At 32.3% G+C, this 288,358-nt stretch overlaps 5 long non-coding RNA genes across 6 annotated transcripts; 2 read left to right on the top strand and 3 right to left on the bottom strand.

The window, feature by feature from the left end:
• Nucleotides 1-98,496: 98,496 nt before the first annotated feature.
• Nucleotides 98,497-176,066, bottom strand: LOC126301650 (uncharacterized). Its single transcript, XR_007553083.1, has 2 exons — nucleotides 175,984-176,066; nucleotides 98,497-98,850 (listed from the first exon to the last, which is right to left on the bottom strand). It is a non-coding gene; the product is annotated as an uncharacterized LOC126301650 (long non-coding RNA).
• On the bottom strand, nucleotides 138,020-155,166 carry LOC126301652 (uncharacterized). The gene is made up of 2 exons (XR_007553085.1): nucleotides 153,995-155,166; nucleotides 138,020-138,537 (listed from the first exon to the last, which is right to left on the bottom strand). It is a non-coding gene; the product is annotated as an uncharacterized LOC126301652 (long non-coding RNA).
• LOC126301649 (uncharacterized) lies at nucleotides 145,196-176,771 on the top strand. The gene is made up of 2 exons (XR_007553082.1): nucleotides 145,196-145,689; nucleotides 176,087-176,771. It is a non-coding gene; the product is annotated as an uncharacterized LOC126301649 (long non-coding RNA).
• A 16,041-nt stretch (nucleotides 176,772-192,812) lies between these two features.
• Nucleotides 192,813-250,769, bottom strand: LOC126301648 (uncharacterized). 2 transcript variants are annotated; one of them, XR_007553081.1, is made up of 2 exons: nucleotides 250,022-250,769; nucleotides 192,813-193,003 (listed from the first exon to the last, which is right to left on the bottom strand). It is a non-coding gene; the product is annotated as an uncharacterized LOC126301648 (long non-coding RNA). The 2 variants fall into 2 exon arrangements; XR_007553080.1 differs by lacking the exon at nucleotides 250,022-250,769 and adding an exon at nucleotides 219,512-220,259.
• Nucleotides 207,871-224,549, top strand: LOC126301651 (uncharacterized). Its single transcript, XR_007553084.1, has 2 exons — nucleotides 207,871-208,307; nucleotides 223,470-224,549. It is a non-coding gene; the product is annotated as an uncharacterized LOC126301651 (long non-coding RNA).
• Nucleotides 250,770-288,358: the final 37,589 nt, after the last annotated feature.

Raw genomic sequence — 288,358 nt, 5'->3', positions numbered from 1 at the left:
AACAGTCTACGCTTTGATCGTTCCCTGGAAGACCAGTAGTAGTTTCCGATGCACATCTGGAGGCATTCTGTAATCTGTGGAGCTTCAAAGTGTTGATGAAACACAGAAATTGCATCGGGAGTGAATACAACTGTCACAGTCCGAACTTTCCTCAATGGGAGTAATGTCTGGTACAGTCTACGCTTTGATCGTTCAGAGGAAGAACAGTAGTACTTTCCGATGCACATCTGGAGACAATCTGTATTCTGTGGACTATCAGAGTGTTGATGAAACACAGAAATTGCATTGGGATTGAATACAACAGTCACAATGCGTACTTTCCTCCATGGGAGTAATGTCTCAAACAGTCTACGCTTTGATCGTTCCCTGGAAGACCAGTAGTAGTTTCCGATGCACATCTGGTGGCAATCTGTAATCTGTGGACTATCGGAGTGTTGATGAAACACAGAAATTGCATTGGGATTGAATACAACAGTCACCATTGGCACTTTCCTCCACGGGAGTAACGTCTCAAACAGTCTACGCTTTGATCGTTCCCTGGAAGACCGGTAGTAGTTTCCCATGCACTTCTGGAGGTATTCTGTAATCTGTGGACATTCAAAGTGTTGATGAAACACAGAAATTGAATCGAGATTGAATACAACAAGCACCATGCGCACTTTCCTCCACGGGAGTAATGTCTCAAACAGTCTACGCTTTGATCATTCCCTGGGAGACCAGTAGTGGTTTCCGATGCACATCTGGTGGCATTCTGTAATCTGTGGACGATCAGGGTGTTGATGAAACACAGAAATATCTTCGGGATTGAATACAACAGTCACCATGCGCACTTTCCTCCACGGGAGTAATGTCTCAAACAGTCTACGCTTTGACCGGTCCCTGGAAGACCAGTAGCAGTTTCCGTTGCACATCTGGTTGGATTCTGTATTCTGTGGACTCTCAGAGTGTTGATGAAACACAGAAATTCCATCGGGAGTGAAAGTAACAGGCACCATGCGCACTTTCCTCCACAGGAGTAATGTCTGAAACAGTCTACTTCTTGATCGTTCCCTGGAAGACCAGCAGTAGTTTCCGATGCACGTCTGGAGGCAATCTGACATCTGTGGACTACCAGAGTGTTGATGAAACACACAAATTGCATCGGGATTGAATACAACAGTCACCATCCGCACTTTCCCCTATGGGAGTAATGTCTGAAACGGTCCTCTCTTTAATCGTTCCCTGGAAGACCAGTAGAAGTTTCCAATGCACATCTGGTGGCATTCTGTAATCTTTGGGCTATCAGAGTGTTGATGAAACACAGAAATTGCATCGGGATTGAATACAACAGTCACTATCCGCACTTTCCTCCATGGGAGTAATGTCTCAAACAGTCTACGCTTTGATCGTTCCCTGGAAGACCAGTAGTAGTTTACGATGCACATCTGGAGGCAATCTGTAATCTGCGGTCTTTCAAAGTGTTGATGAAACACAGATATTGCATCGGGAGTGAATACAACAGTCACAATCCCCACTTTCCTCCATGGGAGTAATGTCTGAAACAGTCTACGCCTTGATCGGTCCCAGGAAGACCAGTAGTAGTTTCCGATGCACATCTGGAGACAATCTTTAATCTGTGGTCTATCAGAGTGTTGATGAAACACAGAAGTTGCATCGGGATTGAATAGAACTTTCACCATGCGCACTTTCCTCCATGTGAGTAATGTCTCAAACAGTTTACGCTTTGATCGTTCCCTAAAGACCAGTAGTGATTTCCGATGCACATCTGGAGACAATCTGTATTCTGTGGACTATCAGAGTGTTGATGGAACACAGAAATTACATTGGGATTGAATACAACAGTCACCATGCGCACTATCCTCCATGGGAGTAATGTCTCAAACACTTTAAGCTTTGATCGTTAACAGGAAGACCAGTAGTAGTTTCTGATGCACATCTGGAGGCATTCTGTAATCTGTGGACTATCAGAGTGTTGATGAAACACAGAAATTGCATCGGGAATGAATACAGCAGTCACCATGCGCACTTTGCTCCAAGGGAGTAATGTCTCAAACAGTGTATGCTTTGATCGTTCCCTGGAAGACCAGTAGTAGTTTCCGATGCACATCTGGAGGCATTCTGTAATCTGTGGACCTTCAAAGTGTTGATGAAACACAGAAAATGCATCGGGATTGAATACAACAGTCACCATGCGCACTTTCCTCCATGGGAGTAATGTCTCAAACAGTGTATGCTTTGATCGTTCGCAGGAAGACCAGTAGTAGTTTCGGATGCATATCTGGTGGCAATCTGTAATCTGTGGACTATCAGAGTGTTGATGAAACACAGAAATTGCATTGGGATTGAATACAACAGTCACAATCCCCACTTTGCTCCATGGGAGTAATGTCTGAAACAGTCTACACCTTGATCGGTCCCAGGAAGACCAGTAGTAGTTTCCGATGCACATCTGGAGACAATCTTTAATCTGTGGACTATCAGAGTGTTGATGAAACACAGAAATGGCATCGGGATTGAATACAACAGTCACCATGCCCACTTATCTCCATGGGAGTAATGTCTCAAAGAGTCTACGCTTTGATCGTTCCCAGGAAGGCCAGTAGTATTTTCAGATGCACATCTGGAGGCAATCTGAAATCTGTGGACAATCAGAGTGTTGATGAAACACAGAAAGTGCATCGGGATTGAATACAACACTCACCATGTGCACTTTCCTCCATGGTAGTAATGTCTCAAAGATTCTACGCTTTGATCGTTCCCTGGAAGACCATTAGTAGTTTCCGGTGCACATCTGAAGGAATTCTGTAATCTATGGACCTTCAAAATGTTGATGAAACACAGAAATTGCATCGGGATTGAATACAACAGTCACCATCCGCACTTTCCTCCATGGGAATAACGTCTGAAACTGTCTACGCTTTGATCGTTCCCTGGAAGACCAGTAGTAGTGTCCGATGCACATCTGGAGGCATTCTGTAATCTGTGGACCTTCAAAGTGTTGATGAAACACAGAAATTGCATCGGGAATGAATACAACAGTCACCATGCTCACTTTCCTCCACAGGAGTAATGTCTCAAACAGTCTACGCTTTGATCGTTCCCTGGAAGACCAGCAGTAGTTACCGATGCACATCTGGAGGCATTCTGTAATCTGTGGACCTTCAAAGTGTTGATGAATCACAGAAATTGCATCGAGTTTGAATACAACAGTCACCATCCGCACTTTCCTCCATGTGAGTAACGTCTGACACATTCTACGCTTTGATCGTTTCCTGGAAGACCATTAGTAGTTTCCGATGCACATCTGGAGGCAGTCTGTAATCTGTGGACTATCAGAGTGTTGATGAAACATAGAAATTGCAACATGATGGAATACAACAGTCACCATGCACACTTTCCTCCATGGGAGTAATGTCTCAAACAGTCTACGCTTTGATCGTTGCCTGGAAGACCAGTAGTAGTTTCCCATGCACATCTGGGGGCATTCTGTAATCTGTGGACTATCAGAGTGTTGATGAAACACAGAAATTGCATCGGGATTGAATACAACAGTCACCATCCGCACTCTCCTCCATGGGAGTAACGTCTGAAACATTCTAGGCTTTGATCGTTTCCTGGAAGACCAGTAGTAGTTTCCGATGCACATCTGGTGGCATTCTGTAATCTGTAACCTGTCAGAGTGTTGATGAAACACAGAAATGGCATCGGGTTTGAATACAACATTCACCATGCGCACTTTCCTCCATGGGAGTAATGGAGCAAACAGTCCACGCTTTGATCGTTCGATGGAAGACCAAAAGTAGTTTCCGATGCACATCTGGAGGCATTCTGTAATCTGTGGACTATCTGAGTGTTGATGAAACACAGAAATTGCATCGGGATTGAATAGAACAGTCAGCATGCGCACTTTTCTCCATGGGAGTAATGTCTCAAAGAGTCTACGCTTTGATCGTTCCCTGGAAGACCAGTAGTATTTACCGATGCACATCTGGAGGCAATCTGTAATCTGTGGACTATCAGAGTGTTGATGAAACACAGATATTGCATCGGGATTGAATACAACACTCACCATGCGCACTTTCCTCCATGGGAGTAATGTCTCAAACATTCTACGCTTTGATCGTTCCCTGTTACACCAGTTGTACTTCCCGATGCACATCTGTAGGAATTCTGTAATCTGTGGACTATCAGAGTGTTGATGAAACACAGAAATTGAATCGGGATTGAATACAACAGTCACCATCCGCACTTTCCTCCATGGGAGTAATGTCTGAAACAGTCTACGCTTTGATCGTACATTGGAAGACCGTTAGTAGTTTCCGGTGAACATCTGGAGGATTTCTGTAATCTGTGGACCTTCAAAATGTTGATGAAACACAGAAAGTGCATCGGAAGTGAATGCAACAGTCACCATCCGCACTTTCCTCCATGGGAGTAACGTCTGAAACTGTCTACGCTTTTATCGTTCCCAGGAAGACCAGTAGTAGTTTCCGATGCACATCTGGAGGCAATCTGTAATCTGTATACTATCAGAGTGTTGATGAAAAACAGAAATTGCATCGGTATTGAATACAACGATCACCATGCGCACTTTCTTCCATGGGAGTAATGTCTGTAACGGTCTACACTTCGATCCTTCCCTGGAAGGCCAGTAGTAGCTTCCGACGCACGTCTGGTGGCATTCTGTAATCTGTGGACTATCAGAGTGTTGATGAAACACAGATATTGCATCGGGATTGAATACAACAGTCACCATGCGCACTTTCCTCCATGGGAGTAATGTCTCAAACAGTGTATGCTTTGATCGTTCCCAGGAAGACCAGTAGTAGTTTCCGATGCATATCTGGTGGCAATCTGTAATCTGTGGACTATCGGAGTGTTGATGAAACACAGATATTGCATTGGGATTGAATATAACAGTCACCATTGGCACTTTCCTCCACGGGAGTAACGTCTCAAACAGTCTACGCTTTGATCGTTCCTTGGAAGACCGGTAGTAGTTTCCCATGCACATCTGGAGGTATTCTGTGATCTGTGGACATTCAAAGTGTTGATGAAACACAGAAATTGAATCGAGATTGAATACAACAAGCACCATGCGCACTTTCCTCCACGGGAGTAATGTCTCAAACAGTCTACGCTTTGATCATTCCCTGGGAGACCAGTAGTGGTTTCCGATGCACATCTGGTGGCATTCTATAATCTGTGGACGATCAGGGTGTTGATGAAACACAGAAATATCTTCGGGATTGAATACAACAGTCACCATGCGCACTTTCCTCCACGGGAGTAATGTCTCAAACAGTCTACGCTTTGACCGGTCCCTGGAAGACCAGTAGCAGTTTCCGTTGCACATCTGGTGGGATTCTGTATTCTGTGGACTCTCAGAGTGTTGATGAAACACAGAAATTCCATCGGGAGTGAATGTAACAGGCACCATGCGCACTTTCCTCCACAGGAGTAATGTCTGAAACAGTCTACTTCTTGATCGTTCCCTGGAAGACCAGCAGTAGTTTCCGATGCACGTCTGGAGGCAATCTGACATCTGTGGACTACCAGAGTGTTGATGAAACACACAAATTGCATCGGGATTGAATACAACAGTCACCATCCGCACTTTCCTCCATGGGAGTAATGTCTCAAACAGTGTATGCTTTGATCGTTCCCAGGAAGACCAGTAGTAGTTTCCGATGCATATCTGGTGGCAACCTGTAATCTGTGGACTATCGGAGTGTTGATGAAACACAGAAATTGCATTGGGATTGAATACAACAGTCACCATTGGCACTTTCCTCAACGGGAGTAACGTCTCAAACAGTCTACGCTTTGATCGTTCCCTGGAAGACCGGTAGTAGTTTCCCATGCACATCTGGAGGTATTCTGTAATCTGTGGACATTCAAAGTGTTGATGAAACACAGAAATTGAATCGAGATTGAATACAACAAGCACCATGCGCACTTTCCTCCACGGGAGTAATGTCTCAAACAGTCTACGCTTTGATCATTCCCTGGGAGACCAGTAGTGGTTTCCGATGCACATCTGGTGGCATTCTATAATCTGTGGACGATCAGGGTGTTGATGAAACACAGAAATATCTTCGGGATTGAATACAACAGTCACCATGCGCACTTTCCTCCACGGGAGTAATGTCTCAAACAGTCTACGCTTTGACCGGTCCCTGGAAGACCAGTAGCAGTTTCCGTTGCACATCTGGTGGGATTCTGTATTCTGTGGACTCTCAGAGTGTTGATGAAACACAGAAATTCCATCGGGAGTGAATGTAACAGGCACCATGCGCACTTTCCTCCACAGGAGTAATGTCTGAAACAGTCTACTTCTTGATCGTTCCCTGGAAGACCAGCAGTAGTTTCCGATGCACGTCTGGAGGCAATCTGACATCTGTGGACTACCAGAGTGTTGATGAAACACACAAATTGCATCGGGATTGAATACAACAGTCACCATCCGCACTTTCCACTATATGAGTAATGTCTGAAACGGTCCTCTCTTTAATCGTTCCCTGGAAGACCAGTAGAAGTTTCCAATGCACATCTGGTGGCATTCTGTAATCTTTGGGCTATCAGAGTGTTGATGAAACACAGATATTGCATCGGGATTGAATACAACAGTCACCATGCGCACTCTCCTCCACGGGAGTAATGTCTCAAACAGTTTACGCTTTGATCGTTCCCTGGAAGACCAGTAGTAGTTTCCGATGCACATCTGGTGGCATTCTGTAATCTGTGGACTATCAGAGTGTTGATGAAACACAGAAATTGCATCGGGATTGAATACAACAGTCACTATCCGCACTTTCCTCCATGGGAGTAATGTCTCAAACAGTCTACGCTTTGGTCGTTCCCTGGAAGACCAGTAGTAGTTTACGATGCACATCTGGAGGCAATCTGTAATCTGCGGTCTTTCAAAGTGTTGATGAAACACAGATATTGCATCGGGAGTGAATACAACAGTCACAATCCCCTCTTTCCTCCATGGGAGTAATGTCTGAAACAGTCTACGCCTTCATCAGTCCCAGGAAGACCAGTAGTAGTTTCCGATGCACATCTGGAGACAATCTTTAATCTGTGGTATATCAGAGTGTTGATGAAACACAGAAGTTGCATCGGGATTGAATAGAACTTTCACCATGCGCACTTTCCTCCATGTGAGTAATGTCTCAAACAGTTTACGCTTTGATCGTTCCCTAAAGACCAGTAGTGATTTCCGATGCACACCTGGAGACAATCTGTATTCTGTGGACTATCAGAGTGTTGATGGAACACAGAAATTGCATTGGGATTGAATACAACAGTCACCATCCGCACTTTCCTCCATGGGAGTAATGTCTGAAACAGTCTACGCTTTGATCGTACATTGGAAGACCATTAGTAGTTTCCGGTGAACATCTGGAGGAATTCTGTAATCTGTGGACCTTCAAAATGTTGATGAAACACAGAAAGTGCATCGGAAGTGAATGCAACAGTCACCATCCGCACTTTCCTCCATGGGAGTAACGTCTGAAACTGTCTACGCTTTTATCGTTCCCAGGAAGACCAGTAGTAGTTTCCGATGCACATCTGGAGGCAATCTGTAATCTGTATACTATCAGAGTGTTGATGAAAAACAGAAATTGCATCGGTATTGAATACAACGATCACCATGCGCACTTTCTTCCATGGGAGTAATGTCTGTAACGGTCTACACTTTGATCCTTCCCTGGAAGACCAGTAGTAGCTTCCGACGCACGTCTGGTGGCATTCTGTAATCTGTGGACTATCAGAGTGTTGATGAAACACAGAAATTGCATCGGGATTGAATACAACAGTCACCATGCGCACTTTCCTCCATGGGAGTAATGTCTCAAACAGTGTATGCTTTGATCGTTCCCAGGAAGACCAGTAGTAGTTTCCGATGCATATCTGGTGGCAATCTGTAATCTGTGGACTATCGGAGTGTTGATGAAACACAGAAATTGCATTGGGATTGAATACAACAGTCACCATTGGCACTTTCCTCCACGGGAGTAACGTCTCAAACAGTCTACGCTTTGATCGTTCCCTGGAAGACCGGTAGTAGTTTCCCATGCACATCTGGAGGTATTCTGTAATCTGTGGACATTCAAAGTGTTGATGAAACACAGAAATTGAATCGAGATTGAATACAACAAGCACCATGCGCACTTTCCTCCACGGGAGTAATGTCTCAAACAGTCTACGCTTTGATCATTCCCTGGGAGACCAGTAGTGGTTTCCGATGCACATCTGGTGGCATTCTATAATCTGTGGACGATCAGGGTGTTGATGAAACACAGAAATATCTTCGGGATTAAATACAACAGTCACCATGCGCACTTTCCTCCACGGGAGTAATGTCTCAAACAGTCTACGCTTTGACCGGTCCCTGGAAGACCAGTAGCAGTTTCCGTTGCACATCTGGTGGGATTCTGTATTCTGTGGACTCTCAGAGTGTTGATGAAACACAGAAATTCCATCGGGAGTGAATGTAACAGGCACCATGCGCACTTTCCTACACAGGAGTAATGTTTGAAACATTCTACTTCTTGATCGTTCCCTGGAAGACCAGCAGTAGTTTCCGATGCACGTCTGGATTCAATGTGACATCTGTGGACTACCAGAGTGTTGATGAAACACACAAATTGCATCGGGATTGAATACCACAGTCACCATCCGCACTTTCCTCCATGGGAGTAATGTCTCAAACAGTGTATGCTTTGATCGTTCCCAGGAAGACCAGTAGTAGTTTCCGATGCATATCTGGTGGCAATCTGTAATCTGTGGACTATCGGAGTGTTGATGAAACACAGAAATTGCATTGGGATTGAATACAACAGTCACCATTGGCACTTTCCTCCACGGGAGTAACGTCTCAAACAGTCTACGCTTTGATCGTTCCCTGGAAGACCGGTAGTAGTTTCCCATGCACATCTGGAGGTATTCTGTAATCTGTGGACATTCAAAGTGTTGATGAAACACAGAAATTGAATCGAGATTGAATACAACAAGCACCATGCGCACTTTCCTCCACGGGAGTAATGTCTCAAACAGTCTACGCTTTGATCATTCCCTGGGAGACCAGTAGTGGTTTCCGATGCACATCTGGTGGCATTCTATAATCTGTGGACGATCAGGGTGTTGACGAAACACAGAAATATCTTCGGGATTGAATACAACAGTCACCATGCGCACTTTCCTCCACGGGAGTAATGTCTCAAACAGTCTACACTTTGACCGGTCCCTGGAAGACCAGTAGCAGTTTCCGTTGCACATCTGGTGGGATTCTGTATTCTGTGGACCCTCAGAGTGTTGATGAAACACAGAAATTCCATCGGGAGTGAATGTAACAGGCACCATGCGCACTTTCCTCCACAGGAGTAATGTCTGAAACAGTCTACTTCTTGATCGTTCCCTGGAAGACCAGCAGTAGTTTCCGATGCACGTCTGGAGGCAATCTGACATCTGTGGACTACCAGAGTGTTGATGAAACACACAAATTGCATCGGGATTGAATACAACAGTCACCATCCGCACTTTCCACTATATGAGTAATGTCTGAAACGGTCCTCTCTTTAATCGTTCCCTGGAAGACCAGTAGAAGTTTCCAATGCACATCTGGTGGCATTCTGTAATCTTTGGGCTATCAGAGTGTTGATGAAACACAGATATTGCATCGGGATTGAATACAACAGTCACCATGCGCACTCTCCTCCACGGGAGTAATGTCTCAAACAGTTTACGCTTTGATCGTTCCCTGGAAGACCAGTAGTAGTTTCCGATGCACATCTGGTGGCATTCTGTAATCTGTGGACTATCAGAGTGTTGATGAAACACAGATATTGCATCGGGAGTGAATACAACAGTCACAATCCCCTCTTTCCTCCATGGGAGTAATGTCTGAAACAGTCTACGCCTTGATCAGTCCCAGGAAGACCAGTAGTAGTTTCCGATGCACATCTGGAGACAATCTTTAATCTGTGGTATATCAGAGTGTTGATGAAACACAGAAGTTGCATCGGGATTGAATAGAACTTTCACCATGCGCACTTTCCTCCATGTGAGTAATGTCTCAAACAGTTTACGCTTTGATCGTTCCCTAAAGACCAGTAGTGATTTCCGATGCACACCTGGAGACAATCTGTATTCTGTGGACTATCAGAGTGTTGATGGAACACAGAAATTGCATTGGGATTGAATACAACAGTCACCATCCGCACTTTCCTCCATGGGAGTAATGTCTGAAACAGTCTACGCTTTGATCGTACATTGGAAGACCATTAGTAGTTTCCGGTGAACATCTGGAGGAATTCTGTAATCTGTGGACCTTCAAAATGTTGATGAAACACAGAAAGTGCATCGGAAGTGAATGCAACAGTCACCATCCGCACTTTCCTCCATGGGAGTAACGTCTGAAACTGTCTACGCTTTTATCGTTCCCAGGAAGACCAGTAGTAGTTTCCGATGCACATCTGGAGGCAATCTGTAATCTGTATACTATCAGAGTGTTGATGAAAAACAGAAATTGCATCGGTATTGAATACAACGATCACCATGCGCACTTTCTTCCATGGGAGTAATGTCTGTAACGGTCTACACTTTGATCCTTCCCTGGAAGACCAGTAGTAGCTTCCGACGCACGTCTGGTGGCATTCTGTAATCTGTGGACTATCAGAGTGTTGATGAAACACAGAAATTGCATCGGGATTGAATACAACAGTCACCATGCGCACTTTCCTCCATGGGAGTAATGTCTCAAACAGTGTATGCTTTGATCGTTCCCAGGAAGACCAGTAGTAGTTTCCGATGCACATCTGGAGACAATCTTTAATCTGTGGACTATCAGAGTGTTGATGAAACACAGAAATTGCATCGGGATTGAATACAACAGTCACCAACCGCACATTCCTAAATGGGAGTAACGACTGGAACAGTCTACCCTTTGATCGTTCCCTGGAAGACCAGTAGTAGTTTCCGATGCACATCTGAAGGCATTCTGTAATCTGTGGACTTTCAAAGTGTTGATGAAACACAGAAATTGCATCGGGATTGAATTCAACAGTCACCATGCACACTTTCCTCCATGGGAATAATGTCTGAAACAGTCTACGCCTTGATCGGTCCCAGGAAGACCAGTAGTAGTTTTCGATGCACATCTGGAGACAATCTGTATTCTGTGGACTATCAGAGTGTTGATGAAACACAGAAATTGCATTGGGATTGAATACAACAGTCACCATGCGCACTTTCCTCCATGGGAGTAATGTCTCAAACAGTCTATGCTTTGATCGTTCCCTGGAAGACCAGTAGTAGTTTCCCATGCACATCTGGAGGCATTCTGTAATCTGTGGACCTTCAAAGTGTTGATGAAACACAGATATTGCATCGGGATTGAAAACAACAGTCACCATGCGCACTTTCCTCCATGGGAGTAATGTCTCAAACAGTCTATGCTTTAATCGTTCCCAGGAAGACCAGTAGTAGTTTCCGATGCATATCTGGTGGCAATCTGTAATCTGTGGACTATCAGAGTGTTGATGAAACACAGAAATTGCATCGGGATTGAATACAACAGTCACCATCCGCACTCTCCTCCATGGGAGTAACGTCTGAAACATTCTAGGCTTTGATCGTTTCCTGGAAGACCAGTAGTAGTTTCCGATGCACATCTGGTGGCATTCTGTAATCTGTAACCTGTCAGAGTGTTGATGAAACACAGAAATGGCATCGGGTTTGAATACAACAATCACCATGGGCACTTTCCTCCATGGGAGTAATGTCTCAAAGAGTGTACGCTTTGATCGTTCCTTGGAAGACCAGTAGTAATTTCCGATGCACATCTGGAGGCATTCTGTAATCTGTGGAGCTTCAAAGTGTTGATGAAACACAGAAATTGCATCGGGAGTGAATACAACAGTCACAATGCGCACTTTCCTCCACGGAAGTATTGTCTCAAACAGTCTACGCTTTGATCGTTCCCTGGAAGACCAGGAGTAGTTTCCGATGCACATCTGGTGGCATTCTGTAATCTGTGGACTATCAAAGTGTTGATGAAACACAGAAATTGCATCGGGATTGAATACAACATTCACAATACGCACTTTTCTCCACGGGAATAATGTCTAAAACAGTCTACGCTTTGATCGTTCCCTGGAAGACCAGTAGTAGTTTCCGATGCACATCTGGAGGCATTCTGTAATCTGTGGAGCTTCAAAGTGTTGATGAAACACAGAAATTGCATCGGGAGTGAATACAACTGTCACAGTCCGAACTTTCCTCAATGGGAGTAATGTCTGGTACAGTCTACGCTTTGATCGTTCAGAGGAAGAACAGTAGTACTTTCCGATGCACATCTGGAGACAATCTGTATTCTGTGGACTATCAGAGTGTAGATGAAACACAGAAATTGCATTGGGATTGAATACAACAGTCACCATGAGCACTTTCCTCCATGGGAGTAATGTCTCAAACAGTTTACGCTTTGATCGTTCACAGGATGACCAGTAGTAGTTTCCGATGCACATCTGGAGGCATTCTGTAATCTGTGGACCTTCAAAGTGTTGATGAAACACAGAAATTGCATCGGGATTGAATACAACAGTCACCATGCGCACTTTCCTCCATGGGAGTAATGTCTCAAACAGTGTATGCTTTGATCGTTTCCAGGAAGACCAGTAGTAGTTTCCGATGCATATCTGGTGGCAATCTGTAATCTGTGGACTATCGGAGTGTTGATGAAACACAGAAATTGCATTGGGATTGATAACAACAGTCACCATGCGCACTTTCCTCCACGGGAGTAACGTCTCAAACAGTCTACGCTTTGATCGTTCCCTGGAAGACCGGTAGTAGTTTCCCATGCACATCTGGAGGCATTCTGTAATCTGTGGACCTTCAAAGTGTTGATGAAACACAGAAATTGAATCGAGATTGAATACAACAAGCACCATGCGCACTTTCCTCCACGGGAGTAATGTCTCAAACAGTCTACGCTTTGATCGTTCCCTGGGAGACCAGTAGTGGTTTCCGATGCACATCTGGTGGCATTCTATAATCTGTGGACTATCAGGGTGTTGATGAAACACAGAAATATCTTCGGGATTAAATACAACAGTCACCATGCGCACTTTCCTCCACGGGAGTAATGTCTCAAACAGTCTACGCTTTGACCGGTCCCTGGAAGACCAGTAGCAGTTTCCGTTGCACATCTGGTGGGATTCTGTATTCTGTGGACTATCAGAGTGTTGATGAAACACAGAAATTCCATCGGGAGTGAATGTAACAGGCACCATGCGCACTTTCCTCCACAGGAGTAATGTCTGAAACAGTCTACTTCTTGATCGTTCCCTGGAAGACCAGCAGTAGTTTCCGATGCACGTCTGGAGGCAATCTGACATCTGTGGACTACCAGAGTGTTGATGAAACACAGAAATTGCATCGGGATTGAATACAACAGTCACCATCCGCACTTTCCACTATGGGAGTAATGTCTGAAACGGTCCTCTCTTTAATCGTTCCCTGGAAGAGCAGTAGAAGTTTCCAATGCACATCTGGTGGCATTCTGTAATCTTTGGGCTATCAGAGTGTTGATGAAACACAGATATTGCATCGGGATTGAATACAACAGTCACCATGCGCACTCTCCTCCACGGGAGTAATGTCTCAAACAGTTTACGCTTTGATCGTTCCCTGGAAGACCAGTAGTAGTTTCCGATGCACATCTGGTGGCATTCTGTAATCTGTGGACTATCAGAGTGTTGATGAAACACAGAAATTGCATCGGGATTGAATACAACAGTCACTATCCGCACTTTCCTCCATGGGAGTAATGTCTCAAACAGTCTACGCTTTGATCGTTCCCTGGAAGACCAGTAGTAGTTTACGATGCACATCTGGAGGCAATCTGTAATCTGTGGTCTTTCAAAGTGTTGACGAAATACAGAAATTGCATCGGGAGTGAATACAACAGTCACAATCTCGACTTTCCTCCATGGGAGTAATGTCTGAAACAGTCTACGCCTTGATCGGTCCCAGGAAGACCAGTAGTAGTTTCCGATGCACATCTGGAGACAATCTTTAATCTGTGGACTATCAGAGTGTTGATGAAACACAGAAGTTGCATCGGGATTGAATAGAACAGTCACCATGCGCACTTTCCTAGATGGGAGTAATGTCTCAAACAGTTTACGCTTTGATCGTTCCCTAAAGACCAGTAGTAATTTCCGATGCACATCTGGAGACAATCTGTATTCTGTGGACTATCAGAGTGTTGATGAAACACAGAAATTGCATTGGGATTGAATACAACAGTCACCATGCGCACTTTCCTCCATGGGAGTAATGTCTCAAACACTTTAAGCTTTGATCGTTCACAGGAAGACCAGTAGTAGTTTCCGATGCACATCTGGAGGCATTCTGTAATCTGTGGACCTTCAAAGTGTTGATGAAACACAGAAAATGCATCGGGATTGAATACAACAGTCACCATGCGCACTTTCCTCCATGGGAGTAATGTCTCAAACAGTGTATGCTTTGATCGTTCCCAGGAAGACCAGTAGTAGTTTCGGATGCATATCTGGTGGCAATCTGTAATCTGTGGACTATCAGAGTGTTGATGAAACACAGAAATTGCATTGGGATTGAATACAACAGTCACAATCCCCACTTTGCTCCATGGGAGTAATGTCTGAAACAGTCTACACCTTGATCGGTCCCAGGAAGACCAGTAGTAGTTTCCGATGCACATCTGGAGACAATCTTTAATCTGTGGACTATCAGAGTGTTGATGAAACACAGAAATTGCATTGGGATTGAATACAACAGTCACCATGCGCACTTTCCTCCATGGGAGTAATGTCTCAAACAGTCTATGCTTTGATCGTTCCCTGGAAGACCAGTAGTAGTTTCCCATGCACATCTGGAGGCATTCTGTAATCTGTGGACCTTCAAAGTGTTGATGAAACACAGATATTGCATCGGGATTGAATACAACAGTCACCATGCGCACTTTCCTCCATGGGAGTAATGTCTCAAACAGTCTATGCTTTAATCGTTCCCAGGAAAACCAGTAGTAGTTTCCAATGCATATCTGGTGGCAATCTGTAATCTGTGGACTATCAGAGTGTTGATGAAACACAGAAATTGCATCGGGATTGAATACAACAGTCACCATCCGCACTCTCCTCCATGGGAGTAACGTCTGAAACATTCTAGGCTTTGATCGTTTCCTGGAAGACCAGTAGTAGTTTCCGATGCACATCTGGTGGCATTCTGTAATCTGTAACCTGTCAGAGTGTTGATGAAACACAGAAATGGTATCGGGTTTGAATATAACAGTCACCATGCGCACTTTCCTCCATGGGAGTAATGGCTCAAAGAGTCTACCCTTCGATCGTTCCCTGGAAGACCAGTAGTATTTTCCGATGCACATCTGGAGGCAATCTGTGATCTGTGGACTATCAGAGTGTTGATGAAACACAGAAATTGCATCGGTATTGAATACAACGATCACCATGCGCACTTTCTTCCATGGGAGTAATGTCTCTAACGGTCTACGCTTTGATCCTTCACTGGAAGACCAGTAGTAGCTTCCGACGCACGTCTGGTGGCACTCTGTAATCTGTGGACTATCAGAGTGTTAATGAAACACAGAAATTGCATCGGCATTGAATACAACAGTCACAATGCGCACTTTCCTTCACGGAAGTATTGTCTCAAACAGTCTACGCTTTGATCGTTCCCTGGAAGACCAGTAGTAGTTTCCGATGCACATCTGGTGGCATTCTGTAATCTGTGGACTATCAAAGTGTTGATGAAACACAGAAATTGCATCGGGATTGAATACAACATTCACAATACGCACTTTTCTCCATGGGAATAATGTCTAAAACAGTCTACGTTTTGATCGTTCCCTGGAAGACCAGTAGTAGTTTCCGATGCACATCTGGAGGCATTCTGTAATCTGTGGAGCTTCAAAGTGTTGATGAAACACAGAAATTGCATCGGGAGTGAATACAACTGTCACAGTCCGAACTTTCCTCAATGGGAGTAATGTCTGGTACAGTCTACGCTTTGATCGTTCAGAGGAAGAACAGTAGCACTTTCCGATGCACATCTGGAGACAATCTGTATTCTGTGGACTATCAGAGTGTAGATGAAACACAGAAATTGCATTGGGATTGAATACAACAGTCACCATGCGCACTTTCCTCCATGGGAGTAATGTCTCAAACAGTTTACGCTTTGATCGTTCACAGGATGACCAGTAGTAGTTTCCGATGCACATCTGGAGGCATTCTGTAATCTGTGGACCTTCAAAGTGTTGATGAAACACAGAAATTGCATCGGGATTGAATACAACAGTCACCATGCGCACTTTCCTCCATGGGAGTAATGTCTCAAACAGTGTATGCTTTGATCGTTTCCAGGAAGACCAGTAGTAGTTTCCGATGCATATCTGGTGGCAATCTGTAATCTGTGGACTATCGGAGTGTTGATGAAACACAGAAATTGCATTGGGATTGAATACAACAGTCACCATTCGCACTTTCCTCCACGGGAGTAACGTCTCAAACAGTCTACGCTTTGATCGTTCCCTGGAAGACCGGTAGTAGTTTCCCATGCACATCTGGATGTATTCTGTAATCTGTGGACCTTCAAAGTGTTGATGAAACACAGAAATTGAATCGAGATTGAATACAACAAGCACCATGCGCACTTTCCTCCACGGGAGTAATGTCTCAAACAGTCTACGCTTTGATCGTTCCCTGGGAGACCAGTAGTGGTTTCCGATGCATATCTGGTGGCATTCTATAATCTGTGGACTATCAGGGTGTTGATGAAACACAGAAATATCTTCGGGATTGAATACAACAGTCACCATGCGCACTTTCCTCCACGGGAGTAATGTCTGAAACAGTCTACGCTTTGACCGGTCCCTGGAAGACCAGTAGCAGTTTCCGTTGCACATCTGGTGGGATTCTGTATTCTGTGGACTATCAGAGTGTTGATGAAACACAGAAATTCCATCGGGAGTGAATGTAACAGGCACCATGCGCACTTTCCTCCACAGGAGTAATGTCTGAAACAGTCTACTTCTTGATCGTTCCCTGGAAGACCAGCAGTAGTTTCCGATGCACGTCTGGAGGCAATCTGACATCTGTGGACTACCAGAGTGTTGATGAAACACAGATATTGCATCGGGATTGAATACAACAGTCACCATCCGCACTTTCCACTATGGGAGTAATGTCTGAAACGGTCCTCTCTTTAATCGTTCCCTGGAAGACCAGTAGAAGTTTCCAATGCACATCTGGTGGCATTCTGTAATCTTTGGGCTATCAGAGTGTTGATGAAACACAGATATTGCATCGGGATTGAATACAACAGTCACCATGCGCACTCTCCTCCACGGGAGTAATGTCTCAAACAGTCTACGCTTTGATCGTTCCCTGGAAGACCAGTAGTAGTTTCCGATGCACATCTGGTGGCATTCTGTAATCTGTGGACTATCAGAGTGTTGATGAAACACAGAAATTGCATCGGGATTGAATACAACAGTCACTATCCGCACTTTCCTCCATGGGAGTAATGTCTCAAACAGTCTACGCTTTGATCGTTCCCTGGAAGTCCAGTAGTAGTTTACGATGCACATCTCTAGGCAATCTGTAATCTGTGGTCTTTCAAAGTGTTGATGAAACACAGAAATTGCATCGGGAGTGAATACAACAGTCACAATCCCCACTTTCCTCCATGGGAGTAATGTCTGAAACAGTCTACGCCTTGATCGTTCCCTGGAAGACCAGTAGTAGTTTCCGATGCACATCTGGAGACAATCTTTAATCTGTGGACTATCAGAGTGTTGATGAAGCACAGAAGTTGCATCGGGATTGAATAGAACAGTCACCATGCGCACTTTCCTCCATGGGAGTAATGTCTCAATTAGTTTACGCTTTGATCGTTCCCTAAAGACCAGTAGTAATTTCCGATGCACATCTGGAGACAATCTGTATTCTGTGGACTATCAGAGTGTTGATGAAACACAGAAATTGCATTTGGATTGAATACAACAGTCACCATGCGCACTTTCCTCCATGGGAGTAATGTCTCAAACACTTTAAGCTTTGATCGTTCACAGGAAGACCAGTAGTAGTTTCCGATGCACATCTGGAGGCATTCTGTAATCTGTGGACCTTCAAAGTGTTGATGAAACACAGAAAATGCATCGGGATTGAATACAACAGTCACCATGCGCACTTTCCTCCATGGGAGTAATGTCTCAAACAGTGTATGCTTTGATCGTTCCCAGGAAGACCAGTAGTAGTTTCGGATGCATATCTGGTGGCAATCTGTAATCTGTGGACTATCAGAGTGTTGATGAAACACAGAAATTGCATTGGGATTGAATACAACAGTCACAATCCCCACTTTGCTCCATGGGAGTATTGTCTGAAACAGTCTACACCTTGATCGGTCCCAGGAAGACCAGTAGTAGTTTCCGATGCACATCTGGAGACAATCTTTAATCTGTGGACTATCAGAGTGTTGATGAAACACAGAAATTGCATCGGGATTGAATACAACAGTCACCAACCGCACATTCCTAAATGGGAGTAACGACTGGAACAGTCTACCCTTTGATCGTTCCCTGGAAGACCAGTAGTAGTTTCCGATGCACATCTGAAGGCATTCTGTAATCTGTGGACTTTTAAAGTGTTTATGAAACACAGAAATTGCATCGGGATTGAATTCAACAGTCACCATGCACACTTTCCTCCATGGGAATAATGTCTGAAACAGTCTACGCCTTGATCGGTCCCAGGAAGACCAGTAGTAGTTTCCGATGCACATCTGGAGACAATCTTAAATCTGTGGACGATCAGAGTGTTGATGAAACACAGAAATTACATTGGGATTGAATACAACAGTCACCATGCGCACTTTCCTCCATGGGAGTAATGTCTCAAACAGTCTATGCTTTGATCGTTCCCTGGAAGACCAGTAGTAGTTTCCCATGCACATCTGGAGGCATTCTGTAATCTGTGGAGCTTCAAAGTGTTGATGAAACACAGATATTGCATCGGGATTGAATACAACAGTCACCATGCGCACTTTCCTCCATGGGAGTAATGTCTCAAACAGTCTATGCTTTAATCGTTCCCAGGAAGACCTGTAGTAGTTTCCGTTGCATATCTGGTGGCAATCTGTAATCTGTGGACTATCAGAGTGTTGATGAAAAACAGAAATTGCATCGGGATTGAATACAACAGTCACCACCGCACTCTCCTCCATGGGAGTAACGTCTTAAACATTCTAGGCTTTGATCGTTTCCTGGAAGACCAGTAGTAGTTTCCGATGCACATATGGTGGCATTCTGTAATCTGTAACCTGTCAGAGTGTTGATGAAACACAGAAATGGCATCGGGTTTGAATACAACAGTCACCATGCGCACTTTCCTCCATGGGAGTAATGGCTCAAAGAGTCTACGCTTTGATCGTTCCCTGGAAGACCAGTAGTATTTTCCGATGCACATCTGGAGGCAATCTGTAATCTGTGGACTGTCAGAGTGTTGATGAAACACAGAAATTGCATCGGGATTGAATTCAACAGTCACCATGCACACTTTCCTCCATGGGAATAATGTCTGAAACAGTCTACGCCTTGATCGGTCCCAGGAAGACCAGTAGAAGTTTCCGATGCACATCTGGAGACAATCTTAAATCTGTGGACTATCAGAGTGTTGATGAAACACAGAAATTGAATTGGGATTGAATACAACACTCACCATGCGCACTTTCCTCCATGGGAGTAATGTCTCAAACATTCTACGCTTTGATCGTTCCCTGTTAGACCAGTTGTAGTTCCCGATGCACATCTGGAGGCATTCTGTAATCTGTGGACTATCAGAGTGTTGATGAAACACAGAAATTGAATCGGGATTGAATACAACAGTCACCATCCGCACTTTCCTCCATGGGAGTAATGTCTGAAACAGTCTACGCTTTGATCGTTCATTGGAAGACCATTAGTTGTTTCCGGTGAACATCTGGAGGATTTCTGTAATCTGTGGACCTTCAAAATGTTGATGAAACACAGAAAGTGCATCGGAAGTGAATGCAACAGTCACCATCCGCACTTTCCTCCATGCGAGTAACGTCTGAAATTGTCTACGCTTTTATCGTTCCCATGAAGACCAGTAGTAGATTCCGATGTACATCTGGAGGCAATCTGTAATCTGTGGACCATCAGAGTGTTGATGAAAAACAGAAATTGTATCGGTATTGAATACAACGATCACCATGCGCACTTTCTTCCATGGGAGTAATGTCTGTAACGGTCTACGCTTTGATCCTTCCCTGGAAGACCAGTAGTAGCTTCCGACGCACGTCTGGTGGCACTCTGTAATCTGTGGACTATCAGAGTGTTGATGAAACACAGAAATTGCATCGGCATTGAATACAACAGTCACAATGCGCACTTTCCTCCACGGAAGTAATGTCTCAAACAGTCTACGCTTTGATCGTTCCCTGGAAGACCAGTAGTAGTTTCCGATGCACATCTGGTGGCATTCTGTAATCTGTGGACTATCAAAGTGTTGATGAAACACAGAAATTGCATCGGGATTGAATACAACATTCACAATACGCACTTTTCTCCATGGGAATAATGTCTAAAACAGTCTACGCTTTGATCGTTCCCTGGAAGACCAGTAGTAGTTTCCGATGCACATCTGGAGGCATTCTGTAATCTGTGGAGCTTCAAAGTGTTGATGAAACACAGAAATTGCATCGGGAGTGAATACAACTGTCACAGTCCGAACTTTCCTCAATGGGAGTAATGTCTGGTACAGTCTACGCTTTGATCGTTCAGAGGAAGAACAGTAGTACTTTCCGATGCACATCTGGAGACAATCTGTATTCTGTGGACTATCAGAGTGTAGATGAAACACAGAAATTGCATTGGGATTGAATACAACAGTCACCATGCGCACTTTCCTCCATGGGAGTAATGTCTCAAACAGTTTACGCTTTGATCGTTCACAGGATGACCAGTAGTAGTTTCCGATGCACATCTGGAGGCATTCTGTAATCTGTGGACCTTCAAAGTGTTGATGAAACACAGAAATTGCATCGGGATTGAATACAACAGTCACCATGCGCACTTTCCTCCATGGGAGTAATGTCTCAAACAGTGTATGCTTTGATCGTTTCCAGGAAGACCAGTAGTAGTTTCCGATGCATATCTGGTGGCAATCTGTAATCTGTGGACTATCGGAGTGTTGATAAAACACAGAAATTGCATTGGGATTGAATACAACAGTCACCATTCGCACTTTCCTCCACGGGAGTAACGTCTCAAACAGTCTACGCTTTGATCGTTCCCTGGAAGACCGGTAGTAGTTTCCCATGCACATCTGGAGGCATTCTGTAATCTGTGGACCTTCAAAGTGTTGATGAAACACAGAAATTGAATCGAGATTGAATACAACAGTCACCATGCGCACTTTCCTCCATGGGAGTAATGTCTCAAACAGACTACGCTTTGATCGTTCCCTGGGAGACCAGTAGTGGTTTCCGATGCACATCTGGTCCCATTCTATAATCTGTGGACTATCAGGGTGTTGATGAAAAACAGAAATATCTTCGGGAATGAATACAACTGTCACCATGCGCACTTTCCTCCACAGGAGTAATGTCTCAAACAGTCTACGCTTTGACCGGTCCCTGGAAGACCAGTAGTAGTTTCCGATGCACGTCTGGAGGCAATCTGACATCTGTGGACTACCAGAGTGTTGATGAAACACAGAAATTGCATCGGGATTGAATACAACAGTCACCATCCGCACTTTCCACTATGGGAGTAATGTCTGAAACGGTCCTCTCTTTAATCGTTCCCTGGAAGACCAGTAGAAGTTTACAATGCACATCTGGTGGCATTTTGTTCTCTTTGGGCTATCAGAGTGTTGATGAAACACAGATATTGCATCGGGATTGAATACAACAGTCACCATGCGCACTCTCCTCCACGGGAGTAATGTCTCAAAGAGTTTACGCTTTGATCGTTCCCTGGAAGACCAGTAGTAGTTTCCGAAGCACATCTGGTGGCATTCTGTAATCTGTGGACTATCAGAGTGTTGATGAAACACAGAAATTGCATCGGGATTGAATACAACAGTCACTATCCGCACTTTCCTCCATGGGAGTAATGTCTCAAACAGTCTACGCTTTGATCGTTCCCTGGAAGACCAGTAGTAGTTTCCGATGCACATCTGGAGGCAATCTGTAATCTGTGGTCTTTCAAAGTGTTAATGAAACACAGAAATTGCATCGGGAGTGAATACAACAGTCACAATCCCCACTTTCCTCCATGGGAGTAATGTCTGAAACAGTCTACGCCTTGATCGGTCCCAGGAAGACCAGTAGTAGTTTCCGATGCACATCTGGAGACAATCTTTAATCTGTGGACTATCAAAGTGTTGATGAAACACAGAAATTGCATCGGGATTGAATTCAACAGTCACCATGCACACTTTCCTCCATGGGAATAATGTCTGAAACAGTCTACGCCTTGATCGGTCCCAGGAAGACCAGTAGTAGTTTTCGATGCACATCTGGAGACAATCTGTATTCTGTGGACTATCAGAGTGTTGATGAAACACAGAAATTGCATTGGGATTGAATACAACAGTCACCATGCGCACTTTCCTCCATGGGAGTAATGTCTCAAACAGTCTATGCTTTGATCGTTCCCTGGAAGACCAGTAGTAGTTTCCGATTCACATCTGGAGGCATTCTGTAATCTGTGGACCTTCAAAGTGTTGATGAAACACAGAAATTGGATCGGGATTGAATACAACAGTCACCAACCGCACATTCCTAAATGGGAGTAACGTCTGGAACAGTCTACCTTTTGATCGTTCCCTGGAAGACCAGTAGTAGTTTCCGATGCACATCTGAAGGCATTCTGTAATCTGTGGACTTACAAAGTGTTGATGAAACACAGAAATTGCATCGGGATTGAATTCAACAGTCAACATGCACACTTGCCTCCATGGGAATAATGACTCAAACAGTCTAAGCTTTGATCGCTCCCAGGTAGACCAGTAGTAGTTTTCGATGCACTTCTGGAGGCAATCTGTTATCTGTGGACTATCAGAGTGTTGATGAAACACAGAAATTGCATCGGGATTAAATACAACAGTCACCATGCACACTCTCCTCCATGGGAGTAATGTCTCTAACAGTCTACGCTTTGATCGTTCCCTGGAAGACCAGTAGTAGTTTCCGATGCACATCTGGAGGCATTCTGTAATCTGTGGACTATCAGAGTGTTGATGAAACAAAGAAATTGCATCGGGATTCAATACAACAGTCACCATGTGCATCTTCCTCCATGGGAGTAATGTCTCAAAAAGTCTACGCTTTGATCGGTCCCTGGAAGACCAGTAGTGGTTTCCGATCCACATCTGGAGCATTCTGTAATCTGTGGACTATCAGAATGTTGTTGAAACACTGAAATTGCATCGGGATTCAATACAACAGTCACCATCAGCACATTCCTCCATGGGAGTAACGTCTGAAACAGTCTACCCTTTGATCGTTCCCTGGAAGACCAGTAGTAGTTTCCGATGCACATCTGGAGGCATTCTGTAATCTGTGGACCTTCAAACTGTTGATGAAACACAGAAATTGCATCGGGATTGAATACAACAGTCACCATGCACACTTTCCTCCATGGGAATAATGTCTCAAACAGTCTAAGCTTTGATCGTTCCCAAGAAGACCAGTAGTAGTTTTCGATGCACTTCTGGAGAAAATCTGTTATCTGTGGACTATCAGAGTGTTGATGAAACACAGAAATTGCATCGGGATTGAATACAACAGTCACCATGCACACTTTCCTCCATGGGAGTAATGTCTCTAACAGTCTACGCTTTGATCGTTCCCAGGAAGACTAGTATTACTTTCCGATGCACATCTGGAGGCATTCTGTAACCTGTTGACTATCAGAGTGTTGATGAAACACAGAAATTGCATCGGGATTCAATACAACAGTCACCATGTGCACCTTCCTCCTTGGGAGTAATGTCTTAAACAGTCTACACTTTGATCGTTCCCTGGAAGACCAGTAGTAGTTTCCGATGCACATCTGGAGGCATTCTGTAAGCTGTGGACTATCAGAATGTTGTTGAAACACTGAAATTGCATCGGGATTGGCTACAACAGTCACCATGCGCACTTTCCTCCATGGGAGTAATGTCTCAAACAGTCTACGCTTTGATCGTTCCCTGGAAGACCAGTAGGAGTTTCCGATGCACATCTGGAAACATTCTGTAAACTGTGGACCTTCAAAGTGTTGATGAAACACAGAAATTGCAAAGGGAGTGAATACAACTGTCACAATCCGCACTTTCCTCCACAGGAATAATGTCTCAAACAGTCTAAGATTTGATTTTTCCTAGGAAGACCAGTACTAGTTTTCGATGCACTTCTGGAGGCAATCTGTTATCTGTGGACTATCAGAGTGTTGATGAAACACAGACATTGCATCGGGATGTAATACAACAGTCACCATCCGCAATTCCCTATATGGGAGTAACGTCTGAAACAGTCTAGGCTTTGATGTTCCCTGGAAGACCAGTAGTAGTTTCCGATGCACATCTGAGGGCATTGTGTAATCTGCTTAGTATCAGAGTGTTGATGAAACACAGAAATTGCATCGGGATTAAATACAACAGTCACCATGCACACTTTCCTCCATGGGAGTAATGTCTCTAACAGTCTACGCTTTGATCGTTCCCTGGAAGACCAGTAGTAGTTTCCGATGCACATCTGGAGGCATTCTGTAATCTGTGGACTATCAGAGTGTTGATGAAACAAAGAAATTGCATCGGGATTCAATACAACAGTCACCATGTGCATCTTCCTCCATCGGAGTAATGTCTCAAACAGTCTACGCTTTGATCGGTCCCTGGAAGACCAGTAGTGGTTTCCGATCCACATCTGGAGCATTCTGTAATCTGTGGACTATCAGAATGTTGTTGAAACACTGAAATTGCATCGGGATTCAATACAACAGTCACCATCAGCACATTCCTCCATGGGAGTAACGTCTGAAACAGTCTACCCTTTGATCGTTCCCTGGAAGACCAGTAGTAGTTTCCGATGCACATCTGGAGGCATTCTGTAATCTGTGGACCTTCAAACTGTTGATGAAACACAGAAATTGCATCGGGATTGAATACAACAGTCACCATGCACACTTTCCTCCATGGGAATAATGTCTCAAACAGTCTAAGCTTTGATCGTTCCCAAGAAGACCAGTAGTAGTTTTCGATGCACTTCTGGAGGCAATCTGTTATCTGTGGACTATCAGAGTGTTGATGAAACACAGAAATTGCATCGGGATTGAATACAACAGTCTCCAAGCACTCTTACCTCCATGGGCATAATGTCTCTAACAGTCTACGCTTTGATCGTTCCCTGGAAAACCAGCAATAGTTTCCGATGCACATCTGGTGGTATTCTGTAATCTGTGGCCTATCAGAGTGTAGATGAAACACATAAATTGCATCGGGGTTGAATACAACAGTCACAATCCGCACTTTTCTCCATGGGAATAATGTCTAAAACAGTCTACGCTTTGTTCGTTCCCTGGAAGACCAGTAGTAGTTTACGATTCACATCTGGAGACAATCTGTATTCTGTGGACTATCAGAGTGTTGATGAAACACAGAAATTGCATCGGGATGGAATACAACATTCACCATCCGCAATTTCCTCCATGGGAGTAACGTCTGAAACAGTCTACGCTTTGACGTTCCCAGGAAGACCAGTAGTAGTTTCCGATGCACATCTGGTGGCATTCTGTAATCTGTGGCCTATCAGAGTGTAGATGAAACACATAAATTGCATCGGGGTTGAATACAACAGTCACAATCCGCACTTTTCTCCATGGGAATAATGTCTAAAACAGTCTACGCTTTGTTCGTTCCCTGGAAGACCAGTAGTAGTTTACGATTCACATCTAGAGACAATCTGTATTCTGTGGACTATCAGAGTGTTGATGAAACACAGAAATTGCATCGGGATTGAATACAACAGTCACCTTCCACACTTTCTTCCATGGGAGAGATGTCCGAAACAGTCCTCGCTTTAATCGTTCCCTGGAAGACCAGTAGTAGTTTCCGATGCACATCTGGAGGCAATCTGTAATCTGTGGACTATCAGACTGTTGATGAAACACAGAAATTGCTTTGGGATTGATTACAACAGTCACTATGCGCACTTTCCTCCATGGGAGTAATATCTCAAACAGTCTACGCCTTGATCGTTCCCTGGAAGACCAGTAGTAGTTTCCGATGCACATCTGGAGGCAGTCTGTAATCTGTGGACTATCAGAGTGTTGTTGAAACACAGAAATTGCATCGGGATTGAATGCAACAGTCACCATGCGCACTTTCCTACATAGTAGTAATGTCTCAAACAGTCTACGCTTTGATCGTTCCCTGGAAGACCAGTAGTAGTTTCCGATGCACATCTGGAGGCATTCTGTAATCTGTGGTCCATCCGGGTGTTGATAAAAGACAGGAATTGCATCGGGATTGAATACAACAGGCACCATGCGTACATTTCTCCATGGGAGAGATGTCTGAAACAGTCCTCGCTTTAATCGTTCCCTGGAAGACCAGTAGTACTTTCCGATGCACATCTGGAGGCAGTCTGTAATCTGTGGACTATCAGAGTGTTGTTGAAACACAGAAATTGCATCGGGATTGAATACAACAGTCACCATGCGCACTTTCCTACATAGTAGTAATGTCTCAAACAGTCTACGCTTTGATCGATCCTGGAAGACCAGTAGTAGTTTCCGATGCACATCTGGAGGTATTCTGTAACCTGTGGTCCATCCGAGTGTTGATAAAAGACAGAAATTGCATCGGGACTGAATACAACAATCACCATGCTCTCTTTCCTCCACAGGAAAAATGTCTCAAACTGTCTACGCTTTGATCGTTCCCTGGAAGACCAGTAGTAGTTTCCGATGCACATCTGGTGGCATTCTGTAATCTGTGGACTATCAGAGTGTTGATGAAACACAGAAATTGCATCGGGATTGAATACAACAGTCACCATCCACACTTTCCTCCATGGGAGAGATGTCTGAAACAGTCCTCGCTTTAATCGTTCCCTGGAAGACCAGTAGTAGTTTCCGATGCACATCTGGTGGCATTCTGTAATCTGTGGGCTATCAGAGTGTTAATGAAACAAAGAAATTGCATCGGGATTGAATACAACAGTCACCATGCGCACTTTCCTCCAAGGGAGTAATGTCTCAAACAGTTTACGCTTTGATGTTCTCTGGAAGACCAGTAGAAGTTTCCGATGCACATCTGGTGGCATTGTGTAATCTGTTTAGTATCAGAGTGTTGATGAAACACAGAAATTGCATCGGAATTGAATACAACAGTCACCATCCGCACTTTCCTCCATGGGAGTAATGTCTCAAAGAGTCTACGTCTTGATCGGTCCCACGAAGACCAGTAGTAGTTTCCGATGCACATCTGGAGACAATCTATAATCTGTGGACTTTCAGAGTGTTGATGAAACACAGATATTGCATCGGGATTCAATACAACAGTCACCATCAGCACATTCCTCTATGGGAGTAACGTCTGAAACAGTCTACCCTTTGATCGTTCCCTGGAAGACCAGTAGTAGTTTCCGAAGCTCATCTGGAGGCATTCTGTAATCTGTGGACCTTCAAAGTGTTGATGAAACACAGAAATTGCATCGGGATTGAATACAACAGTCACCATGCACACTTTCCTCCATGGGAATAATGTCTCAAACAGCCTAAGCTTTGATCGTTCCCCAGAAGACCAGTAGTAGTTTTCGATGCACTTCTGGAGGCAATCTGTTATCTGTGGATTATCAGAGTGTTGATGAAACACAGAATTAGCATCGGGATTGAATACAACAGTCACCATGCACACTTTGCTCCATGGGAGTAATGTCTCTAACAGTCTACGCTTTGATCGTTCCCTGGAAGACTAGTAGTAGCTTCCGATGCACATCTGGAGGCATTCTGTAATCTGTGGACTATCAGAGTGTTGTTGAAACACAGAAATTGCATCGGGATTGAATACAACAGTCACCATGCGCACTTTCCTACATAGTAGTAATGTCTCAAACAGTCTACGCTTTGATCGTTCCTCGAAGACCAGTGGTAGTTTCCGATGCACATCTGGAGGTATTCTGTAATCTGTGGTCCATCCGAGTGTTGATAAAAGACAGAAATTGCATCAGGACTGAATACAACAGGCACCATGCTCTCTTTCCTCTACAGGAATAATGTCTCAAACTGTCTACGCTTTGATCGTTCCCTGGAAGACCAGTAGTAGTTTCCGATGCACATCTGGTGGCATTCTGTAATCTGTGGACTATCAGAGTGTTGATGAAACATAGAAATTGCATCGGGATTGAATACAACAGTCACCATCCACACTTTCCTCCATGGGAGAGATGTCTGAAACAGTCCTCGCTTTAATCGTTCCCTGGAAGACCAGTAGTAGTTTCCGATGCACATCTGGTGGCATTCTGTAATCTGTGGGCTATCAGAGTGTTAATGAAACAAAGAAATTGCATCGGGATTGAATACAACAGTCACCATGCGCACTTCCCTCCATGGGAGTAATGTCTCAAAGAGTCTACGTCTTGATCGGTCCCACGAAGACCAGTAGTAGTTTCCGATGCACATCTGGAGACAATCTATAATCTGTGGACTTTCAGAGTGTTGATCAAACACAGAAATTGCATCGGGATTCAATACAACAGTCACCATCAGCACATTCCTCTATGGGAGTAACGTCTGAAACAGTCTACCCTTTGATCGTTCCCTGGAAGACCAGTAGTAGTTTCCGAAGCTCATCTGGAGGCATTCTGTAATCTGTGGACCTTCAAAGTGTTGATGAAACACAGAAACTGCATCGGGATTGAATACAACAGTCACCATGCACACTTTCCTCCATGGGAAAAATGTCTCAAACAGCCTAAGCTTTGATCGTTCCCAAGAAGACCAGTAGTAGTTTTCGATGCACTTCTGGAGGCAATCTGTTATCTGTGGATTATCAGAGTGTTGATGAAACACAGAATTAGCATCTGGATTGAATACAACAGTCACCATGCACACTTTGCTCCATGGGAGTAATGTCTCTAACAGTCTACGCTTTGATCGTTCCCTGGAAGACTAGTAGTAGTTTCCGATGCACATCTGGAGGCATTCTGTAATCTGTGGACTATCAGAGTGTTGATGAAACACAGAAATTGCATTGGGATTCAATACAAGAGTCACCACGTGCACATTCCTCCATGGGAGTAATGTCTGAAACAGTCTACACTTTGATCGTTCCCTGGAAGACCAGTAGTAGTTTCCGATGCACATCTGGAGGCATTCTGTAATCTGTGGACTATCAGAATGTTGTGAAACACAGAAATTGAATCGCGATTGACTACAACAGTCACCATGCGCACTTTCCTCCATGGGAGTAATGTCTCAAACAGTCTACGCTTTGATCGTTCCCTGTAAGACCAGTAGTAGCTTCCGATGCACATCTGGAGGCATTCTGTAATCTGTGGACCTTCAAAGTGTTGATGAAACACAGAAACTGCAAAGGGAGTGAATACAACTGTCACAATCCGCACTTTACTCCATGGGAATAATGCCTCACACAGTCTAAGTTTTGATTTTTCCCAGGAAGACAAGTATTAGTATTCGATGCACTTCTGGAGGCAATCTGTTATCTGTGGACTATCAGAGTGTTGATGAAACACAGAAATTGCATCGGGATTGAATACAACAGTCACCAAGCACTCTTTCCTCCATGGGAATAATGTTTCTAACAGTCTACGCTTTGATCGTTCCCTGGAAGACCAGTAGTAGTTTCCGATGCACATCTGGTGGCATTCTGTAATCTGTGGACTATCAGAGTGTTGATGAAACACAGAAATTGCATCGGGATTGAATACAACAGTCACAATCCGCACTTTTCTCCATGGGAATAATGTCTAAAACAGTCTACGCTTTGTTCGTTCCCTGGAAGACCAGTAGTAGTTTCCGATGCATATCTGGAGGCAGTCTGTAATCTGTGGACTATCAGAGTGTTGATGAAACATAGAAATTGCATCGGGATTGAATACAACAGTCACCATCCACACTTTCCTCCATGGGAGAGATGTCTGAAACAGTCCTCGCTTTAATCGTTCCCTGGAAGACCAGTAGTAGTTTCCGATGCACATCTGGTGGCATTCTGTAATCTGTGGGCTATCAGAGTGTTAATGAAACAAAGAAATTGCATCGGGATCGAATACAACAGTCACCATGCGCACTTTCCTACATAGTAGTAATGTCTCAAACAGTCTACGCTTTGATCGTTCCCTGGAAGACCAGTAGTAGTTCCCGATGTACATCTGGTGGCATTCCGTAATCTGTGGACTATCAGAGTGTTGATGAAACACAGAAAATGCATCGGGATTGAATACAACAGTCACCATTCACACTTTTCTCCATGGGAGTAATGTCTCAAACAGACTACGCTTTGATCGCTCCCTGGAAGACATGTAGTAGTTTCCGATGCACATCTGGTGGCATTGTGTAATCTGTTTAGTATCTGAGTGTTGATGAAACACAGAAATTGCATCGGGATTGAATACAACTGTCACCATGCGCACTTCCCTCCATGGGAGTAATGTCTCAAACAGTCTACGCCTTGATCGGTCCCGCGAAGACCGGTAGTAGTTTCCGATGCACATCTGGAGACAATCTGTATTCTGTGGACTATCAGAGTGTTGATGAAACACAGAAATTGCATCGGGACTGAATACAACAGTCACCATGCACACTTTCCTCCATGGGAATAATGTCTCAAACAGTCTAAGCTTTGATCGTTCCCAGGAAGACCAGTAGTAGTTTTCGATACACTTCTGGAGGCAATCTGTAATCTGTGGACTATCAGAGTGTTGATGAAACACAGAAATTGCATCGGGATTCAATACAACAATCACCACGTGCACCTTCCTCCATGGGAGTAATGTCTCAAACAGTCTACACTTTGATCGTTCCCTGGAAGACCAGTAGTAGTTTCCGATGCACATCTGGAGGCATTCTGTAATCTGTGGACTATCAGAATGTTGTTGAAACACTGAAATTGCATCGGGATTGACTACAACAGTCACCATGCGCACTTTCCTCCATGGGAGTAATGTCTCAAACAGTCTACGCTTTGATCGTTCCCTGGATGACCAGTAGTAGTTTCCGATGCACATCTGGAGGCATTCTGTAATCTGTGGACCTTCAAAGTGTTGATGAAACACAGAAACTGCAAAGGGAGTGAACACAACTGTCACAATCCGCACTTTACTCCATGGGAATAATGCCTCATACAGTCTAAGTTTTGATTTTTCCCAGGAAGACAAGTACTAGTATTCGATGCACTTCTTTAGGCAATCTGTTATCTGTGGACTATCAGAGTGTTGATGAAACACAGAAATTGCATCGGGATTGAATACAACAGTCACCAAGCACTCTTTCCTCCATGGGAATAATGTTTCTAACAGTCTACGCTTTGATCGTTCCCTGGAAGACCAGTAATAGTTTCCGATGCACATCTGGTGGCATTCTGTAATCTATGGACTATCAGAGTGTTGATGAAACACAGACATTGCATCGGGATGGTATACAACAGTCACCATCCGCAATTTCCTCCATGGGAGTAACGTCTGAAACAGTCTACGCTTTGATCGTTCCCAGGAAGAACAGTAGGAACAGTAGTAGTTTCCGATGCACATCTGGTGGCATTCTGTAATCTGTGGACTATCAGAGTGTTGATGAAACACAGAAATTGCATCGGGATTGAATACAACAGGCACCATGCGCACTTTCCTCCACAGGAGTAATGTCTCTAAGTGTCTACGCTTTGATCGTTGCCTGGAAGACCAGTAGTAGTTTCCGATGCACATCTAGTGGCATTCTGTAATCTGTGGACTATCAGAGTGTTGATCAAACACAGAAATTGCATCGGGATTGAATACAACAGTCACCATACGCACTTTCCTTCATAAGAGTATTGTCTCAAACAGTCTACGCTTTGATCGTTCCCTGGAAGACCAGTAGTAGTTTCCGTTGCACATTTGGAGGCATTCTGTAATCTGTGGACCTTCAAAGTGTTGATGAAACACAGAAATTGCATCGGGTTTGATTGCAACAGTCACCATGCGCACTTTGCTCCATTTGAGTAATGTCTCATACAGTTTACGCTTTAATCGTTCCCTGGAATACCACTAGTAGTTTCCGATGCATATCTGGAGGCATTCTGTAACCTGTGAGCTATCAGAGTGTTGATGAAACACAGAAATTGCATCGGGATTGAATACAACAGTCACCATGCACACTTTCCTCCAATCGAGTAATGTCTCTAACAGTCTACGCTTTGATCGTTCCCTGGAAGACCAGTAGTAGTTACCGATGCACATCTGGAGGCATTGTGTAATCTGTGGACTATCAGAGTGTTGATGAAACACAGAAATTGCATCGGGATTCAATACAATAGTCACCATGTGCACCTTCCTCCATGGGAGTAATGTCTCAAACAGTCTACGCTTTGATCGTTCCCTGGAACACCAGTAGTAGTTTCCGATGCACATCTGGAGGCATTCTGTAATCTGTAGAGTATCAGAGTGTTGATGAAACACAGAAATTGCATCGGGATTGAATACAACAGTCACCATCCGCAATTTCCTCCATGGGAGTAACGTCTGAAACAGTCGACGCTTTGATCGTTTCCAGGAAGACCAGTAGTAGTTTCCGATGCACATCTGGAGGTATTCTGTAATCTGTGGACCTTCAAAGTGTTGATGAAACACAGAAATTGCATCGGGAGTGAATACAACTGTCACAATCCGCACTTTCCTCAATGGGAGTAATGTCTGGTACAGTCTACGTTTTGATCGTTCCCAGGAAGACCAGTAGTAGTTTCCGATGCACATCTGGAGACAATCTGTATTCTGTGGACTATCACAGTGTTGATGAAACACAGAATTTGCATCAGGATTGAATACAACAGTCACCATCCGCAATTTCCTCCATGGGAGTAACGTCTGAAACAGTCTACGCTTTGATCGTTCCCAGGAAGACCAGTAGTAGTTTCCGATGCACATCTGGTGGCATACTGTAATCTGTGGACTATCGGATTGTTGATGAAACACAGAACTGGCATCGGGTTTGAATACAACGGACACGATGCGCACTTTCCTCCATGGGAGTAACGTCTGAAACAGTCTACGCTTTGATCGTTCCCTGGATGACCAGTAGTAGTTTCCGATGCACATCTGCAGGCATTCTGTAATCTGTGGACTAACAGAGTGTTGATGAAACACAGAAATTGCACTGGGATTGAATACAACAGTCACCATCCGCACTTTCCACAACGGGAGTAATGCCTCAAACAGTCTACGCTTTGATCGTTCCCTGGAAGACCAGTAGTAGTTTCCGATGCACATCTAGTGGTATTCTGTAATCTGTGGACTATCAGAGTGTTGATGAAACACTGAAATTGCATCGGGATTGAATACAACAGTCACCATCCGCAATTTCCTCCATGGGAGTAGCGTCTGAAACAGTCGACGCTTTGATCGTTCCCAGGAAGACCAGTAGTAGTTTCCGATGCACATCTGGAGGTATTCTGTAATCTGTGGACCTTCAAAGTGTTGATGAAACACAGAAATTGCATCGGGAGTGAATACAACTGTCACAATCCGCACTTTCCTCAATGGGAGTAATGTCTGGTACAGTCTACGCTTTGAACGTTCCCAGGAAGACCAGTAGTAGTTTCCGATGCACATCTGGTGGCATTCTGTAATATGCGGACTATCAGAGTGTTGATGGAACACAGAAATTGCATCGGGATTGAATACAACAGTCACCACGCGCACTTTGCTAAATTTGAGTAATGTCTCATACAGTTTACGCTTTAATCGTTCCCTGGAATACCAGTAGTAGTTTCCGATGCACATCTGGAGGCAATCTGTAATCTGTGGACTATGAGAGTGTTGATGAAACATAGAAATTGCATCGGGATTGAATACAACAGTCACCATGCACACTTTCCTCCATGGGAATAATGTCTCAAACAGTCTAAGATTTGATCGTTTCCAGGAAGACCAGTAGTAGTTTTCGATGCACTTCTGGAGGCAATCTGTAATCTGTGGACTATCAGAGTGTTGATGAAACACAGAAATTGCATCGGGATTGAATACAACAGTCACCATGCACACTTTCCTCCAATCGAGTAATGTCTCATACAGTCTACGCTTTGATTGTTCCCTGGAAGACCAGTAGTAGTTACCGATGCACATCTGGAGGCATTCTGTAATCTGTGGACTATCAGGGTGTTGATGAAACGCAGAAATTGCATCAAGATTCAATACAATAGTCACCATGTGCACCTTCCTCCATGGGAGTAATGTCTCAAACAGTCTACGCTTTAATCGTTCCCTGGAATACCAGTAGTAGTTTCCGATGCACATCTGGAGGCAATCTGTAATCTGTGGACTATGAGAGTGTTGATGAAACATAGAAATTGCATCGGGATTGAATACAACAGTCACCATGCACACTTTCCTCCATGGGAATAATGTCTCAAACAGTCTAAGATTTGATTGTTCCCTGGAAGACCAGTAGTAATTTCCGATGCACATCTGGAGGCATTCTGTAATCTGTAGAGTATCAGAGTGTTGATGAAACACAGAAATTCCATCGGGATTGAATACAACAGTCACCATCCGCAATTTCCTCCATGGGAGTAACGTCTGAAACAGTCGACGCTTTGATCGTTCCCAGGAAGACCAGTAGTAGTTTCCGATGCACATCTGGAGGCATTCTGTAATCTGTGGAATTTCAAAGTGTTGATGAAACACAGAAATTGCATCGGGAGTGAATACAACTGTCACAATCCGCACTTTCCTCAATGGGAGTATTGTCTGGTACAGTCTACGCTTTGATCGTTCCCAGGAAGACCAGTGGTAGTTTCCGATGCACATCTGGAGACAATCTATATTCTGTGGACTATCAGAGTATTGATGAAACACAGAAATTGCATCGGGATTGAATACAACAGTCACCATCCGCAATTTCCTCCATGGGAGTAACGTCTGAAACAGTCTAAGCTTTGATCGTTCCCAGGAAGACCAGTAGTAGTTTCCGATGCACATCTGGTGGCATACTGTAATCTGTGGACTATCAGATTGTTGATGAAACACAGAACTGGCATCGGGTTTGAATACTACTGACACGATGCGCACTTTCCTCCATGGGAGTAATGTCTCAAAGAGTCTACGCTTTGATCGTTCCCTGGATGACCAGTAGTAGTTTCCGATGCACATCTGCAGGCATTCTGTAATCTGTGGACTAACACAGTGTTGATGAAACACAGAAATTGCACTGGGATTGAATACAACAGTAACCATTCGCATGTTCCACCACGGGAGTAATGCCTCAAATAGTCTACGCTTTGATCGTTCCCTGGAAGACCAGTAGTAGTTTCCGATGCACATCTGGAGGCATTCTGTAATCTGTTGACCTTCAAAGTGTTGATGAAACACAGAAATTGCATCGGGATTGAATACAACAGTCACCATGCGCATTTTGCTCCACGGGAGTAAAGTCCCAAACAGTCTACGCTTTGATCGTTCCCTGGAAGACCAGTAGTAGTTTCCGATGCACATCTAGTGGTATTCTGTAATCTGTGGACTATCAGAGTGTTGATGAAACACAGAAATTGCATCGGGATTGAATACAACAGTCACCATGCGCACTTCCCTCCATGGGAGTAATGTCTCAAACAGTCTACGCTTTGATCGTTCCCTGGAAGACCAGTAGTAGTTTCCGATGCACATCTGGTATGATTCTGTAATCTGTGGACTATCAGAGTGTTGATGAAACACAGAAATTGCATCGGGATTGAATACAACAGTCACCATCCGCACTTTCCGCCATGGGAGTAATGTTAGAAGCAGTCCTCGCTTTAATCGTTATCTGGAATACCAGTAGTAGTTTCCGTTGCACATCTGGTGGCATTCTGTAACCTGTGAGCTATCAGAGTGTTGATGAAACACAGAAATTGCATCGGGATTGAATACAACAGTCACCATGCGCACTTTCCTCCATGGGAGTAATGTCACAAACAGTCTACGCTTTTGATCGTTCCCTAGAAGACCAGTAGTAGTTTCTCATGCACATCTGGAAGCATTCTGTAATCTGTGGACTTTCAGAGTGTTGATTAAACACAGAAATTGCATCGGGATTGAATACAACAGTCACCATGCACACTTTCCTCCAAGGTAGTAATGTCTCTAACAGTCTACGTTTTGTTCGTTCCCCCGAAGGCCAGTAGTAGTTACCGATGCACATCTGGAGACATTCTGTAACCTGTGGACTATCAGAGTGTTGATGAAACACAGAAATTGCATCGGGATTCAATACAATATTCACCATGTGCACCTTCCTCCATGGGAGTAATGTCTCAAACAGTCTACGCTTTAATCGTTCCCTGGAATACCAGTAGTAGTTTCCGATGCACATCTGGAGGCAATCTGTAATCTGTGGACTATGAGAGTGTTGATGAAACATAGAAATTGCATCGGGATTGAATACAACAGTCACCATGCACACTTTCCTCCATGGGAATAATGTCTCAAACAGTCTAAGATTTGATTGTTCCCTGGAAGACCAGTAGTAATTTCCGATGCACATCTGGAGGCATTCTGTAATCTGTAGAGTATCAGAGTGTTGATGAAACACAGAAATTCCATCGGGATTGAATACAACAGTCACCATCCGCAATTTCCTCCATGGGAGTAACGTCTGAAACAGTCGACGCTTTGATCGTTCCCAGGAAGACCAGTAGTAGTTTCCGATGCACATCTGGAGGCATTCTGTAATCTGTGGAATTTCAAAGTGTTGATGAAACACAGAAATTGCATCGGGAGTGAATACAACTGTCACAATCCGCACTTTCCTCAATGGGAGTATTGTCTGGTACAGTCTACGCTTTGATCGTTCCCAGGAAGACCAGTGGTAGTTTCCGATGCACATCTGGAGACAATCTATATTCTGTGGACTATCAGAGTATTGATGAAACACAGAAATTGCATCGGGATTGAATACAACAGTCACCATCCGCAATTTCCTCCATGGGAGTAACGTCTGAAACAGTCTAAGCTTTGATCGTTCCCAGGAAGACCAGTAGTAGTTTCCGATGCACATCTGGTGGCATACTGTAATCTGTGGACTATCAGATTGTTGATGAAACACAGAACTGGCATCGGGTTTGAATACTACTGACACGATGCGCACTTTCCTCCATGGGAGTAATGTCTCAAAGAGTCTACGCTTTGATCGTTCCCTGGATGACCAGTAGTAGTTTCCGATGCACATCTGCAGGCATTCTGTAATCTGTGGACTAACACAGTGTTGATGAAACACAGAAATTGCACTGGGATTGAATACAACAGTAACCATTCGCATGTTCCACCACGGGAGTAATGCCTCAAATAGTCTACGCTTTGATCGTTCCCTGGAAGACCAGTAGTAGTTTCCGATGCACATCTGGAGGCATTCTGTAATCTGTTGACCTTCAAAGTGTTGATGAAACACAGAAATTGCATCGGGATTGAATACAACAGTCACCATGCGCATTTTGCTCCACGGGAGTAAAGTCCCAAACAGTCTACGCTTTGATCGTTCCCTGGAAGACCAGTAGTAGTTTCCGATGCACATCTAGTGGTATTCTGTAATCTGTGGACTATCAGAGTGTTGATGAAACACAGAAATTGCATCGGGATTGAATTCAACAGTCACCATGCGCACTTCCCTCCATGGGAGTAATGTCTCAAACAGTCTACGCTTTGATCGTTCCCTGGAAGACCAGTAGTAGTTTCCGATGCACATCTGGTATGATTCTGTAATCTGTGGACTATCAGAGTGTTGATGAAACACAGAAATTGCATCGGGATTGAATACAACAGTCACCATCCGCACTTTCCGCCATGGGAGTAATGTTAGAAGCAGTCCTCGCTTTAATCGTTATCTGGAATACCAGTAGTAGTTTCCGTTGCACATCTGGTGGCATTCTGTAACCTGTGAGCTATCAGAGTGTTGATGAAACACAGAAATTGCATCGGGATTGAATACAACAGTCACCATGCGCACTTTCCTCCATGGGAGTAATGTCACAAACAGTCTACGCTTTTGATCGTTCCCTAGAAGACCAGTAGTAGTTTCTCATGCACATCTGGAAGCATTCTGTAATCTGTGGACTTTCAGAGTGTTGATTAAACACAGAAATTGCATCGGGATTGAATACAACAGTCACCATGCACACTTTCCTCCAAGGTAGTAATGTCTCTAACAGTCTACGTTTTGTTCGTTCCCCCGAAGGCCAGTAGTAGTTACCGATGCACATCTGGAGACATTCTGTAACCTGTGGACTATCAGAGTGTTGATGAAACACAGAAATTGCATCGGGATTCAATACAATATTCACCATGTGCACCTTCCTCCATGGGAGTAATGTCTCAAACAGTCTACGCTTTGATCGTTCCCTGGAACACCAGTGGTAGTTTCCGATGCACATCTGGAGGCATTCTGTAATCTGTGGACTAACAGAGTGTTGATGAAACACAGAAATTGCACTGGGATTGAATACAACAGTCACCATCCGCACTTTCCACCACGGGAGTAATGCCTCAAACAGTCTACGCTTTGATCGTTCCCTGGAAGACCAGTAGTAGTTTCCGATGCACATCTAGTGGTATTCTGTAATCTGTGGACTATAAGAGTGTTGATGAAACACAGAAATTGCATCGGGATTGAATACAACAGTCACCATGCGCACTTCCCTCCATGGGAGTAATGTCTCAAACAGTCTACGCTTTGATCGTTCCCTGGATGACCAGTAGTAGTTTCCGATGCACATCTGCAGGCATTCTGTAATCTGTGGACTAACAGAGTGTTGATGAAACACAGAAGTTGCACTGGGATTGAATACAACAGTCACCATCCGCATTTTCCACCACAGGAGTAATGCCTCAAACAGTCTACGCTTTGATCGTTCCCTGGAAGACCAGTAGTAGTTTCCGATGCACATCTGGAGGCATTCTGTAATCTGTTGACCTTCAAAGTGCTGATGAAACACAGAAATTAGTTCGGGATTGAATACAACAGTCAGCATGCACACTTTCCTCCACGGAAGTAATGTCTCAAACAGTCTACGCTTTGGTCGTTCCCTGGAAGACCAGTAGTTGTTTCCGATGCACATCTGGTGGCATTCTGTAATATGCGGACTATCAGAGTGTTGGTGAAACACAGGAATTGCATCGGGATTGAATACAACAGTAACCATGCGCACTTGGCTCCATTTGAGTAATGTCTCATACAGTTTACGCTTTAATCGTTCCCTGGAATACCAGTAGTAGTTTCCGATGCACATCTGGAGGCAATCTGTAATCTGTGGACTATCAGAGTGTTGATGAAACATAGAAAATGCATCGGGATTGAATACAACAGTCACCATGCCCACTTTCCTCCATGGGAATAATGTCTCAAACAGTCTGAGATTTGATCGTTCCCAGGAAGACCAGTAGTAGTTTTCGATGCACTTCTGGAGGCAATCTGTAATCTGTGGACAATCAGAGTGTTGATGAAACAAAGAAATTGCATCGGGATTGAATACAACAGTCACCATGCACACTTTCCTCCAATCGAGTAATGTCTCATACAGTCTACGCTTTGATCGTTCCCTGGAAGACCAGTAGTAGTTACCGATGCACACCTGGAGGCATTCTGTAATCTGTGGACTATCAGAGTGTTGATGAAACACAGAAATTGCATCGGGATTCAATACAATAGTCACCATGTGCACCTTCCTCCATGGGAGTAATGTCTCAAACAGTCTACGCTTTGATCGTTCCCTGGAACACCAGTAGTAGTTTCCGATGCACATCTGGAGGCATTCTGCAATCTGTAGAGTATCAGAGTGTTGATGAAACACAGAAATTGCATCGGGATTGAATACAACAGTCACCATCCGCAATTTCCTCCATGGGAGTAACGTCTGAAACAGTCGACGCTTTGATCGTTCCCAGGAAGACCAGTAGTAGTTTCCGATGCACATCTGGAGGCATTCTGTAATCTGTGGAATTTCAAAGTGTTGATGAAACACAGAAATTGCATCGGGAGTGAATACAACTGTCACAATCCGTAATTTCCTCAATGGGAGTATTGTCTGGTACAGTCTACGCTTTGATCGTTCCCAGGAAGACCAGTAGTAGTTTCCGATGCACATCTGGAGACAATCTGTATTCTGTGGACTATCAGAGTGTCGATGAAACACAGAAATTGCATCGGGATTGAATACAACAGTCACCATCCGCAATTTCCTCCATGGGAGTAATGACTCAAACAGTCTACGCTTTGATCGTTCCCTGGATGACCAGTAGTAGTTTCCGATGCACATCTGCAGGCATTCTGTAATCTGTGCACTAACAGAGTGTTGATGAAACACGGAAATTGCACTGGGATTGAATACAACAGTCACCATCCGCATTTTCCACCATGGGAGTAATGCCTCAAACAGTCTACGCTTTGATCGTTCCCTGGAAGACCAGTAGTAGTTTCCGATGCACATCTGAAGGCATTCTGTAATCTGTTGACCTTCAAAGTGTTGATGAAACACAGAAATTGCATCGGGATTGAATACAACAGTCACCATGCGCATTTTGCTCCACGGGAGTAATGTCCCAAACAGTCTACGCTTTGATCGTTCCCTGGAAGACCAGTAGTAGTTTCCGATGCACATCTAGTGGTATTCTGTAATCTGTGGACTATCAGAGTGTTGATGAAACACAGAAATTGCATCGGGATTGAATACAACAGTCACCATGAGCACTTCCCTCCATGGGAGTAATGTCTCAAACAGTCTACGCTTTGATCGTTCCCTGGAAGACCAGTAGTAGTTTTCGATGCACATCTGGTATGATTCTGTAATCTGTGGACTATCAGAGTGTTGATGAAACACAGAAATTGCATCGGGATTGAATACAACAGTCACCATCCGCACTTTCCGCCATGGGAGTAATGTCAGAAGCAGTCCTCGCTTTAATCGTTATCTGGAATACCAGTAGTAGTTTCCGTTGCACATCTGGTGGCATTCTGTAACCTGTGAGCTATCAGAGTGTTGATGAAACACAGAAATTGCATCGGGATTGAATACAACAGTCACCATGCGCACTTTCCTCCATGGGAGTAATGTCTCAAACAGTCTACGCTTTTGATCGTTCCCTGGAAGACCAGTAGTAGTTTCTCATGCACATCTGGAAGCATTCTGTAATCTGTGGACTTTCAGAGTGTTGATGAAACACAGAAATTGCATCGGGATTGAATACAACAGTCACCATGCACACTTTCCTCCAAGGGAGTAATGTCTCTAACAGTCTACGCTTTGTTCGTTCCCCCGAAGGCCAGTAGTAGTTACCGATGCACATCTGGAGGCATTCTGTAATCTGTGGACTATCAGAGTGTTGATGAAACACAGAAATTGCATCGGGATTCAATACAATAGTCACCATGTGCACCTTCCTCCATGGGAGTAATGTCTCAATCAGTCTACGCTTTGATCGTTCCCTGGAACACCAGTGGTAGTTTCCGATGCACATCTGGAGGCATTCTGTAATCTGTGAACTATCACAGTGTTGATGAAACTTAGAAATTGCATCGGGGATGAATACAACAGTCACCATCCGCATATTCCTTCATGGGAGTAATGTCTGAAACAGTCTACTCTTTGATTGTACCCTGGCAGACCAGTAGTAGTTTCCGATGCCCATCTGGAGGCATTCTGTAATCTGTGACCTTCAAAGTGTTGAAGAAACACAGAAATTGCATCGGGAGTGAATACAACAGTCACAAGCCGCACTTCCCTCCATGGGAGTAATGTCTGAAACAGTCTACGCTTTGATCGGTCCCAGGAAGACCAGTAGAAGTTTCCGATGCACATCTGGGGACAATCTGTAATCTGTGGACTATCAGAGTGTTGATGAATCACAGAAATTGCATCGGGATTGAATACAACAGTCACCATCCACACTTTCCTCCATGGGAGTAACGTCTTAACCAGTCTACCCTTTGATCGTTCCCTGGGAGACCAGTAGTAGTTTCTGATGTATATCTGGAGGCATTCTGTAATCTGTGGACCTTCAAAGTGTTGATAAAACACAGAAATTGCATCGGGATTCAATACAACAGTCACCATGCACACTTTCCTCCATGGGAATAATGTCTCAAACAGTCTAAGCTTTGATCGTTCCCAGGAAGACCAGTAGTAGTTTCCGATGCACTTCTGGAGGCAATCAGTAATCTGTGGACTATCAGAGCGTTGATGAAACACAGAAATTGTATCGGCATTGAATACAACAGTCACCATGCACACTTTCCTCCAAGGGAGTAATGTCTCTAACAGTCTACGCTTTGATCGTTCCCTGGAAGACCAGTAGTAGTTACCGATGCACATCTGGAGGCATTCTGTAATCTGTGGACTATCAGAGTGTTGATGAAACACAGACATTGCATCGGGATTCAATACAATAGTCACCATGTGCACCTTCCTCCATGGGAGTAATATCTAATTCAGTCTACGCTTTGATCGTTCCCTGGAACACCAGTAGTAGTTTCCGATGCATATCTGTAGGCATTCTGTAATCTGTGGACTATCAGAGTGTTGTTGAAACACTGAAATTGCATCGGGATTGAATACAACATTCACAATGTGCACTTTCCTCCATGGGAGTAATGTCTCAAACAGTCTACGCGTTTGATCGTTCCCTGGAAGACCAGTAGTAGTTTCCGATGCACAACTGGAGGCATTCTGTAATCTGTGGACTATCAGAGTGTTGTTGAAACACTGAAATTGCATCGGGATTGAATACAATAGTCACCATGCGCACTTTCCTAAACGGGAGTAGTGTGTCAAACAGTCTACGCTTTGATCGTTCCCTGGAAGACCAGTAGTAGTTTCCGATTCACATCTGGAGGCATTCTGTAATCTGTGGACTATCAGAGTGTTGATGAAACACAGAAATTGCATCGGGATTGAATACAACAGTCACCTTGCGCACTTTCCTCCATGGGAGTAATGTCTCAAACAGTCTACGCTTTTGATCGTTCCCTGGAATACCAGTAGTAGTTTCCGATGCACAACTGGAAGCATTCTGTAATATGTGGACTATCAGAGTGTTGATGAAACACAGAAATTACATCAGGATTGAATACTACAGTCACCATGATCATTTTCCTACATGGGAGTAATGTCTCAAACAGTCTACGCTTTGATCGTTCTCTGGAAGTCCAGTAGTAGTTTCCGATGCACATCTTGAGGTATTCTGTAATCTGAGGTCTATCCGGGTGTTGATAAAAGACAGTAATTGCACCGGGATTGAATACAACAGGCACCAAGCGTACATTTCTCCATGGGAGTAATGTCTCAAACTGTCATCGCTTTGATCGTTCCCTGAAGACCATTAGTAGTTTCCGATGCACATGTGGAGGCATTCAGTAATCTGTGGACTATCAGAGTGTTGTTGAAACACAGAAATTGCATCAGGATTGAATACAACAGTAACCATGCGCACTTTCCTCCATGGGAGTTATATCTCAGTCTACGCTTTGATCGTTCCCTGGAACACCAATAGTAGTTTCCAATGAACATCTTGAGGAATTCTGTAATCTGTGGACCTTCAAAGTGTTGATGAAACACAGAAATTACCACGGGATTGAATACAACAGTCACCATGCGCACTTTCCTTAATGGGAGTAATTTCTCAAACAGTCTACGCTTTGATCGTTCCCTGGAAGAACAGTAGTAGTTTCCGATGCACATCTCTAGGCCTTCTGTAAGCTGTGGACTATCAGAGTGTTGATGAAACACAAAATATTGCTTCGGGATTGAATACAACAGTCACCATCCGCACATTCCTCCATTGGAGTAACGTCTGAAACAGTCTGCCCTTTGATCGTTCCCTGGAAGACCAGTAGTAGTTTCCGATGCACATCTGGAGGCATTCTGTAACCTGTGGACTATCAGAGAGTTGATGAACACAGAAATTGCATCGGGATTGAATACAACAGTCACCATGCGCACTTCCCTCCATGGGAGTAATGTCTCAAACAGTCTACGCTTTGATCGTTCCCTGGAAGACCAGTAGTAGTTTCCGATGCACATCTTTAGGTACTCTGTAATCTGTGGTCTATCCGGGTGTTGATAAAAGACAGAAATTGCATCGGGATTGAATACAACAGGAGCCATGCGTACATTTCTTTATGGGAGTAATGTCTCAAACTGTCATCGCTAAGATCGTTCCCTGTTAGACCAGTAGTAGTTTCCGATGCACATCTGGAGGCATTCTGTAATCTGTGGACTATCAGAGTGTTGATGAAACACAGATTTTACATCGGGATTGAATACAACAGTCACCATGACCACTTTGCCCTATGGGAGTAATGTCTCAAACAGTCTACGCTTTGATCGTTCCCTGGAGTCCAGTAGTAGTTTCCGATGCACATCTGGAGGTATTCTGTAATCTGTGGTCTATCCGGGTGTTGATAAGAGACAGAAATTGCATCGGGATTCAATACAACAGGCACCATGCGTACATTTCTCCATGTTAGTAATGTCTCAAACTGTCATCGACTTGATCGTTCCCTGAAGACCAGTAGTAGTTTCCGATGCACATCTCGAAGCATTCTGCAATCTGTGGACTATCAGAGAGTTGAAGAACATAGAAATTGCATCGTGATTGAATACGACAGTCACCATGCGCACTCTCCTCCATGGGAGTAATGTCTCAAACAGTCTACGCTTTGATCGTTCCGTGGAAGACCAGTAGTAGTTTCCGATGCACATCTGGAGGTATTCTGTAATCTGTGGTCTATCCGGTTGTTGACAAAAGACAGAAATTGCATTGGGATTGAATACAACAGTCATCATGCGCACTTTCCTCCATGGGAGTCATGTCTCAAACAATCTAATCTCTGATCGTTCCCTGGATGACCAGTAGTACTTTCGATTCACATCTGGAGGCATTCTGTAATCTGTGGTTCTTCAAAGTATTGATGAAACACAGAAACTGCATCGGGATTGAATACAACAATCACCATGGCCACTTTCCTCCATGGGAGTAATGTCTCTAACAGTCTACGCTTTGATTGTTCCCTGGAAGACCAGTAGTAGTTTCCGATGCACATCTGGAGGTATTCTGTAATCTGTGGTCTATCCGGGTGTTGATAAGAGACAGAAATTGCATCGGGGTTGAATAGAACAGGCACCATGCGTACATTTCTCCATGTTAGTAATTTCTCAAACTGTCATCGCCTTGATCGTTCCCTGAAGACCAGTAGTAGTTTCCGATGCACATCTGGAGGCATTCTGCAATCTGTGGACTATCAGAGAGTTGATGAACATAGAAATTGCATCGGAATTGAATACAACAGGCGCCATGCGTACATTCCTCCATGTTAGTAATGTCTCAAACTGTCATCGCCTTGATCGTTCCCTGAAGACCAGTAGTAGTTTCCGATGCACATCTGGAGGTATTCTGTAATCTGTGGTCTATCCTTTTGTTGATAAAAGACAGAAAATGCATCGGGATTGAATACAACAGTCACCATGCGCACTTTCCTCCATGGGAGTAATGTCTCAAACAGTCTAATCTCTGATAGTTCCCTGGAAGACCAGTAGCAGTTTCGATTCACATTTGGAGGCATTCTGTAATCTGTGGTTCTTCAATGTATTGATGAAACACATAATCTGCATCGGGATTGAATACAACAATCACCATGGGCACTTTCCTCCATGGGAGTAATGTCTCTCAACAGTCTACTCTTTTATCATTCCCTGGAAGACCAGTAGTAGTTTCTGATGCACATCTGGAGGCATTCTGTAATCTGTGGAATATCAGAGTGTTGTTGAAACACAGAACTTGCATCAGGATTGAATACAACAGTAACCATGCACACTTCCCTAAATGGGAGTTGTATCTCAGTCTACGCTATGGTCGTTCGCTGGAACACCAATAGTAGATTCCAGTGAACATCTTGAGGCATTCTGTAATCTGTGGACCTTCAAAGTGTTGATGAAACACAGAAATTGCATCGGGAGTGAATACAACTGTCACAATCCGCACTTTCCTCAATGGGAGTAATGTCTGGTACAGTCTACGCTTTGATCGTACCCAGGAAGACCAGTAGTAGTTTCCGATGCACATCTGGAGACAATCTGTATTCTGTGGACTATCAGAGTGTTGGTGAAACACAGAAATTGCATCGGGATTGAATACAACAGTCACCATCCGCAATTTCCTCCAAGGGAGTAACGTCTGAAACAGTCTACGCTTTGATCGTTCCCTGGAAGACCAGTAGTAGTTTCCTATGCACATCTGGTGGCATTCTGTATTCTGTGGACTGTCAGAGTGTTCATGAAACACAGAAATTGCATCGGGATTGAATACAACAGGCACCATGCTCACTTTCCTCCACAGGATTAATGTCTCAAACAGTCTTCGCTTTGATCGTTCCCTGGAAGACCAGTAGTAGTTTCCGATGCACATCTGGTGGCATTCTGTTATCTGTGGACTATCAGAGTGTTGATGAAACACAGAAATTGCATCGGAATTGAATACAACAGTCACCATCCACACTTTCCGCCATGGGAGTAATGTCTGAAACAGTCCTTGCTTTAATCGTTTCCTGGAAGACCAGTAGTAGTTTCCGATGCACATCTGGTGGCATTCTGTAATCTGTGGTCTATCAGAGTTTTGATGAAATACAGAAATTGCATCGGGATTGAGTACAACAGTCACCATGCGCACTTTCCTCCAAGGGAGTAATGTCTCAAACAGTTTACGCTTTGATGGTTCCCTGGAAGACCAGTAGTAGTTTCCGATGCACATCTGGTTTCATTCTGTAATATGTGGACTGTCAGAGTGTTGATGAAACACAGAAATTGTATCGGGATTGAATACAATAGTCACCATGCGCACTTTCCTAAACGGTAGTAGTGTGTCAAACAGTCTACGCTTTGATCATTCCCTGGAAGACCAGTAGTAGTTTCCGATGCACATCTGGTATGATTCTGTAATCTGCGCACTATCAGAGTGTTGATGAAACACAAAAATTGCATCGGGATTGAATACAACAGTCATCATCCGCAATTTCCGCCATGGGAGTAATGTCTGAAACAGTCCTCGCTTTAATCGTTCCCTGGAAGACCAGTAGTAGTTTCCGATGCACATCTGGTGGCATTCTGTAACCTGTGAGCTATCAGAGTGTTGATGAAACACAGATATTGCATCGGGATTGAATACAACAGTCACCATGCGCACTTTCCTCCACGGGAGTAATGTCTCAAACAGTCTACGCTTTGATCGTTCCCTGGAAGACCAGTAGTAGTTTCCGATGCACATCTGGTTTCATTCTGTAATATGTGGACTGTCAGAGTGTTGATGAAACACAGAAATTGCATCGGGATTGAATACAATAGTTACCATGCGCACTTTCCTAAACGGTAGTAGTGTGTCAAACAGTCTACGTTTTGATCATTCCCTGGAAGACCAGTAGTAGTTCCCGATGTACATCTGGTGGGATTCTGTAAACTGTGGACTATCAGATTGTTGATGAAACACACAAATTGCATCGGGATTGAATACAACAGTCACCATCCGCACTTTCCTCCATGGGAGGAATGTCTCAAACGGTCTACGCGTTGATCGGTCCCAGGAAGACCAGTAGTAGTTTTCGATGCACATCTGGAGGTATTCGGTAATCTGTGGTCTATCCGGGCGTTGATAAAAGACAGAAATTGCATCGGGATTGAATACAACAGGCACCATGCGTACATTCCTCCATGGGAGTAATGTCTCAAACTGTCATCGCTGTGATCGTTCCCTGGAAGACCAGTAGTAGTTTCCGATGCACATATGGTGGCATTCTGTAATCTGTGGACTATCAAGTGTTGATGAAACACAGAAATTGCATCGGGATTGAATACAACAGTAACAATCCGCACTTTTCTCCATGGGAATAATGTCTAAAACAGTCTACGCTTTGATCGTTCCCTGGAAGACCAGTAGTAGTTTCCGATGCACATCTGGAGACAATCTGTATTCTGTGGACTATCAGAGTGTTGATGAAACTCAGAAATTGCATCGGGATTGAATACAACAGTCACCATCCGCAATTTCATCCATGGAGTAACGTCTGAATCAGTCTACGCTTTGATCCTTCCCAGGAAGACCAGTAGTAGTTTCCGATGCACATCTGGTGGCATTCTGTAACCTGTGGGCTATCAGATTGTTGATGAAGCACAGAAATGGCATCGGGTTTGAATACAACAGACACGATGCGCACTTTCCTCCATGGGAGTAATGTCTCAAACAGTCTACGATTTGATCGTTCCCTGGAAGACCAGTAGTAGTTTCCGATGCACATCTTAGGGCATTCTGTTATCTGGGGACTATCAGAGTGTTGATGAAACACAGAAATTGCATCATGATTGAATACAACAGTCACCATCCACACTTCCCGCCATAAGAGTAATATCTGAAACAGTCCTCGCTTTAATCGTTTCCTGGAAGACCAGTAGTAGTTTCCGATGCACATCTGGTGGCATTCTGTAGTCTGTGGGCTATCAGAGTGTTGATGAACCACAGAAATTGCGTCGGGATTGAATACAACAGTTACCATGCGCACTTTCCTCCAAGGGGGTAATGTCTCAAACAGTTTACGATTTGATCGTTCCCTAGAAGACCAGTAGTAGTTTCCGATGCACATCTGGTTTCATTCTGTAATATGTGGACTGTCAGAGTGTTGATGAAACACAGAAATTGCATGGGGATTGAATACAATAGTCACCATGCGAACTTTCCTAAACGGGAGTAGTGTGTCAAACAGTCTACGCTTTGATCATTCCCTGGAAGACTAGTAGTAGTTCCCGATGTACATCTGGTGGCATTCTGTAATCTGTGGAATATCAGAGTGTTGATGAAACACAGAAATTCCATCTGGGCTGAATACAACAGTCACCATCCGCACATTCCTCCATGGGAGTAACGTCTGAAACAGTCTACCCTTTGATCGTTCACTGGAAGACCAGTAGTAGTTTCCGATGCACATCTGGAGGCATTCTGTAATCTGTGGACCTTCAAAGTGTTGATGAAACACAGAAATTGCATCGGGATTGAATACAACAGTCACCATGCACACTTTCCTTCATGGGAATAATGTCTCAAACAGTCTAAGCTTTGATCGTTCCCAGGAAGACCAGTAGTAGTTTCCGATGCACATCTGGAGGCATTCTGTAATCTGTGGACCATCAGAGTGTTGTTGAAACACAGAAATTGCATCGGGATTCAATACAACAGTCACCATGTGCCCCTTCCTCCATGGGAGTAATGTCTCAAACAGTCTACGCTTTGATAGTTCACTGGAAGACCAGTAGTAGTTTCCGATGCACATCCGGTGGCATTCTGTAATCTGTGGACTATCAGAATGTTGTTGAAACACTGAAATTGCATCGGGATTGAATACAACAGTCACCATGCGCACTTTCCTACATAGTAGTAATGTGTCAAACAGTCTACGCTTTGATCGTTCCTGGAAGACCAGTAGTAGTTTCCGATGCACATCTGGAGGTATTCGGTAATCTGTGGTCTATCCGGGTGTTGATAAAAGACAGAAATTGCATCGGGATTGAATACAACAGGCACCATGCGTACATTTCTCCATGGGAGAAATGTCACAAACTGTCATCGCTTTGATCGTTCCCTGGAAGACCAGTAGTAGTTTCCGATGCACAGATGGTGGCATTCTGTAATCTGTGGACTATCAAGTGTTGATGAAACACAGAAATTGCATCGAGATTGAATACAACAGTCACCATCCACACTTTCCGCCATGGGAGTAATGTCTGAAACAGTCCTCGCTTTAATCGTTTCAAGGAAGACCGGTAGTAGTTTCCGACGCACATCTGGTGGCATTCTGTAACCTGTGGGCTATCAGAGTGTTGATGAAACATAGAAATTGCATCGGGATTGAATACAACAGTCACCATGCGCACTTTCCTCCAAGGGAGTAATGTCTCAAACAGTCTACGCTTTGATCGTTCCCTGGAAGACCAGTAGTAGTTTCCGATGCACATCTGGTGGCATTCTGTATTCTGTGGACTATCAGAGTGTTGATGAAACACAGAAATTGCATCGGGATTGAATACAACAGTCACTATCCGCAATTTCCGCCATGGGAGTAATGTCTGAAACAGTCCTCGCTTTAATCGTTCCCTGGAAGACCAGTAGTTGTTTCCGATGCACATCTGGTGGCATTCTGTAACCCGTGAGCTATCAGAGTGTTGATGAAACACAGAAATTACATCGGGATTGAATACAACTGTCACCATGCGCACTTTCCTCCACGGGAGTAATGTCTCAAATACTCTACGCTTTGATCGTTCCCTGGAAGACCAGTAGTAGTTCCCCATGTACATCTGGTGGCATTCTGTATTCTGTGGACTATCAGAGTGTTGATGAAACATAGAAATTGCATCGGGATTGAATACAACTTTCACCATGCGCGCTTTAGTACATGGGAGTAATGGCTCGAACAGTCTATGCTTCGATCGTTCCCAGGAAGACCAGTAGTAGTTTCCGATGCAAATCTGGAGAAAACCTGTAATCTGTGGACTATCACAGTGTTGATAAAACACAGAAATTGCATTGGGATTGAATACAACAGTCACCATCCGCACTTTCCAAAACGGGAGTAATGTCTCAAAAAGTCAACGCTTTGATCGTTCTGTGGAAGACCAGTAGTAGTTTCCGATGCACATCTGGAGCCATTCTGTAATCTGCTGACCTTCAAAGTGTTGATGAAATACAGAAATTGCTTCGGGATTGAATACAACAGTCACCATCCACACTTTCCTCCACGGGAGTAATGTCTCAAACGGTCTACGATTTGATCGTTCCCTGAAGACCAGTAGTAGTTTCCGATGCACATCTGGTGGCATTCTGTATTCTGTGGACTATCAGAGTGTTGATGAAACACAGAAATTGCATCGGGATTGAATACAACAGACACCATGCTCACTTTCTTCCACAGGATTAATGTCTCAAACAGTCTACGCTTTGATCGTTCCCTGGAAGACCAGTAGTAGATTCCGATGCACATCTGGTGGCATTCTGATATCTGTGGACTATCAGAGTGTTGATGAAACACAGAAATTGCATCGGGATTGAATACAACAGTCACCATCCACACTTTCCGCCATGGGAGTAATGTCTGAAACAGTCCTCGCTTTAATCGTTTCCTGGAAGACCAGTAGTAGTTTCCGACGCACATCTGGTGGCATTCTGTAATCTGTGGGCTATCAGAGTGTTGATGAAGCATAGAAATTGCATCGGGATTGAATACAACAGTCACCATGCGCACTTTCCTCCAAGGGAGTAATGTCTCAAACAGTTTACGCTTTGATCGTTCCATGGGAGACCAGTAGTAGTTTCCGATGCACATCTGGTTTCATTCTGTAATATGTGGTCTGTCAGAGTGTTGATGAAACACAGAAATTGCATCGGGATTGAATACAATAGTCACCATCCGCACATTCCTCCATGGTAGTAACGTCTGAAACAGTCTACCCTTTGATCGTTCCCTGGAAGACCAGTAGTAGTTTCCGATGAACATCTGGAGGCATTCTGTAATCTGTGGACCTTCAAAGTGTTGATGAAACACAGAAATTGCATCGGGATTGAATACAACGTTCACCATGCACACTTTCCTCCATGGGAATAATGTCTCAAACAGTCTACGCTTTGATAGTTCACTGGAAGACCAGTAGTAGTTTCCGATGCACATCCGGTGGCATTCTGTAATCTGTGGACTATCAGAATGTTGTTGAAACACTGAAATTGCATCGGGATTGAATACAACCGTCACCATGCACACTTTCCTCCATGGGAGTAATGTGTCTAACAGTCTACGATTTGATCGTTCCCTTTAAAGCCAGTAGTAGTTTCCGATGCACATCTGGAGGCATTCTGTAATCTGTGGACCATCAGAGTGTTGATGAAACACAGAAATTGCATCGGGATTCAATACAACAGTCACCATGTGCACCTTCCTCCATGGGAGTAATGTCTCAAACAGTCTACGCTTTGATAGTTCACTGGAAGACCAGTAGTAGTTTCCGATGCACATCCGGTGGCATTCTGTAATCTGTGGACTATCAGAATGTTGTTGAAACACTGAAATTGCATCGGGATTGAATACAACAGTCACCATGCGCACTTTCCTACATAGTAGTAATGTCTCAAACAGTCTACGCTTTGATCGTTCCCTGGAAGACCAGTAGTAGTTTCCGATGCACATCTGGAGGTATTCGGTAATCTGTGGTCTATCCGGGTGTTGATAAAAGACAGAAATTGCATCGGGATTGAATACAACAGGCACCATGCGTACATTTTTCCATGGGAGAAATGTCTCAAACTGTCATCGCTTTGATCGTTCCCTGAAAGACCAGTAGTAGTTTCTGATGCACATACGGTGGCATTCTGTAATCTGTGGACTATCAAGTGTTGATGAAACACAGAAATTGCATCGAGATTGAATACAACAGTCACAATCCGCACTTTTCTCCATGGGCATAATGTCTAAAACAGTCTACGCTTTGATCGTTCCCTGGAAGACCAGTAGTAGTTTCCGATGCACATCTGGTGGCATTCTGTATTCTGTGGACTATCAGAGTGTTGATGAAACACAGAAATTGCATCGGGATTGAATACAACATTCACCATGCGCTCTTTGCTCCACAGGAGTAATGTCTCAAAGAGTCTACGCTTTGATCGTTCCCTGGAAGACCAGTAGTAGTTTCCGATGCACATCTGGTATGATTCTGTAATCTGCGGACGATCAGAGTGTTGATGAAACACAGATATTGCATCGGGATTGAATACAACAGTCACCATCCGCAATTTCCGCCATGGGAGTAATGTCTGAAACAGTCCTCGCTTTAATCGTTCCCTGGAAGACCAGTAGTTGTTTCCGATGCACATCTGGTGGCATTCTGTAACCTGTGAGCTATCAGAGTGTTGATTAAACACAGAAATTACATCGGGATTGAATACAACTGTCACCATGCGCACTTTCCTCCACGGGAGTAATGTCTCAAATACTCTACGCTTTGATCGTTCCCTGGAAGTCCAGTAGTAGTTCCCGATGTACATCTGGTGGCATTCTGTAATCTGTGGACTATCAGAGTGATGATAAAACACAGAAATTGCATCGAGATTGAATAAAACAGTCACCATCCGCACTTTCCTCCATGGGAGTAAAGTCTCATGCAGTCTACACTTTGATCGCTCTTGGAAGACAAGTAGTAGTTTTCGATGCACATCTGGAGGCATTCTGTAATCTGTGGACCTTCAAAGTGTTGATGAAGCACAGAAATTGCATCGGGTTTGATTACAACAGTCACCATGCGCACTTTCCTCCATTTGAGTAATGTCTCATACAGTCTACGCTCTAATCCTTCCCAGGAACACCAGTAGTAGTTTCCGATGCACATCTGGAGGCAATCTGTAAATTGTGGACTATCAGAGTCTTGATGAAACATAGAAATTGCATCGGGATTGAATACAACAGTCACCATGCGCGCTTTAGTACATGGGAGTAATGTATCGAACAGTCTATGCTTCGATCGTTCCCAGGAAGACCAGTAGTAGTTTCCGATGCATATCTGGAGGCAATCTGTAATCTGTGGACTATCACAGTGTTGATGAAACACAGAAATTGCATTGGGATTGAATACAACAGTCACCATCCGCACTTTCCACCACGGGAGTAATGTCTCAAAAAGTCAACGCTTTGATCGTTCTGTGGAAGACCAGTAGTAGTTTCCGATGCACATCTGGAGGCATTCTGTAATCTGTTGACCTTCAAAGTGTTGATGAAATACAGAAATTGCTTCGGGATTGAATACAACAGTCACCATGCACACTTTCCACCACGGGAGTAATGTCTCAAACGGTCTACGATTTGATCGTTCCCTGGAAGACCAGTAGTAGTTTCCGATGCACATCTGGTGGCATTCCGTATTCTGTGGACTATCAGAGTGTTGATGAAACACAGAAATTGCATCGGGATTGAATACAACAGACACCATGCTCACTTTCCTCCACAGGATTAATGTCTCAAACAGTCTACGCTTTGATCGTTCCCTGGAAGACCAGTAGTAGTTTCCGATGCACATCTGGTGGCATTCTGATATCTGTGGACTATCAGAGTGTTGATGAAACACAGATATTTCATCGGGATTGAATACAACAGTCACCATGCACACTTTCCTCCATAGGAATAATGTTTCAAACAGTCTAAGTTTTGATCGTTCCCTGGAAGACCAGTAGTAGTTTCCGATGCACTTCTGGAGGCAATCATTAATCTGTGGACCTTCAAAGTGTTGATGAAACACAGAAATTGCCTCGGGATTGAATACAACCGTCACCATGCGCACTTTCCTCCATGGAAATAATGTCTCAAACAGTCTGGAAGAAAAGTAGTAGTTTCCGATGCACATCTGGAGGCATTCTGTAAGCTGTGGACTATCAGAGTGTTGATGAAACACAGAAATTCCATCTGGATTGAATACAACAGTCACCATCCGCACATTCCTCCATGGGAGTAACGTCTGAAACAGTCTACACTTTGATCGTTCCCTGGAAGACCAGTAGTAGTTTCCGATATTCATCTGGAGGAATTCTGTAATCTGTGGACCCTCAAAGTGTTGATCAAACACAGAAATTGCATCGGGATTGAATACAACAGTCACCATGCACACTTTCCTCCATGTGAATAATGTCTCTAACAGTCTAAGATTTGATCGTTCCCAGGAAGACCAGTAGTTGTTTTCGATGCACTTCTGGAGGCAATCTGTTATCTGTGGACTATCAGAGTGTGATGAAACACAGAAATTGCATCGAGGTTGAATACAACAGTCACCATGCACACTTTCCTCCATGGGAGTAATGTCTCTACCAGTCTACGCTTTGATCGTTCCCTGGAAGACCAGTAGTAGTTTCCGATGCACATTTGGAGGCATTCTGTAAACTGTGGACTATCAGAGTGTTGATGAAACACAGAAATTGCATAGGGATTCAATACAACAGACACCATGTGTGCCTTCCTCCATGGGAGTAATGTCTCAAACAGTCTACGCTTTGATCGTTCGCTGGAAGACCAGCAGTAGTTTCCAATGCACATCTTTAGGCATTCTGTTATCTGTGGACTATCAGAATGTTGTTGAAAAACTGAAATTGCATCGGGATTGAATACAACAGTCACCATGCGCACTTACCTCCATGGGAGTAATGTCTCAAACAGTCTACGCTTTGATCGTTCCCTGGAAGACCAGTAGTAGTTTCCGATGCACATCTGGAGGCATTCTGTAATCTGTGGACCTTCAAAGTGTTGACGAAACACAGAAATTGCATCGGGAGTGAGTACAACTGTCACAATCCGCACTTTCCTCATTGGAAGTAATGTTGGTACAGTCTACGCTTTGATCGTACCCAAGAATACCAGTAGTAGTTTCCGATGCACATCTGGTGGCATTCTGTAATCTGTGGGCTATCAGAGTGTTGATGAAACACAGAAATTGCATCGGGATTGAATACAACAGTCACCATGAGCACTTTCCTCCAAGGGAGTAACGTCTCAAACAATTTACGCTTTGATCGTTCCCTGGAAGACCAGTAGTAGTTTCCGATGCACATCTGGTTTCATTCTGTAATATGTGGACTGTCAGAGTGTTGATGAAACACAGAAATTGCATCGGGATTGAAAACAGTCACCATCCGCACTTTCCTCCATGGGAGGAATGTCTCAAACGGTCTACGCGTTGATCGGTCCCAGGAAGACCAGTAGTACATACCGATGCACATCTGGAGACAATCTGTAATCTGTGGACTATCTGAGTGTTGATGAAACACAGAAATTGCATCGGGATTGAATACAACAATTACTATGGTCACTTTCGTCAATGTGAGTAATGTCTCAAACAGTCTACGCTTTGATCGTTCCCTGGAAGACCAGTAGTAGTTTCCGAAGCACATCTGGAGGCATTCTGTAATCTGTGGACTATCAGAGTGTTGTTGAAACACAGAAATTGCATCAGGATTGAATACAACAGTCACCATCCGCACATTCCTCCATGGGAGTAACGTCTGAAACAGTCTACCCTTTGATCGTTCCCTGGAAGACCAGTAGTAGTTACTGATGCTCATCTGGAGGCATTCTGTAATCTGTGGACCCTCAAAGTGTTGATGAAACACAGAAATTGCATCGGGATTGAATACAACAGTCACCATGCACACTTTCCTCCAAGTGAATAATGTCTCAAACATTCTAAGATTTGATCGTTCCCAGGAAGACCTGTAGTAGTTTTCGAAGCACTTATGGAGGCAATCTGTTATCTGTTTACTATCAGAGTGTTGATGAAAAACAGAAATTGCATCGAGGTTGAATACAACAGTCACCATGCACACTCTCCTCCATGGGAGTAATGTCTCTAACAGTCTACGCTTTGATCGTTCCCTGGAAGACCAGTAGTAGTTTCCGATGCACATCTGGAGGCATTCTGTAATCTGTGGACTATCAGAGTGTTGATGAAACACAGAAATTGCATAGGGATTCAATACAACAGTCACCATGTGCGCCTTCCTCCATGGGAGTAATGTCTCAAACAGTCTACGCTTTGATCGTTCGCTGGAAGACCAGCAGTAGTTTCCAATGTACATCTTTAGGCATTCTGTTAACTGTGGTCCATCAGAATGTTGTTGAAACACTGAAATTGCATCGGGATTTAATACAACAGTCACCATGCGCACTTTCCTCCATGGGAGTAATGTCTCAAACAGTCTACGCTTTGATCGTTCCCTGGAAGACCAGTAGTAGTTTCGATTCACATCTGGAGGCATTCTGTAATCTGTGGTTCTTCAAAGTGTTGATGAAACACAGAAATTGCATCGGGATTGAATACAATAGTCACCATGGGCACTTTCCTCCATAGGAGTAATGTCTCAAACAGTCTACACTGTTATCGTTCCCTGGAAGACCAGTAGTAGTTTCCATTGCACATCTGGTGGCATTCTGTAATCTGTGAACTATCAGAGAGTTGATGAAACACAGAAATTGCATCGGGATTAAATACAACAGTCACAATCCGCACTTTTCTCCATGGGAATAATGTCTAAAACAGTCTACGCTTTGATCGTTCCCTGGAAGACCAGTAGTAGTTTCCGATGCACATCTGGAGGCATTCTGTAATCTGTGGATCATCAGAGTGTTGTTGAAACACAGAAATTGCATCTGGATTGAATACAACAGTCACCATGCGCACTTTCCTACATGGGAGTAATGTCTCAAACAGTCTATGCTTTGCCCGTTCATAGGAAGACCAGTAGTAGTTTCCTATGCATATCTGGAGGAAATCTGTAATCTGTGGACTATCAGAGTGTTGATGAAACACAGAAATTGCATTGGGATTGAATACAACAGTCACCATCCGCAGTTTCCACCACGGGAGTAATGTCTCAAACAGTCTACGCTTTGATCGTTCCCTGGAAGACCAGTAGTAGTTTCCGATGCACATCTGGAGGCATTCTGTAATCTGTTGACCTTCAAAGTGTTGATGAAACGCAGAAATTGCATAGGGATTGAATACAACAGTCACCATGCGCACTTTCCTCAACGTGAGTAATGTCTCAAACAGTCTACGCTTTGATCGTTCCCTGGAAGACCAGTAGTAGTTTCCGATGCACATCTGGTGGCATTCTATAATCTTTGGACTATCAGAGTGTTGATGAAACATAGAAATTGCATCGGGATTGAATACAACAGTCACCATGCGCACTTTTCTCAACGGGAGTAATGTCTCACACAGTCTACGCTTTGATCGTTCCCTAGAAGACCAGTAGTAGTTTCCGATGCACATCTGGTGGCATTCTGCATTCTGTGGACTATCAGAGTGTTGATGAAACACAGAAATTACATCGGGATTGAATACAATAGGCACCATGCGCAATTTCCTCCACAGGAGTAATGTCTCAAAGAGTCTACGCTTTGATCGTTCCCTGGAAGACCAGTAGTAGTTTCCGATGCACATCTGGTGGCATTCTGTAATATGTGGACTATCAGAGAGTTGATTAAACACAGAAATTGCATCGGGATTGAATACAACAGTCACCACGCTCACTTCCCTCCATGGGAGTAATGTCTCAAACAGTCACGCTTTGATCGTTCCCTGGAAGACCAGTAGTAGTTTCCGATGCACATCTGGTATGATTCTGTAATCTGCGGAATATCAGAGTGTTAATGAAACACAGAAATTGCATCGGGATTGAATACAACAGTCACCATCCGCAATTTCCGCCATGGGAGTAATGTCTAAAACAATTAATATAGTAATGAGCTTTATTTCAAAAGAATTAGAAATAAAATCATAATAATAAATATAATTTCAACCACCAAAATTTAACATTCATGCAATAGAAATTAAAATAGCAACATCACCAATACGATTAGAAAGTGCAGTTAATATACCAGCACTATAAGATTTTACATTTTGATAATAAATAACTAAACAATAAGAAACTAAACCTAAACCATCTCAACCTAATAAAATTCTAATTAAATTAGGACTAATAATTAAAGGGGATATTTGAGGGATTTGGATATAATTTCCCCATCAGAAGTAGTCGTTAATTTACTTTTATTTGGTTTAAGAGACCATTACTTACTTTCAGTCATCTGATGAATTTCAAGGTGTACTAATTTTTTTTAGTTACTTTAGATTGACACTCTAATGTTATTTATTTTAACTAACTCCTTAAATTATCTTAGATAATCACTTAATAAATAAATTTACTGAAGTTCTTTCAATTACAATTGGTATAAATCTGTGGTTTGCTCCACAGATTTCTGAGCATTGTCCAAAGAATAATCCAGGTCGATTTATTGTGAATGTTCCTTGATTTAACCGACCTGGTGTTGCATCAATTTTAACCCCTAATGCAGGAACTGCTCATGAGTGTAGAACATCTGATGCTCTTCTTAATACTCGTACTTCTGTATTTATTGGTAGGATTGTTCGGTTATCTACATCTAGTAGTCGGAATCCATCATTTTCTAGGTCTTGTTCTGGTGTTATATAAGTGTCAAATTCTACGTCTATGAAGTCTGAATATTCATATCTTCAATATCATTGTCGTCCAATGGTTTTAATTGTAATTATTGCATCTACTGAATCATCAAGTAAATATAATAGTCGTAATGATGGAAGGGCAATAAAAATTAATGTAATTGCTGGTAAAGCTGTTCAGATTGTTTCAATTAAATGTCCATGAAGTATATTACGGTTAGTATAGGCAATAAATAATATATAACTTAGGGCATAACCTACAATTACTGTAATTAATAATAATACGACCATAGTATGATCATGAAAGAATGATAATTGCTCCATTAATGGTGAAGCTCCATCTTGAAGAGATAAATTTGATCATGTTGCCATTAATAAATATATTCTAATAAAAGGTCAAACCTTTATTTGTAGAGCTTAAATCTACTGCACTAATCTGCCATATTAGAATCTAGAGATTAATGGTAATTCTGAGTAACTATGTTCTGCAGGAGGGTTATTTTGTAGTCATTCTGTTGATCTTCTTATGTTAGCTCTAAATATAGTTGCTCGGTTTGTAATCATTCTTTCTCATATAATTACAATGAATATAATGATTCCTACAATAGAAATTGTAGACCCAATTCTTGATACTACGTTTCATGATGTATATGCGTCTGGGTAGTCAGAGTATCGTCGAGGTATTCCTGCTAATCCTAGGAAGTGTTGAGGAAAGAATGTTAAATTTACTCCAATGAATATAATTGTAAATTGGATTTTTAATCATGTATTATTTATAGTTAATCCTGTAAATAGTGGATATCATTGAATGACACCTCCTATAATTGCAAATACTGCTCCTATAGATAATACATAATGAAAGTGGGCTACTACATAATATGTATCATGTAATACAATATCAAGTGATGAATTTGCTAATACTAATCCTGTTAATCCACCAATTGTAAATAGGAAAATAAATCCTAGAGCTCATAATAATGGTGGATTGAACTTGAATTTAGTTCCATATAATGTAGCTAATCATCTAAATACCTTAAGTCCTGTAGGTACAGCAATAATTATTGTTGCTGATGTAAAATATGCTCGTGTGTCAACATCCATTCCTACTGTAAATATATGATGTGCTCATACAATAAATCCTATTAGTCCAATTGATAGTATAGCATAAATTATACCTAATGTTCCAAATGATTCAATTTTTCCTCTTTCTTGACATACAATATGTGAAATAATTCCGAACCCCGGTAGAATTAAAATATAAACTTCTGGGTGTCCAAAGAATCAAAATAGATGTTGATATAGAATTGGGTCACCCCCTCCTGCAGGGTCAAAGAATGATGTATTTAAATTTCGATCTGTTAATAATATAGTAATAGCTCCTGCTAAAACTGGAAGTGAAAGAAGGAGAAGTAATGCTGTAATAGCTACAGATCATACAAATAAAGGTGTTTGATCTAAAGTTATACTTTCTGATCGTATATTAATTGCTGTTGTAATGAAATTCACTGCACCAAGAATAGATGATACACCTGCTAAGTGCAGTGAAAAAATAGCTAGATCTACAGATGCACCCCCGTGTGCAATAGCTCCTGCTAGAGGAGGGTAAACTGTTCATCCTGTACCAGCACCATTATCTACTATAGAAGATGTAAGAAGAAGGGTTAGTGAAGGTGGTAGTAATCAAAAACTTATATTATTTATTCGTGGAAATGCTATATCTGGTGCACCAATTATTAGTGGAACAAGTCAATTACCAAATCCACCAATTATAATAGGTATTACTATAAAGAAAATTATTACGAATGCGTGAGCTGTAATAATAACATTATAAATCTGGTCATCCCCAATTAGAGATCCGGGTTGGCCAAGTTCAGCACGAATAAGTATTCTTATTGATGTTCCTACTATTCCTGCTCATGCTCCAAATATGAAGTATAAAGTACCAATGTCCTTATGGTTTGTTGAGAATAATCATTTTTGCGGTAAGATGGCTGAATTTTAGGTGGTAGACTGTAAATCTACTTATGAGATGTTTTCTCTCTTATCATATTTAGGTCTTATATTCAATTATGATTCTAGACTGCAATTCTAGAGGTGTACAATTTTACTAAGGCCTAAAAGATTATTCTTTTAATTATAACTTTGAAGGTTATTAGTTTGATTAACTTAAGTCCTTAGTATAATGAAATTAAGGTTGATGTTGAAATCAATCCTATTGTTGAAATTATTACTGTTATAGGAAGAATGATTCTTGATTTTTGGGACTTTATCTTTATAGATCACGAATTTTCTGTGTATGATATAATTAGAGCTGAGAATCTAATACGTATATAGTAGTAGAGTGTAATTGTAGTTAATACAACTATAATAGTTATAATAGTTGTTATATTGTTTTCTATTAATGATTGTATTACAATTCATTTTGGTAAGAATCCAAGGAATGGTGGTAGTCCACCTAAAGATAATAAAGATAAGAATATTATGAATTTAATTTCGGTTTTTATATTTCTGGCTGAATTAATTTGATTTATGAAAAATAAATTTATTTGCTTAAATAATAAAACTATAATTAATCTTAATAGTGAGTAAATAATGAAGTATAGTTCTCAGATGTTTTCTCTGACTGTTAATGATCTAATTATTCAACCTAGATGTCTGATTGATGAATATGCTAAAAGTTGTCGTAAGGATGTTAGATTTAAACCTCCTATTGCCCCAATAATAATTCTTAAGATAATAATTGTTCAAATAAAAGTTCTTAATTGAATACAATAAGATAAGACCATTATTGGGGCGATTTTTTGTCATGTTATTAATGTTAAACAATTATTTCATCTTGATGCTCCTATAACTTCTGGAAATCAGAAATGGAAAGGTGCAGCTCCAATCTTTAATAATAGTCTAGATCTAATTATTATTGATGGGATAAATTCTGTTTCCCATCCCATGGGATATTTTATTTGAATCAGCAAAATTGAAAATAATAATATTGTCGATGCTATTGCTTGGACAATAAAATATTTAATTGATGATTCATTTATTATTATATTTTTATTTCTTGTTAGGAGCGGAATAAATGAAAGTAAGTTGATCTCAAGTCCTATTCAAACCCCAAATCAGGAATTTGATGAAATGGACAGGATCGTTCCTATCATTAATGTTGATAGGAAGAGAAGTTTTGTAGAGTTGTTGGTCATTAAAAAGGAGAGGATTGATACCTCTATAAATGGGGTATGAACCCATTAGCTTGTTTAGCTTACCTTTTTACATTAAGGTGTATGATGCACGTTAGTTTTTGATACTAAAGGAGGTAGTTTAATTCTATCTTATGTAATTTTAATGAAGGTAATTTTATTTACTTTATTTACCCTATCAAGGTAACCCTTTCATCAGGCACTTCATTTATTTAATATATAAATCGAAAGTTTTTTTTTGAAATTCTTTTATGTATTATTTTGTTTAATTAGGATTAATTTATCCTGCTCATTTTATTTTTTATATATATATATATATAATAAATAATTTATATTAATATATTACATTTAATTGAAATTAAAGTATTATAAGTTCATCTTACCATTATCAATTGATTATTTTAATGCAATTATTACCTAGGATTATAGCTACTTATGTTTTTAGCTTAAAATAGGTTATTATAATATAATATATATAATAATATGTAATTTAATATTTAATATTATTATAATTGGATATAATAAATAAAATTATTAATTTAAATATAAAATATTATAATTAATATAAATAATTATATTAATTATAATAATATAATTATGTAAATTATCTATAATTAGATTATTTAACTAATATATATGAAAGTTAACTTAATATAAAAAAAAGAATTCATATTAATAACATATTATATTAAATTACATAATTGTATAAAATATATTTATTATATTATTTAATCTTTCTTTATTTATTAGTGAAAAGAAAGATTAAATAAGAAAGAATATAATACATTTATTGCTATACATGTTCCATATTAATCTTTAATTATATATAATAGAGAAGTTGTTGTGGTCATACATAGGGGCGTTTCTTTTTTTTTGTTAATGTTTGTGGTTTTTTTCTTTTTTTTTCTTTAAATATTTGAATCTTTTATTTTTTCCTGAATTAATAGATTTAAAATTTTCTTATTTTTTATTTTTAAAAGTTTTATTCTTGCTTGTTTATTCACTTTTTCTTTGTATTATATGTAAGTTTTGTTAGACTAAATGTTCTTTTTGCAGTAATTTGATTTAATTATCAAGTATTTTGGATTTAGCAATTGATTTAGTATCGGCATAATTCGTGCCAGCAGCTGCGGTTATACGATTGATACAAGTGAATATTATTGGTTAAAACAGTTGTTTATATTATTAGGGTTGAAATATAAATTTGTAAGGTGAAATGTTAAAATTTATTTGTGGCCCTTTTTATGAATCTGTGAAATTTAAATAATAAACTAGGATTAGATACCCTATTATTTTAAATGTTAATTATATTTACCAGGGTTCTATTAGTTAAGGTCTTTAAACCCAAAGAATTTGGCGGTATCTCATTCCATTCAGAGGAACCTACCCCATGATTGATAATACACGATTTACTCTACTTAATTTATTTGTTTGTATATCTCCGTTATCAGAGAATCTTTTTAGAGTTATAATTCTCAAGATTTATAATTATAAAATATTTCAGGTCAAGGTGCAGCTTATAGTTAAGAGGAGGTGGGTTACAATAGATTTTTGTTTATAACGGATTTGATAGTGAAATACTGTTAATGAAGGTGGATTTGATAGTAATTTAATTTATTTAATTTAACTGATATTGGCTCTGAGATGTGTACACATCGCCCGTCGCTCTCATTATTGATTATTCTATTTTATTTTAAAGTAGCTTCAATTTAGATTAGATAAGTCGTAACATAGTAGATGTACTGGAAAGTGTATCTAGGAAGAGTTTCAAGATATAACTTATTAGTAAAGTGTTTCATTTACACTGAAAATTTTTCTGTGCAAATCAGGATATCTTGATTATTTATTTTATTATATTAATTTTTTGTTTATTTAATTATTTAATATAAATAATTTTATTGTATTTTTGTCTTAGTATATTTTACAGAATTGATTTTTTAAATTATAGTTTATTGGTAATGTAAGTGTTTTATGAAATATTATTTTACATTTTTTTAAGTAGATTTTATTTATTGTACCTTTTGTATCAGGGTTTATCAAAATTTTAGTATTTATTTTACTTGTCTCGATTTGGGTTGATTTATAAATAATTTATAGTTAATGTATCATAATTATTATTAAATTATTTATAGAAATGAGATGTTAATCGTTTACCAAGATATCTAGTTTCTTAAGAAAAAATTTAATTTTTTAAAGTTATTTGTTTTTATTTAATTTTTTAAGTAAAAATATTAACTTATTTATTTTTTAAGGGATAAGCTTTGAAGTTAATAACCTATAATTTATTTTATAGAAATATAATAGTAAGCTTTAAACCAGCTATCTTTAAGATTACGTTTTAGTTCATTATTTTTTATTTTGATTTTATAAATATTTTAGGTTTTTTATTAAGATTATTAATTTAATTTTAAAATTTTTGTAATAATGATAGAAGTAGTATATTTATTTGTATGAAATTTTTACCTTGTGAACTTATTATAAGGAACTAGGCAAAATTGATTTCCGCCTGTTTATCAAAAACATGTCCTCTTGTTTATATTTTGAGGTCTGGCCTGCTCACTGAGCGTATTTTTAAAGAGCCGCGGTATTTTGACCGTGCAAAGGTAGCATAATCATTAGTCTCTTAATTAGTGGCTGGAATGAATGGCTTGATGAGAAATCAACTGTCTCTTAATAAATTTTTGAATTTAACTTTTGAGTCAAAAGGCTTAAATTCTTCTTTAGGACGAGAAGACCCTATAGAGCTTGACATTTTACTTTTATATAGTTTTTTGTTTGTCTTTCTATATTTAATGATGATGTTTTGTTGGGGTGACATGAAGAATAGATAAACTCTTCATTATTATATCATTTATTTATGTTTGTTATTTCGATCCATAATTTATGATCATAAGATTAAGTTACCTTAGGGATAACAGCGTAATTGTTTTTGAGAGCTCATATCGACAAAGCAGATTGCGACCTCGATGTTGGATTAAGAAAAATTTTGGGTGCAGGAGCCCAATGATTAGGTCTGTTCGACCTTTAAATTCTTACATGATCTGAGTTCAGACCGGCGTGAGCCAGGTCGGTTTCTATCCTAAGATTGTTAATCCATATTAGTACGAAAGGACCATATGGTTAAAATATTTTTTGTTATATTGATTAATATTAATTTATTTACTATTTTGACAGATTAATGTGTTGAATTTAGAATTCATTTATGTAGATTTTTTCTACAAATAGTATTGATACTTTATGATTTATTTATATTTATTTTGAATTTTCTTTTATTGGTTATTTGTGTTTTAATTAGTGTTGCCTTTTTAACTTTATTAGAGCGTAAGGTTTTAGGTTATATTCAGATTCGAAAGGGTCCAAATAAGGTAGGTTTTGTTGGAATTCCTCAGCCATTTAGAGATGCTATTAAGTTAATTTGTAAGGAGCAGCCAATTCCTATTATATCTAATTACCTACTTTATTATTTTTCCCCTGTTTTTAATTTAATGATTTCTTTAGCCGTTTGAGTAATTTTTCAGTATTTAACTTATATGTGTTCTGTTTCTTATGGATTTTTATTTTTTTTATGTTGTACTAGATTAGGTGTTTATACTGTTATAATTGCTGGTTGATCTTCTAATTCAAATTATTCATTATTAGGTTCTCTTCGTTCTGTTGCTCAAACAATTTCTTATGAAGTTAGTTTAGCTTTAATTTTATTGTCTTTAATTATTTTTATTGGTAGTTTTAATATGTTTGACTTTATAAACTATCAGCTTTATTGTTGATTTATTATTATTTCTTTTCCTTTAGCTTTAGCTTGTTTTGCTTCTTGCTTAGCTGAAACTAATCGTACTCCTTTTGATTTTGCTGAAGGGGAATCTGAGTTAGTTTCAGGATTTAATATTGAGTATGGTGCGGGTGGTTTTACTTTAATTTTTTTAGCTGAATATACTAGAATTGTCTTCATAAGAATGTTATTGGCTTTAATTTTTTTGGGCGGTGATTTTTATTCTTTTATATTTTTTATTAAGCTTGCTATTATATCTTTTGGTTTTATTTGGGTTCGTGGAACATTACCACGGTTCCGTTATGATAAATTAATGTACTTAGCTTGAAAAAGTTTTTTACCTTTATCTTTGATTTTTTTTATTTTCTTTGTTGGTTTAAAGATTTTATTTATCTCATTTGTTTAGTGAAATTTTTTGAGAAAAGTTAATAGAAGAGTTAAACTTCTAATTTTATGTTTTCAAAACATATGCTTTTCCTAAGCTAATTAACTTTATTCCTTAATTAATTTATCTCATGCGTTTGCGACATGGACATTAATTAAGAAATATGTGAAGTAAATAATTGTTAAGATTTGACCTGTTATAATATAAGGTTCTTCAACAGGTCGTTTACCAATTCACGTTAGTAAGCATACAACAACTACTATAATTCAGAATAAAATTTGATTAATAGGGTAAAATTGAATGCCTCAGAATGGTGTTTTATTATAAAATGGTAAAATTATTAAGATTCCAATTGATAAAAATAATGCAATAACACCTCCTAACTTATTAGGGATAGATCGTAGAATTGCATATGCAAATAGGAAATATCATTCTGGTTGAATGTGAACTGGTGTTACTAATGGGTTGGCAGGTACAAAGTTATCTGGATCTCCTAATAGGTAAGGATTAATTAAACATAGTATAATTAATAATGATGTTATTATTACAAATGTAATAGAATCCTTAAAGGTAAAGTATGGATGGAATGGAATTTTTTCAATATCTCCATTTAGTCCAAGAGGATTATTAGATCCTGTTTGGTGAAGAAAAAATAAATGAATTGCTGCTATAGCAGCAATAATAAATGGTAATACAAAATGGAATGTGAATAATCGATTTAATGTTGCATTATCAACAGCGAATCCTCCTCATACTCATTGGACTAAATCTGTTCCTAAGTATGGGATTGCTGATAATAAATTAGTAATTACTGTTGCACCTCAAAAAGATATTTGGCCTCAGGGTAAGACATATCCTATAAATGCAGTTGCTATAACTAAAAATAAAATCACTGTACCAACTATTCAGGTATGTATATATATATAAGATCCATAGTAAATTCCCCGTCCTACATGTAAGTAAATACAAATAAAAAATATAGATGCTCCATTTGCGTGTAAGGTTCGGATAATTCAACCATTATTTACGTCTCGGCAGATGTGTACTACACTACTGAATGCTATTTCAATATTTGATGTATAATGTATAGCTAAAAATAGTCCAGTTACGATTTGAATTACCAAACATAACCCTAATAGGGATCCAAAATTTCATCAAAATGAAATATTTGTTGGGGCAGGTAAGTCAATTAAAGAGTTATTAATAATTTTAATTAAAGGATGTCTTAATCGTAAGGGTTTATTCATTAGTAATTATCTTATTTTACGAATAGGTCCCTGATTAATATTGGTGATTTTAACAACTGCTAGTAGTGCTAAAAATAAATGAATTATTATTATTATTGTAATAATGAATGTTGGTCTATTATATAATTTTTCTAAAGATATTGTTATTTCTTCATAATTGATTGAATTATCAATATTTATAGTTTCGGTGTTTTTGAAAAAGTCTATAAATATAGATATATCTAGAATAATTAATATTAATATGATAAATACTCACATTATTAATGTAATAATTATAGTGATTGATTTAGGCTGAAATATTTCGTTTGATGCAATTCTTGTAATGTAAATAAATAATACTAGTATACCACCAAGAAATGTTAAAAATAAAATATATGATAATCAATATCTTTCTATTATTGTTCCTGTTATTAATCCAACTAGGAAGGTTTGAAGGATAATAAAAAGCATTATTGATATTGGGTGTCTTAATTTAATAAAATTAATATTTATTACATTTGATAATGATATAATTATTATTTTGATCATTTCAGGGGTTAGTTTATTTAAAATACCGGTTCTGGGGAGCTTTGGAAGCTTTTCCACCTCTGAAGTTTTAAAAGTGGGGGCTGGACTTATTTCCGGTTTACAAGACCGGCGTTTTTTTTTAAACTATTAAAACTAATGTTTATATTCTCTATTTTTACTTCTTTATTGATTTATTTTGCTGGTGTTTATGTTTTTTCTTCTAAACGTAAACATTTATTAATGGTTCTTTTGAGATTAGAATATATTGTTCTTTCTTTATTTATGTTAGTTATTGTTTTTCTTATTGAGTTTGATTATGATTATTTTTTTCCTGTTATTTTTTTAGTTTTTTCTGTTTGTGAGGGTGCTTTAGGTCTTTCTATTTTAGTTTCAATAATTCGTTCTCATGGTAATGATTTTTTTAATTCTTTTGGTTTATCTTTATGTTAAAGTATTTATTTATAACTATTTTTTTGATCCCTCTTTGTTTATTAAATAATTGTTGATGGTTGGTTCGTTCTTTAATGTTTCTGTCGGGTTTTGTTTTTATAATTTGTGTTTATTCATATGCTGATTTGAATATAATTAGATATTATTTTGGTATTGATTATTTTTCTTTTAGTTTAATTTTACTTAGTTTTTGGATTTGTTCTTTAATAATCACTGCTAGAGGTTCAGTTTATTTAAGTTCATATCATTCTAATTTTTTTGTTTTTATGGTTTTGATTTTAATAATTATGCTTTATTGTTCATTTGCTAGATTAAGTCTTCTTTCTTTTTATATTTTTTTTGAGGCTAGATTAGTTCCTACTTTACTTTTAATTTTGGGTTGGGGTTATCAACCTGAGCGTTTGCAGGCTGGTGTTTATTTAATTTTTTATACTTTGGTTGCTAGATTACCTTTATTATTAGTTTTATTTAAGGTTTATGATTTTTCTAATACTTTATATTTTCCTTTATTGGTTGATTTTGGTTCTTATTATTTTATGTTTTATGTATTTATAATTTTGGCTTTTTTAGTTAAGATACCTATGTTTTTGGTTATTTATGACTTCCTAAGGCTCATGTAGAGGCCCCTATTTCAGGTAGAATAATTCTTGCTGGTGTTTTATTAAAGTTAGGTGGTTATGGTATTTTTCGTGTTATAAAGGTTATTTCTTATTTGGGTTTAAAGTTTAGTTATTTTTGATTGTCTTTAGGTTTATCTGGGGGTGTTATTGTAAGATTTATTTGTTTTCGTCAGGTTGATTTAAAGTCTTTAATTGCATATTCTTCTGTTGCTCATATAAGAATGGTTATTGGTGGATTGATGACTATGAATTGATGAGGTTGTGTAGGTTCTCTTTCTCTAATGGTTGGTCATGGTTTATGTTCTTCTGGTTTATTTTGTTTATCTAATATTATTTATGAACGTTTAGGTAGACGAAGATTATTAATTAACAAGGGTATAATTAATTTGATGCCAAGAATGGCTTTATGATGATTTCTTTTAAGATCATCAAATATGGCTGCTCCTCCTTCTTTAAATTTGGTAGGTGAAATTAGATTATTAAATAGAATTATATCTTGATCTTCTTTTAGATTCTTTGCTTTGATTTTTTTATCTTTTTTTAGAGCTGTTTATACTTTGTATATATATTCTTATTCTCAGCATGGGAATTATTATTCTGGTGTTTATACTTGTTCTCTTGGTTATTTTCGTGAATATCATCTTTTACTTTTACATTGATTGCCTTTAAATATTCTCTGTTTAAAGGGTGAATATTTCTTTGTTTAGTTTGCTTAAGTATTTTAATTAAAAATATTGTTTTGTGGAATCAATGATATGAAGTTTTTCATCTTAGGCCGTGAATTTATTTTCTATTTGTTCTTTGAGTTTTTTTCTTTGTTTATTTCGAGAACTATAATTTTTATTTTAGGTATTTATTATTTAATAATTGATTATAGAGATTTTGTTGAGTGAGAGCTTTTCAATTTAAATGGTTCTATAGTTGTTATAACTTTAATTTTGGATTGAATATCTCTTATTTTTATATCTTTTGTTATATATATTTCTTCTTTGGTTATTTATTATAGAGAGGATTATATATCTGGTGAAAAGAATATAAATCGTTTTATTATTATTGTTTCAATATTTATTCTTTCTATAGGTTTTTTAATTATTAGTCCTAATTTAATTAGAATTTTATTAGGTTGAGATGGTTTAGGTTTAGTTTCTTATTGTTTAGTTATTTATTATCAAAATGTAAAATCTTATTGTGCTGGTATATTAACTGCACTTTCTAATCGTATTGGTGATGTTGCTATTTTAATTTCTATTGCATGAATGTTAAATTTTGGTGGTTGAAATTATATTTATTATTATGATTTTATTTCTAATTCTTTTGAAATAAAGCTCATTACTATATTAATTGTTTTAGCAGCTATAACTAAGAGAGCTCAGATTCCTTTCTCTTCATGACTTCCTGCTGCTATAGCAGCTCCTACTCCTGTTTCTGCTTTAGTTCATTCTTCTACTCTTGTTACTGCTGGTGTTTATTTATTAATTCGTTTTAGACCAATATTGGATACTTATAATTGTGGTTGATTTTTACTTTTAATTGGTTGTATAACTATATTTATGGCTGGATTGGGCGCTAATTTTGAGTTTGATTTAAAGAAGATTATTGCTCTTTCTACTTTAAGACAACTTGGTTTAATAATAAGAATTTTGGCCATAGGTTATCCAAAGCTTGCATTTTTTCATTTATTGGCTCATGCTTTATTTAAGGCATTATTATTTATATGTGCAGGTTCAATAATTCATAATTTGAAGGATTCTCAGGATATTCGTTTTATAGGATCAATTGTTAATTTCATACCTTTAACTTCAGTTTGTTTTAATGTTTCTAGTTTATCTTTGTGTGGAATACCTTTTTTAGCGGGATTTTATTCAAAGGATTTAATTCTTGAGATGGTTTGTTTAAGATGAATTAATTGTTTAATTTTTTTTCTTTATTTTTTTTCTACTGGTTTAACTGCTTCTTATTCTTTTCGTTTGTTTTATTATTCAATATCTGGTGATAATAATTTTTATTCTAGATTTTCTTTTGATGATAAGGGTTATTATATTTCATTTGGAATAATTGGTCTATTGTTTGTTGCTGTTTTTGGTGGTAGTCTTTTATCTTGATTAATTTTTCCTATTCCTCATGTGATAGCTTTACCTTATTATTTAAAGTTTTTAACTATTACAGTTGTTATTTTAGGTGCTTATTTAGGTTATCTTATTTCTAATTTTGATTTTTCTCATAATTTATTTTCTTTAAGTATACTTTCTTTTGTTAGATTTGCTGGTTCTATATGATTTATACCTTTTCTTTCAACTAAGTTTATTAGATATATTCCTTTAAAAATAGGTTATTATTCATCTAAGTCATTTGATTATGGTTGAGGTGAATTACTTGGTGGTCAAGGTTTATATAGATTATTTATTTATTTAATTGGTTATATTCAAGGTTGATATGATTCTAATTTCAAGATTTATCTTTTAACTTTTATTTTTTGAATATTTATTTTGGTAATATTGTTTTTCGTTTACTTAAATAGCTTATAATTAGAGCGTGACACTGAAGATGTTAAGGAAGTATTTTTACTTTTAAGTATTTATAAATATAGATATATTATTTTTACAGTGAAAATGTAATGTTTTATTTAAACTATATAAATTTTAGAAATGTTAACGGAGTTTAACCGCTAATATAAAAAGTTAGCAGCTTTCATATTGGCTTTACATTTCCTTAATTGGAACTATTATAGTTCAATTATATTATTAACAGTAATACGCCTCTTTTTGGCTTCAATTAATAAGAATAAGGGTAGTACATACCAATCTTCCAGGTCGAAACTGACTGCAATATTTCGCTTCTTATTCTATTTAAGGTTGATTGATAATATCAATACTTTTTGAATGCAACCCAAATGTTATATTTAACTACAACCCTTTATTCTGCTCATTGTAATGCTCCTTGGTTTCATTCATGGTATAGTCCTCCTAATAGAACTAGAATAAAAAATATTGTTGATACTGTTCAGATTATAATGTCTGAAGTTTTAAAAATAATTACAATTGGTAGAATTAGTGCAATTTCTACATCAAAAATTAAAAAGATTACTGCGATTAGGAAGAATCGTATTGAGAATGGTATTCGTGCTGATCTTTTTGGATCAAACCCACATTCAAATGGTGATCTTTTTTCTCGATCATTAATTAATTTTTTTGATAGTGTTGTTGCCAGGATTATAACAATTATTGGAATAATAAATCTAATGAAAACTCTTGTTGATAGAATTAGAATTGTTTTTCTTGATTTATATCAAGCTTTCTGATTGGAAGTCAAATGTACTATTTATACTACAAAAACAATTATCTACCTCATCAATAAATAGAGATATATAAGAATAATCATACTACGTCTACGAAGTGTCAGTATCATGCTGCTGCTTCAAATCCAAAGTGATGTCTTGGTGAAAATTGATTTATTGAGTGTCGAAGTAGACATGTTGATAAAAAGATTGTTCCAATAATTACGTGTAAACCATGGAATCCTGTTGCAACAAAGAATGTTGATCCATAAACTGCATCTGCAATGGTAAAAGGTGCTTCTCAATATTCATATGCTTGAAGTATTGTAAAGTATAGTCCTAATAACACTGTGAAGAATAATCCTTGTAGTGCTTGAGTATGATTAGATTCCATTAAACTATGATGTGCTCATGTTACTGTTACTCCTGATGCTAAAAGAATAGCTGTATTAAGTAATGGAATTTGTATAGGGTTAAAGGGTTGAATTCCTATTGGAGGTCATAGTATTCCTAGTTCAATTGTTGGTGCTAATCTTCTTCTAAAGAATTCTCAAAAAAAAGAAACGAAAAATAATACCTCTGATGCAATAAATAAAATTATTCCTCATCGTAATCCAATTGATACAAATCCTGTATGTAATCCTTGATATGTTCCTTCTCGTACTACATCTCGTCATCATTGAATTATAGTTAGTAGGGTAATTCCAAATCCAATTATGAATAAGTTAATATTAAATAGGTGGAATCATTTTGCTAGTCCTGATACTAGGACTATTGCTCCAATTGCTCCTGTTAATGGTCAAGGTCTATAGTCTACTAAGTGGAATGGGTGGTTTGAGTGAGTTGTTAACATAGGTTTAATATACTTCTCTAGAATATAGAGTTCTTAGAATTGAGAAAACATAGGCTTGAATTATTGCTACTGCTGATTCTAGAATTAATAGAAGTATTTGTCCAATAATTAGTAATGAGATTAAGTTTATTGCTATAGATGGTCCTGTGTTTCCTAATAAGGTTAATAATAAGTGTCCTGCAATTATATTTGCTGCCAACCGTACTGCTAATGTACCTGGTCGAATAACATTACTAATTGTTTCAATTAGTACTATAAATGATATTAATGCAGGTGTGTACCTTGTGGTACAAGGTGTGTAAATATATGATTAGTATGGTTAATTCATCCAAATAATATAAATCTTAGCCATATAGGTAGGGCAATTGCAAATGTTAATGCTAAATGTCTTGTTCTAGTAAAAATATAAGGGAATAATCCTATGAAATTGTTAAATAATATTATAATAAAAATTGAGATGAAAATGAATGTTGTTCCATTAAATGATTTTGGTCCAAGAAGTGTTTTAAATTCATTATGTAAGGTTAAATTTAGTTTATTTCAGATAATGTTAATTCGTGATGGTGTAAGTCAAAATAGTGATGGGATTAATAATAGTCCTAGAAATGTTCTAGTTCAATTTGATGATAAATTAAAGATGTTAGTTGATGGGTCAAATGTTGAGAATAGATTTGTTATCATTTTCAATTTAAGTTTTTTATTTCAATTGTTCCTTTTTCTGCTCTTTTAATAAGGTTAGGTTTAAATGAGAAGAAGTTTATTTGATTAAACAAGATTAATGTAGCTGAAAATATAATGAATAGTGAGAATCATATAAGAGGGGATATTTGAGGGATTTGGATATAATTTCCCCATCAGAAGTAGTCGTTAATTTACTATTATTTGGTTTAAGAGACCATTACTTACTTTCAGTCATCTGATGAATTTCAAGGTGTACTAATTTTTTTTAGTTACTTTAGATTGACACTCTAATGTTATTTATTTTAACTAACTCCTTAAATTATCTTAGATAATCACTTAATAAATAAATTTACTGAAGTTCTTTCAATTACAATTGGTATAAATCTGTGGTTTGCTCCACAGATTTCTGAGCATTGTCCAAAGAATAATCCAGGTCGATTTATTGTGAATGTTCCTTGATTTAACCGACCTGGCGTTGCATCAATTTTAACCCCTAATGCAGGAACTGCTCATGAGTGTAGAACATCTGATGCTCTTGTTAATACTCGTACTTCTGTATTTATTGGTAGGATTGTTCGGTTATCTACATCTAGTAGTCGGAATCCATCATTTTCTAGGTCTTGTTCTGGTGTTATATAAGTGTCAAATTCTACGTCTATGAAGTCTGAATATTCATATCTTCAATATCATTGTCGTCCAATGGTTTTAATTGTAATTATTGCATCTACTGAATCATCAAGTAAATATAATAGTCGTAATGATGGAAGGGCTATAAAAATTAATGTAATTGCTGGTAAAGCTGTTCAGATTGTTTCAATTAAATGTCCATGAAGTATATTACGGTTAGTATAGGCAATAAATAATATATAACTTAGGGCATAACCTACAATTACTGTAATTAATAATTATACGACCATAGTATGATCATGAAAGAATGATAATTGCTCCATTAATGGTGAAGCTCCATCTTGAAGAGATAAATTTGATCATGTTGCCATTAATAAATATATTCTAATAAAAGGTCAAACCTTTATTTGTAGAGCTTAAATCTACTGCACTAATCTGCCATATTAGAATCTAGAGATTAATGGTAATTCTGAGTAACTATGTTCTGCAGGAGGGTTATTTTGTAGTCATTCTGTTGATCTTCTTATGTTAGCTCTAAATATAGTTGCTCGGTTTGTAATCATTCTTTCTCATATAATTACAATGAATATAATGATTCCTACAATAGAAATTGTAGACCCAATTCTTGATACTACGTTTCATGATGTATATGCGTCTGGGTAGTCAGAGTATCGTCGAGGTATTCCTGCTAATCCTAGGAAGTGTTGAGGAAAGAATGTTAAATTTACTCCAATGAATATAATTGTAAATTGGATTTTTAATCATGTATTATTTATAGTTAATCCTGTAAATAGTGGATATCATTGAATGACACCTCCTATAATTGCAAATACTGCTCCTATAGATAATACGTAATGAAAGTGGGCTACTACATAATATGTATCATGTAATACAATATCAAGTGATGAATTTGCTAATACTAATCCTGTTAATCCACCAATTGTAAATAGGAAAATAAATCCTAGAGCTCATAATAATGGTGGATTGAACTTGAATTTAGTTCCATATAATGTAGCTAATCATCTAAATACCTTAAGTCCTGTAGGTACAGCAATAATTATTGTTGCTGATGTAAAATATGCTCGTGTGTCAACATCCATTCCTACTGTAAATATATGATGTGCTCATACAATAAATCCTATTAGTCCAATTGATAGTATAGCATAAATTATACCTAATGTTCCAAATGATTCAATTTTTCCTCTTTCTTGACATACAATATGTGAAATAATTCCGAATCCCGGTAGAATTAAAATATAAACTTCTGGGTGTCCAAAGAATCAAAATAGACCTCCTGCAGGGTCAAAGAATGATGTATTTAAATTTCGATCTGTTAATAATATAGTAATAGCTCCTGCTAAAACTGGAAGTGAAAGAAGGAGAAGTAATGCTGTAATAGCTACAGATCATACAAATAAAGGTGTTTGATCTAAAGTTATACTTTCTGATCGTATATTAATTGCTGTTGTAATGAAATTCACTGCACCAAGAATAGATGATACACCTGCTAAGTGCAGTGAAAAAATAGCTAGATCTACAGATGCACCCCCGTGTGCAATAGCTCCTGCTAGAGGAGGGTAAACTGTTCATCCTGTACCAGCACCATTATCTACTATAGAAGATGTAAGAAGAAGGGTTAGTGAAGGTGGTAGTAATCAAAAACTTATATTATTTATTCGTGGAAATGCTATGTCTGGTGCACCAATTATTAGTGGAACAAGTCAATTACAAAATCCACCAATTATAATAGGTATTACTATAAAGAAAATTATTACGAATGCGTGAGCTGTAATAATAACATTATAAATCTGGTCATCCCCAATTAGAGATCCGGGTTGGCCAAGTTCAGCACGAATAAGTATTCTTATTGATGTTCCTACTATTCCTGCTCATGCTCCAAATATGAAGTATAAAGTACCAATGTCCTTATGGTTTGTTGAGAATAATCATTTTTGCGGTAAGATGGCTGAATTTTAGGTGGTAGACTGTAAATCTACTTATGAGATGTTTTCTCTCTTATCATATTTAGGTCTTATATCCAATTATGATTCTAGACTGCAATTCTAGAGGTGTAAAATTTTACTAAGGCCTAAAAGATTATTCTTTTAATTATAACTTTGAAGGTTATTAGTTTGATTAACTTAAGTCCTTAGTATAATGAAATTAAGGTTGATGTTGAAATCAATCCTATTGTTGAAATTATTACTGTTATAGGAAGAATGATTCTTGATTTTTGGGACTTTATCTTTATAGATCACGAATTTTCTGTGTATGATATAATTAGAGCTGAGAATCTAATACGTATATAGTAGTAGAGTGTAATTGTAGTTAATACAACTATAATAGTTATAATAGTTGTTATATTGTTTTCTATTAATGATTGTATTACAATTCATTTTGGTAAGAATCTAAAAGAAGATCAAGATATAATTCTATTTAATAATCTAATTTCACCTACCAAATTTAAAGAAGGAGGAGCAGCCATATTTGATGATCTTAAAAGAAATCATCATAAAGCCATTCTTGGCATCAAATTAATTATACCCTTGTTAATTAATAATCTTCGTCTACCTAAACGTTCATAAATAATATTAGATAAACAAAATAAACCAGAAGAACATAAACCATGACCAACCATTAGAGAAAGAGAACCTACACAACCCCATCAATTCATAGTCATCAATCCACCAATAACCATTCTTATATGAGCAACAGAAGAATATGCAATTAAAGACTTTAAATCAACCTGACGAAAACAAATAAATCTTACAATAACACCCCCAGATAAACCTAAAGACAATCAAAAAACTTTAAACCCAAATAAGAAATAACCTTTATAACACGAAAAATACCATAACCACCTAACTTTAATAAAACACCAGCAAGAATTATTCTACCTGAAATAGGGGCCTCTACATGAGCCTTAGGAAGTTATAAATGAACCAAAAACATAGGTATCTTAACTAAAAAAGCCAAAATTATAAATACATAAAACATAAAATAATAAGAACCAAAATCAACCAATAAAGGAAAATATAAAGTATTAGAAAAATCATAAACCTTAAATAAAACTAATAATAAAGGTAATCTAGCAACCAAAGTATAAAAAATTAAATAAACACCAGCCTGCAAACGCTCAGGTTGATAACCCCAACCCAAAATTAAAAGTAAAGTAGGAACTAATCTAGCCTCAAAAAAAATATAAAAAGAAAGAAGACTTAATCTAGCAAATGAACAATAAAGCATAATTATTAAAATCAAAACCATAAAAACAAAAAAATTAGAATGATATGAACTTAAATAAACTGAACCTCTAGCAGTGATTATTAAAGAACAAATCCAAAAACTAAGTAAAATTAAACTAAAAGAAAAATAATCAATACCAAAATAATATCTAATTATATTCAAATCAGCATATGAATAAACACAAATTATAAAAACAAAACCCGACAGAAACATTAAAGAATGAACCAACCATCAACAATTATTTAATAAACAAAGAGGGATCAAAAAATAGTTATAAATAAATACTTTAACATAAAGATAAACCAAAAGAATTAAAAAAATCATTACCATGAGAACGAATTATTGAAACTAAAATAGAAAGACCTAAAGCACCCTCACAAACAGAAAAAACTAAAAAAATAACAGGAAAAAAATAATCATAATCAAACTCAATAAGAAAAACAATAACTAACATAAATAAAGAAAGAACAATATATTCTAATCTCAAAAGAACCATTAATAAATGTTTACGTTTAGAAGAAAAAACATAAACACCAGCAAAATAAATCAATAAAGAAGTAAAAATAGAGAATATAAACATTAGTTTTAATAGTTTAAAAAAAACGCCGGTCTTGTAAACCGGAAATAAGTCCAGCCCCCACTTTTAAAACTTCAGAGGTGGAAAAGCTTCCAAAGCTCCCCAAAACCGGTATTTTAAATAAACTAACCCCTGAAATGATCAAAATAATAATTATATCATTATCAAATGTAATAAATATTAATTTTATTAAATTAAGACACCCAATATCAATAATGCTTTTTATTATCCTTCAAACCTTCCTAGTTGGATTAATAACAGGAACAATAATAGAAAGATATTGATTATCATATATTTTATTTTTAACATTTCTTGGTGGTATACTAGTATTATTTATTTACATTACAAGAATTGCATCAAACGAAATATTTCAGCCTAAATCAATCACTATAATTATTACATTAATAATGTGAGTATTTATCATATTAATATTAATTATTCTAGATATATCTATATTTATAGACTTTTTCAAAAACACCGAAACTATAAATATTGATAATTCAATCAATTATCAAGAAATAACAATATCTTTAGAAAAATTATATATAATAGACCTACATTCATTATTACAATAATAATAATAATTTATTTATTTTTAGCACTACTAGCAGTTGTTAAAATCAATAATATTAATCAGGGACCTATTGAAAAATAAGATAATTACTAATGAATAAACCCTTACGATTAAGACATCCTTTAATTAAAATTATTAATAACTCTTTAATTGACTTACCTGCCCCAACAAATATTTCATTTTGATGAAATTTTGGATCCCTATTAGGGTTATGTTTGGTAATTCAAATCGTAACTGGGCTATTTTTAGCTATACATTATACATCAAATATTGAAATAGCATTCAGTAGTGTAGTACACATCTGCCGAGACGTAAGTAATGGTTGAATTATCCGAACCTTACACGCAAATGGAGCATCTATATTTTTTATTTGTATTTACTTACATGTAGGACGGGGAATTTACTATGGATCTTATATATATATATATATATACCTGAATAATTGGTACAGTGATTTTATTTTTAGTTATAGGAACTGCATTTATAGGATATGTCTTACCCTGAGGCCAAATATCTTTTTGAGGTACAACAGTAATTACTAATTTATTATCAGCAATCCCATACTTAGGAACAGATTTAGTCCAATGAGTATGAGGAGGATTCGCTGTTGATAATGCAACATTAAATCGATTCTTCACATTCCATTTTGTATTACCATTTATTATTGCTGCTATAGCAGCAATTCATTTATTTTTTCTTCACCAAACAGGATCTAATAATCCTCTTGGACTAAATGGAGATATTGAAAAAATTCCATTCCATCCATACTTTAGCTTTAAGGATTCTATTACATTTGTAATAATAACATCATTATTAATTATACTATGTTTAATTAATCCTTACCTATTAGGAGATCCAGATAACTTTGTACCTGCCAACCCATTAGTAACACCAGTTCACATTCAACCAGAATGATATTTCCTATTTGCATATGCAATTCTACGATCTATCCCTAATAAGTTAGGAGGTGTTATTGCATTATTTTTATCAATTAGAATCTTAATAATTTTACCATTTTATAATAAAACACCATTCCGAGGCATTCAATTTTACCCTATTAATCAAATTTTATTCTGAATTATAGTAGTTGTTGTATGCTTACTAACGTGAATTGGTAAACGACCTGTTGAAGAACCTTATATTATAACAGGTCAAATCTTAACAATTATTTACTTCACATATTTCTTAATTAATGTCCATGTCGCAAACGCATGAGATAAATTAATTAAGGAATAAAGTTAATTAGCTTAGGAAAAGCATATGTTTTGAAAACATAAAATTAGAAGTTTAACTCTTCTATTAACTTTTCTCAAAAAATTTCACTAAACAAATGAGATAAATAAAATCTTTAAACCAACAAAGAAAATAAAAAAATTCAAAGATAAAGGTAAAAAACTTTTTCAAGCTAAGTACATTAATTTATCATAACGGAACCGTGGTAATGTTCCACAAACCCAAATAAAACCAAAAGATATAATAGCAAGCTTAATAAAAAATATAAAAGAATAAAAATCACCGCCCAAAAAAATTAAAGCCAATAACATTCTTATGAAGACAATTCTAGTATATTCAGCTAAAAAAATTAAAGTAAAACCACCCGCACCATACTCAATATTAAATCCTGAAACTAACTCAGATTGCCCTTCAGCAAAATCAAAAGGAGTACGATTAGTTTCAGCTAAGCAAGAAGCAAAACAAGCTAAAGCTAAAGGAAAAGAAATAATAATAAATCAACAATAAAGCTGATAGTTTATAAAATCAAACATATTAAAACTACCAATTAAAATAATTAAAGACAATAAAATTAAAGCTAAACTAACTTCATAAGAAATTGTTTGAGCAACAGAACGAAGAGAACCTAATAATGAATAATTTGAATTAGAAGATCAACCAGCAATTATAACAGTATAAACACCTAATCTAGTACAACATAAAAAAAATAAAAATCCATAAGAAAAAGAACACATATAAGTTAAATAAGGAAAAATTACTCAAACGGCTAAAGAAATCATTAAATTAAAAACAGGGGAAAAATAATAAAGTAGGTAATTAGATATAATAGGAATTGGCTGCTCCTTACAAATTAACTTAATAGCATCTCTAAATGGCTGAGGAATTCCAACAAAACCTACCTTATTTGGACCCTTTCGAATCTGAATATAACCTAAAACCTTACGCTCTAATAAAGTTAAAAAGGCAACACTAATTAAAACACAAATAACCAATAAAAGAAAATTCAAAATAAATATAAATAAATCATAAAGTATCAATACTATTTGTAGAAAAAATCTACATAAATGAATTCTAAATTCAACACATTAATCTGTCAAAATAGTAAATAAATTAATATCAATCAATATAACAAAAAATATTTTAACCATATGGTCCTTTCGTACTAATATGGATTAACAATCTTAGGATAGAAACCGACCTGGCTCACGCCGGTCTGAACTCAGATCATGTAAGAATTTAAAGGTCGAACAGACCTAATCATTGGGCTCCTGCACCCAAAATTTTTCTTAATCCAACATCGAGGTCGCAATCTGCTTTGTCGATATGAGCTCTCAAAAACAATTACGCTGTTATCCCTAAGGTAACTTAATCTTATGATCATAAATTATGGATCAAAATAACAAACATAAATAAATGATATAATAATGAAGAGTTTATCTATTCTTCATGTCACCCCAACAAAACATCATCATTAAATATAGAAAGACAAACAAAAAACTATATAAAAGTAAAATGTCAAGCTCTATAGGGTCTTCTCGTCCTAAAGAAGAATTTAAGCCTTTTGACTCAAAAGTTAAATTCAAAAATTTATTAAGAGACAGTTGATTTCTCGTCAAGCAATTCATTCCAGCCACTAATTAAGAGACTAATGATTATGCTACCTTTGCACGGTCAAAATACCGCGGCTCTTTAAAAATACGCTCAGTGAGCAGGCCAGACCTCAAAATATAAACAAGAGGACATGTTTTTGATAAACAGGTGGAAATCAATTTTGCCTAGTTCCTTATAATAAGTTCACAAGGTAAAAATTTCATACAAATAAATACACTAATTCTATCATTATTACAAAAATTTTAAAATTAAATTAATAATCTTAATAAAAACCTAAAATATTTATAAAATCAAAATAAAAAATTATGAACTAAAACGTAATCTTAAAGATAGCTGGTTTAAAGCTTACCATTATATTTCTATAAAATAAATTATAGGTTATTAACTTCAAAGCTTATCCCTTAAAGAATAAATAAGTTAATATTTTTACTTAAAAAATTAAATAAAAACACATAACTTTAAAAAATTAAATTTTTTCTTAAGAAACTAGATATCTTGGGAAACGATTAACATCTCATTTCTATAAATAATTTAATAATAATTATGATACATTAACTATAAATTATTTATAAATCAACCCAAATCGAGACAAGTAAAATAAATACTAAAATTTTGATAAACCCTGATACAAAAGGTACAATAAATAAAATCTACTTAAAAAAATTTAAAATAATATTTCATAAAACACTTACATTACCAATAAACTATAATTTAAAAAATCAATTCTATAAAATATACTAAGACAAAAATACAATAAAATTATTTATATTAAATAATTAAATAACCAAAAAATAAGTATAATAAAATAAATAATCAAGATATCCTGATTTGCACAGAAAAATTTTCAGTGTAAATGAAACACTTTACTAATAAGTTATATCTTGAAACTCTTCCTAGATACACTTTCCAGTACATCTACTATGTTACGACTTATCTCAACTAAATGGAAGCTACTTTAAAATAAAATAGAATAATCAATAATGAGAGCGACGGGCGATGTGTACACATCTCAGAGCCAATATCAGTTAAATTAAATAAATTAAATTACTATCAAATCCACCTTCATTAACAGTATTTCACTATCAAATCCGTTATAAACAAAAATCTATTGTAACCCACCTCCTCTTAACTATAAGCTGCACCTTGACCTGAAATATTTTATAATTATAAATCTTGAGAATTATAACTCTAAAAAGATTCTCTGATAACGGAGATATACAAACAAATAAATTAAGTAGAGTAAATCGTGTATTAGCAATCATGGGGTAGGTTCCTCTGAATGGAATGAGATACCGCCAAATTCTTTGGGTTTAAAGACCTTAACTAATATACCCTGGTAAATATAATTAACATTTAAAATAATAGGGTATCTAATCCTAGTTTATTATTTAAATTTCACAGATTCATAAAAAGGGCCACAAATAAATTTTAACATTTCACCTTACAAATTTATATTTCAACCCTAATAATATAAACAACTGTTTTAACCAATAATATTAACTTGTATCAATCGTATAACCGCGGCTGCTGGCACGAATTATGCCGATACTAAATCAATTGCTAAATCCAAAATCACTTGATAATTAAATCAAATTACTGCAAAAAGAACATTTAGTCTAACAAAACTTACATATAATACAAAGAAAAAGTGAATAAACAAGCAAGAATAAAACTTTTAAAAATAAAAAATAAGAAAATTTTAAATCTATTAATTCAGGAAAAAATAAAAGATTCAAATATTTAAAGAAAAAAAAAGAAAAAAACCACAAACATTAACAAAAAAAAAGAAACGCCCCTATGTATGACCACAACAACTTCTCTATTAAATATAATTAAAGATTAATATGGAACATGTATAGCAATAAATGTATTATATTCTTTCTTATTTAATCTTTCTTTTCACTAATAAATAAAGAAAGATTAAATAATATAATAAATATATTTTATACAATTATGTAATTTAATATAATATGTTATTAATATGAATTCTTTTTTTTATATTAAGTTAACTTTCATATATATTAGTTAAATAATCTAATTATAGATAATTTACATAATTATATTATTATAATTAATATAATTATTTATATTAATTATAATATTTTATATTTAAATTAATAATTTTATTTATTATATCCAATTATAATAATATTAAATATTAAATTGCATATTATTATATATATTATATTATAATAACCTATTTTAAGCTAAAAACATAAGTAGCTATAATCCTAGGTAAATAATTGCATTAAAATAATCAATTGATAATGGTAAGATGAACTTATAATACTTTAATTTCAATTAAATGTAATATATTAATATAAATTATTTATTTTATATATATATATATATATATATATATATATATATATATATATATATATAATGAGCAGAATAAATTAATCCTAATTAAACAAAATAATACATAAAAGAATTTCAAAAAAAACTTTCGATTTATATATTAAATAAATGAAGTGCCTGATGAAAGGGTTACCTTGATAGGGTAAATAAAGTAAATAAAATTACCTTCATTAAAATTACATAAGATAGAATTAAACTACCTCCTTTAGTATCAAAAACTAACGTGCATCATACACCTTAATGTAAAAAGGTAAGCTAAACAAGCTAATGGGTTCATACCCCATTTATAGAGGTATCAATCCTCTCCTTTTTAATGACCAACAACTCTACAAAACTTCTCTTCCTATCAACATTAATGATAGGAACGATCCTGTCCATTTCATCAAATTCCTGATTTGGGGTTTGAATAGGACTTGAGATCAACTTACTTTCATTTATTCCGCTCCTAACAAGAAATAAAAATATAATAATAAATGAATCATCAATTAAATATTTTATTGTCCAAGCAATAGCATCGACAATATTATTATTTTCAATTTTGTTGATTCAAATAAAATATCCCATGGGATGGGAAACAGAATTTATCCCATCAATAATAATTAGATCTAGACTATTATTAAAGATTGGAGCTGCACCTTTCCATTTCTGATTTCCAGAAGTTATAGGGGCATCAAGATGAAATAATTGTTTAACATTAATAACATGACAAAAAAACGCCCCAATAATGGTCTTATCTTATTGTATTCTATTAAGAACTTTTATTTGAACAATTATTATCTTAAGAATTATTATTGGGGCAATAGGAGGTTTAAATCAAACATCCTTACGACAACTTTTAGCATATTCATCAATCAGACACCTAGGTTGAATAATTAGATCATTAACAGTCAGAGAAAACATCTGAGAACTATACTCAATTATTTACTCACTATTAAGATTAATTATAGTTTTATTATTTAAGCAAATAAATTTATTTTTCATAAATCAAATTTATTCAGCCAGAAATATAAAAACCGAAATTAAATTCATAATATTCTTATCTTTATTATCTTTAGGTGGACTACCACCATTCCTTGGATTCTTACCAAAATGAATTGTAATACAATCATTAATAGAAAACAATATAACAACTATTATAACTATTATAGTTGTATTAACTACAATTACACTCTACTACTATATACGTATTAGATTCTCAGCTCTAATTATATCATACACAGAAAATTCGTGATCTATAAAGATAAAGTCCCAAAAATCAAGAATCATTCTTCCTATAACAGTAATAATTTCAACAATAGGATTGATTTCAACATCAACCTTAATTTCATTATACTAAGGACTTAAGTTAATCAAACTAATAACCTTCAAAGTTATAATTAAAAGAATAATCTTTTAGGCCTTAGTAAAATTTTACACCTCTAGAATTGCAGTCTAGAATCATAATTGAATATAAGACCTAAATATGATAAGAGAGAAAACATCTCATAAGTAGATTTACAGTCTACCACCTAAAATTCAGCCATCTTACCGCAAAAATGATTATTCTCAACAAACCATAAGGACATTGGTACTTTATACTTCATATTTGGAGCATGAGCAGGAATAGTAGGAACATCAATAAGAATACTTATTCGTGCTGAACTTGGCCAACCCGGATCTCTAATTGGGGATGACCAGATTTATAATGTTATTATTACAGCTCACGCATTCGTAATAATTTTCTTTATAGTAATACCTATTATAATTGGTGGATTTGGTAATTGACTTGTTCCACTAATAATTGGTGCACCAGATATAGCATTTCCACGAATAAATAATATAAGTTTTTGATTACTACCACCTTCACTAACCCTTCTTCTTACATCTTCTATAGTAGATAATGGTGCTGGTACAGGATGAACAGTTTACCCTCCTCTAGCAGGAGCTATTGCACACGGGGGTGCATCTGTAGATCTAGCTATTTTTTCACTGCACTTAGCAGGTGTATCATCTATTCTTGGTGCAGTGAATTTCATTACAACAGCAATTAATATACGATCAGAAAGTATAACTTTAGATCAAACACCTTTATTTGTATGATCTGTAGCTATTACAGCATTACTTCTCCTTCTTTCACTTCCAGTTTTAGCAGGAGCTATTACTATATTATTAACAGATCGAAATTTAAATACATCATTCTTTGACCCTGCAGGAGGGGTGACCCAATTCTATATCAACATCTATTTTGATTCTTTGGACACCCAGAAGTTTATATTTTAATTCTACCGGGGTTCGGAATTATTTCACATATTGTATGTCAAGAAAGAGGAAAAATTGAATCATTTGGAACATTAGGTATAATTTATGCTATACTATCAATTGGACTAATAGGATTTATTGTATGAGCACATCATATATTTACAGTAGGAATGGATGTTGACACACGAGCATATTTTACATCAGCAACAATAATTATTGCTGTACCTACAGGAATTAAGGTATTTAGATGATTAGCTACATTATATGGAACTAAATTCAAGTTCAATCCACCATTATTATGAGCTCTAGGATTTATTTTCCTATTTACAATTGGTGGATTAACAGGATTAGTATTAGCAAATTCATCACTTGATATTGTATTACATGATACATATTATGTAGTAGCCCACTTTCATTATGTATTATCTATAGGAGCAGTATTTGCAATTATAGGAGGTGTCATTCAATGATATCCACTATTTACAGGATTAACTATAAATAATACATGATTAAAAATCCAATTTACAATTATATTCATTGGAGTAAATTTAACATTCTTTCCTCAACACTTCCTAGGATTAGCAGGAATACCTCGACGATACTGACTACCCAGACGCATATACATCATGAAATGTAGTATCAAGAATTGGGTCTACAATTTCTATTGTAGGAATCATTATATTCATTGTAATTATATGAGAAAGAATGATTACAAACCGAGCAATTATATTTAGAGCTAACATAAGAAGATCAACAGAATGACTACAAAATAACCCTACTGCAGAACATAGTTACTCAGAATTACCATTAATCTCTAGATTCTAATATGGCAGATTAGTGCAGTAGATTTAAGCTCTACAAATAAAGGTTTGACCTTTTATTAGAAAATATTTATTAATGGCAACATGATCAAATTTATCTCTTCAAGATGGAGCTTCACCATTAATGGAGCAATTATCATTCTTTCATGATCATACTATGGTCGTATTATTATTAATTACAGTAATTGTAGGTTATGCCCTAAGTTATATATTATTTATTGCCTATACTAACCGTAATATACTTCATGGACATTTAATTGAAACAATCTGAACAGCTTTACCAGCAATTACATTAATTTTTATTGCCCTTCCATCATTACGACTATTATATTTACTTGATGATTCAGTAGATGCAATAATTACAATTAAAACCATTGGACGACAATGATATTGAAGATATGAATATTCAGACTTCATAGACGTAGAATTTGACACTTATATAACACCAGAACAAGACCTAGAAAATGATGGATTCCGACTACTAGATGTAGATAACCGAACAATCCTACCAATAAATACAGAAGTACGAGTATTAACAAGAGCATCAGATGTTCTACACTCATGAGCAGTTCCTGCATTAGGGGTTAAAATTGATGCAACGCCAGGTCGGTTAAATCAAGGAACATTCACAATAAATCGACCTGGATTATTCTTTGGACAATGCTCAGAAATCTGTGGAGCAAACCACAGATTTATACCAATTGTAATTGAAAGAACTTCAGTAAATTTATTTATTAAGTGATTATCTAAGATAATTTAAGGAGTTAGTTAAAATAAATAACATTAGAGTGTCAATCTAAAGTAACTAAAAAAAATTAGTACACCTTGAAATTCATCAGATGACTGAAAGTAAGTAATGGTCTCTTAAACCAAATAATAGTAAATTAACGACTACTTCTGATGGGGAAATTATATCCAAATCCCTCAAATATCCCCTCTTATATGATTCTCACTATTCATTATATTTTCAGCTACATTAATCTTGTTTAATCAAATAAACTTCTTCTCATTTAAACCTAACCTTATTAAAAGAGCAGAAAAAGGAACAATTGAAATAAAAAACTTAAATTGAAAATGATAACAAATCTATTCTCAACATTTGACCCATCAACTAACATCTTTAATTTATCATTAAATTGAACTAGAACATTTCTAGGACTATTATTAATCCCATCACTATTTTGACTTACACCATCACGAATTAACATTATCTGAAATAAACTAAATTTAACCTTACATAATGAATTTAAAACACTTCTTGGACCAAAATCATTTAATGGAACAACATTCATTTTCATCTCAATTTTTATTATAATATTATTTAACAATTTCATAGGATTATTCCCTTATATTTTTACTAGAACAAGACATTTAGCATTAACATTTGCAATTGCCCTACCTATATGGCTAAGATTTATATTATTTGGATGAATTAACCATACTAATCATATATTTACACACCTTGTACCACAAGGTACACCGCCTGCATTAATATCATTTATAGTACTAATTGAAACAATTAGTAATGTTATTCGACCAGGTACATTAGCAGTACAGTTGGCAGCAAATATAATTGCAGGACACTTATTATTAACCTTATTAGGAAACACAGGACCATCTATAGCAATAAACTTAATCTCATTACTAATTATTGGACAAATACTTCTATTAATTCTAGAATCAGCAGTAGCAATAATTCAAGCCTATGTTTTCTCAATTCTAAGAACTCTATATTCTAGAGAAGCATATTAAACCTATGTTAACAACTCACTCAAACCACCCATTCCACTTAGTAGACTATAGACCTTGACCATTAACAGGAGCAATTGGAGCAATAGTCCTAGTATCAGGACTAGCAAAATGATTCCACCTATTTAATATTAACTTATTCATAATTGGATTTGGAATTACCCTACTAACTATAATTCAATGATGACGAGATGTAGTACGAGAAGGAACATATCAAGGATTACATACAGGATTTGTATCAATTGGATTACGATGAGGAATAGTTTTATTTATTGCATCAGAGGTATTATTTTTCGTTTCTTTTTTTTGAGCATTCTTTAGAAGAAGATTAGCACCAACAATTGAACTAGGAATACTATGACCTCCAATAGGAATTCAACCCTTTAACCCTATACAAATTCCATTACTTAATACAGCTATTCTTTTAGCATCAGGAGTAACAGTAACATGAGCACATCATAGTTTAATGGAATCTAATCATACTCAAGCACTACAAGGATTATTCTTCACAGTGTTATTAGGACTATACTTTACAATACTTCAAGCATATGAATATTGAGAAGCACCTTTTACCATTGCAGATGCAGTTTATGGATCAACATTCTTTGTTGCAACAGGATTCCATGGTTTACACGTAATTATTGGAACAATCTTTTTATCAACATGTCTACTTCGACACTCAATAAATCAATTTTCACCAAGACATCACTTTGGATTTGAAGCAGCAGCATGATACTGACACTTCGTAGACGTAGTATGATTATTCTTATATATCTCTATTTATTGATGAGGTAGATAATTGTTTTTCTAGTATAAATAGTACATTTGACTTCCAATCAGAAAGCTTGATATAAATCAAGAAAAACAATTCTAATTCTATCAACAAGAGTTTTCATTAGATTTATTATTCCAATAATTGTTATAATCCTGGCAACAACACTATCAAAAAAATTAATTAATGATCGAGAAAAAAGATCACCATTTGAATGTGGGTTTGATCCAAAAAGATCAGCACGAATACCATTCTCAATACGATTCTTCCTAATCGCAGTAATCTTTTTAATTTTTGATGTAGAAATTGCACTAATTCTACCAATTGTAATTATTTTTAAAACTTCAGACATTATAATCTGAACAGTATCAACAATATTTTTTATTCTAGTTCTATTAGGAGGACTATACCATGAATGAAACCAAGGAGCATTACAATGAGCAGAATAAAGGGTTGTAGTTAAATATAACATTTGGGTTGCATTCAAAAAGTTTTGATATTATCAATCAACCTTAAATAGAATAAGAAGCGAAATATTGCAGTCAGTTTCGACCTGGAAGATTGGTATGTACTACCCTTATTCTTATTAATTGAAGCCAAAAAGAGGCGTATTACTGTTAATAATATAATTGAACTATAATAGTTCCAATTAAGGAAATGTAAAGCCAATATGAAAGCTGCTAACTTTTTATATTAGCGGTTAAACTCCGTTAACATTTCTAAAATTTATATAGTTTAAATAAAACATTACATTTTCACTGTAAAAATAATATATCTATATTTATAAATACTTAAAAGTAAAAATACTTCCTTAACATCTTCAGTGTCACGCTCTAATTATAAGCTATTTAAGTAAACGAAAAACAATATTACCAAAATAAATATTCAAAAAATAAAAGTTAAAAGATAAATCTTGAAATTAGAATCATATCAACCTTGAATATAACCAATTAAATAAATAAATAATCTATATAAACCTTGACCACCAAGTAATTCACCTCAACCATAATCAAATGACTTAGATGAATAATAACCTATTTTTAAAGGAATATATCTAATAAACTTAGTTGAAAGAAAAGGTATAAATCATATAGAACCAGCAAATCTAACAAAAGAAAGTATACTTAAAGAAAATAAATTATGAGAAAAATCAAAATTAGAAATAAGATAACCTAAATAAGCACCTAAAATAACAACTGTAATAGTTAAAAACTTTAAATAATAAGGTAAAGCAATCACATGAGGAATAGGAAAAATTAATCAAGATAAAAGACTACCACCAAAAACAGCAACAAACAATAGACCAATTATTCCAAATGAAATATAATAACCCTTATCATCAAAAGAAAATCTAGAATAAAAATTATTATCACCAGATATTGAATAATAAAACAAACGAAAAGAATAAGAAGCAGTTAAACCAGTAGAAAAAAAATAAAGAAAAAAAATTAAACAATTAATTCATCTTAAACAAACCATCTCAAGAATTAAATCCTTTGAATAAAATCCCGCTAAAAAAGGTATTCCACACAAAGATAAACTAGAAACATTAAAACAAACTGAAGTTAAAGGTATGAAATTAACAATTGATCCTATAAAACGAATATCCTGAGAATCCTTCAAATTATGAATTATTGAACCTGCACATATAAATAATAATGCCTTAAATAAAGCATGAGCCAATAAATGAAAAAATGCAAGCTTTGGATAACCTATAGCCAAAATTCTTATTATTAAACCAAGTTGTCTTAAAGTAGAAAGAGCAATAATCTTCTTTAAATCAAACTCAAAATTAGCGCCCAATCCAGCCATAAATATAGTTATACAACCAATTAAAAGTAAAAATCAACCACAATTATAAGTATCCAATATTGGTCTAAAACGAATTAATAAATAAACACCAGCAGTAACAAGAGTAGAAGAATGAACTAAAGCAGAAACAGGAGTAGGAGCTGCTATAGCAGCAGGAAGTCATGAAGAGAAAGGAATCTGAGCTCTCTTAGTTATAGCTGCTAAAACAATTAATATAGTAATGAGCTTTATTTCAAAAGAATTAGAAATAAAATCATAATAATAAATATAATTTCAACCACCAAAATTTAACATTCATGCAATAGAAATTAAAATAGCAACATCACCAATACGATTAGAAAGTGCAGTTAATATACCAGCACTATAAGATTTTACATTTTGATAATAAATAACTAAACAATAAGAAACTAAACCTAAACCATCTCAACCTAATAAAATTCTAATTAAATTAGGACTAATAATTAAAAAACCTATAGAAAGAATAAATATTAAAACAATAATAATAAAACGATTTATATTCTTTTCACCAGATATATAATCCTCTCTATAATAAATAACCAAAGAAGAAATATATATAACAAAAGATATAAAAATAAGAGATATTCAATCCAAAATTAAAGTTATAACAACTATAGAACCATTTAAATTGAAAAGCTCTCACTCCACAAAAACTCTGTTGTCAATTATTAAATAATAAATACCTAAAATAAAAATTATAGTTCTCGAAATAAACAAAGAAAAAAAACTCAAAGAACAAATAGAAAATAAATTCACGGCCTAAGATGAAAAACTTCATATCATTGATTCCACAAAACAATATTTTTAATTAAAATACTTAAGCAAACTAAACAAAGAAATATTCACCCTTTAAACAGAGAATATTTAAAGGCAATCAATGTAAAAGTAAAAGATGATATTCATGAAAATAACCAAGAGAACAAGTATAAACACCAGAATAATAATTCCCATGCTGAGAATAAGAATATATATACAAAGTATAACAGCTCTAAAAAAAGATAAAAAAATCAAAGCAAAGAATCTAAAAGAAGATCAAGATATAATTCTATTTAATAATCTAATTTCACCTACCAAATTTAAAGAAGGAGGAGCAGCCATATTTGATGATCTTAAAAGAAATCATCATAAAGCCATTCTTGGCATCAAATTAATTATACCCTTGTTAATTAATAATCTTCGTCTACCTAAACGTTCATAAATAATATTAGATAAACAAAATAAACCAGAAGAACATAAACCTTTAGAGAAAGAGAACCTACACAACCTCATCAATTCATTGTCATCAATCCACCAATAACCATTCTAATATGAGCAACAGAAGAATATGCAATTAAAGACTTTAAATCAACCTGACGAAAACAAATAAATCTTACAATAACACCCCCAGATAAACCTAAAGACAATCAAAAATAATTAAACTTTAAACCCAAATAAGAAATAACCTTTATAACACGAAAAATACCATAACCACCTAACTTTAATAAAACACCAGCAAGAATTATTCTACCTGAAATAGGGGCCTCTACATGAGCCTTAGAAAGTCATAAATGAACCAAAAACATAGGTATCTTAACTAAAAAAGCCAAAATTATAAATACATAAAACATAAAATAATAAGAACCAAAATCAACCAATAAAGGAAAATATAAAGTATTAGAAAAATCATAAACCTTAAATAAAACTAATAATAAAGGTAATCTAGCAAAACACGCGATCTAGTGTAAATAAACACCAGCCTGCAAACGCTCAGGTTGATAACCCCAACCCAAAATTAAAAGTAAAAAAAATATAAAAAGAAAGAAGACTTAATCTAGCAAATGAACAATAAAGCATAATTATTAAAATCAAAACCATAAAAACAAAAAAATTAGAATGATATGAACTTAAATAAACTGAACCTCTAGCAGTGATTATTAAAGAACAAATCCAAAAACTAAGTAAAATTAAACTAAAAGAAAAATAATCAATACCAAAATAATATCTAATTATATTCAAATCAGCATATGAATAAACACAAATTATAAAAACAAAACCCGACAGAAACATTAAAGAATGAACCAACCATCAACAATTATTTAATAAACAAAGAGGGATCAAAAAATAGTTATAAATAAATACTTTAACATAAAGATAAACCAATAGAATTAAAAAAATCATTACCATGAGAACGAATTATTGAAACTAAAATAGAAAGACCTAAAGCACCCTCACAAACAGAAAAAACTAAAAAAATAACAGGAAAAAAATAATCATAATCAAACTCAATAAGAAAAACAATAACTAACATAAATAAAGAAAGAACAATATATTCTAATCTCAAAAGAACCATTAATAAATGTTTACGTTTAGAAGAAAAAACATAAACACCAGCAAAATAAATCAATAAAGAAGTAAAAATAGAGAATATAAACATTAGTTTTAATAGTTTAAAAAAAACGCCGGTCTTGTAAACCGGAAATAAGTCCAGCCCCCACTTTTAAAACTTCAGAGGTGGAAAAGCTTCCATCATCGGTCCCCAAAACCGGTATTTTAAATAAACTAACCCCTGAAATGATCAAAATAATAATTATATCATTATCAAATGTAATAAATATTAATTTTATTAAATTAAGACACCCAATATCAATAATGCTTTTTATTATCCTTCAAACCTTCCTAGTTGGATTAATAACAGGAACAATAATAGAAAGATATTGATTATCATATATTTTATTTTTAACATTTCTTGGTGGTATACTAGTACTATTTATTTACATTACAAGAATTGCATCAAACGAAATATTTCAGCCTACATCAATCACTATAATTATTACATTAATAATGTGAGTATTTATCATATTAATATTAATTATTCTAGATATATCCATATTTATAGACTTTTTCAAAAACACCGAAACTATAAATATTGATAATTCAATCAATTATCAAGAAATAACAATATCTTTAGAAAAATTATATAATAGACCAACATTCATTATTACAATAATAATAATTATTTATTTATTTTTAGCACTACTAGCAGTTGTTAAAATCACCAATATTAATCAGGGACCTATTCGTAAAATAAGATAATTACTAATGAATAAACCCTTACGATTAAGACATCCTTTAATTAAAATTATTAATAACTCTTTAATTGACTTACCTGCCCCAACAAATATTTCATTTTGATGAAATTTTGGATCCCTATTAGGGTTATGTTTGGTAATTCAAATCGTAACTGGACTATTTTTAGCTATACATTATACATCAAATATTGAAATAGCATTCAGTAGTGTAGTACACATCTGCCGAGACGTAAATAATGGTTGAATTATCCGAACCTTACACGCAAATGGAGCATCTATATTTTTTATTTGTATTTACTTACATGTAGGACGGGGAATTTACTATGGATCTTATATATATATACATACCTGAATAATTGGTACAGTGATTTTATTTTTAGTTATAGCAACTGCATTTATAGGATATGTCTTACCCTGAGGCCAAATATCTTTTTGAGGTGCAACAGTAATTACTAATTTATTATCAGCAATCCCATACTTAGGAACAGATTTAGTCCAATGAGTATGAGGAGGATTCGCTGTTGATAATGCAACATTAAATCGATTCTTCACATTCCATTTTGTATTACCATTTATTATTGCTGCTATAGCAGCAATTCATTTATTTTTTCTTCACCAAACAGGATCTAATAATCCTCTTGGACTAAATGGAGATATTGAAAAAATTCCATTCCATCCATACTTTACCTTTAAGGATTCTATTACATTTGTAATAATAACATCATTATTAATTATACTATGTTTAATTAATCCTTACCTATTAGGAGATCCAGATAACTTTGTACCTGCCAACCCATTAGTAACACCAGTTCACATTCAACCAGAATGATATTTCCTATTTGCATATGCAATTCTACGATCTATCCCTAATAAGTTAGGAGGTGTTATTGCATTATTTTTATCAATTAGAATCTTAATAATTTTACCATTTTATAATAAAACACCATTCCGAGGCATTCAATTTTACCCTATTAATCAAATTTTATTCTGAATTATAGTAGTTGTTGTATGGTAACTAACGTGAATTGGTAAACGACCTGTTGAAGAACCTTATATTATAACAGGTCAAATCTTAACAATTATTTACTTCACATATTTCTTAATTAATGTCCATGTCGCAAACGCATGAGATAAATTAATTAAGGAATAAAGTTAATTAGCTTAGGAAAAGCATATGTTTTGAAAACATAAAATTAGAAGTTTAACTCTTCTATTAACTTTTCTCAAAAAATTTCACTAAACAAATGAGATAAATAAAATCTTTAAACCAACAAAGAAAATAAAAAAATTCAAAGATAAAGGTAAAAAACTTTTTCAAGCTAAGTACATTAATTTATCATAACGGAACCGTGGTAATGTTCCACGAACCCAAATAAAACCAAAAGATATAATAGCAAGCTTAATAAAAAATATAAAAGAATAAAAATCACCGCCCAAAAAAATTAAAGCCAATAACATTCTTATGAAGACAATTCTAGTATATTCAGCTAAAAAAATTAAAGTAAAACCACCCGCACCATACTCAATATTAAATCCTGAAACTAACTCAGATTGCCCTTCAGCAAAATCAAAAGGAGTACGATTAGTTTCAGCTAAGCAAGAAGCAAAACAAGCTAAAGCTAAAGGAAAAGAAATAATAATAAATCAACAATAAAGCTGATAGTTTATAAAATCAAACATATTAAAACTACCAATTAAAATAATTAAAGACAATTAAATTAAAGCTAAACTAACTTCATAAGAAATTGTTTGAGCAACAGAACGAAGAGAACCTAATAATGAATAATTTGAATTAGAAGATCAACCAGCAATTATAACAGTATAAACACCTAATCTAGTACAACATAAAAAAAATAAAAATCCATAAGAAAAAGAACACATATAAGTTAAATAAGGAAAAATTACTCAAACGGCTAAAGAAATCATTAAATTAAAAACAGGGGAAAAATAATAAAGTAGGTAATTAGATATAATAGGAATTGGCTGCTCCTTACAAATTAACTTAATAGCATCTCTAAATGGCTGAGGAATTCCAACAAAACCTACCTTATTTGGACCCTTTCGAATCTGAATATAACCTAAAACCTTACGCTCTAATAAAGTTAAAAAGGCAACACTAATTAAAACACAAATAACCAATAAAAGAAAATTCAAAATAAATATAAATAAATCATAAAGTATCAATACTATTTGTAGAAAAAATCTACATAAATGAATTCTAAATTCATAATATTCTTATCTTTATTATCTTTAGGTGGACTACCACCATTCCTTGGATTCTTACCAAAATGAAATGTAATACAATCATTAATAGAAAACAATATAACAACTATTATAACTGTATTAATCTTTAATTATATATAATAGAGAAGTTGTTGTGGTCATACATAGGGGCGTTTCTTTTTTTTTTGTTAATGTTTGTGGTTTTTTTCTTTTTTTTTCTTTAAATATTTGAATCTTTTATTTTTTCCTGAATTAATAGATTTAAATTTTTCTTATTTTTTATTTTTAAAAGTTTTATTCTTGCTTGTTTATTCACTTTTTCTTTGTATTATATGTAAGTTTTGTTAGACTAAATGTTCTTTTTGCAGTAATTTGATTTAATTATCAAGTGATTTTGGATTTAGCAATTGATTTAGTATCGGCATAATTCGTGCCAGCAGCCGCGGTTATACGATTGATACAAGTGAATATTATTGGTTAAAACAGTTGTTTATATTATTAGGGTTGAAATATAAATTTGTAAGGTGAAATGTTAAAATTTATTTGTGGCCCTTTTTATGAATCTGAAATTTAAATAATAAACTAGGATTAGATACCCTATTATTTTAAATGTTAATTATATTTACCAGGGTACTATTAGTTAAGGTCTTTAAACCCAAAGAATTTGGCGGTATCTCATTCCATTCAGAGGAACCTACCCCATGATTGCTAATACACGATTTACTCTACTTAATTTATTTGTTTGTATATCTCCGTTATCAGAGAATCTTTTTAGAGTTATAATTCTCAAGATTTATAATTATAAAATATTTCAGGTCAAGGTGCAGCTTATAGTTAAGAGGAGGTGGGTTACAATAGATTTTTGTTTATAACGGATTTGATAGTGAAATACTGTTAATGAAGGTGGATTTGATAGTAATTTAATTTATTTAATTTAACTGATATTGGCTCTGAGATGTGTACACATCGCCCGTCGCTCTCTTTATTGATTATTCTATTTTATTTTAAAGTAGCTTCAATTTAGATGAGATAAGTCGTAACATAGTAGATGTACTGGAAAGTGTATCTAGGAAGAGTTTCAAGATATAACTTATTAGTAAAGTGTTTCATTTACACTGAAAATTTTTCTGTGCAAATCAGGATATCTTGATTATTTATTTTATTATATTAATTTTTTGTTTATTTAATTATTTAATATAAATAATTTTATTGTATTTTTGTCTTAGTATATTTTATAGAATTGATTTTTTAAATTATAGTTTATTGGTAATGTAAGTGTTTTATGAAATATTATTTTAAATTTTTTTATGTAGATTTTATTTATTGTACCTTTTGTATCAGGGTTTATCAAAATTTTAGTATTTATTTTACTTGTCTCGATTTGGGTTGATTTATAAATAATTTATAGTTAATGTATCATAATTATTATTAAATTATTTATAGAAATGAGATGTTAATAGTTTCCCAAGATATCTAGTTTCTTAAGAAAAAATTTAATTTTTTAAAGTTATTTGTTTTTATTTAATTTTTTAAGTAAAAATATTAACTTATTTATTCTTTAAGGGATAAGCTTTGAAGTTAATAACCTATAATTTATTTTATAGAAATATAATAGTAAGCTTTAAAACAGCTGTCTTTAAGATTACGATTTAGTTCATTATTTTTTATTTTGATTTTATAAATATTTTAGGTTTTTATTAAGATTATTAATTTAATTTTAAAATTTTTGTAATAATGATAGAATTAGTATATTTATTTGTATGAAATTTTTACCTTGTGAACTTATTATAAGGAACTAGGCAAAATTGATTTCCGCCTGTTTATCAAAAACATGTCCTCTTGTTTATATTTTGAGGTCTGGCCTGCTCACTGAGCGTATTTTTAAAGAGCCGCGGTATTTTGACCGTGCAAAGGTAGCATAATCATTAGTCTCTTAATTAGTGGCTGGAATGAATGGCTTGACGAGAAATCAACTGTCTCTTAATAAATTTTTGAATTTAACTTTTGAGTCAAAAGAGCTTGACATTTTACTTTTATATAGTTTTTTGTTTGTCTTTCTATATTTAATGATGATGTTTTGTTGGGGTGACATGAAGAATAGATAAACTCTTCATTATTATATCATTTATTTATGTTTGTTATTTTGATCCATAATTTATGATCATAAGATTAAGTTACCTTAGGGATAACAGCGTAATTGTTTTTGAGAGCTCATATCGACAAAGCAGATTGCGACCTCGATGTTGGATTAAGAAAAATTTTGGGTGCAAGAGCCCAATGATTAGGTCTGTTCGACCTTTAAATTCTTACATGATCTGAGTTCAGACCGGCGTGAGCCAGGTCGGTTTCTATCCTAAGATTGTTAATCCATATTAGTACGAAAGGACCATATGGTTAAAATATTTTTTGTTATATTGATTAATATTAATTTATTTACTATTTTGACAGATTAATGTGTTGAATTTAGAATTCATTTATGTAGATTTTTTCTACAAATAGTATTGATACTTTATGATTTATTTATATTTATTTTGAATTTTCTTTTATTGGTTATTTGTGTTTTAATTAGTGTTGCCTTTTTAACTTTATTAGAGCGTAAGGTTTTAGGTTATATTCAGATTCGAAAGGGTCCAAATAAGGTAGGTTTTGTTGGAATTCCTCAGCCATTTAGAGATGCTATTAAGTTAATTTGTAAGGAGCAGCCAATTCCTATTATATCTAATTACCTACTTTATTATTTTTCCCCTGTTTTTAATTTAATGATTTCTTTAGCCGTTTGAGTAATTTTTCCTTATTTAACTTATATGTGTTCTTTTTCTTATGGATTTTTATTTTTTTTATGTTGTACTAGATTAGGTGTTTATACTGTTATAATTGCTGGTTGATCTTCTAATTCAAATTATTCATTATTAGGTTCTCTTCGTTCTGTTGCTCAAACAATTTCTTATGAAGTTAGTTTAGCTTTAATTTAATTGTCTTTAATTATTTTAATTGGTAGTTTTAATATGTTTGATTTTATAAACTATCAGCTTTATTGTTGATTTATTATTATTTCTTTTCCTTTAGCTTTAGCTTGTTTTGCTTCTTGCTTAGCTGAAACTAATCGTACTCCTTTTGATTTTGCTGAAGGGCAATCTGAGTTAGTTTCAGGATTTAATATTGAGTATGGTGCGGGTGGTTTTACTTTAATTTTTTTAGCTGAATATACTAGAATTGTCTTCATAAGAATGTTATTGGCTTTAATTTTTTTGGGCGGTGATTTTTATTCTTTTATATTTTTTATTAAGCTTGCTATTATATCTTTTGGTTTTATTTGGGTTCGTGGAACATTACCACGGTTCCGTTATGATAAATTAATGTACTTAGCTTGAAAAAGTTTTTTACCTTTATCTTTGAATTTTTTTATTTTCTTTGTTGGTTTAAAGATTTTATTTATCTCATTTGTTTAGTGAAATTTTTTGAGAAAAGTTAATAGAAGAGTTAAACTTCTAATTTTATGTTTTCAAAACATATGCTTTTCCTAAGCTAATTAACTTTATTCCTTAATTAATTTATCTCATGCGTTTGCGACATGGACATTAATTAAGAAATATGTGAAGTAAATAATTGTTAAGATTTGACCTGTTATAATATAAGGTTCTTCAACAGGTCGTTTACCAATTCACGTTAGTAAGCATACAACAACTACTATAATTCAGAATAAAATTTGATTAATAGGGTAAAATTGCATGCCTCGGAATGGTGTTTTATTATAAAATGGTAAAATTATTAAGATTGTAATTGATAAAAATAATGCAATAACACCTCCTAACTTATTAGGGATAGATCGTAGAATTGCATATGTAAATAGGAAATATCATTCTGGTTGAATGTGAACTGGTGTTACTAATGGGTTGGCAGGTACAAAGTTATCTGGATCTCCTAATAGGTAAGGATTAATTAAACATAGTATAATTAATAATGATGTTATTATTACAAATGTAATAGAATCCTTAAAGCTAAAGTATGGATGGAATGGAATTTTTTCAATATCTCCATTTAGTCCAAGAGGATTATTAGATCCTGTTTGGTGAAGAAAAAATAAATGAATTGCTGCTATAGCAGCAATAATAAATGGTAATACAAAATGGAATGTGAAGAATCGATTTAATGTTGCATTATCAACAGCGAATCCTCCTCATACTCATTGGACTAAATCTGTTCCTAAGTATGGGATTGCTGATAATAAATTAGTAATTACTGTTGCACCTCAAAAAGATATTTGGCCTCAGGGTAAGACATATCCTATAAATGCAGTTGCTATAACTAAAAATAAAATCACTGTACCAATTATTCAGGTATGTATATATATATAAGATCCATAGTAAATTCCCCGTCCTACATGTAAGTAAATACAAATAAAAAATATAGATGCTCCATTTGCGTGTAAGGTTCGGATAATTCAACCATTATTTACGTCTCGGCAGATGTGTACTACACTACTGAATGCTATTTCAATATTTGATGTATAATGTATAGCTAAAAATAGTCCAGTTACGATTTGAATTACCAAACATAACCCTAATAGGGATCCAAAATTTCATCAAAATGAAATATTTGTTGGGGCAGGTAAGTCAATTAAAGAGTTATTAATAATTTTAATTAAAGGATGTCTTAATCGTAAGGGTTTATTCATTAGTAATTATCTTATTTTACGAATAGGTCCCTGATTAATATTGGTGATTTTAACAACTGCTAGTAGTGCTAAAAATAAATAAATTATTATTATTATTGTAATAATGAATGTTGGTCTATTATATAATTTTTCTAAAGATATTGTTATTTCTTGATAATTGATTGAATTATCAATATTTATAGTTTCGGTGTTTTTGAAAAAGTCTATAAATATAGATATATCTAGAATAATTAATATTAATATGATAAATACTCACATTATTAATGTAATAATTATAGTGATTGATTTAGGCTGAAATATTTCGTTTGATGCAATTCTTGTAATGTAAATAAATAATACTAGTATACCACCAAGAAATGTTAAAAATAAAATATATGATAATCAATATCTTTCTATTATTGTTCCTGTTATTAATCCAACTAGGAAGGTTTGAAGGATAATAAAAAGCATTATTGATATTGGGTGTCTTAATTTAATAAAATTAATATTTATTTCATTTGATAATGATATAATTATTATTTTGATCATTTCAGGGGTTAGTTTATTTAAAATACCGGTTTTGGGGACCGATGATGAAAGCTTTTCCACCTCTGAAGTTTTAAAAGTGGGGGCTGGACTTATTTCCGGTTTACAAGACCGGCGTTTTTTTTAAACTATTAAAACTAATGTTTATATTCTCTATTTTTACTTCTTTATTGATTTATTTTGCTGGTGTTTATGTTGTTTCTTCTAAACGTAAACATTTATTAATGGTTCTTTTGAGATTAGAATATATTGTTCTTTCTTTATTTATGTTAGTTATTGTTTTTCTTATTGAGGTTGATTATGATTATTTTTTTCCTGTTATTTTTTTAGTTTTTTCTGTTTGTGAGGGTGCTTTAGGTCTTTCTATTTTAGTTTCAATAATTCGTTCTCATGGTAATGATTTTTTTAATTCTTTTGGTTTATCTTTATGTTAAAGTATTTATTTATAACTATTTTTTTGATCCCTCTTTGTTTATTAAATAATTGTTGATGGTTGGTTCATTCTTTAATGTTTCTGTCGGGTTTCGTTTTTATAATTTGTGTTTATTCATATGCTGATTTGAATATAATTAGATATTATTTTGGTATTGATTATTTTTCTTTTAGTTTAATTTTACTTAGTTTTTGGATTTGTTCTTTAATAATCACTGCTAGAGGTTCAGTTTATTTAAGTTCATATCATTCTAATTTTTTTGTTTTTATGGTTTTGATTTTAATAATTATGCTTTATTGTTCATTTGCTAGATTAAGTCTTCTTTCTTTTTATATTTTTTTTGAGGCTAGATTAGTTCCTACTTTACTTTTAATTTTGGGTTGGGGTTATCAACCTGAGCGTTTGCAGGCTGGTGTTTATTTAATTTTTTATACTTTGGTTGCTAGATTACCTTTATTATTAGTTTTAATTAAGGTTTATGATTTTTCTAATACTTTATATTTTCCTTTATTGGTTGATTTTGGTTCTTATTATTTTATGTTTTATGTATTTATAATTTTGGCTTTTTTAGTTAAGATACCTATGTTTTTGGTTCATTTATGACTTCCTAAGGCTCATGTAGAGGCCCCTATTTCAGGTAGAATAATTCTTGCTGGTGTTTTATTAAAGTTAGGTGGTTATGGTATTTTTCGTGTTATAAAGGTTATTTCTTATTTGGGTTTAAAGTTTAATTATTTTTGATTGTCTTTAGGTTTATCTGGGGGTGTTATTGTAAGATTTACTTGTTTTCGTCAGGTTGATTTAAAGTCTTTAATTGCATATTCTTCTGTTGCTCATATAAGAATGGTTATTGGTGGATTGATGACTATGAATTGATGAGGTTGTGTAGGTTCTCTTTCTCTAATGGTTGGTCATGGTTTATGTTCTTCTGGTTTATTTTGTTTATCTAATATTATTTATGAACGTTTAGGTAGACGAAGATTATTAATTAACAAGGGTATAATTAATTTGATGCCAAGAATGGCTTTATGATGATTTCTTTTAAGATCATCAAATATGGCTGCTCCTCCTTCTTTAAATTTGGTAGGTGAAATTAGATTATTAAATAGAATTATATCTTGATCTTCTTTTAGATTCTTTGCTTTGATTTTTTTATCTTTTTTTAGAGCTGTTTATACTTTGTATATATATTCTTATTCTCAGCATGGGAATTATTATTCTGGTGTTTATACTTGTTCTCTTGGTTATTTTCGTGAATATCATCTTTTACTTTTACATTGATTGCCTTTAAATATTCTCTGTTTAAAGGGTGAATATTTCTTTGTTTAGTTTGCTTAAGTATTTTAATTAAAAATATTGTTTTGTGGAATCAATGATATGAAGTGTTTCATCTTAGGCCGTGAATTTATTTTCTATTTGTTCTTTGAGTTTTTTTTTCTTTGTTTATTTCGAGAACTATAATTTTTATTTTAGGTATTTATTATTTAATAATTGATTATAGAGTTTTTGTTGAGTGAGAGCTTTTCAATTTAAATGGTTCTATAGTTGTTATAACTTTAATTTTGGATTGAATATCTCTTATTTTTATATCTTTTGTTATATATATTTCTTCTTTGGTTATTTATTATAGAGAGGATTATATATCTGGTGAAAAGAATATAAATCGTTTTATTATTATTGTTTTAATATTTATTCTTTCTATAGGTTTTTTATTTATTAGTCCTAATTTAATTAGAATTTTATTAGGTTGAGATGGTTTAGGTTTAGTTTCTTATTGTTTAGTTATTTATTATCAAAATGTAAAATCTTATAGTGCTGGTATATTAACTGCACTTTCTAATCGTATTGGTGATGTTGCTATTTTAATTTCTATTGCATGAATGTTAAATTTTGGTGGTTGAAATTATATTTATTATTATGATTTTATTTCTAATTCTTTTGAAATAAAGCTCATTACTATATTAATTGTTTTAGCAGCTATAACTAAGAGAGCTCAGATTCCTTTCTCTTCATGACTTCCTGCTGCTATAGCAGCTCCTACTCCTGTTTCTGCTTTAGTTCATTCTTCTACTCTTGTTACTGCTGGTGTTTATTTATTAATTCGTTTTAGACCAATATTGGATACTTATAATTGTGGTTGATTTTTACTTTTAATTGGTTGTATAACTATATTTATGGCTGGATTGGGCGCTAATTTTGAGTTTGATTTAAAGAAGATTATTGCTCTTTCTACTTTAAGACAACTTGGTTTAATAATAAGAATTTTGGCTATAGGTTATCCAAAGCTTGCATTTTTTCATTTATTGGCTCATGCTTTATTTAAGGCATTATTATTTATATGTGCAGGTTCAATAATTCATAATTTGAAGGATTCTCAGGATATTCGTTTTATAGGATCAATTGTTAATTTCATACCTTTAACTTCAGTTTGTTTTAATGTTTCTAGTTTATCTTTGTGTGGAATACCTTTTTTAGCGGGATTTTATTCAAAGGATTTAATTCTTGAGATGGTTTGTTTAAGATGAATTAATTGTTTAATTTTTTTTCTTTATTTTTTTCTACTGGTTTAACTGCTTCTTATTCTTTTCGTTTGTTTTATTATTCAATATCTGGTGATAATAATTTTTATTCTAGATTTTCTTTTGATGATAAGGGTTATTATATTTCATTTGGAATAATTGGTCTATTGTTTGTTGCTGTTTTTGGTGGTAGTCTTTTATCTTGATTAATTTTTCCTATTCCTCATGTGATTGCTTTACCTTATTATTTAAAGTTTTTAACTATTACAGTTGTTATTTTAGGTGCTTATTTAGGTTATCTTATTTCTAATTTTGATTTTTCTCATAATTTATTTTCTTTAAGTATACTTTCTTTTGTTAGATTTGCTGGTTCTATATGATTTATACCTTTTCTTTCAACTAAGTTTATTAGATATATTCCTTTAAAAATAGGTTATTATTCATCTAAGTCATTTGATTATGGTTGAGGTGAATTACTTGGTGGTCAAGGTTTATATAGATTATTTATTTATTTAATTGGTTATATTCAAGGTTGATATGATTCTAATTTCAAGATTTATCTTTTAACTTTTATTTTTTGAATATTTATTTTGGTAATATTGTTTTTCGTTTACTTAAATAGCTTATAATTAGAGCGTGACACTGAAGATGTTAAGGAAGTATTTTTACTTTTAAGTATTTATAAATATAGATATATTATTTTTACAGTGAAAATGTAATGTTTTATTTAAACTATATAAATTTTAGAAATGTTAACGGAGTTTAACCGCTAATATAAAAAGTTTGCAGCTTTCATATTGGCTTTACATTTCCTTAATTGGAACTATTATTGTTCAATTATATTATTAACAGTAATACGCCTCTTTTTGGCTTCAATTAATAAGAATAAGGGTAGTACATACCAATCTTCCAGGTCGAAACTGACTGCAATATTTCGCTTCTTATTCTATTTAAGGTTGATTGATAATATCAAAACTTTTTGAATGCAACCCAAATGTTATATTTAACTACAACCCTTTATTCTGCTCATTGTAATGCTCCTTGGTTTCATTCATGGTATAGTCCTCCTAATAGAACTAGAATAAAAAATATTGTTGATACTGTTCAGATTATAATGTCTGAAGTTTTAAAAATAATTACAATTGGTAGAATTAGTGCAATTTCTACATCAAAAATTAAAAAGATTACTGCGATTAGGAAGAATCGTATTGAGAATGGTATTCGTGCTGATCTTTTTGGATCAAACCCACATTCAAATGGTGATCTTTTTTCTCGATCATTAATTAATTTTTTTGATAGTGTTGTTGCCAGGATTATAACAATTATTGGAATAATAAATCTAATGAAAACTCTTGTTGATAGAATTAGAATTGTTTTTCTTGATTTATATCAAGCTTTCTGATTGGAAGTCAAATGTAATATTTATACTAGAAAAACAATTATCTACCTCATCAATAAATAGAGATATATAAGAATAATCATACTACGTCTACGAAGTGTCAGTATCATGCTGCTGCTTCAAATCCAAAGTGATGTCTTGGTGAAAATTGATTTATTGAGTGTCGAAGTAGACATGTTGATAAAAAGATTGTTCCAATAATTACGTGTAAACCATGGAATCCTGTTGCAACAAAGAATGTTAATCCATAAACTGCATCTGCAATGGTAAAAGGTGCTTCTCAATATTCATATGCTTGAAGTATTGTAAAGTATAGTCCTAATAACACTGTGAAGAATAATCCTTGTAGTGCTTGAGTATGATTAGATTCCATTAAACTATGATGTGCTCATGTTACTGTTACTCCTGATGCTAAAAGAATAGCTGTATTAAGTAATGGAATTTGTATAGGGTTAAAGGGTTGAATTCCTATTGGAGGTCATAGTATTCCTAGTTCAATTGTTGGTGCTAATCTTCTTCTAAAGAATGCTCAAAAAAAAGAAACGAAAAATAATACCTCTGATGCAATAAATAAAATTATTCCTCATCGTAATCCAATTGATACAAATCCTGTATGTAATCCTTGATATGTTCCTTCTCGTACTACATCTCGTCATCATTGAATTATAGTTAGTAGGGTAATTCCAAATCCAATTATGAATAAGTTAATATTAAATACGTGGAATCATTTTGCTAGTCCTGATACTAGGACTATTGCTCCCATTGCTCCTGTTAATGGTCAAGGTCTATAGTCTACTAAGTGGAATGGGTGGTTTGAGTGAGTTGTTAACATAGGTTTAATATACTTCTCTAGAATATAGAGTTCTCAGAATTGAGAAAACATAGGCTTGAATTATTGCTACTGCTGATTCTAGAATTAATAGAAGTATTTGTCCAATAATTAGTAATGAGATTAAGTTTATTGCTATAGATGGTCCTGTGTTTCCTAATAAGGTTAATAATAAGTGTCCTGCAATTATATTTGCTGCCAACCGTACTGCTAATGTACCTGGTCGAATAACATTACTAATTGTTTCAATTAGTACTATAAATGATATTAATGCAGGCGGTGTACCTTGTGGTACAAGGTGTGTAAATATACGATTAGTATGGTTAATTCATCCAAATAATATAAATCTTAGCCATATAGGTAGGGCAATTGCAAATGTTAATGCTAAATGTCTTGTTCTAGTAAAAATATAAGGGAATAATCCTATGAAATTGTTAAATAATATTATAATAAAAATTGAGATGAAAATGAATGTTGTTCCATTAAATGATTTTGGTCCAAGAAGTGTTTTAAATTCATTATGTAAGGTTAAATTTAGTTTATTTCAGATAATGTTAATTCGTGATGGTGTAAGTCAAAATAGTGATGGGATTAATAATAGTCCTAGAAATGTTCTAGTTCAATTTAATGATAAATTAAAGATGTTAGTTGATGGGTCAAATGTTGAGAATAGATTTGTTATCATTTTCAATTTAAGTTTTTTATTTCAATTGTTCCTTTTTCTGCTCTTTTAATAAGGTTAGGTTTAAATAAGAAGAAGTTTATTTGATTGAACAAGATTAATGTAGCTGAAAATATAATGAATAGTGAGAATCATATAAGAGGGGATATTTGAGGGATTTGGATATAATTTCCCCATCAGAAGTAGTCGTTAATTTACTATTATTTGGTTTAAGAGACCATTACTTACTTTCAGTCATCTGATGAATTTCAAGGTGTACTAATTTTTTTTAGTTACTTTAGATTGACACTCTAATGTTATTTATTTTAACTAACTCCTTAAATTATCTTAGATAATCACTTAATAAATAAATTTACTGAAGTTCTTTCAATTACAATTGGTATAAATCTGTGGTTTGCTCCACAGATTTCTGAGCATTGTCCAAAGAATAATCCAGGTCGATTTATTGTGAATGTTCCTTGATTTAACCGACCTGGCGTTGCATCAATTTTAACCCCTAATGCAGGAACTGCTCATGAGTGTAGAACATCTGATGCTCTTGTTAATACTCGTACTTCTGTATTTATTGGTAGGATTGTTCGGTTATCTACATCTAGTAGTCGGAATCCATCATTTTCTAGGTCTTGTTCTGGTGTTATATAAGTGTCAAATTCTACGTCTATGAAGTCTGAATATTCATATCTTCAATATCATTGTCGTCCAATGGTTTTAATTGTAATTATTGCATCTACTGAATCATCAAGTAAATATAATAGTCGTAATGATGGAAGGGCAATAAAAATTAATATAATTGCTGGTAAAGCTGTTCAGATTGTTTCAATTAAATGTCCATGAAGTATATTACGGTTAGTATAGGCAATAAATAATATACAACTTAGGGCATAACCTACAATTACTGTAATTAATAATAATACGACCATAGTATGATCATGAAAGAATGATAATTGCTCCATTAATGGTGAAGCTCCATCTTGAAGAGATAAATTTGATCATGATGCCATTAATAAATATTTTCTAATAAAAGGTCAAACCTTTATTTGTAGAGCTTAAATCTACTGCACTAATCTGCCATATTAGAATCTAGAGATTAATGGTAATTCTGAGTAACTATGTTCTGCAGGAGGGTTATTTTGTAGTCATTCTGTTGATCTTCTTATGTTAGCTCTAAATATAATTGCTCGGTTTGTAATCATTCTTTCTCATATAATTACAATGAATATAATGATTCCTACAATAGAAATTGTAGACCCAATTCTTGATACTATGTTTCATGATGTATATGCGTCTGGGTAGTCAGAGTATCGTCGAGGTATTCCTGCTAATCCTAGGAAGTCTTGAGGAAAGAATGTTAAATTTACTCCAATGAATATAATTGTAAATTGGATTTTTAATCATGTATTATTTATAGTTAATCCTGTAAATAGTGGATATCATTGAATGACACCTCCTATAATTGCAAATACTGCTCCTATAGATAATACATAATGAAAGTGGGCTACTACATAATATGTATCATGTAACACAATATCAAGTGATGAATCTGCTAATACTAATCCTGTTAATCCACCAATTGTAAATAGGAAAATAAATCCTAGAGCTCATAATAATGGTGGATTGAACTTGAATTTAGTTCCATATAATGTAGCTAATCATCTAAATACCTTAATTCCTGTAGGTACAGCAATAATTATTGTTGCTGATGTAAAATATGCTCTTGTGTCAACATCCATTCCTACTGTAAATATATGATGTGCTCATACAATAAATCCTATTAGTCCAATTGATAGTATAGCATAAATTATACCTAATGTTCCAAATGATTCAATTTTTCCTCTTTCTTGACATACAATATGTGAAATAATTCCGAACCCCGGTAGAATTAAAATATAAACTTCTGGGTGTCCAAAGAATCAAAATAGATGTTGATATAGAATTGGGTCACCCCCTCCTGCAGGGTCAAAGAATGATGTATTTAAATTTCGATCTGTTAATAATATAGTAATAGCTCCTGCTAAAACTGGAAGTGAAAGAAGGAGAAGTAATGCTGTAATAGCTACAGATCATACAAATAAAGGTGTTTGATCTAAAGTTATACTTTCTGATCGTATATTAATTGCTGTTGTAATGAAATTCACTGCACCAAGAATAGATGATACACCTGCTAAGTGCAGTGAAAAAATAGCTAGATCTACAGATGCACCCCCGTGTGCAATAGCTCCTGCTAGAGGAGGGTAAACTGTTCATCCTGTACCAGCACCATTATCTACTATAGAAGATGTAAGAAGAAGGGTTAGTGAAGGTGGTAGTAATCAAAAACTTATATTATTTATTCGTGGAAATGCTATATCTGGTGCACCAATTATTAGTGGAACAAGTCAATTACCAAATCCACCAATTATAATAGGTATTACTATAAAGAAAATTATTACGAATGCGTGAGCTGTAATAATAACATTATAAATCTGGTCATCCCCAATTAGAGATCCGGGTTGGCCAAGTTCAGCACGAATAAGTATTCTTATTGATGTTCCTACTATTCCTGCTCATGCTCCAAATATGAAGTATAAAGTACCAATGTCCTTATGGTTTGTTGAGAATAATCATTTTTGTGGTAAGATGGCTGAATATTAGGTGGTAGACTGTAAATCTACTTATGAGATGTTTTCTCTCTTATCATATTTAGGTCTTATATTCAATTATGATTCTAGACTGCAATTCTAGAGGTGGAAAATTTTACTAAGGCCTAAAAGATTATTCTTTTAATTATAACTTTGACGGTTATTAGTTTGATTAACTTAAGTCCTTAGTATAATGAAATTAAGGTTGATGTTGAAATCAATCCTATTGTTGAAATTATTACTGTTATAGGAAGAATGATTCTTGATTTTTGGGACTTTATCTTTATAGATCACGAATTTTCTGTGTATGATATAATTAGAGCTGAGAATCTAATACGTATATAGTAGTAGAGTGTAATTGTAGTTAATACAACTATAATAGTTATAATAGTTGTTATATTGTTTTCTATTAATGATTGTATTACAATTCATTTTGGTAAGAATCCAAGGAATGGTGGTAGTCCACCTAAAGATAATAAAGATAAGAATATTATGAATTTAATTTCGGTTTTTATATTTCTGGCTGAATAAATTTGATTTATGAAAAATAAATTTATTTGCTTAAATAATAAAACTATAATTAATCTTAATAGTGAGTAAATAATGAAGTATAGTTCTCAGATGTTTTCTCTGACTGTTAATGATCTAATTATTCAACCTAGATGTCTGATTGATGAATATGCTAAAAGTTGTCGTAAGGATGTTTGATTTAAACCTCCTATTGCCCCAATAATAATTCTTAAGATAATAATTGTTCAAATAAAAGTTCTTAATTGAATACAATAAGATAAGACCATTATTGGGGCGATTGTTTGTCATGTTATTAATGTTAAACAACTATTTCATCTTGATGCTCCTATAACTTCTGGAAATCAGAAATGGAAAGGTGCAGCTCCAATCTTTAATAATAGTCTAGATCTAATTATTATTGATGGGATAAATTCTGTTTCCCATCCCATGGGATATTTTATTTGAATCAGCAAAATTGAAAATAATAATATTGTCGATGCTATTGCTTGGACAATAAAATATTTAATTGATGATTCATTTATTATTATATTTTTATTTCTTGTTAGGAGCGGAATAAATGAAAGTAAGTTGATCTCAAGTCCTATTCAAACCCCAAATCAGGAATTTGATGAAATGGACAGGATCGTTCCTATCATTAATGTTGATAGGAAGAGAAGTTTTGTAGAGTTGTTGGTCATTAAAAAGGAGAGGATTGATACCTCTATAAATGGGGTATGAATCCATTAGCTTGTTTAGCTTACCTTTTTACATTAAGGTGTATGTTGCACGTTAGTTTTTGATACTAAAGGAGGTAGTTTAATTCTATCTTATGTAATTTTAATGAAGGTAATTTTATTTACTTTATTTACCCAATCAAGGTAACCCTTTAATCAGGCACTTCATTTATTTAATATATAAATCGAAAGTTTTTTTTTGAAATTCTTTTATGTATTATTTTGTTTAATTAGGATTAATTTATCCTGCTCATTTTATTTATATATATATATATATATATATAATACATAATTTATATTAATATATTACATTTAATTGAAATTAAAGTATTATAAGTTCATCTTACCATTATCAATTGATTATTTTAATGCAATTATTTACCTAGGATTATAGCTACTTATGTTTTTAGCTTAAATTAGGTTATTATAATATAATATATATAATAATATGTAATTTAATATTTAATATTATTATAATTGGATATAATAACTAAAATTATTAATTTAAATATAAAATATTATAATTAATATAAATAATTATATTAATTATAATAATATAATTATGTAAATTATCTATAATTAGATTATTTAACTAATATATATGAAAGTTAACTTAATATAAAAAAAAGAATTCATATTAATAACATATTATATTAAATTACATAATTATATAAATATATTTATTATATTATTTAATCTTTATTTATTTATTAGTGAAAAGAAAGATTAAATAAGAAAGAATATAATACATTTATTGCTATACATGTTCCATATTAATCTTTAATTATATATAATAGAGAAGTTGTTGTGGTCATACAAAGGGGCGTTTCTTTTTTTTTTGGTTAATGTTTGTGGTTTTTTTCTTTTTTTTCTTTAAATATTTGAATCTTTTATTTTTTCCTGAATTAATAGATTTAAAATTTTCTTATTTTTTATTTTTAAAAGTTTTATTCTTGCTTGTTTATTCACTTTTTCTTTGTATTATATGTAAGTTTTGTTAGACTAAATGTTCTTTTTGCAGTAATTTGATTTAATTATCAAGTGATTTTGGATTTAGCAATTGATTTAGTATCGGCATAATTCGTGCCAGCAGCCGCGGTTATACGATTGATACAAGTGAATATTATTGGTTAAAACAGTTGTTTATATTATTAGGGTTTTATATAAATTTGTAAGGTGAAATGTTAAAATTTAATTGTGGCCCTTTTTATGAATCTGTGAAATTTAAATAATAAACTAGGATTAGATACCCTATTATTTTAAATGTTAATTATATTTACCAGGGTACTATTAGTTAAGGTCTTTAAACACAAAGAATTTGGCGGTATCTCATTCCATTCAGAGGAACCTACCCCATGATTGATAATACACGATTTACTCTACTTAATTTATTTGTTTGTATATCTCCGTTATCAGAGAATCTTTTTAGAGTTATAATTCTCAAGATTTATAATTATAAAATATTTCAGGTCAAGGTGCAGCTTATAGTTAAGAGGAGGTGGGTTACAATAGATTTTTGTTTATATCGGATTTGATTGTGAAATACTGTTAATGAAGGTGGATTTGATAGTAATTTAATTTATTTAATTTAACTGATATTGGCTCTGAGATGTGTACACATCGCCCGTCGTCCTCATTATTGATTATTCTATTTTATTTTAAAGTAGCTTCAATTTAGATGAGATAAGTCGTAACATAGTAGATGTACTGGAAAGTGTATCTAGGAAGAGTTTCAAGATATAACTTATTAGTAAAGTGTTTCATTTACACTGAAAATTTTTCTGTGCAATCAGGATATCTTGATTATTTATTTTATTATATTAATTTTTTGTTTATTTAATTATTTAATATAAATAATTTTATTGTATTTTTGTCTTAGTATATTTTATAGAATTGATTTTTTAAATTATAGTTTATTGGTAATGTAAGTGTTTTATGAAATATTATTTTAAATTTTTTTAAGTAGATTTTATTTATTGTACCTTTTGTATCAGGGTTTATCAAAATTTTAGTATTTATTTTACTTGTCTCGATTTGGGTTGATTTATAAATAATTTATAGTTAATGTATCATAATTATTATTAAATTATTTATAGAAATGAGATGTTAATCGTTTCCCAAGATATCTAGTTTCTTAAGAAAAAATTTAATTTTTTGAAGTTATTTGTTTTTATTTAATTTTTTAAGTAAAAATATTAACTTATTTATTCTTTAAGGGATAAGCTTTGAAGTTAATAACCTATAATTTATTTTATAGAAATATAATAGTAAGCTTTAAACCAGCTATCTTTAAGATTACGTTTTAGTTCATTATTTTTTATTTTGATTTTATAAATATTTTAGGTTTTTTATTAAGATTATTAATTTAATTTTAAAATTTTTGTAATAATGATAGAATTAGTATATTTATTTGTATGAAATTTTTACCTTGTGAACTTATTATAAGGAACTAGGCAAAATTGATTTCCGCCTGTTTATCAAAAACATGTCCTCTTGTTTATATTTTGAGGTCTGGCCTGCTCACTGAGCGTATTTTTAAAGAGCCGCGGTATTTTGACCGTGCAGAGGTAGCATAATCATTAGTCTCTTAATTAGTGGCTGGAATGAATGGCTTGACGAGAAATCAACTGTCTCTTAATAAATTTTTGAATTTAACTTTTGAGTCAAAAGGCTTAAATTCTTCTTTAGGACGAGAAGACCCTATAGAGCTTGACATTTTACTTTTATATAGTTTTTTGTTTGTCTTTCTATATTTAATGATGATGTTTTGTTGGGGTGACATGAAGAATAGATAAACTCTTCATTTATATCATTTATTTATGTTTGTTATTTTGATCCATAATTTATGATCATAAGATTAAGTTACCTTAGGGATAACAGCGTAATTGTTTTTGAGAGCTCATATCGACAAAGCAGATTGCGACCTCGATGTTGGATTAAGAAAAATTTTGGGTGCAGGAGCCCAATGATTAGGTCTGTTCGACCTTTAAATTCTTACATGATCTGAGTTCAGACCGGCGTGAGCCAAGTCGGTTTCTATCCTAAGATTGTTAATCCATATTAGTACGAAAGGACCATATGGTTAAAATATTTTTTGTTATATTGATTAATATTAATTTATTTACTATTTTGACAGATTAATGTGTTGAATTTAGAATTCATTTATGTAGATTTTTTCTACAAATAGTATTGATACTTTATGATTTATTTATATTTATTTTGAATTTTCTTTTATTGGTTATTTGTGTTTTAATTAGTGTTGCCTTTTTAACTTTATTAGAGCGTAAGGTTTTAGGTTATATTCAGATTCGAAAGGGTCCAAATAAGGTAGGTTTTGTTGGAATTCCTCAGCCATTTAGAGATGCTATTAAGTTAATTTGTAAGGAGCAGCCAATTCCTATTATATCTAATTACCTACTTTATTATTTTTCCCCTGCTTTAATTTAATGATTTCTTTAGCCGTTTGAGTAATTTTTCCTTATTTAACTTATATGTGTTCTTTTTCTTATGGATTTTTATTTTTTTTATGTTGTACTAGATTAGGTGTTTATACTGTTATAATTGCTGGTTGATCTTCTAATTCAAATTATTCATTATTAGGTTCTCTTCGTTCTGTTGCTCAAACAATTTCTTATGAAGTTAGTTTAGCTTTAATTTAATTGTCTTTAATTATTTTAATTGGTAGTTTTAATATGTTTGACTTTATAAACTATCAGCTTTATTGTTGATTTATTATTATTTCTTTTCCTTTAGCTTTAGCTTGTTTTGCTTCTTGCTTAGCTGAAACTAATCGTACTCCTTTTGATTTTGCTGAAGGGCAATCTGAGTTAGTTTCAGGATTTAATATTGAGTATGGTGCGGGTGGTTTTACTTTAATTTTTTTAGCTGAATATACTAGAATTGTCTTCATAAGAATGTTATTGGCTTTAATTTTTTTGGGCGGTGATTTTTATTCTTTTATATTTTTTATTAAGCTTGCTATTATATCTTTTGGTTTTATTTGGGTTCGTGGAACATTACCACGGTTCCGTTATGATAAATTAATGTACTTAGCTTGAAAAAGTTTTTTACCTTTATCTTTGAATTTTTTTATTTTCTTTGTTGGTTTAAAGATTTTATTTATCTCATTTGTTTAGTGAAATTTTTTGAGAAAAGTTAATAGAAGAGTTAAACTTCTAATTTTATGTTTTCAAAACATATGCTTTTCCTAAGCTAATTAACTTTATTCCTTAATTAATTTATCTCATGCGTTTGCGACATGGACATTAATTAAGAAATATGTGAAGTTAATAATTGTTAAGATTTGACCTGTTATAATATAAGGTTCTTCAACAGGTCGTTTACCAATTCACGTTAGTAAGCATACAACAACTACTATAATTCAGAATAAAATTTGATTAATAGGGTAAAATTGAATGCCTCAGAATGGTGTTTTATTATAAAATGGTAAAATTATTAAGATTCTAATTGATAAAAATAATGCAATAACACCTCCTAACTTATTAGGGATAGATCGTAGAATTGCATATGCAAATAGGAAATATCATTCTGGTTGAATGTGAACTGGTGTTACTAATGGGTTGGCAGGTACAAAGTTATCTGGATCTCCTAATAGGTAAGGATTAATTAAACATAGTATAATTAATAATGATGTTATTATTACAAATGTAATAGAATCCTTAAAGGTAAAGTATGGATGGAATGGAATTTTTTCAATATCTCCATTTAGTCCAAGAGGATTATTAGATCCTGTTTGGTGAAGAAAAAATAAATGAATTGTGCTATAGCAGCAATAATAAATGGTAATACAAAATGGAATGTGAAGAATCGATTTAATGTTGCATTATCAACAGCGAATCCTCCTCATACTCATTGGACTAAATCTGTTCCTAAGTATGGGATTGCTGATAATAAATTAGTAATTACTGTTGCACCTCAAAAAGATATTTGGCCTCAGGGTAAGACATATCCTATAAATGCAGTTGCTATAACTAAAAATAAAATCACTGTACCAATTATTCAGGTATGTATATATATATAAGATCCATAGTAAATTCCCCGTCCTACATGTAAGTAAATACAAATAAAAAATATAGATGCTCCATTTGCGTGTAAGGTTCGGATAATTCAACCATTATTTACGTCTCGGCAGATGTGTACTACACTACTGAATGCTATTTCAATATTTGATGTATAATGTATAGCTAAAAATAGTCCAGTTACGATTTGAATTACCAAACATAACCCTAATAGGGATCCAAAATTTCATCAAAATGAAATATTTGTTGGGGCAGGTAAGTCAATTAAAGAGTTATTAATAATTTTAATTAAAGGATGTCTTAATCGTAAGGGTTTATTCATTAGTAATTATCTTATTTTACGAATAGGTCCCTGATTAATATTGGTGATTTTAACAACTGCTAGTAGTGCTAAAAATAAATAAATTATTATTATTATTGTAATAATGAATGTTGGTCTATTATATAATTTTTCTAAAGATATTGTTATTTCTTGATAATTGATTGAATTATCAATATTTATAGTTTCGGTGTTTTTGAAAAAGTCTATAAATATAGATATATCTAGAATAATTAATATTAATATGATAAATACTCACATTATTAATGTAATAATTATAGTGATTCATTTAGGCTGAAATATTTCGTTTGATGCAATTCTTGTTATGTAAATAAATAATACTAGTATACCACCAAGAAATGTTAAAAATAAAATATATGATAATCAATATCTTTCTATTATTGTTCCTGTTATTAATCCAACTAGGAAGGTTTGAAGGATAATAAAAAGCATTATTGATATTGGGTGTCTTAATTTAATAAAATTAATATTTATTACATTTGATAATGATATAATTATTATTTTGATCATTTCAGGGGTTAGTTTATTTAAAATACCGGTTTTGGGGACCGATGATGGAAGCTTTTCCACCTCTGAAGTTTTAAAAGTGGGGGCTGGACTTATTTCCGGTTTACAAGACCGGCGTTTTTTTTAAACTATTAAAACTAATGTTTATATTCTCTATTTTTACTTCTTTATTGATTTATTTTGCTGGTGTTTATGTTTTTTCTTCTAAACGTAAACATTTATTAATGGTTCTTTTGAGATTAGAATATATTGTTCTTTCTTTATTTATGTTAGTTATTGTTTTTCTTATTGAGTTTGATTATGATTATTTTTTTCCTGTTATTTTTTTAGTTTTTTCTGTTTGTGAGGGTGCTTTAGGTCTTTCTATTTTAGTTTCAATAATTCGTTCTCATGGTAATGATTTTTTTAATTCTTTTGGTTTATCTTTATGTTAAAGTATTTATTTATAACTATTTTTTTGATCCCTCTTTGTTTATTAAATAATTGTTGATGGTTGGTTCATTCTTTAATGTTTCTGTCGGGTTTTGTTTTTATAATTTGTGTTTATTCATATGCTGATTTGAATATAATTAGATATTATTTTGGTATTGATTATTTTTCTTTTAGTTTAATTTTACTTAGTTTTTGGATTTGTTCTTTAATAATCACTGCTAGAGGTTCAGTTTATTTAAGTTCATATCATTCTAATTTTTTTGTTTTTATGGTTTTGATTTTAATAATTATGCATTATTGTTCATTTGCTAGATTAAGTCTTCTTTCTTTTTATATTTTTTTTGAGGCTAGATTAGTTCCTACTTTACTTTTAATTTTGGGTTGGGGTTATCAACCTGAGCGTTTGCAGGCTGGTGTTTATTTAATTTTTTATACTTTGGTTGCTAGATTACCTTTATTATTAGTTTTATTTAAGGTTTATGATTTTTCTAATACTTTATATTTTCCTTTATTGGTTGATTTTGGTTCTTATTATTTTATGTTTTATGTATTTATAATTTTGGCTTTTTTAGTTAAGATACCTATGTTTTTGGTTCATTTATGACTTCCTAAGGCTCATGTAGAGGCCCCTATTTCAGGTAGAATAATTCTTGCTGGTGTTTTATTAAAGTTAGGTGGTTATGGTATTTTTCGTGTTATAAAGGTTATTTCTTATTTGGGTTTAAAGTTTAATTATTTTTGATTGTCTTTAGGTTTATCTGGGGGTGTTATTGTAAGATTTATTTGTTTTCGTCAGGTTGATTTAAAGTCTTTAATTGCATATTATTCTGTTGCTCATATAAGAATGGTTATTGGTGGATTGATGACTATGAATTGATGAGGTTGTGTAGGTTCTCTTTCTCTAATGGTTGGTCATGGTTTATGTTCTTCTGGTTTATTTTGTTTATCTAATATTATTTATGAACGTTTAGGTAGACGAAGATTATTAATTAACAAGGGTATAATTAATTTGATGCCAAGAATGGCTTTATGATGATTTCTTTTAAGATCATCAAATATGGCTGCTCCTCCTTCTTTAAATTTGGTAGGTGAAATTAGATTATTAAATAGAATTATATCTTGATCTTCTTTTAGATTCTTTGCTTTGATTTTTTTATCTTTTTTTAGAGCTGTTTATACTTTGTATATATATTCTTATTCTCAGCATGGGAATTATTATTCTGGTGTTTATACTTGTTCTCTTGGTTATTTTCGTGAATATCATCTTTTACTTTTACATTGATTGCCTTTAAATATTCTCTGTTTAAAGGCTGAATATTTCTTTGTTTAGTTTGCTTAAGTATTTTAATTAAAAATATTGTTTTGTGGAATCAATGATATGAAGTTTTTCATCTTAGGCCGTGAATTTATTTTCTATTTGTTCTTTGAGTTTTTTTCTTTGTTTATTTCGAGAACTATAATTTTTATTTTAGGTATTTATTATTTAATAATTGATTATAGAGTTTTTGTTGAGTGAGAGCTTTTCAATTTAAATGGTTCTATAGTTGTTATAACTTTAATTTTGGATTGAATATCTCTTATTTTTATATCTTTTGTTATATATATTTCTTCTTTGGTTATTTATTATAGAGAGGATTATATATCTGGTGAAAAGAATATAAATCGTTTTATTATTATTGTTTCAATATTTATTCTTTCTATAGGTTTTTTAATTATTAGTCCTAATTTAATTAGAATTTTATTAGGTTGAGATGGTTTAGGTTTAGTTTCTTATTGTTTAGTTATTTATTATCAAAATGTAAAATCTTATTGTGCTGGTATATTAACTGCACTTTCTAATCGTATTGGTGATGTTGCTATTTTAATTTCTATTGCATGAATGTTAAATTTTGGTGGTTGAAATTATATTTATTATTATGATTTTATTTCTAATTCTTTTGAAATAAAGCTCATTACTATATTAATTGTTTTAGCAGCTATAACTAAGAGAGCTCAGATTCCTTTCTCTTCATGACTTCCTGCTGCTATAGCAGCTCCTACTCCTGTTTCTGCTTTAGTTCATTCTTCTACTCTTGTTACTGCTGGTGTTTATTTATTAATTCGTTTTAGACCAATATTGGATACTTATAATTGTGGTTGATTTTTACTTTTAATTGGTTGTATAACTATATTTATGGCTGGATTGGGCGCTAATTTTGAGTTTGATTTAAAGAAGATTATTGCTCTTTCTACTTTAAGACAACTTGGTTTAATAATAAGAATTTTGGCTATAGGTTATCCAAAGCTTGCATTTTTTCATTTATTGGCTCATGCTTTATTTAAGGCATTATTATTTATATGTGCAGGTTCAATAATTCATAATTTGAAGGATTCTCAGGATATTCGTTTTATAGGATCAATTGTTAATTTCATACCTTTAACTTCAGTTTGTTTTAATGTTTCTAGTTTATCTTTGTGTGGAATACCTTTTTTAGCGGGATTTTATTCAAAGGATTAAATTCTTGAGATGGTTTGTTTAAGATGAATTAATTGTTTAATTTTTTTTCTTTATTTTTTTTCTACTGGTTTAACTGCTTCTTATTCTTTTCGTTTGTTTTATTATTCAATATCTGGTGATAATAATTTTTATTCTAGATTTTCTTTTGATGATAAGGGTTATTATATTTCATTTGGAATAATTGGTCTATTGTTTGTTGCTGTTTTTGGTGGTAGTCTTTTATCTTGATTAATTTTTCCTATTCCTCATGTGATTGCTTTACCTTATTATTTAAAGTTTTTAACTATTACAGTTGTTATTTTAGGTGCTTATTTAGGTTATCTTATTTCTAATTTTGATTTTTCTCATAATTTATTTTCTTTAAGTATACTTTCTTTTGTTAGATTTGCTGGTTCTATATGATTTATACCTTTTCTTTCAACTAAGTTTATTAGATATATTCCTTTAAAAATAGGTTATTATTCATCTAAGTCATTTGATTATGGTTGAGGTGAATTACTTGGTGGTCAAGGTTTATATAGATTATTTATTTATTTAATTGGTTATATTCAAGGTTGATATGATTCTAATTTCAAGATTTATCTTTTAACTTTTATTTTTTGAATATTTATTTTGGTAATATTGTTTTTCGTTTACTTAAATAGCTTATAATTAGAGCGTGACACTGAAGATGTTAAGGAAGTATTTTTACTTTTAAGTATTTATAAATATAGATATATTATTTTTACAGTGAAAATGTAATGTTTTATTTAAACTATATAAATTTTAGAAATGTTAACGGAGTTTAACCGCTAATATAAAAAGTTAGCAGCTTTCATATTGGCTTTACATTTCCTTAATTGGAACTATTATAGTTCAATTATATTATTAACAGTAATACGCCTCTTTTTGGCTTCAATTAATAAGAATAAGGGTAGTACATACCAATCTTCCAGGTCGAAACTGACTGCAATATTTCGCTTCTTATTCTATTTAAGGTTGATTGATAATATCAATACTTTTTGAATGCAACCCAAATGTTATATTTAACTACAACCCTTTATTCTGCTCATTGTAATGCTCCTTGGTTTCATTCATGGTATAGTCCTCCTAATAGAACTAGAATAAAAAATATTGTTGATACTGTTCAGATTATAATGTCTGAAGTTTTAATAATAATTACAATTGGTAGAATTAGTGCAATTTCTACATCAAAAATTAAAAAGATTACTGCGATTAGGAAGAATCGTATTGAGAATGGTATTTGTGCTGATCTTTTTGGATCAAACCCACATTCAAATGGTGATCTTTTTTCTCGATCATTAATTAATTTTTTTGATAGTGTTGTTGCCAGGATTATAACAATTATTGGAATAATAAATCTAATGAAAACTCTTGTTGATAGAATTAGAATTGTTTTTCTTGATTTATATCAAGCTTTCTGATTGGAAGTCAAATGTACTATTTATACTAGAAAAACAATTATCTACCTCATCAATAAATAGAGATATATAAGAATAATCATACTACGTCTACGAAGTGTCAGTATCATGCTGCTGCTTCAAATCCAAAGTGATGTCTTGGTGAAAATTGATTTATTGAGTGTCGAAGTAGACATGTTGATAAAAAGATTGTTCCAATAATTACGTGTAAACCATGGAATCCTGTTGCAACAAAGAATGTTGATCCATAAACTGCATCTGCAATGGTAAAAGGTGCTTCTCAATATTCATATGCTTGAAGTATTGTAAAGTATAGTCCTAATAACACTGTGAAGAATAATCCTTGTAGTGCTTGAGTATGATTAGATTCCATTAAACTATGATGTGCTCATGTTACTGTTACTCCTGATGCTAAAAGAATAGCTGTATTAAGTAATGGAATTTGTATAGGGTTAAAGGGTTGAATTCCTATTGGAGGTCATAGTATTCCTAGTTCAATTGTTGGTGCTAATCTTCTTCTAAAGAATGCTCAAAAAAAAGAAACGAAAAATAATACCTCTGATGCAATAAATAAAATTATTCCTCATCGTAATCCAATTGATACAAATCCTGTATGTAATCCTTGATATGTTCCTTCTCGTACTACATCTCGTCATCATTGAATTATAGTTAGTAGGGTAATTCCAAATCCAATTATGAATAAGTTAATATTAAATAGGTGGAATCATTTTGCTAGTCCTGATACTAGGACTATTGCTCCAATTGCTCCTGTTAATGGTCAAGGTCTATAGTCTACTAAGTGGAATGGGTGGTTTGAGTGAGTTGTTAACATAGGTTTAATATACTTCTCTAGAATATAGAGTTCTTAGAATTGAGAAAACATAGGCTTGAATTATTGCTACTGCTGATTCTAGAATTAATAGAAGTATTTGTCCAATAATTAGTAATGAGATTAAGTTTATTGCTATAGATGGTCCTGTGTTTCCTAATAAGGTTAATAATAAGTGTCCTGCAATTATATTTGCTGCCAACCGTACTGCTAATGTACCTGGTCGAATAACATTACTAATTGTTTCAATTAGTACTATAAATGATATTAATGCAGGCGGTGTACCTTGTGGTACAAGGTGTGTAAATATATGATTAGTATGGTTAATTCATCCAAATAATATAAATCTTAGCCATATAGGTAGGGCAATTACAAATGTTAATGCTAAATGTCTTGTTCTAGTAAAAATATAAGGGAATAATCCTATGAAATTGTTAAATAATATTATAATAAAAATTGAGATGAAAATGAATGTTGTTCCATTAAATGATTTTGGTCCAAGAAGTGTTTTAAATTCATTATGTAAGGTTAAATTTAGTTTATTTCAGATAATGTTAATTCGTGATGGTGTAAGTCAAAATAGTGATGGGATTAATAATAGTCCTAGAAATGTTCTAGTTCAATTTAATGATAAATTAAAGATGTTAGTTGATGGGTCAAATGTTGAGAATAGATTTGTTATCATTTTCAATTTAAGTTTTTTATTTCAATTGTTCCTTTTTCTGCTCTTTTAATAAGGTTAGGTTTAAATGAGAAGAAGTTTATTTGATTAAACAAGATTAATGTAGCTGAAAATATAATGAATAGTGAGAATCATATAAGAGGGGATATTTGAGGGATTTGGATATAATTTCCCCATCAGAAGTAGTCGTTAATTTACTATTATTTGGTTTAAGAGACCATTACTTACTTTCAGTCATCTGATGAATTTCAAGGTGTACTAATTTTTTTTAGTTACTTTAGATTGACACTCTAATGTTATTTATTTTAGCTAACTCCTTAAATTATCTTAGATAATCACTTAATAAATAAATTTACTGAAGTTCTTTCAATTACAATTGGTATAAATCTGTGGTTTGCTCCACAGATTTCTGAGCATTGTCCAAAGAATAATCCAGGTCGATTTATTGTGAATGTTCCTTGATTTAACCGACCTGGCGTTGCATCAATTTTAACCCCTAATGCAGGAACTGCTCATGAGTGTAGAACATCTGATGCTCTTGTTAATACTCGTACTTCTGTATTTATTGGTAGGATTGTTCGGTTATCTACATCTAGTAGTCGGAATCCATCATTTTCTAGGTCTTGTTCTGGTGTTATATAAGTGTCAAATTCTACGTCTATGAAGTCTGAATATTCATATCTTCAATATCATTGTCGTCCAATGGTTTTAATTGTAATTATTGCATCTACTGAATCATCAAGTAAATATAGTAGTCGTAATGATGGAAGGGCAATAAAAATTAATGTAATTGCTGGTAAAGCTGTTCAGATTGTTTCAATTAAATGTCCATGAAGTATATTACGGTTAGTATAGGCAATAAATAATATATAATTTAGGGCATAACCTACAATTACTGTAATTAATAATAATACGACCATAGTATGATCATGAAAGAATGATAATTGCTCCATTAATGGTGAAGCTCCATCTTGAAGAGATAAATTTGATCATGTTGCCATTAATAAATATTTTCTAATAAAAGGTCAAACCTTTATTTGTAGAGCTTAAATCTACTGCACTAATCTGCCATATTAGAATCTAGAGATTAATGGTAATTCTGAGTAACTATGTTCTGCAGGAGGGTTATTTTGTAGTCATTCTGTTGATCTTCTTATGTTAGCTCTAAATATAATTGCTCGGTTTGTAATCATTCTTTCTCATATAATTACAATGAATATAATGATTCCTACAATAGAAATTGTAGACCCAATTCTTGATACTACGTTTCATGATGTATATGCGTCTGGGTAGTCAGAGTATCGTCGAGGTATTCCTGCTAATCCTAGGAAGTGTTGAGGAAAGAATGTTAAATTTACTCCAATGAATATAATTGTAAATTGGATTTTTAATCATGTATTATTTATAGTTAATCCTGTAAATAGTGGATATCATTGAATGACACCTCCTATAATTGCAAATACTGCTCCTATAGATAATACATAATGAAAGTGGGCTACAACATAATATGTATCATGTAATACAATATCAAGTGATGAATTTGCTAATACTAATCCTGTTAATCCACCAATTGTAAATAGGAAAATAAATCCTAGAGCTCATAATAATGGTGGATTGAACTTGAATTTAGTTCCATATAATGTAGCTAATCATCTAAATACCTTAATTCCTGTAGGTACAGCAATAATTATTGTTGCTGATGTAAAATATGCTCGTGTGTCAACATCCATTCCTACTGTAAATATATGATGTGCTCATACAATAAATCCTATTAGTCCAATTGATAGTATAGCATAAATTATACCTAATGTTCCAAATGATTCAATTTTTCCTCTTTCTTGACATACAATATGTGAAATAATTCCGAACCCCGGTAGAATTAAAATATAAACTTCTGGGTGTCCAAAGAATCAAAATAGATGTTGATATAGAATTGGGTCACCCCCTCCTGCAGGGTCAAAGAATGATGTATTTAAATTTCGATCTGTTAATAATATAGTAATAGCTCCTGCTAAAACTGGAAGTGAAAGAAGGAGAAGTAATGCTGTAATATCTACAGATCATACAAATAAAGGTGTTTGATCTAAAGTTATACTTTCTGATCGTATATTAATTGCTGTTGTAATGAAATTCACTGCACCAAGAATAGATGATACACCTGCTAAGTGCAGTGAAAAAATAGCTAGATCTACAGATGCACCCCCGTGTGCAATAGCTCCTGCTAGAGGAGGGTAAACTGTTCATCCTGTACCAGCACCATTATCTACTATAGAAGATGTAAGAAGAAGGGTTAGTGAAGGTGGTAGTAATCAAAAACTTATATTATTTATTCGTGGAAATGCTATATCTGGTGCACCAATTATTAGTGGAACAAGTCAATTACCAAATCCACCAATTATATTAGGTATTACTATAAAGAAAATTATTACGAATGCGTGAGCTGTAATAATAACATTATAAATCTGGTCATCCCCAATTAGAGATCCGGGTTGGCCAAGTTCAGCACGAATAAGTATTCTTATTGATGTTCCTACTATTCCTGCTCATGCTCCAAATATGAAGTATAAAGTACCAATGTCCTTATGGTTTGTTGAGAATAATCATTTTTGCGGTAAGATGGCTGAATATTAGGTGGTAGACTGTAAATCTACTTATGAGATGTTTTCTCTCTTATCATATTTAGGTCTTATATTCAATTATGATTCTAGACTGCAATTCTAGAGGTGGAAAATATTACTAAGGCCTAAAAGATTATTCTTTTAATTATAACTTTGACGGTTATTAGTTTGATTAACTTAAGTCCTTAGTATAATGAAATTAAGGTTGATGTTGAAATCAATCCTATTGTTGAAATTATTACTGTTATAGGAAGAATGATTCTTGATTTTTGGGACTTTATCTTTATAGATCACGAATTTTCTGTGTATGATATAATTAGAGCTGAGAATCTAATACGTATATAGTAGTAGAGTGTAATTGTAGTTAATACAACTATAATAGTTATAATAGTTGTTATATTGTTTTCTATTAATGATTGTATTACAATTCATTTTGGTAAGAATCCAAGGAATGGTGGTAGTCCACCTAAAGATAATAAAGATAAGAATATTATGAATTTAATTTCGGTTTTTATATTTCTGGCTGAATAAATTTGATTTATGAAAAATAAATTTATTTGCTTAAATAATAAAACTATAATTAATCTTAATAGTGAGTAAATAATGAAGTATAGTTCTCAGATGTTTTCTCTGACTGTTAATGATCTAATTATGCAACCTAGATGTCTGATTGATGAATATGCTAAAAGTTGTCGTAAGGATGTTTGATTTAAACCTCCTATTGCCCCAATAATAATTCTTAAGATAATAATTGTTCAAATAAAAGTTCTTAATTGAATACAATAAGATAAGACCATTATTGGGGCGATTGTTTGTCATGTTATTAATGTTAAACAACTATTTCATCTTGATGCTCCTATAACTTCTGGAAATCAGAAATGGAAAGGTGCAGCTCCAATCTTTAATAATAGTCTAGATCTAATTATTATTGATGGGATAAATTCTGTTTCCCATCCCATGGGATATTTTATTTGAATCAGCAAAATTGAAAATAATAATATTGTCGATGCTATTGCTTGGACAATAAAATATTTAATTGATGATTCATTTATTATTATATTTTTATTTCTTGTTAGGAGCGGAATAAATGAAAGTAAGTTGATCTCAAGTCCTATTCAAACCCCAAATCAGGAATTTGATGAAATGGACAGGATCGTTCCTATCATTAATGTTGATAGGAAGAGAAGTTTTGTAGAGTTGTTGGTCATTAAAAAGGAGAGGATTGATACCTCTATAAATGGGGTATGAACCCATTAGCTTGTTTAGCTTACCTTTTTACATTAAGGTGTATGTTGCACGTTAGTTTTTGATACTAAAGGAGGTAGTTTAATTCTATCTTATGTAATTTTAATGAAGGTAATTTTATTTACTTTATTTACCCTATCAAGGTAACCCTTTAATCAGGCACTTCATTTATTTAATATATAAATCGAAAGTTTTTTTTGAAATTCTTTTATGTATTATTTTGTTTAATTAGGATTAATTTATCCTGCTCATTTTATTTTTATATATATATATATATATAATACATAATTTATATTAATATATTACATTTAATTGAAATTAAAGTATTATAAGTTCATCTTACCATTATCAATTGATTATTTTAATGCAATTATTTACCTAGGATTATAGCTACTTATGTTTTTAGCTTAAAATAGGTTATTATAATATAATATATATAATAATATGTAATTTAATATTTAATATTATTATAATTGGATATAATAAATAAAATTATTAATTTAAATATAAAATATTATAATTAATATAAATAATTATATTAATTATAATAATATAATTATGTAAAATATCTATAATTAGATTATTTAACTAATATATATGAAAGTTAATTTAATATAAAAAAAAGAATTCATATTAATAACATATTATATTAAATTACATAATTGTATAAAATATATTTATTATATTATTTAATCTTTCTTTATTTATTAGTGAAAAGAAAGATTAAATAAGAAAGAATATAATACATTTATTGCTATACATGTTCCATATTAATCTTTAATTATATATAATAGAGAAGTTGTTGTGGTCATACATAGGGGCGTTTCTTTTTTTTTGGTTAATGTTTGTGGTTTTTTTCTTTTTTTTTCTTTAAATATTTGAATCTTTTATTTTTTCCTGAATTAATAGATTTTAAATTTTCTTATTTTTTTTTTTTAAAAGTTTTATTCTTGCTTGTTTATTCACTTTTTCTTTGTATTATATGTAAGTTTTGTTAGACTAAATGTTCTTTTTGCAGTAATTTGATTTAATTATCAAGTGATTTTGGATTTAGCAATTGATTTAGTATCGGCATAATTCGTGCCAGCAGCCGCGGTTATACGATTGATACAAGTGAATATTATTGGTTAAAACAGTTGTTTATATTATTAGGGTTGAAATATAAATTTGTAAGGTGAAATGTTAAAATTTATTTGTGGCCCTTTTTATGAATCTGTGAAATTTAAATAATAAACTAGGATTAGATACCCTATTATTTTAAATGTTAATTATATTTACCAGGGTACTATTAGTTAAGGTCTTTAAACCCAAAGAATTTGGCGGTATCTCATTCCATTCAGAGGAACCTACCCCATGATTGATAATACACGATTTACTCTACTTAATTTATTTGTTTGTATATCTCCGTTATCAGAGAATCTTTTTAGAGTTATAATTCTCAAGATTTATAATTATAAAATATTTCAGGTCAAGGTGCAGCTTATAGTTAAGAGGAGGTGGGTTACAATAGATTTTTGTTTATATCGGATTTGATTGTGAAATACTGTTAATGAAGGTGGATTTGATAGTAATTTAATTTATTTAATTTAACTGATATTGGCTCTGAGATGTGTACACATCGCCCGTCGCTCTCATTATTGATTATTCTATTTTATTTTAAAGTAACTTCAATTTAGATGAGATAAGTCGTAACATAGTAGATGTACTGGAAAGTGTATCTAGGAAGAGTTTCAAGATATAACTTATTAGTAAAGTGTTTCATTTACACTGAAAATTTTTCTGTGCAAATCAGGATATCTTGATTATTTATTTTATTATATTTATTTTTTGTTTATTTAATTATTTAATATAAATAATTTTATTGTATTTTTGTCTTAGTATATTTTATAGAATTGATTTTTTAAATTATAGTTTATTGGTAATGTAAGTGTTTTATGAAATATTATTTTACATTTTTTTAAGTAGATTTTATTTATTGTAACTTTTGTATCAGGGTTTATCAAAATTTTAGTATTTATTTTACTTGTCTCGATTTGGGTTTATTTATAAATAATTTATAGTTAATGTATCATAATTATAATTAAATTATTTATAGAAATGAGATGTTAATCGTTTCCCAAGATATCTAGTTTCTTAAGAAAAAATTTAATTTTTTGAAGTTATTTGTTTTTATTTAATTTTTTAAGTAAAAATATTAACTTATTTATTCTTTAAGGGATAAGCTTTGAAGTTAATAACCTATAATTTATTTTATAGAAATATAATAGTAAGCTTTAAACCAGCTATCTTTTAGATTACGTTTTAGTTCATTATTTTTTATTTTGATTTTATAAATATTTTAGGTTTTTTATTAAGATTATTAATTTAATTTTAAAATTTTTGTAATAATGATAGAATTAGTATATTTATTTGTATGAAATTTTTACCTTGTGAACTTATTATAAGGAACTAGGCAAAATTGATTTCCGCCTGTTTATCAAAAACATGTCCTCTTGTTTATATTTTGAGGTCTGGCCTGCTCACTGAGCGTATTTTTAAAGAGCCGCGGTATTTTGAACGTGCAAAGGTAGCATAATCATTAGTCTCTTAATTAGTGGCTGGAATGAATGGCTTGACGAGAAATCAACTGTCTCTTAATAAATTTTTGAATTTAACTTTTGAGTCAAAAGGCTTAAATTCTTCTTTAGGACGAGAAGACCCTATAGAGCTTGACATTTTACTTTTATATAGTTTTTTGTTTGTCTTTCTATATTTAATGATGATGTTTTGTTGGGGTGACATGAAGAATAGATAAACTCTTCATTTATATCATTTATTTATGTTTGTTATTTTGATCCATAATTTATGATCATAAGATTAAGTTACCTTAGGGATAACAGCGTAATTGTTTTTGAGAGCTCATATCGACAAAGCAGATTGCGACCTCGATGTTGGATTAAGAAAAATTTTGGGTGCAGGAGCCCAATGATTAGGTCTGTTCGACCTTTAAATTCTTACATGATCTGAGTTCAGACCGGCGTGAGCCAGGTCGGTTTCTATCCTAAGATTGTTAATCCATATTAGTACGAAAGGACCATATGGTTAAAATATTTTTTGTTATATTGATTAATATTAATTTATTTACTATTTTGACAGATTAATGTGTTGAATTTAGAATTCATTTATGTAGATTTTTTCTACAAATAGTATTGATACTTTATGATTTATTTATATTTATTTTGAATTTTCTTTTATTGGTTATTTGTGTTTTAATTAGTGTTGCCTTTTTAACTTTATTAGAGCGTAAGGTTTTAGGTTATATTCAGATTCGAAAGGGTCCAAATAAGGTAGGTTTTGTTGGAATTCCTCAGCCATTTAGAGATGCTATTAAGTTAATTTGTAAGGAGCAGCCAATTCCTATTATATCTAATTACCTACTTTATTATTTTCCCCTGTTTTTAATTTAATGATTTCTTTAGCCGTTTGAGTAATTTTTCCTTATTTAACTTATATGTGTTCTTTTTCTTATGGATTTTTATTTTTTTTATGTTGTACTAGATTAGGTGTTTATACTGTTATAATTGCTGGTTGATCTTCTAATTCAAATTATTCATTATTAGGTTCTCTTCGTTCTGTTGCTCAAACAATTTCTTATGAAGTTAGTTTAGCTTTAATTTTATTGTCTTTAATTATTTTAATTGGTAGTTTTAATATGTTTGACTTTATAAACTATCAGCTTTATTGTTGATTTATTATTATTTCTTTTCCTTTAGCTTTAGCTTGTTTTGCTTCTTGCTTAGCTGAAACTAATCGTACTCCTTTTGATTTTGCTGAAGGGCAATCTGAGTTAGTTTCAGGATTTAATATTGAGTATGGTGCGGGTGGTTTTACTTTAATTTTTTTAGCTGAATATACTAGAATTGTCTTCATAAGAATGTTATTGGCTTTAATTTTTTTGGGCGGTGATTTTTATTCTTTTATATTTTTTATTAAGCTTGCTATTATATCTTTTGGTTTTATTTGGGTTCGTGGAACATTACCACGGTTCCGTTATGATAAATTAATGTACTTAGCTTGAAAAAGTTTTTTACCTTTATCTTTGAATTTTTTTATTTTCTTTGTTGGTTTAAAGATTTTATTTATCTCATTTGTTTAGTGAAATTTTTTGAGAAAAGTTAATAGAAGAGTTAAACTTCTAATTTTATGTTTTCAAAACATATGCTTTTCCTAAGCTAATTAACTTTATTCCTTAATTAATTTATCTCATGCGTTTGCGACATGGACATTAATTAAGAAATATGTGAAGTAAATAATTGTTAAGATTTGACCTGTTATAATATAAGGTTCTTCAACAGGTCGTTTACCAATTCACGTTAGTAAGCATACAACAACTACTATAATTCAGAATAAAATTTGATTAATAGGGTAAAATTGAATGCCTCGGAATGGTGTTTTATTATAAAATGGTAAAATTATTAAGATTCTAATTGATAAAAATAATGCAATAACACCTCCTAACTTATTAGGGATAGATCGTAGAATTGCATATGCAAATAGGAAATATCATTCTGGTTGAATGTGAACTGGTGTTACTAATGGGTTGGCAGGTACAAAGTTATCTGGATCTCCTAATAGGTAAGGATTAATTAAACATAGTATAATTAATAATGATGTTATTATTACAAATGTAATAGAATCCTTAAAGCTAAAGTATGGATGGAATGGAATTTTTTCAATATCTCCATTTAGTCCAAGAGGATTATTAGATCCTGTTTGGTGAAGAAAAAATAAATGAATTGCTGCTATAGCAGCAATAATAAATGGTAATACAAAATGGAATGTGAAGAATCGATTTAATGTTGCATTATCAACAGCGAATCCTCCTCATACTCATTGGACTAAATCTGTTCCTAAGTATGGGATTGCTGATAATAAATTAGTAATTACTGTTGCACCTCAAAAAGATATTTGGCCTCAGGGTAAGACATATCCTATAAATGCAGTTGCTATAACTAAAAATAAAATCACTGTACCAATTATTCAGGTATGTATATATATATAAGATCCATAGTAAATTCCCCGTCCTACATGTAAGTAAATACAAATAAAAAATATAGATGCTCCATTTGCGTGTAAGGTTCGGATAATTCAACCATTATTTACGTCTCGGCAGATGTGTACTACACTACTGAATGCTATTTCAATATTTGATGTATAATGTATAGCTAAAAATAGTCCAGTTACGATTTGAATTACCAAACATAACCCTAATAGGGATCCAAAATTTCATCAAAATGAAATATTTGTTGGGGCAGGTAAGTCAATTAAAGAGTTATTAATAATTTTAATTAAAGGATGTCTTAATCGTAAGGGTTTATTCATTAGTAATTATCTTATTTTACGAATAGGTCCCTGATTAATATTGGTGATTTTAACAACTGCTAGTAGTGCTAAAAATAAATAAATAATTATTATTATTGTAATAATGAATGTTGGTCTATTATATAATTTTTCTAAAGATATTGTTATTTCTTGATAATTGATTGAATTATCAATATTTATAGTTTCGGTGTTTTTGAAAAAGTCTATAAATATAGATATATCTAGAATAATTAATATTAATATGATAAATACTCACATTATTAATGTAATAATTATAGTGATTCATTTAGGCTGAAATATTTCGTTTGATGCAATTCTTGTTATGTAAATAAATAATACTAGTATACCACCAAGAAATGTTAAAAATAAAATATATGATAATCAATATCTTTCTATTATTGTTCCTGTTATTAATCCAACTAGGAAGGTTTGAAGGATAATAAAAAGCATTATTGATATTGGGTGTCTTAATTTAATAAAATTAATATTTATTACATTTGATAATGATATAATTATTATTTTGATCATTTCAGGGGTTAGTTTATTTAAAATACCGGTTTTGGGGACCGATGATGGAAGCTTTTCCACCTCTGAAGTTTTAAAAGTGTGGGCTGGACTTATTTCCGGTTTACAAGACCGGCGTTTTTTTTAAACTATTAAAACTAATGTTTATATTCTCTATTTTTACTTCTTTATTGATTTATTTTGCTGGTGTTTATGTTTTTTCTTCTAAACGTAAACATTTATTAATGGTTCTTTTGAGATTAGAATATATTGTTCTTTCTTTATTTATGTTAGTTATTGTTTTTCTTATTGAGTTTGATTATGATTATTTTTTTCCTGTTATTTTTTTAGTTTTTTCTGTTTGTGAGGGTGCTTTAGGTCTTTCTATTTTAGTTTCAATAATTCGTTCTCATGGTAATGATTTTTTTAATTCTTTTGGTTTATCTTTATGTTAAAGTATTTATTTATAACTATTTTTTTGATCCCTCTTTGTTTATTAAATAATTGTTGATGGTTGGTTCGTTCTTTAATGTTTCTGTCGGGTTTTGTTTTTATAATTTGTGTTTATTCATATGCTGATTTGAATATAATTAGATATTATTTTGGTATTGATTATTTTTCTTTTAGTTTAATTTTACTTAGTTTTTGGATTTGTTCTTTAATAATCACTGCTAGAGGTTCAGTTTATTTAAGTTCATATCATACTAATTTTTTTGTTTTTATGGTTTTGATTTTAATAAAATTGCTTTATTGTTCATTTGCTAGATTAAGTCTTCTTTCTTTTTATATTTTTTTTGAGGCTAGATTAGTTCCTACTTTACTTTTAATTTTGGGTTGGGGTTATCAACCTGAGCGTTTGCAGGCTGGTGCTTATTTAATTTTTTATACTTTGGTTGCTAGATTACCTTTATTATTAGTTTTATTTAAGGTTTATGATTTTTCTAATACTTTATATTTTCCTTTATTGGTTGATTTTGGTTCTTATTATTTTATGTTTTATGTATTTATAATTTTGGCTTTTTTAGTTAAGATACCTATGTTTTTGGTTCATTTATGACTTCCTAAGGCTCATGTAGAGGCCCCTATTTCAGGTAGAATAATTCTTGCTGGTGTTTTATTAAAGTTAATTGGTTATGGTATTTTTCGTGTTATAAAGGTTATTACTTATTTGGGTTTAAAGTTTAATTATTTTTGATTGTCTTTAGGTTTATCTGGGGGTGTTATTGTAAGATTTATTTGTTTTCGTCAGTTTTGGTGGATTGATGACTATGAATTGATGAGGTTGTGTAGGTTCTCTTTCTCTAATGGTTGGTCATGGTTTATGTTCTTCTGGTTTATTTTGTTTATCTAATATTATTTATGAACGTTTAGGTAGACGAAGATTATTAATTAACAAGGGTATAATTAATTTGATGCCAAGAATGGCTTTATGATGATTTCTTTTAAGATCATCAAATATGGCTGCTCCTCCTTCTTTAAATTTGGTAGGTGAAATTAGATTATTAAATAGAATTATATCTTGATCTTCTTTTAGATTCTTTGCTTTGATTTTTTTATCTTTTTTTAGAGCTGTTTATACTTTGTATATATATTCTTATTCTCAGCATAGGAATTATTATTCTGGTGTTTATACTTGTTCTCTTGGTTATTTTCGTGAATATCATCTTTTACTTTTACATTGATTGCCTTTAAATATTCTCTGTTTAAAGGGTGAATATTTCTTTGTTTAGTTTGCTTAAGTATTTTAATTAAAATATTGTTTTGTGGAATCAATGATATGAAGTTTTTCATCTTAGGCCGTGAATTTATTTTCTATTTGTTCTTTGAGTTTTTTTTCTTTGTTTATTTCGAGAACTATAATTTTTATTTTAGGTATTTATTATTTAATAATTGATTATAGAGTTTTTGTTGAGTGAGAGCTTTTCAATTTAAATGGTTCTATAGTTGTTATAACTTTAATTTTGGATTGAATATCTCTTATTTTTATATCTTTTGTTATATATATTTCTTCTTTGGTTATTTATTATAGAGAGGATTATATATCTGGTGAAAAGAATATAAATCGTTTTATTATTATTGTTTTAATATTTATTCTTTCTATAGGTTTTTTAATTATTAGTCCTAATTTAATTATAATTTTATTAGGTTGAGATGGTTTAGGTTTAGTTTCTTATTGTTTAGTTATTTATTATCAAAATGTAAAATCTTATAGTGCTGGTATATTAACTGCACTTTCTAATCGTATTGGTGATGTTGCTATTTTAATTTCTATTGCATGAATGTTAAATTTTGGTGGTTGAAATTATATTTATTATTATGATTTTATTTCTAATTCTTTTGAAATAAAGCTCATTACTATATTAATTGTTTTAGCAGCTATAACTAAGAGAGCTCAGATTCCTTTCTCTTCATGACTTCCTGCTGCTATAGCAGCTCCTACTCCTGTTTCTGCTTTAGTTCATTCTTCTACTCTTGTTACTGCTGGTGTTTATTTATTAATTCGTTTTAGACCAATATTGGATACTTATAATTGTGGTTGATTTTTACTTTTAATTGGTTGTATAACTATATTTATGGCTGGATTGGGCGCTAATTTTGAGTTTGATTTAAAGAAGATTATTGCTCTTTCTACTTTAAGACAACTTGGTTTAATAATAAGAATTTTGGCTATAGGTTATCCAAAGCTTGCATTTTTTCATTTATTGGCTCATGCTTTATTTAAGGCATTATTATTTATATGTGCAGGTTCAATAATTCATAATTTGAAGGATTCTCAGGATATTCGTTTTATAGGATCAATTGTTAATTTCATACCTTTAACTTCAGTTTGTTTTAATGTTTCTAGTTTATCTTTGTGTGGAATACCTTTTTTAGCGGGATTTTATTCAAAGGATTTAATTCTTGAGATGGTTTGTTTAAGATGAATTAATTGTTTAATTTTTTTTCTTTATTTTTTTTCTACTGGTTTAACTGCTTCTTATTCTTTTCGTTTGTTTTATTATTCAATATCTGGTGATAATAATTTTTATTCTAGATTTTCTTTTGATGATAAGGGTTATTATATTTCATTTGGAATAATTGGTCTATTGTTTGTTGCTGTTTTTGGTGGTAGTCTTTTATCTTGATTAATTTTTCCTATTCCTCATGTGATTGCTTTACCTTATTATTTAAAGTTTTTAACTATTACAGTTGTTATTTTAGGTGCTTATTTAGGTTATCTTATTTCTAATTTTGATTTTTCTCATAATTTATTTTCTTTAAGTATACTTTCTTTTGTTAGATTTGCTGGTTCTATATGATTTATACCTTTTCTTTCAACTAAGTTTATTAGATATATTCCTTTTAAAATAGGTTATTATTCATCTAAGTCATTTGATTATGGTTGAGGTGAATTACTTGGTGGTCAAGGTTTATATAGATTATTTATTTATTTAATTGGTTATATTCAAGGTTGATATGATTCTAATTTCAAGATTTATCTTTTAACTTTTATTTTTTGAATATTTATTTTGGTAATATTGTTTTTCGTTTACTTAAATAGCTTATAATTAGAGCGTGACACTGAAGATGTTAAGGAAGTATTTTTACTTTTAAGTATTTATAAATATAGATATATTATTTTTACAGTGAAAATGTAATGTTTTATTTAAACTATATAAATTTTAGAAATGTTAACGGAGTTTAACCGCTAATATAAAAAGTTAGCAGCTTTCATATTGGCTTTACATTTCCTTAATTGGAACTATTATAGTTCAATTATATTATTAACAGTAATACGCCTCTTTTTGGCTTCAATTAATAAGAATAAGGGTAGTACATACCAATCTTCCAGGTCGAAACTGACTGCAATATTTCGCTTCTTATTCTATTTAAGGTTGATTGATAATATCAATACTTTTTGAATGCAACCCAAATGTTATATTTAACTACAACCCTTTATTCTGCTCATTGTAATGCTCCTTGGTTTCATTCATGGTATAGTCCTCCTAATAGAACAAGAATAAAAAATATTGTTGATACTGTTCAGATTATAATGTCTGAAGTTTTAAAAATAATTACAATTGGTAGAATTAGTGCAATTTCTACATCAAAAATTAAAAAGATTACTGCGATTAGGAAGAATCGTATTGAGAATGGTATTCGTGCTGATCTTTTTGGATCAAACCCACATTCAAATGGTGATCTTTTTTCTCGATCATTAATTAATTTTTTTGATAGTGTTGTTGCCAGGATTATAACAATTATTGGAATAATAAATCTAATGAAAACTCTTGTTGATAGAAATAGAATTGTTTTTCTTGATTTATATCAAGCTTTCTGATTGGAAGTCAAATGTACTATTTATACTAGAAAAACAATTATCTACCTCATCAATAAATAGAGATATATAAGAATAATCATACTACGTCTACGAAGTGTCAGTATCATGCTGCTGCTTCAAATCCAAAGTGATGTCTTGGTGAAAATTGATTTATTGAGTGTCGAAGTAGACACTTTGATAAAAAGATTGTTCCAATAATTACGTGTAAACCATGGAATCCTGTTGCAACAAAGAATGTTGATCCATAAACTGCATCTGCAATGGTAAAAGGTGCTTCTCAATATTCATATGCTTGAAGTATTGTAAAGTATAGTCCTAATAACACTGTGAAGAATAATCCTTGTAGTGCTTGAGTATGATTAGATTCCATTAAACTATGATGTGCTCATGTTACTGTTACTCCTGATGCTAAAAGAATAGCTGTATTAAGTAATGGAATTTGTATAGGGTTAAAGGGTTGAATTCCTATTGGAGGTCATAGTATTCCTAGTTCAATTGTTGGTGCTAATCTTCTTCTAAAGAATGCTCAAAAAAAAGAAACGAAAAATAATACCTCTGATGCAATAAATAAAACTATTCCTCATCGTAATCCAATTGATACAAATCCTGTATGTAATCCTTGATATGTTCCTTCTCGTACAACATCTCGTCATCATTGAATTATAGTTAGTAGGGTAATTCCAAATCCAATTATGAATAAGTTAATATTAAATAGGTGGAATCATTTTGCTAGTCCTGATACTAGGACTATTGCTCCAATTGCTCCTGTTAATGGTCAAGGTCTATAGTCTACTAAGTGGAATGGGTGGTTTGAGTGAGTTGTTAACATAGGTTTAATATACTTCTCTAGAATATAGAGTTCTTAGAATTGAGAAAACATAGGCTTGAATTATTGCTACTGCTGATTCTAGAATTAATAGAAGTATTTGTCCAATAATTAGTAATGAGATTAAGTTTATTGCTATAGATGGTCCTGTGTTTCCTAATAAGGTTAATAATAAGTGTCCTGCAATTATATTTGCTGCCAACCGTACTGCTAATGTACCTGGTCGAATAACATTACTAATTGTTTCAATTAGTACTATAAATGATATTAATGCAGGCGGTGTACCTTGTGGTACAAGGTGTGTAAATATATGATTAGTATGGTTAATTCATCCAAATAATATAAATCTTAGCCATATAGGTAGGGCAATTGCAAATGTTAATGCTAAATGTCTTGTTCTAGTAAAAATATAAGGGAATAATCCTATGAAATTGTTAAATAATATTATAATAAAAATTGAGATGAAAATGAATGTGGTTCCATTAAATGATTTTGGTCCAAGAAGTGTTTTAAATTCATTATGTAAGGTTAAATTTAGTTTATTTCAGATAATGTTAATTCGTGATGGTGTAAGTCAAAATAGTGATGGGATTAATAATAGTCCTAGAAATGTTCTAGTTCAATTTAATGATAAATTAAAGATGTTAGTTGATGGGTCAAATGTTGAGAATAGATTTGTTATCATTTTCAATTTAAGTTTTTTATTTCAATTGTTCCTTTTTCTGCTCTTTTAATAAGGTTAGGTTTAAATGAGAAGAAGTTTATTTGATTAAACAAGATTAATGTAGCTGAAAATATAATGAATAGTGAGAATCATATAAGAGGGGATATTTGAGGGATTTGGATATAATTTCCCCATCAGAAGTAGTCGTTAATTTACTATTATTTGGTTTAAGAGACCATTACTTACTTTCAGTCATCTGATGAATTTCAAGGTGTACTAATTTTTTTTAGTTACTTTAGATTGACACTCTAATGTTATTTATTTTAACTAACTCCTTAAATTATCTTAGATAATCACTTAATAAATAAATTTACTGAAGTTCTTTCAATTACAATTGGTATAAATCTGTGGTTTGCTCCACAGATTTCTGAGCATTGTCCAAAGAATAATCCAGGTCGACTTATTGTGAATGTTCCTTGATTTAACCGACCTGGCGTTGCATCAATTTTAACCCCTAATGCAGGAACTGCTCATGAGTGTAGAACATCTGATGCTCTTGTTAATACTCGTACTTCTGTATTTATTGGTAGGATTGTTCGGTTATCTACATCTAGTAGTCGGAATCCATCATTTTCTAGGTCTTGTTCTGGTGTTATATAAGTGTCAAATTCTACGTCTATGAAGTCTGAATATTCATATCTTCAATATCATTGTCGTCCAATGGTTTTAATTGTAATTATTGCATCTACTGAATCATCAAGTAAATATAATAGTCGTAATGATGGAAGGGCAATAAAAATTAATGTAATTGCTGGTAAAGCTGTTCAGATTGTTTCAATTAAATGTCCATGAAGTAAATTACGGTTAGTATAGGCAATAAATAATATATAACTTAGGGCATAACCTACAATTACTGTAATTAATAATAATACGACCATAGTATGATCATGAAAGAATGATAATTGCTCCATTAATGGTGAAGCTCCATCTTGAAGAGATAAATTTGATCATGTTGCCATTAATAAATATTTTCTAATAAAAGGTCAAACCTTTATTTGTAGAGCTTAAATCTACTGCACTAATCTGCCATATTAGAATCTAGAGATTAATGGTAATTCTGAGTAACTATGTTCTGCAGTAGGGTTATTTTGTAGTCATTCTGTTGATCTTCTTATGTTAGCTCTAAATATAATTGCTCGGTTTGTAATCATTCTTTCTCATATAATTACAATGAATATAATGATTCCTACAATAGAAATTGTAGACCCAATTCTTGATACTACATTTCATGATGTATATGCGTCTGGGTAGTCAGTATCGTCGAGGTATTCCTGCTAATCCTAGGAAGTGTTGAGGAAAGAATGTTAAATTTACTCCAATGAATATAACTGTAAATTGGATTTTTAATCATGTATTATTTATAGTTAATCCTGTAAATAGTGGATATCATTGAATGACACCTCCTATAATTGCAAATACTGCTCCTATAGATAATACATAATGAAAGTGGGCTACTACATAATATGTATCATGTAATACAATATCAAGTGATGAATTTGCTAATACTAATCCTGTTAATCCACCAATTGTAAATAGGAAAATAAATCCTAGAGCTCATAATAATGGTGGATTGAACTTGAATTTAGTTCCATATAATGTAGCTAATCATCTAAATACCTTAATTCCTGTAGGTACAGCAATAATTATTGTTGCTGATGTAAAATATGCTCGTGTGTCAACATCCATTCCTACTGTAAATATATGATGTGCTCATACAATAAATCCTATTAGTCCAATTGATAGTATAGCATAAATTATACCTAATGTTCCAAATGATTCAATTTTTCCTCTTTCTTGACATACAATATGTGAAATAATTCCGAACCCCGGTAGAATTAGAGTATAAACTTCTGGGTGTCCAAAGAATCAAAATAGATGTTGATATAGAATTGGGTCACCCCCTCCTGCAGGGTCAAAGAATGACGTATTTAAATTTCGATCTGTTAATAATATAGTAATAGCTCCTGCTAAAACTGGAAGTGAAAGAAGGAGAAGTAATGCTGTAATAGCTACAGATCATACAAATAAAGGTGTTTGATCTAAAGTTATACTTTCTGATCGTATATTAATTGCTGTTGTAATGAAATTCACTGCACCAAGAATAGATGATACACCTGCTAAGTGCAGTGAAAAAATAGCTAGATCTACAGATGCACCCCCGTGTGCAATAGCTCCTGCTAGAGGAGGGTAAACTGTTCATCCTGTACCAGCACCATTATCTACTATAGAAGATGTAAGAAGAAGGGTTAGTGAAGGTGGTAGTAATCAAAAACTTATATTATTTATTCGTGGAAATGCTATATCTGGTGCACCAATTATTAGTGGAACAAGTCAATTACCAAATCCACCAATTATAATAGGTATTACTATAAAGAAAATTATTACGAATGCGTGAGCTGTAATAATAACATTATAAATCTGGTCATCCCCAATTAGAGATCCGGGTTGGCCAAGTTCAGCACGAATAAGTATTCTTATTGATGTTCCTACTATTCCTGCTCATGCTCCAAATATGAAGTATAAAGTACCAATGTCCTTATGGTTTGTTGAGAATAATCATTTTTGCGGTAAGATGGCTGAATATTAGGTGGTAGACTGTAAATCTACTTATGAGATGTTTTCTCTCTTATCATATTTAGGTCTTATATTCAATTATGATTCTAGACTGCAATTCTAGAGGTGTAAAATTTTACTAAGGCCTAAAAGATTATTCTTTTAATTATAACTTTGAAGGTTATTAGTTTGATTAACTTAAGTCCTTAGTATAATGAAATTAAGGTTGATGTTGAAATCAATCCTATTGTTGAAATTATTACTGTTATAGGAAGAATGATTCTTGATTTTTGGGACTTTATCTTTATAGATCACGAATTTTCTGTGTATGATATAATTAGAGCTGAGAATCTAATACGTATATAGTAGTAGAGTGTAATTGTAGTTAATACAACTATAATAGTTATAATAGTTGTTATATTGTTTTCTATTAATGATTGTATTACAATTCATATTGGTAAGAATCCAAGGAATGGTGGTAGTCCACCTAAAGATAATAAAGATAAGAATATTATGAATTTAATTTCGGTTTTTATATTTCTGGCTGAATAAATTTGATTTATGAAAAATAAATTTATTTGCTTAAATAATAAAACTATAATTAATCTTAATAGTGAGTAAATAATGAAGTATAGTTCTCAGATGTTTTCTCTGACTGTTAATGATCTAATTATTCAACTTAGATGTCTGATTGATGAATATGCTAAAAGTTGTCGTAAGGATGTTTGATTTAAACCTCCTATTGCCCCAATAATAATTCTTAAGATAATAATTGTTCAAATAAAAGTTCTTAATTGAATACAATAAGATAAGACCATTATTGGGGCGATTTTTTGTCATGTTATTAATGTTAAACAATTATTTCATCTTGATGCTCCTATAACTTCTGGAAATCAGAAATGGAAAGGTGCAGCTCCAATCTTTAATAATAGTCTAGATCTAATTATTATTGATGGGATAAATTCTGTTTCCCATCCCATGGGATATTTTATTTGAATCAGCAAAATTGAAAATAATAATATTGTCGATGCTATTGCTTGGACAATAAAATATTTAATTGATGATTCATTTATTATTATATTTTTATTTCTTGTTAGGAGCGGAATAAATGAAAGTAAGTTGATCTCAAGTCCTATTCAAACCCCAAATCAGGAATTTGATGAAATGGACAGGATCGTTCCTATCATTAATGTTGATAGGAAGAGAAGTTTTGTAGAGTTGTTGGTCATTAAAAAGGAGAGGATTGATACCTCTATAAATGGGGTATGAACCCATTAGCTTGTTTAGCTTACCTTTTTACATTAAGGTGTATGATGCACGTTAGTTTTTGATACTAAAGGAGGTAGTTTAATTCATTCTTATGTAATTTTAATGAAGGTAATTTTATTTACTTTATTTACCCTATCAAGGTAACCCTTTAATCAGGCACTTCATTTATGTAATATATAAATCGAAAGTTTTTTTGAAATTCTTTTATGTATTATTTTGTTTAATTAGGATTAATTTATCCTGCTCATTTTATTTTTTTATATATATATATATAATAAATAATTTATATTAATATATTACATTTAATTGAAATTAAAGTATTATAAGTTCATCTTACCATTATCAATTGATTATTTTAATGCAATTATTTACCTAGGATTATAGCTACTTATGTTTTTAGCTTAAAATAGGTTATTATAATATAATATATATAATAATATGTAATTTAATATTTAATATTATTATAATTGGATATAATAAATAAAATTATTAATTTAAATATAAAATATTATAATTAATATAAATAATTATATTAATTATAATAATATAATTATGTAAATTATCTATAATTAGATTATTTAACTAATATATATGAAAGTTAACTTAATATAAAAAAGAATTCATATTAATAACATATTATATTAAATTACATACTTGTATAAAATATATTTATTATATTATTTAATCTTTCTTTATTTATTAGTGAAAAGAAAGATTAAATAAGAAAGAATATAATACATTTATTGCTATACATGTTCCATATTAATCTTTAATTATATATAATAGAGAAGTTGTTGTGGTCATACATAGGGGCGTTTCTTTTTTTTTGGTTAATGTTTGTGGTTTTTTTCTTTTTTTTTCTTTAAATATTTGAATCTTTTATTTTTTCCTGAATTAATAGATTTAAAATTTTCTTATTTTTTATTTTTAAAAGTTTCATTCTTGCTTGTTTATTCACTTTTTCTTTGTATTATATGTAAGTTTTGTTAGACTAAATGTTCTTTTTGCAGTAATTTGATTTAATTATCAAGTGATTTTGGATTTAGCAATTGATTTAGTATCGGCATAATTCGTGCCAGCAGCCGCGGTTATACGATTGATACAAGTGAATATTATTGGTTAAAACAGTTGTTTATATTATTAAGGTTGAAATATAAATTTGTAAGGTGAAATGTTAAAATTTATTTGTGGCCCTTTTTATGAATCTGTGAAATTTAAATAATAAACTAGGATTAGATACCCTATTATTTTAAATGTTAATTATATTTACCAGGGTACTATTAGTTAAGGTCTTTAAACCCAAAGAATTTGGCGGTATCTCATTCCATTCAGAGGAACCTACCCCATGATTGATAATACACGATTTACTCTACTTAATTTATTTGTTTGTATATCTCCGTTATCAGAGAATCTTTTTAGAGTTATAATTCCCAAGATTTATAATTATAAAATATTTCAGGTCAAGGTGCAGCTTATAGTTAAGAGGAGGTGGGTTACAATAGATTTTTGTTTATAACGGATTTGATAGTGAAATACTGTTAATGAAGGTGGATTTGATAGTAATTTAATTTATTTAATTTAACTGATATTGGCTCTGAGATGTGTACACATCGCCCGTCGCTCTCATTATTGATTATTCTATTTTATTTTAAAGTAGCTTCAATTTAGATGAGATAAGTCGTAACATAGTAGATGTACTGGAAAGTGTATCTAGGAAGAGTTTCAAGATATAACTTATTAGTAAAGTGTTTCATTTACACTGAAAATTTTTCTGTGCAAATCAGGATATCTTGATTATTTATTTTATTATATTAATTTTTTGTTTATTTAATTATTTAATATAATTAATTTTATTGTATTTTTGTCTTAGTATATTTTGTAGAATTGATTTTTTAAATTATAGTTTATTGGTAATGTAAGTGTTTTATGAAATATTATTTTAAATTTTTTAAGTAGATTTTATTTATTGTACCTTTTGTATCAGGGTTTATCAAAATTTTAGTATTTATTTTACTTGTCTCGATTTGGGTTGATTTATAAATAATTTATAGTTAATGTATCATAATTATTATTAAATTATTTATAGAAATGAGATGTTAATCGTTTCCCAAGATATCTAGTTTCTTAAGAAAAAATTTAATTTTTTAAAGTTATTTGTTTTTATTTAATTTTTTAAGTAAAAATATTAACTTATTTATTCTTTAAGGGATAAGCTTTGAAGTTAATAACCTATAATTTATTTTATAGAAACATAATAGTAAGCTTTAAACCAGCTGTCTTTAAGATTACGTTTTAGTTCATTATTTTTTATTTTGATTTTATAAATATTTTAGGTTTTTTATTAAGATTATTAATTTAATTTTAAAATTTTTGTAATAATGATAGAATTAGTATATTTATTTGTATGAAATTTTTACCTTGTGAACTTATTATAAGGAACTAGGCAAAATTGATTTCCGCCTGTTTATCAAAAACATGTCCTCTTGTTTATATTTTGAGGTCTGGCCTGCTCACTGAGCGTATTTTTAAAGAGCCGCGGTATTTTGACCGTGCAAAGGTAGCATAATCATTAGTCTCTTAATTAGTGGCTGGAATGAATGGCTTGACGAGAAATCAACTGTCTCTTAATAAATTTTTGAATTTAACTTGTGAGTCAAAAGGCTTAAATTCTTCTTTAGGACGAGAAGACCCTATAGAGCTTGACATTTTACTTTTATATAGTTTTTTGTTTGTCTTTCTATATTTAATGATGAAGTTTTGTTGGGGTGACATGAAGAATAGATAAACTCTTCATTATTATATCATTTATTTATGTTTGTTATTTTGATCCATAATTTATGATCATAAGATTAAGTTACCTTAGGGATAACAGCGTAATTGTTTTTGAGAGCTCATATCGACAAAGCAGATTGCGACCTCGATGTTGGATTAAGAAAAATTTTGGGTGCAGGAGCCCAATGATTAGGTCTGTTCGACCTTTAAATTCTTACATGATCTGAGTTCAGACCGGCGTGAGCCAGGTCGGTTTCTATCCTAAGATTGTTAATCCATATTAGTACGAAAGGACCATATGGTTAAAATATTTTTTGTTATATTGATTAATATTAATTTATTTACTATTTTGACAGATTAATGTGTTGAATTTAGAATTCATTTATGTAGATTTTTTCTACAAATAGTATTGATACTTTATGATTTATTTATATTTATTTTGAATTTTCTTTTATTGGTTATTTGTGTTTTAATTAGTGTTGCCTTTTTAACTTTATTAGAGCGTAAGGTTTTAGGTTATATTCAGATTCGAAAGGGTCCAAATAAGGTAGGTTTTGTTGGAATTCCTCAGCCATTTAGAGATGCTATTAAGTTAATTTGTAAGGAGCAGCCAATTCCTATTATATCTAATTACCTACTTTATTATTTTCCCCTGTTTTTAATTTAATGATTTCTTTAGCCGTTTGAGTAATTTTTCCTTATTTAACTTATATGTGTTCTTTTTCTTATGGATTTTTATTTTTTTTATGTTGTACTAGATTAGGTGTTTATACTGTTATAATTGCTGGTTGATCTTCTAATTCAAATTATTCATTATTAGGTTCTCTTCGTTCTGTTGCTCAAACAATTTCTTATGAAGTTAGTTTAGCTTTAATTTTATTGTCTTTAATTATTTTAATTGGTAGTTTTAATATGTTTGATTTTATAAACTATCAGCTTTATTGTTGAGTTATTATTATTTCTTTTCCTTTAGCTTTAGCTTGTTTTGCGTCTTGCTTAGCTGAAACTAATCGTACTCCTTTTGATTTTGCTGAAGGGGAATCTGAGTTAGTTTCAGGATTTAATATTGAGTATGGTGCGGGTGGTTTTACTTTAATTTTTTTAGCTGAATATACTAGAATTGTCTTCATAAGAATGTTATTGGCTTTAATTTTTTTGGGCGGTGATTTTTATTCTTTTATATTTTTTATTAAGCTTGCTATTATATCTTTTGGTTTTATTTGGGTTCGTGGAACATTACCACGGTTCCGTTATGATAAATTAATATACTTAGCTTGAAAAAGTTTTTTACCTTTATCTTTGAATTTTTTTATTTTCTTTGTTGGTTTAAAGATTTTATTTATCTCATTTGTTTAGTGAAATTTTTTGAGAAAAGTTAATAGAAGAGTTAAACTTCTAATTTTATGTTTTCAAAACATATGCTTTTCCTAAGCTAATTAACTTTATTCCTTAATTAATTTATCTCATGCGTTTGCGACATGGACATTAATTAAGAAATATGTGAAGTAAATAATTGTTAAGATTTGACCTGTTATAATATAAGGTTCTTCAACAGGTCGTTTACCAATTCACGTTAGTAAGCATACATCAACTACTATAATTCAGAATAAAACTTAATTAATAGGGTAAAATTGAATGCCTCGGAATGGTGTTTTATTATAAAATGGTAAAATTATTAAGATTCTAATTGATAAAAATAATGCAATAGCACCTCCTAACTTATTAGGGATAGATCGTAGAATTGCATATGCAAATAGGAAATATCATTCTGGTTGAATGTGAACTGGTGTTACTAATGGGTTGGCAGGTACAAAGTTATCTGGATCTCCTAATAGGTAAGGATTAATTAAACATAGTATAATTAATAATGATGTTATTATTACAAATGTAATAGAATCCTTAAAGGTAAAGTATGGATGGAATGGAATTTTTTCAATATCTCCATTTAGTCCAAGAGGATTATTAGATCCTGTTTGGTGAAGAAAAAATAAATGAATTGCTGCTATAGCAGCAATAATAAATGGTAATACAAAATGGAATGTGAAGAATCGATTTAATGTTGCATTATCAACAGCGAATCCTCCTCATACTCATTGGACTAAATCTGTTCCTAAATATGGGATTGCTGATAATAAATTAGTAATTACTGTTGCACCTCAAAAAGATATTTGGCCTCAGGGTAAGACATATCCTATAAATGCAGTTGCTATAACTAAAAATAAAATCACTGTACCAATTATTCAGGTATGTATATATATATAAGATCCATAGTAAATTCCCCGTCCTACATGTAAGTAAATACAAATAAAAAATATAGATGCTCCATTTGCGTGTAAGGTTCGGATAATTCAACCATTATTTACGTCTCGGCAGATGTGTACTACACTACTGAATGCTATTTCAATATTTGATGTATAATGTATAGCTAAAAGTAGTCCAGTTACGATTTGAATTACCAAACATAACCCTAATAGGGATCCAAAATTTCATCAAAATGAAATATTTGTTGGGGCAGGTAAGTCAATTAAAGAGTTATTAATAATTTTAATTAAAGGATGTCTTAATCGTAAGGGTTTATTCATTAGTAATTATCTTATTTTACGAATAGGTCCCTGATTAATATTGGTGATTTTAACAACTGCTAGTAGTGCTAAAAATAAATAAATTATTATTATTATTGTAATAATGAATGTTGGTCTATTATATAATTTTTCTAAAGATATTGTTATTTCTTGATAATTGATTGAATTATCAATATTTATAATTTCGGTGTTTTTGAAAAAGTCTATAATTATAGATATATCTAGAATAATTAATATTAATATGATAAATACTCACATTATTAATGTAATAATTATAGTGATTGATTTAGGCTGAAATATTTCGTTTGATGCAATTCTTGTAATGTAAATAAATAATACTAGTATACCACCAAGAAATGTTAAAAATAAAATATATGATAATCAATATCTTTCTATTATTGTTCCTGTTATTAATCCAACTAGGAAGGTTTGAAGGATAATAAAAAGCATTATTGATATTGGGTGTCTTAATTTAATAAAATTAATATTTATTACATTTGATAATGATATAATTATTATTTTGATCATTTCAGTGGTTAGTTTATTTAAAATACCGGTTTTGGGGACCGATGATGGAAGCTTTTCCACCTCTGAAGTTTTAAAAGTGGGGGCTGGACTTATTTCCGGTTTGCAAGACCGGCGTTTTTTTTAAACTATTAAAACTAATGTTTAAATTCTCTATTTTTACTTCTTTATTGATTTATTTTGCTGGTGTTTATGTTTTTTCTTCTAAACGTAAACATTTATTAATGGTTCTTTTGAGATTAGAATATATTGTTCTTTCTTTATTTATGTTAGTTATTGTTTTTCTTATTGAGGTTGATTATGATTATTTTTTTCCTGTTATTTTTTTAGTTTTTTCTGTTTGTGAGGGTGCTTTAGGTCTTTCTATTTTAGTTTCAATAATTCGTTCTCATGGTAATGATTTTTTTAATTCTTTTGGTTTATCTTTATGTTAAAGTATTTATTTATAACTATTTTTTTGATCCCTCTTTGTTTATTAAATAATTGTTGATGGTTGGTTCGTTCTTTAATGTTTCTGTCGGGTTTTGTTTTTATAATTTGTGTTTATTCATATGCTGATTTGAATATAATTAGATATTATTTTGGTATTGATTATTTTTCTTTTAGTTTAATTTTACTTAGTTTTTGGATTTGTTCTTTAATAATCACTGCTAGAGGTGCAGTTTATTTAAGTTCATATCATTCTAATTTTTTTGTTTTTATGGTTTTGATTTTAATAATTATGCTTTATTGTTCATTTGCTAGATTAAGTCTTCTTTCTTTTTATATTTTTTTTGAGGCTAGATTAGTTCCTACTTTACTTTTAATTTTGGGTTGGGGTTATCAACCTGAGCGTTTGCAGGCTGGTGTTTATTTAATTTTTTATACTTTGGTTGCTAGATTACCTTTATTATTAGTTTTATTTAAGGTTTATGATTTTTCTAATACTTTATATTTTCCTTTATTGGTTGATTTTGGTTCTTATTATTTTATGTTTTATGTATTTATAATTTTGGCTTTTTTAGTTAAGATACCTATGTTTTTGGTTCATTTATGACTTCCTAAGGCTCATGTAGAGGCCCCTATTTCAGGTAGAATAATTCTTGCTGGTGTTTTATTAAAGTTAGGTGGTTATGGTATTTTTCGTGTTATAAAGGTTATTTCTTATTTGGGTTTAAAGTTTTTTGATTGTCTTTAGGTTTATCTGGGGGTGTTATTGTAAGATTTATTTGTTTTCGTCAGGTTGATTTAAAGTCTTTAATTGCATATTCTTCTGTTGCTCATATAAGAATGGTTATTGGTGGATTGATGACTATGAATTGATGGGGTTGTGTAGGTTCTCTTTCTCTAATGGTTGGTCATGGTTTATGTTCTTCTGGTTTATTTTGTTTATCTAATATTATTTATGAACGTTTAGGTAGACAAAGATTATTAATTAACAAGGGTATAATTAATTTGATGCCAAGAATGGCTTTATGATGATTTCTTTTAAGATCATCAAATATGGCTGCTCTTCCTTCTTTAAATTTGGTAGGTGAAATTAGATTATTAAATAGAATTATATCTTGATCTTCTTTTAGATTCTTTGCTTTGATTTTTTTATCTTTTTTTAGAGCTGTTTATACTTTGTATATATATTCTTATTCTCAGCATGGGAATTATTATTCTGGTGTTTATACTTGTTCTCTTGGTTATTTTCGTGAATATCATCTTTTACTTTTACATTGATTGCCTTTAAATATTCTCTGTTTAAAGGGTGAATATTTCTTTGTTTAGTTTGCTTAAGTATTTCAATTAAAAATATTGTTTTGTGGAATCAATGATATGAAGTGTTTCATCTTAGGCTGTGAATTTATTTTCTATTTGTTCTTTGAGTTTTTTTTCTTTGTTTATTTCGAGAACTATAATTTTTATTTTAGGTATTTATTATTTAATAATTGATTATAGAGATTTTGTTGAGTGAGAGCTTTTCAATTTAAATGGTTCTATAGTTGTTATAACTTTAATTTTGGATTGAATATCTCTTATTTTTATATCTTTTGTTATATATATTTCTTCTTTGGTTATTTATTATAGAGAGGATTATATATCTGGTGAAAAGAATATAAATCGTTTTATTATTATTGTTTTAATATTTATTCTTTCTATAGGTTTTTTAATTATTAGTCCTAATTTAATTAGAATTTTATTAGGTTGAGATGGTTTAGGTTTAGTTTCTTATTGTTTAGTTATTTATTATCAAAATGTAAAATCTTATAGTGCTGGTATATTAACTGCACTTTCTAATCGTATTGGTGATGTTGCTATTTTAATTTCTATTGCATGAATGTTAAATTTTGGTGGTTGAAATTATATTTATTATTATGATTTTATTTCTAATTCTTTTGAAATAAAGCTCATTACTATATTAATTGTTTTATTTATTAATTCGTTTTAGACCAATATTGGATACTTATAATTGTGGTTGATTTTTACTTTTAATTGGTTGTATAACTATATTTATGGCTGGATTGGGCGCTAATTTTGAGTTTGATTTAAAGAAGATTATTGCTCTTTCTACTTTAAGACAACTTGGTTTAATAATAAGAATTTTGGCTATAGGTTATCCAAAGCTTGCATTTTTTCATTTATTGGCTCATGCTTTATTTAAGGCATTATTATTTATATGTGCAGGTTCAATAATTCATAATTTGAAGGATTCTCAGGATATTCGTTTTATAGGATCAATTGTTAATTTCATACCTTTAACTTCAGTTTGTTTTAATGTTTCTAGTTTATCTTTGTGTGGAATACCTTTTTTAGCGGGATTTTATTCAAAGGATTAAATTCTTGAGATGGTTTGTTTAAGATGAATTAATTGTTTAATTTTTTTTCTTTATTTTTTTTCTACTGGTTTAACTGCTTCTTATTCTTTTCGTTTGTTTTATTATTCAATATCTGGTGATAATAATTTTTATTCTAGATTTTCTTTTGATGATAAGGGTTATTATATTTCATTTGGAATAATTGGTCTATTGTTTGTTGCTGTTTTTGGTGGTAGTCTTTTATCTTGATTAATTTTTCCTATTCCTCATGTGATTGCTTTACCTTATTATTTAAAGTTTTTAACTATTACAGTTGTTATTTTAGGTGCTTATTTAGGTTATCTTATTTCTAATTTTGATTTTTCTCATAATTTATTTTCTTTAAGTATACTTTCTTTTGTTAGATTTGCTGGTTCTATATGATTTATACCTTTTCTTTCAACTAAGTTTATTAGATATATTCCTTTAAAAATAGGTTATTATTCATCTAAGTCATTTGATTATGGTTGAGGTGAATTACTTGGTGGTCAAGGTTTATTTATTTATTTAATTGGTTATATTCAAGGTTGATATGATTCTAATTTCAAGATTTATCTTTTAACTTTTATTTTTTGAATATTTATTTTGGTAATATTGTTTTTCGTTTACTTAAATAGCTTATAATTAGAGCGTGACACTGAAGATGTTAAGGAAGTATTTTTACTTTTAAGTATTTATAAATATAGATATATTATTTTTACAGTGAAAATGTAATGTTTTATTTAAACTATATAAATTTTAGAAATGTTAACGGAGTTTAACCGCTAATATAAAAAGTTAGCAGCTTTCATATTGGCTTTACATTTCCTTAATTGGAACTATTATAGTTCAATTATATTATTAACAGTAATACGCCTCTTTTTGGCTTCAATTAATAAGAATAAGGGTAGTACATACCAATCTTCCAGGTCGAAACTGACTGCAATATTTCGCTTCTTATTCTATTTAAGGTTGATTGATAATATCAATACTTTTTGAATGCAACCCAAATGTTATATTTAACTACAACCCTTTATTCTGCTCATTGTAATGCTCCTTGGTTTCATTCATGGTATAGTCCTCCTTTATAGAACTAGAATAAAAAATATTGTTGATACTGTTCAGATTATAATGTCTGAAGTTTTAAAAATAATTACAATTGGTAGAATTAGTGCAATTTCTACATCAAAAATTAAAAAGATTACTGCGATTAGGAAGAATCGTATTGAGAATGGTATTCGTGCTGATCTTTTTGGATCAAACCCACATTCAAATGGTGATCTTTTTTCTCGATCATTAATTAATTTTTTTGATAGTGTTGTTGCCAGGATTATAACAATTATTGGAATAATAAATCTAATGAAAACTCTTGTTGATAGAATTAGAATTGTTTTTCTTGATTTATATCAAGCTTTCTGATTGGAAGTCAAATGTACTATTTATACTAGAAAAACAATTATCTACCTCATCAATAAATAGAGATATATAAGAATAATCATACTACGTCTACGAAGTGTCAGTATCATGCTGCTGCTTCAAATCCAAAGTGATGTCTTGGTGAAAATTGATTTATTGAGTGTCGAAGTAGACATGTTGATAAAAAGATTGTTCCAATAATTACGTGTAAACCATGGAATCCTGTTGCAACAAAGAATGTTGATCCATAAACTGCATCTGCAATGGTAAAAGGTGCTTCTCAATATTCATATGCTTGAAGTATTGTAAAGTATAGTGAAGAATAATCCTTGTAGTGCTTGAGTATGATTAGATTCCATTAAACTATGATGTGCTCATGTTACTGTTACTCCTGATGCTAAAAGAATAGCTGTATTAAGTAATGGAATTTGTATAGGGTTAAAGGGTTGAATTCCTATTGGAGGTCATAGTATTCCTAGTTCAATTGTTGATGCTAATCTTCTTCTAAAGAATGCTCAAAAAAAAGAAACGAAAAATAATACCTCTGATGCAATAAATAAAATTATTCCTCATCGTAATCCAATTGATACAAATCCTGTATGTAATCCTTGATATGTTCCTTCTCGTACTACATCTCGTCATCATTGAATTATAGTTAGTAGGGTAATTCCAAATCCAATTATGAATAAGTTAATCTTAAATAGGTGGAATCATTTTGCTAGTCCTGATACTAGGACTATTGCTCCAATTGCTCCTGTTAATGGTCAAGGTCTATAGTCTACTAAGTGGAATGGGTGGTTTGAGTGAGTTGTTAACATAGGTTTAATATACTTCTCTAGAATATAGAGTTCTTAGAATTGAGAAAACATAGGCTTGAATTATTGCTACTGCTGATTCTAGAATTAATAGAAGTATTTGTCCAATAATTAGTAATGAGATTAAGTTTATTGCTATAGATGGTCCTGTGTTTCTTAATAAGGTTAATAATAAGTGTCCTGCAATTATATTTGCTGCCAACCGTACTGCTAATGTACCTGGTCGAATAACATTACTAATTGTTTCAATTAGTACTATAAATGATATTAATGCAGGCGGTGTACCTTGTGGTACAAGGTGTGTAAATATATGATTAGTATGGTTAATTCATCCAAATAATATAAATCTTAGCCATATAGGTAGGGCAATTGCAAATGTTAATGCTAAATGTCTTGTTCTAGTAAAAATATAAGGGAATAATCCTATGAAATTGTTAAATAATATTATAATAAAAATTGAGATGAAAATGAATGTGGTTCCATTAAATGATTTTGGTCCAAGAAGTGTTTTAAATTCATTATGTAAGGTTAAATTTAGTTTATTTCAGATAATGTTAATTCGTGATGGTGTAAGTCAAAATAGTGATGGGATTAATAATAGTCCTAGAAATGTTCTAGTTCAATTTAATGATAAATTAAAGATGTTAGTTGATGGGTCAAATGTTGAGAATAGATTTGTTATCATTTTCAGTTTAAGTTTTTTATTTCAATTGTTCCTTTTTCTGCTCTTTTAATAAGGTTAGGTTTAAATGAGAAGAAGTTTATTTGATTAAACAAGATTAATGTAGCTGAAAATATAATGAATAGTGAGAATCATATAAGAGGGGATATTTGAGGGATTTGGATATAATTTCCCCATCAGAAGTAGTCGTTAATTTACTATTATTTGGTTTAAGAGACCTTTACTTACTTTCAGTCATCTGATGAATTTCAAGGTGTACTAATTTTTTTTAGTTACTTTAGATTGACACTCTAATGTTATTTATTTTAACTAACTCCTTAAATTATCTTAGATAATCACTTAATAAATAAATTTACTGAAGTTCTTTCAATTACAATTGGTATAAATCTGTGGTTTGCTCCACAGATTTCTGAGCATTGTCCAAAGAATAATCCAGGTCGATTTATTGTGAATGTTCCTTGATTTAACCGACCTGGCGTTGCATCAATTTTAACCCCTAATGCAGGAACTGCTCATGAGTGTAGAACATCTGATGCTCTTGTTAATACTCGTACTTCTGTATTTATTGGTAGGATTGTTCGGTTATCTACATCTAGTAGTCGGAATCCATCATTTTCTAGGTCTTGTTTTGGTGTTATATAAGTGTCACATTCTACGTCTATGAAGTCTGAATATTCATATCTTCAACATCATTGTCGTCCAATGGTTTTAATTGTAATTATTGCATCTACTGAATCATCAAGTAAATATAATAGTCGTAATGATGGAAGGGCAATAAAAATTAATGTAATTGCTGGTAAAGCTGTTCAGATTGTTTCAATTAAATGTCCATGAAGTATATTACGGTTAGTATAGGCAATAAATAATATATAACTTAGGGCATAACCTACAATTACTGTAATTAATAATAATACGACCATAGTATGATCATGAAAGAATGATAATTGCTCCATTAATGGTGAAGCTCCATCTTGAAGAGATAAATTTGATCATGTTGCCATTAATAAATATTTTCTAATAAAAGGTCAAACCTTTATTTGTAGAGCTTAAATCTACTGCACTAATCTGCCATATTAGAATCTAGAGATTAATGGTAATTCTGAGTAACTATGTTCTGCAGGAGGGTTATTTTGTAGTCATTCTGTTGATCTTCTTATGTTAGCTCTAAATATAATTGCTCGGTTTGTAATCATTCTTTCTCATATAATTACAATGAATATAATGATTCCTACAATAGAAATTGTAGACCCAATTCTTGATACTACGTTTCATGATGTATATGCGTCTGGGTAGTCAGATTATCGTCGAGGTATTCCTGCTAATCCTAGGAAGTGTTGAGGAAAGAATGTTAAATTTACTCCAATGAATATAATTGTAAATTGGATTTTTAATCATGTATTATTTATAGTTAATCCTGTAAATAGTGGATATCATTGAATGACACCTCCTATAATTGCAAATACTGCTCCTATAGATAATACATAATGAAAGTGGGCTACAACATAATATGTATCATGTAATACAATATCAAGTGATGAATTTGCTAATACTAATCCTGTTAATCCACCAATTGTAAATAGGAAAATAAATCCTAGAGCTCATAATAATGGTGGATTGAACTTGAATTTAGTTCCATATAATGTAGCTAATCATCTAAATACCTTAATTCCTGTAGGTACAGCAATAATTATTGTTGCTGATGTAAAATATGCTCGTGTGTCAACATCCATTCCTACTGTAAATATATGATGTGCTCATACAATAAATCCTATTAGTCCAATTGATAGTATAGCATAAATTATACCTAATGTTCCAAATGATTCAATTTTTCCTCTTTCTTGACATACAATATGTGAAATAATTCCGAACCCCGGTAGAATTAGAGTATAAACTTCTGGGTGTCCAAAGAATCAAAATAGATGTTGATATAGAATTGGGTCACCCCCTCCTGCAGGGTCAAAGAATGATGTATTTAAATTTCGATCTGTTAATAATATAGTAATAGCTCCTGCTAAAACTGGAAGTGAAAGAAGGAGAAGTAATGCTGCAATAGCTACAGATCATACAAATAAAGGTGTTTGATCTAAAGTTATACTTTCTGATCGTATATTAATTGCTGTTGTAATGAAATTCACTGCACCAAGAATAGATGATACACCTGCTAAGTGCAGTGAAAAAATAGCTAGATCTACAGATGCACCCCCGTGTGCAATAGCTCCAGCTAGAGGAGGGTAAACTGTTCATCCTGTACCAGCACCATTATCTACTATAGAAGATGTAAGAAGAAGGGTTAGTGAAGGTGGTAGTAATCAAAAACTTATATTATTTATTCGTGGAAATGCTATATCTGGTGCACCAATTATTAGTGGAACAAGTCAATTACCAAATCCACCAATTATAATAGGTATTACTATAAAGAAAATTATTACGAATGCGTGAGCTGTAATAATAACATTATAAATCTGGTCATCCCCAATTAGAGATCCGGGTTGGCCAAGTTCAGCACGAATAAGTATTCTTATTGATGTTCCTACTATTCCTGCTCATGCTCCAAATATGAAGTATAAAGTACCAATGTCCTTATGGTTTGTTGAGAATAATCATTTTTGCGGTAAGATGGCTGAATTTTAGGTGGTAGACTGTAAATCTACTTGTGAGATGTTTTCTCTCTTATCATATTTAGGTCTTATATTCAATTATGATTCTAGACTGCAATTCTAGAGGTGTAAAATTTTACTAAGGCCTAAAAGATTATTCTTTTAATTATAACTTTGAAGGTTATTAGTTTGATTAACTTAAGTCCTTAGTATAATGAAATTAAGGTTGATGTTGAAATCAATCCTATTGTTGAAATTATTACTGTTATAGGAAGAATGATTCTTGATTTTTGGGACTTTATCTTTATAGATCACGAATTTTCTGTGTATGATATAATTAGAGCTGAGAATCTAATACGTATATAGTAGTAGAGTGTAATTGTAGTTAATACAACTATAATAGTTATAATAGTTGTTATATTGTTTTCTATTAATGATTGTATTACAATTCATTTTGGTAAGAATCCAAGGAATGGTGGTAGTCCACCTAAAGATAATAAAGATAAGAATATTATGAATTTAATTTCGGTTTTTATATTTCTGGCTGAATAAATTTGATTTATGAAAAATAAATTTATTTGCTTAAATAATAAAACTATAATTAATCTTAATAGTGAGTAAATAATGAAGTATAGTTCTCAGATGTTTTCTCTGACTGTTAATGATCTAATTATTCAACCTAGGTGTCTGATTGATGAATATGCTAAAAGTTGTCGTAAGGATGTTTGATTTAAACCTCCTATTGCCCCAATAATAATTCTTAAGATAATAATTGTTCAAATAAAAGTTCTTAATTGAATACAATAAGATAAGACCAATATTGGGGCGATTATTTCATCTTGATGCTCCTATAACTTCTGGAAATCAGAAATGGAAAGGTGCAGCTCCAATCTTTAATAATAGTCTAGATCTAATTATTATTGATGGGATAAATTCTGTTTCCCATCCCATGGGATATTTTATTTGAATCAGCAAAATTGAAAATAATAATATTGTCGATGCTATTGCTTGGACAATAAAATATTTAATTGATGATTCATTTATTATTATATTTTTATTTCTTGTTAGGAGCGGAATACATGAAAGTAAGTTGATCTCAAGTCCTATTCAAACCCCAAATCAGGAATTTGATGAAATGGACAGGATCGTTCCTATCATTAATGTTGATAGGAAGAGAAGTTTTGTAGAGTTGTTGGTCATTAAAAAGGAGAGGATTGATACCTCTATAAATGGGGTATGAACCCATTAGCTTGTTTAGCTTACCTTTTTACATTAAGGTGTATGATGCACGTTAGTTTTTGATACTAAAGGAGGTAGTTTAATTCTATCTTATGTAATTTTAATGAAGGTAATTTTATTTACTTTATTTACCCTATCAAGGTAACCCTTTAATCAGGCACTTCATTTATTTAATATATAAATCGAAAGTTTTTTTTGAAATTCTTTTATGTATTATTTTGTTTAATTAGGATTAATTTATCCTCTCATTTTATTTTTTATATATATATATATATATATATAATAAATAATTTATATTAATATATTACATTTAATTGAAATTAAAGTATTATAAGTTCATCTTACCATTATCAATTGATTATTTTAATGCAATTATTTACCTAGGATTATAGCTACTTTTGTTTTTAGCTTAAAATAGGTTATTATAATATAATATATATAATAATATGTAATTTAATATTTAATATTATTATAATTGGATATAATAAATAAAATTATTAATTTAAATATAAAATATTATAATTAATATAAATAATTATATTAATAATAATAATATAATTATGTAAATTATCTATAATTAGATTATTTAACTAATATATATGAAAGTTAACTTAATATAAAAAAAGAATTCATATTAATAACATATTATATTAAATTACATAATTGTATAAAATATATTTATTATATTATTTAATCTTTCTTTATTTATTAGTGAAAAGAAAGATTAAATAAGAAAGAATATAATACATTTATTGCTATACATGTTCCATATTAATCTTTAATAATATATAATAGAGAAGTTGTTGTGGTCATACATAGGGGCGTTTCTTTTTTTTTGTTAATGTTTGTGGTTTTTTTCTTTTTTTTTCTTTAAATATTTGAATCTTTTATTTTTTCCTGAATTAATAGATTTAAAATTTTCTTATTTTTTATTTTTAAAAGTTTTATTCTTGCTTGTTTATTCACTTTTTCTTTGTATTATATGTAAGTTTTGTTAGACTAAATGTTCTTTTTGCAGTAATTTGATTTAATTATCAAGTGATTTTGGATTTAGCAATTGATTTAGTATCGGCATAATTCGTGCCAGCAGCCGCGGTTATACGATTGATACAAGTGAATATTATTGGTTAAAACAGTTGTTTATATTATTAGGGTTGAAATATAAATTTGTAAGGTGAAATGTTAAAATTTATTTGTGGCCCTTTTTATGAATCTGTGAAATTTAAATAATAAACTAGGATTAGATACCCTATTATTTTAAATGTTAATTATATTTACCAGGGTACTATTAGTTAAGGTCTTTAAACCCAAAGAATTTGGCGGTATCTCATTCCATTCAGAGGAACCTACCCCATGATTGATAATACACGATTTACTCTACTTAATTTATTTGTTTGTATATCTCCGTTATCAGAGAATCTTTTTAGAGTTATAATTCTCAAGATTTATAATTATAAAATATTTCAGGTCAAGGTGCAGCTTATAGTTAAGAGGAGGTGGGTTACAATAGATTTTTGTTTATAACGGATTTGATAGTGAAATACTGTTAATGAAGGTGGATTTGATAGTAATTTAATTTATTTAATTTAACTGATATTGGCTCTGAGATGTGTACACATCGCCCATCGCTCTCATTATTGATTATTCTATTTTATTTTAAAGTAGCTTCAATTTAGATGAGATAAGTCGTAACATAGTAGATGTACTGGAAAGTGTATCTAGGAAGAGTTTCAAGATATAACTTATTAGTAAAGTGTTTCATTTACACTGAAAATTTTTCTGTGCAAATCAGGATATCTTGATTATTTATTTTATTATATTTATTTTTTGTTTATTTAATTATTTAATATAAATAATTTTATTGTATTTTTGTCTTAGTATATTTTATAGAATTGATTTTTTAAATTATAGTTTATTGGTAATGTAAGTGTTTTATGAAATATTATTTTAAATTTTTTTAAGTAGATTTTATATATTGTACCTTTTGTATCAGGGTTTATCAAAATTTTAGTATTTATTTTACTTGTCTCGATTTGGGTTGATTTATAAATAATTTATAGTTAATGTATCATAATTATTATTAAATTATTTATAGAAATGAGATGTTAATCGTTTCCCAAGATATCTAGTTTCTTAAGAAAAAATTTAATTTTTTAAAGTTATTTGTTTTTATTTAATTTTTTAAGTAAAAATATTAACTTATTTATTCTTTAAGGGATAAGCTTTGAAGTTAATAACCTATAATTTATTTTATAGAAATATAATAGTAAGCTTTAAACCAGCTATCTTTAAGATTACGTTTTAGTTCATTATTTTTTATTTTGATTTTATAAATATTTTAGGTTTTTTATTAAGATTATTAATTTAATTTTAAAATTTTTGTAATAATGATAGAATTAGTATATTTATTTGTATGAAATTTTTACCTTGTGAACTTATTATAAGGAACTAGGCAAAATTGATTTCCACCTGTTTATCAAAAACATGTCCTCTTGTTTATATTTTGAGGTCTGGCCTGCTCACTGAGCGTATTTTTAAAGAGCCGCGGTATTTTGACCGTGCAAAGGTAGCATAATCATTAGTCTCTTAATTAGTGGCTGGAATGAATGGCTTGACGAGAAATCAACTGTCTCTTAATAAATTTTTGAATTTAACTTTTGAGTCAAAAGGCTTAAATTCTTCTTTAGGACGAGAAGACCCTATAGAGCTTGACATTTTACTTTTATATAGTTTTTTGTTTGTCTTTCTATATTTAATGATGATGTTTTGTTGGGGTGACATGAAGAATAGATAAACTCTTCATTATTATATCATTTATTTATGTTTGTTATTTTGATCCATAATTTATGATCATAAGATTAAGTTACCTTAGGGATAACAGCGTAATTGTTTTTGAGAGCTCATATCGACAAAGCAGATTGCGACCTCGATGTTGGATTAAGAAAAATTTTGGGTGCAGGAGCCCAATGATTAGGTCTGTTCGACCTTTAAATTCTTACATGATCTGAGTTCAGACCGGCGTGAGCCAGGTCGGTTTCTATCCTAAGATTGTTAATCCATATTAGTACGAAAGGACCATATGGTTAAAATATTTTTTGTTATATTGATTAATATTAATTTATTTACTATTTTGACAGATTAATGTGTTGAATTTAGAATTCATTTATGTAGATTTTTTCTACAAATAGTATTGATACTTTATGATTTATTTATATTTATTTTGAATTTTCTTTTATTGGTTATTTGTGTTTTAATTAGTGTTGCCTTTTTAACTTTATTAGAGCGTAAGGTTGTAGGTTATATTCAGATTTGAAAGGGTCCAAATAAGGTAGGTTTTGTTGGAATTCCTCAGCCATTTAGAGATGCTATTAAGTTAATTTGTAAGGAGCAGCCAATTCCTATTATATCTAATTACCTACTTTATTATTTTTCCCCTGTTTTTAATTTAATGATTTCTTTAGCCGTTTGAGTAATTTTTCCTTATTTAACTTATATGTGTTCTTTTCCTTATGGATTTTTATTTTTTTTATGATGTACTAGATTAGGTGTTTATACTGTTATAATTGCTGGTTGATCTTCTAATTCAAATTATTCATTATTAGGTTCTCTTCGTTCTGTTGCTCAAACAATTTCTTATGAAGTTAGTTTAGCTTTAATTTTATTGTCTTTAATTATTTTAATTGGTAGTTTTAATATGTTTGATTTTATAAACTATCAGTTTTATTGTTGATTTATTATTATTTCTTTTCCTTTAGCTTTAGCTTGTTTTGCTTCTTGCTTAGCTAAACTAATCGTACTCCTTTTGATTTTGCTGAAGGGGAATCTGAGTTAGTTTCAGGATTTAATATTGAGTATGGTGCGGGTGGTTTTACTTTAATTTTTTTAGCTGAATATACTAGAATTGTCTTCATAAGAATGTTATTGGCTTTAATTTTTTTGGGCGGTGATTTTTATTCTTTTATATTTTTTATTAAGCTTGCTATTATATCTTTTGGTTTTATTTGGGTTCGTGGAACATTACCACGGTTCCGTTATGATAAATTAATGTACTTAGCTTGAAAAAGTTTTTTACCTTTATCTTTGAATTTTTTTATTTTCTTTGTTGGTTTAAAGATTTTATTTATCTCATTTGTTTAGTGGAATTTTTTGAGAAAAGTTAATAGAAGAGTTAAACTTCTAATTTTATGTTTTCAAAACATATGCCTTTCCTAAGCTAATTAACTTTATTCCTTAATTAATTTATCTCATGCGTTTGCGACATGGACATTAATTAAGAAATATGTGAAGTAAATAATTGTTAAGATTTGACCTGTTATAATATAAGGTTCTTCAACAGGTCGTTTACCAATTCACGTTAGTAAGCATACAACAACTACTATAGTTCAGAATAAAATTTGATTAATAGGGTAAAATTGAATGCCTCGGAATGGTGTTTTATTATAAAATGGTAAAATTATTAAGATTCCAATTGATAAAAATAATGCAATAACACCTCCTAACTTATTAGGGATAGATCGTAGAATTGCATATGCAAATAGGAAATATCATTCTGGTTGAATGTGAACTGGTGTTACTAATGGGTTGGCAGGTACAAAGTTATCTGGATCTCCTAATAGGTAAGGATTAATTAAACATAGTATAATTAATAATGATGTTATTATTACAAATGTAATAGAATCCTTAAAGGTAAAGTATGGATGGAATGGAATTTTTTCAATATCTCCATTTAGTCCAAGAGGATTATTAGATCCTGTTTGGTGAAGAAAAAATAAATGAATTGCTGCTATAGCAGCAATAATAAATGGTAATACAAAATGGAATGTGAAGAATCGATTTAATGTTGCATTATCAACAGCGAATCCTCCTCATACTCATTGGACTAAATCTGTTCCTAAGTATGGGATTGCTGATAATAAATTAGTAATTACTGTTGTACCTCAAAAAGATATTTGGCCTCAGGGTAAGACATATCCTATAAATGCAGTTGCTATAACTAAAAATAAAATCACTGTACCAATTATTCAGGTATGTATATATATATAAGATCCATAGTAAATTCCCCGTCCTACATGTAAGTAAATACAAATAAAAAATATAGATGCTCCATTTGCGTGTAAGGTTCGGATAATTCAACCATTATTTACGTCTCGGCAGATGTGTACTACACTACTGAATGCTATTTCAATATTCGATGTATAATGTATAGCTAAAAATAGTCCAGTTACGATTTGAATTACCAAACATAACCCTAATAGGGATCCAAAATTTCATCAAAATGAAATATTTGTTGGGGCAGGTAAGTCAATTAAAGAGTTATTAATAATTTTAATTAAAGGATGTCTTAATCGTAAGGGTTTTTTCATTAGTAATTATCTTATTTTACGAATAGGTCCCTGATTAATATTGGTGATTTTAACAACTGCTAGTAGTGCTAAAAATAAATAAATTATTATTATTATTGTAATAATGAATGTTGGTCTATTATAAAATTTTTCTAAAGATATTGTTATTTCTTGATAATTGATTGAATTATCAATATTTATAGTTTCGGTGTTTTTGAAAAAGTCTATAAATATAGATATATCTAGAATAAATAATATTAATATGATAAATACTCACATTATTAATGTAATAATTATAGTGATTGATTTAGGCTGAAATATTTCGTTTGATGCAATTCTTGTAATGTAAATAAATAATACTAGTATACCACCAAGAAATGTTAAAAATAAAATATATGATAATCAATATCTGTCTATTATTGTTCCTGTTATTAATCCAACTAGGAAGGTTTGAAGGATAATAAAAAGCATTATTGATATTGGGTGTCTTAATTTAATAAAATTAATATTTATTACATTTGATAATGATATAATTATTATTTTGATCGTTTCAGGGGTTAGTTTATTTAAAATACCGGTTTTGGGGACCGATGATGGAAGCTTTTCCACCTCTGAAGTTTTAAAAGTGGGTGCTGGACTTATTTCCGGTTTACAAGACCGGCGTTTTTTTTAAACTATTAAAACTAATGTTTATATTCTCTATTTTTACTTCTTTATTGATTTATTTTGCTGGTGTTTATGTTTTTTCTTCTAAACGTAAACATTTATTAATGGTTCTTTTGAGATTAGAATATATTGTTCTTTCTTTATTTATGTTAGTTATTGTTTTTCTTATTGAGTTTGATTATGATTATTTTTTTCCTGTTATTTTTTTAGTTTTTTCTGTTAGTGAGGGTGCTTTAGGTCTTTCTATTTTAGTTTCAATAATTCGTTCTCATGGTAATGATTTTTTTAATTCTTTTGGTTTATCTTTATGTTAAAGTATTTATTTATAACTATTTTTTTGATCCCTCTTTGTTTATTAAATAATTGTTGATGGTTGGTTCATTCTTTAATGTTTCTGTCGGGTTTTGTTTTTATAATTTGTGTTTATTCATATGCTGATTTGAATATAATTAGATATTATTTTGGTATTGATTATTTTTCTTTTAGTTTAATTTTACTTAGTTTTTGGATTTGTTCTTTAATAATCACTGCTAGAGGTTCAGTTTATTTAAGTTCATATCATTCTAATTTTTTTGTTTTTAAAGTTTTGATTTTAATAATTATGCTTTATTGTTCATTTGCTAGATTAAGTCTTCTTTCTTTTTATATTTTTTTTGAGGCTAGATTAGTTCCTACTTTACTTTTAATTTTGGGTTGGGGTTATCAACCTGAGCGTTTGCAGGCTGGTGTTTATTTAATTTTTTATACTTTGGTTGCTAGATTACCTTTATTATTAGTTTTATTTAAGGTTTATGATTTTTCTAATACTTTATATTTTCCTTTATTGGTTGATTTTGGTTCTTATTATTTTATGTTTTATGTATTTATAATTTTGGCTTTTTTAGTTGAGATACCTATGTTTTTGGTTCATTTATGACTTCCTAAGGCTCATGTAAAGGCCCCTATTTCAGGTAGAATAATTCTTGCTGGTGTTTTATTAAAGTTAGGTGGTTATGGTATTTTTCGTGTTATAAAGGTTATTTCTTATTTGGGTTTAAAGTTTAATTATTTTTGATTGTCTTTAGGTTTATCTGGGGGTGTTATTGTAAGATTTATTTGTTTTCGTCAGGTTGATTTAAAGTCTTTAATTGCATATTCTTCTGTTGCTCATATAAGAATGGTTATTGGTGGATTGATGACTATGAATTGATGAGGTTGTGTAGGTTCTCTTTCTCTAATGGTTGGTCATGGTTTATGTTCTTCTGGTTTATTTTGTTTATCTAATATTATTTATGAACGTTTAGGTAGACAAAGATTATTAATTAACAAGGGTATAATTAATTTGATGCCAAGAATGGCTTTATGATGATTTCTTTTAAGATCATCAAATATGGCTGCTCCTCCTTCTTTAAATTTGGTAGGTGAAATTAGATTATTAAATAGAATTATATCTTGATCTTCTTTTAGATTCTTTGCTTTGATTTTTTTATCTTTTTTTAGAGCTCTTTAAACTTTGTATATATATTCTTATTCTCAGCATGGGAATTATTATTCTGGTGTTTATACTTGTTCTCTTGGTTATTTTCGTGAATATCATCTTTTACTTTTACATTGATTGCCTTTAAATATTCTCTGTTTAAAGGGTGAATATTTCTTTGTTTAGTTTGCTTAAGTATTTTAATTAAAAATATTGTTTTGTGGAATCAATGATATGAAGTGTTTCATCTTAGGCCGTGAATTTATTTTCTATTTGTTCTTTGAGTTTTTTTTCTTTGTTTATTTCGAGAACTATAATTTTTATTTTAGGTATTTATTATTTAATAATTGATTATAGATTTTTTGTTTAGTGAGAGCTTTTCAATTTAAATGGTTCTATAGTTGTTATAACTTTAATTTTGGATTGAATATCTCTTATTTTTATATCTTTTGTTATATATATTTCTTCTTTGGTTATTTATTATAGAGAGGATTATATATCTGGTGAAAAGAATATAAATCGTTTTATTATTATTGTTTTAATATTTATTCTTTCTATAGGTTTTTTAATTATTAGTCCTAATTTAATTAGAATTTTATTAGGTTGAGATGGTTTAGGTTTAGTTTCTTATTGTTTAGTTATTTATTATCAAAATGTAAAATCTTATAGTGCTGGTATATTAACTGCACTTTCTAATCGTATTGGTGATGTTGCTATTTTAATTTCTATTGCATGAATGTTAAATTTTGGTGGTTGAAATTATATTTATTATTATGATTTTATTTCTAATTCTTTTGAAATAAAGCTCATTACTATATTAATTGTTTTAGCAGCTATAACTAAGAGAGCTCAGATTCCTTTCTCTTCATGACTTCCTGCTGCTATAGCAGCTCCTACTCCTGTTTCTGCTTTAGTTCATTCTTCTACTCTTGTTACTGCTGGTGTTTATTTATTAATTCGTTTTAGACCGTTATTGGATACTTATAATTGTGGTTGATTTTTACTTTTAATTGGTTGTATAACTATATTTATGGCTGGATTGGGCGCTAATTTTGAGTTTGATTTAAAGAAGATTATTGCTCTTTCTACTTTAAGACAACTTGGTTTAATAATAAGAATTTTGGCTATAGGTTATCCAAAGCTTGCATTTTTTCATTTATTGGCTCATGCTTTATTTAAGGCATTATTATTTATATGTGCAGGTTCAATAATTCATAATTTGAAGGATTCTCAGGATATTCGTTTTATAGGATCAATTGTTAATTTCATACCTTTAACTTCAGTTTGTTTTAATGTTTCTAGTTTATCTTTGTGTGGAATACCTTTTTTAGCGGGATTTTATTCAAAGGATTTAATTCTTGAGATGGTTTGTTTAAGATGAATTAATTGTTTAATTTTTTTTCTTTATTTTTTTTCTACTGGTTTAACTGCTTCTTATTCTTTTAGTTTGTTTTATTATTCAATATCTGGTGATAATAATTTTTATTCTAGATTTTCTTTTGATGATAAGGGTTATTATATTTCATTTGGAATAATTGGTCTATTGTTTGTTGCTGTTTTTGGTGGTAGTCTTTTATCTTGATTAATTTTTCCTATTTCTCATGTGATTGCTTTACCTTATTATTTAAAGTTTTTAACTATTACAGTTGTTATTTTAGGTGCTTATTTAGGTTATCTTATTTCTAATTTTGATTTTTCTCACAATTTATTTTCTTTAAGTATACTTTCTTTTGTTAGATTTGCTGGTTCTATATGATTTATACCTTTTCTTTCAACTAAGTTTATTAGATATATTCCTTTAAAAATATGTTATTATTCATCTAAGTCATTTGATTATGGTTGAGGTGAATTACTTGGTGGTCAAGGTTTATATAGATTATTTATTTATTTAATTGGTTATATTCAAGGTTGATATGATTCTAATTTCAAGATTTATCTTTTAACTTTTATTTTTTGAATATTTATTTTGGTAATATTGTTTTTCGTTTACTTAAATAGCTTATAATTAGAGCGTGACACTGAAGATGTTAAGGAAGTATTTTTACTTTTAAGTATTTATAAATATAGATATATTATTTTTACAGTGAAAATGTAATGTTTTATTTAAACTATATAAATTTTAGAAATGTTAACGGAGTTTAACCGCTAATATAAAAAGTTAGCAGCTTTCATATTGGCTTTACATTTCCTTAATTGGAACTATTATAGTTCAATTATATTATTAACAGTAATACGCCTCTTTTTGGCTTCAATTAATAAGAATAAGGGTAGTACATACCAATCTTCCAGGTCGAAACTGACTGCAATATTTCGCTTCTTATTCTATTTAAGGTTGATTGATAATATCAATACTTTTTGAATGCAACCCAAATGTTATATTTAACTTCAACCCTTTATTCTGCTCATTGTAATGCTCCTTGGTTTCATTCATGGTATAGTCCTCCTAATAGAACTAGAATAAAAAATATTGTTGATACTGTTCAGATTATAATGTCTGAAGTTTTAAAAATAATCACAATTGGTAGAATTAGTGCAATTTCTACATCAAAAATTAAAAAGATTACTGCGATTAGGAAGAATCGTATTGAGAATGGTATTCGTGCTGATCTTTTTGGATCAAACCCACATTCAAATGGTGATCTTTTTTCTCGATCATTAATTAATTTTTTTGATAGTGTTGTTGCCAGGATTATAACAATTATTGGAATAATAAATCTAATGAAAACTCTTGTTGATAGAATTAGAATTGTTTTTCTTGATTTATATCAAGCTTTCTGATTGGAAGTCAAATGTACTATTTATACTAGAAAAACAATTATCTACCTCATCAATAAATAGAGATATATAAGAATAATCATACTACGTCTACGAAGTGTCAGTATCATGCTGCTGCTTCAAATCCAAAGTGATGTCTTGGTGAAAATTGATTTATTGAGTGTCGAAGTAGACATGTTGATAAAAAGATTGTTCCAATAATTACGTGTAAACCATGGAATCCTGTTGCAACAAAGAATGTTGATCCATAAACTGCATCTGCAATGGTAAAAGGTGCTTCTCAATATTCATATGCTTGATGTATTGTAAAGTATAGTCCTAATAACACTGTGAAGAATAATCCTTGTAGTGCTTGAGTATGATTAGATTCCATTAAACTATGATGTGCTCATGTTACTGTTACTCCTGATGCTAAAAGAATAGCTGTATTAAGTAATGGAATTTGTATAGGGTTAAAGGGTTGAATTCCTATTGGAGGTCATAGTATTCCTAGTTCAATTGTTGGTGCTAATCTTCTTCTAAAGAATGCTCAAAAAAAAGAAACGAAAAATAATACCTCTGATGCAATAAATAAAATTATTCCTCATCGTAATCCAATTGATACAAATCCTGTATGTAATCCTTGATATGTTCCTTCTCGTACTACATCTCGTCATCATTGAATTATAGTTAGTAGGGTAATTCCAAATCCAATTATGAATAAGTTAATATTAAATAGGTGGAATCATTTTGCTAGTCCTGATACTAGGACTATTGCTCCAATTGCTCCTGTTAATGGTCAAGGTCTATAGTCTACTAAGTGGAATGGGTGGTTTGAGTGAGTTGTTAACATAGGTTTAATATACTTCTCTAGAATATAGAGTTCTTAGAATTGAGAAAACATAGGCTTGAATTATTGCTACTGCTGATTCTAGAATTAATAGAAGTATTTGTCCAATAATTAGTAATGAGATTAAGTTTATTGCTATAGATGGTCCTGTGTTTCCTAATAAGGTTAATAATAAGTGTCCTGCAATTATATTTGCTGCCAACCGTACTGCTAATGTACCTGGTCGAATAACATTACTAATTGTTTCAATTAGTACTATAAATGATATTAATGCAGGCGGTGTACCTTGTGGTACAAGGTGTGTAAATATATGATTAGTATGGTTAATTCATCCAAATAATATAAATCTTAGCCATATAGGTAGGGCAATTGCAAATGTTAATGCTAAATGTCTTGTTCTAGTAAAAATATAAGGGAATAATCCTATGAAATTGTTAAATAATATTATAATAAAAATTGAGATGAAAATGAATGTTGTTCCATTAAATGATTTTGGTCCAAGAAGTGTTTTAAATTCATTATGTAAGGTTAAATTTAGTTTATTTCAGATAATGTTAATTCGTGATGGTGTAAGTCAAAATAGTGATGGGATTAATAATAGTCCTAGAAATGTTCTAGTTCAATTTAATGATAAATTAAAGATGTTAGTTGATGGGTCAAATGTTGAGAATAGATTTGTTATCATTTTCAATTTAAGTTTTTTATTTCAATTGTTCCTTTTTCTGCTCTTTTAATAAGGTTAGGTTTAAATGAGAAGAAGTTTATTTGATTAAACAAGATTAATGTAGCTGAAAATATAATGAATAGTGAGAATCATATAAGAGGGGATATTTGAGGGATTTGGATTTAATTTCCCCATCAGAAGTAGTCGTTAATTTACTATTATTTGGTTTAAGAGACCATTACTTACTTTCAGTCATCTGATGAATTTCAAGGTGTACTAATTTTTTTTAGTTACTTTAGATTGACACTCTAATGTTATTTATTTTAACTAACTCCTTAAATTATCTTAGATAATCACTTAATAAATAAATTTACTGAAGTTCTTTCAATTACAATTGGTATAAATCTGTGGTTTGCTCCACAGATTTCTGAGCATTGTCCAAAGAATAATCCAGGTCGATTTATTGTGAATGTTCCTTGATTTAACCGACCTGGCGTTGCATCAATTTTAACCCCTAATGCAGGAACTGCTCATGAGTGTAGAACATCTGATGCTCTTGTTAATACTCGTACTTCTGTATTTATTGGTAGGATTGTTCGGTTATCTACATGTAGTAGTCGGAATCCATCATTTTCTAGGTCTTGTTTTGGTGTTATATAAGTGTCACATTCTACGTCTATGAAGTCTGATATTCATATCTTCAACATCATTGTCGTCCAATGGTTTTAATTGTAATTATTGCATCTACTGAATCATCAAGTAAATATAATAGTCGTAATGATGGAAGGGCAATAAAAATTAATGTAATTGCTGGTAAAGCTGTTCAGATTGTTTCAATTAAATGTCCAAGAAGTATATTACGGTTAGTATAGGCAATAAATAATATATAACTTAGGGCATAACCTACAATTACTGTAATTAATAATAATACGACCATAGTATGATCATGAAAGAATGATAATTGCTCCATTAATGGTGAAGCTCCATCTTGAAGAGATAAATTTGATCATGTTGCCATTAATAAATATTTTCTAATAAAAGGTCAAACCTTTATTTGTAGAGCTTAAATCTACTGCACTAATCTGCCATATTAGAATCTAGAGATTAATGGTAATTCTGAGTAACTATGTTCTGCAGGAGGGTTATTTTGTAGTCATTCTGTTGATCTTCTTATGTTAGCTCTAAATATAATTGCTCGGTTTGTAATCATTCTTTCTCATATAATTACAATGAATATAATGATTCCTACAATAGAAATTGTAGACCCAATTCTTGATACTACGTTTCATGATGTATATGCGTCTGGGTAGTCAGAGTATCGTCGAGGTATTCCTGCTAATCCTAGGAAGTGTTGAGGAAAGAATGTTAAATTTACTCCAATGAATATAATTGTAAATTGGATTTTTAATCATGTATTATTTATAGTTAATCCTGTAAATAGTGGATATCATTGAATGACACCTCCTATAATTGCAAATACTGCTCCTATAGATAATACATAATGAAAGTGGGCTACAACATAATATGTATCATGTAATACAATATCAAGTGATGAATTTGCTAATACTAATCCTGTTAATCCACCAATTGTAAATAGGAAAATAAATCCTAGAGCTCATAATAATGGTGGATTGAACTTGAATTTAGTTCCATATAATGTAGCTAATCATCTAAATACCTTAATTCCTGTAGGTACAGCAATAATTATTGTTGCTGATGTAAAATATGCTCGTGTGTCAACATCCATTCCTACTGTAAATATATGATGTGCTCATACAATAAATCCTATTAGTCCAATTGATAGTATAGCATAAATTATACCTAATGTTCCAAATGATTCAATTTTTCCTCTTTCTTGACATACAATATGTGAAATAATTCCGAACCCCGGTAGAATTAAAATATAAACTTCTGGGTGTCCAAAGAATCAAAATAGATGTTGATATAGAATTGGGTCACCCCCTCCTGCAGGGTCAAAGAATGATGTATTTAAATTTCGATCTGTTAATAATATAGTAATAGCTCCTGCTAAAACTGGAAGTGAAAGAAGGAGAAGTAATGCTGTAATAGCTACAGATCATACAAATAAAGGTGTTTGATCTAAAGTTATACTTTCTGATCGTATATTAATTGCTGTTGTAATGAAATTCACTGCACCAAGAATAGATGATACACCTGCTACGTGCAGTGAAAAAATAGCTAGATTTACAGATGCACCCCCGTGTGCAATAGCTCCTGCTAGAGGAGGGTAAACTGTTCATCCTGTACCAGCACCATTATCTACTATAGAAGATGTAAGAAGAAGGGTTAGTGAAGGTGGTAGTAATCAAAAACTTATATTATTTATTCGTGGAAATGCTATATCTGGTGCACCAATTATTAGTGGAACAAGTCAATTACCAAATCCACCAATTATAATAGGTATTACTATAAAGAAAATTATTATGAATGCGTGAGCTGTAATAATAACATTATAAATCTGGTCATCCCCAATTAGAGAACTTAAGTCCTTAGTATAATGAAATTAAGGTTGATGTTGAAATCAATCCTATTGTTGAAATTATTACTGTTATAGGAAGAATGATTCTTGATTTTTGGGACTTTATCTTTATAGATCACGAATTTTCTGTGTATGATATAATTAGAGCTGAGAATCTAATACGTATATAGTAGTAGAGTGTAATTGTAGTTAATACAACTATAATAGTTATAATAGTTGTTATATTGTTTTCTATTAATGATTGTATTACAATTCATTTTGGTAAGAATCCAAGGAATGGTGGTAGTCCACCTAAAGATAATAAAGATAAGAATATTATGAATTTAATTTCGGTTTTTATATTTCTGGCTGAATAAATTTGATTTATGAAAAATAAATTTATTTGCTTAAATAATAAAACTATAATTAATCTTAATAGTGAGTAAATAATGAAGTATAGTTCTCAGATGTTTTCTCTGACTGTTAATGATCTAATTATTCAACCTAGGTGTCTGATTGATGAATATGCTAAAAGTTGTCGTAAGGATGTTTGATTTAAACCTCCTATTGCCCCAATAATAATTCTTAAGATAATAATTGTTCAAATAAAAGTTCTTAATTGAATACAATAAGATAAGACCAATATTGGGGCGATTTTTTGTCATGTTATTAATGTTAAACAATTATTTCATCTTGATGCTCCTATAACTTCTGGAAATCAGAAATGGAAAGGTGCAGCTCCAATCTTTAATAATAGTCTAGATCTAATTATTATTGATGGGATAAATTCTGTTTCCCATCCCATGGGATATTTTATTTGAATCAGCAAAATTGAAAATAATAATATTGTCGATGCTATTGCTTGGACAATAAAATATTTAATTGATGATTCATTTATTATTATATTTTTATTTCTTGTTAGGAGCGGAATAAATGAAAGTAAGTTGATCTCAAGTCCTATTCAAACCCCAAATCAGGAATTTGATGAAATGGACAGGATCGTTCCTATCATTAATGTTGATAGGAAGAGAAGTTTTGTAGAGTTGTTGGTCATTAAAAAGGTGAGGATTGATACCTCTATAAATGGGGTATGAACCCATTAGCTTGTTTAGCTTACCTTTTTACATTAAGGTGTATGATGCACGTTAGTTTTTGATACTAAAGGAGGTAGTTTAATTCTATCTTATGTAATTTTAATGAAGGTAATTTTATTTACTTTATTTACCCTATCAAGGTAACCCTTTAATCAGGCACTTCATTTATTTAATATATAAATCGAAAGTTTTTTTTGAAATTCTTTTATGTATTATTTTGTTTAATTAGGATTAATTTATCCTGCTCATTTTATTTTTTTTATATATATATATATATAATAAATAATTTATATTAATATATTACATTTAATTGAAATTAAAGTATTATAAGTTCATCTTACCATTATCAATTGATTATTTTAATGCAATTATTTACCTAGGATTATAGCTACTTATGTTTTTAGCTTAAAAGAGGTTATTATAATATAATATATATAGTAATATGTAATTTAATATTTAATATTATTACAATTGGATATAATAAATAAAATTATTAATTTAAATATAAAATATTATAATTAATATAAATAATTATATTAATTATAATAATATAATTATGTAAATTATCTATAATTAGATTATTTAACTAATATATATGAAAGTTAACTTAATATAAAAAAAGAATTCATATTAATAACATATTATATTAAATTACATAATTGTATAAAATATATTTATTATATTATTTAATCTTTCTTTATTTATTAGTGAAAAGAAAGATTAAATAAGAAAGAATATAATACATTTATTGCTATACATGTTCCATATTAATCTTTAATTATATATAATAGAGAAGTTGTTGTGGTCATACATAGGGGCGTTTCTTTTTTTTTTTTGTTTGTGGTTTTTTTCTTTTTTTTTTCTTTAAATATTTGAATCTTTTATTTTTTCCTGAATTAATAGATTTAAAATTTTCTTACTTTTTTTTTTAAAAGTTTTATTCTTGCTTGTTTATTCACTTTTTCTTTGTATTATATGTAAGTTTTGTTAGACTAAATGTTCTACCCCATGATTGATAATACACGATTTACTCTACTTAATTTATTTGTTTGTATATCTCCGTTATCAGAGAATCTTTTTAGAGTTATAATTCTCAAGATTTATAATTATAAAATATTTCAGGTCAAGGTGCAGCTTATAGTTAAGAGGAGGTGGGTTACAATAGATTTTTGTTTATAACGGATTTGATAGTGAAATACTGTTAATGAAGGTGGATTTGATAGTAATTTAATTTATTTAATTTAACTGATATTGGCTCTGAGATGTGTACACATCGCCCGTCGCTCTCATTATTGATTATTCTATTTTATTTTAAAGTAGCTTCAATTTAGATGAGATAAGTCGTAACATAGTAGATGTACTGGAAAGTGTATCTAGGAAGAGTTTCAAGATATAACTTATTAGTAAAGTGTTTCATTTACACTGAAAATTTTTCTGTGCAAATCAGGATATCTTGATTATTTATTTTATTATATTTATTTTTTGTTTATTTAATTATTTAATATAAATAATTTTATTGTATTTTTGTCTTAGTATATTTTATAGAATTGATTTTTTAAATTATAGTTTATTGGTAATGTAAGTGTTTTATGAAATATTATTTTACATTTTTTTAAGTAGATTTTATTTATTGTACCTTTTGTATCAGGGTTTATCAAAATTTTAGTATTTATTTTACTTGTCTCGATTTGGGTTGATTTATAAATAAGTTATAGTTAATGTATCATAATTATTATTAAATTATTTATAGAAATGAGATGTTAATCGTTTCCCAAGATATCTAGTTTCATAAGAAAAAATTTAATTTTATAAAGTTATTTGTTTTTATTTAATTTTTTAAGTAAAAATATTAACTTATTTATTCTTTAAGAGATAAGCTTTGAAGTTAATAACCTATAATTTATTTTATAGAAATATAATAGTAAGCTTTAAACCAGCTATCTTTAAGATTACGTTTTAGTTCATTATTTTTTATTTTGTTTTATAAATATTTTAGGTTTTTTATTAAGATTATTAATTTAATTTTAAAATTTTTGTAATAATGATAGAATTACTATATTTATTTGTATGAAATTTTTACCTTGTGAACTTATTATAAGGAACTAGGCAAAATTGATTTCCGCCTGTTTATCAAAAACATGTCCTCTTGTTTATATTTTGAGGTCTGGCCTGCTCACTGAGCGTATTTTTAAAGAGCCGCGGTATTTTGACGTGCAAAGGTAGCATAATCATTAGTCTCTTAATTAGTGGCTGGAATGAATGGCTTGACGAGAAATCAACTGTCTCTTAATAAATTTTTGAATTTAACTTTTGAGTCAAAAGGCTTAAATTCTTCTTTAGGACGAGAAGACCCTATAGAGCTTGACATTTTACTTTTATATAGTTTTTTGTTTGTCTTTCTATATTTAATGATGATGTTTTGTTGGGGTGACATGAAGAATAGATAAACTCTTCATTATTATATCATTTATTTATGTTTGTTATTTTGATCCATAATTTATGATCATAAGATTAAGTTACCTTAGGGATAACAGCGTAATTGTTTTTGAGAGCTCATATCGACAAAGCAGATTGCGACCTCGATGTTGGATTAAGAAAAATTTTGGGTGCAGGAGCCCAATGATTAGGTCTGTTCGACCTTTAAATTCTTACATGATCTGAGTTCAGACCGGCGTGAGCCAGGTCGGTTTCTATCCTAAGATTGTTAATCCATATTAGTACGAAAGGACCATATGGTTAAAATATTTTTTGTTATATTGATTAATATTAATTTATTTACTATTTTGACAGATTAATGTGTTGAATTTAGAATTCATTTATGTAGATTTTTTCTACAAATAGTATTGACACTTTATGATTTATTTATATTTATTTTGAATTTTCTTTTATTGGTTATTTGTGTTTTAATTAGTGTTGCCTTTTTAACTTTATTAGAGCGTAAGGTTGTAGGTTATATTCAGATTCGAAAGGGTCCAAATAAGGTAGGTTTTGTTGGAATTCCTCAGCCATTTAGAGATGCTATTAAGTTAATTTGTAAGGAGCAGCCAATTCCTATTATATCTAATTACCTACTTTATTATTTTTCCCCTGTTTTTAATTTAATGATTTCTTTAGCCGTTTGAGTAATTTTTCCTTATTTAACTTATATGTGTTCTTTTTCTTATGGATTTTTATTTTTTTTATGTTGTACTAGATTAGGTGTTTATACTGTTATAATTGCTGGTTGATCTTCTAATTCAAATTATTCAATATTAGGTTCTCTTCGTTCTGTTGCTCAAACAATTTCTTATGAAGTTAGTTTAGCTTTAATTTTATTGTCTTTAATTATTTTAATTGGTAGTTTTAATATGTTTGATTTTATAAACTATCAGCTTTATTGTTGATTTATTATTATTTCTTTTCCTTTAGCTTTAGCTTGTTTTGCTTCTTGCTTAGCTGAAACTAATCGTACTCCTTTTGATTTTGCTGAAGGGGAATCTGAGTTAGTTTCAGGATTTAATATTGAGTATGGTGCGGGTGGTTTTACTTTAATTTTTTTAGCTGAATATACTAGAATTGTCTTCATAAGAATGTTATTGGCTTTAATTTTTTTGGGCGGTGATTTTTATTCTTTTATTTTTTTTATTAAGCTTGCTATTATATCTTTTGGTTTTATTTGGGTTCGTGGAACATTACCATGGTTCCATTATGATAAATTAATGTACTTAGCTTGAAAAAGTTTTTTACCTTTATCTTTGAATTTTTTTATTTTCTTTGTTGGTTTAAAGATTTTATTTATCTCATTTGTTTAGTGAAATTTTTTGAGAAAAGTTAATAGAAGGGTTAAACTTCTAATTTTATGTTTTCAAAACATATGCTTTTCCTAAGCTAATTAACTTCATTCCTTAATTAATTTATCTCATGCGTTTGAGACATGGACATTAATTAAGAAATATGTGAAGTAAATAATTGTTAAGATTTGACCTGTTATAATATAAGGTTCTTCAACAGGTCGTTTACCAATTCACATTAGTAAGCATACAACAACTACTATAATTCAGAATAAAATTTGATTAATAGGGTAAAATTGAATGCCTCGGAATGGTGTTTTATTATAAAATGGTAAAATTATTAAGATTCTAATTGATAAAAATAATGCAATAACACCTCCTAACTTATTAGGGATAGATCGTAGAATTGCATATGCAAATAGGAAATATCATTCTGGTTGAATGTGAACTGGTGTTACTAATGGGTTGGCAGGTACAAAGTTATCTGGATCTCCTAATAGGTAAGGATTAATTAAACATAGTATAATTAATAATGATGTTATTATTACAAATGTAATAGAATCCTTAAAGGTAAAGTATGGATGGAATGGAATTTTTTCAATATCTCCATTTAGTCCAAGAGGATTATTAGATCCTGTTTGGTGAAGAAAAAATAAATGAATTGCTGCTATAGCAGCAATAATAAATGGTAATACAAAATGGAATGTGAAGAATCGATTTAATGTTGCATTATCAACAGCGAATCCTCCTCATACTCATTGGACTAAATCTGTTCCTAAGTATGGGATTGCTGATAATAAATTAGTAATTACTGTTGCACCTCAAAAAGATATTTGGCCTCAGGGTAAGACATATCCTATAAATGCAGTTGCTATAACTAAAAATAAAATCACTGTACCAATTATTCAGGTATGTATATATATATAAGATCCATAGTAAATTCCCCGTCCTACATGTAAGTAAATACAAATAAAAGATATAGATGCTCCATTTGCGTGTAAGGTTCGGATAATTCAACCATTATTTACGTCTCGGCAGATGTGTACTACACTACTGAATGCTATTTCAATATTCGATGTATAATGTATAGCTAAAAATAGTCCAGTTACGATTTGAATTACCAAACATAACCCTAATAGGGATCCAAAATTTCATCAAAATGAAATATTTGTTGGGGCAGGTAAGTCAATTAAAGAGTTATTAATAATTTTAATTAAAGGATGTCTTAATCGTAAGGGTTTATTCATTAGTAATTATCTTATTTTACGAATAGGTCCCTGATTAATATTGGTGATTTTAACAACTGCTAGTAGTGCTAAAAATAAATAAATTATTATTATTATTGTAATAATGAATGTTGGTCTATTATATAATTTTTCTAAAGATATTGTTATTTCTTGATAATTGATTGAATTATCAATATTTATAGTTTCGGTGTTTTTGAAAAAGTCTATAAATATAGATATATCTAGAATAATTAATATTAATATGATAAATACTCACATTATTAATGTAATAATTATAGTGATTCATTTAGGCTGAAATATTTCGTTTGATGCAATTCGTGTAATGTAAATAAATAATACTAGTATACCACCAAGAAATTTTAAAAATAAAATATATGATAATCAATATCTTTCTATTATTGTTCCTGTTATTAATCCAACTAGGAAGGTTTGAAGGATAATAAAAAGCATTATTGATATTGGGTGTCTTAATTTAATAAAATTAATATTTATTACATTTGATAATGATATAATTATTATTTTGATCATTTCAGGGGTTAGTTTATTTAAAATACCGGTTTTGGGGACCGATGATGGAAGCTTTTCCACCTCTGAAGTTTTAAAAGTGTGGGCTGGACTTATTTCCGGTTTACAAGACCGGCGTTTTTTTTAAACTATTAAAACTAATGTTTATATTCTCTATTTTTACTTCTTTATTGATTTATTTTGCTGGTGTTTATGTTTTTTCTTCTAAACGTAAACATTTATTAATGGTTCTTTTGAGATTAGAATATATTGTTCTTTCTTTATTTATGTTAGTTATTGTTTTTCTTATTGAGTTTGATTATGATTATTTTTTTCCTGTTATTTTTTTAGTTTTTTCTGTTAGTGAGGGTGCTTTAGGTCTTTCTATTTTAGTTTCAATAATTCGTTCTCATGGTAATGATTTTTTTAATTCTTTTGGTTTATCTTTATGTTAAAGTATTTATTTATAACTATTTTTTTGATCCCTCTTTGTTTATTAAATAATTGTTGATGGTTGGTTCATTCTTTAATGTTTCTGTCGGGTTTTGTTTTTATAATTTGTGTTTATTCATATGCTGATTTGAATATAATTAGATATTATTTTGGTATTGATTATTTTTCTTTTAGTTTAATTTTACTTAGTTTTTGGATTTGTTCTTTAATAATCACTGCTAGAGGTTCAGTTTATTTAAGTTCATATCATTCTAATTTTTTTGTTTTTATGGTTTTGATTTTAATAATTATGCTTTATTGTTCATTTGCTAGAGTAAGTCTTCTTTCTTTTTATATTTTTTTTTGAGGCTAGATTAGTTCCTACTTTACTTTTAATTTTGGGTTGGGGTTATCAACCTGAGCGTTTGCAGGCTGGTGTTTATTTAATTTTTTATACTTTGGTTGCTAGATTACCTTTATTATTAGTTTTATTTAAGGTTTATGATTTTTCTAATACTTTATATTTTCCTTTATTGGTTGATTTTGGTTCTTATTATTTTATGTTTTATGTATTTATAATTTTGGCTTTTTTAGTTAAGATACCTATGTTTTTGGTTCATTTATAACTTCCTAAGGCTCATGTAGAGGCCCCTATTTCAGGTAGAATAATTCTTGCTGGTGTTTTATTAAAGTTAGGTGGTTATGGTATTTTCCGTGTTATAAAGGTTATTTCTTATTTGGGTTTAAAGTTTAATTATTTTTGATTGTCTTTTGGTTTATCTGGGGGTGTTATTGTAAGATTTATTTGTTTTCGTCAGGTTGATTTAAAGTCTTTAATTGCATATTCTTCTGTTGCTCATATAAGAATGGTTATTGGTGGATTGATGACTATGAATTGACTCTACTACTATATACGTATTAGATTCTCAGCTCTAATTATATCATACACAGAAAATTCGTGATCTATAAAGATAAAGTCCCAAAAATCAAGAATCATTCTTCCTATAACAGTAATAATTTCAACAATAGGATTGATTTCAACATCAACCTTAATTTCATTATACTAAGGACTTAAGTTAATCAAACTAATAACCTTCAAAGTTATAATTAAAAGAATAATCTTTTAGGCCTTAGTAAAATTTTACACCTCTAGAATTGCAGTCTAGAATCATAATTGAATATAAGACCTAAATATGATAAGAGAGAAAACATCTCATAAGTAGATTTACAGTCTACCACCTAAAATTCAGCCATCTTACCGCAAAAATGATTATTCTCAACAAACCATAAGGACATTGGTACTTTATACTTCATATTTGGAGCATGAGCAGGAATAGTAGGAACATCAATAAGAATACTTATTCGTGCTGAACTTGGCCAACCCGGATCTCTAATTGGGGATGACCAGATTTATAATGTTATTATTACAGCTCACGCATTCGTAATAATTTTCTTTATAGTAATACCTATTATAATTGGTGGATTTGGTAATTGACTTGTTCCACTAATAATTGGTGCACCAGATATAGCATTTCCACGAATAAATAATATAAGTTTTTGATTACTACCACCTTCACTAACCCTTCTTCTTACATCTTCTATAGTAGATAATGGTGCTGGTACAGGATGAACAGTTTACCCTCCTCTAGCAGGAGCTATTGCACACGGGGGTGCATCTGTAGATCTAGCTATTTTTTCACTGCACTTAGCAGGTGTATCATCTATTCTTGGTGCAGTGAATTTCATTACAACAGCAATTAATATACGATCAGAAAGTATAACTTTAGATCAAACACCTTTATTTGTATGATCTGTAGCTATTACAGCATTACTTCTCCTTCTTTCACTTCCAGTTTTAGCAGGAGCTATTACTATATTATTAACAGATCGAAATTTAAATACATCATTCTTTGACCCTGCAGGAGGGGGTGACCCAATTCTATATCAACATCTATTTTGATTCTTTGGACACCCAGAAGTTTATATTTTAATTCTACCGGGGTTCGGAATTATTTCACATATTGTATGTCAAGAAAGAGGAAAAATTGAATCATTTGGAACATTAGGTATAATTTATGCTATACTATCAATTGGACTAATAGGATTTATTGTATGAGCACATCATATATTTACAGTAGGAATGGATGTTGACACACGAGCATATTTTACATCAGCAACAATAATTATTGCTGTACCTACAGGAATTAAGGTATTTAGATGATTAGCTACATTATATGGAACTAAATTCAAGTTCAATCCACCATTATTATGAGCTCTAGGATTTATTTTCCTATTTACAATTGGTGGATTAACAGGATTAGTATTAGCAAATTCATCACTTGATATTGTATTACATGATACATATTATGTAGTAGCCCACTTTCATTATGTATTATCTATAGGAGCAGTATTTGCAATTATAGGAGGTGTCATTCAATGATATCCACTATTTACAGGATTAACTATAAATAATACATGATTAAAAATCCAATTTACAATTATATTCATTGGAGTAAATTTAACATTCTTTCCTCAACACTTCCTAGGATTAGCAGGAATACCTCGACGATACTCTGACTACCCAGACGCATATACATCATGAAACGTAGTATCAAGAATTGGGTCTACAATTTCTATTGTAGGAATCATTATATTCATTGTAATTATATGAGAAAGAATGATTACAAACCGAGCAATTATATTTAGAGCTAACATAAGAAGATCAACAGAATGACTACAAAATAACCCTCCGGCAGAACATAGTTACTCAGAATTACCATTAATCTCTAGATTCTAATATGGCAGATTAGTGCAGTAGATTTAAGCTCTACAAATAAAGGTTTGACCTTTTATTAGAAAATATTTATTAATGGCAACATGATCAAATTTATCTCTTCAAGATGGAGCTTCACCATTAATGGAGCAATTATCATTCTTTCATGATCATACTATGGTCGTATTATTATTAATTACAGTAATTGTAGGTTATGCCCTAAGTTATATATTATTTATTGCCTATACTAACCGTAATATACTTCTTGGACATTTAATTGAAACAATCTGAACAGCTTTACCAGCAATTACATTAATTTTTATTGCCCTTCCATCATTACGACTATTATATTTACTTGATGATTCAGTAGATGCAATAATTACAATTAAAACCATTGGACGACAATGATATTGAAGATATGAATATTCAGACTTCATAGACGTAGAATTTGACACTTATATAACACCAGAACAAGACCTAGAAAATGATGGATTCCGACTACTAGATGTAGATAACCGAACAATCCTACCAATAAATACAGAAGTACGAGTATTAACAAGAGCATCAGATGTTCTACCCTCATGAGCAGTTCCTGCATTAGGGGTTAAAATTGATGCAACGCCAGGTCGGTTAAATCAAGGAACATTCACAATAAATCGACCTGGATTATTCTTTGGACAATGCTCAGAAATCTGTGGAGCAAACCACAGATTTATACCAATTGTAATTGAAAGAACTTCAGTAAATTTATTTATTAAGTGATTATCTAAGATAATTTAAGGAGTTAGTTAAAATAAATAACATTAGAGTGTCAATCTAAAGTAACTAAAAAAAATTAGTACACCTTGAAATTCATCAGATGACTGAAAGTAAGTAATGGTCTCTTAAACCAAATAATAGTAAATTAACGACTACTTCTGATGGGGAAATTATATCCAAATCCCTCAAATATCCCCTCTTATATGATTCTCACTATTCATTATATTTTCAGCTACATTAATCTTGTTTAATCAAATAAACTTCTTCTCATTTAAACCTAACCTTATTAAAAGAGCAGAAAAAGGAACAATTGAAATAAAAAACTTAAACTGAAAATGATAACAAATCTATTCTCAACATTTGACCCATCAACTAACATCTTTAATTTATCATTAAATTGAACTAGAACATTTCTAGGACTATTATTAATCCCATCACTATTTTGACTTACACCATCACGAATTAACATTATCTGAAATAAACTAAATTTAACCTTACATAATGAATTTAAAACACTTCTTGGACCAAAATCATTTAATGGAACAACATTCATTTTCATCTCAATTTTTATTATAATATTATTTAACAATTTCATAGGATTATTCCCTTATATTTTTACTAGAACAAGACATTTAGCATTAACATTTGCAATTGCCCTACCTATATGGCTAAGATTTATATTATTTGGATGAATTAACCATACTAATCATATATTTACACACCTTGTACCACAAGGTACACCGCCTGCATTAATATCATTTATAGTACTAATTGAAACAATTAGTAATGTTATTCGACCAGGTACATTAGCAGTACGGTTGGCAGCAAATATAATTGCAGGACACTTATTATTAACCTTATTAGGAAACACAGGACCATCTATAGCAATAAACTTAATCTCATTACTAATTATTGGACAAATACTTCTATTAATTCTAGAATCAGCAGTAGCAATAATTCAAGCCTATGTTTTCTCAATTCTAAGAACTCTATATTCTAGAGAAGTATATTAAACCTATGTTAACAACTCACTCAAACCACCCATTCCACTTAGTAGACTATAGACCTTGACCATTAACAGGAGCAATTGGAGCAATAGTCCTAGTATCAGGACTAGCAAAATGATTCCACCTATTTAATATTAACTTATTCATAATTGGATTTGGAATTACCCTACTAACTATAATTCAATGATGACGAGATGTAGTACGAGAAGGAACATATCAAGGATTACATACAGGATTTGTATCAATTGGATTACGATGAGGAATAATTTTATTTATTGCATCAGAGGTATTATTTTTCGTTTCTTTTTTTTGAGCATTCTTTAGAAGAAGATTAGCACCAACAATTGAACTAGGAATACTATGACCTCCAATAGGAATTCAACCCTTTAACCCTATACAAATTCCATTACTTAATACAGCTATTCTTTTAGCATCAGGAGTAACAGTAACATGAGCACATCATAGTTTAATGGAATCTAATCATACTCAAGCACTACAAGGATTATTCTTCACAGTGTTATTAGGACTATACTTTACAATACTTCAAGCATATGAATATTGAGAAGCACCTTTTACCATTGCAGATGCAGTTTATGGATCAACATTCTTTGTTGCAACAGGATTCCATGGTTTACACGTAATTATTGGAACAATCTTTTTATCAACATGTCTACTTCGACACTCAATAAATCAATTTTCACCAAGACATCACTTTGGATTTGAAGCAGCAGCATGATACTGACACTTCGTAGACGTAGTATGATTATTCTTATATATCTCTATTTATTGATGAGGTAGATAATTGTTTTTGTAGTATAAATAGTACATTTGACTTCCAATCAGAAAGCTTGATATAAATCAAGAAAAACAATTCTATTTCTATCAACAAGAGTTTTCATTAGATTTATTATTCCAATAATTGTTATAATCCTGGCAACAACACTATCAAAAAAATTAATTAATGATCGAGAAAAAAGATCACCATTTGAATGTGGGTTTGATCCAAAAAGATCAGCACGAATACCATTCTCAATACGATTCTTCCTAATCGCAGTAATCTTTTTAATTTTTGATGTAGAAATTGCACTAATTCTACCAATTGTAATTATTTTTAAAACTTCAGACATGAGCAGAATAAAGGGTTGTAGTTAAATATAACATTTGGGTTGCATTCAAAAAGTATTGATATTATCAATCAACCTTAAATAGAATAAGAAGCGAAATATTGCAGTCAGTTTCGACCTGGAAGATTGGTATGTACTACCCTTATTCTTATTAATTGAAGCCAAAAAGAGGCGTATTACTGTTAATAATATAATTGAACTATAATAGTTCCAATTAAGGAAATGTAAAGCCAATATGAAAGCTGCTAACTTTTTATATTAGCGGTTAAACTCCGTTAACATTTCTAAAATTTATATAGTTTAAATAAAACATTACATTTTCACTGTAAAAATAATATATCTATATTTATAAATACTTAAAAGTAAAAATACTTCCTTAACATCTTCAGTGTCACGCTCTAATTATAAGCTATTTAAGTAAACGAAAAACAATATTACCAAAATAAATATTCAAAAAATAAAAGTTAAAAGATAAATCTTGAAATTAGAATCATATCAACCTTGAATATAACCAATTAAATAAATAAATAATCTATATAAACCTTGACCACCAAGTAATTCACCTCAACCATAATCAAATGACTTAGATGAATAATAACCTATTTTTAAAGGAATATATCTAATAAACTTAGTTGAAAGAAAAGGTATAAATCATATAGAATCAGCAAATCTAACAAAAGAAAGTATACTTAAAGAAAATAAATTATGAGAAAAATCAAAATTAGAAATAAGATAACCTAAATAAGCACCTAAAATAACAACTGTAATAGTTAAAAACTTTAAATAATAAGGTAAAGCAATCACATGAGGAATAGGAAAAATTAATCAAGATAAAAGACTACCACCAAAAACAGCAACAAACAATAGACCAATTATTCCAAATGAAATATAATAACCCTTATCATCAAAAGAAAATCTAGAATAAAAATTATTATCACCAGATATTGAATAATAAAACAAACGAAAAGAATAAGAAGCAGTTAAACCAGTAGAAAAAAAATAAAGAAAAAAAATTAAACAATTAATTCATCTTAAACAAACCATCTCAAGAATTAAATCCTTTGAATAAAATCCCGCTAAAAAAGGTATTCCACACAAAGATAAACTAGAAACATTAAAACAAACTGAAGTTAAAGGTATGAAATTAACAATTGATCCTATAAAACGAATATCCTGAGAATCCTTCAAATTATGAATTATTGAACCTGCACATATAAATAATAATGCCTTAAATAAAGCATGAGCCAATAAATGAAAAAATGCAAGCTTTGGATAACCTATAGCCAAAATTCTTATTATTAAACCAAGTTGTCTTAAAGTATAAAGAGCAATAATCTTCTTTAAATCAAACTCAAAATTAGCGCCCAATCCAGCCATAAATATAGTTATACAACCAATTAAAAGTAAAAATCAACCACAATTATAAGTATCCAATATTGGTCTAAAACGAATTAATAAATAAACACCAGCAGTAACAAGAGTAGAAGAATGAACTAAAGCAGAAACAGGAGTAGGAGCTGCTATAGCAGCAGGAAGTCATGAAGAGAAAGGAATCTGAGCTCTCTTAGTTATAGCTGCTAAAACAATTAATATAGTAATGAGCTTTATTTCAAAAGAATTAGAAATAAAATCATAATAATAAATATAATTTCAACCACCAAAATTTAACATTCATGCAATAGAAATTAAAATAGCAACATCACCAATACGATTAGAAAGTGCAGTTAATATACCAGCACTATAAGATTTTACATTTTGATAATAAATAACTAAACAATAAGAAACTAAACCTAAACAATCTCAACCTAATAAAATTCTAATTAAATTAGGACAAATAATTAAAAAACCTATAGAAAGAATAAATATTAAAACAATAATAATAAAACGATTTATATTCTTTTCACCAGATATATAATCCTCTCTATAATAAATAACCAAAGAAGAAATATATATAACAAAAGATATAAAAATAAGAGATATTCAATCCAAAATTAAAGTTATAACAACTATAGAACCATTTAAATTGAAAAGCTCTCACTCAACAAAAACTCTATAATCAATTATTAAATAATAAATACCTAAAATAATAATTATCGTTCTCGAAATAAACAAAGAAAAAAAACTCAAAGAACAAAAAAAAAATAAATTCACAGCCTAAGATGAAACACTTCATATCACTGATTCCACAAAACAATATTTTTAATTAAAATACTTAAGCAAACTAAACAAAGAAATATTCACCCTTTAAACAGAGAATATTTAAAGGCAATCAATGTAAAAGTAAAAGATGATATTCACGAAAATAACCAAGAGAACAAGTATAAACACCAGAATAATAATTCCCATGCTGAGAATAAGAATATATATACAAAGTATAAACAGCTCTAAAAAAAGATAAAAAAATCAAAGCAAAGAATCTAAAAGAAGATCAAGATATAATTCTATTTAATAATCTAATTTCACCTACCAAATTTAAAGAAGGAGGAGCAGCCATATTTGATGATCCTAAAAGAAATCATCATAAAGCTATTCTTGGCATCAAATTAATTATACCCTTGTTAATTAATAATCCTTGTCTACCTAAACGTTCATAAATAATATTAGATAAACAAAATAAACCAGAAGAACATAAACCATGACCAACCATTAGAGAAAGAGAACCTACACAACCCCATCAATTCATAGTCATCAATCCACCAATAACCATTCTTATATGAGCAACAGAAGAATATGCAATTAAAGACTTTAAATCAACCTGACGAAAACAAATAAATCTTACAATAACACCCCCAGATAAACCTAAAGACAATCAAAAAACTTTAAACCCAAATAAGAAATAACCTTTATAACACGAAAAATACCATAACCACCTAACTTTAATAAAACACCAGCAAGAATTATTCTACCTGAAATAGGGGCCTCTACATGAGCCTTAGGAAGTCATAAATGAACCAAAAACATAGGTATCTTAACTAAAAAAGCCAAAATTATAAATACATAAAACATAAAATAATAAGAACCAAAATCAACCAATAAAGGAAAATATAAAGTATTAGAAAAATCATAAACCTTAAATAAAACTAATAATAAAGGTAATCTAGCAACCAAAGTATAAAAAATTAAATAAACACCAGCCTGCAAACGCTCAGGTTGATAACCCCAACCCAAAATTAAAAGTAAAGTAGGAACTAATCTAGCCTCAAAAAAAATATAAAAAGAAAGAAGACTTAATCTAGCAAATGAACAATAAAGCATAATTATTAAAATCAAAACCATAAAAACAAAAAAATTAGAATGATATGAACTTAAATAAACTGAACCTCTAGCAGTGATTATTAAAGAACAAATCCAAAAACTAAGTAAAATTAAACTAAAAGAAAAATAATCAATACCAAAATAATATCTAATTATATTCAAATCAGCATATGAATAAACACAAATTATAAAAACAAAACCCGACAGAAACATTAAAGAATGAACCAACCATCAACAATTATTTAATAAACAAAGAGGGATCAAAAAAATAGTTATAAATAAATACTTTAACATAAAGATAAACCAAAAGAATTAAAAAAATCATTACCATGAGAACGAATTATTGAAACTAAAATAGAAAGACCTAAAGCACCCTCACTAACAGAAAAAACTAAAAAAATAACAGGAAAAAAATAATCATAATCAAACTCAATAAGAAAAACAATAACTAACATAAATAAAGAAAGAACAATATATTCTAATCTCAAAAGAACCATTAATAAATGTTCACGTTTAGAAGAAAAAACATAAACACCAGCAAAATAAATCAATAAAGAAGTAAAAATAGAGAATATAAACATTAGTTTTAATAGTTTAAAAAAAACGCCGGTCTTGTAAACCGGAAATAAGTCCAGCCCCCACTTTTAAAACTTCAGAGGTGGAAAAGCTTCCAAAGCTCCCCAAAACCGGTATTTTAAATAAACTAACCCCTGAAATGATCAAAATAATAATTATATCATTATCAAATGTAATAAATATTAATTTTATTAAATTAAGACACCCAATATCAATAATGCTTTTTATTATCCTTCAAACCTTCCTAGTTGGATTAATAACAGGAACAATAATAGAAAGATATTGATTATCATATATTTTATTTTTAAAATTTCTTGGTGGTATACTAGTATTATTTATTTACATTACACGAATTGCATCAAACGAAATATTTCAGCCTAAATGAATCACTATAATTATTACATTAATAATGTGAGTATTTATCATATTAATATTAATTATTCTAGATATATCTATATTTATAGACTTTTTCAAAAACACCGAAACTATAAATATTGATAATTCAATCAATTATCAAGAAATAACAATATCTTTAGAAAAATTATATAATAGACCAACATTCATTATTACAATAATAATAATAATTTATTTATTTTTAGCACTACTAGCAGTTGTTAAAATCACCAATATTAATCAGGGACCTATTCGTAAAATAAGATAATTACTAATGAATAAACCCTTACGATTAAGACATCCTTTAATTAAAATTATTAATAACTCTTTAATTGACTTACCTGCCCCAACAAATATTTCATTTTGATGAAATTTTGGATCCCTATTAGGGTTATGTTTGGTAATTCAAATCGTAACTGGACTATTTTTAGCTATACATTATACATCAAATATTGAAATAGCATTCAGTAGTGTAGTACACATCTGCCGAGACGTAAATAATGGTTGAATTATCCGAACCTTACACGCAAATGGAGCATCTATATTTTTTATTTGTATTTACTTACATGTAGGACGGGGAATTTACTATGGATCTTATATATATATATACATACCTGAATAATTGGTACAGTGATTTTATTTTTAGTTATAGCAACTGCATTTATAGGATATGTCTTACCCTGAGGCCAAATATCTTTTTGAGGTACAACAGTAATTACTAATTTATTATCAGCAATCCCATACTTAGGAACAGATTTAGTCCAATGAGTATGAGGAGGATTCGCTGTTGATAATGCAACATTAAATCGATTATTCACATTCCATTTTGTATTACCATTTATTATTGCTGCTATAGCAGCAATTCATTTATTTTTTCTTCACCAAACAGGATCTAATAATCCTCTTGGACTAAATGGAGATATTGAAAAAATTCCATTCCATCCATACTTTACCTTTAAGGATTCTATTACATTTGTAATAATAATATCATTATTAATTATACTATGTTTAATTAATCCTTACCTATTAGGAGATCCAGATAACTTTGTACCTGCCAACCCATTAGTAACACCAGTTCACATTCAACCAGAATGATATTTCCTATTTGCATATGCAATTCTACGATCTATCCCTAATAAGTTAGGAGGTGTTATTGCATTATTTTTATCAATTAGAATCTTATTAATTTTACCATTTTATAATAAAACACCATTCCGAGGCATTCAATTTTACCCTATTAATCAAATTTTATTCTGAATTATAGTAGTTGTTGTATGCTTACTAACGTGAATTGGTAAACGACCTGTTGAAGAACCTTATATTATAACAGGTCAAATCTTAACAATTATTTACTTCACATATTTCTTAATTAATGTCCATGTCGCAAACGCATGAGATAAATTAATGAAGGAATAAAGTTAATTAGCTTAGGAAAAGCATATGTTTTGAAAACATAAAATTAGAAGTTTAACTCTTCTATTAACTTTTCTCAAAAAATTTCACTAAACAAATGAGATAAATAAAATCTTTAAACCAACAAAGAAAATAAAAAAATTCAAAGATAAAGGTAAAAAACTTTTTCAAGCTAAGTACATTAATTTATCATAACGGAACCGTGGTAATGTTCCACGAACCCAAATAAAACCAAAAGATATAATAGCAAGCTTAATAAAAAATATAAAAGAATAAAAATCACCGCCCAAAAAAATTAAAGCCAATAACATTCTTATGAAGACAATTCTAGTATATTCAGCTAAAAAAATTAAAGTAAAACCACCCGCACCATACTCAATATTAAATCCTGAAACTAACTCAGATTGCCCTTCAGCAAAATCAAAAGGAGTACGATTAGTTTCAGCTAAGCAAGAAGCAAAACAAGCTAAAGCTAAAGGAAAAGAAATAATAATAAATCAACAATAAAGCTGATAGTTTATAAAGTCAAACAAATTAAAACTACCAATTAAAATAATTAAAGACAATAAAATTAAAGCTAAACTAACTTCATAAGAAATTGTTTGAGCAACAGAACGAAGAGAACCTAATAATGAATAATTTGAATTAGAAGATCAACCAGCAATTATAACAGTATAAACACCTAATCTAGTACAACATAAAAAAAATAAAAATCCATAAGAAAAAGAACACATATAAGTTAAATAAGGAAAAATTACTCAAACGGCTAAAGAAATCATTAAATTAAAAACAGGGGAAAATAATAAAGTAGGTAATTAGATATAATAGGAATTGGCTGCTCCTTACAAATTAACTTAATAGCATCTCTAAATGGCTGAGGAATTCCAACAAAACCTACCTTATTTGGACCCTTTCGAATCTGAATATAACCTAAAACCTTACGCTCTAATAAAGTTAAAAAGGCAACACTAATTAAAACACAAATAACCAATAAAAGAAAATTCAAAATAAATATAAATAAATCATAAAGTATCAATACTATTTGTAGAAAATATCTACATAAATGAATTCTAAATTCAACACATTAATCTGTCAAAATAGTAAATAAATTAATATTAATCAATATAACAAAAAATATTTTAACCATATGGTCCTTTCGTACTAATATGGATTAACAATCTTAGGATAGAAACCGACCTGGCTCACGCCGGTCTGAACTCAGATCATGTAAGAATTTAAAGGTCGAACAGACCTAATCATTGGGCTCCTGCACCCAAAATTTTTCTTAATCCAACATCGAGGTCGCAATCTGCTTTGTCGATATGAGCTCTCAAAAACAATTACGCTGTTATCCCTAAGGTAACTTAATCTTATGATCATAAATTATGGATCAAAATAACAAACATAAATAAATGATATAATAATGAAGAGTTTATCTATTCTTCATGTCACCCCAACAAAACATCATCATTAAATATAGAAAGACAAACAAAAAACTATATAAAAGTAAAATGTCAAGCTCTATAGGGTCTTCTCGTCCTAAAGAAGAATTTAAGCCTTTTGACTCAAAAGTTAAATTCAAAAATTTATTAAGAGACAGTTGATTTCTCGTCAAGCCATTCATTCCAGCCACTAATTAAGAGACTAATGATTATGCTACCTTTGCAGGGTCAAAATACCGCGGCTCTTTAAAAATACGCTCAGTGAGCAGGCCAGACCTCAAAATATAAACAAGAGGACATGTTTTTGATAAACAGGCGGAAATCAATTTTGCCTAGTTCCTTATAATAAGTTCACAAGGTAAAAATTTCATACAAATAAATATACTAATTCTATCATTATTACAAAAATTTTAAAATTAAATTAATAATCTTAATAAAAAACCTAAAATATTTATAAAATCAAAATAAAAAATAATGAACTAAAACGTAATCTTAAAGATAGCTGGTTTAAAGCTTACTATTATATTTCTATAAAATAAATTATAGGTTATTAACTTCAAAGCTTATCCCTTAAAGAATAAATAAGTTAATATTTTTACTTAAAAAATTAAATAAAAACAAATAACTTTAAAAAATTAAATTTTTTCTTAAGAAACTAGATATCTTGGGAAACGATTAACATCTCATTTCTATAAATAATTTAATAATAATTATGATACATTAACTATAACTTATTTATAAATCAACCCAAATCGAGACAAGTAATATAAATACTAAAATTTTGATAAACCCTGATACAAAAGGTACAATAAATAAAATCTACTTAAAAAAATGTAAAATAATATTTCATAAAACACTTACATTACCAATAAACTATAATTTAAAAAATCAATTCTATAAAATATACTAAGACAAAAATACAATAAAATTATTTATATTAAATAATTAAATAAACAAAAAATAAATATAATAACATAAATAATCAAGATATCCTGATTTGCACAGAAAAATTTTCAGTGTAAATGAAACACTTTACTAATAAGTTATATCTTGAAACTCTTCCTAGATACACTTTCCAGTACATCTACTATGTTACGACTTATCTCATCTAAATTGAAGCTACTTTAAAATAAAATAGAATAATCAATAATGAGAGCGACGGGCGATGTGTACACATCTCAGAGCCAATATCAGTTAAATTAAATAAATTAAATTACTATCAAATCCACCTTCATTAACAGTATTTCACTATCAAATCCGTTATAAACATAAATCTATTGTAACCCACCTCCTCTTAACTATAAGCTGCACCTTGACCTGAAATATTTTATAATTATAAATCTTGAGAATTATAACTCTAAAAAGATTCTCTGATAACGGAGATATACAAGCAAATAAATTAAGTAGAGTAAATCGTGTATTATCAATCATGGGGTAGGTTCCTCTGAATGGAATGAGATACCGCCAAATTCTTTGGGTTTAAAGACCTTAACTAATAGTACCCTGGTAAATATAATTAACATTTAAAATAATAGGGTATCTAATCCTAGTTTATTATTTAAATTTCACAGATTCATAAAAAGGGCCACAAATAAATTATAACATTTCACCTTACAAATTTATATTTCAACCCTAATAATATAAACAACTGTTTTAACCAATAATATTCACTTGTATCAATCGTATAACCGCGGCTCCTGGCACGAATTATGCCGATACTAAATCAATTGGTAAATCCAAAATCACTTGATAATTAAATCAAATTACTGCAAAAAGAACATTTAGTCTAACAAAACTTACATATAATACAAAGAAAAAGTGAATAAACAAGCAAGAATAAAACTTTTAAAAATAAAAAATAAGAAAATTTTAAATCTATTAATTCAGGAAAAAATAAAAGATTCAAATATTTAAAGAAAAAAAAAAGAAAAAAACCACAAACATTAACAAAAAAAAGAAACGCCCCTATGTATGACCACAACAACTTCTCTATTATATATAATTAAAGATTAATATGGAACATGTATAGCAATAAATGTATTATATTCTTTCTTATTTAATCTTTCTTTTCACTAACAAATAAAGATAGATTAAATAATATAATAAATATATTTTATACAATTATGTAATTTAATATAATATGTTATTAATATGAATTCTTTTTTATATTAAGTTAACTTTCATATATATTAGTTAAATAATCTAATTATAGATAATTTACATAATTATATTATTATAATTAATATAATTATTTATATTAATTATAATATTTTATATTTAAATTAATAATTTTATTTATTATATCCAATTATAATAATATTAAATATTAAATTACATATTATTATATATATTATATTATAATAACCTATTTTAAGCTAAAAACATAAGTAGCTATAATCCTAGGTAAATAATTGCATTAAAATAATCAATTGATAATGGTAAGATGAACTTATAATACTTTAATTTCAATTAAATGTAATATATTAATAGAAATTATTTATTATATATATATATATAAAAAAAATGAGCAGGATAAATTAATCCTAATTAAACAAAATAATACATAAAAGAATTTCAAAAAAAAACTTTCGATTTATATATTAAATAAATGAAGTGCCTGATTAAAGGGTTACCTTGATAGGGTAAATAAAGTAAATAAAATTATCTTCAATAAAATTACATAAGATAGAATAAAACTACCTCCTTTAGTATCAAAAACTAACGTGCATCATACACCTTAATGTAAAAAGGTAAGCTAAACAAGCTAATGGGTTCATACCCCATTTATAGAGGTATCAATCCTCCCCTTTTTAATGACCAACAACTCTACAAAACTTCTCTTCCTATCAACATTAATGATAGGAACGATCCTGTCCATTTCATCAAATTCCTGATTTGGGGTTTGAATAGGACTTGAGATCAACTTACTTTCATTTATTCCGCTCCTAACAAGAAATAAAAATATAATAATAAATGAATCATCAATTAAATATTTTATTGTCCAAGCAATAGCATCGACAATATTATTATTTTCAATTTTGCTGATTCAAATAAAATATCCCATGGGATGGGAAACAGAATTTATCCCATCAATAATAATTAGATCTAGACTATTATTAAAGATTGGAGCTGCACCTTTCCATTTCTGATTTCCAGAAGTTATAGGAGCATCAAGATGAAATAATTGTTTAACATTAATAACATGACAAAAAATCGCCCCAATAATGGTCTTATCTTATTGTATTCAATTAAGAACTTTTATTTGAACAATTATTATCTTAAGAATTATTATTGGGGCAATAGGAGGTTTAAATCAAACATCCTTACGACAACTTTTAGCATATTCATCAATCAGACATCTAGGTTGAATAATTAGATCATTAACAGTCAGAGAAAACATCTGAGAACTATACTTCATTATTTACTCACTATTAAGATTAATTATTGTTTTATTATTTAAGCAAATAAATTTATTTTTCATAAATCAAATTTATTCAGCCAGAAATATAAAAACCGAAATTAAATTCATAATATTCTAATCTTTATTATCTTTAGGTGGACTACCACCATTCCTTGGATTCTTACCAAAATGAATTGTAATACAATCATTAATAGAAAACAATATAACAACTATTATAACTATTATAGTTGTATTAACTACAATTACACTCTACTACTATATACGTATTAGATTCTCAGCTCTAATTATATCATACACAGAAAATTCGTGATCTATAAAGATAAAGTCCCAAAAATCAAGAATCATTCTTCCTATAACAGTAATAATTTCAACAATAGGATTGATTTCAACATCAACCTTAATTTCATTATACTAAGGACTTAAGTTAATCAAACTAATAACCTTCAAAGTTATAATTAAAAGAATAATCTTTTAGGCCTTAGTAAAATTGTACACCTCTAGAATTGCAGTCTAGAATCATAATTGAATATAAGACCTAAATATGATAAGAGAGAAAACATCTCATAAGTAGATTTACAGTCTACCACCTAAAATTCAGCCATCTTACCGCAAAAATGATTATTCTCAACAAACCATAAGGACATTGGTACTTTATACTTCATATTTGGAGCATGAGCAGGAATAGTAGGAACATCAATAAGAATACTTATTCGTGCTGAACTTGGCCAACCCGGATCTCTAATTGGGGATGACCAGATTTATAATGTTATTATTACAGCTCACGCATTCGTAATAATTTTCTTTATAGTAATACCTATTATAATTGGTGGATTTGGTAATTGACTTGTTCCACTAATAATTGGTGCACCAGATATAGCATTTCCACGAATAAATAATATAAGTTTTTGATTACTACCACCTTCACTAACCCTTCTTCTTACATCTTCTATAGTAGATAATGGTGCTGGTACAGGATGAACAGTTTACCCTCCTCTAGCAGGAGCTATTGCACACGGGGGTGCATCTGTAGATCTAGCTATTTTTTCACTGCACTTAGCAGGTGTATCATCTATTCTTGGTGCAGTGAATTTCATTACAACAGCAATTAATATACGATCAGAAAGTATAACTTTAGATCAAACACCTTTATTTGTATGATCTGTAGCTATTACAGCATTACTTCTCCTTCTTTCACTTCCAGTTTTAGCAGGAGCTATTACTATATTATTAACAGATCGAAATTTAAATACATCATTCTTTGACCCTGCAGGAGGGGGTGACCCAATTCTATATCAACATCTATTTTGATTCTTTGGACACCCAGAAGTTCATATTTTAATTCTACCGGGGTTCGGAATTATTTCACATATTGTATGTCAAGAAAGAGGAAAAATTGAATCATTTGGAACATTAGGTATAATTTATGCTATACTATCAATTGGACTAATAGGATTTATTGTATGAGCACATCATATATTTACAGTAGGAATGGATGTTGACACACGAGCATATTTTACATCAGCAACAATAATTATTGCTGTACCTACAGGAATTAAGGTATTTAGATGATTAGCTACATTATATGGAACTAAATTCAAGTTCAATCCACCATTATTATGAGCTCTAGGATTTATTTTCCTATTTACAATTGGTGGATTAACAGGATTAGTATTAGCAAATTCATCACTTGATATTGTATTACATGATACATATTATGTAGTAGCCCACTTTCATTATGTATTATCTATAGGAGCAGTATTTGCAATTATAGGAGGTGTCATTCAATGATATCCACTATTTACAGGATTAACTATAAATAATACATGATTAAAAATCCAATTTACAATTATATTCATTGGAGTAAATTTAACATTCTTTCCTCAACACTTCCTAGGATTAGCAGGAATACCTCGACGATACTCTGACTACCCAGACGCATATACATCATGAAACGTAGTATCAAGAATTGGGTCTACAATTTCTATTGTAGGAATCATTATATTCATTGTAATTATATGAGAAAGAATGATTACAAACCGAGCAACTATATTTAGAGCTAACATAAGAAGATCAACAGAATGACTGCAAAATAACCCTCCTGCAGAACATAGTTACTCATAATTACCATTAATCTCTAGATTCTAATATGGCAGATTAGTGCAGTAGATTTAAGCTCTACAAATAAAGGTTTGACCTTTTATTAGAATATATTTATTAATGGCAACATGATCAAATTTATCTCTTCAAGATGGAGCTTCACCATTAATGGAGCAATTATCATTCTTTCATGATCATACTATGGTCGTATTATTATTAATTACAGTAATTGTAGGTTATGCCCTAAGTTATATATTATTTATTGCCTATACTAACCGTAATATACTTCATGGACATTTAATTGAAACAATCTGAACAGCTTTACCAGCAATTACATTAATTTTTATTGCCCTTCCATCATTACGACTATTATATTTACTTGATGATTCAGTAGATGCAATAATTACAATTAAAACCATTGGACGACAATGATATTGAAGATATGAATATTCAGACTTCATAGACGTAGAATTTGACACTTATATAACACCAGAACAAGACCTAGAAAATGATGGATTCCGACTACTAGATGTAGATAACCGAACAATCCTACCAATAAATACAGAAGTACGAGTATTAACAAGAGCATCAGATGTTCTACACTCATGAGCAGTTCCTGCATTAGGGGTTAAAATTGATGCAACGCCAGGTCGGTTAAATCAAGGAACATTCACAATAAATCGACCTGGATTATTCTTTGGACAATGCTCAGAAATCTGTGGAGCAAACCACAGATTTATACCAATTGTAATTGAAAGAACTTCAGTAAATTTATTTATTAAGTGATTATCTAAGATAATTTAAGGAGTTAGCTAAAATAAATAACATTAGAGTGTCAATCTAAAGTAACTAAAAAAAATTAGTACACCTTGAAATTCATCAGATGACTGAAAGTAAGTAATGGTCTCTTAAACCAAATAATAGTAAATTAACGACTACTTCTGATGGGGAAATTATATCCAAATCCCTCAAATATCCCCTCTTATATGATTCTCACTATTCATTATATTTTCAGCTACATTAATCTTGTTTAATCAAATAAACTTCTTCTCATTTAAACCTAACCTTATTAAAAGAGCAGAAAAAGGAACAATTGAAATAAAAAACTTAAATTGAAAATGATAACAAATCTATTCTCAACATTTGACCCATCAACTAACATCTTTAATTTATCATTAAATTGAACTAGAACATTTCTAGGACTATTATTAATCCCATCACTATTTTGACTTACACCATCACGAATTAACATTATCTGAAATAAACTAAATTTAACCTTACATAATGAATTTAAAACACTTCTTGGACCAAAATCATTTAATGGAACAACATTCATTTTCATCTCAATTTTTATTATAATATTATTTAACAATTTCATAGGATTATTCCCTTATATTTTTACTAGAACAAGACATTTAGCATTAACATTTGCAATTGCCCTACCTATATGGCTAAGATTTATATTATTTGGATGAATTAACCATACTAATCATATATTTACACACCTTGTACCACAAGGTACACCGCCTGCATTAATATCATTTATAGTACTAATTGAAACAATTAGTAATGTTATTCGACCAGGTACATTAGCAGTACGGTTGGCAGCAAATATAATTGCAGGACACTTATTATTAACCTTATTAGGAAACACAGGACCATCTATAGCAATAAACTTAATCTCATTACTAATTATTGGACAAATACTTCTATTAATTCTAGAATCAGCAGTAGCAATAATTCAAGCCTATGTTTTCTCAATTCTAAGAACTCTATTTTCTAGAGAAGTATATTAAACCTATGTTAACAACTCACTCAAACCACCCATTCCACTTAGTAGACTATAGACCTTGACCATTAACAGGAGCAATTGGAGCAATAGTCCTAGTATCAGGACTAGCAAAATGATTCCACCTATTTAATATTAACTTATTCATAATTGGATTTGGAATTACCCTACTAACTATAATTCAATGATGACGAGATGTAGTACGAGAAGGAACATATCAAGGATTACATACAGGATTTGTATCAATTGGATTACGATGAGGAATAATTTTATTTATTGCATCAGAGGTATTATTTTTCGTTTCTTTTTTTTGAGCATTCTTTAGAAGAAGATTAGCAGCAACAATTGAACTAGGAATACTATGACCTCCAATAGGAATTCAACCCTTTAACCCTATACAAATTCCATTACTTAATACAGCTATTCTTTTAGCATCAGGAGTAACAGTAACATGAGCACATCATAGTTTAATGGAATCTAATCATACTCAAGCACTACAAGTATTATTCTTCACAGTGTTATTAGGACTATACTTTACAATACTTCAAGCATATGAATATTGAGAAGCACCTTTTACCATTGCAGATGCAGTTTATGGATCAACATTCTTTGTTGCAACAGGATTCCATGGTTTACACGTAATTATTGGAACAATCTTTTTATCAACATGTCTACTTCGACACTCAATAAATCAATTTTCACCAAGACATCACTTTGGATTTGAAGCAGCAGCATGATACTGACACTTCATAGACGTAGTATGATTATTCTTATATATCTCTATTTATTGATGAGGTAGATAATTGTTTCTCTAGTATAAATAGTACATTTGACTTCCAATCAGAAAGCTTGATATAAATCAAGAAAAACAATTCTAATTCTATCAACAAGAGTTTTCATTAGATTTATTATTCCAATAATTGTTATAATCCTGGCAACAACACTATCAAAAAAATTAATTAATGATCGAGAAAAAAGATCACCATTTGAATGTGGGTTTGATCCAAAAAGATCAGCACGAATACCATTCTCAATACGATTCTTCCTAATCGCAGTAATCTTTTTAATTTTTGATGTAGAAATTGCACTAATTCTACCAATTGTAATTATTTTTAAAACTTCAGACATTATAATCTGAACAGTATCAACAATATTTTTTATTCTAGTTCTATTAGGAGGACTATACCATGAATGAAACCAAGGAGCATTACAATGAGCAGAATAAAGGGTTGTAGTTAAATATAACATTTGGGTTGCATTCAAAAAGTATTGATATTATCAATCAACCTTAAATAGAATAAGAAGCGAAATATTGCAGTCAGTTTCGACCTGGAAGATTGGTATGTACTACCCTTATTCTTATTAATTGAAGCCAAAAAGAGGCGTATTACTGTTAATAATATAATTGAACTATAATAGTTCCAATTAAGGAAATGTAAAGCCAATATGAAAGCTGCTAACTTTTTATATTAGCGGTTAAACTCCGTTAACATTTCTAAAATTTATATAGTTTAAATAAAACATTACATTTTCACTGTAAAAATAATATATCTATATTTATAAATACTTAAAAGTAAAAATACTTCCTTAACATCTTCAGTGTCACGCTCTAATTATAAGCTATTTAAGTAAACGAAAAACAATATTACCAAAATAAATATTCAAAAAATAAAAGTTAAAAGATAAATCTTGAAATTAGAATCATATCAACCTTGAATATAACCAATTAAATAAATAAATAATCTATATAAACCTTGACCACCAAGTAATTCACCTCAACCATAATCAAATGACTTAGATGAATAATAACCTATTTTTAAAGGAATATATCTAATAAACTTAGTTGAAAGAAAAGGTATAAATCATATAGAACCAGCAAATCTAACAAAAGAAAGTATACTTAAAGAAAATAAATTATGAGAAAAATCAAAATTAGAAATAAGATAACCTAAATAAGCACCTAAAATAACAACTGTAATAGTTAAAAACTTTAAATAATAAGGTAAAGCAATCACATGAGGAATAGGAAAAATTAATCAAGATAAAAGACTACCACCAAAAACAGCAACAAACAATAGACCAATTATTCCAAATGAAATATAATAACCCTTATCATCAAAAGAAAATCTAGAATAAAAATTATTATCACCAGATATTAAATAATAAAACAAACAAAAAGAATAAGAAGCAGTTAAACCAGTAGAAAAAAAATAAAGAAAAAAAATTAAACAATTAATTCATCTTAAACAAACCATCTCAAGAATTAAATCCTTTGAATAAAATCCCGCTAAAAAAGGTATTCCACACAAAGATAAACTAGAAACATTAAAACAAACTGAAGTTAAAGGTATGAAATTAACAATTGATCCTATAAAACGAATATCCTGAGAATCCTTCAAATTATGAATTATTGAACCTGCACATATAAATAATAATGCCTTAAATAAAGCATGAGCCAATAAATGAAAAAATGCAAGCTTTGGATAACCTATAGCCAAAATTCTTATTATTAAACCAAGTTGTCTTAAAGTAGAAAGAGCAATAATCTTCTTTAAATCAAACTCAAAATTAGCGCCCAATCCAGCCATAAATATAGTTATACAACCAATTAAAAGTAAAAATCAACCACAATTATAAGTATCCAATATTGGTCTAAAACGAATTAATAAATAAACACCAGCAGTAACAAGAGTAGAAGAATGAACTAAAGCAGAAACAGGAGTAGGAGCTGCTATAGCAGCAGGAAGTCATGAAGAGAAAGGAATCTGAGCTCTCTTAGTTATAGCTGCTAAAACAATTAATATAGTAATGAGCTTTATTTCAAAAGAATTAGAAATAAAATCATAATAATAAATATAATTTCAACCACCAAAATTTAACATTCATGCAATAGAAATTAAAATAGCAACATCACCAATACGATTAGAAAGTGCAGTTAATATACCAGCACTATAAGATTTTACATTTTGATAATAATTAACTAAACAATAAGAAACTAAACCTAAACCATCTCAACCTAATAAAATTCTAATTAAATTAGGACTAATAATTAAAAAACCTATAGAAAGAATAAATATTAAAACAATAAAAATAAAACGATTTATATTCTTTTCACCAGATATATAATCCTCTCTATAATAAATAACCAAAGAAGAAATATATATAACAAAAGATATAAAAATAAGAGATATTCAATCCAAAATTAAAGTTATAACAACTATAGAACCATTTAAATTGAAAAGCTCTCACTCAACAAAAACTCTATAATCAATTATTAAATAATAAATTCCTAAAATAAAAATTATAGTTCTCGAAATAAACAAAGAAAAAAAACTCAAAGAACAAATAGAAAATAAATTCACGGCCTAAGATGAAAGACTTCATATCATTGATTCCACAAAACAATATTTTTAATTAAAATACTTAAGCAAACTAAACAAAGAAATATTCACCCTTTAAACAGAGAATATTTAAAGGCAATCAATGTAAAAGTAAAAGATGATATTCACGAAAATAACCAAGAGAACAAGTATAAACACCAGAATAATAATTCCCATGCTGAGAATAAGAATATATATACAAAGTATAAACAGCTCTAAAAAAAGATAAAAAAATCAAAGCAAAGAATCTAAAAGAAGATCAAGATATAATTCTATTTAATAATCTAATTTCACCTACCAAATTTAAAGAAGGAGGAGCAGCCATATTTGATGATCTTAAAAGAAATCATCATAAAGCCATTCTTGGCATCAAATTAATTATACCCTTGTTAATTAATAATCTTCGTCTACCTAAACGTTCATAAATAATATTAGATAAACAAAATAAACCAGAAGAACATAAACCATGACCAACCATTAGAGAAAGAGAACCTACACAACCTCATCAATTCATAGTCATCAATCCACCAATAACCATTCTTATACGAGCAACAGAAGAATATGCAATTAAATACTTCAAATCAACCTGACGAAAACAAATAAATCTTACAATAACACCCCCAGATAATCCTAAAGACAATCAAAAATAATTAAACTTTAAACCCAAATAAGAAATAACCTTTATAACACGAAAAATACCATAACCACCTAACTTTAATAAAACACCAGCAAGAATTATTCTACCTGAAATAGGGGCCTCTACATGAGCCTTAGGAAGTCATAAATGAACCAAAAACATAGGTATGTTAACTAAAAAAGCCAAAATTATAAATACATAAAACATAAAATAATAAGAACCAAAATCAACCAATAAAGGAAAATATAAAGTATTAGAAAAATCATAAACCTTAAATAAAACTAATAATAAAGGTAATCTAGCAACCAAAGTATAAAAAATTAAATAAACACCAGCCTGCAAACGCTCAGGTTGATAACCCCAACCCAAAATTAAAAGTAAAGTAGGAACTAATCTAGCCTCAAAAAAAATATAAAAAGAAAGAAGACTTAATCTAGCAAATGAACAATAAAGCATAATTATTAAAATCAAAACCATAAAAACAAAAAAATTAGAATGATATGAACTTAAATAAACTGAACCTCTAGCAGTGATTATTAAAGAACAAATCCAAAAACTAAGTAAAATTAAACTAAAAGAAAAATAATCAATACCAAAATAATATCTAATTATATTCAAATCAGCATATGAATAAACACAAATTATAAAAACAAAACCCGACAGAAACATTAAAGAATGAACCAACCATCAACAATTATTTAATAAACAAAGAGGGATCAAAAAAATAGTTATAAACAAATACTTTAACATAAAGATAAACCAAAAGAATTAAAAAAATCATTACCATGAGAACGAATTATTGAAACTAAAATAGAAAGACCTAAAGCACCCTCACAAACAGAAAAAACTAAAAAAATAACAGGAAAAAAATAATCATAATCAAACTCAATAAGAAAAACAATAACTAACATAAATAAAGAAAGAACAATATATTCTAATCTCAAAAGAACCATTAATAAATGTTTACGTTTAGAAGAAAAAACATAAACACCAGCAAAATAAATCAATAAAGAAGTAAAAATAGAGAATATAAACATTAGTTTTAATAGTTTAAAAAAAACGCCGGTTTTGTAAACCGGAAATAAGTCCAGCCCCCACTTTTAAAACTTCAGAGGTGGAAAAGCTTCCAAAGCTCCCCAAAACCGGTATTTTAAATAAACTAACCACTGAAATGATCAAAATAATAATTATATCATTATCAAATGTAATAAATATTAATTTTATTAAATTAAGACACCCAATATCAATAATGCTTTTTATTATCCTTCAAACCTTCCTAGTTGGATTAATAACAGGAACAATAATAGAAAGATATTGATTATCATATATTTTATTTTTAACATGTCTTGGTGGTATACTAGTATTATTTATTTACATTACAAGAATTGCATCAAACGAAATATTTCAGCCTAAATCAATCACTATAATTATTACATTAATAATGTGAGTATTTATCATATTAATATTAATTATTCTAGATATATCTATATTTATAGACTTTTTCAAAAACACCGAAACTATAAATATTGATAATTCAATCAATTATCAAGAAATAACAATATCTTTAGAAAAATTATATAATAGACCAACATTCATTATTACAATAATAATAATAATTTATTTATTTTTAGCACTACTAGCAGTTGTTAAAATCACCAATATTAATCAGGGACCTATTCGTAAAATAAGATAATTACTAATGAATAAACCCTTACGATTAAGACATCCTTTAATTAAAATTATTAATAACTCTTTAATTGACTTACCTGCAATAACAAATATTTCAAAAAAAGAAAGATTAAATAATATAATAAATATATTTTATACAATTATGTAATTTAATATAATATGTTATTAATATGAATTCTTTTTTTTATATTAAGTTAACTTTCATATATATTAGTTAAATAATCTAATTATAGATAATTTACATAATTATATTATTATAATTAATATAATTATTTATATTAATTATAATATTTTATATTTAAATTAATAACTTTATTTATTATATCCAATTATAATAATATTAAATATTAAATTACATATTATTATATATATTATATTATAATAACCTATTTTAAGCTAAAAACAAAAGTAGCTATAATCCTTGGTAAATAATTGCATTAAAATAATCAATTGATAATGGTAAGATGAACTTATAATACTTTAATTTCAATTAAATGTAATATATTAATATAAATTATTTATTATATATATATATATATAAAAAAAATAAAATGAGCAGGATAAATTAATCCTAATTAAACAAAATAATACATAAAAGAATTTCAAAAAAAAACTTTCGATTTATATATTAAATAAATGAAGTGCCTGATTAAAGGGTTACCTTGATAGGGTAAATAAAGTAAATAAAATTACCTTCATTAAAATTACATAAGATAGAATTAAACTACCTCCTTTAGTATCAAAAACTAACGTGCATCATACACCTTAATGTAAAAAGGTAAGCTAAACAAGCTAATGGGTTCATACCCCATTTATAGAGGTATCAATCCTCTCCTTTTTAATGACCAACAACTCTACAAAACTTCTCTTCCTATCAACATTAATGATAGGAACGATCCTGTCCATTTCATCAAATTCCTGATTTGGGGTTTGAATAGGACTTGAGATCAACTTACTTTCATTTATTCCGCTCCTAACAAGAAATAAAAATATAATAATAAATGAATCATCAATTAAATATTTTATTGTCCAAGCAATAGCATCGACAATATAATTATTTTCAATTTTGCTGATTCAAATAAAATATCCCATGGGATGGGAAACAGAATTTATCCCATCAATAATAATTAGATCTAGACTATTATTAAAGATTGGAGCTGCACCTTTCCATTTCTGATTTCCAGAAGTTATAGGAGCATCAAGATGAAATAATTGTTTAACATTAATAACATGACAAAAAATCGCCCCAATAATGGTCTTATCTTATTGTATTCAATTAAGAACTTTTATTTGAACAATTATTATCTTAAGAATTATTATTGGGGCAATAGGAGGTTTAAATCAAACATCCTTACGACAACTTTTAGCATATTCATCAATCAGACATCTAGGTTGAATAATTAGATCATTAACAGTCAGAGAAAACATCTGAGAACTATACTTCATTATTTACTCACTATTAAGATTAATTATTGTTTTATTATTTAAGCAAATAAATTTATTTTTCATAAATCAAATTTATTCAGCCAGAAATATAAAAACCGAAATTAAATTCATAATATTCTAATCTTTATTATCTTTAGGTGGACTACCACCATTCCTTGGATTCTTACCAAAATGAATTGTAATACAATCATTAATAGAAAACAATATAACAACTATTATAACTATTATAGTTGTATTAACTACAATTACACTCTACTACTATATACGTATTAGATTCTCAGCTCTAATTATATCATACACAGAAAATTCGTGATCTATAAAGATAAAGTCCCAAAAATCAAGAATCATTCTTCCTATAACAGTAATAATTTCAACAATAGGATTGATTTCAACATCAACCTTAATTTCATTATACTAAGGACTTAAGTTAATCAAACTAATAACCTTCAAAGTTATAATTAAAAGAATAATCTTTTAGGCCTTAGTAAAATTGTACACCTCTAGAATTGCAGTCTAGAATCATAATTGAATATAAGACCTAAATATGATAAGAGAGAAAACATCTCATAAGTAGATTTACAGTCTACCACCTAAAATTCAGGCATTTTACCGCAAAAATGATTATTCTCAACAAACCATAAGGACATTGGTACTTTATACTTCATATTTGGAGCATGAGCAGGAATAGTAGGAACATCAATAAGAATACTTATTCGTGCTGAACTTGGCCAACCCGGATCTCTAATTGGGGATGACCAGATTTATAATGTTATTATTACAGCTCACGCATTCGTAATAATTTTCTTTATAGTAATACCTATTTTAATTGGTGGATTTGGTAATTGACTTGTTCCACTAATAATTGGTGCACCAGATATAGCATTTCCACGAATAAATAATATAAGTTTTTGATTACTACCACCTTCACTAACCCTTCTTCTTACATCTTCTATAGTAGATAATGGTGCTGGTACAGGATGAACAGTTTACCCTCCTCTAGCAGGAGCTATTGCACACGGGGGTGCATCTGTAGATCTAGCTATTTTTTCACTGCACTTAGCAGGTGCATCATCTATTCTTGGTGCAGTGAATTTCATTACAACAGCAATTAATATACGATCAGAAAGTATAACTTTAGATCAAACACCTTTATTTGTATGATCTGTAGCTATTACAGCATTACTTCTCCTTCTTTCACTTCCAGTTTTAGCAGGAGCTATTACTATATTATTAACAGATCGAAATTTAAATACATCATTCTTTGACCCTGCAGGAGGGGGTGACCCAATTCTATATCAACATCTATTTTGATTCTTTGGACACCCAGAAGTTTATATTTTAATTCTACCGGGGTTCGGAATTATTTCACATATTGTATGTCAAGAAAGAGGAAAAATTGAATCATTTGGAACATTAGGTATAATTTATGCTATACTATCAATTGGACTAATAGGATTTATTGTATGAGCACATCATATATTTACAGTAGGAATGGATGTTGACACACGAGCATATTTTACATCAGCAACAATAATTATTGCTGTACCTACAGGAATTAAGGTATTTAGATGATTAGCTACATTATATGGAACTAAATTCAAGTTCAATCCACCATTATTATGAGCTCTAGGATTTATTTTCCTATTTACAATTGGTGGATTAACAGGATTAGTATTAGCAAATTCATCACTTGATATTGTATTACATGATACATATTATGTAGCAGCCCACTTTCATTATGTATTATCTATAGGAGCAGTATTTGCAATTATAGGAGGTGTCATTCAATGATATCCACTATTTACAGGATTAACTATAAATAATACATGATTAAAAATCCAATTTACAATTATATTCATTGGAGTAAATTTAACATTCTTTCCTCAACACTTCCTAGGATTAGCAGGAATACCTCGACGATACTCTGACTACCCAGACGCATATACATCATGAAACGTAGTATCAAGAATTGGGTCTACAATTTCTATTGTAGGAATCATTATATTCATTGTAATTATATGAGAAAGAATGATTACAAACCGAGCAACTATATTTAGAGCTAACATAAGAAGATCAACAGAATGACTACAAAATAACCCTCCTGCAGAACATAGTTACTCAGAATTACCATTAATCTCTAGATTCTAATATGGCAGATTAGTGCAGTAGATTTAAGCTCTACAAATAAAGGTTTGACCTTTTATTAGAATATATTTATTAATGGCAACATGATCAAATTTATCTCTTCAAGATGGAGCTTCACCATTAATGGAGCAATTATCATTCTTTCATGATCATACTATGGTCGTATTATTATTAATTACAGTAATTGTAGGTTATGCCCTAAGTTATATATTATTTATTGCCTATACTAACCGTAATATACTTCATGGACATTTAATTGAAACAATCTGAACAGCTTTACCAGCAATTACATTAATTTTTATTGCCCTTCCATCATTACGACTATTATATTTACTTGATGATTCAGTAGATGCAATAATTACAATTAAAACCATTGGACGACAATGATATTGAAGATATGAATATTCAGACTTCATAGACGTAGAATTTGACACTTATATAACACCAGAACAAGACCTAGAAAATGATGGATTCCGACTACTAGATGTAGATAACCGAACAATCCTACCAATAAATACAGAAGTACGAGTATTAACAAGAGCATCAGATGTTCTACACTCATGAGCAGTTCCTGCATTAGGGGTTAAAATTGATGCAACGCCAGGTCGGTTAAATCAAGGAACATTCACAATAAATCGACCTGGATTATTCTATGGACAATGCTCAGAAATCTGAGGAGCAAACCACAGATTTATACCAATTGTAATTGAAAGAACTTCAGTAAATTTATTTATTAAGTGATTATCTAAGATAATTTAAGGAGCTAGTTAAAATAAATAACATTAGAGTGTCAATCTAAAGTAACTAAAAAAAATTAGTACACCTTGAAATTCATCAGATGACTGAAAGTAAGTAATGGTCTCTTAAACCAAATAATAGTAAATTAACGACTACTTCTGATGGGGAAATTATATCCAAATCCCTCAAATATCCCCTCTTATATGATTCTCACTATTCATTATATTTTCAGCTACATTAATCTTGTTTAATCAAATAAACTTCTTCTCATTTAAACCTAACCTTATTAAAAGAGCAGAAAAAGGAACAATTGAAATAAAAAACTTAAATTGAAAATGATAACAAATCTATTCTCAACATTTGACCCATCAACTAACATCTTTAATTTATCATTAAATTGAACTAGAACATTTCTAGGACTATTATTAATCCCATCACTATTTTGACTTACACCATCACGAATTAACATTATCTGAAATAAACTAAATTTAACCTTACATAATGAATTTAAAACACTTCTTGGACCAAAATCATTTAATGGAACAACATTCATTTTCATCTCAATTTTTATTATAATATTATTTAACAATTTTATAGGATTATTCCCTTATATTTTTACTAGAACAAGACATTTAGCATTAACATTTGCAATTGCCCTACCTATATGGCTAAGATTTATATTATTTGTATGAATTAACCATAATAATCATATATTTACACACCTTGTACCACAAGGTACACCGCCTGCATTAATATCATTTATAGTACTAATTGAAACAATTAGTAATGTTATTCGACCAGGTACATTAGCAGTACGGTTGGCAGCAAATATAATTGCAGGACACTTATTATTAACCTTATTAGGAAACACAGGACCATCTATAGCAATAAACTTAATCTCATTACTAATTATTGGACAAATACTTCTATTAATTCTAGAATCAGCAGTAGCAATAATTCAAGCCTATGTTTTCTCAATTCTAAGAACTCTATATTCTAGAGAAGTATATTAAACCTATGTTAACAACTCACTCAAACCACCCATTCCACTTAGTAGACTATAGACCTTGACCATTAACAGGAGCAATTGGAGCAATAGTCCTAGTATCAGGACTAGCAAAATGATTCCACCTATTTAATATTAACTTATTCATAATTGGATTTGGAATTACCCTACTAACTATAATTCAATGATGACGAGATGTAGTACGAGAAGGAACATATCAAGGATTACATACAGGATTTGTATCAATTGGATTACGATGAGGAATAATTTTATTTATTGCATCAGAGGTATTATTTTTCGTTTCTTTTTTTTGAGCATTCTTTAGAAGAAGATTAGCACCAACAATTGAACTAGGAATACTATGACCTCCAATAGGAATTCAACCCTTTAACCCTATACAAATTCCATTACTTAATACAGCTATTCTTTTAGCATCAGGAGTAACAGTAACATGAGCACATCATAGTTTAATGGAATCTAATCATACTCAAGCACTACAAGGATTATTCTTCACAGTGTTATTAGGACTATACTTTACAATACTTCAAGCATATGAATATAGAGAAGCACCTTTTACCATTGCAGATGCAGTTTATGGATCAACATTCTTTGTTGCAACAGGATTCCATGGTTTACACGTAATTATTGGAACAATCTTTTTATCAACATGTCTACTTCGACACTCAATAAATCAATTTTCACCAAGACATCACTTTGGATTTGAAGCAGCAGCATGATACTGACACTTCGTAGACGTAGTATGATTATTCTTATATATCTCTATTTATTGATGAGGTAGATAATTGTTTTTCTAGTATAAATAGTACATTTGACTTCCAATCAGAAAGCTTAATATAAATCAAGAAAAACAATTCTAATTCTATCAACAAGAGTTTTCATTAGATTTATTATTCCAATAATTGTTATAATCCTGGCAACAACACTATCAAAAAAATTAATTAATGATCGAGAAAAAAGATCACCATTTGAATGTGGGTTTGATCCAAAAAGATCAGCACGAATACCATTCTCAATACGATTCTTCCTAATCGCAGTAATCTTTTTAATTTTTGATGTAGAAATTGCACTAATTCTACCAATTGTAATTATTTTTAAAACTTCAGACATGATAATCTGAACAGTATCAACAATATTTTTTATTCTAGTTCTATTAGGAGGACTATACCATGAATGAAACCAAGGAGCATTACAATGAGCAGAATAAAGGGTTGTAGTTAAATATAACATTTGGGTTGCATTCAAAAAGTATTGATATTATCAATCAACCTTAAATAGAATAAGAAGCGAAATATTGCAGTCAGTTTCGACCTGGAAGATTGGTATGTACTACCCTTATTCTTATTAATTGAAGCCAAAAAGAGGCGTATTACTGTTAATAATATAATTGAACTATAATAGTTCCAATTAAGGAAATGTAAAGCCAATATGAAAGCTGCTAACTTTTTATATTAGCGGTTACACTCCGTTAACATTTCTAAAATTTATATAGTTTAAATAAAACATTACATTTTCACTGTAAAAATAATATATCTATATTTATAAATACTTAAAAGTAAAAATACTTCCTTAACATCTTCAGTGTCACGCTCTAATTATAAGCTATTTAAGTAAACGAAAAACAATATTACCAAAATAAATATTCAAAAAATAAATGTTAAAAGATAAATCTTGAAATTAGAATCATATCAACCTTGAATATAACCAATTAAATAAATAAATAATCTATATAAACCTTGACCACCAAGTAATTCACCTCAACCATAATCAAATGACTTAGATGAATAATAACCTATTTCTAAAGGAATATATCTAATAAACTTAGTTGAAAGAAAAGGTATAAATCATATAGAACCAGCAAATCTAACAAATGAAAGTATACTTAAAGAAAATAAATTATGAGAAAAATCAAAATTAGAAATAAGATAACCTAAATAAGCACCTAAAATAACAACTGTAATAGTTAAAAACTTTAAATAATAAGGTAAAGCAATCACATGAGGAATAGGAAAAATTAATCAAGATAAAAGACTACCACCAAAAACAGCAACAAACAATAGACCAATTATTCCAAATGAAATATAATAACCCTTATCATCAAAAGAAAATCTAGAATAAAAATTATTATCACCAGATATTGAATAATAAAACAAACGAAAAGAATAAGAAGCAGTTAAACCAGTAGAAAAAAAATAAAGAAAAAAAATTAAACAATTAATTCATCTTAAACAAACCATCTCAAGAATTAAATCCTTTGAATAAAATCCCGCTAAAAAAGGTATTCCACACAAAGATAAACTAGAAACATTAAAACAAACTGAAGTTAAAGGTATGAAATTAACAATTGATCCTATAAAACGAATATCCTGAGAATCCTTCAAATTATGAATTATTGAACCTGCACATATAAATAATAATGCCTTAAATAAAGCATGAGCCAATAAATGAAAAAATGCAAGCTTTGGATAACCTATAGCCAAAATTCTTATTATTAAACCAAGTTGTCTTAAAGTAGAAAGAGCAATAATCTTCTTTAAATCAAACTCAAAATTAGCGCCCAATCCAGCCATAAATATAGTTATACAACCAATTAAAAGTAAAAATCAACCACAATTATAAGTATCCAATATTGGTCTAAAACGAATTAATAAATAAACACCAGCAGTAACAAGAGTAGAAGAATGAACTAAAGCAGAAACAGGAGTAGGAGCTGCTATAGCAGCAGGAAGTCATGAAGAGAAAGGAATCTGAGCTCTCTTAGTTATAGCTGCTAAAACAATTAATATAGTAATGAGCTTTATTTCAAAAGAATTAGAAATAAAATCATAATAAAAAATATAATTTCAACCACCAAAATTTAACATTCATGCAATAGAAATTAAAATAGCAACATCAACAATACGATTAGAAAGTGCAGTTAATATACCAGCACTATAAGATTTTACATTTTGATAATAAATAACTAAACAATAAGAAACTAAACCTAAACCATCTCAACCTAATAAAATTCTAATTAAATTAGGACTAATAATTAAAAAGCCTATAGAAAGAATAAATATTAAAACAATAAAAATAAAACGATTTATATTCTTTTCACCAGATATATAATCCTCTCTATAATAAATAACCAAAGAAGAAATATATATAACAAAAGATATAAAAATAAGAAATATTCAATCCAAAATTAAAGTTATAACAACTATAGAACCATTTAAATTGAAAAGCTCTCACTCAACAAAAACTCTATAATCAATTATTAAATAATAAATACCTAAAATAAAAATTATAGTTCTCGAAATAAACAAAGAAAAAAAACTCAAAGAACAAATAGAAAATAAATTCACGGCCTAAGATGAAAAACTTCATATCATTGATTCCACAAAACAATATTTTAATTAAAATACTTAAGCAAACTAAACAAAGAAATATTCACCCTTTAAACAGAGAATATTTAAAGGCAATCAATGTAAAAGTAAAAGATGATATTCACGAAAATAACCAAGAGAACAAGTATAAACACCAGAATAATAATTCCCATGCTGAGAATAAGAATATATATACAAAGTATAAACAGCTCTAAAAAAAGATAAAAAAATCAAAGCAAAGAATCTAAAAGAAGATCAAGATATAATTCTATTTAATAATCTAATTTCACCTACCAAATTTAAAGAAGGAGGAGCAGCCATATTTGATGATCTTAAAAGAAATCATCATAAAGCCATTCTTGGCATCAAATTAATTATACCCTTGTTAATTAATAATCTTCGTCTACCTAAACATTCATAAATAATATTAGATAAACAAAATAAACCAGAAGAACATAAACCATGACCAACCATTAGAGAAAGAGAACCTACACAACCTCATCAATTCTTAGTCATCAATCCACCAATAACCATTCTTATATGAGCAACAGAAGAATATGCAATTAAAGACTTTAAATCAACCTGACGAAAACAAATAAATCTTACAATAACACCCCCAGATAAACCTAAAGACAATCAAAAATAACTAAACTTTAAACCCAAATAAGAAATAACCTTTATAACACGAAAAATACCATAACCACCTAACTTTAATAAAACACCAGCAAGAATTATTCTACCTGAAATAGGGGCCTCTACATGAGCCTTAGGAAGTCATAAATGAACCAAAAACATAGGTATCTTAACTAAAAAAGCCAAAATTATAAATACATAAAACATAAAATAATAAGAACCAAAATCAACCAATAAAGGAAAATATAAAGTATTAGAAAAATCATAAACCTTAAATAAAACTAATAATAAAGGTAATCTAGCAACCAATGTATAAAAAATTAAATAAACACCAGCCTGCAAACGCTCAGGTTGATAACCCCAACCCAAAATTAAAAGTAAAGTAGGAACTAATCTAGCCTCAAAAAAAATATAAAAAGAAAGAAGACTTAATCTAGCAAATGAACAATAAAGCATAATTATTAAAATCAAAACCATAAAAACAAAAAAATAAGAATGATATGAACTTAAATAAACTGAACCTCTAGCAGTGATTATTAAAGAACAAATCCAAAAACTAAGTAAAATTAAACTAAAAGAAAAATAATCAATACCAAAATAATATCTAATTATATTCAAATCAGCATATGAATAAACACAAATTATAAAAACAAAACCCGACAGAAACATTAAAGAATGAACCAACCATCAACAATTATTTAATAAACAAAGAGGGATCAAAAAAATAGTTATAAATAAATACTTTAACATAAAGATAAACCAAAAGAATTAAAAAAATCATTACCATGAGAACGAATTATTGAAACTAAAATAGAAAGACCTAAAGCACCCTCACAAACAGAAAAAACTAAAAAAATAACAGGAAAAAAATAATCATAATCAAACTCAATAAGAAAAACAATAACTAACATAAATAAAGAAAGAACAATATATTCTAATCTCAAAAGAACTATTAATAAATGTTTACGTTTAGAAGAAAAAACATAAACACCAGCAAAATAAAGCAATAAAGAAGTAAAAATAGAGAATATAAACATTAGTTTTAATAGTTTAAAAAAAACGCCGGTCTTGTAAACCGGAAATAAGTCCAGCCCCCACTTTTAAAACTTCAGAGGTGGAAAAGCTTCCAAAGCTCCCCAAAACCGGTATTTTAAATAAACTAACCCCTGAAATGATCAAAATAATAATTATATCATTATCAAATGTAATAAATATTAATTTTATTAAATTAAGACACCCAATATCAATAATGCTTTTTATTATCCTTCAAACCTTCCTAGTTGGATTAATAACAGGAACAATAATAGAAAGATATTGATTATCATATATTTTATTTTTAACATTTCTTGGTGGTATACTAGTATTATTTATTTACATTACAAGAATTGCATCAAACGAAATATTTCAGCCTAAATCAATCACTATAATTATTACATTAATAATGTGAGTATTTATCATATTAATATTAATTATTCTAGATATATCTATATTTATAGACTTTTTCAAAAACACCGAAACTATAAATATTGATAATTCAATCAATTATCAAGAAATAACAATATCTTTAGAAAAATTATATAATAGACCAACATTCATTATTACAATAATAATAATAATTTATTTATTTTTAGCACTACTAGCAGTTGTTAAAATCACCAATATTAATCAGGGACCTATTCGTAAAATAAGATAATTACTAATGAATAAACCCTTACGATTAAGACATCCTTTAATTAAAATTATTAATAACTCTTTAATTGACTTACCTGCCCCAACAAATATTTCATTTTGATGAAATTTTGGATCCCTATTAGGGTTATGTTTGGTAATTCAAATCGTAACTGGACTATTTTTAGCTATACATTATACATCAAATATTGAAATAGCATTCAGTAGTGTAGTACACATCTGCCGAGACGTAAATAATGGTTGAATTATCCGAACCTTACACGCAAATGGAGCATCTATATTTTTTATTTGTATTTACTTACATGTAGGACGGGGAATTTACTATGGATCTTATATATATATACATACCTGAATAATTGGTACAGTGATTTTATTTTTAGTTATAGCAACTGCATTTATAGGATATGTCTTACCCTGAGGCCAAATATCTTTTTGAGGTGCAACAGTAATTACTAATTTATTATCAGCAATCCCATACTTAGTAACAGATTTAGTCCAATGAGTATGAGGAGGATTCGCTGTTGATAATGCAACATTAAATCGATTCTTCACATTCCATTTTGTATTACCATTTATTATTGCTGCTATAGCAGCAATTCATTTATTTTTTCTTCACCAAACAGGATCTAATAATCCTCTTGGACTAAATGGAGATATTGAAAAAATTCCATTCCATCCATACTTTACCTTTAAGGATTCTATTACATTTGTAATAATAACATCATTATTAATTATACTATGTTTAATTAATCCTTACCTATTAGGAGATCCAGATAACTTTGTACCTGCCAACCCATTAGTAACACCAGTTCACATTCAACCAGAATGATATTTCCTATTTGCATATGCAATTCTACGATCTATCCCTAATAAGTTAGGAGGTGTTATTGCATTATTTTTATCAATTAGAATCTTAATAATTTTACCATTTTATAATAAAACACCATTCCGAGGCATTCAATTTTACCCTATTAATCAAATTTTATTCTGAATTATAGTAGTTGTTGTATGCTTACTAACGTGAATTGGTAAACGACCTGTTGAAGAACCTTATATTATAACAGGTCAAATCTTAACAATTATTTACTTCACATATTTCTTAATTAATGTCCATGTCGCAAACGCATGAGATAAATTAATTAAGGAATAAAGTTAATTAGCTTAGGAAAAGCAAATGTTTTGAAAACATAAAATTAGAAGTTTAACTCTTCTATTAACTTTTCTCAAAAAATTTCACTAAACAAATGAGATAAATAAAATCTTTAAACCAACAAAGAAAATAAAAAAAATCAAAGATAAAGGTAAAAAACTTTTTCAAGCTAAGTACATTAATTTATCATAACGGAACCGTGGTAATGTTCCACGAACCCAAATAAAACCACCATACTCAATATTAAATCCTGAAACTAACTCAGATTCCCCTTCAGCAAAATCAAAAGGAGTACGATTAGTTTCAGCTAAGCAAGAAGCAAAACAAGCTAAAGCTAAAGGAAAAGAAATAATAATAAATCAACAATAAAGCTGATAGTTTATAAAATCAAACATATTAAAACTACCAATTAAAATAATTAAAGACAATAAAATTAAAGCTAAACTAACTTCATAAGAAATTGTTTGAGCAACACAACGAAGAGAACCTAATAATGAATAATTTGAATTAGAAGATCAACCAGCAATTATAACAGTATAAACACCTAATCTAGTACAACATAAAAAAAATAAAAATCCATAAGAAAAAGAACACATATAAGTTAAATAAGGAAAAATTACTCAAACGGCTAAAGAAATCATTAAATTAAAAACAGGGGAAAAATAATAAAGTAGGTAATTAGATATAATAGGAATTGGCTGCTCCTTACAAATTAACTTAATAGCATCTCTAAATGGCTGAGGAATTCCAACAAAACCTACCTTATTTGGACCCTTTCGAATCTGAATATAACCTAAAACCTTACGCTCTAATAAAGTTAAAAAGGCAACACTAATTAAAACACAAATAACCAATAAAAGAAAATTCAAAATAAATATAAATAAATCATAAAGTATCAATACTATTTGTAGAAAAAATCTACATAAATGAATTCTAAATTCAACACATTAATCTGTCAAAATAGTAAATAAATTAATATTAATCAATATAACAAAAAATATTTTAACCATATGGTCCTTTCGTACTAATATGGATTAACAATCTTAGGATAGAAACCGACCTGGCTCACGCCGGTCTGAACTCAGATCATGTAAGAATTTAAAGGTCGAACAGACCTAATCATTGGGCTCCTGCACCCAAAATTTTTCTTAATCCAACATCGAGGTCGCAATCTGCTTTGTCGATATGAGCTCTCAAAAACAATTACGCTGTTATCCCTAAGGTAACTTAATCTTATGATCATAAATTATGGATCAAAATAACAAACATAAATAAATGATATAATAATGAAGAGTTTATCTATTCTTCATGTCACCCCAACAAAACATCATCATTAAATATAGAAAGACAAACAAAAAACTATATAAAAGTAAAATGTCAAGCTCTATAGGGTCTTCTCGTCCTAAAGAAGAATTTAAGCCTTTTGACTCAAAAGTTAAATTCAAAAATTTATTAAGAGACAGTTGATTTCTCATCAAGCCATTCATTCCAGCCACTAATTAAGAGACTAATGATTATGCTACCTTTGCACGGTCAAAATACCGCGGCTCTTTAAAAATACGCTCAGTGAGCAGGCCAGACCTCAAAATATAAACAAGAGGACATGTTTTTGATAAACAGGCGGAAATCAATTTTGCCTAGTTCCTTATAATAAGTTCACAAGGTAAAAATTTCATACAAATAAATATACTACTTCTATCATTATTACAAAAATTTTAAAATTAAATTAATAATCTTAATAAAAAACCTAAAATATTTATAAAATCAAAATAAAAAATAATGAACTAAAACGTAATCTTAAAGATAGCTGGTTTAAAGCTTACTATTATATTTCTATAAAATAAATTATAGGTTATTAACTTCAAAGCTTATCCCTTAAAGAATAAATAAGTTAATATTTTTACTTAAAAAATTAAATAAAAACAAATAACTTTAAAAAATTAAATTTTTTCTTAAGAAACTAGATATCTTGGGAAACGATTAACATCTCATTTCTATAAATAATTTAATAATAATTATGATACATTAACTATAAATTATTTATAAATCAACCCAAATCGAGACAAGTAAAATAAATACTAAAATTTTGATAAACCCTGATACAAAAGGTACAATAAATAAAATCTACTTAAAAAAATTTAAAATAATATTTCATAAAACACTTACATTACCAATAAACTATAATTTAAAAAATCAATTCTATAAAATATACTAAGACAAAAATACAATAAAATTATTTATATTAAATAATTAAATAAACAAAAAATTAATATAATAAAATAAATAATCAAGATATCCTGATTTGCACAGAAAAATTTTCAGTGTAAATGAAACACTTTACTAATAAGTTATATCTTGAAACTCTTCCTAGATACACTTTCCAGTACATCTACTATGTTACGACTTATCTCATCTAAATTGAAGCTACTTTAAAATAAAATAGAATAATCAATAATGAGAGCGACGGGCGATGTGTACACATCTCAGAGCCAATATCAGTTAAATTAAATAAATTAAATTACTATCAAATCCACCTTCATTAACAGTATTTCACTATCAAATTCGTTATAAACAAAAATCTATTGTAACCCACCTCCTCTTAACTATAAGCTGCACCTTGACCTGAAATATTTTATAATTATAAATCTTGAGAATTATAACTCTAAAAAGATTCTCTGATAACGGAGATATACAAACAAATAAATTAAGTAGAGTAAATCGTGTATTATCAATCATGGGGTAGGTTCCTCTGAATGGAATGAGATACCGCCAAATTCTTTGGGTTTAAAGACCTTAACTCATAGTACCCTGGTAAATATAATTAACATTTAAAATAATAGGGTATCTAATCCTAGTTTATTATTTAAATTTCACAGATTCATAAAAAGGGCCACAAATAAATTATAACATTTCACCTTACAAATTTATATTTCAACCCTAATAATATAAACAAATGTTTTAACCAATAATATTCACTTGTATCAATCGTATAACCGCGGCTGCTGGCACGAATTATGCCGATACTAAATCAATTGCTAAATCCAAAATCACTTGATAATTAAATCAAATTACTGCAAAAAGAACATTTAGTCTAACAAAACTTACATATAATACAAAGAAAAAGTGAATAAACAAGCAAGAATAAAACTTTTAAAAAAAAAAGTAAGAAAATTTTAAATCTATTAATTCAGGAAAAAATAAAAGATTCAAATATTTAAAGAAAAAAAAAAGAAAAAAACCACAAACAAAAAAAAAAAGAAACGCCCCTATGTATGACCACAACAACTTCTCTATTATATATAATTAAAGATTAATATGGAACATGTATAGCAATAAATGTATTATATTCTTTCTTATTTAATCTTTCTTTTCACTAATAAATAAAGAAAGATTAAATAATATAATAAATATATTTTATACAATTATGTAATTTAATATAATATGTTATTAATATGAATTCTTTTTTTATATTAAGTTAACTTTCATATATATTAGTTAAATAATCTAATTATAGATAATTTACATAATTATATTATTATAATTAATATAATTATTTATATTAATTATAATATTTTATATTTAAATTAATAATTTTATTTATTATATCCAATTGTAATAATATTAAATATTAAATTACATATTACTATATATATTATATTATAATAACCTCTTTTAAGCTAAAAACATAAGTAGCTATAATCCTAGGTAAATAATTGCATTAAAATAATCAATTGATAATGGTAAGATGAACTTATAATACTTTAATTTCAATTAAATGTAATATATTAATATAAATTATTTATTATATATATATATATATAAAAAAAAATAAAATGAGCAGGATAAATTAATCCTAATTAAACAAAATAATACATAAAAGAATTTCAAAAAAAACTTTCGATTTATATATTAAATAAATGAAGTGCCTGATTAAAGGGTTACCTTGATAGGGTAAATAAAGTAAATAAAATTACCTTCATTAAAATTACATAAGATAGAATTAAACTACCTCCTTTAGTATCAAAAACTAACGTGCATCATACACCTTAATGTAAAAAGGTAAGCTAAACAAGCTAATGGGTTCATACCCCATTTATAGAGGTATCAATCCTCACCTTTTTAATGACCAACAACTCTACAAAACTTCTCTTCCTATCAACATTAATGATAGGAACGATCCTGTCCATTTCATCAAATTCCTGATTTGGGGTTTGAATAGGACTTGAGATCAACTTACTTTCATTTATTCCGCTCCTAACAAGAAATAAAAATATAATAATAAATGAATCATCAATTAAATATTTTATTGTCCAAGCAATAGCATCGACAATATTATTATTTTCAATTTTGCTGATTCAAATAAAATATCCCATGGGATGGGGAAACAGAATTTATCCCATCAATAATAATTAGATCTAGACTATTATTAAAGATTGGAGCTGCACCTTTCCATTTCTGATTTCCAGAAGTTATAGGAGCATCAAGATGAAATAATTGTTTAACATTAATAACATGACAAAAAATCGCCCCAATATTGGTCTTATCTTATTGTATTCAATTAAGAACTTTTATTTGAACAATTATTATCTTAAGAATTATTATTGGGGCAATAGGAGGTTTAAATCAAACATCCTTACGACAACTTTTAGCATATTCATCAATCAGACACCTAGGTTGAATAATTAGATCATTAACAGTCAGAGAAAACATCTGAGAACTATACTTCATTATTTACTCACTATTAAGATTAATTATAGTTTTATTATTTAAGCAAATAAATTTATTTTTCATAAATCAAATTTATTCAGCCAGAAATATAAAAACCGAAATTAAATTCATAATATTCTTATCTTTATTATCTTTAGGTGGACTACCACCATTCCTTGGATTCTTACCAAAATGAATTGTAATACAATCATTAATAGAAAACAATATAACAACTATTATAACTATTATAGTTGTATTAACTACAATTACACTCTACTACTATATACGTATTAGATTCTCAGCTCTAATTATATCATACACAGAAAATTCGTGATCTATAAAGATAAAGTCCCAAAAATCAAGAATCATTCTTCCTATAACAGTAATAATTTCAACAATAGGATTGATTTCAACATCAACCTTAATTTCATTATACTAAGGACTTAAGTTCTCTAATTGGGGATGACCAGATTTATAATGTTATTATTACAGCTCACGCATTCATAATAATTTTCTTTATAGTAATACCTATTATAATTGGTGGATTTGGTAATTGACTTGTTCCACTAATAATTGGTGCACCAGATATAGCATTTCCACGAATAAATAATATAAGTTTTTGATTACTACCACCTTCACTAACCCTTCTTCTTACATCTTCTATAGTAGATAATGGTGCTGGTACAGGATGAACAGTTTACCCTCCTCTAGCAGGAGCTATTGCACACGGGGGTGCATCTGTAAATCTAGCTATTTTTTCACTGCACGTAGCAGGTGTATCATCTATTCTTGGTGCAGTGAATTTCATTACAACAGCAATTAATATACGATCAGAAAGTATAACTTTAGATCAAACACCTTTATTTGTATGATCTGTAGCTATTACAGCATTACTTCTCCTTCTTTCACTTCCAGTTTTAGCAGGAGCTATTACTATATTATTAACAGATCGAAATTTAAATACATCATTCTTTGACCCTGCAGGAGGGGGTGACCCAATTCTATATCAACATCTATTTTGATTCTTTGGACACCCAGAAGTTTATATTTTAATTCTACCGGGGTTCGGAATTATTTCACATATTGTATGTCAAGAAAGAGGAAAAATTGAATCATTTGGAACATTAGGTATAATTTATGCTATACTATCAATTGGACTAATAGGATTTATTGTATGAGCACATCATATATTTACAGTAGGAATGGATGTTGACACACGAGCATATTTTACATCAGCAACAATAATTATTGCTGTACCTACAGGAATTAAGGTATTTAGATGATTAGCTACATTATATGGAACTAAATTCAAGTTCAATCCACCATTATTATGAGCTCTAGGATTTATTTTCCTATTTACAATTGGTGGATTAACAGGATTAGTATTAGCAAATTCATCACTTGATATTGTATTACATGATACATATTATGTTGTAGCCCACTTTCATTATGTATTATCTATAGGAGCAGTATTTGCAATTATAGGAGGTGTCATTCAATGATATCCACTATTTACAGGATTAACTATAAATAATACATGATTAAAAATCCAATTTACAATTATATTCATTGGAGTAAATTTAACATTCTTTCCTCAACACTTCCTAGGATTAGCAGGAATACCTCGACGATACTCTGACTACCCAGACGCATATACATCATGAAACGTAGTATCAAGAATTGGGTCTACAATTTCTATTGTAGGAATCATTATATTCATTGTAATTATATGAGAAAGAATGATTACAAACCGAGCAATTATATTTAGAGCTAACATAAGAAGATCAACAGAATGACTACAAAATAACCCTCCTGCAGAACATAGTTACTCAGAATTACCATTAATCTCTAGATTCTAATATGGCAGATTAGTGCAGTAGATTTAAGCTCTACAAATAAAGGTTTGACCTTTTATTAGAAAATATTTATTAATGGCAACATGATCAAATTTATCTCTTCAAGATGGAGCTTCACCATTAATGGAGCAATTATCATTCTTTCATGATCATACTATGGTCGTATTATTATTAATTACAGTAATTGTAGGTTATGCCCTAAGTTATATATTATTTATTGCCTATACTAACCGTAATATACTTCTTGGACATTTAATTGAAACAATCTGAACAGCTTTACCAGCAATTACATTAATTTTTATTGCCCTTCCATCATTACGACTATTATATTTACTTGATGATTCAGTAGATGCAATAATTACAATTAAAACCATTGGACGACAATGATGTTGAAGATATGAATATCAGACTTCATAGACGTAGAATGTGACACTTATATAACACCAAAACAAGACCTAGAAAATGATGGATTCCGACTACTACATGTAGATAACCGAACAATCCTACCAATAAATACAGAAGTACGAGTATTAACAAGAGCATCAGATGTTCTACACTCATGAGCAGTTCCTGCATTAGGGGTTAAAATTGATGCAACGCCAGGTCGGTTAAATCAAGGAACATTCACAATAAATCGACCTGGATTATTCTTTGGACAATGCTCAGAAATCTGTGGAGCAAACCACAGATTTATACCAATTGTAATTGAAAGAACTTCAGTAAATTTATTTATTAAGTGATTATCTAAGATAATTTAAGGAGTTAGTTAAAATAAATAACATTAGAGTGTCAATCTAAAGTAACTAAAAAAAATTAGTACACCTTGAAATTCATCAGATGACTGAAAGTAAGTAATGGTCTCTTAAACCAAATAATAGTAAATTAACGACTACTTCTGATGGGGAAATTAAATCCAAATCCCTCAAATATCCCCTCTTATATGATTCTCACTATTCATTATATTTTCAGCTACATTAATCTTGTTTAATCAAATAAACTTCTTCTCATTTAAACCTAACCTTATTAAAAGAGCAGAAAAAGGAACAATTGAAATAAAAAACTTAAATTGAAAATGATAACAAATCTATTCTCAACATTTGACCCATCAACTAACATCTTTAATTTATCATTAAATTGAACTAGAACATTTCTAGGACTATTATTAATCCCATCACTATTTTGACTTACACCATCACGAATTAACATTATCTGAAATAAACTAAATTTAACCTTACATAATGAATTTAAAACACTTCTTGGACCAAAATCATTTAATGGAACAACATTCATTTTCATCTCAATTTTTATTATAATATTATTTAACAATTTCATAGGATTATTCCCTTATATTTTTACTAGAACAAGACATTTAGCATTAACATTTGCAATTGCCCTACCTATATGGCTAAGATTTATATTATTTGGATGAATTAACCATACTAATCATATATTTACACACCTTGTACCACAAGGTACACCGCCTGCATTAATATCATTTATAGTACTAATTGAAACAATTAGTAATGTTATTCGACCAGGTACATTAGCAGTACGGTTGGCAGCAAATATAATTGCAGGACACTTATTATTAACCTTATTAGGAAACACAGGACCATCTATAGCAATAAACTTAATCTCATTACTAATTATTGGACAAATACTTCTATTAATTCTAGAATCAGCAGTAGCAATAATTCAAGCCTATGTTTTCTCAATTCTAAGAACTCTATATTCTAGAGAAGTATATTAAACCTATGTTAACAACTCACTCAAACCACCCATTCCACTTAGTAGACTATAGACCTTGACCATTAACAGGAGCAATTGGAGCAATAGTCCTAGTATCAGGACTAGCAAAATGATTCCACCTATTTAATATTAACTTATTCATAATTGGATTTGGAATTACCCTACTAACTATAATTCAATGATGACGAGATGTAGTACGAGAAGGAACATATCAAGGATTACATACAGGATTTGTATCAATTGGATTACGATGAGGAATAATTTTATTTATTGCATCAGAGGTATTATTTTTCGTTTCTTTTTTTTGAGCATTCTTTAGAAGAAGATTAGCACCAACAATTGAACTAGGAATACTATGACCTCCAATAGGAATTCAACCCTTTAACCCTATACAAATTCCATTACTTAATACAGCTATTCTTTTAGCATCAGGAGTAACAGTAACATGAGCACATCATAGTTTAATGGAATCTAATCATACTCAAGCACTACAAGGATTATTCTTCACAGTGTTATTAGGACTATACTTTACAATACTTCAAGCATATGAATATTGAGAAGCACCTTTTACCATTGCAGATGCAGTTTATGGATCAACATTCTTTGTTGCAACAGGATTCCATGGTTTACACGTAATTATTGGAACAATCTTTTTATCAACATGTCTACTTCGACACTCAATAAATCAATTTTCACCAAGACATCACTTTGGATTTGAAGCAGCAGCATGATACTGACACTTCGTAGACGTAGTATGATTATTCTTATATATCTCTATTTATTGATGAGGTAGATAATTGTTTTTCTAGTATAAATAGTACATTTGACTTCCAATCAGAAAGCTTGATATAAATCAAGAAAAACAATTCTAATTCTATCAACAAGAGTTTTCATTAGATTTATTATTCCAATAATTGTTATAATCCTGGCAACAACACTATCAAAAAAATTAATTAATGATCGAGAAAAAAGATCACCATTTGAATGTGGGTTTGATCCAAAAAGATCAGCACGAATACCATTCTCAATACGATTCTTCCTAATCGCAGTAATCTTTTTAATTTTTGATGTAGAAATTGCACTAATTCTACCAATTGTAATTATTTTTAAAACTTCAGACATTATAATCTGAACAGTATCAACAATATTTTATATTCTAGTTCTATTAGGAGGACTATACCATGAATGAAACCAAGGAGCATTACAATGAGCAGAATAAAGGGTTGTAGTTAAATATAACATTTGGGTTGCATTCAAAAAGTATTGATATTATCAATCAACCTTAAATAGAATAAGAAGCGAAATATTGCAGTCAGTTTCGACCTGGAAGATTGGTATGTACTACCCTTATTCTTATTAATTGAAGCCAAAAAGAGGCGTATTACTGTTAATAATATAATTGAACTATAATAGTTCCAATTAAGGAAATGTAAAGCCAATATGAAAGCTGCTAACTTTTTATATTAGCGGTTAAACTCCGTTAACATTTCTAAAATTTATATAGTTTAAATAAAACATTACATTTTCACTGTAAAAATAATATATCTATATTTATAAATACTTAAAAGTAAAAATACTTCCTTAACATCTTCAGTGTCACGCTCTAATTATAAGCTATTTAAGTAAACGAAAAACAATATTACCAAAATAAATATTCAAAAAATAAAAGTTAAAAGATAAATCTTGAAATTAGAATCATATCAACCTTGAATATAACCAATTAAATAAATAAATAATCTATATAAACCTTGACCACCAAGTAATTCACCTCAACCATAATCAAATGACTTAGATGAATAATAACATATTTTTAAAGGAATATATCTAATAAACTTAGTTGAAAGAAAAGGTATAAATCATATAGAACCAGCAAATCTAACAAAAGAAAGTATACTTAAAGAAAATAAATTGTGAGAAAAATCAAAATTAGAAATAAGATAACCTAAATAAGCACCTAAAATAACAACTGTAATAGTTAAAAACTTTAAATAATAAGGTAAAGCAATCACATGAGAAATAGGAAAAATTAATCAAGATAAAAGACTACCACCAAAAACAGCAACAAACAATAGACCAATTATTCCAAATGAAATATAATAACCCTTATCATCAAAAGAAAATCTAGAATAAAAATTATTATCACCAGATATTGAATAATAAAACAAACTAAAAGAATAAGAAGCAGTTAAACCAGTAGAAAAAAAATAAAGAAAAAAAATTAAACAATTAATTCATCTTAAACAAACCATCTCAAGAATTAAATCCTTTGAATAAAATCCCGCTAAAAAAGGTATTCCACACAAAGATAAACTAGAAACATTAAAACAAACTGAAGTTAAAGGTATGAAATTAACAATTGATCCTATAAAACGAATATCCTGAGAATCCTTCAAATTATGAATTATTGAACCTGCACATATAAATAATAATGCCTTAAATAAAGCATGAGCCAATAAATGAAAAAATGCAAGCTTTGGATAACCTATAGCCAAAATTCTTATTATTAAACCAAGTTGTCTTAAAGTAGAAAGAGCAATAATCTTCTTTAAATCAAACTCAAAATTAGCGCCCAATCCAGCCATAAATATAGTTATACAACCAATTAAAAGTAAAAATCAACCACAATTATAAGTATCCAATATCGGTCTAAAACGAATTAATAAATAAACACCAGCAGTAACAAGAGTAGAAGAATGAACTAAAGCAGAAACAGGAGTAGGAGCTGCTATAGCAGCAGGAAGTCATGAAGAGAAAGGAATCTGAGCTCTCTTAGTTATAGCTGCTAAAACAATTAATATAGTAATGAGCTTTATTTCAAAAGAATTAGAAATAAAATCATAATAATAAATATAATTTCAACCACCAAAATTTAACATTCATGCAATAGAAATTAAAATAGCAACATCACCAATACGATTAGAAAGTGCAGTTAATATACCAGCACTATAAGATTTTACATTTTGATAATAAATAACTAAACAATAAGAAACTAAACCTAAACCATCTCAACCTAATAAAATTCTAATTAAATTAGGACTAATAATTAAAAAACCTATAGAAAGAATAAATATTAAAACAATAATAATAAAACGATTTATATTCTTTTCACCAGATATATAATCCTCTCTATAATAAATAACCAAAGAAGAAATATATATAACAAAAGATATAAAAATAAGAGATATTCAATCCAAAATTAAAGTTATAACAACTATAGAACCATTTAAATTGAAAAGCTCTCACTAAACAAAAAATCTATAATCAATTATTAAATAATAAATACCTAAAATAAAAATTATAGTTCTCGAAATAAACAAAGAAAAAAAACTCAAAGAACAAATAGAAAATAAATTCACGGCCTAAGATGAAACACTTCATATCATTGATTCCACAAAACAATATTTTTAATTAAAATACTTAAGCAAACTAAACAAAGAAATATTCACCCTTTAAACAGAGAATATTTAAAGGCAATCAATGTAAAAGTAAAAGATGATATTCACGAAAATAACCAAGAGAACAAGTATAAACACCAGAATAATAATTCCCATGCTGAGAATAAGAATATATATACAAAGTTTAAAGAGCTCTAAAAAAAGATAAAAAAATCAAAGCAAAGAATCTAAAAGAAGATCAAGATATAATTCTATTTAATAATCTAATTTCACCTACCAAATTTAAAGAAGGAGGAGCAGCCATATTTGATGATCTTAAAAGAAATCATCATAAAGCCATTCTTGGCATCAAATTAATTATACCCTTGTTAATTAATAATCTTTGTCTACCTAAACGTTCATAAATAATATTAGATAAACAAAATAAACCAGAAGAACATAAACCATGACCAACCATTAGAGAAAGAGAACCTACACAACCTCATCAATTCATAGTCATCAATCCACCAATAACCATTCTTATATGAGCAACAGAAGAATATGCAATTAAAGACTTTAAATCAACCTGACGAAAACAAATAAATCTTACAATAACACCCCCAGATAAACCTAAAGACAATCAAAAATAATTAAACTTTAAACCCAAATAAGAAATAACCTTTATAACACGAAAAATACCATAACCACCTAACTTTAATAAAACACCAGCAAGAATTATTCTACCTGAAATAGGGGCCTTTACATGAGCCTTAGGAAGTCATAAATGAACCAAAAACATAGGTATCTCAACTAAAAAAGCCAAAATTATAAATACATAAAACATAAAATAATAAGAACCAAAATCAACCAATAAAGGAAAATATAAAGTATTAGAAAAATCATAAACCTTAAATAAAACTAATAATAAAGGTAATCTAGCAACCAAAGTATAAAAAATTAAATAAACACCAGCCTGCAAACGCTCAGGTTGATAACCCCAACCCAAAATTAAAAGTAAAGTAGGAACTAATCTAGCCTCAAAAAAAATATAAAAAGAAAGAAGACTTAATCTAGCAAATGAACAATAAAGCATAATTATTAAAATCAAAACTTTAAAAACAAAAAAATTAGAATGATATGAACTTAAATAAACTGAACCTCTAGCAGTGATTATTAAAGAACAAATCCAAAAACTAAGTAAAATTAAACTAAAAGAAAAATAATCAATACCAAAATAATATCTAATTATATTCAAATCAGCATATGAATAAACACAAATTATAAAAACAAAACCCGACAGAAACATTAAAGAATGAACCAACCATCAACAATTATTTAATAAACAAAGAGGGATCAAAAAAATAGTTATAAATAAATACTTTAACATAAAGATAAACCAAAAGAATTAAAAAAATCATTACCATGAGAACGAATTATTGAAACTAAAATAGAAAGACCTAAAGCACCCTCACTAACAGAAAAAACTAAAAAAATAACAGGAAAAAAATAATCATAATCAAACTCAATAAGAAAAACAATAACTAACATAAATAAAGAAAGAACAATATATTCTAATCTCAAAAGAACCATTAATAAATGTTTACGTTTAGAAGAAAAAACATAAACACCAGCAAAATAAATCAATAAAGAAGTAAAAATAGAGAATATAAACATTAGTTTTAATAGTTTAAAAAAAACGCCGGTCTTGTAAACCGGAAATAAGTCCAGCACCCACTTTTAAAACTTCAGAGGTGGAATAGCTTCCATCATCGGTCCCCAAAACCGGTATTTTAAATAAACTAACCCCTGAAACGATCAAAATAATAATTATATCATTATCAAATGTAATAAATATTAATTTTATTAAATTAAGACACCCAATATCAATAATGCTTTTTATTATCCTTCAAACCTTCCTAGTTGGATTAATAACAGGAACAATAATAGACAGATATTGATTATCATATATTTTATTTTTAACATTTCTTGGTGGTATACTAGTATTATTTATTTACATTACAAGAATTGCATCAAACGAAATATTTCAGCCTAAATCAATCACTATAATTATTACATTAATAATGTGAGTATTTATCATATTAATATTATTTATTCTAGATATATCTATATTTATAGACTTTTTCAAAAACACCGAAACTATAAATATTGATAATTCAATCAATTATCAAGAAATAACAATATCTTTAGAAAAATTTTATAATAGACCAACATTCATTATTACAATAATAATAATAATTTATTTATTTTTAGCACTACTAGCAGTTGTTAAAATCACCAATATTAATCAGGGACCTATTCGTAAAATAAGATAATTACTAATGAAAAAACCCTTACGATTAAGACATCCTTTAATTAAAATTATTAATAACTCTTTAATTGACTTACCTGCCCCAACAAATATTTCATTTTGATGAAATTTTGGATCCCTATTAGGGTTATGTTTGGTAATTCAAATCGTAACTGGACTATTTTTAGCTATACATTATACATCGAATATTGAAATAGCATTCAGTAGTGTAGTACACATCTGCCGAGACGTAAATAATGGTTGAATTATCCGAACCTTACACGCAAATGGAGCATCTATATGTTTTATTTGTATTTACTTACATGTAGGACGGGGAATTTACTATGGATCTTATATATATATACATACCTGAATAATTGGTACAGTGATTTTATTTTTAGTTATAGCAACTGCATTTATAGGATATGTCTTACCCTGAGGCCAAATATCTTTTTGAGGTACAACAGTAATTACTAATTTATTATCAGCAATCCCATACTTAGGAACAGATTTAGTCCAATGAGTATGAGGAGGATTCGCTGTTGATAATGCAACATTAAATCGATTCTTCACATTCCATTTTGTATTACCATTTATTATTGCTGCTATAGCAGCAATTCATTTATTTTTTCTTCACCAAACAGGATCTAATAATCCTCTTGGACTAAATGGAGATATTGAAAAAATTCCATTCCATCCATACTTTACCTTTAAGGATTCTATTACATTTGTAATAATAACATCATTATTAATTATACTATGTTTAATTAATCCTTACCTATTAGGAGATCCAGATAACTTTGTACCTGCCAACCCATTAGTAACACCAGTTCACATTCAACCAGAATGATATTTCCTATTTGCATATGCAATTCTACGATCTATCCCTAATAAGTTAGGAGGTGTTATTGCATTATTTTTATCAATTGGAATCTTAATAATTTTACCATTTTATAATAAAACACCATTCCGAGGCATTCAATTTTACCCTATTAATCAAATTTTATTCTGAACTATAGTAGTTGTTGTATGCTTACTAACGTGAATTGGTAAACGACCTGTTGAAGAACCTTATATTATAACAGGTCAAATCTTAACAATTATTTACTTCACATATTTCTTAATTAATGTCCATGTCGCAAACGCATGAGATAAATTAATTAAGGAATAAAGTTAATTAGCTTAGGAAAGGCATATGTTTTGAAAACATAAAATTAGAAGTTTAACTCTTCTATTAACTTTTCTCAAAAAATTCCACTAAACAAATGAGATAAATAAAATCTTTAAACCAACAAAGAAAATAAAAAAATTCAAAGATAAAGGTAAAAAACTTTTTCAAGCTAAGTACATTAATTTATCATAACGGAACCGTGGTAATGTTCCACGAACCCAAATAAAACCAAAAGATATAATAGCAAGCTTAATAAAAAATATAAAAGAATAAAAATCACCGCCCAAAAAAATTAAAGCCAATAACATTCTTATGAAGACAATTCTAGTATATTCAGCTAAAAAAATTAAAGTAAAACCACCCGCACCATACTCAATATTAAATCCTGAAACTAACTCAGATTCCCCTTCAGCAAAATCAAAAGGAGTACGATTAGTTTAGCTAAGCAAGAAGCAAAACAAGCTAAAGCTAAAGGAAAAGAAATAATAATAAATCAACAATAAAACTGATAGTTTATAAAATCAAACATATTAAAACTACCAATTAAAATAATTAAAGACAATAAAATTAAAGCTAAACTAACTTCATAAGAAATTGTTTGAGCAACAGAACGAAGAGAACCTAATAATGAATAATTTGAATTAGAAGATCAACCAGCAATTATAACAGTATAAACACCTAATCTAGTACATCATAAAAAAAATAAAAATCCATAAGGAAAAGAACACATATAAGTTAAATAAGGAAAAATTACTCAAACGGCTAAAGAAATCATTAAATTAAAAACAGGGGAAAAATAATAAAGTAGGTAATTAGATATAATAGGAATTGGCTGCTCCTTACAAATTAACTTAATAGCATCTCTAAATGGCTGAGGAATTCCAACAAAACCTACCTTATTTGGACCCTTTCAAATCTGAATATAACCTACAACCTTACGCTCTAATAAAGTTAAAAAGGCAACACTAATTAAAACACAAATAACCAATAAAAGAAAATTCAAAATAAATATAAATAAATCATAAAGTATCAATACTATTTGTAGAAAAAATCTACATAAATGAATTCTAAATTCAACACATTAATCTGTCAAAATAGTAAATAAATTAATATTAATCAATATAACAAAAAATATTTTAACCATATGGTCCTTTCGTACTAATATGGATTAACAATCTTAGGATAGAAACCGACCTGGCTCACGCCGGTCTGAACTCAGATCATGTAAGAATTTAAAGGTCGAACAGACCTAATCATTGGGCTCCTGCACCCAAAATTTTTCTTAATCCAACATCGAGGTCGCAATCTGCTTTGTCGATATGAGCTCTCAAAAACAATTACGCTGTTATCCCTAAGGTAACTTAATCTTATGATCATAAATTATGGATCAAAATAACAAACATAAATAAATGATATAATAATGAAGAGTTTATCTATTCTTCATGTCACCCCAACAAAACATCATCATTAAATATAGAAAGACAAACAAAAAACTATATAAAAGTAAAATGTCAAGCTCTATAGGGTCTTCTCGTCCTAAAGAAGAATTTAAGCCTTTTGACTCAAAAGTTAAATTCAAAAATTTATTAAGAGACAGTTGATTTCTCGTCAAGCCATTCATTCCAGCCACTAATTAAGAGACTAATGATTATGCTACCTTTGCACGGTCAAAATACCGCGGCTCTTTAAAAATACGCTCAGTGAGCAGGCCAGACCTCAAAATATAAACAAGAGGACATGTTTTTGATAAACAGGTGGAAATCAATTTTGCCTAGTTCCTTATAATAAGTTCACAAGGTAAAAATTTCATACAAATAAATATACTAATTCTATCATTATTACAAAAATTTTAAAATTAAATTAATAATCTTAATAAAAAACCTAAAATATTTATAAAATCAAAATAAAAAATAATGAACTAAAACGTAATCTTAAAGATAGCTGGTTTAAAGCTTACTATTATATTTCTATAAAATAAATTATAGGTTATTAACTTCAAAGCTTATCCCTTAAAGAATAAATAAGTTAATATTTTTACTTAAAAAATTAAATAAAAACAAATAACTTTAAAAAATTAAATTTTTTCTTAAGAAACTAGATATCTTGGGAAACGATTAACATCTCATTTCTATAAATAATTTAATAATAATTATGATACATTAACTATAAATTATTTATAAATCAACCCAAATCGAGACAAGTAAAATAAATACTAAAATTTTGATAAACCCTGATACAAAAGGTACAATATATAAAATCTACTTAAAAAAATTTAAAATAATATTTCATAAAACACTTACATTACCAATAAACTATAATTTAAAAAATCAATTCTATAAAATATACTAAGACAAAAATACAATAAAATTATTTATATTAAATAATTAAATAAACAAAAAATAAATATAATAAAATAAATAATCAAGATATCCTGATTTGCACAGAAAAATTTTCAGTGTAAATGAAACACTTTACTAATAAGTTATATCTTGAAACTCTTCCTAGATACACTTTCCAGTACATCTACTATGTTACGATTATCAATCATGGGGTAGGTTCCTCTGAATGGAATGAGATACCGCCAAATTCTTTGGGTTTAAAGACCTTAACTAATAGTACCCTGGTAAATATAATTAACATTTAAAATAATAGGGTATCTAATCCTAGTTTATTATTTAAATTTCACAGATTCATAAAAAGGGCCACAAATAAATTTTAACATTTCACCTTACAAATTTATATTTCAACCCTAATAATATAAACAACTGTTTTAACCAATAATATTCACTTGTATCAATCGTATAACCGCGGCTGCTGGCACGAATTATGCCGATACTAAATCAATTGCTAAATCCAAAATCACTTGATAATTAAATCAAATTACTGCAAAAAGAACATTTAGTCTAACAAAACTTACATATAATACAAAGAAAAAGTGAATAAACAAGCAAGAATAAAACTTTTAAAAATAAAAAATAAGAAAATTTTAAATCTATTAATTCAGGAAAAAATAAAAGATTCAAATATTTAAAGAAAAAAAAAGAAAAAAACCACAAACATTAACAAAAAAAAAGAAACGCCCCTATGTATGACCACAACAACTTCTCTATTATATATTATTAAAGATTAATATGGAACATGTATAGCAATAACTGTATTATATTCTTTCTTATTTAATCTTTCTTTTCACTAATAAATAAAGAAAGATTAAATAATATAATAAATATATTTTATACAATTATGTAATTTAATATAATATGTTATTAATATGAATTCTTTTTTTATATTAAGTTAACTTTCATATATATTAGTTAAATAATCTAATTATAGATAATTTACATAATTATATTATTATTATTAATATAATTATTTATATTAATTATAATATTTTATATTTAAATTAATAATTTTATTTATTATATCCAATTATAATAATATTAAATATTAAATTACATATTATTATATATATTATATTATAATAACCTATTTTAAGCTAAAAACAAAAGTAGCTATAATCCTAGGTAAATAATTGCATTAAAATAATCAATTGATAATGGTAAGATGAACTTATAATACTTTAATTTCAATTAAATGTAATATATTAATATAAATTATTTATTATATATATATATATATATATATATAAAAAAAATAAAATGAGAGGATAAATTAATCCTAATTAAACAAAATAATACATAAAAGAATTTCAAAAAAAACTTTCGATTTATATATTAAATAAATGAAGTGCCTGATTAAAGGGTTACCTTGATAGGGTAAATAAAGTAAATAAAATTACCTTCATTAAAATTACATAAGATAGAATTAAACTACCTCCTTTAGTATCAAAAACTAACGTGCATCATACACCTTAATGTAAAAAGGTAAGCTAAACAAGCTAATGGGTTCATACCCCATTTATAGAGGTATCAATCCTCTCCTTTTTAATGACCAACAACTCTACAAAACTTCTCTTCCTATCAACATTAATGATAGGAACGATCCTGTCCATTTCATCAAATTCCTGATTTGGGGTTTGAATAGGACTTGAGATCAACTTACTTTCATGTATTCCGCTCCTAACAAGAAATAAAAATATAATAATAAATGAATCATCAATTAAATATTTTATTGTCCAAGCAATAGCATCGACAATATTATTATTTTCAATTTTGCTGATTCAAATAAAATATCCCATGGGATGGGAAACAGAATTTATCCCATCAATAATAATTAGATCTAGACTATTATTAAAGATTGGAGCTGCACCTTTCCATTTCTGATTTCCAGAAGTTATAGGAGCATCAAGATGAAATAATCGCCCCAATATTGGTCTTATCTTATTGTATTCAATTAAGAACTTTTATTTGAACAATTATTATCTTAAGAATTATTATTGGGGCAATAGGAGGTTTAAATCAAACATCCTTACGACAACTTTTAGCATATTCATCAATCAGACACCTAGGTTGAATAATTAGATCATTAACAGTCAGAGAAAACATCTGAGAACTATACTTCATTATTTACTCACTATTAAGATTAATTATAGTTTTATTATTTAAGCAAATAAATTTATTTTTCATAAATCAAATTTATTCAGCCAGAAATATAAAAACCGAAATTAAATTCATAATATTCTTATCTTTATTATCTTTAGGTGGACTACCACCATTCCTTGGATTCTTACCAAAATGAATTGTAATACAATCATTAATAGAAAACAATATAACAACTATTATAACTATTATAGTTGTATTAACTACAATTACACTCTACTACTATATACGTATTAGATTCTCAGCTCTAATTATATCATACACAGAAAATTCGTGATCTATAAAGATAAAGTCCCAAAAATCAAGAATCATTCTTCCTATAACAGTAATAATTTCAACAATAGGATTGATTTCAACATCAACCTTAATTTCATTATACTAAGGACTTAAGTTAATCAAACTAATAACCTTCAAAGTTATAATTAAAAGAATAATCTTTTAGGCCTTAGTAAAATTTTACACCTCTAGAATTGCAGTCTAGAATCATAATTGAATATAAGACCTAAATATGATAAGAGAGAAAACATCTCACAAGTAGATTTACAGTCTACCACCTAAAATTCAGCCATCTTACCGCAAAAATGATTATTCTCAACAAACCATAAGGACATTGGTACTTTATACTTCATATTTGGAGCATGAGCAGGAATAGTAGGAACATCAATAAGAATACTTATTCGTGCTGAACTTGGCCAACCCGGATCTCTAATTGGGGATGACCAGATTTATAATGTTATTATTACAGCTCACGCATTCGTAATAATTTTCTTTATAGTAATACCTATTATAATTGGTGGATTTGGTAATTGACTTGTTCCACTAATAATTGGTGCACCAGATATAGCATTTCCACGAATAAATAATATAAGTTTTTGATTACTACCACCTTCACTAACCCTTCTTCTTACATCTTCTATAGTAGATAATGGTGCTGGTACAGGATGAACAGTTTACCCTCCTCTAGCTGGAGCTATTGCACACGGGGGTGCATCTGTAGATCTAGCTATTTTTTCACTGCACTTAGCAGGTGTATCGTCTATTCTTGGTGCAGTGAATTTCATTACAACAGCAATTAATATACGATCAGAAAGTATAACTTTAGATCAAACACCTTTATTTGTATGATCTGTAGCTATTGCAGCATTACTTCTCCTTCTTTCACTTCCAGTTTTAGCAGGAGCTATTACTATATTATTAACAGATCGAAATTTAAATACATCATTCTTTGACCCTGCAGGAGGGGGTGACCCAATTCTATATCAACATCTATTTTGATTCTTTGGACACCCAGAAGTTTATACTCTAATTCTACCGGGGTTCGGAATTATTTCACATATTGTATGTCAAGAAAGAGGAAAAATTGAATCATTTGGAACATTAGGTATAATTTATGCTATACTATCAATTGGACTAATAGGATTTATTGTATGAGCACATCATATATTTACAGTAGGAATGGATGTTGACACACGAGCATATTTTACATCAGCAACAATAATTATTGCTGTACCTACAGGAATTAAGGTATTTAGATGATTAGCTACATTATATGGAACTAAATTCAAGTTCAATCCACCATTATTATGAGCTCTAGGATTTATTTTCCTATTTACAATTGGTGGATTAACAGGATTAGTATTAGCAAATTCATCACTTGATATTGTATTACATGATACATATTATGTTGTAGCCCACTTTCATTATGTATTATCTATAGGAGCAGTATTTGCAATTATAGGAGGTGTCATTCAATGATATCCACTATTTACAGGATTAACTATAAATAATACATGATTAAAAATCCAATTTACAATTATATTCATTGGAGTAAATTTAACATTCTTTCCTCAACACTTCCTAGGATTAGCAGGAATACCTCGACGATAATCTGACTACCCAGACGCATATACATCATGAAACGTAGTATCAAGAATTGGGTCTACAATTTCTATTGTAGGAATCATTATATTCATTGTAATTATATGAGAAAGAATGATTACAAACCGAGCAATTATATTTAGAGCTAACATAAGAAGATCAACAGAATGACTACAAAATAACCCTCCTGCAGAACATAGTTACTCAGAATTACCATTAATCTCTAGATTCTAATATGGCAGATTAGTGCAGTAGATTTAAGCTCTACAAATAAAGGTTTGACCTTTTATTAGAAAATATTTATTAATGGCAACATGATCAAATTTATCTCTTCAAGATGGAGCTTCACCATTAATGGAGCAATTATCATTCTTTCATGATCATACTATGGTCGTATTATTATTAATTACAGTAATTGTAGGTTATGCCCTAAGTTATATATTATTTATTGCCTATACTAACCGTAATATACTTCATGGACATTTAATTGAAACAATCTGAACAGCTTTACCAGCAATTACATTAATTTTTATTGCCCTTCCATCATTACGACTATTATATTTACTTGATGATTCAGTAGATGCAATAATTACAATTAAAACCATTGGACGACAATGATGTTGAAGATATGAATATTCAGACTTCATAGACGTAGAATGTGACACTTATATAACACCAAAACAAGACCTAGAAAATGATGGATTCCGACTACTAGATGTAGATAACCGAACAATCCTACCAATAAATACAGAAGTACGAGTATTAACAAGAGCATCAGATGTTCTACACTCATGAGCAGTTCCTGCATTAGGGGTTAAAATTGATGCAACGCCAGGTCGGTTAAATCAAGGAACATTCACAATAAATCGACCTGGATTATTCTTTGGACAATGCTCAGAAATCTGTGGAGCAAACCACAGATTTATACCAATTGTAATTGAAAGAACTTCAGTAAATTTATTTATTAAGTGATTATCTAAGATAATTTAAGGAGTTAGTTAAAATAAATAACATTAGAGTGTCAATCTAAAGTAACTAAAAAAAATTAGTACACCTTGAAATTCATCAGATGACTGAAAGTAAGTAAAGGTCTCTTAAACCAAATAATAGTAAATTAACGACTACTTCTGATGGGGAAATTATATCCAAATCCCTCAAATATCCCCTCTTATATGATTCTCACTATTCATTATATTTTCAGCTACATTAATCTTGTTTAATCAAATAAACTTCTTCTCATTTAAACCTAACCTTATTAAAAGAGCAGAAAAAGGAACAATTGAAATAAAAAACTTAAACTGAAAATGATAACAAATCTATTCTCAACATTTGACCCATCAACTAACATCTTTAATTTATCATTAAATTGAACTAGAACATTTCTAGGACTATTATTAATCCCATCACTATTTTGACTTACACCATCACGAATTAACATTATCTGAAATAAACTAAATTTAACCTTACATAATGAATTTAAAACACTTCTTGGACCAAAATCATTTAATGGAACCACATTCATTTTCATCTCAATTTTTATTATAATATTATTTAACAATTTCATAGGATTATTCCCTTATATTTTTACTAGAACAAGACATTTAGCATTAACATTTGCAATTGCCCTACCTATATGGCTAAGATTTATATTATTTGGATGAATTAACCATACTACTCATATATTTACACACCTTGTACCACAAGGTACACCGCCTGCATTAATATCATTTATAGTACTAATTGAAACAATTAGTAATGTTATTCGACCAGGTACATTAGCAGTACGGTTGGCAGCAAATATAATTGCAGGACACTTATTATTAACCTTATTAAGAAACACAGGACCATCTATAGCAATAAACTTAATCTCATTACTAATTATTGGACAAATACTTCTATTAATTCTAGAATCAGCAGTAGCAATAATTCAAGCCTATGTTTTCTCAATTCTAAGAACTCTATATTCTAGAGAAGTATATTAAACCTATGTTAACAACTCACTCAAACCACCCATTCCACTTAGTAGACTATAGACCTTGACCATTAACAGGAGCAATTGGAGCAATAGTCCTAGTATCAGGACTAGCAAAATGATTCCACCTATTTAAGATTAACTTATTCATAATTGGATTTGGAATTACCCTACTAACTATAATTCAATGATGACGAGATGTAGTACGAGAAGGAACATATCAAGGATTACATACAGGATTTGTATCAATTGGATTACGATGAGGAATAATTTTATTTATTGCATCAGAGGTATTATTTTTCGTTTCTTTTTTTTGAGCATTCTTTAGAAGAAGATTAGCATCAACAATTGAACTAGGAATACTATGACCTCCAATAGGAATTCAACCCTTTAACCCTATACAAATTCCATTACTTAATACAGCTATTCTTTTAGCATCAGGAGTAACAGTAACATGAGCACATCATAGTTTAATGGAATCTAATCATACTCAAGCACTACAAGGATTATTCTTCACTATACTTTACAATACTTCAAGCATATGAATATTGAGAAGCACCTTTTACCATTGCAGATGCAGTTTATGGATCAACATTCTTTGTTGCAACAGGATTCCATGGTTTACACGTAATTATTGGAACAATCTTTTTATCAACATGTCTACTTCGACACTCAATAAATCAATTTTCACCAAGACATCACTTTGGATTTGAAGCAGCAGCATGATACTGACACTTCGTAGACGTAGTATGATTATTCTTATATATCTCTATTTATTGATGAGGTAGATAATTGTTTTTCTAGTATAAATAGTACATTTGACTTCCAATCAGAAAGCTTGATATAAATCAAGAAAAACAATTCTAATTCTATCAACAAGAGTTTTCATTAGATTTATTATTCCAATAATTGTTATAATCCTGGCAACAACACTATCAAAAAAATTAATTAATGATCGAGAAAAAAGATCACCATTTGAATGTGGGTTTGATCCAAAAAGATCAGCACGAATACCATTCTCAATACGATTCTTCCTAATCGCAGTAATCTTTTTAATTTTTGATGTAGAAATTGCACTAATTCTACCAATTGTAATTATTTTTAAAACTTCAGACATTATAATCTGAACAGTATCAACAATATTTTTTATTCTAGTTCTATAAAGGAGGACTATACCATGAATGAAACCAAGGAGCATTACAATGAGCAGAATAAAGGGTTGTAGTTAAATATAACATTTGGGTTGCATTCAAAAAGTATTGATATTATCAATCAACCTTAAATAGAATAAGAAGCGAAATATTGCAGTCAGTTTCGACCTGGAAGATTGGTATGTACTACCCTTATTCTTATTAATTGAAGCCAAAAAGAGGCGTATTACTGTTAATAATATAATTGAACTATAATAGTTCCAATTAAGGAAATGTAAAGCCAATATGAAAGCTGCTAACTTTTTATATTAGCGGTTAAACTCCGTTAACATTTCTAAAATTTATATAGTTTAAATAAAACATTACATTTTCACTGTAAAAATAATATATCTATATTTATAAATACTTAAAAGTAAAAATACTTCCTTAACATCTTCAGTGTCACGCTCTAATTATAAGCTATTTAAGTAAACGAAAAACAATATTACCAAAATAAATATTCAAAAAATAAAAGTTAAAAGATAAATCTTGAAATTAGAATCATATCAACCTTGAATATAACCAATTAAATAAATAAATAAACCTTGACCACCAAGTAATTCACCTCAACCATAATCAAATGACTTAGATGAATAATAACCTATTTTTAAAGGAATATATCTAATAAACTTAGTTGAAAGAAAAGGTATAAATCATATAGAACCAGCAAATCTAACAAAAGAAAGTATACTTAAAGAAAATAAATTATGAGAAAAATCAAAATTAGAAATAAGATAACCTAAATAAGCACCTAAAATAACAACTGTAATAGTTAAAAACTTTAAATAATAAGGTAAAGCAATCACATGAGGAATAGGAAAAATTAATCAAGATAAAAGACTACCACCAAAAACAGCAACAAACAATAGACCAATTATTCCAAATGAAATATAATAACCCTTATCATCAAAAGAAAATCTAGAATAAAAATTATTATCACCAGATATTGAATAATAAAACAAACGAAAAGAATAAGAAGCAGTTAAACCAGTAGAAAAAAAATAAAGAAAAAAAATTAAACAATTAATTCATCTTAAACAAACCATCTCAAGAATTAAATCCTTTGAATAAAATCCCGCTAAAAAAGGTATTCCACACAAAGATAAACTAGAAACATTAAAACAAACTGAAGTTAAAGGTATGAAATTAACAATTGATCCTATAAAACGAATATCCTGAGAATCCTTCAAATTATGAATTATTGAACCTGCACATATAAATAATAATGCCTTAAATAAAGCATGAGCCAATAAATGAAAAAATGCAAGCTTTGGATAACCTATAGCCAAAATTCTTATTATTAAACCAAGTTGTCTTAAAGTAGAAAGAGCAATAATCTTCTTTAAATCAAACTCAAAATTAGCGCCCAATCCAGCCATAAATATAGTTATACAACCAATTAAAAGTAAAAATCAACCACAATTATAAGTATCCAATATTGGTCTAAAACGAATTAATAAATAAACACCAGCAGTAACAAGAGTAGAAGAATGAACTAAAGCAGAAACAGGAGTAGGAGCTGCTATAGCAGCAGGAAGTCATGAAGAGAAAGGAATCTGAGCTCTCTTAGTTATAGCTGCTAAAACAATTAATATAGTAATGAGCTTTATTTCAAAAGAATTAGAAATAAAATCATAATAATAAATATAATTTCAACCACCAAAATTTAACATTCATGCAATAGAAATTAAAATAGCAACATCACCAATACGATTAGAAAGTGCAGTTAATATACCAGCACTATAAGATTTTACATTTTGATAATAAATAACTAAACAATAAGAAACTAAACCTAAACCATCTCAACCTAATAAAATTCTAATTAAATTAGGACTAATAATTAAAAAACCTATAGAAAGAATAAATATTAAAACAATAATAATAAAACGATTTATATTCTTTTCACCAGATATATAATCCTCTCTATAATAAATAACCAAAGAAGAAATATATATAACAAAAGATATAAAAATAAGAGATATTCAATCCAAAATTAAAGTTATAACAACTATAGAACCATTTAAATTGAAAAGCTCTCACTCCACAAAAACTCTGTTGTCAATTATTAAATAATAAATACCTAAAATAAAAATTATAGTTCTCGAAATAAACAAAGAAAAAAAACTCAAAGAACAAATAGAAAATAAATTCACGGCCTAAGATGAAAAACTTCATATCATTGATTCCACAAAACAATATTTTTAATTAAAATACTTAAGCAAACTAAACAAAGAAATATTCACCCTTTAAACAGAGAATATTTAAAGGCAATCAATGTAAAAGTAAAAGATGATATTCATGAAAATAACCAAGAGAACAAGTATAAACACCAGAATAATAATTCCCATGCTGAGAATAAGAATATATATACAAAGTATAACAGCTCTAAAAAAAGATAAAAAAATCAAAGCAAAGAATCTAAAAGAAGATCAAGATATAATTCTATTTAATAATCTAATTTCACCTACCAAATTTAAAGAAGGAGGAGCAGCCATATTTGATGATCTTAAAAGAAATCATCATAAAGCCATTCTTGGCATCAAATTAATTATACCCTTGTTAATTAATAATCTTCGTCTACCTAAACGTTCATAAATAATATTAGATAAACAAAATAAACCAGAAGAACATAAACCTTTAGAGAAAGAGAACCTACACAACCTCATCAATTCATTGTCATCAATCCACCAATAACCATTCTAATATGAGCAACAGAAGAATATGCAATTAAAGACTTTAAATCAACCTGACGAAAACAAATAAATCTTACAATAACACCCCCAGATAAACCTAAAGACAATCAAAAATAATTAAACTTTAAACCCAAATAAGAAATAACCTTTATAACACGAAAAATACCATAACCACCTAACTTTAATAAAACACCAGCAAGAATTATTCTACCTGAAATAGGGGCCTCTACATGAGCCTTAGGAAGTCATAAATGAACCAAAAACATAGGTATCTTAACTAAAAAAGCCAAAATTATAAATACATAAAACATAAAATAATAAGAACCAAAATCAACCAATAAAGGAAAATATAAAGTATTAGAAAAATCATAAACCTTAAATAAAACTAATAATAAAGGTAATCTAGCAACCAAAGTATAAAAAATTAAATAAACACCAGCCTGCAAACGCTCAGGTTGATAACCCCAACCCAAAATTAAAAGTAAAAAAAATATAAAAAGAAAGAAGACTTAATCTAGCAAATGAACAATAAAGCATAATTATTAAAATCAAAACCATAAAAACAAAAAAATTAGAATGATATGAACTTAAATAAACTGAACCTCTAGCAGTGATTATTAAAGAACAAATCCAAAAACTAAGTAAAATTAAACTAAAAGAAAAATAATCAATACCAAAATAATATCTAATTATATTCAAATCAGCATATGAATAAACACAAATTATAAAAACAAAACCCGACAGAAACATTAAAGAATGAACCAACCATCAACAATTATTTAATAAACAAAGAGGGATCAAAAAATAGTTATAAATAAATACTTTAACATAAAGATAAACCAATAGAATTAAAAAAATCATTACCATGAGAACGAATTATTGAAACTAAAATAGAAAGACCTAAAGCACCCTCACAAACAGAAAAAACTAAAAAAATAACAGGAAAAAAATAATCATAATCAAACTCAATAAGAAAAACAATAACTAACATAAATAAAGAAAGAACAATATATTCTAATCTCAAAAGAACCATTAATAAATGTTTACGTTTAGAAGAAAAAACATAAACACCAGCAAAATAAATCAATAAAGAAGTAAAAATAGAGAATATAAACATTAGTTTTAATAGTTTAAAAAAAACGCCGGTCTTGTAAACCGGAAATAAGTCCAGCCCCCACTTTTAAAACTTCAGAGGTGGAAAAGCTTCCATCATCGGTCCCCAAAACCGGTATTTTAAATAAACTAACCCCTGAAATGATCAAAATAATAATTATATCATTATCAAATGTAATAAATATTAATTTTATTAAATTAAGACACCCAATATCAATAATGCTTTTTATTATCCTTCAAACCTTCCTAGTTGGATTAATAACAGGAACAATAATAGAAAGATATTGATTATCATATATTTTATTTTTAAAATTTCTTGGTGGTATACTAGTATTATTTATTTACATTACACGAATTGCATCAAACGAAATATTTCAGCCTAAATGAATCACTATAATTATTACATTAATAATGTGAGTATTTATCATATTAATATTAATTATTCTAGATATATCTATATTTATAGACTTTTTCAAAAACACCGAAACTATAAATATTGATAATTCAATCAATTATCAAGAAATAACAATATCTTTAGAAAAATTATATAATAGACCAACATTCATTATTACAATAATAATAATAATTTATTTATTTTTAGCACTACTAGCAGTTGTTAAAATCACCAATATTAATCAGGGACCTATTCGTAAAATAAGATAATTACTAATGAATAAACCCTTACGATTAAGACATCCTTTAATTAAAATTATTAATAACTCTTTAATTGACTTACCTGCCCCAACAAATATTTCATTTTGATGAAATTTTGGATCCCTATTAGGGTTATGTTTGGTAATTCAAATCGTAACTGGACTACTTTTAGCTATACATTATACATCAAATATTGAAATAGCATTCAGTAGTGTAGTACACATCTGCCGAGACGTAAATAATGGTTGAATTATCCGAACCTTACACGCAAATGGAGCATCTATATTTTTTATTTGTATTTACTTACATGTAGGACGGGGAATTTACTATGGATCTTATATATATATACATACCTGAATAATTGGTACAGTGATTTTATTTTTAGTTATAGCAACTGCATTTATAGGATATGTCTTACCCTGAGGCCAAATATCTTTTTGAGGTGCAACAGTAATTACTAATTTATTATCAGCAATCCCATATTTAGGAACAGATTTAGTCCAATGAGTATGAGGAGGATTCGCTGTTGATAATGCAACATTAAATCGATTCTTCACATTCCATTTTGTATTACCATTTATTATTGCTGCTATAGCAGCAATTCATTTATTTTTTCTTCACCAAACAGGATCTAATAATCCTCTTGGACTAAATGGAGATATTGAAAAAATTCCATTCCATCCATACTTTACCTTTAAGGATTCTATTACATTTGTAATAATAACATCATTATTAATTATACTATGTTTAATTAATCCTTACCTATTAGGAGATCCAGATAACTTTGTACCTGCCAACCCATTAGTAACACCAGTTCACATTCAACCAGAATGATATTTCCTATTTGCATATGCAATTCTACGATCTATCCCTAATAAGTTAGGAGGTGCTATTGCATTATTTTTATCAATTAGAATCTTAATAATTTTACCATTTTATAATAAAACACCATTCCGAGGCATTCAATTTTACCCTATTAATTAAGTTTTATTCTGAATTATAGTAGTTGATGTATGCTTACTAACGTGAATTGGTAAACGACCTGTTGAAGAACCTTATATTATAACAGGTCAAATCTTAACAATTATTTACTTCACATATTTCTTAATTAATGTCCATGTCGCAAACGCATGAGATAAATTAATTAAGGAATAAAGTTAATTAGCTTAGGAAAAGCATATGTTTTGAAAACATAAAATTAGAAGTTTAACTCTTCTATTAACTTTTCTCAAAAAATTTCACTAAACAAATGAGATAAATAAAATCTTTAAACCAACAAAGAAAATAAAAAAATTCAAAGATAAAGGTAAAAAACTTTTTCAAGCTAAGTATATTAATTTATCATAACGGAACCGTGGTAATGTTCCACGAACCCAAATAAAACCAAAAGATATAATAGCAAGCTTAATAAAAAATATAAAAGAATAAAAATCACCGCCCAAAAAAATTAAAGCCAATAACATTCTTATGAAGACAATTCTAGTATATTCAGCTAAAAAAATTAAAGTAAAACCACCCGCACCATACTCAATATTAAATCCTGAAACTAACTCAGATTCCCCTTCAGCAAAATCAAAAGGAGTACGATTAGTTTCAGCTAAGCAAGACGCAAAACAAGCTAAAGCTAAAGGAAAAGAAATAATAATAACTCAACAATAAAGCTGATAGTTTATAAAATCAAACATATTAAAACTACCAATTAAAATAATTAAAGACAATAAAATTAAAGCTAAACTAACTTCATAAGAAATTGTTTGAGCAACAGAACGAAGAGAACCTAATAATGAATAATTTGAATTAGAAGATCAACCAGCAATTATAACAGTATAAACACCTAATCTAGTACAACATAAAAAAAATAAAAATCCATAAGAAAAAGAACACATATAAGTTAAATAAGGAAAAATTACTCAAACGGCTAAAGAAATCATTAAATTAAAAACAGGGGAAAATAATAAAGTAGGTAATTAGATATAATAGGAATTGGCTGCTCCTTACAAATTAACTTAATAGCATCTCTAAATGGCTGAGGAATTCCAACAAAACCTACCTTATTTGGACCCTTTCGAATCTGAATATAACCTAAAACCTTACGCTCTAATAAAGTTAAAAAGGCAACACTAATTAAAACACAAATAACCAATAAAAGAAAATTCAAAATAAATATAAATAAATCATAAAGTATCAATACTATTTGTAGAAAATATCTACATAAATGAATTCTAAATTCAACACATTAATCTGTCAAAATAGTAAATAAATTAATATTAATCAATATAACAAAAAATATTTTAACCATATGGTCCTTTCGTACTAATATGGATTAACAATCTTAGGATAGAAACCGACCTGGCTCACGCCGGTCTGAACTCAGATCATGTAAGAATTTAAAGGTCGAACAGACCTAATCATTGGGCTCCTGCACCCAAAATTTTTCTTAATCCAACATCGAGGTCGCAATCTGCTTTGTCGATATGAGCTCTCAAAAACAATTACGCTGTTATCCCTAAGGTAACTTAATCTTATGATCATAAATTATGGATCAAAATAACAAACATAAATAAATGATATAATAATGAAGAGTTTATCTATTCTTCATGTCACCCCAACAAAACATCATCATTAAATATAGAAAGACAAACAAAAAACTATATAAAAGTAAAATGTCAAGCTCTATAGGGTCTTCTCGTCCTAAAGAAGAATTTAAGCCTTTTGACTCAAAAGTTAAATTCAAAAATTTATTAAGAGACAGTTGATTTCTCATCAAGCCATTCATTCCAGCCACTAATTAAGAGACTAATGATTATGCTACCTTTGCACGGTCAAAATACCGCGGCTCTTTAAAAATACGCTCAGTGAGCAGGCCAGACCTCAAAATATAAACAAGAGGACATGTTTTTGATAAACAGGCGGAAATCAATTTTGCCTAGTTCCTTATAATAAGTTCACAAGGTAAAAATTTCATACAAATAAATATACTACTTCTATCATTATTACAAAAATTTTAAAATTAAATTAATAATCTTAATAAAAAACCTAAAATATTTATAAAATCAAAATAAAAAATAATGAACTAAAACGTAATCTTAAAGATAGCTGGTTTAAAGCTTACTATTATATTTCTATAAAATAAATTATAGGTTATTAACTTCAAAGCTTATCCCTTAAAGAATAAATAAGTTAATATTTTTACTTAAAAAATTAAATAAAAACAAATAACTTTAAAAAATTAAATTTTTTCTTAAGAAACTAGATATCTTGGGAAACGATTAACATCTCATTTCTATAAATAATTTAATAATAATTATGATACATTAACTATAAATTATTTATAAATCAACCCAAATCGAGACAAGTAAAATAAATACTAAAATTTTGATAAACCCTGATACAAAAGGTACAATAAATAAAATCTACTTAAAAAAATTTAAAATAATATTTCATAAAACACTTACATTACCAATAAACTATAATTTAAAAAATCAATTCTATAAAATATACTAAGACAAAAATACAATAAAATTATTTATATTAAATAATTAAATAAACAAAAAATTAATATAATAAAATAAATAATCAAGATATCCTGATTTGCACAGAAAAATTTTCAGTGTAAATGAAACACTTTACTAATAAGTTATATCTTGAAACTCTTCCTAGATACACTTTCCAGTACATCTACTATGTTACGACTTATCTCATCTAAATTGAAGCTACTTTAAAATAAAATAGAATAATCAATAATGAGAGCGACGGGCGATGTGTACACATCTCAGAGCCAATATCAGTTAAATTAAATAAATTAAATTACTATCAAATCCACCTTCATTAACAGTATTTCACTATCAAATTCGTTATAAACAAAAATCTATTGTAACCCACCTCCTCTTAACTATAAGCTGCACCTTGACCTGAAATATTTTATAATTATAAATCTTGAGAATTATAACTCTAAAAAGATTCTCTGATAACGGAGATATACAAACAAATAAATTAAGTAGAGTAAATCGTGTATTATCAATCATGGGGTAGGTTCCTCTGAATGGAATGAGATACCGCCAAATTCTTTGGGTTTAAAGACCTTAACTCATAGTACCCTGGTAAATATAATTAACATTTAAAATAATAGGGTATCTAATCCTAGTTTATTATTTAAATTTCACAGATTCATAAAAAGGGCCACAAATAAATTATAACATTTCACCTTACAAATTTATATTTCAACCCTAATAATATAAACAAATGTTTTAACCAATAATATTCACTTGTATCAATCGTATAACCGCGGCTGCTGGCACGAATTATGCCGATACTAAATCAATTGCTAAATCCAAAATCACTTGATAATTAAATCAAATTACTGCAAAAAGAACATTTAGTCTAACAAAACTTACATATAATACAAAGAAAAAGTGAATAAACAAGCAAGAATAAAACTTTTAAAAATAAAAAATAAGAAAATTTTAAATCTATTAATTCAGGAAAAAATAAAAGATTCAAATACTTAAAGAAAAAAAAAAAGGAAAAAAACCACAAACATTAACAAAAAAAAAGAAACGCCCCTATGTATGACCACAACAACTTCTCTATTATATATAATTAAAGATTAATATGGAACATGTATAGCAATAAATGTATTATATTCTTTCTTATTTAATCTTTCTTTTCACTAATAAATAAAGAAAGATTAAATAATATAATAAATATATTTTATACAATTATGTAATTTAATATTATATGTTATTAATATGAATTCTTTTTTTTATATTAAGTTAACTTTCATATATATTAGTTAAATAATCTAATTATAGATAATTTACATAATTATATTATTATAATTAATATAATTATTTATATTAATTATAATATTTTATATTTAAATTAATAATTTTATTTATTATATCCAATTATAATAATATTAAATATTAAATTACATATTATTATATATATTATATTATAATAACCTATTTTAAGCTAAAAACATAAGTAGCTATAATCCTAGGTAATAATTGCATTAAAATAATCAATTGATAATGGTAAGATGAACTTATAATACTTTAATTTCAATTAAATGTAATATATTAATATAAATTATTTACTATATATATATATATATATAAAATAAAATGAGCAGGATAAATTAATCCTAATTAAACAAAATAATACATAAAAGAATTTCAAAAAAAAACTTTCGATTTATATATTAAATAAATGAAGTGCCTGATTAAAGGGTTACCTTGATAGGGTAAATAAAGTAAATAAAATTACCTTAATTAAAATTACATAAGATAGAATTAAACTACCTCCTTTAGTATCAAAAACTAACGTGCATCATACACCTTAATGTAAAAAGGTAAGCTAAACAAGCTAATGGGTTCATACCCCATTTATAGAGGTATCAATCCTCTCCTTTTTAATGACCAACAACTCTACAAAACTTCTCTTCCTATCAACATTAATGATAGGAACGATCCTGTCCATTTCATCAAATTCCTGATTTGGGGTTTGAATAGGACTTGAGATCAACTTACTTTCATTTATTCCGCTCCTAACAAGAAATAAAAATATAATAATAAATGAATCATCAATTAAATATTTTATTGTCCAAGCAATAGCATCGACAATATTATTATTTTCAATTTTGCTGATTCAAATAAAATATCCCATGGGATGGGAAACAGAATTTATCCCATCAATAATAATTAGATCTAGACTATTATTAAAGATTGGAGCTGCACCTTTCCATTTCTGATTTCCAGAAGTTATAGGAGCATCAAGATGAAATAATTGTTTAACATTAATAACATGACAAAAAATCGCCCCAATAATGGTCTTATCTTATTGTATTCAATTAAGAACTTTTATTTGAACAATTATTATCTTAAGAATTATTATTGGGGCAATAGGAGGTTTAAATCAAACATCCTTACGACAACTTTTAGCATATTCATCAATCAGACATCTAGGTTGAATAATTAGATCATTAACAGTCAGAGAAAACATCTGAGAACTATACTTCATTATTTACTCACTATTAAGATTAATTATTGTTTTATTATTTAAGCAAATAAATTTATTTTTCATAAATCAAATTTATTCAGCCAGAAATATAAAAACCGAAATTAAATTCATAATATTCTAATCTTTATTATCTTTAGGTGGACTACCACCATTCCTTGGATTCTTACCAAAATGAATTGTAATACAATCATTAATAGAAAACAATATAACAACTATTATAACTATTATAGTTGTATTAACTACAATTACACTCTACTACTATATACGTATTAGATTCTCAGCTCTAATTATATCATACACAGAAAATTCGTGATCTATAAAGATAAAGTCCCAAAAATCAAGAATCATTCTTCCTATAACAGTAATAATTTCAACAATAGGATTGATTTCAACATCAACCTTAATTTCATTATACTAAGGACTTAAGTTAATCAAACTAATAACCTTCAAAGTTATAATTAAAAGAATAATCTTTTAGGCCTTAGTAAAATTGTACACCTCTAGAATTGCAGTCTAGAATCATAATTGAATATAAGACCTAAATATGATAAGAGAGAAAACATCTCATAAGTAGATTTACAGTCTACCACCTAAAAATCAGGCATTTTACCGCAAAAATGATTATTCTCAACAAACCATAAGGACATTGGTACTTTATACTTCATATTTGGAGCATGAGCAGGAATAGTAGGAACATCAATAAGAATACTTATTCGTGCTGAACTTGGCCAACCCGGATCTCTAATTGGGGATGACCAGATTTATAATGTTATTATTACAGCTCACGCATTCGTAATAATTTTCTTTATAGTAATACCTATTTTAATTGGTGGATTTGGTAATTGACTTGTTCCACTAATAATTGGTGCACCAGATATAGCATTTCCACGAATAAATAATATAAGTTTTTGATTACTACCACCTTCACTAACCCTTCTTCTTACATCTTCTATAGTAGATAATGGTGCTGGTACAGGATGAACAGTTTACCCTCCTCTAGCTGGAGCTATTGCACACGGGGGTGCATCTGTAGATCTAGCTATTTTTTCACTGCACTTAGCAGGTGTATCATCTATTCTTGGTGCAGTGAATTTCATTACAACAGCAATTAATATACGATCAGAAAGTATAACTTTAGATCAAACACCTTTATTTGTATGATCTGTAGCTATTGCAGCATTACTTCTCCTTCTTTCACTTCCAGTTTTAGCAGGAGCTATTACTATATTATTAACAGATCGAAATTTAAATACATCATTCTTTGACCCTGCAGGAGGGGGTGACCCAATTCTATATCAACATCTATTTTGATTCTTTGGACACCCTGGTGTCTGTTGTATTCAATCCCGATGCAATTACTGTGTTTCGTCAACACTATGATAGTCCACAGATTTCAGAATGCCTCCAGATGTGCATCGGAAACTACTACTGGTCTTCCAGGGAACGATCAATGCGAAAAATTTTTGAGACGTTACTCCCATGGAGGAATGTGCGCATGGTGACTGTTGTATTCAATCCCGATGCATTTACTGTGTTTCATCAACACTCTGATAGTCCACAGATTACAAAATGCCACCAGATGTGCATCGGAATCTACTACTGGTCTTCCAGGTAACTATCAAAGCGTAGACTGTTTGAGACATACCTCTCGTGGAGAAAAGTGCGCATGGTGACTGTTGTATTCAATCCCGATGCAATATCTGTGTTTCATCAACAGTCTGATAGTCCACGGATTACAGAATGACTCCAGATGTGCATCGGAAACTACTACTGGTCTTCCTGTGAACGATCAAAGCTTAAAGTGTTTGAGACATTACTCCCATGGAGGAAAGTGCGCATGGTGACTGTTGTATTCAATCCCAATGCAATTTCTGTGTTTCATCAACACTCTGATAGTCCACAGAATACAGATTGTCTCCAGATGTGCATCGGAAATTACTACTGGTCTTTAGGGAACGATCAAAGCGTAAACTGTTTGAGACATTACTCCCATGGAGAAAAGTGCGCATGGTGACTGTTCTATTCAATCCCGATGCAACTTCTGTGTTTCATCAACACTCTGATAGTCCACAGATTAAAGATTGTCTCCAGATGTGCATCGGAAACTACTACTGGTCTTCCTGGGACCGATCAAGGCGTAGACTGTTTCAGACATTACTCCCATGGAGGAAAGTGGGGATTGTGACTGTTGTATTCACTCCCGATGCAATTTCTGTGTTTCATCAACACTTTGAAAGACCACAGATTACAGATTGCCTCCAGATGTGCATCGTAAACTACTACTGGTCTTCCAGGGAACGATCAAAGCGTAGACTGTTTGAGACATTACTCCCATGGAGGAAAGTGCGGATAGTGACTGTTGTATTCAAACCCGATGCAATTTCTGTGTTTCATCAACACTCTGATAGTCCACAGATTACAGAATGCCACCAGATGTGCATCGGAAACTACTACTGGTCTTCCAGGGAACGATCAAAGCGTAAACTGTTTGAGACATTACTCCCGTGGAGGAGAGTGCGCATGGTGACTGTTGTATTCAATCCCGATGCAATATCTGTGTTTCATCAACACTCTGATAGCCAAAAGATTACAGAATGCCACCAGATGTGCATTGGAAACTTCTACTGCTCTTCCAGGGAACGATTAAAGAGAGGACCGTTTCAGACATTACTCCCATAGTGGAAAGTGCGGATGGTGACTGTTGTATTCAAACCCGATGCCATTTCTGTGTCTCATCAACACTCTGCAGGTTACAGTGCGCATGGTGACTGTTGTATTCAATCCCGATGCAATTTCTGTGTTTCATCAACACTTTGAAGGTCCACAGATTACAGAATGCCTCCAGATGTGCATCGGAAACTACTACTGGTCATCCTGTGAACGATCAAAGCGTAAACTGTTTGAGACATTACTCCCATGGAGGAAAGTGCGCATGGTGACTGTTGTATTCAATCCCAATGCAATTTCTGTGTTTCATCTACACTCTGATAGTCCACAGAATACAGATTGTCTCCAGATGTGCATCGGAAAGTACTACTGTTCTTCCTCTGAACGATCAAAGCGTAGACTGTACCAGACATTACTCCCATTGAGGAAAGTTCGGACTGTGACAGTTGTATTCACTCCCGATGCAATTTCTGTGTTTCATCAACACTTTGAAGCTCCACAGATTACAGAATGCCTCCAGATGTGCATCGGAAACTACTACTGGTCTTCCAGGGAACGATCAAAGCGTAGACTGTTTTAGACATTATTCCCATGGAGAAAAGTGCGTATTGTAAATGTTGTATTCAATCCCGATGCAATTTCTGTGTTTCATCAACACTTTGATAGTCCACAGATTACAGAATGCCACCAGATGTGCATCGGAAACTACTACTGGTCTTCCAGGGAACGATCAAAGCGTAGACTGTTTGAGACAATACTTCCGTGGAGGAAAGTGCGCATTGTGACTGGTGTATTCACTCCCGATGCAATTTCTGTGTTTCATCAACACTTTGAAGCTCCACAGATTACAGAATGCCTCCAGATGTGCATCGGAAATTACCACTGGTCTTCCAAGGAACGATCAAAGCGTACACTCTTTCAGACATTACTCCCATGGAGGAAAGTGCCCATGGTGATTGTTGTATTCAAACCCGATGCCATTTCTGTGTCTCATCAACACTCTGCAGGTTACAGATTACAGAATGCCACCAGATGTGCATCGGAAACTACTACTGGTCTTCCAGGAAACGATCAAAGCCTAGAATGTTTCAGACGTTACTCCCATGGAGGAGAGTGCGGATGGTGACTGTTGTATTCAATCCCGATGCAATTTCTGTGTTTCATCAACACTCTGATAGTCCACAGATTACAGATTGCCACCAGATATGCATCGGAAACTACTACTGGTCTTCCTGGGAACGATTAAAGCATAGACTGTTTGAGACATTACTCCCATGGAGGAAAGTGCGCATGGTGACTGTTGTATTCAATCCCGATGCAATATCTGTGTTTCATCAACACTTTGAAGGTCCACAGATTACAGAATGCCTCCAGATGTGCATGGGAAACTACTACTGGTCTTCCAGGGAACGATCAAAGCATAGACTGTTTGAGACATTACTCCCATGGAGGAAAGTGCGCATGGTGACTGTTGTATTCAATCCCAATGCAATTTCTGTGTTTCATCAACACTCTGATAGTCCACAGATTAAAGATTGTCTCCAGATGTGCATCGAAAACTACTACTGGTCTTCCTGGGACCGATCAAGGCGTAGACTGTTTCAGACATTATTCCCATGGAGGAAAGTGTGCATGGTGACTGTTGAATTCAATCCCGATGCAATTTCTGTGTTTCATCAACACTTTGAAAGTCCACAGATTACAGAATGCCTTCAGATGTGCATCGGAAACTACTACTGGTCTTCCAGGGAACGATCAAAGGGTAGACTGTTCCAGTCGTTACTCCCATTTAGGAATGTGCGGTTGGTGACTGTTGTATTCAATCCCGATGCAATTTCTGTGTTTCATCAACACTCTGATAGTCCACAGATTAAAGATTGTCTCCAGATGTGCATCGGAAACTACTACTGGTCTTCCTGGGACCGATCAAGGAGTAGACTGTTTCAGACATTACTCCCAAGGAGCAAAGTGGGGATTGTGACTGTTGTATTCAATCCCAATGCAATTTCTGTGTTTCATCAACACTCTGATAGTCCACAGATTACAGATTGCCACCAGATATGCATCCGAAACTACTACTGGTCTTCCTGGGAACGATCAAAGCATACACTGTTTGAGACATTACTCCCATGGAGGAAAGTGCGCATGGTGACTGTTGTATTCAATCCCGATGCATTTTCTGTGTTTCATCAACACTTTGAAGGTCCACAGATTGCAGAATGCCTCCAGATGTGCATCGGAAACTACTACTGGTCTTCCAGGGAACGATCAAAGCATAGACTGTTTGAGACATTACTCCCGTGGAGCAAAGTGCGCATGGTGACTGCTGTATTCATTCCCGATGCAATTTCTGTGTTTCATCAACACTCTGATAGCCCAAAGATTACAGAATGCCACCAGATGTGCATTGGAAAATTCTACTGGTCTTCCAGGAACGATTAAAGAGAGGACCGTTTCAGACATTACTCCCATAGTGGAAAGTGCGGATGGTGACTGTTGTATTCAATCCCGATGCAATTTGTGTGTTTCATCAACACTCTGATAGTCCACAGATTACAGAATGCCACCAGATGTGCATCGGAAACTACTACTGGTCTTCCAGGGAACGATCAAAGCGTAAACTGTTTGAGACATTACTCCCGTGGAGGAGAGTGCGCATGGTGACTGTTGTATTCAATCCCGATGCAATATCTGTGTTTCATCAACACTCTGATAGCCCAAAGATTACAGAATGCCACCAGATGTGCATTGGAAAATTCTACTGGTCTTCCAGGAACGATTAAAGAGAGGACCGTTTCAGACATTACTCCCATAGTGGAAAGTGCGGATGGTGACTGTTGTATTCAATCCCGATGCAATTTGTGTGTTTCATCAACACTCTGGTAGTCCACAGATGTCAGATTGCCTCCAGACGTGCATCGGAAACTACTGCTGGTCTTCCAGGGAACGATCAAGAAGTAGACTGTTTCAGACATTACTCCTGTGGAGGAAAGTGCGCATGGTGCCTGTTACATTCACTCCCGATGGAATTTCTGTGTTTCATCAACACTCTGAGAGTCCACAGAATACAGAATCCCACCAGATGTGCAACGGAAACTGCTACTGGTCTTCCAGGGACCGGTCAAAGCGTAGACTGTTTGAGACATTACTCCCGTGGAGGAAAGTGCGCATGGTGAGTGTTGTATTCAATCCCAAAGATATTTCTGTGTTTCATCAACACCCTGATCGTCCACAGATTATAGAATGCCACCAGATGTGCATCGGAAACCACTACTGGTCTCCCAGGGAATGATCAAAGCGTAGACTGTTTGAGACATTACTCCCGTGGAGGAAAGTGCGCATGGTGCTTGTTGTATTCAATCTCGATTCAATTTCTGTGTTTCATCAACACTTTGAATGTCCACAGATTACAGAATACCTCCAGATGTGCATGGGAAACTAGTACCGGTCTTCCAGGGAACGATCAAAGCGTAGACTGTTTGAGACGTTACTCCCGTGGAGGAAAGTGCCAATGGTGACTGTTGTATTCAATCCCAATGCAATTTCTGTGTTTCATCAACACTAGGATAGTCCACAGATTACAGATTGCCACCAGATATGCATCGGAAACTACTACTGGTCTTCCTGGGAACGATCAAAGCATACACTGTTTGAGACATTACTCCCATGGAGGAAAGTGCGGATGGTGACTGTTGTATTCAATCCCGATGCAATTTGTGTGTTTCATCAACACTCTGGTAGTCCACAGATGTCACATTGCCTCCAGACGTGCATCGGAAACTACTGCTGGTCTTCCAGGGAACGATCAAGAAGTAGACTGTTTCAGACATTACTCCTGTGGAGGAAAGTGCGCATGGTGCCTGTTACATTCACTCCCGATGGAATTTCTGTGTTTCATCAACACTCTGAGAGTCCACAGAATACAGAATCCCACCAGATGTGCAACGGAAACTGCTACTGGTCTTCCAGGGACCGGTCAAAGCGTAGACTGTTTGAGACATTACTCCCGTGGAGGAAAGTGCGCATGGTGACTGTTGTATTTAATCCCGAAGATATTTCTGTGTTTCATCAACACCCTGATCGTCCACAGATTATAGAATGCCACCAGATGTGCATCGGAAACCACTACTGGTCTCCCAGGGAATGATCAAAGCGTAGACTGCTTGAGACATTACTCCCGTGGAGGAAAGTGCGCATGGTGCTTGTTGTATTCAATCTCGATTCAATTTCTGTGTTTCATCAACACTTTGAATGTCCACAGATTACAGAATACCTCCAGATGTGCATGGGAAACTACTACCGGTCTTCCAGGGAACGATCAAAGCGTAGACTGTTTGAGACGTTACTCCCGTGGAGGAAAGTGCCAATGGTGACTGTTGTATTCAATCCCAATGCAATTTCTGTGTTTCATCAACACCCCGATAGTCCACAGATTACAGATTGCCACCAGATATGCATCGGAAACTACTACTGGTCTTCCTGGGAACGATCAAATCAGACACTGTTTGAGACATTACTCCCATGGAGGAAAGTGCGCATGGTGACTGTTGTATTCAATCCCGATGCAATTTCTGTGTTTCATCAACACTCTGATAGTCCACAGATTACAGAATGCCACCAGACGTGCGTCGGAAGCTACTACTGGTCTTCCAGGGAAGGATCAAAGTGTAGACCGTTACAGACATTACTCCCATGGAAGAAAGTGCGCATGGTGATCGTTGTATTCAATACCGATGCAATTTCTGTTTTTCATCAACACTCTGATAGAATACAGATTACAGATTGCCTCCAGATGTGCATCGGAAACTACTACTGGTCTTCCTGGGAACGATAAAAGCGTAGACAGTTTCAGACGTTACTCCCATGGAGGAAAGTGCGGATGGTGACTGTTGCATTCACTTGCGAAGCACTTTCTGTGTTTCATCAACATTTTGAATGTCCACAGATTACAGAAATCCTCCAGATGTTCACCGGAAACTACTAATGGTCTTCCAATGTACGATCAAAGCGTAGACTGTTTCAGACATTACTCCCATGGAGGAAAGTGCGGATGGTGACTGTTGTATTCAATCCCAATGCAATTTCTGTGTTCCATCAACACTCTGATAGTCCACAGAATACAGATTGTCTCCAGATGTGCATCGGAAATCACTACTGGTCTTTAGGGAACGATCAAAGCGTAAACTGTTTGAGACATTACTCACATGGAGGAAAGTGCGCATGGTGAAAGTTCTATTCAATCCCGATGCAACTTCTGTGTTTCATCAACACTCTGATAGACCACAGATTAAAGATTGTCTCCAGATGTGCATCGGAAACTACTACTGGTCTTCCTGGGACCGATCAAGGCGTAGACTGTTTCAGACATTACTCCCATGGAGGAAAGAGGGGATTGTGACTGTTGTATTCACTCCCGATGCAATATCTGTGTTTCATCAACACTTTGAAAGACCGCAGATTACAGATTGCCTCCAGATGTGCATCGTAAACTACTACTGGTCTTCCAGGGAACGATCAAAGAGTAGACTGTTTGAGACATTACTCCCGTGGAGGAAAGTGCGCATGGTGACTGTTGTATTCAATCCCGAAGATATTTCTGTGTTTCATCAACACCCTGATCGTCCACAGATTATAGAATGCCACCAGATGTGCATCGGAAACTACTACTGGTCTTCCAGGAAACGATCAAAGCCTAGAATGTTTCAGACGTTACTCCCATGGAGGAGAGTGCGGATGGTGACTGTTGTATTCAATCCCGATGCAATTTCTGTGTTTCATCAACACTCTGATAGTCCACAGATTACAGATTGCCACCAGATATGCATCGGAAACTACTACTGGTCTTCCTGGGAACGATTAAAGCATAGACTGTTTGAGACATTACTCCCATGGAGGAAAGTGGGCATGGTGACTGTTTTATTCAATCCCGATGCAATATCTGCGTTTCATCAACACTTTGAAGGTCCACAGATTACAGAATGCCTCCAGATGTGCATGGGAAACTACTACTGGTCTTCCAGGGAACGATCAAAGCGTAGACTGTTTGAGACATTACTCCCATGGAGGAAAGTGTGCATGGTGACTGTTGTATTCCATCATGTTGCAATTTCTATGTTTCATCAACACTCTGATAGTCCACAGATTAGAGACTGCCTCCAGATGTGCATCGGAAACTACTAATGGTCTTCCAGGAAACGATCAAAGCGTAGAATGTGTCAGACGTTACTCCCATGGAGGAAAGTGCGGATGGTGACTGTTGTATTCAATCCCGATGCATTTCTGTGTTTCATAAACACTCTGATAGTCCACAGATTAAAGATTGTCTCCAGATGTGCATCGGAAACTACTACTGGTCTTCCTGGGAACGATCAATGCGTAGACTGTATCATCATTACTCCCATGGAGGAAAGTGCGGATTGTGACTGTTGTATTCACTCCCGATGCAATTTCTGTGTTTCATCAACACTTTGAAGGTCCACAGATTACAGAATGCCTCCATATGTGCATCGGAAACTACTACTGGTATTCCAGGGAACGATCAAAGCCTACACTGTTTCAGATATTACTCCCATGGAGAAAAGTGGGGATGGTGACTGTTGTATTCCATCATGATGCAATTTCTATGTTTCATCAACACTCTGATAGTCCACAGATTACAGATTGCCTCCAGATGTGCATCGGAAACTACTACTGGTCTTCCTGTGAACGATCAAAACGTAGACTGTTTGAGACATTACTGCCATGGTGGAAAGTGCGGATGGTGACTGTTGTATTCAAACTCGATGCAATTTCTGTGATTCATCAACACTTTGAAGGTCCACAGATTACAGAATGCCTCCAGATGTGCATCGGTAACTACTGCTGGTCTTCCAGGGAACGATCAAAGCGTAGACTGTTTGAGACATTACTCCTGTGGAGGAAAGTGAGCATGGTGACTGTTGTATTCATTCCCGATGCAATTTCTGTGTTTCATCAACACTTTGAAGGTCCACAGATTACAGAATGCCTCCAGATGTGCATCGGAAACTACTACTGGTCTTCCAGGGAACGATCAAAGCGTAGACAGTTTCAGACGTTATTCCCATGGAGGAAAGTGCGGATGGTGACTGTTGTATTCAATCCCGATGCAATTTCTGTGTTTCATCAACATTTTGAAGGTCCATAGATTACAGAATTCCTTCAGATGTGCACCGGAAACTACTAATGGTCTTCCAGGGAACGATCAAAGCGTAGACTGTTTCAGACATTACTCCCATGGAGGAAAGTGCGGATGGTGACTGTTGTATTCAATCCCGATTCAATTTCTGTGTTTGATCAACACTCTGATAGTCCACAAATTACAGAATGCCTCCAGATGTGCATCGAGAACTACTACTGGTCTAACAGGGAACGATCAAAGCGTAGAATCTTTGAGACATTACTCCCATGGAGGAAAGTGCACATGGTGAGTGTTGTATTCAATCCCGATGCACTTTCTGTGTTTCATCAACACTCTGATTGTCCACAGATTTCAGATTGTCTCCAGATGTGCATCTGAAAATACTACTGGCCTTCCTGTGAACGATCAAAGCGTAGACTCTTTGAGACATTACTCCCATGGAGATAAGTGGGCATGGTGACTGTTGTATTCAATCCCGATGCCATTTCTGTGTTTCATCAACACTCTGATAGTCCACAGATTAAAGATTGTCTCCAGATGTGCATCGGAAACTACTACTGGTCTTCCTGGGACCGATCAAGGTGTAGACTGTTTCAGACATTACTCCCATGGAGCAAAGTGGGGATTGTGACTGTTGTATTCAATCCCAATGCAATTTCTGTGTTTCATCAACACTCTGATAGTCCACAGATTACAGATTGCCACCAGATATGCATCCGAAACTACTACTGGTCTTCCTGGGAACGATCAAAGCATACACTGTTTGAGACATTACTCCCATGGAGGAAAGTGCGCATGGTGACTGTTGTATTCAATCCCGATGCATTTTCTGTGTTTCATCAACACTTTGAAGGTCCAGAGATTACAGAATGCCTCCAGATGTGCATCGGAAACTACTACTGGTCTTCCAGGGAACGATCAAAGCATAGACTGTTTGAGACATTACTCCCGTGGAGCAAAGTGCGCATGGTGACTGCTGTATTCATTCCCGATGCAATTTCTGTGTTTCATCAACACTCTGATAGTCCACAGATTACAGAATGCCTCCAGATGTGCATCAGAAACTACTACTGGTCTTCCTGTTAACGATCAAAGCTTAAAGTGTTTGAGACATTACTCCCATGGAGGATAGTGCGCATGGTGACTGTTGTATTCAATCCCAATGCAATTTCTGTGTTCCATCAACACTCTGATAGTCCACATAATACAGATTGTCTCCAGATGTGCATCGGAAATCACTACTGGTCTTTAGGGAACGATCAAAGCGTAAACTGTTTGAGACATTACTCATATGGAGGAAAGTGCGCATGGTGAAAGTTCTATTCAATCCCGATGCAACTTCTGTGTTTCATCAACACTCTGATAGACCACAGATTAAAGATTGTCTCCAGATGTGCATCGGAAACTACTACTGGTCTTCCTGGGACCGATCAAGGCGTAGACTGTTTCAGACATTACTCCCATGGAGGAAACTGGGGATTGTGACTGTTGTATTCACTCCCGATGCAATATCTGTGTTTCATCAACACTTTGAAAGACCGCAGATTACAGATTGCCTCCAGATGTGCATCGTAAACTACTACTGGTCTTCCAGGGAACGATCAAAGCGTAGACTGTTTGAGACATTACTCCCATGGAGGAAAGTGCGGATAGTGACTGTTGTATTCAATCCCGATGCAATTTCTGTGTTTCATCAACACTCTGATAGTCCACAGATTACAGAATGCCACCAGATGTGCATCGGAAACTACTACTGGTCTTCCAGGGAACGATCAAAGCGTAAACTGTTTGAGACATTACTCCCGTGGAGGAGAGTGCGCATGGTGACTGTTGTATTCAATCCCGATGCAATATCTGTGTTTCATCAACACTCTGATAGCCCAAAGATTACAGAATGCCACCAGATGTGCATTGGAAACTTCTACTGGTCTTCCAGGGAACGATTACAGAGAGGACCGTTTCAGACATTACTCCCATAGTGGAAAGTGCGGATGGTGACTGTTGTATTCAATCCCGATGCAATTTGTGTGTTTCATCAACACTCTGGTAGTCCACAGATGTCAGATTGCCTCCAGACGTGCATCGGAAACTACTGCTGGTCTTCCAGGGAACGATCAAGAAGTAGACTGTTTCAGGCATTACTCCTGTGGAGGAAAGTGCGCATGGTGCCTGTTACATTCACTCCCGATGGAATTTCTGTGTTTCATCAACACTCTGAGAGTCCACAGAATACAGAATCCCACCAGATGTGCAACGGAAACTGCTACTGGTCTTCCAGGGACCGGTCAAAGCGTAGACTGTTTGAGACATTACTCCCGTGGAGGAAAGTGCGCATGGTGACTGTTGTATTCAATCCCGAAGATATTTCTGTGTTTCATCAACACCCTGATCGTCCACAGATTATAGAATGCCACCAGATGTGCATCGGAAACCACTACTGGTCTCCCAGGGAATGATCAAAGCGTAGACTGTTTGAGACATTACTCCCGTGGAGGAAAGTGCGCATGGTGCTTGTTGTATTCAATCTCGATTCAATTTCTGTGTTTCATCAACACTTTGAATGTCCACAGATTACAGAATAGCTCCAGATATGCATGGGAAACTACTACCGGTCTTCCAGGGAACGATCAAAGCGTAGACTGTTTGAGACGTTACTCCCGTGGAGGAAAGTGCCAATGGTGACTGTTGTATTCAATCCCAATGCAATTTCTGTGTTTCATCAACACTCCGATAGTCCACAGATTACAGATTGCCACCAGATATGCATCGGAAACTACTACTGGTCTTCCTGGGAACGATCAAAGCATACACTGTTTGAGACATTACTCCCATGGAGGAAAGTGCGCATGGTGACTGTTGTATTCAATCCCGATGCAATTTCTGTGTTTCATCAACACTTTGAAGGTCCACAGATTACAGAATGCCTCCAGATGTGCATCGGAAACTACTACTGGTCTTCCTGTGAACGATCAAAGCGTATACTGTTTGAGACATTACTCCCATGGAGGAAAGTACGCATTGTGACTGTTGTATTCAATCCCAATGCAATTTCTGTGTTTCATCAACACTCTGATAGTCCACAGAATACAGATTGTCTCCAGATGTGCATCGGAAAGTACTACTGTTCTTCCTCTGAACGATCAAAGCGTAGACTGTACCAGACATTACTCCCATTGAGGAAAATTCGGACTGTGACAGTTGTATTCACTCCCGATGCAATTTCTGTGTTTCATCAACACTTTGAAGCTCCACAGATTACAGAATGCCTCCAGATGTGCATCGGAAACTACTACTGGTCTTCCAGCGAACGATCAAAGCGTAGACTGTTTTAGACATTATTCCCATGGAGAAAAGTGCGTATTGTGAATGTTGTATTCAATCCCGATGCAATTTCTGTGTTTCATCAACACTTTGATAGTCCACAGATTACAGAATGCCACCAGATGTGCATCGGAAACTACTACTGGTCTTCCAGGGAGCGATCAAAGCGTAGACTGTTTGAGACATTAGTTCCGTGGAGGAAAGTGCGCATTGTGACTGTTGTATTCAATGCCGATGCAATTTCTGTGTTTCATCAACACTCTGATAGTCCACAGATTACAGAATGCACCCAGACGTGCGTCGGAAGCTACTATTGGTCTTCCAGGGAAGGATCAAAGTGTAGACCGTTACAGACATTACTCCCATGGAAGAAAGTGCGCATGGTGATCGTTGTATTCAATACCGATGCAATATCTGTTTTTCATCAACACTCTGATAGTATACAGATTACAGATTGCCTCCAGATGTGCATCGGAAACTACTACTGGTCTTCCTGGGAACGATAAAAGCGTAGACAGTTTCAGACGTTACTCCCATGGAGGAAAGTGCGGATGGTGACTGTTGTATTCAATCCCGATTCAATTTCTGTGTTTCATCAACACTCTGATAGTCCACAGATTACAGAATTCCTACAGATGTGCATCGGGAAGTACAACTGGTGTAACAGGGAACGATCAAAGCGTAGAATGTTTGAGACATTACTCCCATGGAGGAAAGTGCGCATGGTGAGTGTTGTATTCAATCCCGATGCAATTTCTGTGTTTCATCAACACTCTGATAGTCCACAGATTACAGATTGCCTCCAGATGTGCATCGGTAAATACTACTGGTCTTCCAGGGAACGATCAAAGCGTAGACTCTTTGAGACATTACTCCCATGGAGAAAAGTGCGCATGCTGACTGTTGTATTCAATCCCGATGCAATTTCTGTGTTTCATCAACACTCAGATAGTCCACAGATTACAGAATGCCTCCAGACGTGCATCGGAAACTACTTTTGGTCTTCCATCGAACGATCAAAGCGTGGACTGTTTGCTCCATTACTCCCATGGAGGAAAGTGCGCATGGTGAATGTTGTATTCAAACCCGATGCCATTTCTGTGTTTCATCAACACCCTGACAGGTTACAGATTACAGAATGCCACCAGATGTGCATCGGAAACTACTACTGGTCTTCCAGGAAACGATCAAAGCCTAGAATGTTTCAGACGTTACTCCCATGGAGGAGAGTGCGAATGGTGACTGTTGTATTCAATCCCGATGCAATTTCTGTGTTTCATCAACACTCTGATAGTCCACAGATTACAGATTGTCACCAGATATGCATCGGAAACTACTACTGGTCTTCCTGGGAACGATTAAAGCATAGACTGTTTGAGACATTACTCCCATGGAGGAAAGTGCGCATGGTGACTGTTTTATTCAATCCCGATGCAATATCTGCGTTTCATCAACACTTTGAAGGTCCACAGATTACAGAATGCCTCCAGATGTGCATGGGAAACTACTACTGGTCTTCCAGGGAACGATCAAAGCGTAGACTGTTTGAGACATTACTCCCATGGAGGAAAGTGTGCATGGTGACTGTTGTATTCCATCATGTTGCAATTTCTATGTTTCATCAACACTCTGATAGTCCACAGATTACAGACTGCCTCCAGATGTGCATCGGAAACTACTAATGGTCTTCCAGGAAACGATCAAAGCGTAGAATGTGTCAGACGTTAATCCCATGGAGGAAAGTGCGGATGGTGACTGTTGTATTCAATCCCGATGCATTTCTGTGTTTCATAAACACTCTGATAGTCCACAGATTAAAGATTGTCTCCAGATGTGCATCGGAAACTACTACTGGTCTTCCTGGGAACGATCAATGCGTAGACTGTATCATCATTACTCCCATGGAGGACAGTGCGGATTGTGACTGTTGTATTCACTCCCGATGCAATTTCTGTGTTTCATCAACACTTTGAAGGTCCACAGATTACAGAATGCCTCCATATGTGCATCGGAAACTACTACTGGTATTCCAGGGAACGATCAAAGCCTACACTGTTTCAGATATTACTCCCATGGAGAAAAGTGGGGATGGTGACTGTTGTATTCCATCATGATGCAATTTCTATGTTTCATCAACACTCTGATAGTCCACAGATTACAGATTGCCTCCAGATGTGCATCGGAAACTACTACTGGTATTCCAGGGAACGATCAAAGCCTACACTGTTTCAGATATTACTCCCATGGAGAAAAGTGGGGATGGTGACTGTTGTATTCCATCATGATGCAATTTCTATGTTTCATCAACACTCTGATAGTCCACAGAATACAGATTGTCTCCAGATGTGCATCGGAAAGTACTACTGTTCTTCCTCTGAACGATCAAAGCGTAGACTGTACCAGACATTACTCCCATTGAGGAAAATTCGGACTGTGACAGTTGTATTCACTCCCGATGCAATTTCTGTGTTTCATCAACACTTTTAAGCTCCACAGATTACAGAATGCCTCCAGATGTGCATCGGAAACTACTACTGGTCTTCCAGGGAACGATCAAAGCGTAGACTGTTTTAGACATTATTCCCATGGAGAAAAGTGCGTATTGTGAATGTTGTATTCAATCCCGATGCAATTTCTGTGTTTCATCAACACTTTGATAGTCCACAGATTACAGAATGCCACCAGATGTGCATCGGAAACTACTACTGGTCTTCCAGGGAACGATCAAAGCGTAGACTGTTTGAGACATTACTTCCGTGGAGGAAACTGCGCATTGTGACTGATGTATTCAATGCCGATGCAATTTCTGTGTTTCATCAACACTCTGATAGTCCACAGATTACAGAATGCCACCAGAAGTGCGTCGGAAGCTACTATTGGTCTTCCAGGGAAGGATCAAAGTGTAGACCGTTACAGACATTACTCCCATGGAAGAAAGTGCGCATGGTGATCGTTGTATTCAATACCGATGCAATATCTGTTTTTCATCAACACTCTGATAGTATACAGATTACAGATTGCCTCCAGATGTGCATCGGAAACTACTACTGGTCTTCCTGGGAACGATAAAAGCGTAGACAGTTTCAGACGTTACTCCCATGGAGGAAAGTGCGGATGGTGACTGTTGCATTCACTTCCGATGCACTTTCTGTGTTTCATCAACATTTTGAAGGTCCACAGATTACAGAAATCCTCCAGATGTTCACCGGAAACTACTAATGGTCTTCCAATGTACGATCAAAGCGTAGACTGTTTCAGACATTACTCCCATGGAGGAAAGTGCGGATGGTGACTGTTGTATTCAATCCCGATTCAATTTCTGTGTTTCATCAACACTCTGATAGTCCACAGATTACAGAATTCCTACAGATGTGCATCGGGAAGTACAACTGGTGTAACAGGGAACGATCAAAGCGTAGAATGTTTGAGACATTACTCCCATGGAGGAAAGTGCGCATGGTGAGTGTTGTATTCAATCCCGATGCAATTTCTGTGTTTCATCAACACTCTGATAGTCCACAGATTACAGATTGCCTCCAGATGTGCATCGGTAAATACTACTGGTCTTCCAGGGAACGATCAAAGCGTAGACTCTTTGAGACATTACTCCCATGGAGAAAAGTGCGCATGCTGACTGTTGTATTCAATCCCGATGCAATTTCTGTGTTTCATCAACACTCAGATAGTCCACAGATTACAGAATGCCTCCAGATGTGCATCGGAAACTACTTTTGGTCTTCCATCGAACGATCAAAGCGTGGACTGTTTGCTCCATTACTCCCATGGAGGAAAGTGCGCATGGTGAATGTTGTATTCAAACCCGATGCCATTTCTGTGTTTCATCAACACTCTGACAGGTTACAGATTACAGAATGCCACCAGATGTGCATCGGAAACTACTACTGGTCTTCCAGGAAACGATCAAAGCCTAGAATATTTCAGACGTTACTCCCGTGGAGGAGAGTGCGAATGGTGACTGTTGTATTCAATCCCGATGCAATTTCTGTGTTTCATCAACACTCTGATAGTCCACAGATTACAGATTGTCACCAGATATGCATCGGAAACTACTACTGGTCTTCCTGGGAACGATTAAAGCATAGACTGTTTGAGACATTACTCCCATGGAGGAAAGTGCGCATGGTGACTGTTTTATTCAATCCCGATGCAATATCTGCGTTTCATCAACACTTTGAAGGTCCACAGATTACAGAATGCCTCCAGATGTGCATGGGAAACTACTACTGGTCTTCCAGGGAACGATCAAAGCGTAGACTGTTTGAGACATTACTCCCATGGAGGAAAGTGTGCATGGTGACTGTTGTATTCCATCATGTTTCAATTTCTATGTTTCATCAACACTCTGATAGTCCACAGATTACAGACTGCCTCCAGATGTGCATCGGAAACTACTAATGGTCTTCCAGGAAACGATCAAAGCGTAGAATGTGTCAGACGTTACTCCCATGGAGGAAAGTGCGGATGGTGACTGTTGTATTCAATCCCGATGCATTTCTGTGTTTCATAAACACTCTGATAGTCCACAGATTAAAGATTGTCTCCAGATGTGCATCGGAAACTACTACTGGTCTTCCTGGGAACGATCAATGCGTAGACTGTATCATCATTACTCCCATGGAGGAAAGTGCGGATTGTGACTGTTGTATTCACTCCCGATGCAATTTCTGTGTTTCATCAACACTTTGAAGGTCCACAGATTACAGAATGCCTCCATATGTGCATCGGAAACTACTACTGGTATTCCAGGGAACGATCAAAGCCTACACTGTTTCAGATATTACTCCCATGGAGAAAAGTGGGGATGGTGACTGTTGTATTCCATCATGATGCAATTTCTATGTTTCATCAACATTTTGAAGGTCCATAGATTACAGAATTCCTTCAGATGTGCACCGGAACCTACTAATGGTCTTCCAGGGAACGATCAAAGCGTAGACTGTTTCAGACATTACTCCCATGGAGGAAAGTGCGGATGGTGACTGTTGTATTCAATCCCGATTCAATTTCTGTGTTTGATCAACACTCTGATAGTCCACAGATTACAGAATGCCTCCAGATGTGCATCGAGAACTACTACTGGTCTAACAGGGAACGATCAAAGCGTAGAATCTTTGAGACATTACTCCCATGGAGGAAAGTGCACATGGTGAGTGTTGTATTCAATCCCGATGCACTTTCTGTGTTTCATCAACACTCTGATTGTCCACAGATTTCAGATTGCCTCCAGATGTGCATCTGAAAATACTACTGGCCTTCCTGGGAACGATCAAAGCGTAGACTCTTTGAGACATTACTCCCATGGAGATAAGTGGGCATGGTGACTGTTGTATTCAATCCCGATGCCATTTCTGTGTTTCATCAACACTCAGATAGTCCACAGATTACAGAATGCCTCCAGATGTGCATCGGAAACTACTACTGGTCTTCCATCGAACGATCAAAGCGTGGACTGTTTGAGACATTACTCCCGTGGAGGAAATTGCGCATGGTGACTGTTGTTATCAATCCCGATGCAATTTCTGTGTTTCATCAACACTTTGAAGGTCCACAGATTACAGAATGCCTCCAGATGTGCATCGGAAGCTACTACTGGTATTCCATGGAACGATCAAAGCGTACACTGTTTCAGATATTACTCCCATGGAGAAAAGTGGGGATGGTGACTGTTGGATTCCATCATGATGCAATTTCAATGTTTCATCAACACTCTGATAGTCCACAGATTACAGATTGCCTCCAGATGTGCATCGGAAACTACTACTGGTCTTCCTGGGAACGATCAAAGCGTAGACTGTTTTGAGACATTACTGCCATGGAGGAAAGTGCAGATGGTGACTGTTGTATTCAAACTCGATGCAATTTCTGTGATTCATCAACACTTTCAGGGTCCACAGATTACAGAATGCCTCCAGATGTGCATCGGAAACTACTGCTGGTCTTCCAGGGAACGATCAAAGCGTAGACTGTTTGAGACATTACTCCCGTGGAGGAAAGTGCGCATGGTGACTGTTGTATTCAATCCCGATGCAATTTCTGTGTTTCATCAACACTTTGAAGGTCCACAGATTACAGAATGCCTCCAGATGTGCATCGGAAACTACTACTGGTCTTCCAGGGAACGATCAAATCATAGACTGTTTGAGACATTACTCCCATGGAGGAAAGTGCGCATGGTGACTGTTGTAATCAATCCCGATGCAATTTCTGTGTTTCATCAACACTCTGTTAGTCCACAGTTTACAGAATGCCACCAGATGTGCAACGGAGACTACTACTGGTATTATAGGGAACGATCAAAGCGTTGACTGTTTGAGACATTACTCCCATTTAGAAAAGTGCGCATGGTGACTGTTGTATTGAATCCCGATGCATTCTCTGTGTTTTATCAACACCCTGATAGTCCACAGATTACAGAATGCCACCAGTTGTGCATTGGAAACCACTACAGGTCTTCCAGGGAACGATCAAAGCGCAGACTGTTTGAGACATTACTCCCATGGAGGGAAGTGCGCATGGTGACTGTTGTATTCAAAACCTATGCAATTTCTGTGTTTCATCAACATTCTGATAGTCCACAGATTACAGAATGCCTTCGGATGTGCATCGGAAACTACTACTGGTCGTCCAGAGAACGATCAAAGCGTAGACTGTTTGAGACATTACTCCTAATGAGGAAAGTGCGCATGGTGACTGTTTTATTCAATCCCGATGCTATTTCTGTGTTTCTTCAACACTCTGGTAGTCCACAGATTACAGAATTCCACCAGATGTGCATCGGAATCTACTACTGGTCTTCCAGGGAACGATCTATGCGTAGACTGTTTGAGAATTACTCCCATGGAGGAAAGTGCGCATGGTGACTGTTGTATTCAATCCCGATCGAATTTCTGTGTTTCATCAACACTCCGATAGTCCACAGATTACAGAATGACACCAGATGTGCATCGGAAACTACTACTGGTCTTCTAGGGAACGATCAAAGTTTAGACTGTTTGAGAATTACTCCCATGGAGGAAAGTGCGCATTTTGACTGTTGTATTCAATCCCGATGAAATTTCTGCGTTTCATCAACATTCAGATAGTCCACAGATTACAGAATGCCTCCAGATGTGCATCGGAAACTACTACTGGTCTTCCATCGAACGATCAAAGCGTGGACTGTTTGAGACATTACTCCCGTGGAGGAAAGTGCGCATGGTGACTGTTGTTATCAACCCCGATGCAATTTCTGTGTTTCATCAACACTTTGAAGGTCCACAGATTACAGAATGCCTCCAGATGTGCATCGGAAGCTACTACTGGTATTCCATTGAACGATCAAAGCGTTAACTGTTTCAGATATTACTCCCATGGAGAAAAGTGCGGATGGTGACTGTTGTATTCCATCATGATGCAATTTCTATGTTTCATCAACACTCTGATAGTCCACAGATTACAGATTGCCTCCAGATGTGCATCGTAAACTACTACTGGTCTTCCTGGGAACGATCAATGCGTAGACTGTATCAGACATTACTCCCATGGAGGAAAGTGCGGATTGTGACTGTTGTATTCACTCCCGATGCAATTTCTGTGTTTCATCAACACTTTGAAGTTCCACAGATTACAGAATGCCTCCATATGTGCATCGGAAACTACTACTGGTATTCCAGGGAACGATCAAAGCCTACTCTGTTTCAGATATTACTCCCATGGAGAAAAGTGCGGATGGTGACTGTTGTAATCAATCCCGATGCAATTTCTGTGTTTCATCAACACTCTGATAGTCCACTGATTACAGTATGCCTCCAGATGTGCATCGGAAATTACTACTGGTCTTCCAGGAAACGATCAAATCGTAGACTGTTTGAGACATAACTCCCATGGAGGAAAGTGCGAATATTGACTGTTGTATTCAAACCCGATGCAATTTCTGTGTTTCATCAACACTCTGTTAGTCCACAGATTACAGAATGCCACCAGATGTGCAACGGAGACTACTACTGGTATTCCAGGGAACGATCAAAGCGTTGACTGTTTGAGACATTACTCCCATGGAGAAAAGTGCGCATGGTGACTGTAGCATTCAATCCCGATGCAATTTCTGTGTTTCATCAACACTCTGATAGTCCACAGATTACAGATTGCCTCCAGATGTGCATCGGAAACTACTACTGGTCTTCCAGGAAACGATCAAAGCGTAGAATGTTTCAGACGTTACTCCCATGGAGGAAAGTGTGGATGGTGACTTTTGTATTCAATCCCGATGCAATTTCTGTGTTTCATAAACACTCTGCTAGTCCACAGATTACAGATTGTCTCCAGATGTGAATGGGAAACTACTACTGGTCTTCCTGGGAACGATCAAAGCGTAGACTGTATCAGACATTACTCCCATGGAGGAATGTGCGGATTGTGACTGTTGTATTCACTCCCGATGCAATTTCTGTGTTTCATCAACACTTTGAAGGTCCACAGATTACACAATGCCTCCATATGTGCATCGGAAACTACTACTGGTATACCAGGGAACAATCAAATCCTACACTGTTTCAGATATTACTCAAATGGAGGAAAGTGCGGATGGTGACTGTTGTATTCCATCATGATGCAATTTCTATGTTTCATCAACACTCTGATAGTCCACAGATTACAGATTGCCTCCAGATGTGCATCGGAAACTACTACTGGTCTTCCAGTCCACAGATTACAGATTGCCACCAGATATGCATCGGATAATACTACTGGTCCTCCTGGGAACGATCAAACCGTAGACTGTTTGAGACATTACTGCCATGGAGGAAAGTGCGGATGGTGACTGTTGTATTCAAACTCGATGCAATTTCTGTGTTTCATCAACACTATGAGGGTCCACAGATTACAGAATGCCTCCAGACGTCGTCGGAAACTACTGCTGGTCTTCCAGGGAACGATCAAAGCGTAGACAGTTTGAGACAATACTCCCGTGGAGGAAAGTGCGCATGGTGACTGTTGTATTCAATCCTGATGCAATTTCTGTGTTTCATCAACACTTTGAAGTTCCACAGATTACAGAATGCCTCCAGATGTGCATCGGAAGCTACTACTGGTCTTCCAGTCCACATAATACAGAATGCCTCCAGATGTGCATTGGAAACTACTACTGGTCTTCCAGGTAACGATCAAAGCATAGACTGTTTGAGACATTACTCCCGTGGAGGAAAGTGCGCATGGTGACTGTTGTAATCAATCCCGATGCAATTTCTGTGTTTCATCAACACTCTGATAGTCCACTGATTACAGTATGCCTCCAGATGTGCATCGGAAATTACTACTGGTCTTCCAGGAAACGATCAAATCGTAGACTGTTTGAGACATAACTCCCATGGAGGAAAGTGCGAATATTGACTGTTGTATTCAAACCCGATGCAATTTCTGTGTTTCATCAACACTCTGTTAGTCCACAGATTACAGAATGCCACCAGATGTGCAACGGAGACTACTACTGGTATTCCAGGGAACGATCAAAGCGTTGACTGTTTGAGACATTACTCCCATGGAGAAAAGTGCGCATGGTGACTGTAGTATTCAATCCCGATGCAATTTCTGTGTTTCATCAACACTCATATAGTCCACAGATTACAGAATGCCTTCTGATGTGGATCGGAAACTCCTACTGGTCTTCCAGGGAACGATCAAAGCGTAGACTGTTTGAGACATTACTCCCAAGAAGGAAGGTGCGCATGGTGACTGTTGTATTCAATCCCGATGCAATTTCTGTGTTTCATCAATATTCAGATAGTGCACAGATTACAGAATGCCTCCAGATGTGCATCGGAAACTACTACTGGTCTTCCAGGCAACGATCAAAGCGTAGACTGTTTGAGACATTACTCCCATGGAGGAAAGTGCGCATTGTGACTGTTGTATTCAATCCCATTGCAATATCTGTGTTTTATCAACACTCAGTTAGTCCACAGATTTCAGAATGCCTCCATATGTGTATGGGAAACTACTACTGGTCTTCCTGGGAACGATCAAAGCGTAGAGTGTATCAGACATTACTCCCATGGAAGAAAGTGTGGATTGTGACTGTTGTATTCACTCCCGATGCAATTTCTGTGTTTCATCAACAATTTGAAGGTCCACAGATTACAGAATGCCTCCAGATGTGCATCGGAAGCTACTACTGGTATTCCATGGAACGATCAAAGCTTACACTGTTTCAGATATTACTCCCATGGAGAAATGTGCGGATGGTGACTGTTGTATTATATCATGATGCAATTTCTATATTTCATCAACACTCTGATAGTCCACAGATTACAGATTGCCTCCAGATGTGCATCGGAAACTACTACTGGTCTTCCAGGAAACGATCAAAGCGTAGAATGTTTCAGACGTTACTCCCATGGAGGAAAGTGTGGATGGTGACTTTTGTATTCAATCCCGATGCAATTTCTGTGTTTCATAAACACTCTGCTAGTCCACAGATTACAGATTGTCTCCAGATGTGCATGGGAAACTACTACTGGTCTTCCTGGGAACGATCAAAGCGTAGACTGTATCAGACATTACTCCCATGGAGGAATGTGCGGATTGTGACTGTTGTATTCACTCCCGATGCAATTTCTGTGTTTCATCAACACTTTGAAGGTCCACAGATTACACAATGCCTCCATATGTGCATCGGAAACTACTACTGGTATACCAGGGAACAATCAAATCCTACACTGTTTCAGATATTACTCAAATGGAGGAAAGTGCGGATGGTGACTGTTGTATTCCATCATGATGCAATTTCTATGTTTCATCAACACTCTGATAGTCCACAGATTACAGATTGCCTCCAGATGTGCATCGGAAACTACTACTGGTCTTCCAGTCCACAGATTACAGATTGCCACCAGATATGCATCGGATAATACTACTGGTCCTCCTGGGAACGATCAAACCGTAGACTGTTTGAGACATTACTGCCATGGAGGAAAGTGCGGATGGTGACTGTTGTATTCAAACTCGATGCAATTTCTGTGTTTCATCAACACTATGAGGGTCCACAGATTACAGAATGCCTCCAGACGTCGTCGGAAACTACTGCTGGTCTTCCAGGGAACGATCAAAGCGTAGACAGTTTGAGACAATACTCCCGTGGAGGAAAGTGCGCATGGTGACTGTTGTATTCAATCCTGATGCAATTTCTGTGTTTCATCAACACTTTGAAGTTCCACAGATTACAGAATGCCTCCAGATGTGCATCGGAAGCTACTACTGGTCATCCAGTCCACATAATACAGAATGCCTCCAGATGTGCATTGGAAACTACTACTGGTCTTCCAGGTAACGATCAAAGCATAGACTGTTTGAGACATTACTCCCATGGAGGAAAGTGCGCATGGTGACTGTTGTAATCAATCCCGATGCAATTTCTGTGTTTCATCAACACTCTGATAGTCCACAGATTACAGTATGCCTCCAGATGTGCATCGGAAATTACTACTGGTCTTCCAGGAAACGATCAAAGCGTAGACTGTTTGAGACATCACTCCCATTGAGGAAAGTGCGAATATTGACTGTTGTATTCAATCCCGATGCAATTTCTGTGTTTCATCAACACTCTGTTAGTCCACAGATTACAGAATGCCACCAGATGTGCAATGGAGACTACTACTGGTCTTCCAGGGAACGATCAAAGCGTTGACTGTTTGAGACATTACTCCCATGGAGAAAAGTGCGCATGGTGACAGTTGTATTCAATCCCGATGCTATATCTGTGTTTCATCAACACTCTGATAGTCCACAGATTTCAGAATGCTACCAGATGTGCATCGGAAACTACTACTGGTATTCCAGGGAACGATCAAAGCGTAGAATGTTTGAGATATCACTCCGTGGAGGAAAATGCGCATGGTGACTGTTTTATTCAATCCCGATGCGTTCTCTGTGTTTTATCAACACCCTGATAGTAGACAGATTACAGAATGCCACCAGCTGTGCATTGGAAACCACTACAGGTCTTCCAGAGAACGATCAAAGCGCAGACTGTTTGAGACATTACTCCCATGGAGGGAAGTGCGCATGGTGACTGTTGTATTCAATCCCGATGCAATTTCTGTGTTTCATCAACACTCTGATAGTCCACAGATTACAGAATGCCACCAGATGTGCATCGGAAACTACTACTGGTCCAAATGGCAACGATCAAAGCGTAGACTGTTTGAGAGATTACTCCCATGGAGGAAAGTGCGCATGGTGACTGTTGTATTCAATCCCGATGCAATTTCTGTGTTTCATCAACACTCATATAGTCCACAGATTACAGAATGCCTCCTGATGTGGATCGGAAACTCCTACTGGTCTTCCCGGGAACGATCAAAGCGTAGACTGTTTGAGACATTACTCCCATGAAGGAAGGTGCGCATGGTGACTGTTGTACTCAATCCCGATGCAATTTCTGTGTTTCATCATTATTCAGATAGTCCACAGATTACAGAATGCCTCCATATGTGCATCGGAAACTACTACTGGTCTTCCAGGCAACGATTAAAGCGTAGACTGTTTGAGACATTACTCCCATGGAGGAAAGTGCGCATTGTGACTGTTGTATTCAATCCCATTGCAATTTCTGTGTTTTATCAACACTCAGTTAGTCCACAGATTTCAGAATGCCTCCATATGTGCATGGGAAACTACTACTGGTCTTCCTGGGAACGATCAAAGCGTAGAGTGTATCAGACATTACTCCCATGGAAGAAAGTGCGGATTGTGACTGTTGTATTCACTGCCGATGCAATTTCTATGTTTCATCAACAATTTGAAGGTCCACAGATTACAGAATGCCTCCAGATGTGCATCGGAAGCTACTACTGGTATTCCATGGAACGATCAAAGCGTACACGGTTTCAGATATTACTCCCATGGAGAAAAGTGCGGATGGTGACTGTTGTATTATATCATGATGCAATTTCTATGTTTCATCAACACTCTGATAGTCCACAGATTACAGATTGCCTCCAGATGTGCATCGGAAACTACTACTGGTCTTCCAGTCCACAGATTACAGATTGCCACCAGATATGCATCGGATAATACTACTGGTGCTCCTGGGAACGATCAAACCGTAGACTGTTTGAGACATTACTCCCATGGAGGAAAGTGCGGATGGTGACTGTTGTATTCAATCCCGATGCAATTTCTGTGTTTCATAAACACTCTGCTAGTCCACAGATTACAGATTGTCTCCAGATGTGCATCGGAAACTACTACTGGTCTTCCTGGGAACGATCAAAACGTAGACTGTATCAGACATTACTTCCATGGAGGAAAGTGCGGATTGTGACTGTTGTATTCACTCCCGATGCAAATTCTGTGTTTCATCAACACTTTGAAGTTCCACAGACTACAGAATGCCTCCAGATGTGCATCGGAAACTACTACTGGTCTTCCAGTCCACAGAATACAGATTGCCACCAGATATGCATCGGATAATACTACTGGTCTTCCTGGGAACGATCAAAGCATAGACTGTGGGAGACATTACTCCCATGGAGGAATGTGCTCATGGTTACTGTTGTATTCAATCCCGATGCAATTTCTGTGTTTCATCAACACTTTGAAGGTCCACAGATTACAGAATGCCTCCAGATGTGCATCGGAAACTACTACTGGTCTTCCAGGGAACGATCAAAGCATAGACTGTTTGAGACATTACTCCCATGGAGGAAAGTGCGCATGGTGACTGTTTAATCAATCCCGATGCAATTTCTGTGTTTCATCAACACTCTGATAGTCCACAGATTACAGTATGCCTCCAGATGTGCATCGGAATTTACTACTACTCTTCCAGGAAACGATCAAAGCGTAGACTTTTTGAGACATCACTCCCATTGTGGAAAGTGCGAATATTGACTGTTGTATTCCATTCCGATGCAATTTCTGTGTTTCATCAACACTCTGTTAGTCCACAGATTACAGAATGCCACCAGATGTGCAACGGAGACTACTACTGGTCTTCCAGGGAACGATGAAAGCGTTGACTGTTTGAGACATTACTCTCACGGAGAAAAGTGCGCATGGTGACTGTTGTATTCAATCCCGATGCTATTTCTGTGTTTCATCAACACTCTGATAGTCCACAGATTTCAGAATGCCACCAGATGTGCATCGGAAACTACTACTGGTATTCCAGGGAACGATCAAAGCGTAGAATGTTTGAGATATCACTAACGTGGAGGAAAGTGCGCATGTTGACTGTTGTATTCAATCCCGATGCGTTCTCTGTGTTTTATCAACACCCTGATAGTCCACAGATTACAGAATGCCACCAGTTGTGCATTGGAAACCACTACAGGTCTTCCAGAGAACGATCAAAGCGCAGACTGTTTGAGACATTACTCCCATGGAAGGAAGTGCGCGTGGTGACTGTTGTATTCAATCCCGATGCAATTTCTGTGTTTCATCAACACTCTGATAGTCCACAGATTACAGAATGCCACCAGATGTGCATCGGAAACTACTACTGGTCTTCCTGGGAACGATCAAAGCGTAGACTGTTTGAGACATTACTCCCATGGAGGAAAGTGCGTATGGTGAGTGTTGTATTCAATCCCGATGCAATTTCTGTGTTTCATCAACACTCATATAGTCCACAGATTACAGAATGCCTCCGGATGTGGATCGGAAACTCCTACTGGTCTTCCAGGGAACGATCAAAGCGTAGACTATTTGAGACATTACTCCCATGAAGGAAGGTGCGCATGGTGACTGTTGTATTCAATCCCGATGCCATTTCTGTGTTTCATCAATATTCAGATAGTCCACAGATTACAGAATGCCTCCAGATGTGCATCGGAAACTAGTACTGGTCTTCCAGGCAACGATCAAAACGTAGACTGTTTGAGACATTACTCCCATGGAGGAAGGTGCGCATTGTGACTGTTGTATTCAATCCCATTGCAATTTCTGTGTTTTATCAACACTCAGTTAGTCCACAGATTTCAGAATGGCTCCATATGTGCATCGGAAACTACTACTGGTCTTCCTGGGAACGATCAAAGCGTAGAGTGTATCAGACATTACTCCCATGGAAGAAAGTGCGGATTGTGACTGTTGTATTCACTCCCGATGCAATTTCTGTGTTTCATCAACAATTTGAAGGTCCACAGATTACAGAATGCCTCCAGATGTGCATCGGAAGCTACTACTGGTATTCCATGGAACGATCAAAGCGTACACTGTTTCAGATATTACTCCCATGGAGAAAAGTGCGGATGGTGACTGTTGTATTATATCATGATGCAATTTCTATGTTTCATGAACACTCTCATAGTCCACAGATTACAGATTGCCTCCAGATGTGCATCGGAAACTACTACTGGTCTTCCAGGAAACGATCAAAACGTAGAATGTTTCAGACGTTACTCCCATGGAGGAAAGTGTGGATGGTGACTGTTGTATTCAATCCCGATGCAATTTCTGTGTTTCATAAACACTCTGCTAGTCCACAGATTACAGATTGTCTCCAGATGTGCATCGGAAACTACTAATGGTCTTCCTTGGAACGATCAAAGCGTAGACTGTATCAGACATTACTCCCATGGAGGAAAGTGCGGATTGTGACTGTTGTATTCACTCCTGAGGCAATATCTGTGTTTCATCAACACTTTGAAGGTCCACAGATTACAGAATGCCTCCATATGTGCATCGGAAACTACTACTGGTATACCAGGAAACGATCAAAGCCTACACTGTTTCAGATATTACTCCCATGGAGAAAAGTGCGGATGGTGACTGTTGTATTCCATCATGATGCAATTTCTATGTCTCATCAACACTCTGATAGTCCACAGATTACAGATTGCCTCCAGATGTGCATCGGAAACTACTACTGGTCTTCCAGTCCACAGATTACAGATTGCCACCAGATATGCATCGGATAATACTACTGGTCCTCCTGGGAACGATCAAAGCATAGACTGTGTGAGACATAACTCCCATGGAGGAATGTGCTCATGGTGATTGTTGTATTCAATCCCGATGCAATTTCTGTGATTCATCAACACTTTGAAGGTCCACAGATTACAGAATGCCTCCAGATGTGCATCGGAAACTGCTACAGGTATTCCATGGAACGATGAAAGCGTAGACTGTTTCAGATATTACTCCCATGCAGAAAAGTGCGGATGGTGACTGTTGTATTCCATCCCGATGCAATTTCTATGTTTCATCAACACTCTGATAGTCCACAGTTTACAGATTGCCTCCAGATGTGCATCGGAATCTTCTACTAGTCTACATGGGAACGATCAAAACGTAGACTGTTTGAGACATTACTCCCATGGAGGAAAGTGCGCATGGTGACTGTTGTAATCAATCCCGATGCAATTTCTGTGTTTCATCAACATTCAGATAGTCCACAGATTTCAGAATGCCTCCATATGTGCAGGGGAAACTACTACTGGTCTTCCTGGGAACGATCAAAGGGTAGAGTGTATCAGACATTACTCCCATGGAGGAAAGTGCGGATTGTGACTGTTGTATTCACTCCCGATGCAATTTCTGTGTTTCATCAACACTTTGAAGGTCCACAGATTACAGAATGCCTCCAGATGTGCATCGGAAACTGCTACAGGTATTCCATGGAACGATCAAAGCGTAGACTGTTTCAGATATTACTCCCATGCAGAAAAGTGCGGATGGTGACTGTTGTATTCCATGGCGATGCAATTTCTATGTTTCATCAACACTCTGATAGTCCACAGTTTACAGATTGCCTCCAGATGTGCATCGGAATCTTCTACTAGTCTTCATGGGTACGATCAAAACGTAGACTGTTTGAGACATTACAGCCATGGAGGAAAGTGCGGATGGTGCTCTTGTATTCAAACTAGATGCAATTTCTGTGTTTCATCTACACTTTGAGGGTCCACAGATTGCAGAATGCCTCCAGATGTGCATCGGAAACTACTACTGGTCTTCCAGGGAACAATCAAAACGTATACTGTTTGAGACATTACTCCCATGGAGGAAAGTGCGCATGTTGACTGTTGTATTCAATCTCGATGCTATTTCTATGTTTCATCATCACTCTGATAGTCCACGGATTACAGGATGCCACCAGATATGCATCGGAAACTACTACTGGTATTCCAGGAAACGATCGAAGCGTAGACTCTTTGAGATATCACTCCCGTGGAGGAAAATGCGCATGGTGACTGTTGTATTCAATCCTGATGCTATTTCTGTGTTTCATCAACACTCTGATACTCCACAGATTACGGAATGCCTCCAGATGTGCATCGGAAACTACTACTGGTCTTTCAGGGAACGATCAACGCGTAGACTGTATGAGACATTGCTCCCATGGAGGAAAGTGCGCATGGTGACTGTTGTATTCAAACCCGATGCCATTTCTGTGTTTCATCAACACTCTGACAGTCCACAGATTACAGAATGCCACCAGATGTGCATCGGAAACTACTACTGGTCTTCCAGGAAACAATCAAAGCGTAGAATGTTTCAGACGTTACTCCCATGGAGGAAAGTGCGGACGGTGACTGTTGTATTCAATCCCGATTCAATTTCTGTGTTTCATCAACAGTCGGATAGTCCACAGATTACAGAATGCCTCCAGATGTGCATCGGGAACTAGTACTGGTCTAACAGGGAACGATGAAAGCGTAGAAAGTTTGAGACATTACTCCCAAGGAGGAAAGTGCGCATGGTGAGAGTTGTATTCAATCCCGACACAATTACTGTATTTCATCAACACTCTGATAGTCCTCAGATTACAGATTGCCTCCAGATGTGCATCGGGAACTACTACTGGTCTTCCATCGACCGATCAAATCGTGGACTGATTGAGACATTACTCCCGTGGAGGAAAGTGCGCATGGTGACTGTTGTATTCAATCGCGATGCTACTTCTGTGTTTCATCAACACTCTGATATTCCACAGATTACAGAATATCTCCAGATTTGCATCGGAAACTACTACTGGTCTTCCAGGGAACGATCAACGCGTAGACTGTTTGAGACATTACTCCCATGGAGGAAAGTGCGCATGGTGACTGTTGTATTCAATCCCGATGCAATTTCTGTGTTTCATTAACACTCTGATAGTCCACAGATTACAGAATGCCTCCAGATGTGCATCGGAAATTACTACTGGTCTTCCAGGTAACGATCAAAGCGTAGACTGTTTGAGACATTACTCCCATGGAGGAAAGTGCGAATATTGACTGTTGTATTCAATCCCGATGCAATTTCTGTGTTTCATCAACACTCTGTTAGTCCACAGATTACAGAATGCCACCAGATGTGCATCGGAAACTACTACTGGTCTTCCAGGGAACGATCAAAGCGTAGACTATTTGAGACATTACTCCCATGGAGGAAAGTGCGCATGGTGACTGTTGTATTCAATCCTGATGCTATTTCTGTGTTTCATCAACACTCTGATAGTCCATAGATTACAGAATGCCACCAGATGTGCTTCGGAAACTTCTACTGGTCTTCCAGGGAACGATCAAAGCGTAGACTGTTTGAGAATTACTCCCATGGAGAAAAGTGCGGATGGTGACTGTTGTATTCACTCCCGATGCAATTTCTGTGTTTCATCAACACTCAGTTAGTCCACAGATTACAGAATGCCTCCAGATGTGCATCGGAAACTACTATTGGTCTTCCTGGGAACGATCAAAGCATAGACTGTTTGAGACATTACTCCCATGGAGGAAAGCTCGCATGGTGACTGTTGTATTCAATCCCGATGCAATATCTGTGTTTCATCATCACTCAGATAGTCCACAGATTACAGAATGCCTCCTGATGTGCGTTGGAAACTCCTACTGTTCTTCCAGGGAACGATCAAAGCGTAGACTGTTTGAGACATTACTCCCATGGAGGAAAGTGCGCATGGTGACTGTTGTATTCAATCCCGATGCAATTTCTGTGTTTCATCAACATTCAGATAGTCCACAGATTTCAGAATGCCTCCATATGTGCATGGGAAACTACTACTGGTCTTCCTGGGAACGATCAAAGCGTAGAGTGTATCAGACATTACTCCCATGGAGGAAAGTGCGGATTGTGACTGTTGTATTAACTCCCGATGCAATTTCTGTGTTTCATCAACACTTTGAAGGTCCACAGATTACAGAATGCCTCCAGATGTGCATCGGAAACTACTACTGGTAATCCATGGAACGATCAAAGCGTAGACTATTTCAGATATTACTCCCATGCAGAAAAGTGCGGATGGTGACTGTTGTATTCCATCCCGATGCAATTTCTATGTTTCATCAACACTCTGATAGTCCACAGTTTACAGATTACCTCCAGATGTGCATCGGAATCCTCTACTAGTCTTCATGGGAACGTTCAAATCGTAGACTGTTTGAGACATTACTGTCACGGAGGAAAGTGCGGATGGTGCTGTTGTATTCAAACTCGATGCTATTTCTGTGTTTCATCTACACTTTGAGGGTCCACAGATTGCAAAATGCCACAAGATGTGCATCGGAAACTACTACTGGTATTCCAGGGAACGATCGAAGCGTAGACTGTTTGAGTTACCACTCCCGTGGAGGAAAGTTCGCATGGTGACTGTTGTATTCAATCCCGATGCATTCTCTGTGTTTCATCAACACTCCGATAGTCCACAGATTACTGAATGCCACCAGTTGTGCATCGGAAACCATTACTGGTCTTTCAGGGAACGATCAAAGCGTAGACTGTTTGAGACATTACTCCCGTGGAGGAATGTGCGCATGGTAACTGTTGTATTCAATCCCAATGCAATTTCTGTGTTACATCAACACTCTGATAGTCCACAGATTACAGAATGCCACCAGATGTGCATCGGAAACTACTACTGGTGTTCCAGGGAACGATCAAATCGTAGACTGTTTGAGACATTACTCCCATGGATGGAAGTGCGGATGGTGACTGTTGTATTCAATCCCGATGAAATTTCTGTGTTTCATCAACACTCTGATAGTCCACAGATTACAGAATGCCACCAGATGTGGATCGAAAACTGCCTCTGGTCTTCCAGAGAACCATCAAAGCGTAGACTGTTTGAGACATTACTCCCAAGGAGGAAATTGCTCATGATGACTGTTGTACTCAATCCCGATGCTGTTTCTGTTTTTCATCAACACTCTGATAGTCCACAGATTACCGAATGCCACCAGATGTTTATCGGAAACTACTACTGGTCTTCTAGGGAACGATCAAAGCGTAGACTGTTTGAGAATTACTCCCATGGAGGAAAGTGCGCATGGTGACTGTTGTATTCAATCCCGATGGAATTTCTGTGTTTCATTAACACTCTGATAGTCCACAGATTACAGAATGCCTCATGATGTGCATCGAAAACTACTACTGGTCTTCCAGGGAACGATCAAAGCGCAGACTCTTGGGGACATTACTCACATGGAGAAAAGTGCGCATGGTGACTGTTGTATTCAATCCCGATGCAATTTCTGTGTTTCGTCAACACTCAGATAGTCCACAGATTACAGAATGCCTCCAGATGTGCATCGGAAAGTACTACTGGTCTTCCATCGAACGATAAAATCGTGGACTGTTTGAGACATTACTCCCGTGGAGGAAAGTGCGCATGGTGACTGTTGTTATCAATCCCGATGCAATTTCTGTGTTCCATCAAGACTGATAGTCCATAGATTACAGAATGCCACCAGATGTGCATCGGAAACTTCTACTGGTCTTTCAGGGAACGATCAACGCGTAGACTGTATGAGACATTACTCCCATGGAGGAAAGTGCGCATGGTGGCTGTTGTATTCAAACCCGATGCCATTTCTGTGTTTCATCAACACTCTGACAGTACACAGATTACAGAATGCCACCAGATGTGCATCGGAAACTACTACTGGTCTAAATGGGAACGATCAAAGCGTAGACTGTTTGAGACATTACTCCCATGGAGGAAAGTGCGCATGGTGACTGTTGTATTCAATCCCGATGCAATTTCTGTGTTTCATCAACACTCATATAGTCCACAGATTACAGAATGCCTCCTGATGCGGATCGGAAACTCCTACTGGTCTTCCAGGGAACGATCAAAGCGTAGACTGTTTGAGACATTACTCCCATGAAGGAAGGTGCGCATGGTGACAGTTGTATTCAATGCCGATGCAATTTCTGTGTTTCATCAATATTCAGATAGTCCACAGATTACAGAATGCCTCCATATGTGCATCGGAAACTACTACTGGTCTTCCAGGCAACGATTAAAGCGTAGACTGTTTGAGACATTACTCCCATGGAGGAAAGTGCGCATTGTGACTGTTGTATTCAATCCCATTGCAATTTCTGTGTTTTATCAACACTCAGTTAGTCCACAGATTACAGAATGCCTCCATATGTGCATGGGAAACTACTACTGGTCTTCCTGGGAACGATCAAAGCGTAGAGTGTATCAGACATTACTCCCATGGAAGAAAGTGCGGATTGTGACTGTTGTATTTACTCCCGATGCAATTTCTGTGTTTCATCAACAATTTGAAGGTCCACAGATTACAGAATGCCTCCAGATGTGCATCGGAAGCTACTACTGGTATTCCATGGAACGATCAAAGCGTACACGGTTTCAGATATTACTCCCATGGAGAAAAGTACGGATGGTGACTGTTGTATTATATCATGATGCAATTTCTATGTTTCATCAACACTCTGATAGTCCACAGATTACAGATTGCCTCCAGATGTGCATCGGAAACTACTACTGGTCTTCCAGGAAACGATCAAAGCGTAGAATGTTTCAGACGGTACTCCCATGGAGGAAAGTGCGGATGGTGACTGTTGTATTCAACCCCGATGCAATTTCTGTGTTTCATAAACACTCTGCTAGTCCACAGATTACAGATTGTCCCCAGATGTGCATCGGAAACAACTACTGGTCATCCTGGGAACGATCAAAACGTAGACTGTATCAGACATTTCTCCCATGGAGGAAATTGCGGATTGTGACTGTTG

This window comes from Schistocerca gregaria, unplaced genomic scaffold (assembly GCF_023897955.1).
Source record: "Schistocerca gregaria isolate iqSchGreg1 unplaced genomic scaffold, iqSchGreg1.2 ptg000077l, whole genome shotgun sequence".
Classification (NCBI taxonomy): domain Eukaryota; kingdom Metazoa; phylum Arthropoda; class Insecta; order Orthoptera; family Acrididae; genus Schistocerca; species Schistocerca gregaria.
The sequence above is the reverse complement of the archived record's forward strand: the minus strand, read 5'-3'. Positions and strand labels throughout refer to the sequence as shown.